The following is a 288,358-nucleotide window of genomic DNA, read 5'->3' as shown; positions in this document are numbered from 1 at the left end:
TGGCTCACACCTGTAATGTCAGCACTTTGGGAGGCCGAGGTGGGCAGATCACATGAGGCTAAGAGTTCAACACCAGCCTGACCAACATGGAGAAGCCCCATCCCTACTAAAAATACAAAATTAGCCAGGCATGGTGGCACATGCCTGTAATCCCAGCTACTTGGGAGGCTGAGGCAGGAGAATCGCTTGAATCTCAGAGGCAGAGGTTGCAGTGAGCCGAGATCGCACCATTGCTCTCCAGCCCGGGGAACAAGAGCAAAACTCTGTTTCAAAAAAAAAAAAAAAAAAATTTGAGGCCAGGTGCAGGGACTAACACTTGTAATCCCAGCACTCTGGGAGGCTGAGGCAACTGGATCACGAGGTCAGGAGAGCAAGACCATCCTGGCTAATACGGTGAAACCCCGTCTCTACTAAAAATACAAAAAAATAGCCAGGTGCCATGGCTCACGCCTGTAATCCCAACACTTTGGGAGGTCGAGGTGGGTGGATCATCTGAGGTCGGGAGTTCAAGACCACCCTGACCAACATGGAGAAACCCTGTCTCTACTAAAAATACAAAATTAGCCAGGTGTGGTGACACATACCTATAATCCCAGCTACTCGGGAGGCTGAGGCAGGAGAATCGCTTGAACCTGGGAGGCAGAGGTTGCATGAGCCGAGACTGTGCCACTGCACTCCAGCCTAGGCGACATTTTTGAGATTCCATCTCAAAAAAAAAAAAAATTTGGCTGGGTGCAGTGGCTCACACCTGTAATCCCAGCACTCTGGGAGGCTGAGGTGGGCAGACTGCTTGAGGCCAGGAGTTCGAGACTAGCCTGGTCAACATGGCAAAATCCTGTCTCTACTAAAAATACAAAAATTAGTAAGGCGTGGTGGCACGTGCCTATAATCACAGCTTCTTGGGAGGCTGAGCATAAGAATTACTAGAACCCAGGAAGCAGAGGTTGCAGTGAGCCGAGACACTCCAGCCTGGGTGACAGAGCAAGACTTTTTTATTATTTGTTTGTTTTTTTTGAGACAGAGTCTCACTCTGTTGACTAGGCTGGATTGCAGTGGCGCAATCTTGGCTCACCGCAAGCTCCGCCTCCCGGGTTCATGGGATTCTCCTGCCTCAGCCTCCGGAGTAGCTGGGACTACAGGCACCCGCCACCATGCCCAGTTAATATTTTGTACCTTTAGTAGAGACAGGGTTTCACTGTGTTAGCCAGCATGGTCTCGAGCTCCTGACCTCATGATCCGCCCCCCTCAGTCTCCCAAAGTGCTGGGATTATAGGCATGAGCCACCGTGCCCGGCCCAGAGCAAGACTTTGTCTAAAAAAACAAAAAAATTTTACTACAAAAGGCCTGAGATTAAAAAAATGAAAGCAATTAAATTTTACATAAATGTTACATATGTATAGTATACTCACTATACATACGCAGTCTATCCACAATTACATAAACTTTCTCCACTGCAATGTTTCCTTGTGTTAAAGTCTAATATTAGGGAAATAATGATCCAATTATTTCTAAAGTCACATCATTAATATTCATTCTGCAAAGAAAAAATGAAGCTAAAGCAATGAAATTTTACATAAAGAAAAATACTATGCAAAGATAAATTCTAGGCCAGGCATAGTGGCTTATACCTATAGTCTCAACACTTTGGGAGGCCAAGATAGGAGGATCACTTGAGCTCAGGAATTTAAGACTGTACTGGGCAACATAGCAAGACCCTGTTTCTACAATAATGTAAAATAAAATAAAACAAAAAAATTACCCATGGCACAGTGGCTCGCAGCTGTAGTATCAGCACTTTGGGTGATCAAGATCACTTGAGGCCAGGAGTTCACGACCAGCCTGGGGCACATAGCAAGACCCCATCTCTAAAAAAAAAGTTAGCCAAGTTTGGTAGTGCACACCTATAGTCCTAGCTACTCAGGTTGAGACAGGAAGACTGTGAACTTTATCCCAGAAGTTCGAGGCTACAGTGATCCATGATTGCACCACTATACTCCAGCCAAGGCAGCAGATTGTGACCCTGTCTCTTTAAAAAAAAAAAAAAATTCTAACTTTACAAGTGACTTATTTTTTTTAAGTGAATCCCACAAGGACTATGAAATGGACCTTTAGAAAATTTGCATCTGTATCAAAAGTTACTGAAAATATAAACATTTAAAATACGAGTATTTAGGCCAGGCAAGGTGGCTCACGCCTGTAATCCCATCACTTTGGGAGGCCGAGGTGGGTGGATCACTAAGCCAGGACTTCAAGACCAGCCTGGCCAAGATGGTGAAACCCCATCTCTACTAAAACTACAAAAATTAGCCGGGTGTGGTGGCAGGCACCTGTAATCCCAGCTACTCGGAGGCTGAGGCAGAAGAATAGCTTGAATCCAGAGAGCAGAGGTTGCAATGAGCTGAGATCGTGCCACTGCACTCCAGTCTGGGTGACAGAGTGAGACTCCATCTCAAAAAAGTTAAAAAAAATTTTTTAAAAAGCGAGTATTTAAAAAATCAAGTTAATGCCACACTAATTTGCATTATACCAATATATACACTATATAACAATTCACTTTAAGATATACTCCAGTTTATCATGTTATCACCAATGAAAAAGTATATACTGAAAACTTTTAACAGGATTTTGAATAATTTTATTTTTTTTTTGAGTTAAGGTCTGGATCTATCACTCATGCTGGAGTGCACTGGTGCGATTTCAGCTCACTGCAACCTTCACCTCTGGCTCAAGCCATCCTCCCACCTCAGCCTAGAACTACAGGCATGCATGCACCACCACACCCAGGTAATTTTTGTATTTTTTGTAGAGACAGGGTTTTTTGTGTTTTTTTTTTGAGACGGAGTCTTGCTCTGTCTCCCAGGCTGAAGAGCAGTGGCGCGATCTTGGCTCACTGCAAGCTCCGCCTCCTGGGTTCACACCATTCTCCTGCCTCAGCCTCCCAAGAAGCTGGAACTACAGGCGCCCACCACCACGCCTGGCTAATTATTTTGTGTTTTTAGTAGAGACGGAGTTTCACCGTGTTCGCCAGGGTGGTCTCGATCTCCTGACCTTGTGATCTGCCCGCCTCGGCCTCCCAAAGTGCTGGGATTACAGGCGTGAGCCACCGCACCCGGCCAAGACAGGGTTTTGCCATGTTGCCCAGGCTGGTCTCAAACTCAAAGCTCAAGCAATCCACCTGCTTCAGCATCCCAAAGTGTTGGGATTACAGGCATGACCCACCACATCGACAAAAGCAATTTTTTTTTTTTTTGAGACAGAGTCTCACTCTGTCACCCAGGCTGGAGTGCAGTGGTGCAATGTTGGTTCACTGTAACATCCGCCTCCCAGGTTCATGCAATTCTCCTGCCTCAGCCTCCCAAGTAGCTGGGATTATAGGCACCTGTCACCACACCCAGCTAATTTTTTGTTTTTGTTTTTTTGAGACAGGTTTGCTCTTGTTGCCCAGGCTGGAGTGCAACGGCATGATCTTGGTTGACTGCAGCCACCACCTCCCAGGTTCAAGCGATTCTCCTGCTTCAGCCTCCAGAGTAGCTGGGATTACAGGCACTCGCCCCCATGCCCGGCTAATTTTTGTATTTTTAGTAAAGACAGGGTTTCGCTATGTTGTCCAGGCTGGTCTCAAACTCTTGACCTCAGGTGATCCACCCACCTCGGCCTCCCAAAGAAAAGTAATTTTTAAAACAGTATTTCTTGGCCGGGCACAGTGGCTCACGCCTGTAATCCCAGCACTTTGGGAGGCCAAGGCGGGCGGATCACGAGGTCAGGAGATCGAGACCACCCTGGCTAACACGGTGAAACTCCGTCTCTACTAAAAACGCAAAAAATTAGCCAGGCGTGTTGGCCGGGCGCGGTGGCTCAAGCCTGTAATCCCAGCACTTTGGGAGGCCGAGACGGGCGGATCACGAGGTCAGGAGATCGAGACCATCCTGGCTAACACGGTGAAACCCTGTCTCTACTAAAAATAAAAAAAAACTAGCCAGGCGAGGTGGCGGGCGCCTGTAGTCCCAGCTACTCCTGAGGCTGAGGCAGGAGAATGGCGTAAACTCGCGGGCAGAGCTTGCAGTGAGCTGAGATCCGGCCACTGCACTCCAGCCCAGGCGACAGAGCAAGACTCCGTCTCAAAAAAAAAAAAAAAAAAAAAAAAAAAATTAGCCAGGCGTGGCGGCGGGCGCCTATAGTCCCAGCTACTTGGGAGACTGAGGCAGGAGAATGGTGTGAACCCGCAGGCGGAGCTTGCAGTGAGCTGAGATCGCGCCACTGCACTGCAGCCTGGGCGACTGAGCAATACTCTGTCTCAAAAAAAAAAAAAGAAAAAAAAAAAAAAAAACAATATTTCTTGAGGCATATCTAGCCTACTGAAACTTTATTATTAACTACCAATCATTGTAGCACATAGGATACACAGGAATGGTGCTCTTCTTAGCAACAACTAAGAGCTATCTGCAGCTGTCATGAATAAATGAAATCACTTAAATTTCATTTATAAATGCTACATAACCTGTATTTGTCATAAATCCCAAATGCCACCTCACTAACTAATCCAAACTACTGAAATCTTACTGTAGTAAATGGACTACTTACATTTCCGAAGCAGGCATTAGCCAGATATTTTGGTGATTCTTTTTATTATCCTTTGATTGTGACTCCAGGGTTAACATTAGACACCAAAGGCTGAAATATTCTAAGTGTGTTTGCTTCAGATGCTGGGTTTCTTCTTCTATTTTGGGCAGCATCACAATTGGGACTGAACTACCATCCATCTGTTGTTCAACTGCTCTAAATATAAAGTTCCAAGTTAGAGATGCTTATAAACCATTTCCCTGGCTGGGTATGAAGTGAGATAATTCCAAAATAAGAACACATATATGATCATCATAACTCATAACCACAGCCCCTAATTTTCCTTAACAGTCATTTCAACATTTTATAAGCCATATGGCTTTTTATAAAACAAAATGTGTAAGAAACTCAATACTGCATTATTTTGCCTTCAGTGACTATCCCCCAAACAACTCAGGTTGGGTATACTCTAATCTTCATTCCCATATGCAACAAGTTTTGGCTTTTAATACAACTTCATTTCTCAAAAATCACAATCTGTACACCCAGCTTAGTGATGTAAGTACACATAAAAACATGGAGAATCATTTGGATTTTGCTTAATACCAGATTAAAATATTTTCTATAGAAACAAACATGCTATAGGACAGCATACAAAACACTGACAATAAACATAAGATTTCAAAGAAATGTGCCCAGACTTCCTATGGTTCGCAGTCCTCTGCCATTAAGAGATCCCTTGAAAAAACACCTTAAAGAGTGTTTATGTGAGGCTGAGCGCAGAGGCTCACGCCTGTAATTCTGGCATTTTGGGAGGCCGAGGTGGGCAGATTGACCGAGCTCAGGAGTTCGAGACCAACCTGGGCAACACGGTGAAACTCCATCTCTATTAAAATACAAAAAATTAGCCAGGAGTGGTGGTGGACACCTGTAGTCCCAGCTACTCAGGAGGCTGAAGCAGGAGAATTGCTTGAACCCGGGAGGAAGAGGCTGCAGTGAGCCAAGATTGCACCACTGCACTTCAGCCCAGGCAACAGAGTGAGACTCTGTCTCAAAAAAAAAAAAGTATTTATGTGAACTTCGGCCTACCACAGTGGCTCAAGCCTAAAATCCCAGCACTTGGGGAGGCCAAGGCAGATCACTTGAGGTCAGGAGTTCAAGACCAGCCTGGCCAACATGGTAAAACCCTATCTCTATTAAAAATACAAAAAATTAGCTGGGCGTAGTGGCTCATGCCTGTAATGCCAGCACTTCAGGAGGCTGAGATGGGTGGATCACCTGAGGTCGGGAGTTCAAGACCAGCCTGACCAACACGGTGAAACCTCTTTTCTACTAAAAATACAAAATTAGCCAGGAATGGTAGCGCATGCCTGTAATCCCAGCTACGCAGGAGGCTGAGGCAGGAGAATCGCTTGAACTGAAGAGGCAGAGGTTGCGGTGAGCCAAGATCGCACCATTGAACTGCAGCGTGGGCAACAAGAGCAAAACTCCGTCTCAAAAAAAAAAAAAAAAGTACTGTTTTTTTTTCCCCCTATTATCTTAATTTTAGAAATAATACACACAAAGGAAAATATAAAGGAAAAATAACAAAAATGATGTTATCAATGCTGGACTGGCCACCAATTTTAAATATATTTAGTTGAGTTCATACTCAACTAGAAATAATGCCTTTGGTAGACAATACTTACCTGCTATAAAGAGCACAGTTGCCAATTTGTGAACAATATTTACAAGTTTTCTCTTCCTCAATTATTTGCGGCAAAGAAGCAAGCTGTGTCTTCTGTCTAGTAGCAGATTTGCTAATACGGTGAAACAATGAGAATGCCATCTGGTTTCTTAGCTTTAATAATTCTATGAAAAAAAGGTTAATGTCTTTTTAAGAATTAAATAAAGTTTATTATGTATTTTTCACTACATATGTAAAACTTTCAGATTTAAAAACATTTCAGGGCCGGGCGCAGTGGATTACGCCTGCAATCTCAATACTTTGGGAGGCCGAGGAGGGCGGATCACCAGAGGTCAGGGGTTCGAGACCAGCCTAACTAACATGGTGAAACCTCGTCTCTACTAAAAATACACAATTAGCCGGGATTGGTGGCGAATGACTGTGTTACAGCTAATCAGGAGGCTGAGGCAGGAGAATCACCTGAACCCGGGAGGCAGAGGTTGCGGTGAGCTGAGATCACACCGTTACACTCCAGCCTGGGTAACAAGAGCAACACTCGGTCTCAAAAAAATAAATAAATAAATAAAAATAAAAACATTTTAAAAAGGAGAAAACAGTATTCATATTTCCCACTATACTAGAATAACAACATTTTGGTACATTTCCTTTAAGTTTCTGTTCACTTTATAAGTTCTTTAAACTATGTATTTCATAACTAGTAAGCATTGTGAAGTTGGTATTAGCTGAATGCTGAGGATAAATACAGCTATCTAGAATATCTTTCTTTAATATAAAATAGAAAGTTTGAAATAAAGTTTTGCATAATAAAATTTTAAAAGATTAATAATGTTGGCCGGGCACGGTGGCTCAAGCCTGTAATCCCAGCACTTTGGGAGGCCGAGACGGGCAGATCACGAGGTCACGAGATCAAGACCATCCTGGCTCACATGGTGAAACACCGTCTCTACTAAAAAATACAAAAAACTAGCCGGGCGAGGTGGCGGGCGCCTGTAGTCCCAGCTACTCAGGAGGCTGAGGCAGGAGAATGGCATAAACCTGGGAGGCGGAGCTTGCAGTGAGCTGAGATCCGGCCACTGCACTCCAGCCTGGGTGACAGAGCGAGACTCCGCCTCAAAAAAAAAAAAAAAAAAAAAAAGATTAATAATGTTTTCAACTATGGAGTATATTATTAAAATTCTTTTTAAAAAATACCACAATTAGCCAGGTACAGTGGCTCATGCCTATAATCCCGGCACTTTCGGAGACCAAGGCAGGCAGATCACTTGAGGCCAAGAGTTCAAGACCAGCCTGGCCAACATGGCGAAACCCCATCTCTACTAAAAGTATAATTAGCCAGGCATGGTGGCACATGCCTGTAATCCCAGCTATTCAAGAGACTGAGGCAGGAGAATTGCTTCAATCCAGAAGGTAGAGGTTGCAGTGAGAAAAGATTGTGCCACTTCACTCCAGCCTGGGCAACAGAGTGAGACTCTATCTCAAAAACCAAAAACAAAAATACACACATACAAAACAACAACAACAAAAAACCCACAGCTACAAATTATAACCTAGTAAGTACTGTGAGTAGATTGTCAGGTATAAATATGTATCACCAGAAGCTGAAGTGGGGGGTGGGCAAAGAAGTACAACTAAAAGAAAACAGCTCAACCTCTTTTATCTAGACGGTTGGCAGGCACAGGGTACATCTGACCAGTCTTGAGGTAGAGAAGCAAGCCAGCCTCTGGATCAGCTCTTCTCTCTTGGCTTAGGAGAGTGTACAGAACAACCTGTGCAAACATTGACATTTGCTCAAACAAAACTATAACTTCTTGTATTTCCCTACATTGTCTTGCAACCAACACATAATTTTAAAGTCAAAAGATCAATAAAGCTATTTCTCTTTAAAAAGTAACATGAGGCCGGGCACGGTGGCTCAAGCCTGTAATCCCAGCACTTTGGGAGGCCGAGACGGGCGGATCACGAGTTCACGAGATCGAGACCATCCTGGCTAACACAGTGAAACCCCATCTCTACTAAAAAAATACAAAAAACTAGCCGGGCGAGATGGCGGCCGCCTGTAGTCCCAGCTACTCGGGAGGCTGAGGCAGGAGAATGGCGTGAACCCGGGAGGCGGAGCTTGCAGTGAGCTGAGATCCGGCCACTGCACTCCAGTCCGGGCGACAGAGCGAGACTCCGCCTCAAAAAAAAAAAAAAAAAAAAAAAAGGTAACATGAGTCAAACTGGTAAAGATAACATGACAAATTTGATGTCAAACATTTAATCTAGGCCAGGCATGATGGCTCAGGCCTGCAATCCCAACACTTCAGGAGGCCAAGGCAGGAGGATCACTTGCGCCCAGGAGTTTGAGACCAGCCTGGGCAATATAGTAAGACCAACTGATGGTCGTTATGTTAAGTAAAAAAAGCCAGACACAGAAAACTTCATATGTTCTCATTTACTTGTGGGAGCAAAACATTAAAACAATTGAATTCATGGAGACAGATAGTAGAAGGTTGGTTACCAGAGGCTGGGAATGATAGTGAGGGTGGTCAGGGGGAGAAGTGGGGGTGGTTAATGGGTACCAAAAAAAAAAGAGTAATGAATAAGACTTAGTATTTGCTAGCACAACAGAGTGACTATAGTCAAAAATAATTTAACTGTGCATTTTTAAATCACTAAAGGAGTATAACTGGGTTATTTGTAACACAGATAATAAATGTTTGAGGGGATAGATACCCCATTTACCATTATACAATTACTACATATTGCATGCCTGTATTAAAATATCTCATGTAATCCATGAATGTATACACCTACTAAGTGCCAACAAAAATTTAAAAGCATAAAAACAAAAACATAGTGAGACCCCCATTTCTACAAAAAGAGATGTATGTAGAAAAATTTAAAAATTAGCCAGGCACGGCTGGGTGTGGTGGTTCATGACGAAACTCTCAGCACTTTGGAAGGCCGAGGCGGGCAGATTACTTGAGCTCAGGAGTTCGAGACCAGCCTGGCCAACATAGTGAAACCCTGTCTCCACTAAAAATACAAAAATTAGCCAGGTATGATGGCACATGCTTGTAATCCAGTTACTTGAGAGGCTAAGGCAGGAGAATTGCTTGAACCCGGGAGGCAGAGATTGTAGTGAGTCAAGATCGCACCACTGCACTCCAGCCTGGGAGACAGAAGGAGACTACCTCTCCAAAAAAAAAAAGTTAGCCGGGCATGGTGATGTGCGCCCATAGTCCCAGCTACTCAGGAGGCTGAGGTGGGAGGATTGATTGACCCTGAGAAGTAAAGGCTGCAGTGAGCCGAGATCGTGCATTCCAGCCTGTAACAGAGGGAGACTGTCTTAAAAAAAAATAAAAATTTAATTTACACAAAACAAACATAGTTCTGTTTCTCAGTTTTACTTGGATAACCAAGAATCCTATAGAGAATTTTCTTAGAAAGCAAGTATTTAGATATCCAATAAATTGAAGAAGGAAATTAATGAAACTATGATTTACATTTTGAAGTTAACAGTCTGTAGACACTATTTTCTCCATTTAAAATAAATGAACCAAAACAAAAATGACTATCATTTACATGATAGCTACTATGACAAATAATACTAACTCTACAGAGTTTGTTTCTCCAGAGTATGAAATGTCATTAACCACCTTAGGTTTCATGAAATTCTTGGGAGAAACCATCTAAGACAAGTTAAAAATAGTCCTTTTAGCTCATGTAACAGCTTTAGCTGAAAGTCAACATAGCAAGACCCCATCTAAAAAAAAAAACTTACTTAAACCTTTTCTTATTATCAAAATTAAAAAGTCAAATCTTTTAAGCAGGGACCCTTGTTTTTTTCCTTATACCTAACATAATAATGAACTATCATAATTAATTTTTCAATGTCTTGTCTCTTGCATAATAAATATGCAATATAAATTCCAATTTTTTAAGCCTTGTTCTAGCAAATTTCCTCATTTTTTTAATACAAGAATTACTACTTTATTATTAAAATTTTCTTGCACTTCTTGCAAAAATAAAATCTCCAACTGAACAAAATTAAATACAGTAATATTCTTTACCTTGAAGCAACGGCGAATTAGAGCAACAATCTCAATGGAAAAAAGTCTTGGAATCTAGATCACTTAAGATATTGAAATGCTTTTATTTATTTTTTTTTTTAGATGGAGTCTGGCTCTGTCACCCAGGCTGGAGTGCAGTGGCACGATCTCAGCTCACTACCACCTCTGCCTCCCTGGTTTGAGCATTCTCAGCCTCCCGAGTAGCTGGGACCACAGGCACATGTCACCACACCCACCTAATTTTTTTTTTTTTTTTTAGTAGAGATGGGGTTTCACCATGTTGGCAAGGTTGGTCTCAAACTCCTGACCTCAAGTGATCTACCCACCTCGGCCTTCCAAAGTGCCGGGATTACAGGCGTAAGCCACTGTGCAGGTCTAAATGCTTTTATATTTAGCTCCTGTTTAGCATTATAAAGTGATTTCATTCAAACTTGTGATTTTAAAAATCAATTTAAAAGTTTCAGTCTCATATACACAAAACACATTCCTTCTAATCTTTGACTTCAAAAACAGCCTTTCTTCTATTGGCATAATTTTCCTTTCTCAAGAGGGTTGTAATTTAGCCAAGCATTTAAGTTTGTAATTTCAGTTATTTCTCTATTATCAAAGTAAAAATTTCAAGTCTTTAAAAAGGGGAAACATTTTTTCTTCCACTTCCAACATCTACACAAAATCTAATAATAGGTGAAACAGTTACCCTACTTTTCATTCCCAAATGTAAAGTTCTTGTGAAAACCTTCAATATTTGGTACACAATTAATAGCAAAAAGCTGGGTGCAGTGGCTCATGCCTGTAATTCCAGAACTTTGGGAGGCCGAGGTGGGAGTATCATGTGAGGTCACGAGTTCAAGACCAGGCTGGACAACAGGGCAAAACTCGATTTCTACAAAAAATACAAAAATTAGTCAGGCATAAGGCCAGCATGGTGGCGCACACCTGTAATCCCAGCACTTTGGGAGGTTGAGGAAGGCAGATCACAAGGTCAGGAGTTCAAGACCAGCCTGGCCAACATAGTGAAACCCATCTCTACTAAAAATACAAAAAATTAGCTGTGCATGGTAGCAGGGGCCTGTAATCCCAGCTACTCAGGAGGCTGAGGCAGGAGAATCGCTTGAACCGGGGAGGCAGAGGTTGCAATGAGCTGAGATCGCGCCACTGCACTCCAGCCTGGGCAACAGTGCGAGACTCAGTCTCAAAAAAAAAAAAATTAGACGTAGTGGTGTGCACCTCTAGTCCCGGCTACTTGGGAGGCTCAGGTGGAAAGATGGCTTGAGTCTGGGTGGCGGAGGTTGCAAAGCTAAGATCGAGCCACTGCACTCCAGCCTAGGTGACAGAACCAAACCTTGTCTCAGAAAAAAAGAAAAAAAGAAGAGAAAGACAGACTTTTTCTTTTCTTTTTTTTGAGACAAAGTCTCCCTCTGTCACCCAGGCTGCCCGGCTGGAGTGCAGTGCCACAACCTCAGCTCACTGCAACCTCTGCGTCCCAGGTGGTTCAAGCGATTCTCCTGCCTCAGCCTCCCAAATAGCTGGGATTACAGGCACCCGCTGCCACACCTGGCTATTTTTTGTATTTTTAGCACAGACAGGGTTTCTCCATTAGCCAGGCTGGTCTCAAACTCCTGACCTCAGGTGATCCGCCCGCCTCGGCCTCCCAAAGTGTTGGGTTACAGTCATGAGCCAACGCGCCCAGCCTGCAAGAAAGATTTAATAGAGAAAGTCTCTCTAATATCTGATTATACAAGTCAGTATTTTGAACCTTATTTTATATATATTCAAATAATATGCAAAATTGTAAGGGCAATGGAAATTTAAGTTATATTATCAACTCTTGTTTTATTATTTATTCCCTTAGCAAATATTATATCATTAAAATATAATAATGTTACTATCTTTTAGTTTTATCTTTGCTGATTTAAAAGCTTCTATGGGCCGGGCGCGGTGGCTCACGCCTGTAATCCCAGCACTTTGGGAGGCCGAGGCAGGCAGATCACCTGAGGTCAGGAGTTCAAGACCAGCCTGACCAGCATGGAGAAACCCCATCTCTACTAAAAACACATAATTAGCCAGGTGTGGTGGCTCATGCCTGTAATCCCAGCTACTCGGGAGGCTGAAGCAAGAGAATCGCTGGAACCCAGGAGGCAGAGGTAGCGGAGAGCCGAGATCGCGCCATTGGACTCCAGCCTAGACAACAAGAGTGCAACTCCATCTCAAAATAAATAAATAAATAAAACAAAATAAAAAAATAAAAGCTTCTACAGGCCAGGCTTGGTGGCTCACGCCTGCAATCCTAGCACTTTGGGAGGCCAAGGCAGATGGATTGCCTGAGCTCAGGAGTTTGATAGCAGCCTGGGCAATATGGTGAAACCCCATCTCTACTAAAATACAAAAAAATTAGCTGGGCATGGCGGTCTATGCCTGTAGTACCAGCTACTTGGGAGGCTGATGCAGGAGAATCACCTGAACCTAGGAGGTGGAGGTTGCAGTGAGCCGAGATCCGTCACTGCACTCCAGCCTGGGAGACAAAGCAAGACTCCATCTCAAAAATAAAAAATAAAAAAGTTTCTATGAAGACATACTACAGATAGCCAGAGCAGAGATCGGCAGAGGGGATAACGATAATCAGAAAATAAAACACAACTTAGTGTTAATTGATTTGTTAAATCACTATAATTAATGTAAATTAAAAATAACTTGAAGGACAACAGAAAATTGTTTATCAAGGAGAAATATATTTTTTTTTTCTTTTTGAGATGGAGTCTTGCTCTGTCACCCAGGCAGGAGTGCAGTGGCGCAATCTCGGCTCACTGCAAGCTCCGCCTCCCAGGTTCACGCCATTCTCCTGCCTCAGCCTCCCGAGTAGCTGGGACTACAGGCGCCCACCACCTCGCCCGGCTAGTTTTTTGTATTTTTAGTAGAGACGGGGTTTCACTGTGTTAGCCAAGATGGTCTCGATCTCCTGACCTCATGATCCACCCACCTCGGCCTCCCAAAGTGCTGGGAATCACAGGCGTGAGCCACTGCACCTGGCCAATTTTTGTTTTGTTTTGTTTTTATGAGACAGAGTCTCGCTCTGTCACCCGGGCTAGAGTGCAGTAGCGCGATCTCGGTTCACTGTAACCTCCACCTCCTGGGTTCAAGCGGTTCTCCTGCCTCCATCTCCCAAGGAGCTGGGACTACAGGCGTGTGCCACTACCCCAGCTAATTTTTGTATTTTTAGTAGAGAAGAGGTTTCACTATGTTGGTTGGCCAGGATGGTCTCGACCTCTTGACCTTGTGATCCTCTTGCCTCGGCGTCCCAAAGTGCTGGGATTACAGGCGTGAGCCACCATAATTTTTTAAATAATTTTTTTTTTTTTTTTTTTTTTGAGACGGATTCTCACTGTCGCCTAGGCTGGAATGCAGAGGTGTGATCTCGGCTCACTGCAACCCCCGCCTCCTGGGTTCAAGTGATCCTCCTACCTCAGCCTACAGAGTAGCTGGGACTACAATCATGAGTCACCATGCCTGGCTAATTTTTGTATTTTATAATAGAGAAGGGGTTTCACCATGGTGGCTAGGCTGGTCTCCAACTCTTGACCTAGTGATCCGCCCGCCTCGGCCTCCCAAAGTGCTGGGATTACAGGCGTGAGCCACCGCGCCCGGCTAAATAACTTTTTTGTAAAGATGGACTCTCACTCTGTCACCCAGGCTGGAGTGCAGTGGTGTAATCTCGGCTCACTGCAATCTCTGCCTCCTGGATTTAAGTGATTCTCCTGCCTCAGCCTTGGGGATTACAGGCACACACCACCACGCCCAGCTAGTTTTCGTATTTTCAGTAGAGAGAGGGTTTCACCATGTTGGCCACGCTGGTCTTAAACTCCTGACCTCAAGTGATGTGCCCGCCTCAGCCTCCCAAAGTGCTGGGATTACAGAGGTGAGCTACCACGCCTGGCCTAAAATAATTTTTAAAACTTGAATTTAACATAATGGTAAGACAGATCTCTGTATTTCATCTCAGATAAAAATCAATATAAAATCACATAAAGGTTGGAAATAAAAGAATAAATTTACATCAATTTTTCTTTCTTTTTTTTTTTGAGACAGAGTTTCACTCCTGTTGCCCAGGCTAGAGTGCAATGGCACGATCTCAGCTCACCGCAACCTCTGCCTCCCGAGTTCAAATGATTCTCCTGCCCCAGCCTCCCAAGTAGCTGGGATTAACAGGCATGCGCCACCACGTCCGGCTAATTTTGTATCTTTTCTTTTCTTTTGAATCAGGGTCTTGTTCTTTTGCCCAGCCGGAAGTGCTGTGGTGCAATCATGGCTCACTACAGCCTCAACCTTCTGGGATCAAGCTATCCTCCGGCCTCAGACTCCCGAGTAGCTAGGACTACAGGTGTGCACCACCACCACGCCTGGCTAATTTTGTTGTTGTTGTTGTTGTTTTGTAGAGACGGGGTCTTGCTATGTTGCCCAAGCTGGTATTGAACTCCTGGGCTCAACTGATCCTCCCAACACCACACCAAGCCAATAATTATTTTTCTTAGGAGCATCTGCTTAGATTCGTTTGGCAGCCTAAATCTGGCAACACTGGCTTACAAATTCAGCTGTTATATTACTTGGCTGATAAACATTTCTACTGTAGCATGTCTATATTTATAAAACAAGTTGAGTACCCTAAATGTATGTAAATGGAAAAGTACATGAAACTGAAATTAAAATGACCTGAATTGAACCAAAATATACAAAGCAGACTGCATCTTTAAAACTATAAAACAGACAATGTTCTTATTAACATTTATACCTGACTACGGTGTTCAATAGAATTTGATTCTTTGCCAGTTTTAAGTTCCAGTGGCATTATCTTGTATTTTGTTTTACACCCTCGATGTATTTTCACACCAACTGTAACATCTATTTTGCCTTTCAATCCAAACCTAGGGGACCAAATGCTTTCTTCAATATCCATTGATTTCACGACTTCAATGTTACATGTTGAATTATCCTTACTACTATCACTTGGCCTGAAAAAAAAAAAGCACAAAAACACTTAATTAGAACACTTAGCTCATTTCACATCTGCTGGCTCTGACTGTCTATTACACACAGAGAATGTGGGGAGGGGAAAGAGTCTACCTACTTTTACAGCAGTGATTTTCAAACTGTGATCCCTGGACCAGTAGCATCAGCATCACCTGAGAACTTGCTATAAAAGTAAATCCTCAAAGACCCACTCCAAACCTACTCAAACACAAACTCTAGGGGTGAGGCCTAGCAATCTGTTTAACCAGCCCTCCACAATTCTGATGCATGCTCAAGTTTAAGAATCACTGTCCTACAGGTTCTGCTCATGGAATTTAGTCTTTCTCAGTATTTATCATCTGTTCCTTTCAGTCATTCCTACTATAATCTTCTTAACTCAGGCCCTTATTTTCTCAGGCCTAGATTACAAGTCTTGCTACTTAAATTGCTAGAGCCACAATTCCAATTTGAGTATTTTGATATACAATTATTATGCAAATTAGCATGTAATGGCTTGCATGTGGTTGCACCCTAAAAAATGAGAGATGTATTCCTTCACATAACACTAGATTACACTGATTAAGAATGAGCTGTCTGCTGGGCCTGGTGGCTCATGCCGAGGCAGGCAGATCACTTGAGTTCAGCAGTTCAAGATCAGCCTGGCCAACATGGTGAAACCCTATCTCTACTAAAAAAATACAAGAATTGGCCGGGCGCGGTGGCTCAAGCCTGTAATCCCAGCACTTTGGGAGGTCGAGACGGGCGGATCACGAGGTCAGGAGATCAAGACCATCCTGGCTAACACGGTGAAACCCCGTCTCTAGTAAAAAAAATACAAAAATCTAGCCGGGCGAGGTGGCGGGCGCCTGTAGTCCCAGCTACTAGGAAGGCTGAGGCGGAGAATGGCGTAAACCCGGGAGGCGGAGCTTGCAGTGAGCTGAGATCCGGCCACTGCACTCCAGCCTGGGCGACAGAGCCAGACTCCGTCTCAAACAAACAAACAAAAAAAAAAATACAAGAATTAGCCAGGCAGAGTGGCACATGCCTGTAATCCCAGCTACTCGGGAGGCTAAGGCAGAAGAATCGCTTGAACCCAGGAGGCGGAGGCTGCAGTGAGCCAAAATCGTGCCACTGCACTCCAGCACTCCAGCCTGGGTGACAGAGCAAGACTCAGTAGCAAAAAAAAAAAAAAAAAAAAAAAAAAAAAAAAAAATTGGCTATCTCCATCATCTATGAAGTCTGGGGCTCATTCACCCAACATTTCATCCACACACCCCCAGGTGACAATCTTCAAAGGAGCTCATGGTCACTTCCAAGTGTCCCATTTTCTTTACTTAATAACTAAATGAAACCATGTCTACCACTATCAATATTTAAAGTAAGTACTCAATTTTTTTTATTATAAAAAGGTTCTGACTTTAATCTCTTAATTGGTAAATAACCCATGAGCACAGGAAGGAGAAAAAAAGGGAATATATAAATGTTGAAGGGATGAGAAGAGGTGGAAATAACTTACAAATCTCCTCTCTTATCTAAGATTTACTCATTTTCAGAGCAGTTAGTTATTCTGCAGAAGAGATTAGAAGAAAAGAAAGAGTTACCTCTTATTAATCCTATCTACTGGGAAAATATTTTACACTTTTAGATTCAAAGCCAGCCACATAAAATACTAAATCTAGTGGAAAGCTTACATGAAAAAGATGACTTTTCTAGTAATAAAACATTTCCTATCATATCAAAATGAAGATTTTTAAAAATAGAATAATTCTAGTTGTTACAACAGATGATTTAGTTGATTTTTGTTTAGTTCATACTATTATGGTCAACCCCTATTTCTTTTTTTGGACAGCTGTTTCTTCCTTTTTTTGTTTAAAAGAGACAGGCTTTTGCCATGTTGTCCTGGCTGGTCTCAAATTCCTGACCTCAAATGATCCACCTGCTTTGGCCTCCTAGAGTGCTGGATTACAGGCACGAGCCACCACACTTGGCCATGGACAGCAATTTTTTAACAAATGAGAATATTTTCTAAGAAAAAAAAAATGCTGTCTTAAATAATTTTTCTTTTTTTTTTTTTTTTATTATACTTTAAGTCCTAGGGTACATGTTACAACGTGCAGGTTTGTTACATATATGTATGTGCCATGTTGGTGTGCTGCACCCATTAACTCGTCATTTACATTAGGTATATCTCCTAATGCTATCCCTCCCCCCACCCCCTCCCCATATAATTTTTCATTAAAAAAACTATTTCAAGATGCTTCAAATATAATCTCATGGAAGATATGCATCCTTCCAGAATCGTTGAACACAATAGTAAAATTCAGAGAAGTCATAATTTATCTAAAATTTCTTTTTTTTTTTTCTTTCCTAGTGAGACAGGGTCTCTCTCTGTGGCCCAAGCATGAACAGTGGCATGAACACGGCTCACTGTAGCCTTGACCTCCTGGGCTCAAGCAATCCTTCTGTTTCAGCCTCCCAAGTAGCTGGGATGAGAAGTGTGCACCACCACACCCTGTTAATTATTTTCAAATTTGTAGAGACAGAGTCTACAAAAGGTGGGGCAACACGGTGAACTCAACCAATCCTCTTGTCTTGGTCTCCCAAAGTGCTGGAATTACAAGCATGATCCACTGCACTTGGTCTGAAATTTCTTAAATATTTATCTTCTCTCACCATTATTTGTTCATGGTGTATATTCAGATATGCTTTTATTAAATAAGGCAAAACTTATTATTTATGAAATGTCACATGTATACCTAATCGAATACAGGAAAAAAAACTTTTAAAGTTGTTACTAAAATTCAATGCCCTGGAAAAAGAAGCAATGTGGCTTTATTATTATTATTATTCTGAGACAGAGTTTCACTCTGTCACCCAGGCTGGAATGCAGTAGCATGAACACAGTTTACTGCAGCTTCGACTTCCTGGGCTCAAGAGATCCTCCCGTCTCACCCTTTCAAGTAGTTGAAACTACAGGCATCAGCTAATTTTTTTTTTTTTTTTTTTTTGTAGAGACAAGTTCTCACCATGTTTCCCAGGCTGATCTTGAACTCCTGGTCTCAAGCAATCCTCCTGCTTTGGCCTCCCAAACTGCTGGGATTACAGTTATGAGCAACCATGTGCGGCTACTATATGTTTATTACCACAATTTTTTTTTTGAAATGGAGTCTCACTCTGTCGCAGAGGCTGGAGTATAGTAGTGCAATTTCGGCTCACTGCAAACTCCACCTCCCCGGTTCAAGCAACTCTCCTGTCTCAGGCTCCCAAGTAGCTGGGATTACAGGCGTGCACCACCACACCTTGCTAATTTTTGTATTTTTTAGTAGAGATAAGGTTTCACCATGTTGGCCAGGGTGGTCTCTAACTCCTGACCTCAAGTGATCCATCCATCTCAGCCTCCCAAAGTGCTGGGATTACAGGCATGAGCCACCACACCCAGCCACCACAATTTTTTTAAATGGCAACAAAAATTAATTTCTAAGTACTACTTTAGCTATAGTCTACAAAATTTGGTATGTAACCACCTATTCTAAATGTGTTAATTTCCTTTATGACTGACCTTTTAAAACATTTATCAACATTTCCTTAGTTTACAAACCATGAGAATTTTAGATATCCTTTTGTTATCTAACTTTGAGTCAAAGTTATTCTAACTTTGTTACAGTACAGTTGCAGAATACCGTCTCTAAGATACTACTGATCCTTTAAAATTTATTGGTGTTTCCCTTACGGCATAATGCATAATCTATTTCAGTAAAAGTTCTGTGTGACTTGAAAAATTATATATACAGTCATCCATTGTATAACAATGATTTCATCAACATAGGATGGTGGTCCCATAAGATTTTAATGTAGCTAAAAAATTCCATTGCCTAGTGACATCTAGATATGGTGGTAATGCAGCACACTATCTTTTCTATATTTAGATATGTTTAGATACACAAATACTTACCGTTGTTACAACTGCCTACAGTATTCAGTACAGTCACATGTTGTACAAGTGTGTAGCCTAGAAGCAACAGGCTATACCATATGGACTAGGTGTGTAGTAGGCTCCACCATCTAGGTTTGCACAAGTACACTCTGACATTTACACAGTGATGACATTGCCTAACACCACATTTCTCAAAACATATCCCCATCATTAAGCTAGCATGAGTGCACTGTATATAAAATGTATCTAATTTTGTGTTTTGCAAAAAAATGTAGGATTTGATTTCAAAGATTCTTTGCAAGTCAAAGATGAGTCTGAATTCCACCCTCTTTCCCTAGCATCTATGATGCCCTTCTTCCAGACTGCAAATCCCTTGCTGACCTATCCTAAGCCTCCTTCAACAGATTCTATTCTCTCCTTCTGTCCCTTATATGCTGTTATCTCCAAGGGTTCCATGCTGCTTTTGTCACCTACACTTTCTCCACCAGCAAACCCCTTCACTTTTATTATTTTCATCTACCACCAATAAACTGAGTTCCTGAGGGCTTTGGTTATCCCTACAACAACAGTACCTGGTATAATCCTTGGCACACATATAGCATTGAATAAATGTTTGCAGAATTTATTAACCCAGGATTCCGAGAATCATGCTTATCACTGTAAAAACAATGGGTTAATTTTAACCAAAAAGAAAAAAGCACATTTGGGTTAAGACTCCACCAAAGGAGGCCAGGCGCGGTGGCTCAAGCCTGTAATCCCAGCACTTTGGGAGGCTGAGACAGGCAGATCACGAGGTCAGGAGATCGAGAACATCCTGGCTAACACAGTGAACCTCCGTCTCTACTAAAAAATACAAAAAACTAGCCGGGCAAGGTGGCGGGCGCCTGTCCCAGCTACTCAGGAGGCTGAGGCAGGAGAATGGCATAAACCCGGGAGGCACAGCTTGCAGTGAGCTGAGATCCGGCCACTGCACTCCAGCCCGGGCGACAGAGTGAGACTCCGTCTCAAAAAAAAAAAAAAAAAAAAAAGACTCCACCAAAGGAAAACAAACAAACAAGCAAACATGCAGACAGGATGCTAAAACAATTAACAAAAAGTAAAAGAAAAGCTTACGTCCAAAAAAACTACAAAAATAGACATCTACCGTAATTGAAAATGTCAAGCAGCTGGGTGCGGTGGCTCACACCTGTTATCCCAGCACTTTGGGAGGCTGAGGTGGGTGGATCGCCCAAGGACAGGAGTTCGAGACCAGCCTGGCCAGCATGGTGAAACCCCGTCTCTACTAAAAATGCCAAAATTAGCCAGGCATGGTGGCAGGCGCCTGTAATCCCAGCTACTCAGGAGGCTGAGGCAAGAGAATTGCTTGAACCTGGGAGGCGGAGGTTGTAATGAGCCAAGATTGCGCCACTGCTCTCCAGACTAGGCAACAACATGAGGCTCCATCTCAAAAAAAAAAAAAAATTCAAGCAAATGTAAATGACAAAAAGAAATAAAGGAGGAAGGAAGGGGAAAAAGGGGAGGGAGGAGGAAGGAGGGTAAATGAGGATAAATAATTAGGAGCAGTTGAAGATAAAATTAACTTTTTTTTTTTTTGAAATGGGATCTTGCTCTGTCACCCAGGCTAGAGTGCAGTGGCGCGATCTCGGCTCACTGCAACCTCTGCCTCCCGGGTTCCAGCGATTCTCCTGCCTCGGCCTCATGAATATCTGGGATTACAGGCGCCTGCCACCACGCCTGGCTAATTTTTATATTTTTAGTAGAGATAGGGTTTCACCATCTTGACCAGGCTGGTCTCGAACTCCTGACCTCATGATCTGCCCGCCTCGGCCACCCAAAGTGCTGGGATTACAGGCACGAGCCACTGCGCCTGGCCAATAAAATCAACTTTCTCAGTGTCACAGAACATTGATAGAGACCAGAATGACAGAAATATTATAAAGCAAAGCAAGGAACTAGGTGAAGGATGACTACTTGATAAACATAGTTTATCACAGTGAAGCCCAATATCCATCCCCTATGTTAATCTGTCCCAAAGAAATAACAAAGAATGAAAAGAATGAAACATATGTATATACATATATATATATGTTCAAGCAGTTCTCCTGCCTCAGCCTCCTGAGTAGCTGGGATTACAGGCACGTGCCACCACACCCAGCTAATTTTAGTATTTGTAGTAGAGAGGGGGGTTTCACCATGTTGGCCAGGCTGGTCTCGAACTCCTGACCTCGTGATCCGCCTGCCTCAGCCTCCCAAAGTGCTGGGATTACAGGCGTGAGACACTGCGCCCGGCTGTAAATTTATTTTTAAAACACAAGAAAAGCTAAACAATCTACTCACTCTAGCTTTTTTCTAAGTGTAGGAACCTGGTGGAAAATATACGACCACTACAGAAATGAAAAATATGAAAAACAAACTCAGTCGGGCACAGTGGCTCATGCCTGTAATCCCAACATTTTGGTAGGCTGAGGCAGGTGGATCACTTGAGGTCAGAAGTTCGAGACCAGCCTGGCCAACATGGTGAAACCTCGTCTCTACTAAAAATACAAAAATTAGCCAGGCTTGGTGGCTCATGTCTATAGCCCCAGCTACTCAGGAGGCTGTGTCACAAGAATCATTTGAACCTGAGAAGCAGAGGTTGCAGTGAGCCAAGATCACGCCACTGTACTCCAGCCTGAGTGATAAAGTGAGACTCCATCTCAAAAACAAAACAAAACAAAACAAAACAAAAAAACAAACTCAACTCTAACATCAAGACAAGCCTTTTTTTAAACTACTAAATATTTTAAAAATACATATGAAAATCACATTAGAGGGCCAGGCATGGTGGCTCATGCCTGTAATCCTAGCACTTTGGGAGGCCAAGGCAGGGGGATCATTTGAGTCCAGGAGTTCAAGACTAGCCATCCTGGGTGACACGGCAAAACACCATCTCTACAAAAAATACGAAAATTAGCCAGGCAGGGTAGTGTGCACCTGTAGTCTCAGCTACTCAGAAGACTGAGGTGGAAGGACTGTTTGACCTCAGGAGGAGGCAGAGGTTGCAGTGAGCCTAAATCGCACCACTGCACTCCAGTCTAGGCAACAGAGTGAGACCTTGTCTCAAAAAAAAAAAAGTAAATGAGATCAAAGCAGAAACTAGCACACACAATTTACGGAGCTTGCTGTAGTTATATGGCTAAATTATGTCCAAACTGGGATTCACATCCAGGCTCATTATATTCTTCGAACCACAGGGAATGGGTCCAAAGAACTAACTACTCCAAATCTTTCTGACTCACAAACCTTAAAGCTTTTCTTTTGTTTCTGAGACGGAGTCTCGCTTTGTTGCCCAGGCTAGAGCGCAGTGGCATGATCTCGGCTCACTGCAACCTCTGTCTCCTGGTTCAAGCGATCCTCCTGCCTCAGCCTCCCGAGTAGCTGGGATTACAGGCACCACGCCTGTCTAATTTTCATATTTTTAGTAGAGATGGTGTTCCACCATGTTGGCCAGGCTGGTCTCAAACTCCTGAGCTCAGCTGACACAGCGCCTTGACCTCCAAAAGTGCAGGGATTAGAGCCACCATGCCTGGATACTCTTAAAGCAAACTTTTTAGATCACAAACTGTTATAAAATATTGAAAACAAACAAACAAAAAAAAATATTGAAAACACTGAGAGAACATTGAGAATATTAGTATACATGGAAGTCATGCCTATTTAAAGAAAAATAAAATGCTGCCTGTTTAAAAAAAAAAAAAAGGTAATCAGATAAAAACCCTCCAAATGGCCGGGCGCGGTGGCTCCAGCCTGTAATCCCAGCACTTTGGGAGGCCGAGACAGGCGGATCACGAGGTCAGGAGATCGAGACCATCCTGGCTAACACGGTGAAACCCCGTCTCTACTAAAAATACAAAAAACTAGCCGGGCGAGGTGGTGGGCGCCTGTAGTCCCAGCTACTCGGGAGGCTGAGGCAGGAGAATGGCGTAAACCCGGGAGGCGGAGCTTGCAGTGAGCTGAGATCCAGCCACTGTACTCCAGCCCGGGAGACAGAGCGAGACTCCGTCTCAAAAAAAAAAAAAAAAAAAACCCTCCAATGGCTTCCATTCTAATCAGAGCAGCATCCAAGTCCTGACCAGGATGATGAAGCTCCAGGGCAACTACTGCTGCTCTTCTCCTACTGCACTTTGCTCTAGCCATCACACTGACTTGCTGAGATACTGCACACACAGCTACTATGTGTCAGCCACAGGGCTTTTGCCCTGTTTCCCCTACCTGGAACATTCCTCCAACAGACAGCTGTATGGCTCACTACTTCATTTCCTTTAAGCCTCTGCTCAAATGCTACCTTATGAGAAAGGCCTTCCATGAACATTCTATGGAATATCCCTGCCATCACTACCTACCTATTCTCCCTTTCTTCTTACCCTCCTCATTCTTTGGCACTACATTAATCACGGTCTGTTCCCCTGCTGTTTACTTGTGCGGTAGTATAGAAACTCCAGAAAGTAGGTGGTTGTATGTTTTGTCTTGTTTTTTGCTACCATGATCCAAGCACCTAAAACATTACTTGGCACATATTAGACACCCAATAAATATTTGCTGAATGAATAACAGAAAAAAACATATTTCCCCTATAAAATTATAATAATGCCACTTTGAGGAAAAAAAACAAAACTTGAAAATACACGTAATGCCAAACAGCATTAAATGGCTAAACACAGTAAATACATAGCACATCCATATGACAGTCAACACATGACACAGACTATATGCTAGTAACACAGAGAAATACACATGAAACAATCAAATGAGACCAGGCGCAGTACCTCATGCCTGTAATCCCAGCATGTTGGGAGGTCGAGGTGGGAGGATCAGTTGAGGTCAGGAGTTGGAGACGAGCCTGGCCAACATGATGAAACCCCATCTCTAATAAAAATGCAAAAATTAGCCAGGTGTGGTGGCACACACCTGCAATCCCAGCTACTCAGGAGGTTGAGGCAGGAGAATAGCTTGAACTCGGGAGGTGGAGGTTCCAGTAACCGAGATCACACCATTGCACTCCAGCCTGGGGGAGAGAATGAGACTCCATCTCAAAAAAAAAAAAAAAAGAATCAAATGAAAAAAATTAGGATGCCAAAAGTTGATTACTTTATAAGAAAATACAGGCCGGGCATAGTGGCTCACACCTGTAATCCTAGTACTTTGGGAGGCCAAGGTGTGTGGATCACCTGAGGTCAGGCGTTCAAGACCAGCCTGGCCAATATGGCGAAACCCCGTCTCCACTAAAAATAAAAAAAATTAGCCAGGTGTGGTGGTGGGAGCCTGTAATCCCAGGTACCTGGGAGGCTGAGGCAGGAGAATTGCTTGAACCCGGGAGGCGGAGGTTGCAGTAAGCCGAAATCATGCCATTGCACTCCAGCCTGGGCAACAGAGCAAGACTCTGTCTCAGAAAAAAAAAAAAAGAGGCTGGGAGCAGTGGCTCACGCCTATAATCCTAGCACTTTGGGAGGCCGAGGCGGGTGTATCACCTGAGGTTAGGAGTTCGAGGCCAGCCTGGCCAACATGGTGAAATCCCATCTCTACTAAAAATACACAATTAGCCAGGCGTGGTGGCAGGCGCCTGTAATCCTAGATACTTGGGAGGCTGAGGCAGGAGAATCTCTTGAACCTGGGAGGCAGAGGTTGCAGGGAGCCAAAATCAGTGCCACTGTACTCCAGCCTGGGTGACAGAGCAAAACTCCATCTCAAAAAAAAAAAAAAAGAAAAAGAAAATGCATATCTACATATAAAAAATAAGCTATCTTATAATAATGAAAATAAAATTTTCTATTCACTGGTTTTTTTTTTTTGTCATGTAAAGATACTTAGGACAGTAATTTATAAAGTAAGCAAGCAAAACAGCTATTTGTAATTGCTCAATCTTTTAAAAACTTTGATTCAACACACAGAATAGCACCCTGGTCTAAAAATAAGAAGACTATATAAACAAAATGTGTTTCTTACAGAGTGAGCTGCATCTGAGGGAAGTCAGTCGAAGCGTTTTTATGCATGAAATCTCCTGCCCATTTACAAAACGAAGGAAGATAGTCCTCTACTTCTTGTTTTATTTCATCTTGACTTAGATTTAAGCGGTACCTGCCAAAAATTTGATAGTAAATATGAAAGTATAAATATTAGAAAAGTAAATGAGGACAAAAACATACAAATAAGCAACCCAACTGTTTGTCAGCCAATAAATGGATAAACAAAATGTGGCATATTCCATACAATGCAGTATTATTCAGCTATAAAAAGGAAGGAAATTCTGACATATGCTACAACATTGAAGAACCTTCAGGACATTATGCTAAGTGAAATAGGCCAGTCACAAAAGGACTAATATTCATATGAGGCACCTACAGCAGTGAAAATCACAGAGACAGAAAGTAGAATGGGGGTTGCCAGAGGCTGGGAGGAGGAAAGAAGGGGGAGTTATTGTTTCAAGGGCACAGAGTTTCAGTTTGGGAAGATGCAGAGTTCTGGAGATAGATAGGTGACGGTTGCACAACAAGGTGAATGTACTTCGCCTCTGAACTGTACCCTTAAAAATGCTTAACACAGGCAGAGCGCAGTGGCTCACATCTGTAATTCCAGCACTTTGGGAGGCCGAGGTCAGCAGTTGGAGACTAGCCTGGCCAACATGGTGAAACCCTGTCTCTACTAAAAATACAAAAATTAGCCAGGCGTGGTGGTGCATGCCTGTAATCCCAGCTACTTGGGAGGTTGAGGCAGGAGAATCGCTTGAACCCAGAAGGCAGAGGTTGCAGTGAGCCGAGATCACGCCATTACACTCCAGCCTGGGCAAGACAAGTGAGACTCCATCACACACACACACACACACAAAAAGTTAAAATTGTAATTTTTTTCTTCTTTTTATCTCTTTTCTTTCTTTTTTTATTTTTTGAGATAGGGTCTCATTTTTTGAGATAGGGTCTCACGCTGTCACCCAGGCTGGAGTGAAGTAGCGCGATCTCGGCTCACTGCAACCTCTGCCTTCTAGGCTCAAGTGATTCTCCTCCCTCAGCGTACAGAGTAGCTGGAATTACAGGCACACACCACCATGCTCAGCTAATTTTTTTGTATTTTCTGCAGAGATGGGGTTTCACCATGTTGGCTAGGCTGGTCTCAAACTCCTGGGCTCAAGCAATCTGCCCACTTTGGCCTTCCAAAGTGCTGGGATGACAGGCATGAGCCACCACGTGTGACCTAATAAGGTAATTTTCTTTTTTTAGATGGAGTTTCGCTCTTATTGTCCAAGTTGGCGTAATCTTGGCTCACTGCAACCTTCACCTCCCAGGTTCAAGTGATTCTCCTGCCTCAGTCCCCTGAGTAGCTGGGACCATAGGCATACGACACCATGCCCAGCTAATTTTTGTATTTTTAGTAAAGATGGGGTTTCATCATGTTGGTCAGCCTGGTCTTGAACCCCTGACCTCACGTGATCTGCCCGCCTCAGCCTCTGAAAGTGCTGGGATTACAGGGGTGAGCCATCACGCCCAGCCTAACACGGTGATTTTTATATGCATTTAACCACAATTTTTAAAAAACATCCAAATAACAACAAGCATGGTGGTGTGGAACTATAGTCCCAGCTCTTCAGTAGGCTGAAGCGGAAGGATCGTTTCAGCCCAAGAGTTTGAGGTTATAGTAAGCTGTGATCTCACCACTGTACTCCAGCCTGGGTGACACAGTGAGACCCTGTCTGAAAAAAAAGAAATCCAAATAACACTGAAACAGTGACATGACATCAAATTTCAGATAATTTGCTCTAATTCATACCATGGTCTAATTGGAAGAGTCCCAGTTATACCTTTGGGATATATAAAAAAAATGGAGCTATTGCTCCTGAAACCAAGCAATGGAAAGTAGAAATGTTAAAGAGGAAAAAGGGTCATATGGACAGAAAGGCAGTAACAGTCTTACAACATCAAAGGACAGTATATAGGAACGTTAACTTCTTACGTGAGAAATCTGCAGAAACAAAAAAACCCAAGTATCAATTTTTCAGGGTTCTTACAAGGGCAAAATTATGTCATAACAATATGAATACATTATTTATCATTTTCCTTTCATGACAGTACAGTTGAATTTTCTGAGGCCACATGACATAAAATATAGAAATATTTTGAATGCAGAAGCAGATACAAGAATCCACGATCTTCTATGAAGTCATACTTTAAAACATTTGCAAAAATAGAGGCTTGGTTTACACCCATACCACCCAGAACGCAGCTGATCTCATCTTATCTCAGAAGCTAAGCAGGGTTGAGCTTGGTTACTACTTGGATGGGAGACCACCTGGGAATATTGGGTGCTGTAGCTTTAAGAAAAAAAAAAAAAAAAAACCCCGGCCAGGCTCTGTGGCTCATACCTGTAATCTCAGCATTTTGGGAGGCCAAGGCGGGCGGATCACCTGAGGTGGGGAATTCGAGACCAGCTTGACCAACATGGAGAAACCCTGTCTCTACCAAAAATACAAAATTAGCCAGCCATGGTGGTGCATGCCTGTAATCCCAGCTACTCAGGAGGCTGAGACAAGAGAATTGCTTGAACCTGGGAGGCGGAGGTTTCGGTGAGCTGAGATCATGCCATTGCACTCCAGCCTGGGCAAAAAGAGCAAAACTCCATCTCAAAAAAAAAGAAAGAAAGAAAAAAAAAAAAAATAGAGGCTGGAGGATTGTTTGAGGCTACAGTGGGTGATAATTTCATCACAGCACTCCAGCCTGCGCAACAGAGACCTTACCTCAAAAAAAAAATAAATAAGGAAGAAGAAGAAAAAAGAAACTGAAAAAATGTAAAACAATGACATGCATTACATTTTTTTTACAATAGTTTTTTTCATTAAAATGTTATGTTAACAAGTATTTTTAAATGAATATACATTTTAGGCTAGGTGCAGTGGCTCATGCCTGTAATCCCAACACTTTGGGAAGCCGAGAGGAGCGGATCACTTGAGGTCAGTTCAAAACCAGCCTGGCCAATATGGTGAAACCCCATCTCTACTTAAAAACACAAAAATTAGCCGGGCGTGGTGGCAGGCACCTGTAATCCCAGCTACTCAGAAGGCTGAGGCAGGAAAATCGACTGACCCGGGAGGTGGAGGTTGCAGCGAGCCGAGGTCATGCCATTGCAATTCAGCCTGGGCAACAGAGCAAGACTGTCTCAATAACAACAACAAAATAAATGAATATACATGTTAATTTCAAATGAATTAATAAACATCTGTTCTAATTTCTAGTACAGTAATTAATCATAGATATAGCCCACATAAACAGAAGCTCTTTCCAGTCCTCAATAATTTTTTAGCGTAAAGAGGTCCTGAGAGCAAAAGTTTTGAGAACTGCTGTTATAAACTTACCCTCGCAGGATGATTATTCCAGTTCCTTCTTTATATTTAAGCTCCCCAATCTTAATAACTACTCTAGAGTGGCAGGGGCGTATCAGTTTGTATATAAAATCACACCTAGGTTTGAATCCCAACTCTGCACTACCAGAGGTATGACTAAGAGCAAGTCACTGTTAATTAAGCCTGTTTCCTCATCTGGAAACAGGAGGAGATAATAACTACCTTACATAGTTAGTCTGAGGATTATAGAACAATGTATGTAAAGCACTTAGCTGATGATAAGAACTCATTAAAGTATAGGCTAGGCGTGGTGGCTCACACCCGTAATCCCAGCACTTTGGGAGGCTGAGGAGGGTGGATCACCTGAGGTCAGGAGTTCGAGACCAGCCTGGCCAACATGGTGAAACCCCATCCTACTAAAAAATGCAGAAACAGTCGTCGGGCGTGGTGTCGCATGCCTGTAATCCCAGCTAATCAGGAGGATGAGGCAGGAGAATCACTTGAACCTGGGAGGCAGAGGTTGTAATGAGCCGATATTGCAGTGCTGTACTCCAGCCTGGGCAACAGAGCAAGATTCAAAAAGAAAAAAAAATCATTAAGGTATAAAGACCATGATGACAACAACAAATACAGTGCTAACTATAGGAGAGCACTATTCCGGGCATGGTGACAGGCGCCTGTAGTCCCAGCTACTCAGGAGGCTGAGGCAGGAGAATGGTGTGAACCCGGAAGGTGGAGCTTGCCGTGAGCCTAGTGAGCCACTGCACTCCAGCCTAGGCAACACAGCGAGACTCTGTCTCAAAAAAAAAAAAAAAAGATACAACTTATAATTTTTCTCACTTGCTTAAGGGAGCAGTATAATAACACATTCATCAGACATTGAGACTTTAGGACACTACACATTTACCATATAACTGTGCAATATTTCTAATACCAAATTTAATGAGCTGTTACCTTGCTAGGTTTCTGCCACCTCCAGCTTACCAAGACTGACAGAGCAGAGTTGTGTCAGCCCTCTGAGACAGCCAGTCCAATAGAGAAGACAAAATTAGCAATGCTAGCTCAGCCAAAATTGTCTTAAGCAAAATAGCAACTGCAGGTTGAAAGAGAAGCTGAAATTCCTCAAGCCAGGAAGCAACTGCTAATACCAAAGCATCCAAAAAGATCTAGAGAAACACACAGTTAGACTACTGAAAGTGAAGGTTATCCTTGCAAAAGGCTGTTTGAAATCAGGCAGTTTCCAGTTGATCAAAAATGATGTAGATGACCATATGGTCTCACAAAGTCTCATATATTGCCAGTAGAAATATAAACTGGGACAATGCCTATAGAGAGCAATTTGGTAATATGTATCAAAATTTTAGGCCAGGCATGCTGGCTCATGCCTTTAATCCCAGCACTTTGGGACACGAGGTGGGGAGATTACTTGAGGTCATGAGTTCAAGACCAGCCTGGCCAACATGGCGGAACCCCGTCTTCACTAAAAATACAAAAAAATTAGCCGGGTGTGGTGGCTTATGCCTGTAATCCCAGCTACTCGGGAGGTTGAGGCAGGAGAATTGTTTGAATCTTGGAGGTGGAGCCTGCAGTGAGCTGAGAGCAACCCACTGTACGCCACCCTGGGCGACAGAGCAAGACTCTGTCTTGAAAATAAAACAAAAACTGGTAAGGCAGGCCAGGCATGGTGGCATGTACCTGTTGTTCCAGATACACAGGAGGCTGAGGTGGGCAGAAACATATGAGCCCAGTTGTTTAAGGCCTGGACAACATAGCAAGACCCCTATCTCCCCCACAAAAAAATACTGTAAAGCTACATTTTTTATTTTTATTTATTTATTTTTGAGACGGAGTCTCGCTCTGTCACCCAGGCTGGAGTGCAGTGGTGTGATCTCAGCTCACTGCAAGCTCCGCCTCCCGGGTTCACACCATTCTCCTGCCTCAGCCTCCCGAGAATATGGAACTACAGGCATCTGCCACCACGCCCAGCTAATTTTTTGTATTTTTAGTAGAGACGGGGTCTCATCGTGTTAGCCAGGATGGTCTCAATCTCCAGACTTGGTGATCCGCCTGCCTCAGCCTCCCAAAGTGCTGGGATTACAGGCGTGAGCCACTGCACCTGGCCATAAAGCTGCATTTTGAAACTAGTTTCATCTTATTCCCAACCCCATATAATTCTCAGTATATCACACTGTTTCTAGAACTAATGCAAAAAAAGTTCTTTATACATTCTCTGAAAGTAGTTAAGGAATCTGTTATGCACATGTACAAAATATTTAGATATTTTTACCCAAAAAGATCCTGTTGAGCAATTTCAGAAACTCTTCACAGAGTTTCAACAGTGTACTGGAACTGTGAAATCTGCATTTTAGATTACACTAATTTATGTTGGGTAGTCTACACAAATACTTTATAGTTTCTAGGAAAGAAGTTACATAAGAAAATTATACCTGCAGTTCCTCTTATAACTACTTACATTTCCTTCAAATGTCTTATTTCTTGAATTGTCTGAAAAGCAATTTCTTGTAGCTTTTCTGGGGCAAAGCTATTATTTATTGCTTTTTGAAACACCTCATGGAGAACCGTACCAATTAGCATTTGGCGAGTGGCTGGATCAGAGCTCTACAAAAACAAATCACACAATTTATTTCACAACATATTAACAGACACGATTGTATATGTATTATCTAATCTATTAAACCACCATAGCCAAAATACACTGGTAAGACAAATGCCAAAATATTAAACAATTTTTTTTCTGTTGGGTGGAATTATGAGTGACTTTTACTTTCTTCTATTCAGAATTGTCTGAATTATTATTGCATGAGTTACTTTTTTTTTTTTTTTTTTGAGACAGACTCTTGCTCTGACACCCAGGCTGGAGCACAGTGGCACAATCTCAGCTCACTGCAACCTTCACCTCCCAGGTTCAAATGATTCTCATGCCTCAACCTCCCAAGTAACTGGAATTACAGGTGTGTGCCACCACGCCCAGCCTAACTTTTATTTTTTGCATTTTTAGTAGAGGCAGGGTTTCACCATGTTGGCCAGGCTGAGTATGAATTGCTTTTAAAAATCAATGTTCTCCATTTTGAAAAAAAATTAAAATAACCAATATTCAAAATGCTCTCAAATAATATTTAAAGTATTGTACTCTAATTTCACTTGATAATCCACCCAATAGAAAAGTCAATAAAGGCATAGCTGATAAACTCATGTAAGTAAAAGATACCATTCAAATATAAAAGTTAAACCTACTTAACAGTAATGTTTGGGAAGAAAAAAATATTTTTTAACCTACAACAGAGATTTTTGGCAAGGAATTTTTCTCCACTCAAAAAGAAAAACTACTTCATACTTCATTTCTTGATTAACTCTTGTATTAGGCTAGACCTTTTTTTTTTTTTTTGAGACGGAGTCTCCCTCTGTCCCCCAGGGACAGTAGGGGCTACAGAAGCACGCCCTCCGCTCACTGCAAGCTCCACCTCCCGGGTTCATGCCATTCTCCCGCCTCAGCCTCCCGAGTAGCTGGGACTACAGGCGCCCACCACCACGCCCGGCTAATTTTTTGTATTGTTAGTGGAGATGGGGTTTCACCGTGTTAACCAGGATGGTCTTGATCTCCTGACCTCGTGATCCGCCCACCTCGGTCTCCCAAAGTGCTAGGATTTACAGGCGTGAGGCACTGCGCCTGGCCCAAAAAGTTTTTTAAAACTTAATATTCAGGCCAAGCACAGTAGCTCATGCCTATAGCTCCAGCTACTCGGGAGGTTGAGGTGGGAGGACTGCTTGAGCCTGGGAGGTCAAGGCTTTGGTGACGTACTGCACTCCAGTCTGGGTGACACAGTGAGACTCAAAATAAAATAAAAGTACATGTTTCAAGAAAAATAATTAAAAAGCTGGGTGTTGGGTACATGGTAGTTTATTACAATAATCTCTTTGTATGTTTGAAATAGCCCAAAATAGGCCGGGCGCGGTGGCTCAAGCCTGTAATCCCAGCACTTTGGGAGGCCGAGACGGGCGGATCACAAGGTCAGGAGATCGAGACCATCCTGGCTAACACAGTGAAACCCCGTCTCTACTAAAAATACAAAAAACTAGCGGGGCAAGGTGGCGGGCGCCTGTAGTCCCAGCTACTTGGGAGGCTGAGGCAGGAGAATGGCGGGAACCCGGGAGGCGGAGCTTGCAGTGAGCTGAGATCGGGCCACTGCACTCCAGCCTGGGCGACAGAGCAAGACTCTGCCTCAAAAAAAAAAAAAGAAAGAAATAGCCCAAAATACATTTTTGTTTTGAGACGGAGTCTCACTCTGTCCCCCAGGCTGAATGAAGTGCAGTGGCAGGATCTCCGCTCACCGCACCTCCGCCTCCAGGGTTCAGGCGATTCTCCTGCCTCACTCTCCCGAGTAGCTGGGATTACAGGCACGCGCCTCAATGCCTGGCTAATTTTTGTATTTTTAGTAGAGACGGGTTTTCACCATGTTGGTCAGGCTGGTCTTGAACTCCTGACCTCGTGATCCTCCCACCTCGGCCTGTCAAAGTGATGGGATTACAGGCATGAGCCACCGTGCCCAACACCCAAATACATTTATTTTTTTTTGAGACTTATTTTATTTTAAAATAAAACTGCATGTTTCAAGAAAAATAAATAAAAAGCTGGGTGTTGAGTACATGGGAGTTTATTACAATCATCTCTTAGTATGTTTGAAATAGCCCAAAATACAATTTGTTTGTTATTCATTTTGAGACAGAGTCTCGCTCTGTCGCCCAGGCTAGAATGCAGTAGCCTGATCTCGGCTCACTGCAACCTCCGCCTCCTGGGTTCAAACGATTCTCCTGCCTCAGCCTCCTGAGTAGCTGGGACTACAGGTGCATGCCACCACACCTGGCTAATTTTTCTACCAAAATACATTTTTTAAAAGTGATCTACACATTTACTTTTAGTTTAGTGGGAATCACATGAAGCAAAGTTTGGAAATGTCTAGCTGTGTTTAAATTTAAGTTTATCATTTAAATTAATTTTCTTACTATAATTACTTATTAAGACCTGAACAAGATTTGAAGGACTCAGGCACCTGGCCTTTAGTCCTAGCACTGCCACCTCGTAGTTATGTGGCTGCGGGGCAAGTCACTTAACCTCTCTGAGCCCATTTTCCTCATCTATAAAATGCAGCTGATTAACACCATTCATTTTATAGGGTTGCTGGGAGGATTAACTGAAATAATAAATGTAAAAGTGCTCTGTAACACTCTCAGACCCTGCAGAAACATTAACTGTTACTATTATTTACCCTAAAAGTTTCACTCAGGACAGCTCTTCTCATACATCGAATACTATTGGCTATGCTTGTGCCAGAAATCAGAATGTCTGGATACAGAATCAAATATCCAAAATCTTTATCTATTATCCAAGTATCAGATGTGCAGTCTCCCTCCAAATGAATGATATCTCCTGGCTCTACTGGAACAGAACACCTGAAAATAAAGCAAAGTTAAAGTATAAATATATTGCTTAGGTTCCTACATTTAAACACATTAGGGAGGCTTCAAAAAAAAAATGAGTATTTTATCTGAAGAAGAAAAAAATATTTCTAAATTTCTGGGTCTTTAAAAAAATAAAATGAAATACCAGGATACAGTCTTCTAAAACAACTCCTAGTCACTCTATCCCTTTCTATGTGCCAAACACATCTGAGAATACTCAACAGTCTTCTATAAATCCCAAAGAGAAAAACAACTTAGTGCCAGTAAAGTCTATTGCATAAGCTACCAAAAAACCTTTGCTAATGTAATATATATAGCTCCAATTATGAATTGGGTTGTTTTAATAATTCTTTCTTAAGACTTATAGGAAATCTACAGCTTCTATAAGTCTTGAAGCATGAAGCCAAACCCAGTGTAGCAAGAATAAAATCATACTGAACTAGTTCAAACTAGGCCAGGCGCGGTGGCTCATGCCTGTAATCCCAGCACTTTCGGATGCCGAGGTGGGTGGATAACCTGAGGTCAGGAGTTCAAGACCAGCCTGGCCAACATGGTCAAACCCTGTCTCTACTAAAAATACAAAAATTAGCTGGGCGTGGTGGCGGACGCCTGTAATCTCAGCTACTTGTGAGGCTAAGGCAGGAGAATCGCTTGAACCTGGGAGGTGGAGGGTGCAGTGAGCCGAGATCGCGCCATTGCACTCCAGCCTGGGCAACAGAGCAAGACTCCATCTCCAAAAACAACAACAACAACAAAAACAAACTAATTCACAGCTTAGATGAAGAGCCAAAGTTAGACCTCTAGCTTTTCTGCATCTACACTCCACCCTTCACATACCACACTTTGAGTAGAGAAATCTAAGGCCTATGTGTTTTAATTAATTTTGCTCTTAGTTAAAACTGACATGCATTTCAGCTGCAATCTTAGAATGTACTGGGAAATAGGAAGTAGTCATTAATAAGGCTCTTTGTACGTGATTTTCTTTTTTTTTTTTTTTTTTTTTTTGAGACGGAGTCTCGCTCTGTCGCCCGGGCTGGAGTGCTATGGCCGGATCTCAGCTCACTGCAAGCTCCGCCTCCCGGGTTTACGCCATTCTCCTGCCTCAGCCTCCCAAGTAGCTGGGACTACAGGCGCCCGCCACCTCGCCCGGCTAGTTTTTTGTATTTTTTTAGTAGAGACGGGGTTTCACTGTGTTAGCCAGGATGGTCTCGATCTCCTGACCTCGTGATCCGCCCGTCTCGGCCTCCCAGAGTGCTGGGATTATAGGCTTGAGCCACCGCGCCCGGCCTTCTTTTTTTTTTTCTTTTTTGAGACGAAGTTTTGCTCTTGTTGCCCAGGCTGGAGTGCAATGGCACCATCTCGGCTCACCACAACCTCCACCTCCCGGGTTCAAGCGATTCTATTGCCTCAGCCTCCAGAGTAACTGCGATTACAGGCATGCGTCACCACGTCCCGATAATTTTTTTTATTTTTAGTAGAGATGGGGTTTCTCCATGTTGGTCAGGCTGGTCTCAAACTCCTGACCTGAGGTGATCTGCCCACCTTGGCCTCCCAAAGTGCTGTGATTACAGGTGTAAGCCACCATGTCTGGCCCACATGATCTTCAAATGACAACAAAAGTCAATTTTTGGAATATGAGACTTGAGATACAGGAGTAATAGATACAATTTTCATGCCGAATTAGGCTAGGATCAAATCTACTCCCTTTTAAACAATTAAATTATAGTAACATTCACAGAAGCCATTTGATGAGTTTTACGATGGTACCCTTAAGACTCGAATCGGTGCTCAAAGTCACATAAAAATTACCAGTCATTCCTAAGGATGCACAGTTCTTTATTTTCTAGTGACTGTGAAGCAGTGATGACCAGGTGCTTTTCACAGTTTCCCTCTTTGTTCTGTACAGTATTGACTGCCAACACCAGGTACCGGTTATCCATTCCTCGGCTCAGAACTGTTCTAGGAAAGGAAGCTACCGCTTTCTTCTGAAATCTAAAGCACACACATACAAAACTATTTTAGCACGACCATGAAATAAGAAGCCAACCAATCTGTTTTATCTACAAACCAATCTTCTAGTTTTCTAGGTTTCTTTCTTCTGAAAAGCTTATTGCAATGACATTTAGCCAAAATAGGTAAAATTAACAGAGCAAAGACACAGAATTCCTATTACAAAAACTTCTGAGTAATGCCATTTCAAACATGCCCATGATATGAGATTTTCCATTTTAATTTCTGTAAGGAGTTCTGTGGGATACCCATTACAATGAGGATTAAGAATGCACTGGAAGCCAGGCATGATGATGTACACCTGTAGTCCCAGTTACTCAAGAGGCTGAGGAGGAAGGATTACTTGAGCCCAGGAGTTTGAGGCTGCAGTGAGATACGATCATGCCACTGCGCCCGTTCCTGAGCGACAGAAAAAGTCCCAGTTTCGGGGGGGGGGGGAGAAAAAGAAAGGAAAGTATAAATTGGATATTATTAAACAAGAAATTTCTACCATTGGTGCAAGCCTTCCCAATGTACAAGTAAAAGGAGATGTTTTGGACACGATCCTTTTTGTAAATATGAGTCTTATGTTATGGAAAAGGGTAGTGTCCGTGGTTCACTGAAAGTCCTACCATAAGCCACAGAATTGTACTTAGAAATAATTTAGTCCAACCTGCTAACGTAATGCCGGAAATCTTTCGATAAAATCTCACTGGACAGAACGCAAGCTTAATACGTATCGAATTAGCTCAATCCTTTACCCAGTAATTCAGAACTTTATTACTTATATTTAAAGTGGGTAGGTCAATTTCTCAATACTTTCATCCATCGGTCCAAGCCGTCTAAAATTATGCAAAATAATAATCTCTCCTCAAGAAAACAGCCCTTCTCCTATTAAGTACCTCTTAAGTCTTTCCCGTTTGACTGCGGCATCAGTGAGGGACCAATCGAGAGCCCAAAGTCATTACCTCTCCAGTGATAACACCAAACGCCTTTCACATTACCCTACAAGTTATCTTTTGTTATGTGACCGTTCTATTAATTTGCAAACGCTTTATTCATGTACTCCACCTAGCCTCAGGCCATGAATTTTCCAAGATTGGCTATGATGCCTTAAAGATGTTTCTCAAAAGGTATATTGCTGATCAAAAGGCCAAACGCAAAAGTCCCTCAACGCTAATCAGCATTATTGCTATTATATTGAAAGTAATTCAACATTATGACCGTGGTTAACTTCCTCTGATCATTTATATACACCAGGCTGAGGGTGCAGAGACCTCCCAAGGATAAGTTAATCCAAGTACACATCGAGAAAAGCCTTGGGCAGTCGCAATTTCCTATTATAAAAACATTTCAGTGGCCGAAGCTCCGCAAATTAGGGAAACGGGTGAAAGCAAGGGAAACAATGAACTGCTGGGCAAGGGAAAGTCCAGGCTCTGGCTGAGGGTGGCCCCAAAGAACACCCTGGGAGGCGGGCCCCGACTCCGGAGGCTCGTCGGGTGCCCAGGGAGCTGCCCCGGGCCCCTGGGCCCGGTCAGTCTGCGGAGGTGCGGACGCGGCCTCTCCCGCTTCTTCTTTCAAATCTCCCGCTTTGTTCCCAAACCCTCCCCGCGCTCCGCTCACAGCTCCGCCGGCAGCTCCGCCTCCTCCCAAAAACTCTTCTCCATCAACAGCTCCAGTTCGTCCAGCTGCTCCATCCTGGACGCGGGGACTATGGCCAGAAAAACCGGCGAACTATAGACAGAAAAACCAGCGGAACCGGGAGTAACACAGAAAACTCAGAAAAGAGAAAGGGGCGCGGGCCTGCGCGCCTGCGCCCCTCGCGCGCATGCGCCAACCCGCAGAGGTCCCAAATGACCTGCGCCAGGCCGCCCCTCCCGCGCTAGCGCGTTCCACGTGGGGCGCCTCTACCGAGCAGCGGGGCTCTGGCCCCTGCCTTGGGGATACAGGGAGTCTTCATATCTGAAGCAGACTAAACGCTCCTGCCTTCTCTCTTGACACTCCAACCCCTGTCTGATACACGCTTAGTTTGAACACAACCATTTGTAGTTGCCCAAAACCAGGCGTCCCTGGTTAGCCTTCAGAACTGCGCACTCCCTGGGCCCGGCGCGGTGGCTCAAGCCTGTAATCCCAGCACTTTGGGAGGCCGAGACGGGCGGATCACGAGGTCAGGAGATCGAGACCATCCTGGCTAACACGGTGAAACCCCGTCTCTACTAAAAAATACAAAAAACTAGCCGGGTGAGGTGGCGGGCGCCTGTAGTCCCAGCTACTTGGGAGGCTGAGCCAGGAGAATGGCGTGAACCCGGGAAGCGGAGCTTGCAGTGAGCTGAGATCCGGCCACTGCACTCCAGCCCCGGCGACAGAGTGAGACTCCGTCTCAAAAAAAAAAAAAAAAAAAAAAAAAAAGAACTGCGCACTCCCTGGGAAACAGCCTCTCCCCTTTTCTTCGGAAAACTCATTGAGAAAATAGAAACTGTCAGATAGCAACTCCTTGATCATGCCACGGCTAAATCTACAAAACTTCTGGCCGGGCATGGTGGCTCACGCCTGTAATCCCAGCACTTCCGGAGGCTGAGGCAGGAGGACCACAAGGTCAGCAGTTCAAGACCAGCCTGGCCAACATGGTGAAACCCCGTCTCTACTAAAAATACAAAAATCAGTCTCAAAAAAATAAAAAAATAAAAATAAACAAAAAAATTCTGCAAAACTTCTGATATCTGAACCACTCTTCATAACCTCTTTCCACTTTTTTTCAATAGCAGACAAAGTGTTCTTCTGGTTAAAGGGCAATCGCTCCACTTGCACTTGGCATCCCAGGGCTTCAAACATTCTCAAGGGCATCACTTCTTCAATTATTGCCTCATTCTCTTGTATCATCAGCCTCACCCTCACTATTGGATTGAGCCTCTAATATGGCCTGGTGTCTCCCATTTTTAAAAGATGTTTCCTTGCTGGGCGCGGTCGTATGCACCGATTTTTCATATTTATATACTTCTCTGCTCTGGAGGCATTGACTAGAACATCCAGAGCCATGTTAAAAATATCAGTGGTATAATGGTTATCCTTATTTTTGTTATTCATTTTTTAAATGGACAAAATGGGCCGCATGCGGTGGCTCAGGCCTGTAATCCCAACACCTTGGGAGGCTGAGGTGGGTGGATCACTTGAGGTCAGGAGGTCAAGACCAGCCTGGCCAACATGGTGAAACCCAGTCTCTACTAAAAATATAAAAATTAGCCGGGTGTGGTGGTGCACACCTGTAATCCCAGCTACTCAGGAGACCGAGGCAGGAGAATCACTTGAGCCTGAGAGGCAGAGGTTGCAGTGAGCTGAGATCACGCCAGCCTGGGTGAAAGAGTGACTCAGTCTGAAAAGAAAAAAAATTGGCAAAAGGTTAATACATTTATCATGTACATGGGCTTTCAAATATGTACATACTGGAATGGGAGTTATTCTATTAGTATTTGTCCCTGATACCAACAGAAATACCTCTACTGTCTCAATACCTGTGGTACAATGTTTTATGAGCTGTTTCAACAAAACAAGGAGTAGCCTGTAGTCCCAGCTACTCGGGAGGCCGAGGCAAAGAACTCCTGGGCTCAAGCAATCTGCCAACCTTGGCTTTCCAAAGTGCTCAGATGAACGGTGTGAGCCTTCACACCCGGCCCATCCTTTTTTCTCTAGTGTATGTATTTGTGTGTGTGTGTGTGTGTGTGTGAAACGGGGTCTCAAAGGTTGGAGTGCAGTGGCACAAACTCAGCTCACTGCAACCTCCGCCTCCTGGGTTCAGGCAATTCTCCTGCCTCATCGTCCCCAGTAGCTAGGATTACAGGCACTTGCCACCACACCAGCTAATTTTTTTGTATTGTTAGTAGAGATGGGTTTTGCCATGTTGGCCAGGCTGCTCGCAAACTCCTAACCTCAGGTGATCCACCCACCTCAGCCTCCCAAAGTGCTGGCATTACAGGCTTGAGCCACCGCACCTGGCCTCATTTTGCTATCTTTGATCTATCACTTCATGAATTTTTATGTCATGCTAATCTTTTCTGCATTGTTACAATTTTAGTGTTTGTGCTGCCATAGCAAGCACCACCCATAATTTCTTTTTTTTTTTTTTTTTGATACGGAGTCTCGCTCTGTTGCCCAGGCTGGAGTGCAGTGGCCGGATCTCAGCTCACTGCAAGCTCCACCTCCCGGGTTTAGGCCATTCTCCTGCCTCAGCCTCCCGAGTAGCCAGGACTACAGGTGCCCGCCACCTCACCCAGCTAGTTTTTTGTATTTTTTTAGTATAGACGGGGTTTCACCGTGTTAGCCAGGATGGTCTCGATCTCCTGACTTCGTGATCCGCCCGTCTTGGCCTCCCAAAGTGCTGGGATTACAGGCTTGAGCCACCGCACCCGGCCGCACCACCCATAATTTCTAATAGTTGGTTTGTAGATCCATTAAAACTTTCTGTGTAAATAATTGTGTCATCTGTGAATAAAGCAGTTTTACTTTTTCATTTTTAAATTTTATTTTCTATTTAGTTTTACAGTTTTATTTGAATAAAATTTATAAAATTTGTTTCTACTTATCTTTATATTTTTATTTTTATTTTATTTTATTTTGCCTAGGTTCACTGGTTAAATAGAAGTTGTGACATTGGACATCCTTACTTTCTTTTTCTTTTTTTTTTTTTTTTTTTTTTTGAGGCGGAGTCTCGCTCTGCCGCCCGGGCTGGAGTGCAGTGGCCGATCTCAGCTCACTGCAAACTCCGCCTCCCGGATTTACGCCATTCTCCTGCCTCAGCCTCCCAAGTAGCTGGGACTACAGGCGCCCACCACCTCGCCCGGCTAGTTTTTGTATTTTTTTAGTAGAGACGAGGTTTCACCGTGTCAGCCAGGATGGTCTCGATCTCCTGACCTCGTGATCCGCCTGTCTCGGCCTCCCAAAGTGCTGGGATTACAGGCTCGAGCCACCGCGCCCGGCTCATCCTTACTTTCTACATGACCTTAGGAAGAATTCATTATTACAACAATAAGTATGATGCTAGCTGAAGGTTTTTCATGGATGCCTTTTATGGTTACCCAATGCTTTATAAAAACAAAAGCAAAACTAACAGCACAACAGGCTGGGCACGGTGGCTCACACCTGTAATCCCAGCACTTTGGGAGGCCGAGGCGGGTGGATCACCAGGTCAGGGGATCAAGACCATCCTGGCTAACACCGTGAAACCCCGTCTCTATTAAAAATACAAAAAATTAGCAGGGTGTGGTGGTGGGCGCCTGTAATCCCAGCTCCTCAGGAGGATGAGGCAAGAGAATGGGGTGAACCCGGGAGGCGGAGCTTGCAGTGAGCCAAGATTGTGCCACTGCACTCCAGCCTGGGCAACAGAGCAAGACTCCATTTAAGAACACAACAAAACTCAAAAATTTAGTGACTTAAAATAACAATCATTCACTTAGCTTATGAATCTGCAATATAGGCAGGACTCAGTGGGGAAGGCTGGTCTCTGTTCCATGAAGCAAGTTTAAGGGTTGAAGGATCTAATTTGAAGATGATTTACTCAGATGGCTAGCAAGTTGATAATTCCTGTATAGGAGCTGCTTGGTGTTCTTACAGCATGGTATCTGGATTCCAAGAGCAAGGGTTCCAAGAAGACCACGTGGACCTTGTTTTAGCTTTATGACCTACCTTTGCAAGTGACATAACATCACAGTAGTCACAGGCCCACTCAGTCAGATTCAAGGGAAGGGGGACACAGTTCCTACCTCTTGATAGGATGAGTGTCAATGACACATAAGAAAAGCATATGGGGCCTGGTGGCTCACACCTGAAATCCCATCACTTTGGGAGGCTGAGGTGGATGGATCATCTGAGGTCAGGAGTTTGAGACTAGCCTGGCCAACATGGCAAAACCCCATCTCTACTAAAAATACAAAAATTAGCCAGGCATGGTGGCACACACCTGTGATCTCAGCTACTTGGGAAGCTGAGGCAGGAGAATCGCATGAACCTGGGAGGCAGAGGTTGCAGTCAGCCAAGATTGTGCCACTGCACTCCAGCCTGGGCAACAGCGAAACTCCCATCTCAAAATAAAATAAAACCATATGAATTGGGATGTGTTCTGGTCACTGTTGGAAAGTATAAAGATATAATCTGCCAAGATGTCCTTTATTAGATTGAGGAAGACCTCTTCTGTTCTAAATATGATTCATTTTGATAACGAATCAATGCTGGATTTTGTCAAGCAGTTATTGCATCTATAGAAGGACTGTATGGTTTTTCTCCTTTATTCTGCTATTATGAGAAGCTTTACTGTTGATTTCACAATGTTAAAAAAAACTTTCCATTCCTAGGATAAACCCAAATTGGTCATGACAATAAACGTTTTAGGTATTGCTGGATTTGATTTGCTCTGCTGTTAAGAATTTTTCCATCTATGTTGGTTTTTTGGTTGTTTTGTTTTTGAGATGGGATCTTGCTCTGTTACCCAGGCTGTAGTGCATTGGCACAATGACAGCTCACTGCAGCCTCGATCCGCCAGGCTCAAGTGATTCTCCCGTATCAGCCTCTCAAGTAGCTGGGACTACAGGAGTGTGCCATCACACCCAGTTAATTTTTTTTTTTTTTTTTTTTTTTTCTAGTAGACACAAGCTCTTGCTGCATTGTCCAAACTGGTCTTGAACTCCTAAGCTCAAGCAATCCTCTCAACTCAGCCTCCCAAAGTGCTAGGATTATGGCTGTGAACCACCAAACCCAGTCCATCTATGTTCTTGAAGGATACTGATTTGTAATTTTCTGTTTTGTAACAACATTGTCAGGTTTGGGTATCAGGGTTATACTGGCATCATAAAATGAGTTGGGAAGTGCTCTCTTCTAATTTCTAGAAGTTTGTGAGATTATTCCTTAGCTATTTAGTACAATACATTACCTAGCCCTGGAGTTTTCTTCATGAAAAGGTTTTTTTTTGTTGTTTATTTTTTTGAGACGGAGTCTCGCTCTGTTGCCCAGGCTGGAGTGCAGTGGCACTATCTCGGCTCACTGCAACCTCCCCTCCTGGGTTCACCCCATTCTCCTGCCTCAGCCTCCCGAGTAGCTGGGACTGCAGGCACCCGCCACCACACCCAGCTAATTTTTTGTATTTTTAGTAGAGATGGGGTTTCACCATATCAGCCAGGATGGTCTCAATCTCTTGACCTTGTGATCCGCCCGCCTCAACCTCCCAAAGTGCTGGGATTACAGGCATGCGCCACCGCGCCCAGCCCTGTGGAAAGGTTTTTGATTATTAATTCAATCTCTTTTTTTTTTTTTTAGACAGATTTTTGCACTTGTTGCCCAGGTTGGAGTGCAATGGCACGATCACGGCTTACCACAACCTCTGCCTCCCAGGTTCAAGCAATTCTCCTACCTCAGCCTCTCAAGTAGCTGGGATTACAGGCATGTGCCACCAGGCCCAGCTAACTTTGTATTTTTAGTAGAGACGAGGTTTCTCCATGTTGGTCAGACTGGTGTCAAACTCCCAACCTCAGGTGATCCACCTGCCTCAGCCTCCCAAAGTGCTGGGATTACAGGTGTGAGCCACTATGCCCGGCCCACAATTTCTTAATTTTTTGAAACAGGGTCTCACTCTGTCACCCAGACTGGAGTGCAGTAGTGCGATCACAACTCACTGTAGCCTTGACCTCCCTAGACTCAGTTGATCCTCCTACCTCAGCCTCCCAAGTAGCTGAGACTATAGGTGCACATCACTATGCCCAGGTATATTTTTAAAAACAGACACAGGGTCTCACTATGTTGTTTGGGCTGGTCTCAAAATCCTGGGCTCAAGTGATCCTCCCATTTTGGCCTCCCAAAGTGCTGGGATTACAGGCATGAACCACCATGCCTGGCCTCACTTTCTTTAATTGGCTCTGCAGATTTTCTGTTTCATCTATGTCATCTTGGTTGAATTTTTCAAAGTATTTTTCCATTTTATCTAAATTGTCTAATTTCTCTTTTTCCTTTTTTTTTTTTCTTTGAGACAGGTTCTGGCTCTACTGTCTAGGCTAGAGTGCAGCCTAATCTTGGCTCACTGCAACTTTCCCCTCCCAGGCTCAAGCCATCCTCCCACCTCAGCCTTCCAGGTAGATGGGACCACAGGTGCGTGCGAACACATCTAGCTAATTTTTGTATTTTTTGTAGAGATGCCCTTTAGCTATATTGGCCAGGCTGGACTCCAACTCCTGAGCTCAAGCTGCCTACCCACCTTGGCCTCCCAAAATTCTGGGATTACAGGCATAAGCCACCACACACGCCTGGCCCCTAATATCTTTTTTTTTTTTTTTTAATTGAGACGGAGTCTTGCTCTGTCGCCCAGGCTGGAGTGCAGTGGCCGGATCTCAGCTCACTGCAAGCTCCGCCTCCTGGGTTTACGCCATTCTCCTGCCTCAGCCTCCCGAGTAGCTGGGACTACAGGCGCCCGCCACCTCGACCGGCTAGTTTTTTGTATTTTTAGTAGAGACGGGGTTTCACCATATTAGCCGGGATGGTCTCGATCTCCTGACCTCAGTGATCCGCCCGTCTCGGCCTCCCAAAGTGCTGGGATTACAGGCTTGAGCCACCGCGCCCGGCCCCTTAATATCTTTTAAACATCTGTAGGATCCACAATGATGTCCTCTTTCTCATTCTTGAGATTTGGGGTTTATTTTCTCTATTGTCTTTTTTATTTTCATTTCTGGTTTTGTTTGTTTTTGAGACAGAGTTTCGTTCTTATTGCCCAGGCTGGAGTGGAATGGCGCAATCTCGGCTCGCCAGCAAACTTCACCTCCTGGGTTCAAGGAATTCTCCTGCCTCAGCCTCCTAAGTAGCTGGGATAACAGGCATGCATCACCGCACCTGGCTAATTTTTGTATTTTCAGTAGAGATGGGGTTTCTCCATGTTGGTCAGGCTGGTCTTGAACTCCCGACCTCGGGTGATCCACCTTCCTCGGCCTCCCAAAGTGCTGGGATTACAGGTGTGAGCCACCGCACCCGGCCTTTTATTTCTGTTTTAACTGCAAACCATCACTGACAAAGCAGTGATCTTTGTAAAAACATAATCAGACAATGATACTCACCAGCTGAAAATCTTCAATAGTTTCCCATTGCATTCTTTTTACTTTTTTTTTTTTTTTTTTTTTTGATATGGAGTCTCACTCTGTTACTCAGTCTGGAGTACAGTGGCGTGATCTCAGCTCACTGCAACCTCCACCTCCTGGGTTCAAGCAATTGTCCTCCCTCAGCCTGCCAAGTAGCTGGGATTATAGACATGCGCCACCATGCCCAGCTATTTTTTGTATTTTAAATAGAGATGGGGTTTCACCATACTGGCCAGTCTGGTATCAAACTCCTGACCTTAGGTGATTCACCCGCTTCAGCCTCCCAAAGTGCTGGGATTACAGGCGTGAGCCACTGCACCCGGCCTTCCCACTGCGTTTAGAATAAAAGACAAAATCATTACCATCTCCTGTAGATGGCTACATGATCTGGCCTTTGTCTATTTCTTTTTTTTTTTTTTTTTTTTGAGATGGAGTCTCACTCTGTCACCAGGCTGGAGTGCAGTGGTGCGATCTCAGCTCACTGCAATCTCCGCCTCCTGGGTTCAAGCGACTCTCCTGCCTCAGCCTCCCGAATAGCTGGGACTACAGGTGCACACCACCATGCTCAGCTAATTTTTGTATTTTTAGTAGAGATGGGGTTTCACCATATTAGCCTGGATGGTCATGATCTTTTTTTTTTTTTTTTTTGAGATGGAGTCTCACTCTGTCACCCAGGCTGAAGTACAATGGCATGGTCTCAGCTCACTGCTACCTCCACCTCCCAGATTCAAGCGATTTTACTGCCTCAGCCTCCCAAGTAGCTGGGACTACAGGCCCATGCCACCACACCTGGCTAATTTTTGTATTTTTAGTAGAGACGGAGTTTCACTATGTTGGCCAGGCTGGTCTTGAACTCCTGACCTTGTGATCCGCCCACCTCGGCCTCCCAAAGTGCTGGGAATACAGGAGTGTGCCACCGTGCCTGGCCTGGTCTCGATCTCTTGACCTCAAGATTCGCCTACCTCAGCCTCCAAAGTACTATAGGTGTGAGCCACCATGTCCCGTTGCCTTTGTCTATTGCTTTAACCCCATCTATTGCTACTCCTTCATGCACAATACTTCAGTCACACTGGTCTTTTGGTAATTCCATTGTCAAACCAAACTTTTTCCTGTTTTGGGGTTTTTGTACCTGGCTTTCTCTTCACCTGCAGTCTTTCCCCAGAACTCTTTGCATGGCTGTTTCCTTTTTATCCTCCATGTGTCTGTTGAATGTATATATAGCACATCAAAGAAACCTTTCCTTGACCATTCTCAAGTAGCTTATTTACTGTTTTCATAAGCACTTTCCACAAGCTGTAATTATTTTATTGCTTGGTATGTTTATTGACATGTTCAAATTTAATGACATGTTACAGTTTCATTTGAACAGTGTATTACTGTATTAAAGTATAGCATCATACCTAAAAGAATAGGCTCTAGATTCAGACCGGCTGAATTTGAATCCTAGATCCACCACTTCCGTGAACCTGGCCAAGTAGTTTAATCTCCCTAGGAATCTCCCTAGGCCTCGATTATTCCCATCTGCCAAAAAGAAATATTAAATGATACTCATACCATAGTATTGTAATAGAGATTGAGTTAAGGCATCAAAAGTGCTTAAAACAAAGAATGCCACATAATTCTTCAGGAAATATACATAACTATTATTATTTATCACTGGTTTCTAGTGCCCAATACGGTGTCTGGGATTCAAAGAATAGATGCGAGGAACTGGAACTGTGTAAAGTGTATGCTTGCTATACAAGTGTGTCAGGTATTATTGATCCAACTCTGCAAGGCAATCCATTAATTGTATGTAGTTTGGGAATAATCCTTGGGAAAAAAAATAAATAATTGTACATAGCGTTTTTAAAAAAAAAAATTTATATAAAAAAATGAAGCCAGGAGTGGTGGCTCAAGCCTGTAATCCCAGCACTTTGGGAGGCCGAGACATGCGGATCACGAGGTCAGGAGATCGAGACCATCCTGGCTAACATGGTGAAACCCCGTCTCTACTAAAAATACAAAAAACTAGCCGGGCGAGGTGGCGGGCGCCTGTAGTCCCAGCTACTCCGGAGGCTGAGGCAGGAGAATGGCGTAAACCCAGGAGGCGGAGCTTGCAGTGAGCTGAGATCCGGCCACTGCACTCCAGCCCGGAGTGCTGAGCAAGATTCTGTCTCAAAAAAAAAAAGAAAAAAAAAAAAATGAGACAGAGTCTTGCAATGTTGCCCAGGCTGGGCTCGAACGCCTAGGCTCAAGTGATCCTCCCCGCTCAGCCTTCCAAAGGGCTAGAATTACAGACATGAGTCACTTCACCCAGCCATAAAAACTATTCATAGGTTTTATTATATATATATTTTTAATGATATATATACACATATATTTTTATTTTATATATATTATTTATTTATTTATTTATTTATTTATTTTTGAGACAGAGTCTCACCCTGTCACCCAGGCTGCAGTGCAGTGGCGCTATCTTGGCTCACTGCAACCTCTGCCTCCTGGGTTCAAGCAATTCTCCTACCTCAGCCTCCCAAGTAGCTGGGACTACAGGTGCCCGCCACCACACCTGGCTAATTTTTATATTTTTAGAAGAGATGGGGTTTTACCATGTTAGCCAGGATGGTCTTGATCTCCTGACCACGTGACCTGCCTGCCTCGGCCTCCCAAAGTGCTGGGATTACAGGCGTGAGCCATCACGCCCGGCCAGGTTTTATTATATATTTGCCACTCAAGCTGGCAAATCAGCAATAAGACATTTCTGCGAAACAAACCAAATGACTTTATTTCTAAATTGTTTATTTCTTGAACTATTTGTGCTTCACTTCTCCCTGCTAGAACATAAAGTCTTCAAAAACAGGGACTAACCCTTCTTTCTACCCACCAATAAACATCACTGAGTACCACTCTGATGCCATACCCAGTGCTCCCTGCCCTTGAAAGAACCAGATGTTGGGAGGCGGGGACATTGACAAACAGGCAGTTATAAAGTGTGGCACACACTCTATTAGAGAAATACCTGGTGTTATATGCTGATTTGGGAATCCAAATCAGATTACAAGTACAGCTAACAAGCCTACCAAGGGAAGTCCTCCATAATGCTGATACAAGGTCTGGCACACAATTGGTGCTGAATAAATGGATGGTCAGTACCATGGTGAAGAATGGAATGAGGACAGGAGTACTGGCTCATGCCTGTAATCCCAGCATTTTGGGAAGCCGAGGTGGGCAGATCACTTGAGGTCAGGTATTCAAGACCAGCCTGGACAACAGGGCAAAACCCAGCTCTACTAAATATACAAAAATTAGCTGGGCATAGTGGCGGGTGCTTATAATCCCAGCTACTTGGAAGGCTGAAGCAGGAGAATCGCTAGAATCCAGGAGGTGGAGGTTGCAGTGAGCTGAGATCACACCACTGCACTCAAGCCTGGGCAACAGAGTGAGGCTCCGTCTCAAAAAAAAAAAGAAAAGAAAGAAAAATACAAAACTTAGCTGGGCATGGTAGCACATGCCTGCAATCCCAGTTACTTGGAAAGATGACTCAGGAGAATCGCTTGAACCCAGAAGTGGAGATTGCTGTGAGCTGAGGTCGTACCACTGCACTCCAGCTTGAGCAACAGAGTTAAGACTCTGTCGTTAAAAAAAAAAAAAAAAAAAAAAAAAAGAACATAATGAGATATTATTAAACATATCCAGTAACTTCTCCACCTTCTACAGGTAATCATTGAAGACTAGGAGGTATACCTCACTTATCAATCTGGAAACCAGATCACTGTCCCATTCTACAGACCAGAGAGCTATACCCACTGAGAGGTGGAAGAGAGGAACAATAAAGATCAAAAAAGAAATAAAATGTCAATCTTCAAGTGGAAAATAACCTGGCAAGATGCACTTTGGGTAATCTATCTGAAATAAATCAGATATAAACACAGTCATTATTTTAAATATTCTTCCATTCTGACTTATGTTTAGCATTTGTGCATCAATATGTAAACAATTAAAAGACATTGTCAAAACATGGGTAAAATTTATTTTTAATATCCTCTGTATTCTATAACATATAGAATGCAAATTTTTATTTAAAAGAATATTTGCAATGCCCTTTTACTGATAACGTAACTGAGGTATCTTTTTCTTTTTCTTTTTTTTTTTTTTTTTTGAGATGGAGTCTTTCTCTGTCACCCAAGCTGAAATGCAGTGGCACGATCTCAGCTCACTGCAACCTCCACCTCCCAGGTTCAAGTGATTCTCCTGTCTCAGCTTCCTGAGTAGCTGGGACTTACAGGTGCGTGCCACCACACCCGGCTAATTTTTTGTATTTTTAGTAGAGACGGGTTTTCACCGTGTTAGCCAAGATGGTCTCGATCTCCTGACCTCGTGATCTACCCACCTCGGCCTCCCAAAGTGCTGAGATTACAGGTGTGAGCCACCGTGCCCAGCCTGATACTTATTTTATATACTTAAATTATCTTAAGATTTAATAACAATAATTAGCTACAGTATGGTCTACAAATGAAAATATACAAATGGTTTTAAGAACACATGTATTTCTTTTCTTTTTCTTTTTTTTTTTATACAGTCTCCCTCTGCCACCTAGGCTGGAGTGCAATGGCACAGTCTCAGCTCACTGCAACCTGTGCCTCCTGGGTTGAAGCAGTTCTCCCCCTCAGCCTTCCAAGTAGCTGGGATTACAGGCACCTGCCACCGTGCCTGGCTAATTTTTGTATTTTTAGAAGAGACGGGGTTTCTCCACGTTGGCCAGTTTTGTCTCCAACTTCTGACCTCAGGTGATCCACTCACCTTAGCCTCCCAAAATGCTGGAATTACAGGAGTGCGCCACCACATCTGGCCAAGAACACATGTATTTCTACCTACTGGTACACTTATAAATCATACAAAGATACATACTTATTTTTTAAAATAAAGACTTTCAAAATGAAACCAGCTCATCAAATTTTTACCAAGGTATGACAAGAAACCTTTTATGTAAAGAAATAAAAATTGAAGCAAAAATAACACTTTCAACTTAGTTTTCCTTCTTTTGTTTGAAAGAAACGGGGTCTCACTATGTTGCCCAGGCTGGTCTCAAACTCCCGAGGTCAAGATATCCTCCTGCCTCAGCCTCCCAAAGTGCTAGGGTTACAGGCAAGAGCCACCATGCCCGGCCTCAACTTAGTTTTCTAATGTCTTTTATTTATTTATTTTTTTTGAGACTGAGTCTCACTCTGTCACCCAGGCTGGAGTGCAGTGGTGTAATCTCAGCTCACTGCAACCTCCGCTTCCTGGGCTCAAGCAATTCTCATGTCTCAGCCTCGCAAGTAGCTGGGACTACAGGCACGAGCCACCATACTGGCTAATTTTTGTATTTTTAGTAGAGGTGGAGTTTCACCATGTTGATCTTAAACTCCTGATTTCAGGTGATCCACCCAACTCGGCCTCCCAAAGTGCTGGGAATAAAGGCGTGAGGCACCACGCCTAGACTTCTAATGTCTTTAAAGTCATATCAAAGGGCCGGGCGCCATGGCTCATGCCAGTAATCCCAGCACTTTGGGAGACCAAAGTGGGCAGATCATGATGTCAGGAGACTGAGGTCATCCTGGCTAACAGAGTGAAATCCCATCCTACTAAAAACACAAAAATTAGCCGGGCATAGTGGTGGGCACCTGTAGTCCCAGCTACTTGGGAGACTGAGGCAGGAGAATCACTCGAACCTGGGAGGCAGAGGTTGCAGTGAGCCAAGATCACACCCCTGCACTCCAGCCTGGGCAATAAAACGAGACTCTGTCTCAAAAAAAAAAAAGTCACATCAATTCTACAAATTACTGTTTCTGAAGACAGAACTTTAAATATTCCCTTCCCATTTCTGACATGCTTATAATAAATCATAAAAGCACTCTAAAGAGAATAAATGGAATTCTTACGTTTTAAAACATTTTCTTAATATAAAGGATAACAATTCAAATCATATTTTACATTTCTACGTCTTCATATTGCACTAAAATTATTTTACATGGAAGAACTAGTTGATGCATCATAATACCTTAGAAACATTTTTTGATATTCACATCTACATTAATAAATATTTCACAGTCTACTTAAATATTCTAGTATAGAGCAAATCATCTAACAAAAACAAATCTACAGTGCTACTTTGTTTTTGAGAGCAAAGATATTCAGTATTTTTATTTCTGCCTCTGGGAAACACACTGACATTTTCAAACACATGTAAGTCACTCATAGTACCTAGTAACAACATTTGAGCAAGACTTAGTCGTTTATTCATTTATTAAACGGGGTCTCACGATGTTGCACAGGCTGGCATGGAATTCCGGGGCTCAAGTGATCCTCTCACCTCAGCTTCCAGAGTAGCTGGGACCACATGCCCATCCTACCATGCCCAGCTTCTTCATTTATTTTTGTGTCTCTACATGGCTACTTTTTAAATACAACATTAATTTTATTTAAAAAATGAAGGAAAGAAGTGTTTTTCCTATTATCCAGCGGAGCATAATTGTGAGAAGAGAGATAACAAAAATAAAATGTCAATGCTGGCTGTTTTATAGAACTTAAAAATTCAGTTATCATTATTCTACTGCAATATAACCAACCCTGCTTATTTTAATAATAATAAACACTGTCAGTCTTTTTAAAACCATAACAATTAAAAACTTTGAACAGCATGACAAAGCTAATGGCAACCTCTTGAACCCCGTTTTAAAGCTAGTTCTACTTCCAAATAAAACTTTAAAGCAGTTTAGCCAGCATCAGCTTAGGAATATTTTTTTCAATGTTCTAAGGTATAATGTTTGGCATCAAAAAGTATGGTAAGCACTTCTGATTTGTGACTAAAGAAAAAATAATCAAGTACTAAAATATCAGTGGCTCCTGTGACAGTGTAAATATCCCCATTCAAGTAATGTTCCCCCAACAATTAAAGTAATGTTTCATTTCTCCCTCTGAGAATGTATTAAGAAAAACCAACCATAATTTTTTTTTTTTTTAGTTGAGGTGAAAAACCTGCTTCATAAGTTCATATGTTGTAAAAGCCACTGCTTGAGAGGGAATACAGCGAATGTAATTAAGAGATAAACCACGATAGAGTCCTTTTCGAATTCCATGGTGTCCATAGACATACTTCATAGTATCCCGCATGGTACTGAAAGACAATGATTAAATGATGACACCTCTATGCCCACTCATGAAGAAACAATTTCAGGATCCATAATATCAATTTTTTTTTTTTTTCTGAAATGGACTCTCGCTCTGTCACCCAGGCGGGAATGTGGATTGCAGTGGTACGATCTCAGCTCACTGCAGTCTCTGCCTCCCAGGTTCAAGTGATTCTCCTGCCTCAGCCTCCTGAGTAGCTGGGATTACAGGCGCATGCCACCATGCCCAGCTAATTTTTGTAATTTTTAGTAGAGACGGGGTTTCTCCATGTTGCCCAGGGCAGTCTCGAACTCCTGACCTCAGGTGATCCACCCACCTCGGCCTCCCAAAGTGCTGGGATTACAGACGTGAGCCACCGCACCCAGGCCATAATATCAATTTTTAAAGAAGCTTAAATGCCATCTTGAATAGCTTTAGGAAGACAAATGTTATAACAAGCGAAACTTTTTTCATAATAAAAAGGCAAATCATTCCAAACAAGTACAAGCATTATGCATCAAATTTCAGGACTCATTAGTACAACATATTTTGTTTGTACTATGTCTATGACATTTATTGGACAACACTATTTCATACTTATATTTGAAATATTAATGCAATCCTTTTAAAGGATGTATGTCCAGTTGCCCTTTAAGCCTTTATTATAGCTGAAGTTGTATAGTACCAACAGCAGGTGGTTATAGAACTAAAGCTTGAAGGACTATCTTTCAGATTTCAGCAAAGAAGACTTTCCTGTTTCAGAGTTGTTCCTTTCCTTTCAAACCAATAATTTGGGCTTGCCCTTTCCCTTTCAACAGGCAATCTGGACTGAAATCTTTTCAAAAATCTCTCTTTTTTTTTTTTTTTTTTTAAAAAGAAAGGTTCTCACTCTGTTGCCCAGGCTGGAGTGCAGTGGCAATCATAGCTCACAACAGCCTCCAACTCCTGGGCACAAGCAATCCTCCCGCCTCAGCCTCTTGAGTAGCTGGGACTATAGGCACACACCACCACCATGCCTCGTTAATGTTTGTTTTAGTTAAAAAAAAAATTTTGAGAGACAAGGTCTTACAATGTTTCCCAAGCTGATCTCAAACTCCTGGCCTCAAGTGAACCTCCCACCTCAGCCTCTCAAGTAGCTGAATACTACAAGCACAGGGCAATGCTCATGGCCAAAAAAATCTTTTGGGTGAATAACGCAATCCAAATTCATGAACAAATGTTCTGCTCTTCCCCTGAGAGACAACATATCACCAATCAAATGGAATGATTTTAAATCACTATAAAGAAAACTCCGGAGCTGTGCTATACAATCACAGCAGCCACTAGCCACATATGGCTATTAAGCACTTGAAATGTGGCAGTCCAAATCAAGATGTGCTGTGAGTGTAAAATACATCCTGGATTTCAAATACTTCATATAAAAAAAGGAAACAAAACAATGAAATATTGAGGTGATAACATTTTAGGTTAAACAAAAAATATTTTTCACAATTATATCTTTTTCTTCTTTTTCTTTTCTTTTTTTTTGAGACGCAGTCTCGCTGCCAGGCTGGAGCGCGGATGGCACCATCTCGGCTCACTGCAACTTCCGTCTCCTGGGCTCAAGTGATTCTTGTGCCTCAGCCTCCCGAATAGCTGCGACCATAGGCACACCCCACCACACCCAGCTAATTTTTTTGTATTTTTAGTAGAGACAGGGTTTCACCATGTTGACCAGGATGGTCTCGATCTCCTGACCTTGTGATCCTCCCGCCTCGGCCTCCCAAAGTGCTGGGATTACAGGTGTGAACTATCGCGCCCGGCCCTTTTTCTTTTTTGGACAAGAATCTAGCTCTGTCACCCAGGCTGGAGTGAAGCGGCATGATCTTGGCTAACTGCAACTTCCGCCTCCCGGGTTGAAGCAATTCCCTGCCTCAGCCTCCTGAGTAGCCAGCATGACAGGTGCCTGCCACCATGCCCAGCTAATTGTTTTTGTATTTTTAGTACAGACAGGTTTCACCATCTTGGCCATGTTGGTCTTGAACTCCTGACCTCATGATCCACCCACCTCTGCCTCCCAAAGTGCTGGGATTACAGGCGTGAGCCACTGCTCCAGGCCTCTTTTGTTTTTTTTGAGGCAGAGTCTCACTCGGTCACCTAGGAGTACAGTGGCAGCATCTCGGCTCACTGCAACCTCCACCTCCTGGGTTCAAGCAATTATCATGCCTCAGCCTCCTGAGCAATATTTCTTTTTATACTTTTTAAAAATTTGGCTACCAAAATGTTAAACATGTAGCTCACATTATATTACTATTTTTAAAAGCTGGCTGGGCATGAAGGCTCACGCCTGTAATCCAAGCACTTTGGGAGGCCAAGGCAGGTGGATCACCTGAGGTCAGGAGTACCAGACCAGCCTGGACAACATGGTGAAACCCTGTCTCTCCTAAAAATAAAAAAATTAGCCACGCATGGTGGCAGGTACCTATAATCCCAGCTACTAGGGAGGCTGAGGCAGGAGAATTGCTTTAACCCAGGAGGCAGAGGTTGCAGTGAGCCGACATCATGCCATTGCACGCCAGCCTGGGGGACAAAAGTGAGACTTTGTCCCAAAAAAAAAAAAAAAAAAAAAAAAACAGCTTTAAAATAGTATTTTTTTTTTTTTAATAGAGACAAGGTTTCACTGTGCTGCCTGGGCTGGTCTTGGACTCCTGAGCTCAAGTGATCCTCCCACCTTGGCCTCCCAAATTGCTCGGATTACAAGCATGAGCTACTACGACTAGCCTAAATTTAATCTTTTCTTTGCTTTTTTGTTTGTATGTTTTGTTTTATTGAGACGGAGTCTCGCTCTGTCGCCTAACTGGCTCACTGCAACCTCCACCTCCCTAGTAGATGGGATTACAGGCACCCGACACCACATCTGGCTAATTTTTGTATTTTTAATACACACGGGGTTTCATCATGTTGGCCAGGCTGGTCTCAAACTCCGGACCTCAGGTGATACGCCCTCCTCGGCTTCCCAAAGTGCTAGGATTACAGGCATGAGCTATCGTGTCTGGCCCTAAATTAAATTTTTAACAGGAGGATTAGAACCTGATTATAGACCAGGCACGTAGGCAGATCACTTGAGGTCAGGAGTTCAAGACCAGCCTGGCCAACATGGTAAAACCTTGTTTCTACTAAAAATACAAAAATTAGCCAGTCATGGTGGTGGGTGCCTGTAATCCCAGCTGCTTGGACGACTAAGGCAGGAGAATCACTTGAACCCGGGAGGCGGAGGTTACAGTTAGCCAAGACCATAACACTACACTCCAGCCCAGATGACAGAGTAAGACTGCATCTCAAAAAAAAAAAAAAAAAAAGAACCTGATTTCCTGATTGTAATATTATAAAGTTACCAAAATAAACTTTGGGAGATAAAATGGAAGATACAGACTATTGGTCTAACTAGAGTCATACCTCCTTACTGAGTTTAATGTTACATTTCCTAAAGAAAATGAACAATGACATATGATGAACTTACAGGCACTTTTCAAATTCTGGCAGAACAGTTCCTAATTGCATTCGCCGACGTGTCACATCAAATGGGTAGCTAAAAGAAGAAAAAAGGCATAAAGAATTAAAAATTTTTGGTTTTCTACTCAACAACTATTGAATACAAAGCCCTATAAACTCAAATAATGTGTTACTGCTCTTATTGTTCTGTCTAACCTAGGAGTCAGGATATAGGCATATGAATAAAATCAATTAACAATACAGAGATCTTTGCTTATGTGATCCCTCTGATTAGAGGATTCTTCTCTCCCATCACCGTAATACCAAGTTCTGTTCATTCCTAAAGGCCAAATGAAATGCCAGTCCCTGAAGAAACAAACTGGTTGCTTTTCATTGTTGAACACTAATATACAGTTTCTCAACACTGGCACTACTGACATTTTGGGTTGGATCTTCCTTTGTTGTGGGAACTGTCCTGTGCACTAGAGATATTTAAGCACATCCCTGACCTCTGCCCACTAGATGCCAGTAGCACTTTCCCAGCTGTGACAACCAAAAATGTCTCCAGACATTAACAAATGTCCACTGGCGGTAAAACCACCCCCAGTTGAGAATTGTTCTACTGTTATGCAGCAAGTCCCCTTGAATACAGTAGACCAATACAAAATTTTCCATAAGGGCTAAAACTAATAATACAGATAATTGCCTGAAATTAAATACATAATATACAAATGCAATCTCTCTTTTTTTTTTTTTTTTGAGACGGAGTCTCACTCTGTCGCCCAGGCTGGAGTGCAGTAATGCAATCTTGGCTCACTGCAACCTCCACCTCCCAGGTTCAAGCAATTCTCTGCCTTGACCTCCCAAGTAGCTGGGATTACAGGTGGCCGCCACCACACCCGGCTAATTTTTGTGTTTTCAGTAAAGACGGGTTTTCACCATGTTGGCCAGATGGTCTCGATCTCTTGACCTCGTCATCCACCCGACCCACCTCGGCTCCCAAACTGCTGGGATTACAGGCGTGAGCCACCACACCCGCCCTCTTTCTCTTTTTCTTAGGGGCAAGGTCTCGCTATGTCTCCCAGACTGGCCTCAAACTCCTGGGCTCAAGCAATCCTCCTGCCACAGTCTCCCAAGTAGTTGAGACAACAGGCAGCACTACTGCATCCAAACATGTAATTATTTATAATATGCTTAAAGTGCACACACATCTGAAAAAATGTATTAAATTGATACTTATATTTTGCAAGGGATCCTCTGTTTGAATAATCTATTAGAAAAAATAAATGATTAACCAATGCTGAAAATCAGGATTGGGTAACCATAATTTGATTAAATTAAGTTGGTGAAGAAACTTACGATATTGTCTGTGCTATTGCTCCAGCAACACCACCACAAAGTAAGTTTACGTGAGTTTTCAAAACTAAGACATTAGGATTGTCTGATGAAGGTCTGCCAAGAAGGGTAGGAGCATGGGAAAGCCCAACACTCTTTAAGGTACCAAAAGTAAAAAATGAAACACCTGAAAAAAATAATAAATTCACCATGATGCTTAACATAACATGAGCTGTGAAAAAGACACCATTCTTAAATAATAAATACATTTCCTAATTTCTGCTGTTTGGCTTAATTTAAAATAGAAAGGTTTATGTACATAAATAACCGAAAGATGACAAAATTACCACCAATAAAAAATTATAGCTTTGGTTTTCATGCACCACTGCAGTTTACTGCACTGATGGAGGCTATAGTGGATATAATGCCACTTTATATGTGAAAAAAATAAAGTTTTCCAAGGTTTCACATGAGAAACATTAAATTCATGATTATTAATTACAAGGAAATGTGACAACTTACATTTAAAATAACAATGATGGCCAGGCACGGTGGCTCACGCCTGTAATCCCAACACTTTGGGAGGCTAAGGTGGGTGGATTACCTGAGGTCAGGAGTTCAAGACCAGCCTGACCAACATGGAGAAACCCCGTCTCTACTAAAAATACAAAATTAGTCGGGTGTGGTGGTGCATGCCTGTAATCCCAGCTACTCAGGAGGCTGAGGCAGGAGAATCATTTGAACCCAGGAGGCAGAGTTTGCAGTGAGCTGAGATCACACCATTGCACTCCAGCCTGGGCAACAAGAGCGAAACTCCGTCTCAAACACAAAACAAAACAAAAAAACAGTGATGGTGATAATGTAAGATACAGGCAAAAATTAAGAAGTGAAAAAGCATTTTTATTTTAATTAAGTGTCTAAGTTTGTCTTCAAGGAAGAATTGTGACCATGACAAAAGCATTTATGTTAATTCACAAAACATGTAGAATCTAATAAAAATAGTATGCAGATAGTGCTTGTTAAACATTACATGATTTTACTAGAACCATTAAGGTTGTTTATTAATAAAATTAGGAATGAAATTCAGGGAGGGGAAAAAAGTAAATAGATACGAAATTCAAGCATTCCTCCCAACTAAGCATTACTCAAGATATTGTGATGTTTATTGAATTGGCCAGGCTCGGTGGCTCATACCTGTAATCCCACCACTTTGGGAGGCTAAGGTGGGCAGATCACAAGGTCAGGAGTTTGAGACCAGCCTGGCCAACATGGTAAAACCCCGTCTCTACAAAAATTACAAATATTAGCCGGCTGTGTTGGCGCGCGCCTGTAGTCCCAGCTACTCAGGAGGCTGAGACAAGAGAATTGCTTGAACTCAGGAGGCAGAGGTTGCAGTGAACCAAGATCACAATACTGTACTCCAGCCTGGGCAACAGCGAGACTCCGTCTCAAAAAAAAAAAAGATTCATAAGGGATTTCTCTTACCAAATATAAAGACTCATTATGAAACTGCCCTAGCCCCTGTGGCAACTCATACTTCTAATCCTAACACTAATGGAGGCTAAGGTGGGAGGACTGCTCAAGCTCAGGAGTTTGAGACCAGCCTGGGTAATATAGTGAGAACTCATCACTGCAAAAAATTTTTCAAAGGAGGTAGATGCAGTGTGTTATGTGTCTGTAGTCCCAGTTACTCAGGCCACTGATGTGGGAGGATAACCTGAGCCAAGGGAGGTCAAGGCTGCAGTGAGCCATGATTGCACCACTGCACTCAGCTATGATTGCACCACTGCACTCCAGCCTGGGCAACACAGCGAGACTCTATGTCAAAGAAAAAAAGAAAAAAAAAAAAAAACAACTCTGCATTATGTTATTTTTTTAAGATGACTGGGAAAAAAAGAGACTGTTTTTCTTTTTTTTTTTTTTTTTGAAACAGAGTTTTATTCTCGTCACCCAGGCTGGAGTGCAATGGTGCGATCTTGGTTCACTGCAGCCTCCACCTCCCGGGTTCAAGTGATTCTCTTGCCTCAGCCTCCTGAGTAGCTGGGATTACAGATGTGCTCCACCATGCCTGGCTAATTTTTGTATTTTTAGTAGAGACGGCATTTCACCATGTTGGTCAGGTTGGTCTCAAACTCCAGACCTCATGATCCACTCCCCCTGGGCCTCCCAAACTGCTCAGATTACAGACGTGAGCCACTGCACCCAGCCAAGAAGATACTATAAAATGGTGCCAAGTCAAAAGTGAAGGGGGAAAAAAAAAAACTTCCTTAACAAAGAAAATAAATACTTCCAGAGAGATTACTGGCATATATATAAAATGCTAAACGTTAAAAATCATTATCAGAAGAAAATATTTCTTGACACAATAAAGACTATCCATAGGGCCGGGCGCGGTGGCTCAAGCCTGTAATCCCAGCACTTTGGGAGGCCGAGACGGGCGGATCATGAGGTCAGGAGATCGAGACCATCCTGGCTAATACGGTGAAACCCCGTCTCTACTAAAAAATACAAAAAACTAGCCGGGCGACGAGGCGGGCGCCTGTAGTCCCAGCTACTCGGGAGGCTGAGACAGGAGAATGGCGTGAACCCGGGAGGCGGAGCTTGCAGTGAGCTGAGAGCCGGCCACTGCACTCCAGCCTGGGTGGCAGAGCAAGACTCCGTCTCAAAAAAAAAAAAAAAAAAAAAAAAAAAAAAGACTATCCATAAAAGAATAGATTGATACATTCAACTACCTTAAAACTGGAATTTCTGAACCACTAGAACACCTTAAAAAACAATTTTTTTTTTTCAAACTGGGACAGGGTCTTACTCTGTCATTCAGACTGGAGTACAGTGACATGAAGACAGCTCACTGAAGCGTCAACCTTCTGGGCTAAGGCAATCCTCTCGCCTCACACCAAGCCTGGCTACTTTTAGAAAATTATTTGTAGAGACAGATTCTCCCCACGTTGCCAAGCCTGGTCTCAAATTCCTAGGCTCAAGTAATCCTCCTGCCTCAGCCTCCCAAAGTTCTGGGATTATAAGTGTAAGCCACCATGTCTGGCCACAGCACATTTTAGTTTGCTATTAGTGGACTGTTTTTGTTGTTGTTGTTGTTGTTGTTTTTGAGATGGAGTTTTGCTCTTGTGGCCCAGACTGGAGTGCAGTGGCACAATCTCGGCTCACTGCAACCTCCGCCTTCTGGGTTCAAGCAATTTTCTTGCCTCAGCCTCCCAAGTAGCTGGGATTATAGGCATGAGCAACCACGCCCGGCTAATTTTATATTTTTAGTAGAGATGGGATTTCTCCATGTTGGTCAGGCTGGTCTCAAACTCCTGACCTCAGGTGATCTGCCTGCCTTGGCCTCACAAAGTGCTGGGATTATAGGCATGAGTCACCGCACCCAGCCCTTGTTGCTTTTTTGTTTGTTTGATTTTTAGAGACAAGGTCTCACTCTGTCACCCAGGAGAGTGTCCATTCTTTTGGACGAAGCTCCTACACTAGGCCCTAACAGACCAGACTAAAAATCAAAACAGAGTCACCCATGCTTAAGTTCCATACTACCAAACTAAAACCAGTTGTTACCTGACCTCCTGAGAAATTAGGAGAAAGAAGTGACAGCCACTTTCTCTAACAGGCCAGTTTCAATCTTGAATAAGCTTGATAGTAAACTTCCCTCTGCTTGATTGATTGATTGATTGATTGATTTATAAATGGAGTCTCACTCTTTTTGCCCAGGCTAGAGTGCAGTGGCGGGATCTTGGCTCACTACAACCTCCACCTCCTGGGTTCAAATGATTCTCCTGCCTCAACCTCCCAAGTAGCTGGGATTACAGGTACACGCCACCAAGCCAGCTAATTTTTGTATTTTTAGTAGAGGCAGGGTTTCACCATGTTGGCCAGGCCAGTCTCAAACTCGTGACTTCAGGTGATCCACCTGCCTTGGCCTCCAAAAGTGCTGGGATTACAGGCTTGAGCCACCATACCCGGCTCCTTTTGCTTTAATACTTACACAAAAAAGGTAGCCTAATATAACCTGAAGTTAACTAGTGATTTTTCTATTTTATTCTTCCTGTCCCCAACTTACAAGGATAGTAACTTTGAACTGAGCAACCTGCTTGTTCATTGTTTCTGCTTTCTTCAACCCTTTCTCTATATAAAATCAACTCCTTCGGGTCTAGTCATTCCAACTCTTACCCTATTTTTATGAAATGAAGTATTGCCCAATTCTAGAATTGCAAATAAAGCCAACTGAGATGTTTAAACTAAACTGGCTGCAATTTTGTGTTGTAACACAACTGTATGTAAATCCACAATTACCTCAAAATGAAAAGTTTAGTTTAAAAAAAAACAGGACTGCCGGGCACAGTGGCTCACACCTATAATCCCAGCACTTTGGGAGGCCAAGGCAGGTAGATCACCTGAGGTCGGGAATTCGAGATCAGCCTGACCATGGGCAGGAGAATCGCTTGAACCCAGCAGGCAGAGGTTGCGGTGAGCCGAGATCACGCCATTGCACTCCAGCTTGGGCAACAAGAGCGAAACTCCGCCTCAAAAAAAAAAAAAAAAACCAGACTGTATACAAGGTAATAATGGAGACTAGAGAACTACAGGTATCCTTATCTTTCTTCTTTCTACTTTTCTATATTGTCAAAATTTCCCATAAGTCTTCTTTTTTTTTTTTTTTGAGATGGAGTCTCTCTCTGTCGCCCAGGCTGGAGTGCAGTGGCCGGATCTCAGCTCACTGCAACCTCCGCCTCCTGGGTTCATGCCATTCTCCTGCCTCAGCCTCCCGAGTAGCTGGGACTACAGGCGCCCGCCACCACGCCCGGCTAATTTTTTGTATTTTTTTAGTAGAGACAGGGTTTCACCATGTTAGCCAGGATGGTCTTGATCTCCTGACCTCGTGATCCACCCATCTCAGCCTCTCAAAGTGCTGGGATTACAGGCTTGAGCCACCGCGCCCGGCCAAGTCTTCATTATTTATAATGAGACAAAAACCACTTTTCAACTCCTATTTTTAATTAACATGCTCATAAAAACTAAATGTTTAACATCATCTAACGTGTGTGTTAATAAGACTACAGCTGGCTCACATATTAAGAAAAAGATGTGGCCGGCGCGGTGGCTCAAGCCTGTAATCCCAGCACTTTGGGAGGCCGAGACGGGCGGATCACAAGGTCAGGAGATCGAGACCATCCTGGCTAACACGGTGAAACCCCGTCTCTACTAAAGAATACAAAAAACTAGCCGGGCGAGGTGGCGGCGCCTGTAGTCCCAGCTACTCGGGAGGCTGAGGCAGGAGAATGGCGTGAACCCGGGAGGCAGAGCTTGTAGTGAGCTGAGATCCGGCCAAAAAAAAAAAAAAAAGAAAAGAAAAAGATGTAAAGTAATTTTCTACTTATCGTATACAAATAGTCATCTTTATATCCAAGACATTAATATTATGTGACCATGCATAAATCATTTCCTATTAAAAGTACTTAACAGACAGCATCTTTTTATATCACCACTTCAGAAAAAAAAAGAAAAACAGGTAACAAATTTTAAACATGCAAATTAGGATTCTGGCAAATTTGAAACATACCTGCATATGGAGCCATTCCTAAAATAGTAGGCATCAGACCTCTGTAAAATCCAAAGAAACCACCTTCCTTTTGAGTGAAGGAAAATTGCAAGTGAGATTACATTGTGCTCATTATCATAAACATCAAAGAACAAAAATCACACTTTATAACAGAAAAATTATTCTGGGATCCACCCTGAAACACAAAGATGTGCTTTCATAATTATTGTTATTAACATCAATAAATAAAAGAATAATTATTTATATGACATTCAAAATATTTTCCTAAGTATAAAAGGGCATGTTATAGATGAGGAAGGTAAATATGAAATACCTGTGCATAAATTGTTTTGAATGCATGAATAATTCCTGTATAGGTGTGTTCCCCTTTCACCTGGAATGCTAGGCGGACCCTAACCATGTCAAGAGGGTAAGTACAGATAACTGCTGTCATACCTGAAAAGAAAGTAGAAACTTAAAGGTAAAAAAAAATTTGATATATACATATATTCCTCTATCATTAGCATTATTCTAAATATTATGGCAATGGTGAAAACCCAATAAAATCAAAGGTGATATTACTGATAGAATTACACCATATCATTAGATGCAAAAACAACCTAGTAAGTGAAGGGTCAGTTTGCAAAAAATATTTTCAAGTTCTCACTGTGAAGTTATACTGTCAGCACCAAAATGGTACAGTGTACAGTGTAAGGGAATCATGAGATTTTTTTTAAAAACAATTATTCTACTATTTATGTATTCCCAGTTAAGACATCAGAAAGGAAACACAGTAAGTCCTCCTGATCCATGGTTTCCACATCCACGGATTCAAGCAACCATTGATGGAAAATGTAGTGAGGTCTACAGTGGTTGCATCTGTACTGAACACGTACAGATTTTTCGGTCACTGTTTCCTAAACCATATAGTATAACAAATATATACATAGCATTTACATTATATTAGGTATCATAAGTAATCTACACCCAGCCCAACTCCATCTATTTCTTAATTCCTTTTCCCATGTTACAAGTTTTCTGGTTACTGACTAAAAGGGGTTTAATAGGCCAGGCGTGGTGGCTCACACCTGTAATCCCAGCACTTTGGGAGGCTGAGGTGGACAGATCACCCGAGGTCAGGAGTTGGAGACCAGCCTGGCCAACAGGGTGAAACCCCATCTCTACTGAAAATACAAAAATTAGCCGGGCATGGTAGCGAGCACGTGTAATCCAGCAACTTGGGAGGCTGAGGCAAGAGAATCACTTGAACCCAGGAGGCAGAGGTTACAGTGAGCCGAGATCATGCCACTGCACTCCAGCCTGGGTGACAAGAGTAAAACTGCATCTAAAAAGGAAAGGAAAGGAAAGGAAAGGAAGGGAGGGGAGGGGGAGGAGAGGGAAGGGGAGGGGGAGGAGAGGGAAGGGGAGGGGGAGGGGAGGGAAGGGGAGGGGAGGGAGGGAGGGGAGGGGAGGGGGAGGGGGAGGGGAGGGGAGGGGAGGGGAGGGGGAGGGGAAGGGGAGGGGAGGGAGGGGAGGGGAGGGGAGGGGAGGGGAGGAAGGGAGGGGAGGGGAGGGAAGGGGAGGGGAGGGGGGGGAGGGGAGGGGGAGGGAAGGGGAGGGGGGAGGGGAGGGAAGGGGAGGGAGGGGAGGGGAGGGGGGAGGGGAGGGAAGGGGAGGGGAGGGGGGAGGGGAGGGGGGGGAGGGGGAGGGGAGGGGGGGAGGGGGAGGGAGGGGAGGGGAGGGGAGGGGGAGGGGAGGGGAGGGGGAGGGGAGGGGAGGGGAGGGGAGGGGGAAGGGGAGGGGAGGGGAGGGAAGGTCACTGTGGGAGTTAATGTAGTGGTTAAATAATGAATTGGTAGGAAACGAGAGTATCCAGAAATTTGTAAAGGTAAAGGAAGTGGGTGGGTACTGTGGCTCAATCCTTTTAATCCCAGCACTTTGGGAGGCTGAGGTAAATGGATCGCTTGAGTCCAAAAGTTCGAGAACAGCCTGGGCAACATAGCAAAACTTTGTATTTATTTAAAAAATAGGCCGGGTGCGGTGGCTCACGCCTATAATCCCAGCACTTTGGGAGACTGAGGTGGGAGGATCACTTGAGGTCAGAAGTTCCAGACCAGCCTGGCCAATATGGTGAAACCCCATCTCTACTAAAAATACAAAAATTAGCCAGGCATGGTGGTGGGCATCTGTAATCTCAGCTACTCTTCTCGGGAGGCTGGGGCAGGAGAATCCTTGAACCTGGAAGGCAGAGGTTGCAGTGAGCTAAGATCATACATATGACTGCACTCCAGCCTGGGTGACAGAGCCAGACTCTGTCTCAAATAATAATAATAATAATAAACTATTAACTTTTGACTTATAATCAAAATTGACCAAAATGGTCAAAAGTTAAAAGAGTATATACTCTAGGTCCAGACACGGTGGCTCACGCCTGTAATCCCAGCACTTTGGGAAGCCGACGTGGGCGGATCACGAGGTCAGATCGAGACCATCCTGGTTAACACAGTGAAACCCTGTCTCTACTAAAAATACAAAAAAATTAGCCGGACGTGGCGGTGTGCGCCTGTAGTCCCAGCTGCTGGGGAGGCGAGGCAGGAGAATAGCATGAACCTGGGAGACCGAGCTTGCAGTGAGCCGAGATCACGCCACTGCACTCCAGCCTGGGTGACACAGCAAGACTCCGTCTCAAAAAAAAAAAAAAATTAGCCAGGCATGATGGTGGGTACCTGTAATCCCAGCTTCTCAGAAGGTTGAGGCAGGGAATCCTTGAACCCGGGAGGCGGAGACTGCAGTGAGCCAAGATCATGCCACTGTACTCCAGCCTAGACAACAGAGTGAGACTATGTCTCAAAAAAAAAGAGAAGAGTATAAACTCTAGAGTGCACCTCCTTGCTTCAAATTAGACTCTACCACTAACTAGATATACGACCCTGATCAAGTTATTTAATCTGGGTTTCAATCCTGTTTTCTGTCAAATGAGTATTATAATAAGTGGGTACCCAAATCAGGGTTTTGTAAAGATTAGGTGAGCTAACATATGTAAATGCTTAAAATAATTCCTGGTACATAGTAAAGGTTATATATAAGTGTTAGCTATTATTCTCCAGTGTATTCTATTGAAACTATGTACTTTTTTATCCTTTCCTTTGAGAACCAATCTATTTGTCTCCTCTTCTTGCATCCCCTTGCCCCCCATCTGTTCCCTGCATATCAAAGCTTACAAATTTGAATTAAAAGGGAAGCAAAATCAGAGAATTACTGAAGAAGAATATGTAACAACGTGGGACTTCAGCTTGCCTGGTGCTAGTATTCAGACTGACATCCATAACAATCATTCAGAGGGTGACTGAGGTTTTCAATTCATGAAGCTACAGTCTCCCATTGGGCCTCTTTTCTCCATTCACACACTCCTTACTATTCTAACAGTTCTTTTAAGAAGGCCAAAAAAGCCCTCGATGAACAAATAAGGCAAATCAGAAACTACTTACCTTGAATAGTGATGGTAACAGCTTTCTTCTTCCCTCAGTTTACAACTACAATCCAATACAAACAGTAGAATATCTTTACCTACCAGGAAGCAATGAGACTCAATCAAGCTGAGACTTGCTTTCAATTTTTATGAATGTGCAAACTTTTCTCTTTCCCTCCCTTAAGTCAAGAAACTGAGGACATAAAGATGAATCTAAACAAAATCAGACTTTTTTCTCTAAATTCTCATCATCTTACTGTCTCTATAGTCTAGAATCCCAGGAGTTATGGGAAACCTGAGAATATATTTTAACCAGCAATTACATTAGGGATCATATTTAGAAAGTATGGTAAATATGAATTATTGATTGCATTCCAGAAAGAAACACAAAACACTTTTTTCTTCTTTTTGTTGAGATGGGGTCTCGCTCTGTCACCCAGGCTGGAATGCAGTGGTGTGATCACTGCACACTGCAGCCTCAAACTCCTGGGCTCAAATGTTCCTCCTACCTCAGCCTCCCAAGTTGCTGGGATCACAGGTGTGCATCACCCCACCCAGCTACAAAGGATTTCTTAAAAAAGGAACTAACATTACAAAGAGAGAGTAAAGAGAAAGAAGAAATTAATATTAGAAATTGCATAATACAGGACATTTACAGACCCTCATCAATTCATCCTCTTCTGCAACTTCTCAATGAATACAGTAGTGGATTTGTTTTCAAAGATGGCTTCTCACCACCCTCCATCCCCATCTGAAGCTGACATAGTGGGAGCAGCATTCAGAGTCCATGTACACATTCAAAGAGATTAAAGTTTAACAAAAATACATAGATTCTAAATACATACTTTAGACAAAAGAAGGGCTCCAAGCATCATAGATACAAAAGCTAAGCCACAAAGCTAAGCAAATTGGTCTGGAGTAGGAGTCCAAGGAAGTCCAATTCTACAATAGTTTGTCCCTTGGAAACACGTTACTACTTTGAGGTTGACTAAATATCAGTTATGAACAACCAAAATACACCTGTCGATAGTTGTGTGCAATCTCTGATGAGTATGACAACTAAAATTATGTTCTTAGAGTAGGTTCTAGGGAGAAAAAATTCAGTTATGACACTCATGAGCCACAATAGAAACCATTACAACACAAAAGAATAACTGTACATCTTTTTCTTCTTACTTCTTAACATCTTTTTTTTTTTTTTCCCGAGATGGAGCCTTGTTCTGTTACCCAAGCTGGAATGCAGTGATGTGATCTCGGCTCATTGAAACCTCCACCTCACGGGTTCAAGCAATTCTCCTGCCTCAGCCTCCCAAGTAGTTGGGATTATAGGCGTGCACCAAGACACCCGGCTAATTTTTGTATTTTTAGTAGAGATGGAGTTTCACCATGTTGGCCAGGCTGGTCTTGAACGCTGGCTCTCGTGATCCACCCCACCTTGGCCTCCCAAAGTTCTGGGATTACCCACTGTGCCCTGCCTTTATTTTTATTTTTGAGGAAATGGGCTCTCATTGTGTTGCCCAGGCTGGTCTTGAACTCCTGGGCTCAAGCAATCCTCCCTCCTTAGCCTCCCAAACAACTGGGTTTATAGAGTATATGCCTTTTGTACAGGATTCTCACATATAAATCACAGATCTCTGATACCTGTACAATGTAAGTCAAAAACCCAAAAGGCTTAAGAGTAGAGGTCTAAGCATCATGCCACTCCCCCACTCCCACAAATCAGGACTCAAATTCTATTAATTGGAACTTACCTACATTCCGATTTTCAAAAATTCAAGAATTGGACTACCAGTTCAGAAGAGCAATTTTTCCAAATATGTAGTAAGCTTGTTGCTTTTGAATTCTGGATCAGAGCTCAAGGGAGATAGAATTCCCCCCCTTTTTTTTTTTTAATTTTTTCTTTTTTTTTTTTTTTTTTTGAGACAGTCTCATTCTGTCACTGTGCCCAACCTAGAATTTCCTTTTAAATATAAAAGTATTCCATCCTGGCTAACACGGTGAAACCCCATCTCTACTAAAAAATACAAAAAACTAGCCGGGCGATTTGGCGGGCACCTGTGGTCCCAGCTACTCGGGAGGCTGAGGCAGGAGAATGGCCTAAACCCAGGAGGCGGAGCTTGCAGTGAGCTGAGATCCGGCCACTGCACTCCAGCCTGGGCGCAAGACTCCGTCTCAAAAAAAAAAAAAAAAAAAAAAAAAATATATATATATATATATATATATATGTATTTGGAAGGCCAGATGCAGTGGTATGTGTCTGTAGTCCTAGCTACTTGGGAGGTTGAGATGGCAGGAATGCTTCAGGTCAGGAGTTCAAGACCAGTGTGAGCCACATAACCTCTTTTTTTTCTGTCTCTACAAAAAAAGTTAAAATTAGCCAGGCACGATGGCATGTGCCTGCAGTCCCAGATACCCAGGAGGCTGAGCGGGAAGGGCTGCTTGAGCCCAGGAGTTAGAGGTTGCAGTGAACTATCATCTCACCACTGCACTCCAGCCTGGGCAACAGAGCAAAACCCTGTCTCTGAAAAAAAGAAAACAAAATTTATTTGGGAAAGGTGCCTCCAAGCCTCTTTGAGATTCTCAAAGTCCAGTGAGCATGTGGTTCTAATAATCATTGGAGTATACCGTACAGTCATCTGATTGCAGATGTCCAGCCTCTGCTGTGATTGGTTACTGCCTTTGCCATAGTCGTTGTTAAATATTTTGAATATCACCATTATTTACAACTAAAATATTCCCTACATTACAAATGAAACAAAAAGAAGAATAAAGAATTCAGGTTGCTGACTTAAAAGCATGCACTGGTATGGAAGGATTAATAACATTCCCTTGTGTTCATGGAGGACTTCAGATCTCTCGACTGTTTTTACAGCAATTCTTTACACTGACCCTCAGAACAACTGAGATAGAGGAGAAAGAATAGAAAAAAGGAGGGTTGTGGGAGAGAGAGCGAGAGAAACCACAAGCTCCACTTTAACAAACATAGAGGCAAGTTACAGAGGTTTTGGGTGATCTGCCCATGGTCAAAGGGAAGGTGAGTAATGGAGGCCAGGCAGGATCCCAGCAAGTGTTCTGTCCACTCAACCACCAAGCTTTGGACTGGAACATCAAGTAGGAGCAGACCAAAGGGCACAACAAACGGAACTCAGCTCATCACTTCTAGGTTGTAACACTTCCCTTCTTTTTTCTCTACTCTTTATCTTGTCACATTTAGTTCTATGGAAACTGGCAGAGTCAGATGGATTTCAGACAACTAAAACATATGTGGGGAAAGAAGGAGACCTTCCTCAAAAATACAAACCCTTCTCTTCCCTTTTGCAGCCATCACCGAAGCAGGAGCAGCCAAAATGAAATTCAATCCCTCTGTGACTTCCAATCGAGGCAAAAACTGCAAAAGGCATTTCAATGCAACTTCCAACATTAGCAGGAAGATTATGTCTTCCCCTCTTTCCAAAGAGCTGAGACAGAAGTACAATGTGTGATCCATGCCTATCCGAAAGGTTTTGATGAAGGTCAGGTTGTATGAGGACACTATAAAAGTCAGCAAATTGGCAAAGTAGTCCAAGCTTACAGGAAGAAATATGTCATCTACATTGAATGAATGCAACGGAAAAGGCTAATGGCACAATTGTCCATGTAGACGTTCACCATAGCAAGGTGGTTCTCACTAGGCTAAAACGGGACAAAGATGGCAAAAAGATTCTTGAACAGAAAGCCAAATCTCGCCAAGTAGGAAAGGAAAAGGGCAAATACAAGGAAGAAACAATTGAGAAGATGCAGGAATAAAGTAACCTTATATACAAGCTTTGGTAAAAACTTGAAACAAAAAAAAGAAAATACAAACCTTGATCTCAATCTATAGGTTTCCTTTGCTGGCCAACTGAGATTTAGTATGTATTGGATTGTAGTTGTAGGACGAGGGACAGGAAAAAAGTTTTTAAAAAGCTTTAAAATAAGGTACGTTAAATTGATCATAAAAAACACAACTTTTTACTTTAGCAAATAAAAATTTCTGAAGTTACATTTAGAAGCCTTATCAAAAGTAGAGGAGCAAAGATACCAGACATAAATTAATCATAAGATCCAGTTCAAGCGTTTCAATCACAGGAGAAAACTATAAATTGTAATTACTTAAACATGGTTATACAAAGTCTAGCTCTGTTGCCAAGGCTGGAGTGCAGTGGCGCGATCTGGGCTCACTGAAACCTCTACCTCCCAGGTTCAAGCGATTCTCCTGCCTCAGCCTCCCAAGTAGCTGGGATTACAGGCGCCGACCACCATGCCTGGCTAATTTTGTTTATTTTTACCACAGACAGGGTTTTACCATGTTGGCTAGGCTGGTCTCAAACTCCTGACCTCAGGTGATTCACCGGCCTTGGTCTCCCAAAGTGTTGGGATTACAGGCAAGAGCTACCATGCCTGGCCCTGAATTAAATTTTTAACAGGAGCATTATAACCTGATTATAGGCCAGGCACCATGGCTCACGCCTGTAATCTTAGCACTTTGGGAGGCTGAGGCGGGTGGATCACCTGAGGGCAGAAGTTCGAAACCAGGCCGGGCGCGGAGGCTCACGCCTGTAATCCCAGCACTTTGGGAGGCCGAAGCAGGCAGATCACCTGAGGTCAGGAGTTTGAGACCAGCCTGGCCAACATATTGAAACCCCGTCTCTACTAAAAATACAAAAATTAGCCAGGCATGTGGCACACGCCCTGTAATCCCAACTATTCGGGAGGCTGAGGCAGAAGAATCTCATGAACCCAGGAAGCAGAGGCTGCAGTGAGCTGAGATTCCACTACTGCACTCCAGCCTGGGCAACAGAGGGAGACTCCGTCTCAAAAAAAAACAAGAAAAAAGAGAATTGCAAAGCGATATACAGGATGCGCACGGTGGGTCACGCCTGTAATCCCAGCACTTTGGAGGGCCAAGGTGGGCAAATCACCTGAGATCAGGAGTTCGAGACCAGCCTGGCCAATATGGTGAAACCCCGTGTCTCTGCTAAAAATACAAAAATTAGCCAGGCATGTGGCACGTGCCTGTAATCCCAGCTACTCGGGAAGCTGAGGCTGGAGAATGGCTTGAACCCAGGAGGTGGGGGTTGCAGTGAGCCAAGATTGTGCCACTATACTCCAGCCTGGGCAACAGAGAGGGACTCCGTCTCAAAAAAAAAAAAAAAGTGATATACAAAATAACACATCGTAAAATTTAGAAACTTTCTAACATTGCTCTTCTGTAAACTGAAGACAAATCATAGAGCTTTCCTAATAATATTGTCCTGTGGACTCCATGTTGAGTGTCCAAATACTATATGTCAAGAGTTCTATCAGCCAGGCTGAGTGCAAAGTCATCCCACCACTCAGCCTGGGTGACAGAACAAGAGCCTATCTCAAAAAAAAAAAAAAAAAAAAAAAAAGGAAAGGGAGAAAAAGGAGAGAAAGAGGAGAAGAGGAGAGGAGAGAAAGAGAAGAGGGGAGGGGAGGGGAGGGAAGGGAAGCGAAGGGAAGAGGAGGGGAGGGAAGGGAAGCGGATGGAAGGGAAGCGAAGAGAAGGGAAGGGAAGGGAAGGGAAAAGAAAGCAAAGGAATGTTGGGAGAATTTGACTCAAAATTTGAATTTTCAAAGGGGTGCAGTAGTGTGTGCCTCTAGTCCCAGCACTTTGGGAGGCTGAGGCAGGAAGATCACTTGAATCCAGGAGTTTAAGCCATCCTGGGCAACAGAGCAAGACTCCATCTCTAAAATAATCTTTTTTTTGGCAAAAAAGCTGTGTGAGTGAATAATGTTGGCACAACTGACAAGTCATATGTAAAACTTATTCCATCCATCCCTCGCTCCCATAAGTTGATCTTAAACATAAGATCAACATGCCAAAACAAATAGTTTTAGTAAAGAAACATGACTAGGGCTGGGCACGGTGGCTCATACCTATAATCCTACACTTTGGGAGGCCGAAGCGGGTGGATAACCTGAAATCAGGAGTTCGAGACCAGCCTGGCCAACGTGGCGAAACCCCATCTCTACTAAAAATACAAAAATCAGCCAGGCATGGTGGCATGAGCCTGTAATCCCAGCTACTGGGGGGCTGAGGCAGGAGGATCGCTTGAACCTGGGAGGCAGAGGTTGCAGTGAGCTGAGATCGTGCCACTGCACCCCAGCCTGGGCAACAGAGCAAGACTCTGTCTCAAAAAAAAAAGGAAAAGAAAAAGAAAAACATGACTAAATGTCTTTAACTCAGAACGGGAAGGGAATTTCTACACACAACACAAAATTTAGAAGTAACAGAGGAAAAAAACTAACATGTTTGGCCATGTAAAATGTCTGTATAGGGAAAAAAATCTTAGATGATTTTTTTTTAAAAATCATAGAACCAAAGGTCAAATCTAAAACTGGGAAATAAAATATTAGCAATATCTGAAAGAAAAAGAACTAACGTCCTAACTCCCAAACTCATAAAAATGAATATTTAAAAAACAGAAATAGGTCAGGTGAGAATTTGAGGAGTTTGAGATCAGCCTGGGCAACGTGACAAATGCCCGTCTCTACAGAAAATACAAAAATTGGCCAGGTGCAGTGACTCACGCCTGTAATCCCAGCACTTTGGGAGGCCAAGGCAGGCAGATCATGAGGTCAGGAGATCGAGACCATCCTGGCTAACACGGGAAAACCCCATCTCTACTAAAAATACAAAAAATTAGCCGGTCATGGTGGCAGGGGCCTGTAGTCCCAGCTACTGGAAGGCTGAGGCAGGAGAATGGCGTGAATCCAGGAGGCGGAGCTTGCAGTGAGCCGAGATCGCACCACTGCACTCCAGCCTAGGTAAGAGCGAGACTAGGTCTCAAAAAAATAAAAATAAAGAAAATACAAAAATTAGCTGAGTGTGGTGGCATGCACCTGTAGTCCCAGCTACTTTTGGGAGGCTGAGAGAGGAGGATGGCTTGAGCCTGGAAGGTGAAGGCTGCAGTGAGTTGTGATCATGCCACTGTACTCCACCCTGGGAGACAGAGCCAGACCCTGTCTCAAAAAAGGAGAGGAGAGGAGAGGAGGGGAGAGGAGGGAGAGGGGGTAAGAGAAGGGAGAGAAGAGGGAAGAGGAGAGGGAGGAGAGGTAAGAGGAGAGGGAAAAGAAGGAAAGGAAAGGAGAAGGAAAGGAATTGCTAATCATGGTTGTCTCTAGAGAATGCAACTACTTTTACTGTATAGGAGTAGTTATTACTATAGTCATAATTCGTTACAATTTTTTTAAAGAAAAAAGATAAATTTTGAAAAGTAACAGCTGGTCCAAGTGAAGTGCAGTGATGTTTAAAACTCGTTGATCACAATCAGTTACAGTTTTCTTTGTTTTTTCTCCATTCACACTGCATTACATGAGTAGCCTTCAAAAAAATTTTTTTGATTTTTAAACATTTCCAAAAGTAGAACTGTCAAAGAGAATGCAAGCTTTTCACATAGTTATAAGTTGAGGCTACTCCTTATCCTCTACTGTAAAAGGACTATTTTTCAGTTGGCGTATGATAATTTCATATATATAACTGAATATAGAAAACCAACCAATGTGTGCTACTAAATCAATGTCACACTTTTTATTTTAATACATAACTTTTTTTGAGGATGCACCCAGGAAAAAATACAAGTCATAGGACACCTGCAACCTGTGCTTTCCTCAATGCCACTCATATAATCTAAACCAAATTAAGTATTTTAACAGAAAATTAATTTGTCAGAAATAAAATATACCTAACTCCTCTTACCTGCCATAGATCCAGCCATTAATCTGTGCACATGACCCGAAATTCCCAGCTTCGTAGTAATTAACTAGAAAACAAGAACACTGAATTAAATGAGATATTTTTTCTTTTTTTTTTTTTTAATGAGATATTTTTTAAATGCTGCCCATTTTACTGTTTAATAATGAAGATTTATTTCAAGAGTTACAGGACTAATAAAAAGAAAATTAATAATAAATGTGAACGAAATGAGCACAATTAAATACAGCTTGGCAGTATTATATCACAGCAAAAAGGGATGTTTCCTCTGTAGTCTCTGCTTTAATTTTTTGCATTTCTGCAGAAGCAAGCTAGCTTAGAATTCCTAAATATATGATACTGTGTATTAAGGAACACAAACCCTTAACAAGTGACTGAGGGTAGTAGGAATAAATTGCTACTTTTTTTTTTTTTTTTTTTTTGAGACGGAGTCTCGCTCTGTGTCCCAGGCTGGATTGCAGTGGCGCAATCTCAGCTCACTGCAACCTTCGCCTCCTAGGTTCAAGAGATTCTCCTGCCTCAGCCTCCCAAGTAGCTGGGACTACAGCCACACACCACTACGCCCGGCTAATTTTTTATTTTTTAGTAGAGACGGGGTTTCACCATATTGGTCAGGCTGGTCTCAAACTCCTGACCTCAGGTGATCCACCTACCTCGGCCTCCCAAAGTGCTGGGATTATAGGCGTAAGCCACCGCACCTGGCCTAATTTTTTATTTTTATTTTTTTTAATGCTTTATAGACAATGAAGTCCTGATATATAAATGGTATCAATTCTCTCTGGCTGACTAGCTTAGAAGCTTAGAATGTTGCTCCGATCTCTGCTGCTTGTTCTTTTTTTTTTTTTTTTTTTTTTGAGATGGGGTCTCACTCTGTCTCCCAGGCTGGAGTGCAGTGGTGCGATCTCCACTCATTGCAAGCTCCGCCTCCCGGGTTCACACCATTCTCCTGCCTCAGCCTCCTGAGTAGCTGGGTTCCACCATGTTAGCCAGGATGGTCTCGATCTCCTGACCTCGTGATACACCCAGGCTGGAGTGCAATGGCACAATCTTGGCTCACTGCAACCTCCATATCCCGGGTTCAAGCGATTCTCCTGCCTCAGCCTCCTGAGTAGCTGAGATTACAGGCATATGCCACCACATTGGCTAATTTTGTATTTTTAGTAGAGAAGGGGTTTCTCCATATTGGTCAGGCTGGTCTTGAACTTCTGACCTCAGCTGATCCTCCCGCCTCAGCCTCCCAAAGTGCTGTGATTACAAGTGTGAGCCACTGCGCCCAGCCAGTTTCACTATTTTATTTAATAAGAAAATCCAAAGTCACAGTGTTCCTCTCCTACAATCAAGTAACAAAAAGCACACTAAAGGCTGGAGCCCACGGATGGCTTGGGCCCAGGAGTTTGAGATTAGCATGGGCAACACAGTGAGACCCCACCTCTACAAAATGTTTTTTAAAAAATTAGCCAGGCCTCCTCTCCACCACTGAAAAAGAAAGAAAGAAAGAAAAAAAAATTAGCTGGGGATGGTGGCACATGCCTCTAGTGCCTGTCACTCAGGAGGCTGAAATGGGAGAATTGCTTGAGCCCATGAGGTTGAGGCTGCAGTAAGCCATGACCACATCACTGCACTCCAGTCTAGGAGACAGAGAAACTATCTCAAAAAAGAAAGAATAGAATAGAATAGAATAGAATAGAATAGAATAGAATAGAATAGAATAGAATAGAATAGAATAGAATAGAATAGAGGGAGGGAAGGAGGGAAGGGAAACACATTAAAATATATTAATATTTTATGGATTTATTATTATCTTCTTTAAAGATACTCTAGCTTTCATTCATTAGGAGTGAACATAAAGAATTTACTTGGCCGGGTGCAGTGGCTATGCCTGTAATCCCAAGACTTTGGGAGGCCAAGGCAGGGGATCACCTGACATCAGGAGTTCCAGACCAGCCTGACCAACATGGTGAAACCCCGCCTCTACTAAAAATACAAAATTAGCCAGGCATGGTGGTGCATGCCTGTAAGAATGTAGGAGGCAGAGATTGCAGTAGGCCAAGATCATGTCATTGCACTCCAGCCTAGGGAACAAAAGTGAAACTCCGTCTCAAAAAATAAATAAATAAATAACTCATAACTGACTAACAATTCTGGAATCGGTAACTCCAAAGACAATTTCTATTTAAAAGCTTAAGCTATCACAAGTTTTATTCCTTTAAAAAGGCATTGCTATATCAAAAGTAACTTTTTGGCCTAGTACCATGGCTCATGCCTGCAAGACCAACACTTTGGGAGGCCAGGAGTTCGAGACAAGCCTGGCCAAAATGGCAAAGCCCTGTCTCTACTAAAAATACAAAAATTGGCCAGGCATGGTGGCACAGGCCTGTAATCCCAGCCACTCAGGAGGAGGCTGAGGCAGGAGAACTGCTTAAACCTAGGAGGTGGAGGTTGCAGTGAGCCTTTCAAAATCGTGTCACTGTACTCCAGCCTGGGCAGCGAGAATCTATCTCAAAAATTTAAAAAAAAAAAATTAAAATTTTAAAATATGAAACTTTTACATATTTTTAAATGTCCAAAGCAAATGCCTGGTCAAGCATGCATGATATTCAAGAATGCAAAAGAGAAAAGATCAAAGTTTAACTACCGTTTTATAATGCTCAAATGCCATAAACTGGATTGCACCATAGGGAAAGATTCGAATCATCATTGCACCATTTCCTTTATACAATCCAAGGAATCCTTCTTTTTGAGGAACAGCACGTAATGCAGAAAATACTCCTATTTTTAGAGGAAAAATGCTGTTAAAACAGAGAAAATTACCTAAATCTAAATTTTCATGACAACCACAGATGAAGATTAATGTGCCATCACTTGGGATATAATTTTGCTTAAGGGATTACATGAATAGTAATTTCTATAAAACAGCTAAACCGCCGGGCGCGGTGGCTCAAGCCTGTAATCCCAGCACTTTGGGAGGCCGAGACGGGCGGATCACGAGGTCAGGAGATCAAGACCATCCTGGCTAACATGGTGAAACCCCGTCTCTACTAAAAATACAAAAAACTAGCCGGGCGACCTGGCGGGCGCCTGTAGTCCCAGCTACTCGGGAGGCTGAGGCAGGAGAATGGCGTGAACCGGTGAGGCGGAGCTTGCAGTGAGCTGAGATCCGGCCACTGCACTCCAGCCCGGGCGACAGAGCAAGACTCCGTCTCAAAAAAAAAAAAAAAAAAGGCCGGGCGCGGTGGCTCAAGCCTGTAATCCCAGCACTTTGGGAGGCCGAGACGGGCGGATCACGAGGTCAGGAGATCAAGACCATCCTGGCTAACACAGTGAAACCCCGTCTCTACTAAAAATACAAAAAACTAGCCGGGCGAGGTGGCGGGCGCCTGTAGTCCCAGCTACTTGGGAGGCTGAGGCGGGAGAATGGCGTAAACCGGTGAGGCGGAGCTTGCAGTGAGCTGAGATCCGGCCACTGCACTCCAGCCTGGGCGACAGAGCGAGACTCCGCCTCAAAAAAAAAAAAAACAACAGCTAAACCTACTAAAAAAAATACAAAATATATCCAAATAATATAAATAAGCACACCCCATATAATATAAAACCTACTGTAGAAACAGCTACAAATTACAACAAATTCTATTTATAATAATAGCAAATTATATTAAACTATAGCAATCTAAAAAATATTAACAATAGAAATATATGCAAGGTCTAGGTTTGCACTAAAGATGATCTACCCTTTTTTTTTTTCTTTTGAGACAGAGTTTCATTCATGTTGCCCCAGCTGGAGCTCAGCGGAGTGATCTGGGCTCCCTGCAACCTCTGCCTCCCTGCAATCTCCGCCTCCCAGGTTCAAATGATTCTCCTGCCTCAGCCTCCCAAGTAGCTGGGATTACAGGTGCCTGCCACCACGCCCAGCTAATTTTTGCATTTTTAGTAGAAACAGGGTTTCACCATGTTGGCCAGGCTGGTCTCGAACTCCTGACCTCGTGATCCACCCGTCTCGGTCTCCCAAAGTGCTGGGATTACAGGCGTGACCCACCACGCCTGGCCCTGAAGATGATCTACTCTTATCTGGAAGAATGAAGGCAGGTTTCAGAGGCCTACCCAGATACATGTGTTTTGTTTGTTTACATAAAGAGACTTTTAAATAAAAGAAGCAAATAAAAAGACTACCTATTAATACTCTTTAAGTGTGGGGGCAAATTTTCATTATTAGGACACTTTAGGAATAATGATAAACAAAGGGCTGAGTTGTAATCTATATACAGTGATATTCTGAGCTTTCTAACAGACAAGTAAAAAATATAGATATAGATACATCTATATATAGTGATATCTTTATTACTTTATTAACATCAGTCACTAATCCTACAAGCAGTATACAGACTTCTCAAAAACACATGACTACTTCCATTATTCAACAATTTAAATTCAGGTTCCCTTTCAAATTTTTCAAGCAAACTTTTTTTATTTTTTTTTTTTATACTTTAAGTTCTAGGGTACATGTGCATGACGTGCAGGTTTGTTACATATGTATACTTGTGCCATGTTGGTGTGCTGCACCCATCAACTCGTCAGCACCCATCAATTCATCATTTATATCATGTATAACTCCCCAATGCAATCCCTCCCTCCTCCCCCCTCAAGCAAACTTTTGATCAAATATGAAAGTAAATCACCAGGCTCATTTCAAACTTTAGACTGCAAATAACCTTTTCAGTCCTTCTCAGTAATTAAAACTGTAGGTACTTATTAACATCCAAAAGATATATCCCAAAAGTATCTCACAATAAGCAGATATCTAAATGGACTAACATTCTGTTAAGAAGAATCCTGGCGCTGCGTGGTGGCTCATGCCTGTAATCCCAGCACTTTGGGAGGACGAGGCAGGTGGATCACCTGAGGGCAGGAGTTTGAGACCAGCCTGGGCAATATGGTGAAACCTCGTCTCTACTAAAAATACAAAAATTAGGCAGGCATGGTGTCGTGCGCCTGTAATCCCAGGTACTCAGGAGGCTGAGGCAGCCTGACCTACATGATGAAACTCTGTCTCTACTAAAAATACAAAAATTAGCTGGAAGTGGTGGCGGGTGCCTGTAATCCCAGCTACTAGGGAGTCTGAAGCAGGAGAACTTTCTGAACCCGGGAGGCAGAGGTTGCAGTGAGCCAAGATCGTGACACTGCACTCCAGCCTGGGCAACCAGTGAAACTCTGTCTCAAAAAAACAAAACAAACTGGGATAAGGAGAAATTTTAAATATACTCCTTCCTTATAATTTGAGGAAAATAATTTTAACTTAAAATAAGAAGTACAACCAGGCACAGAGGCTCATGCCAATAGTCTGAGCACTTTGTGGGGCCAAGGTGGGAGGATCGCTTGGGCCCAGGAATTTGACACCAACCAGCCTGACTCAGCCTCCCAAAGTGCTGGGATTACAGGCGTGAGCCACCGCACCTGGCCTTTGTCCTTTTTTTAATACAGTTTTTTTTTTTTTTTTTTTTTGAGACATGGTCTTATTCTGTCACCCAGGCTGGAGTGCAGTGGTGTGATCACAGCTCACAGCAGCCTCTACCTCCTGGGCCCAAGCAATCTTCCTGCCTCAGCCTCCTGAATTGCTGGGACTAAAGGCAAGCGCCACCATGAGACCAGCCTGACCAACATGGTGAAACCTCATCTCTACTAAAAATACAAAAATTAGCCCAGCATGGTGGCACGCACCTGTAATCCCAGCTACTTGGGAGGCTAAGGTTGAAACCAGGAGGCAAAGGTTGCAGTGAGCCAAGATCGCGCTACTGCTCTCTAGCCTGGGTAACAGAGCAAGACTCCATCTCAAAAAATAATAAATACATAAATAAAAGACATAAAATAAAAACATGTCTTTGATGCCTTGGAAGTAATGTCACGCTTTTTTTTTTTTTTTTGAGACGGAGTCTTGCTCTGTCGCCCGGGCTGGAGTGCAGTGGCCGGATCTCAGCTCACTGCAAGCTCCGCCTCCCGGGTTTACGCGATTCTCCTGCCTCAGCCTCCCGAGTAGCTGGGACTACAGGCGCCCGCCACCTCGCCCGGCTAGTTTTTTGTAGTTTTAGTAGAGACGGGGTTTCACCGTGTTAGCCAGGTTGGTCTCGATCTCCTGACCTCGTGATCCGCCTGTCTCGGCCTCCCAAAGTGCTGGGATTACAGGCTTGAGCCACCGCGCCCGGCTATGTCACACTTTTTATAAAAGAAGTTGGAGTAGAAGTAATAGTTTTGTCCGATAACATATCTTTATCATCTGTGAAAAAATCATGTTTAAAAAAGCAAAATTTTAGGGGCTGGGTGCAGTGGCTCACGCCTGTAATCCCAGCACTTTGGGAGGCCAAGGTGGGTGGATCATCTGAGGTCAGGAGTTCGAGACCAGTCTGGCCAACATGATGAAACCCTGTCTCTACTAAAAATACACACACACACAAAAAAAATTAGCCAGGTGTGGTGGTGAGCACCTGTACTCCCAGCTACTCGGGAGGCTGAGGCAGAATTGCTTGAACCCGGAAGGCCAAGGTTACAGTGAGCCGAGATCACACCGTTGCACTCCAGCCTGGGTGACAAGAGTGAAACTACGTCTCAAAAAATAAAAAAATGGATAGGGCGCAATGGCTCACGCCTGTAATTCCAGCGCTTTGGGAGGCCGAAGCAGGCAGATCACCAGGTCAGGAGATCGAGACCATCCTGGCTAACATGGTGAAACTCCATGTCTACTAAAAACACAAAAGATCAGTCAGGCGTGGTGGCATGTGCCTGTAGTCCTAGCTACTCGAGAGGCTGAGGCAGGAGAATTGCTTGAATCTGGGAGGCAGAGGTTGCAGTGAGCCGAGATCATGCCACTGCACTCCAGCCTGGGCGACAGAGCAAGACTCCATCTCTAAATAAATAAACACATGAAAAAAATTTTCGAAAAAAAGCAAAATTTTAAAAAACTATCTTATACCTACAAAAAGTGGAGAGGTACCTGGAATAAAATGCTTAAAAACTTTAAAAAAAAAATTAAGGTTGGGTGCAGTGGCTTACTCCTGTAATCCCAGCACTCTGGGAGACCGAAGCGGGCAGATCATGAGGTCAGGAAGTTGAGACCAGCCTGGTCAACATAGTGAAACCCCATCTGTACAAAACATACTAGGGCTTGGTGGCAGGCACTTGTAATTTGAGCTACTTGGGAGACTGAGGCAGGAGAATCTGGCCTTGAACCTGGGAGGTAGAGGTTGCAGTGAGCCAAGATTATGTCATTGAACTCCAGCCTGGGCAACAAGAGTGAAACTCCGTTTCAAAAAAGAAAAATTAAATTAAATTAAAAGCCACCAAAACAGATTTATTTTTTTTGAGGGGGCTTGTATATATTAAAAATAGAGGACATTCCAAAGGCTACTACAATAGTTCACTGTTGCACTCCAGGAATTCACTCCAAATTTTATACGCTTTGTAGGGTATACTGTAACCAGGGTACACTGTAACCCACAGCATGCAGCCCTATAGAGCGTGAAATCTAATATGAATATGTAACCTAATGACTGCAAATCAGGAAACAAAACAACACACATCAGCACAGGCAGGAGGTTAAAGGAATAAAAGAATCCTGTTCAGACACTGATACGCAGGGTCATTGTAAAACACTCCAAGACACTGGGTAATATAATTCTTCTCCATTTTATCCTCAATTTAGACAGTTTTTTGGCCGGGCGCAGTGGCTCAAGCCTGTAATCCCAGCACTTTGGGAGGCCGAGACGGGCGGATCACGAGGTCAGGAGATCGAGACCACCCTGGCTAACACGGTGAAACCCCGTCTCTACTAAAAACTACAAAAAACTAGCCGGGCGAGGTGGCGGGCGCCTGTAGTCCCAGCTACTCGGGAGGCTGAGGCAGGAGAATGGCGTGAACCCGGGAGGCGGAGCTTGCAGTGAGCTGAGATCCGGCCACTGCACTCCAGCCTGGGTGACAGAGCGAGACTCTGTCTCAAAAAAAAAAAAGAAAAAAAAAAGAATCCTGTTCAGACACTGATATGCAGGGTCATTGTAAAACACTCCAAGACACTGAGTAATATCATTCTTCTCCATTTTATCCTCAATTTAGACAGTTTTTTATAATCTCTCAACAAGTTCACAGGTCTAATTCTTTCTTTCATTTTTGGAAACAGAGTCTCACTCTGTTGCCCAGGCTGGACTGCAGTGGCACGATCACAGCTCACTGCAGCCTCAAATGCTTAGGATCAGGCAAGCCTCCCACCTTAGCCTCCCAAGAGTACTGGGACTACAGGCACATGCAACCACACGCATTTAATTTTTTTTTTTTTTTATGATGGGTCTCATTCTATCGCCCAGGCTGGAGTACAGTGGCACAATCTTGGCTCACTGCAACCTCTACCTCCTGGGTTCAAGCAATTCTCCTGCCTCAACCTCCTCAGTAGCTGGAATTACAGGTCTGCGCCACCATGCCTGGACAATTTTTGTATTTTTAGTAGAGACTAAAATACAAAAATTTTGTATTTTACGGGGTTTCACCGTATTGGCTAGGCTTACACATATTTAATTTTGATTCTTTGTATACATGAGCAATAAACTGTGTGAGGAAGAATTCATTGCAGAGGCAGGGCACAGTGACTCATGCCAGTAATCAAAGCACTTTGGGAGGCCAAGTCAGGTGGGTCAAACAGCTTGAGCCCAGAAGTCTGAGACCAGCCTTGGCAATATAGAGAGACCCTGTCTCTACAAAAAAATTTAAGACACGCTGTCGCAAATAAATACATACATACATATATAAATACATAAATAAGTCTAATAAAAACTAAATTAAAGATAAATGATAATTCACTCCTGGATATGAAGATAGTTGCAATTTTCCTATTTCAAAGTACAGACTTCCTCAGTATTAAAAATGTCAGCTGGGGCTGGAAGTGGTAACTCATGCCTATAATCCCAGCACTTTGGGAGGCCGAGGCAGGTGGATCGACTGAGGTCAGGAGTTCGAGACCACCCTGACCAACATAGTGAAGTCCCATCTCTACTAACTATACAAAAAATTAGCTGGGCATGGTGGCGGGTGCCTGTAATCCCAGCTATTCGGGAGGCTGAGGCAGGAGAATTGCTTGAACCTGGGAGGCGGAGTTTGCAGCGAGCTGAGATCACGCCATTGCACTCCAGCCTAGGCAACAAGAGCGAGACTCCGTCTCAAAAAAAAAAATTTTTTTTGGCTGGGTGGTAAGGTCCCACGCAGTAATCCTAGCACTTTGGGAGGCCAAGGCAAGAGGATCACTTGAAGTCATGAGTTACAGACCAGCCTGGGGAACAAGTGAGACCTACTCTCTATTTTTTTTTTTTTAATAAAAAATAAGAAACCAGCCTGGCCAAATATAATGAAACCCTGTCTTTACCAAAAATACAAAAATTAGCTGGGCGCAGTGGTGCATGCCTGTAATCCCAGATACATAGGAGGCTGACACAGGAGAATTGCTTGAACCCAGGAGGCAGAAGATACCATGAGCTGAGATTGCCCCACTGCACTCCAGCCTGGGCAACAGAGTAAGACCATCTCAAAAAAAGAAAAAAAAAAAAAGAGAAAAAAATAAAAGAAAAAATATTTACAAGAAAATGAGTTACAATTAATATACTGCATAAATATCCATTCAGGATTGTAAGAATGACACTTTTAAAATGCAGTTGGAAAAATAACTGATTGTTATTCACCCTGTTAAACATCTTTCTATAACACGATATTATAAAAATCAAGCACAGTGGCCACGCGTGGTGACTCACGCCTTTAATCCCAGTACTTAGGGAGGACAAGGCGGGCAGATCACCTGAGGTTGGGAATTCGAGACCAGCCTGGTAAACACAGTGAAATCCCATCTCTAGTAAAAATACAAAAATTAACCAGACATGGTGGCACACACCTGTAATCCCAGCTAGTCAGGAGGCTGAGGCAGGAGAATAGCTTGAACCCAGGAGGCAGAGGTTGCAGTGAGCTGAGACTGAGCCAGCCTGGGCAACAGAACAAGACTCCATCTCAGAAAGAAAGAAAAAAACTAACACAAATAATCTTTTGGCCCGGAGCAGTGGCGTATGCCTATAATTTCAATACTTTGGGAGGCCACAATACTTTGGGAGGCCAAGACAGGCAGATTATTTGAGGTTAGGAGTTCGAGGCCAGCCAACATGGCGAAACCCTGTCTCTACTGAAAATACAAAAATTAGCCAGTCATGGTGGCGGGTACCTGTAATCCCAGCTACTCGTGAGGATGAGGCATGAGAATGGCTTGAACCCTGGAGAAGAAGGTTTCAGTGAGCCAAGATCATGCCACAGTACTACAGTCTCTGGGCAAGAGAGCAAGAATTTGTCTCAAAAAAATAGTAATAATAATAAGCTGGGTGCGGTGGCTTACACCTGTAATCCCAGCACTTTGAGAGGCTGAGATGGGCAGATCACAAGATCACGAGTTCTGGACCAGCCTGGCCAATATGGTGAAACCCCGTACCTACTAAAAAATACAAAAGTTGGCCGGGCGCGGTGGCTCAAGCCTGTAATCCCAGCACTTTGGGAGGCCGAGACATGCGGATCACGAGGTCAGGAGATCGAGACCATCCTGGCTAACATAGTGAAACCCCGTCTCTACTAAAAATACAAAAACTAGCCGGGCGAGGTGGCGGGCGCCTGTAGTCCCAGCTACTCCGGAGGCTGAGGCGGGAGAATGGCGCAAACCCGGGAGGCGGAGCTTGCAGTGAGCTGAGATCCGGCCACTGTACTCCAGTCCGGGCAACAGAGCGAGACTCCGCCTCAAAAAAAAAAAAAAAAAAAAATACAAAAGTTAGCCGGGCATGGTGGCGCACACCTGTAGTCCCAGCCACTTAGGAGGCTGAGGCAGGAGAATCGCTTGAACCCGGGAGGCAGAGGTTGCAGTGAGCAGAGATCACACCACTGCACTCCAGCCTGGGTGACAGACTGAAACTCCATCTCAAAATAATAATAATAATTAATGTTTTGGTCCTTGCATATGATTACTGACCACATTTCTGTTTACTTCCTTAGAATAATCTCCTAAAACTGGAACCGCAAGATCAAAGAATAGGTACTTTTTGAGACTTTTACGCATATTGCCAAAATGCCCTCCAAAAGACTAAACAATTCTTATTCTCACCAATGACAAGTTATTAAAGTGTCCATGTTAATCGAATGGCTGGTTTTAAAGGAACAACTAAGGTCTTGATTTTTTTTTTTTTCTTCAGATGAAGTCTCGCTCTTGTCCCCCAGGCTGGAGTGCAATGGCTCGATCTCGGCTCACTGCAACCTCCACCTCCCGAATTCAAGCAATTCTCCTGCCTCAGTCTCCCGAGTAACTAGGATTACAGGTGCCTGCCACCATGCCTGGCTAATTTCCGTATTTTAAGTAGAGACAGGGTTTCACCATGTTGGCCAAGCTGATCTTGAACTCCTGACCTCAAGTGATCCTCCTGCCTCAGCTTCCCAAAGTGCTGGGATTACAGGCGTGAGCCACTGAGCCCGGCCTAAAGCCTTCATTTTTTTATTTATAACAAAGCAAGCGGCCGGGCACGGTGGCTCACACCTGTAATCCCAGCACTTTGGGAGGCTGAGGCAGGCAGATCACCTGAGGTTGGGAGTTCGAGATCAGTCTGACCAACATAGAGAAACCCTGTCTTTACTAAAAATACAAAAATTAGCTGGGCATGGTGGTGCATGCCTGTAATCCCAGCTACTTGGGAGGCTGAGGCAGGAGAAGCACTTCAACCCAGGAGGTGGAGGTTGTGGTGAGCCAAGATGGTGCCATTGCACTCTAGCCTGGGCCACAAGAGCGAAACTCCGTCTCCAAAAAAACAAGAAGAAGAAGAAGAAAAAAAAAAAGCAAGAACTGGATTCTTCTTGCACAAAGATTTCTAGAATGCTTTTTTAAATTAAGTGTTAAAAAGGAATAATTATTTCAGTTTTACATTTTTAAATCTCATCTCCCATCTCTTATTGCATTTAAAAAATCGGACTGAAGCCAGGTGCAGTGGGTCACGCCTGTAATCCCAGTACTTTGGGAGGCCAAGGCAGGCAGATCACCTGAGGTCAGGAGTTAGAGACCAGCCTGACCAACATGAAGAAACCCTGTCTCTACTAAAAATACAACATTAGCCAGGCATGGTGGCACATGCCTATAATCCCAGCTAGTAGGGAGGCTGAGGCAGGAGAATCGCTTGAACCTGGGAGGCAGAAGTTGCAGTGAGCCGAGATCGAGCCATTGCACTCCAGCCTGGGCAATAAGAGCAAAACTCCGTCTCAAAAAATAAATAAATAAATAAATAAATAAATAATAAAAAATCAGACTGAGTTGTTATGTGTGCCTGCGAACAATGTGACTAATTAATCCCAATAAACACATAACATTTACTTCAATTATTCCAAGATTTTGGCTAGGAAAATATCAGCATCCTAAAATGATAATATATATAACCACTACTGCAAATGAAAGGATTATAATGGATAAGAAAAATATTCTTTGGAAAATTTGCCCCCTTTCCTTTTTTTTTATTTGACCTCTTTCAGGTTCCTGAATTTATAGAGAAAAAACAAAGAGCAAATTTGCCCGTTTGAAATGCTTGCTTCCTGGTGCCGTAAAGAAACAGTACTTGGACATATATTTAATGTACTTAGCAAGGTTATTTTTATTTTTCGCAGAAAGGGTACACTCGCCAGCAGTTTTGCCATGAGAGTACACCGAACAAAGGAGAAACAGGGTCATTTATAACCTGACTTGTCCACCCTACTGTTGCATCCGGTTTCCATTGGCTGGAATGGGACCTCACATCCTGTATTTGTCCCGATTGGCTAGCAATTTAGAACTTTTTAAAAGAGGCAAAGGCAGAGGAGAACAAAGGAAGGAGAAATTAACGTGTGGAATCCTGTGAAAGGTCAAAAAACACCTTTAAATAAGGAAGAGGAACAGGCTGTGACCAATGCTTGCAAAACACCTTCAAATAAGAAAGAGAGACAGGCTATGACCTAATGCTTGCTTGGAGCAGAATAAGCATGCCAGGGCAAATATTTACGCTAAATTGTGGGAGCTAAGAATATAAAGTACATTGATTTTTTTTTATCATGGCTAGCAGATATTTAAGAATGTTAGCACAGGTCTTTGAATAAATTTTGCTTTTTAAAAGAAGTTACTATTTATTCCTAATTAAATGGGGAAAAAGTCTTTAAAGAGGAAACTCTACTTTACTTCTTGCATCCCCAAACTTAAATTCCCTTTTTTGCCCACTTTCCACAATATTTTCATTCATTTTTATCTTTAGCATCTATTAACTCACCAAAATGCTTGTAATGGCGATTGTGAGCTTGTAATAAAACCTTTACTCGATCCAATGGAGCAACTGTTGTTTTGGCACAGCATCCAGCAATACCTAAAAATTTTTCAAAAGGTCAGGAAGAAATTGCATACCATTTATTTCCAGATAGAAATCATTAGTTGTTCAGCCAGCAAACCCTCTAATCTCTAATTTAGTCTCCATGAGTAAATCTGCCTACAGCATGGACATGCAGATGACTGGGCCCCATTCCCTGTAACTTAATAAGTGAGCATGATTACACTACTTTAGTAAGTTTTATTGTGTAAATCAGCATCTAATACCTGAGGAACACTGGGAATCTTGCTAAAATGTGATTATGGAGACAGACACTTGAAGGTATTTATCCAACTGCCAGGTCCTGTTTGAAGTAACCTCCTCTTCTTCTGGAAGATTTTTATGGAGACAGACACTTGAAGGTATTGATCCGATTGCCAGGTTCTGTTTGAAGTAACCTCCTCTTCTTCTGGATCATTTTTTCATTGAAACAACCAACTTTTACCCATAAAATTAGTCATTCATTTATACATTCAGCAAATACGTATTTCGACCCTACCATGTGCCACTGGGAAAAAGTATAGATGAAAGTAGAATAAAGTGCATACATGGGCTTTAGCATAGGTCAGAGTCCAGGCCAGCCCCTCGAGCTTGGCATGCTTCTAAATCAACTATATAGACTTCTCTACAATATTGTACATCTAGTAATGACTTGATAAAATGGATGGCTCCTCTTATAAAAAGGTGAAAAATAGGCCAGGCACAGTAGCTCACACCTGTAATCCCAGCACTTTGGGAGGTCGAGGTGGAAATACTACTTTAGACTAGGAGTTTGAGACCAGCCTGGGAAACACAGTGAGACCTCATCTCTATTAAAAAATTTTTAAAAATGGGCCAGGCGCAGTGGTTCATGCCTGTAATCCCAGCACTTTGGCAGGTTGGGGCGGGCAGATCTCCTGAGTTCAGGAGTTTGACACCAGCCTGGCCAACATGGTAAAATCCCGTCTCTATTAAATATACAAAAAAAATAAGCGAGACATGGTGGCAGGCACCTGTAGTCCCAGCTATTTGGGAGGTTAAGGCAGGAGAATCCCTTGAACCCAGGAGGCCGAGGTTGCAGTGAGCCGAGATCACGCCACTGCACTCCAGTCTGGGCAACAAAGTGAGACTATCTCAAAGAAGAAAAAAAAAAAATTAGCGAGACATGGTGGTATGCCTCAATACTCAGAGGGTAAGGCTGGAGGATCACTTGAGCCCATAGTTGGAAGTCGCAGAGAGCTATAATTGCGCGGCTTCGCTCCAGCCTAGGTAACAGAGCAAGACTCGGTCTTTAAAAAACAAGTCCAGGCACGGTGGCTCATGCCTGTAATCCAGCAATTTGGGAGGCCAAGGCAGGCGGATCACTTGAGATCAGGAATTCGAAACCAGCCTGGCCGACATGGTGAAACCCCATCTCTACTAAAAATACAAAAATTAGCCAGGCATGGTGGCGGCTGCCTGTAATCCCAACTACTCGGGAGGCTGAGGCAGGAGAATCTCTTGAACCCAGGAGGCGGAGGTTGCAGTGAGCTGAGATCACACCATTGCACTCCAGCCTGGGTTACAGAGACTATTTCTTTAAAAAAGGAAAAAAAACCATACACACACACAAATAAAATTTTAACTTTAAAAATTCACATTCTGAGATATCCAAAAATAAATTGTGGCTGGGAGCAGTGGCTCATGCCTGTAATTGCAGCACTTTAGGAGGCCGAGGTGGGCGGATCACGAGGTCTGGAGTTCAAGACCAGCCTGGCCAACATGGTGAAACCCCATCTCTACTAAAAACACAAAAATTAGCCGGGCATGGTGGTGCATGCCTGTAATCCCAGCTACTTGCGAGGCTAAGGCAGGAGAATTGCGTGAACCCAGGAGGCAGAGGTAACAGTGAGCCGAGATCGCACCACTGCACTCCAGCCTGAGCGACAGAGTGGGTCTCTGTCTAAAAAACAAACTAGGCCGGGCGCGGTGGCTCAAGCCTGCAATCCCAGCACTTTGGGAGGCCGAGACGGGCGGATCACGAGGTCAGGAGATCAAGACCATCCTGGCTAACCCGGTGAAACCCCGTCTCTACAAAAAATACAAAAAAAAAAAACTAGCCGGGCGAGATGGCGGGCGCCTGTAGTCCCAGCTACTTGGAAGGCTGAGGCAGGAGAATGGCGTGAACCCAGGAGGCGAAGCTTGCAGCGAGCTGAGATCTGGCCACTGCACTCCAGCCTGGGCGACAGAGAGAGACTCCGTCTCAAAAAAAAAAAAAACACACACAAACTACATAAATAAAATGTATATTTATACTCAAATATTATATCTACTATGTTTCCATATCAAAGCTCTCTTATCCAAACTAATGAAAATAATAGTTGGCCAGGCGCAGTGACTCATACCTGTAATCCCAGCACTTTGGGAGGCTGAGGCGGGCGGATCACCTGAAGTCAGGAGTTCGAGACCAGCCCAACCAACATGGAGAAACCCTGTCTCTACTAAAAATACAAAATTAGCCCGGTGTGGTGGCGCATGCCTGTAATCCCTGCTACTTGGGAAGGTGAGGCAGGATAATCACTTGAACCTGGGAGGCAGAGGTTGTGGTGAGCCGAGATCACGCCATTGCACTCCAGCCTGGGCAACAAGAGCAAAACTCTGTCTCAAAAAACAAAAAAAGGCTGGGTGCAGTGGCTCATGCCTGTAATCCCAGCACTTTGGAAGGCTGAGGCAGGTGGATCACGAGGTCAGAAGTTCAAGACCAGCCTGGCCAAAATGGTGAGACCTTGTCTCATCTAAAAATACAAAAATTAGCCACATGTGGTGGCGGGCATCTGTAATCCCAGCTACTCAGGAGACTGAGGCAGAAAATTGCTTGAACTCAGGAGGCAGAGTTCTCAGTGAGCTAAGATTGCGCCACTGCACTCCAGCCTGGGTGATAGAGTGAGACTCCGTCTCAAAAAAAAAGAGTAAATCATAATCATGGCTATCCAAAATTATGGATAAACTAAAAATAATACACATTTGGTTTCAGAATATTATATATTATCTTCTCAGTTGTGTACGAATTAACTGTATAATGAATTATTTAGGCCAGGTGCAGTGGCTCACGCCTGTACTCCCAGCACTTTGGGAGGCCGAGGCAGGCAGATCACCTGAGGTCAGGAGTTCAAGACCAGCCTAGCCAACATGGTGAAACCCCATCTCTACTAAAAATACAAAAATTAGCTGGGTGTGGTGGCACATGCTTATAGTCCCAGATACTTGGAAAGCTGGGGCAGGAGAATCGCTTGAACCCGGGAGGCATAGGTCACAGTGAGCCGAGATCACACCACTGCACTCCAGCCTCGGTGACAAGAATGAAACTCCATCTCAAAAAAAAAAAAAAGAGAGAGAGAGAAATTGTTTACAATGTATTCAATAAGTAGTTTTATTTAATAGTATCTTTTTTTTTTTTTTCCCAGGCTGGAGTGCAATGGCACAATCTCGGTTCACTACAACCTCCGCCTCCCAGGTTCAAGTGATTCTCCTGCCCCAGCCTCCCGAGTAGGTGGGATTACAGGAACCCGCTGCCACACCCAGCTGATTTTTTTTTTTTTTTTTTGTACCTTTAGTAGAGACGGGGTTTCACCATGTTGGCTAGGCTGTTCTCGAACTCCTGACCTCATGATCTGCCTGCCTCGGCCTCCCAAAGTACTGGGATTACAGGCATGAGCCACCGCACCCAGGCTATTTAATAGTATCTCACCTTGCTTTCACACTACAGTAGTCCCCCCTTATCTGCAATTTCACTTTCTGCAGTTTCAGTTACCACCAGTCATCCATGTTCAAAAAATATTAGATAGACAATCTGTAATAAGCAATTCACCCGGGCACAATGGCTCACGCCTATAATCCCAGCACTCTGGGAGGCCTAGGTGGCAGGATCACTTGAGGTAAGGATTTCAAGACCAGCCTGGCCAACTTGGCGAAACCCTGTCTCTACTAAAAATAGAAAAATTAGGCTGGGTGCAGTGGCCCACACCTGTAATTCCAGCACTTTGGGAGTCCGAGACAGGCGGATCACCTGAGGTCGGAAGTTCGAAACCAGCCTGACCAACATGGAGAAACACCATCTCCACTAAAAATACAAAAATTAGCTGGGCGTGGTGGCAAATGCCTGTAGTCCCCGCTACTCGGGAGGCTGAGGCAGGAGAATCGCTTGAACCCGGGAGGCGGAGGTTGCAGTGATTCAAGATCGCACAATTGCACTCCAGCCTGGGTGACAAGAGCAAAAAAAGAAAAAAAAAAGGTCGGGCAAGGTGGCTCACGCCTATAATCCCAGCACTTTGGGAGGCCAAGACGGGCAGATCACGAGGTCAGGAGACCCTGTCTCCACTAAAAACTTCAAAAAATTAGCTGGGCGTGGTGGTGGGCGCCTGTAGTCCCAGCTATTCGGGAGGCTGAGGCAGGAGAATGGCGTGAACCCAGGAGGCAGAGCTTGCAGTGAACTGAGATCGCGCCACTGCACTCCAGCCTAGGAGACAGAGGGAGACTCAGTCTCAAAAAAAAAAAAAAATTAGCCAGGCGAAGGGCCAGGCATGGTGCCTCACATCTGTAATCCTAGCACTTTGGGAGGTTGAGGCGGGCTGATGGCGAGGTCAGGAGATTGAGACCATCCTGGCTAACAAGGTGAAACCCCGTCTCCACTAAAAATACAAAAAATTAGCCGGCGTGGTAGCACATGCCTGCAGTCCTTGCTACTCGGAAGGCTGAGCCAGGAGAATCACTTGAACTTGGGAGGCAGAGGTTGCAGTGAGCCAAGATCGCGCCACTGCACTCCAGCCTGGTGACAAAGTGAGACTCCGTCTCCAAAAAAAAAAAAAAAAAGGAACACACAGACACACACATACTCACATTTAATATCAAGTGCCAATAAGGCAGTGGGGATACAAAATGGAATAGACACTTTAGAAATACTTTGACAGTTTCTGGCCGGGCGCGGTGGCTCAAGCCTGTAATCCCAGCACTTTGGGAGGCCGAGACGGGCGGATCACGAGGTCAGGAGATCGAGACCATCCTGGCTAACACGGTGAAACCCCGTCTCTACTAAAAAAAATACCAAAAAAACTAGCCGGGCGAGGTGGCGGGCGCCTGTAGTCCCAGTTACTCGGGAGGCTGAGGCAGGAGAATGGCGTAAACCCGGGAGGCGGAGCTTGCAGTGAGCTGAGATCCGGCCACTGCACTCCAGCCCTGGCAACAGAGCGAGACTCCGTCTCAAAAAAAAAAAAAAAAAAAGAAATACTTTGACAGTTTCTAATTAAAACACAAAAAATTAGCCAGGAGTGGTGACGGGCACCTGTAGTCCCAGCTACTTGAGAGGCCGAGGCAGGAGAATGGCAAACTCGGGAGGTGGATCTTGCAGTGAGGCGAAGCTTGCAGTGAGGCGAGATAGCACCACTGCACTCCAGCCTGGGCAACAGAGCGAGACTCCGTCTCAATAAATAAATAAATACTTTGACAGTTTCTAATTAAAACCGGGCTGGTTGTGGTGATTAATGCCTATAATCCCAGCACTTTGGCAAGATGAGGCAGGAGGATCACTTGAGCTCAGTTCCAGACCAGCCTGGCCATCATGGCAAAACCTGGTCTCTACTAACAGTACAAAAATTAGAAAAGCAACATGCCTGTAATCCCAACTGTTCTGGAGTCTGAGGTGGCAGAATTGCTTGAACCCAAGAAGCGGACATTTCAGTGAGCGGAGATGGTGCCACTGCACCCAGCCTGGGTGACAAACTAAGACTCCATCTCAATAAATAAAAAATAAACACAATGAGGATCGGTGTGGGGGTCACACCTGTAATCTCAACACTTTGGGACGCCGAGGTGGGCAGATCACTTGAGGTCAGGAGTTGGAAACCAGTCTGGCCAACATGGTGAAACCCGTCTCTACTAAAAATACAAAAATTAGCTGGGCATGATGGCGCACGCCTGTAGTCCCAGCTAATAGGGAGGTTGAGGCAGTAAAATCGCTTGAACTCCGGAGCCGGAGGTTGCAGTGAGCCGAGATCGTGCCACCGCACTCAAGCCTGGACAACAGAGCAAGACTCTGTCTCAAAAAAAAAAAAAAAGAAAAGAAAAGAAGGAAATATATTACTTATACGTGCAATGTGAATGAATCTTAAATGCATTAAGGTAAGTGATGGAAGTCAAACTCAAAAGGCTACATACTGTATAACTCGATTTATATATCTTTCTGGAAAAGTCAAGACTATAGAGATAGAAAAACAGATCAGTGGTTGACAGGCGTTGCAGATGGGAGGAGAGGAATGTCAAAGAAAAGTGGAAATAAAGCCCGGCTCTGTGGTTCACGCCTGTAATTCTAACACATTGGGATGCCAAGGCAGGTGGATCACTTGAAGTCAGGAATTTGAGTCTGGCCAGAATGGTGAAACCCGGTCTCCACTGAAAATACAAAAATTAGGCTAGGCACGGTGGCTCACACCTGTAATCCCAGCACTTTGGGAGGCCGAGGCAGGCAGATCACGAGGTCAGGAGATCAAGACCAGCCTGGCTAACACGGTGAAACCCCGTCTTTACTAAAAATACAAAAAATTAGCCGGGTGTGGTGACAAATGCCTATAGTCCCAGCTACTTGGGAGGCTGAGGCAGGAGAATCGCTTGAACCTGGGTGGTGGAGGTTGCAGTGAGCCAAGATTGCACCACTGCACTCCAGCCTGGGCAACAGAGTGAGACTCCTTCTCAAAAAAAAAAAAAAAAAATTGCCAGAAGTGGTGGCACCCACCTGTAGTCCCAGCTACTCTGGAAGCTGAGACAGGAGATCACTTGAACATGAGAGGTGGAGGTTGCAGTGATATCAGGCCACTGCACTCCAGGTTAGGCAACAAAGCGAGAATGTCTCAAAAAAAAAAAAAGAAAAGTGGAAATATTTTGGAACTACTCTGTATCTTGACTGCAGTGGTCATTACACAACATGTTTGTCAAAGTGCATTTTACTTAGCCAACAATGATAGCTCTTTTTTTCCCCTTTCACGGAATCTGGCTCTGTTGCCCAGGCTGGAGTGCAGTGGTGTGATCTGGGCTTACTGCAACCACCACCTCCCGCGTTCAAGTGATTCTCCTTCCTCAGTCTCCCAAGTAGCTGGGACTACAACAGGTGGGCACCACCATGTCCGGCTAATTTTTGTATTTTTTGTACAGACTGGGTGTCACCATGTTGCCCAGGCTGGTCTCCAACTCCTTAGCTCAAGCTATCCACCCGATTCAGCCTCCCCAAGTGCTGGGAATAGAAGCCTGAAGCACTGCACCCAGCGATAGATCTTTTGTTCTCTGATTTATACCAAGCAAGTTGAAGGCACATAGCTGGGACTCAAATATTTTCCATGTGAATAAATGTCATTTCTTTTTTTTTTTTTAATTGAGAGGGAGTCTCGCTCTGTTGCCCAGGCTGGAGTGCAATGGAGCGATCTCGGCTCACAGCAACCTCCACCACCCAGGTTGAAGCAATTCTCATGCCTCAGCTTCCTAGGTAGCTGGGACTACAGGCATGTGCCACCACACCTGGCTATTTTTTTTTTTAATTTTTAGTAGAGATGGGGTTTCGCCATGTTGGCCAGGCTGGTCTTGAACTCCTGACCTCAGGTGATCTCCCCACCTGAGCCTCCTGAAGTGCTGGGATTACAGGCGTGAGACACCTCACCTGGCCTAAATGTCATTTTATCAGCAGAAGAACAAAATAATTAAATTCCGAGGCCTTAACTGGTGGCTCACGCCTTTAATCCCAGCACTTTGGGAGGCAGAGGTGAGCAGATTGCTTGAGGCCAGGAGTTCGAGACCAGCCTGGCCAACATGGTAAAACCCTGTTTCTACTAAAAATATAAAAATTAGGGCCAGGCACGGTGGCTCACACCTGTAATCCCACCACTCTGGGAGACCAAGGCGGGTGGATCACAAAGTCTAAAGATCGAGACAATCCTGGCGAACATGGTGAAACTCCATCTCTACTAAAAATACACAATTAGCTGGGTGTGGTGGCACACACCTATGGTCCTAGATACTCGGGAGGCTGAGGCAGGAGAATCGCTTGAACCCAGGAGGCAGAGGTTGCAGTGAGCTGAGAGGGCACCACTGCACTCCAGCCTGGGTGACAGAGTGAGACACCGTCTCAAAAATAAATAAATAGGCCGGGCGCGGTGGCTCAAGCCTATAATCCCAGCACTTTGGGAGGCCGAGACGGGCGGATCACGAGGTCAGGAGATCGAAACCATCCTGGCTAACACGGTGAAACCCTGTCTCTACTAAAAATACAAAAAATATTAGCCGGGCGAGGTGGCGGGCGCCTGTAGTCCCAGCTACTCGGGAGGTTGAGGCAGGAGAATGGCGTGAACCCGGGAGGCGGAGCTTGCAGTGAGCTGAGATCGCGCCACCGCATTCCAGCCTGGGCGACAGACCGAGACTCCGTCTCAAAAAAAAAAAAAAAATAAAATAAATAAATAAATAAATAAATAAATTAGCCAGGCATGGTGGTGCACGCCTCTAATCCAGCTACTTGGAAGGCAGAAGCAGGTAAATCACTTGAACCCTGATGCAGAGGTTACAGTGAGCAGAGATCGTGCCGCTGCACTCCAGCCTGGCTGACAGAGTGAGACTCCATCTGAAAAAAGAAAAAGAAAAAGAAAAAAAATAGCCGGGCCTGGTGGCATTCCCCTGTAATCCCAGCTACTTGGGAAGGTGAGTGAGGAGAATCACTTGAACCCAGGATGCAGAGGTTACAGTGAGCCGAGATCATGCCACTGCACTCCAGCCTGGGTGAGGGAGTGAGACTCTGTCTCAAAACAACAACAACCAAAAAAAAACTTAATACTGCTGCAGTCTTCAGAAATGATCTTTCTACAAATCCTCATGTAAGTGTTTGCTTTGTTTTGTTTTGTTTTTGAGATGGAGTGTGGCTCTGTTGTCCAGACTGGAGTGCATGGCAGGATCTCGGCTCACTGCAACCTCCACCTCCCCAGTTTAGGCGATTCTCATGCCTCAGTCTCCTAAGTAGTTGAGTGCCACCACGCCTGACAAATTTTTGTAGTTTTAGTAGAGACCGGGTTTCACCATGTTGGACGGGCTGGTCTCAAACTCCTGACTTCAAGTGATCTGCCCACCTCAGTCTCCCAAAGTGCTGGGATTACAGGCGTGAGCCACTCTGCCCAGCAAATTTTTATCGTTTTTTTGTTTGTTTGTTTGTTTGTTTGTTTTCTTCTTTTAGGAGAGGGTCTTTCTCTGTAGGTCAGGCTGGAGTATAGTGGTATGATCATGGCTTACTGGAGCCTCAATCTCCTGGGCTCAAGCAGTCTTCCCGCCTCAGCTTCCCTAGTAACTGGGACTACAGTAGTGTACCACTGCACATAACCTCAATGTGGAATTTTTAAATTTATGAATCTTAAATAAGTAATGACAACCCAGAGAAGTAATTAAGGAAGGGTGGAGCTTGAAGGCCCAGGAAATTCCTAAAAGACAATATGAACTTTTTGATCCCAAAGTCACACCAATAATAGGGCTTGTCAAGTACTATGGCACAGTTTACTAGAATCACCGGAACCAGTTTTGGCTTTAGATAGTTTTGCACAATTTTCCAGTCGTCAATAAAAAGCTGATCTCCAATATTTGTTTTCCTTTAAGCAAACAGCAAAATCCAAGTCTACACTGGGTCACTCATGGTTTTCATAAAAGAAAGGAGTGCCCCGCATGTTTCACTAAAACCCGAGGGTCTCTGTAAGGGATCCTCCTCTTTTCCCTGTTATCCAGCCCTGAAAAACGGGTACCTGATTCAGACCTTCCACCTCCCCAGCCTTTGCCGGAGAGCCAAAGGTTCCACTCCCCATTACCTGACTGTCATTAGTCAAGTGATTACTAGAAAGAGGTTACAGCAGGTCAGGGCAGATGTCTAGCAGAGCATTGAAGCAGCCAGAGTCCAAGAATGTCATAAAGGCCGCTTGCATCCCACTTGCCCACAATCCTGCCCCCGCCACCCAGAGCGCGGCTGGCTCTTCGTGGCATGGACCCACCTCCGGCCAGAAAGGAGCGCAGCCAGTAGAAGTCTCTGCGGGCTGTGGGCCTTCCGGCCCCTGCCGCCTGCGGCATTGCGGGAGGGGGATCGGCCGCCGCCAGGGCTGCCGCGGCCGCCGCCGCCATCAGGACCAGAGTCGCGTCAGCAGCCTAGGTTGCCAACTTACAAAACACCGGACGGGACCATAGCCCGAACAGGCGGTGACAGGAGGCTGACCGCCCCGCCGGCGGGGCAGAGTGTCACCCGGCGGCACGACGCGAGCTGATGGCGTACAGCAGGGGCGGGGCCTAAGTCACGCGCCAAGGGGCTGAGGCGGGAGGGGCGGGGCCAGGACGCGGAAGGGGGCGTCACGCAGGCTCGTAAACGTCCCCATAGCGCCTCACCCGGCATAGCCACTGTCAGTTTACTGCTCAGGCCCCTTCTGATCGGACGGAAAAAGGGAACGGCAGGCAGTGAGACCGTCCCATTAAAACCCACAACCTGGCCGGGGGCAGTGGCTCACGCCTGTAATCCCAGCACTTTGGAAGGCCCAGGCGGACGGATCACTTGAGGTCAAGAGTTCAAGACTAGCCTGGCGAACATGGTGAAACCCCGTCTCTACTAAAAATACAAAAAATTAGCCAGGCGTGGGGGTGGGCGCCCGTAATCCCAGATACTGGGAAGGCTGAGGCAGGAGAATTGCTTGAACCCAGGAGGCGGAGGTTGCAGTAAGCCGAGATCACGCCATTGCACTCCAGCCTGGGCGACACAGCGAGACTACGCCTCAAAAAAAAAAAGGGGGGAAGAAGAAGAAGAAGCCAGGCGCGGTGGCTCACGCCTGGCCTGTAATCCCAGCACTTCGGGAGGCCGAGACGGATGGATCTCGAGGTCAGAAGATCGAGACCATCCTGGCTAACACGGTGAAACCCTGTCTCTACTAAAAATACAAAAAATTCGCCGGGCGTGGCGGCGGGCGCCTGTAGTCCCAGCTACTCAGGAGGCTGAGGCAGGAGAATGGCATGAACCTGAGAAGCGGAGCTTACAAGTGAGCCAAGATCACGCCACTGCACTCCAGCCTGGGCGACAGAGCAAGACTCCGTCTCAGAAAAAAAAAAAAAAAAAAGCCCACAACCTTAGAAAGTTCTCTCCCATCTCTTCCCTTGACCTATATTGACCACTGACCAGTAATCGCCTATCGCGCTGTTTTTGTTTTGTTTTGTTTTGAGACAGAGTCTCGTTCTGTTGCCCAGGTTGGAGTGCAGTGGCGAGATCTCCGCTCACTGCAACCTCCACCCCCTGGGTTCAAGCAATTCTCCTGCCTCAGCCTCCCTAGTAGATGGGATTATAGGCGTGCGATACCACCCCTGGCTAATTTTTGTATGTTTATAGTAGAGAAGGGGTTTTGACATATGGGCCAAGGCTAGTCTCAAACTCCTGACCTCATGGGATCCGCCCTCCTCGGCCTTCCAAAGTGCTGGGATTACAGGCGTGAGCCTCTGCGCCCGGTTCTCCGAGCTGTATTCTGACCTCCCTAGGATGCAGCCTTTCTAACCTGCGGCTTCTCGCTTTTTCAGGCGTGTTTGGACTTGCTTTCATCTCCCACCAAATCAGCTCTGCTTTGTCAGAGCTCCTCACCGAACATCAGTTTCTGCCCTCCCTAAATCCCCCACTAAGCTTCCATTCCACCCCTACCACCTCTGCAAAAAATTAAAAAAATATATATCACAACCAGGCCTGGCGCGGTGGCACACACAATAATCCCAGCACTTTGGGAAGCCAAGGCTGGCAGACCACCAGGAGTTCGAGACCAGCCTGGCCAACATGGTGAAACCCTGTCTCTACTAAAAATACAAAAATTAGCCGGGTATGGTTGTGGGTACCTGTGGGTGCCAGTAATCCCAGGTACTCGGGAGGCTGAGGCAGGAGAATCGCTTGAACCTGGGAGGTGGAGGTTGCAGTGAGCTGAGATCGCACCGTTGCACTCCAGCCTGGGCGACAAGAGCAAAACTCTGTCTCAAAAAATATATATATATATATATATATATATATATATTTATGTATATAATATCTTGCTAAAGCAGGTGATTCTTTCCTTTCGGCTCTACACATTTCACAAATAGTTCTGCCTTTTCAGGCAATCCTGAATCTGTCTTCCACTTAGTTCTCCAATTTGTTTGAAATGTTTGCTTTTTGGTGCCGTAAATAAATAGCACTTGAATATAAATTTAATTTATTTAGTAAGGCCATTTTTACTTTTGCAGAAAGAGTACACTCGCCAGCAGTTTTGCGGAGAGTACACCAAACAAAGGAGACGGTCATTTATGACCTGTCATGTCTACCTTACTGCTGTGTCTGGTTTCCATTGACTAGAACAGGACCTCACATTTTGTATTTGTTTCGATTGGCTAGTAACTTAGAACTTTTTAAAAGAGGCATAGGTAGAGGGGAACAAAGGAAGGAGTAAGTAACTTGTGGAATGTTGAGAAAGGTAAAAACACTTTTAAATAGGGAAGGGAAACATGTAGTCCCAGCTACTCAGGAGGCTGAGGCAGGAGAATGGTGAGAACCCAGGAGGCGGAGCTTGCAGTGAGCCGAGATCAGGCCGCTGCACTCCAGCCTGGGCGACAGAGTGAGACTCTGTCTCAAAAAAAAAAAAGAGAGAAGTTATTATTTATTCCTAATTAGACAGGGAGGAAAGTCGTTGAAGAGGAACCTCTATTTTACTTTTTACAAATTCCACTGAGCTCTGCTTCCTACCAACCTCAAGTCTCTGCCCTAAACTCTGAGGAACCTTCCAGGTTCATCTCCCTGGTCCCACTGCATCCAAGACTCTATTTATTAACCACCATTTACAAGCACTTCTCTCTCACTGTGGACCCCACATCAGTTCCAGCCTGGACAAAACTGGTTCCCAATCTTTGTGACCAAAGTTGTACTGAACTTTTATCTTCCCTTTCAGAAATTACCTATTATATTTTTACTAAATACTTACTCCAGCCTTCCCTTTACAGACACTGGTCTCTTTCTTTTTCTGTGCATGTGCCTCTGCAAAATGTGCATTTGCAAATGTTCCAGTGTTCCAGAGCTTAGTCTATGGGTCTCTTCTCTTCTATAATTATATTTGCTCTTAGAGATCTCACCCAAGCTCGTGGCTTTTTTCTTTCCTTTTTTTCAATGAAGTTTCCCTCGTATTCCCCAGGCTGGAGTTCAATGACACAATCTCGGCTCACTGCAATCACCACCTCCCAGGTTCAAGCAATTCTCCTGCCTCAGCCTCCCAAGTAGCTGGGATTACAGGCATGTGCCACCCCGCCTGGCTAATTTTGTATTTTTAGTAGAGATGGGGTTTCACTATGTTGGTCAGGCTGGTTTCAAACTCCTGACCTCAGGTGATCCTTGGCCTCCCAAAGTTCTGTGATTACAGGTATGAGTCACTGCCCCCGACCCCACCCACCCCCTCTTTTTTTATTTTTATTTTAATTTATTTATTTTTTTTCTTTTTTGAGGCAAGGTCTTTTGCTCAGGCTGAAGTACAGTGGTGACATCACAGCTGACTACAACCTCAAACTCCAGAACTCAAGTGATCCTCTCACCTCAGCCTCCCAAGTAGCTAGGACTAGTAGCGTGCACCACTATGCCTGGCTAATTTGTTTTTAAATTTCTTTTTTTTTTTTCAGACAGAGTTTCACTCTTGTCACCCAGGCTGGAGTGCAATGGCATGATCTCAACTCACTGCAACCTCTGCCTCCTGAGTTTAAGCGATTCTCCTGCCTCAGCCTCCCAAGTAGCTGGGATTACAGGCGCCCACCACCAGGCCCAGCTAATTTTTGTATTTTTAGTAGAGACGGGGTTTCACCATGTTGGCCAGGCTGGTCTTGAACTTCTGATCTCAGGTGATCTGCCCGCCTTGGCCTCCTAAAATGCTGGGATTACATGCGTGAGCCACCGCGCCCAGCCTGTTTTTAATTTTTTTGTAGAGACAAGGTCTCACTCTGTTGCCCAGACTGGTCTTGAACTCCTAGCTTCAAGTAATACCACCTCAGCCTCCCAAAGTGCTAGGATGACAGGTGTGAGCCACTGTGCCTGGTCTCCAACTATGGTTTTTTGTTTTGTTTTGTTTTTTTGTTTGTTTGTTTTTGTTTTTCTGAGACAGAGTCTTGCTCAGTCACCCAGGCTGGAATGCAGTGGCGCAATCTCTGCTCACTTCAACCTCTGCCTCCCAGAGTCAAGCGATTCTCCTACCTCAGCCTCAGGAGTAACTGGGATTACAGGCGCGTGCCACCATGCCATACTAATTGTATTTTCAGTAGAGGCAGGGTTTCACCATGTTGGCCAGGCTAGTCTTGAACTCCTGACCTCATGATCTGCCTGCCTCGGCCTCCCAAAGTGCTGGGATTACAGGCGTGAGCCACAATCATGGTTTTAAATAACATCCATATCATGAGAACTCCCATATCTCTAGTCCTTCTCACTCTATCCCCAACTCCATTGATTCATATCTCCACAATCTTCATCTGTATATCTAACTGGCATCTGTTTACCATATCCAAAACTAATTTTTTTAATTAAAAAAAAAATTTTTTTTTTTGAGACAGTGTCTTGCTCTGTCACCCAGGCTGGAGTGCAGTGGTGAGATCACAGCTCACTGCAGACTCCTCCTCCTGGGCCCCGTGATTCTCCCATGTCAGCCTCCCGAGTAGCTGGGACTACAGGCAGGCGCCATCAAGCCTGGCTAATTTTTGTACTTTTTGTAGAGACAGTGTTTCATCATGTTACCCAGGCTGGTCTCAAACTCCTGGGCTCAGACTATCTGCCTGGGCAGGCCTCCCAAAGTGTTTGGATTACAGGCACAAGCTGCTGTGCCAGACCTCAAAGCAATTCTGCAAAACTTGAACCAAATCTCATCACTCCTCATCCCAAAACCCCCTGATGGCGGCCAGGCCTGGTGGCTTATGCCAGTACAGTAATCCCAGTACTTTGGGAGGCCGAGGCAGGCGGATCACCTGAGGTCGGGAATTGGAGACCAGCTTGACCAACATGGAGAAACCCCATCTCTACTAAAAATACAAAATTAGCCAGGCGTGGCGGTGCATATCTGTAATCCCAGCTACTTGGGAGGCTGAGGCAGGAGAATTGCTTGAACCCCAGAGGTTGCTGTGAACCGAGATCATGCCATTGCACTCCAACCTGGGCAACAAGAGCAAAATTCTGTCTCAAACAAACAAACAAACAAAACCCTCTGATGGCTTCCCATTCCACATAGAGGAAGCTGAAATCCTTACAATGGCTTTGTGAATTCCTACTAAATCTCTGACCTCCACAGCTAGGACTCCCCTCAGTCATGCTGGCCTCTTTGTTGTTTTTCAAAAACGCCAAACATGCTTCCTTCAGGGCCTATGCATGTGCTATGTCTTCTGCCTGTACTGCTAGATATTCCTTGTAACTTCTTCTCTCCCCTCCAAGTATTTACACAAAATGACACCTGAAAGAGACCTTGCCTAACTATGATATTTAAAATTACCAATCCCTACCACAATTCACTATCTCTTTTCTGTCCTTTATTATTATTATTATTATTATTATTATTATTATTATTATTATTTGAGAAGGAGTCTCGCTCTGTCACCAGGCTAAGAGTGCAGTGGCACGATCTCCACTCACTGCACTCTCCGCCTCCTGGATTCAAGCAACTGTTTCGCTGCAGCCTCCCAAGTAGTTGAGATTACAGGCACAAGCCACTATACTCGGCTAATTTTCTTGTATGTATATACACACACACACATATATATATATACACACACACACACACATACACACACTTTTTTTTCTTTTTGTATTTTTTTTTTAGATGGAGTCTCGCTCTTGTCACCCAGGCTGGAGTGCAAAGGCACAATCTCGGCTCACTGCAACCTCTGCCTCCCGGGTTCAAGCAATTCTCCTGTCTCAGGCTTCCGAGTAAGTAGGACTACAGGCGTACACCATCATCCCTGGCTAATTTTTTTTTTTTTTTTTTTTTGAGACAGAGTCTCTCTCTGTTGCCCAGGCTGGAGTGCAGTGGCACGATCTCGGCTCACTGCAAGTTCTGCCTCCCAAGTTCACGCCATTCTCCTGCCTCAGCCTCCCGAGTAGCTGGGACTACAGGCACCTGCCACAATGCCCGGCTAATTTTTTGTATTTTTTTTTTTAGTAGAGACGGGGTTTCACTGTGTTAGCCAGGATGGTCTCGATCTCCTGACCTCGTGATCCGCCCGTCTTGGCCTCCCAACGTGCTGGGATTACAGGCGTGAGCCACCGCACCTGGCCAAAATAAAGTCACTCTTGTCCCCACACTCTACCCCTCTAAGGACATCTATTATAATCTGATGCACCTACTTCTTCTGCAATGGCCCCTGAGCCTTGTGGGAGACACTGAAGTTATTTCCATGGCGTGGGTGACATGTTGCCTCAGTTTGTTTTCTAGTTGTAAGCAGAGACTGCAGCAACAATACAACAGACAAGATATCATAGGTCAAATATAAGGCACAGAATTAAAAATGCCTTTGTCACCACGTTTACCCGTAGCCAAACCAGGAGGAGAGCCACTGGGAGAAAGAAAGGGTAGAGAAACACACTCTAGAAAGAGGTTCATTTCTCCTTCTGTAGGGCAGAGCACCAGGAGGAACAGAAGACTATGAGTGGAAATACAAATGCTTAGTAGATACTTGGTGGGAGAGTTCTTCTCCATCAAGCAGAATGACTGTGGTAGTTTCATCTCTGTTAGTGAGGACACAGGCAGCCTGAGGATTATGGGCTGGGGGTGCATACCAAACATGTTGCCCAAGGGACGAAGGTGCCAGTATTATGTGTAAGGCTACAGGAGCAGCAAAAGACCATGTGGGACGGCTGACCAAGGTTCTCTTTAAAAGAAGCCTTGTTCCAATGTATTGGCATGTGGAGCATTTTGGCCCAGACTCCAACAGGATCAATGCAGACCACTTACACTGGCCAGGAAATCCCTTGCTCTTTGGCAAGAAAGGCCTTATTCGCCGGGCACGGTGGCTCAAGCCTGTAATCCCAGCACTTTGGGAGGCCGAGACGGGTGGATCACGAGGTCAGGAGATCGAGACCATCCTGGCTAACACGGTGAAACCCCGTCTCTACTAAAAAATACAAAAAAAAAAAAAAACTAGCCGGGCATGGTGGCGGACGCCTGTAGTCCCAGCTACTCGGGAGGCTGAGGCAGGAGAATGGCGTGAACCCAGGAGGTGGAGCTTGCAGTGAGCTGAGATCCGGCCACTGCACTCCAGCCTGGGTGACAGAGCAAGACTCCACCTCAAAAAGAAAAAAAAAAAAAAAAGAAAGGCCTTATTCAACCTGGGGTAAGTTGCCAGTCCAACCCTCATTCAAGTGTCTCCTCCCCTTGCCGGGCGCTGTGGCTAACACCTGTAATCCCAGGACTTTGGGAGGCCAAGGCGGGCGGACCACCTGAGGTCAGGAGTTCAAGACCAGCCTGACAAACATGGAGAAACCCCATCTCTACTAAAAATACAGAATTAGTTGGGGTGGTGGCACATGCCTGTAATCCCAGCTACTTGGGAGGCTGAGGCAGGAGAATAGCTTGAACCCAGGAGGCGGAGGTTGCCGTGAGCCAGATCACGCCATTGCACTCTAGCCTGGACAACAAGAGCGAAACTCCGTCTTAAAAAAAAAAAGAGGCCGGGCGCGGTGGCTCAAGCCTGTAATCCCAGCACTTTGGGAGGCCGAGACGGGCGGATCACGAGGTCAGGAGATCGAGACCATCCTGGCTAACACGGTGAAACCCCGTCTCTACTAAAAATACAAAAAACTAGCCGGGCGAGGTGGTGGGCGTCTGTAGTCCCAGCTACTCGGGAGGCTGAGGCAGGAGAATGGCGTCAACCCGGGAGGCGGAGCTTGCAGTGAGCTGAGATCCGGCCACAGCACTCCAGCCTGGGTGACAGAGCAAGACTCCGTCTCAAAAAAAAAAAAGAAAAAAAAGTGTCTCCTCCCCTGGATCAAGGTCTTGGGGAGTCCTAAATAACATTTGCTGTTGGCCTGTTATCAGCACTGGTAGACACACGTCTGGTCAGACTTTTTTTTTTTTTTTTTTTTTGAGATGGAGTCTCACTCTGTCGCCCAGGATGGAGTGCAGTGGCACGATCTCAGCTCACTGCAACCTCCGCCTCCCGGTTTGAAGCGATTCTCCTGCCTCAGTCCTCCTGAGTAACTGGGACTACAGGTGTGCACCACCACGCCCAGCTAATTTTTCTGTTTTTAGTATAGACAGGGTTTCACCACGTTGGCCAAGATGGTCTTGATCTCTTGACATTGTGATCTGCCTGCCTTGGCCTCCCAAAGTGCTGGGATTACAGGCGTGAGCCACCACGTCCAGCCCAGACTTTCTTTGTAAGTGTGGTCAATAGACCCTCCCCAGTGGTGGTACTGAGTCCATGGTATGATACCAGCACAAAATGTATTTCAACCAAATTAAGATTTCTTTATTTTTCTTTTTCTTTTTTTTTTTTTTTGGAAATAGGTTCTTGTTCTGTGGCCCAAGCTGGAGTGCAGTGGTGCCATCATAGCTAACTGCAGCCTAGACCTCACGGGTTCAAGTGATGCTCCTGCCTCAGCCTCATAAGTAGCTGGGACTCAAGTTGCGCGCCACCATCATGGCCAGCTCACTCTCTCTCTCTTTTTTTTTTTTTTTTTTTTTTTTTTTGAGACGGAGTCTCGCTCTGTCACCCAGGCTGGAGTGCTGTGGCCGGATCTCAGCTCACTGCAAGCTCCGCCTCCCGGGTTCACGCCATTCTCCTGTCTCAGCCTCCCGAGTAGCTGGGACTACAGGCGCCGCCACGTCGCCCGGCTAGTTTTTTGTAGTTTTTAGTAGAGACGGGGTTTCACCGTGTTAGCCAGGATGGTCTCGATCTCCTGACCTCGTGATCCGCCCGTCTCGGCTTCCCAAAGTGCTGGGATTACAGGCTTGAGCCACCGCGCCCGGCTTTTTTTTTTTTTTTTGTGGTAGAGACAGGATTGCACTATGTTGCCCAGCAGGCTGGTCTCCAATTCCTGGCCTCAAACAATTTTCCCACCTTGGCCTCCCAAAGCATCGGGATTGCAGATGTGAACCACCACCCCGGCCCAAATTAAGGTTTCTTTTATTCTTTTGAGATGTTGTCTCCCTCTACCTCCCAGGCTGGAGTGCAGTGGCACGATCTTGGTTCACTGCAACCTCCCCCTCCCAGGTTCAAGCAGTTCTCCTGCCTCAGCCTCCTAAGTAGCTAGGATTACAGGCGCACACTACCATGCCCAGGTAATTTTTGTATTTTTTAGTAGAGACGGGGTTTCACCTTGTTGGCCAGGCTGGTCTCGAACTCCTGACCTCAAGTTATCCGCCTGCCTCGGCCTCCCAAAGTGCTGGGATTACAGGCATAAGCCATCTTACCCGGCCCTAATTAAGGTTTCTAATTAAGGTCAAATTAAGGTTTGCCTGAAGCAAAACCTTCTCCCACCCATGCAATGTTCTGGGTTGCAAAAATATTCACTGTGTGCCTTCAAATTGCTATTTTTTGTTTCAATAAACCTTGCCATTTGGGGATTATATGGCAAATGAAATCTCTGGTCTATATCTCTTTCAAGTGCCCAATCTTGGACATCATGCCCAGTAAAATGTGTGCCTGTGTCACTACAAATGCATCAAGAGTATCCATATATTACTGAGTTGTTCCAAGCCCTTAATGGTGGCTATTTGGTTTGCCCCTTTACAAGGGAAGGCCTGTAACCATCCTGTGGTGGTGTCTCCATGTTAGTATGTACTTCTATCCCAAGCTTACTGGCGGAGGTCCATTGTAGTCTATCTGAAGCCTCTCACAGGAGTGGCTGTCCCATATGTGTGTCCAGATCTATGTGGGATGCAGTGGGGGCACAGGTGGGAGCAAACTGAACAGTGTGTTACTGCTGCTGCTAAATCTGCATAGCAGAGGGGCAATCCTGCTCCCTTTGCTATTCACCATTCCACTCATACACTGTGATGCCCACTGTATTTATGTGCCAATCAGCTAGCTCAGAGAATTGCAAGGGAGCCAGGGTTCTAATTTTTGCCATGGTACCAGCCTCCATGTTACAGGGGTCAGGGATGGGGGTTGAATCTGACCGGTGTGCTGAAACATGATACACAGTTAGATTTGCAGTGAGTTCTTGTAGCTTTTCCCAAATATCTTTCCACATGACAGCTTCCCACAGTATGTGCCAGTCATCCCAACCAACTGGGCAAGCCAAGTTATAAGGTCCTTTTTTTTTTTTTTTTTTTAACTGAGACAGGGTCTTGCTCTGTCACCCAGGCTAGAGTCCACTGGCACAATAATGTCTCACTGCAGCCTCAACCTCCTGGGCTCAAGCAGTCCTCCTGCCTCAGTCTCCCTAGTAGCTGGGACTACAGGTATGCACCACAACATCGAGCCTTTTTTTTTTTTTTTGGAAACAGAGTTTCGCTCTGTCACCCAGGCTGGAATGCAGAGGCATGACTTGGCTCACTGCAACCTCCACCTCCCAGGTTCACGCCATTCTCCTGCCTCAGCCTCCTGAGTAGCTGGGACTATAGGCACCCACCACCATGCCTGGCGAATTTTTGTATTTTTAGTAGAGACGTGGTTTCGCTATGTTGGTCAGGCTGGTCTCGAACTCCTGACCTCTTGATCCACACCCCACCCCCCCCCCGCGTCCCAAAGTGCTGGGATTACAGGCTTGAGCCACCGCGCCCAGCCAACACAGAGCCAATTTTTAATATTTTTGTAGAGACGAGGGCCTCACTATCTTGCTCAGGCTGGTCTCAATCTCATGAGCTCAAGTGATCTTGGCTCACAAAGTGCTGGTATTATAGACATGAACCACCACTCCTGGCAAAGAATACTGCGCAACTATTTGTACGGAGAACTACAGGCCATCGCTCATGGGTACAAACCAATTGTGCAGCTCAAAGTTCTGCCTATTGACTGCTTTGCTGCATTACCTTCTCAAACCATAAGGTATCTGCCTGTGTATGGGCAGCTGCAGCTACTGTGTGTCCATCCATACAGGTTACCTCTGCTCAACCCATATCAGTACCAAGTGTTTTCAAGAATGAGGGTCATGCCTCCATGTACACACTCTGCAATAGGGGCAGCCCTGGTCTCATAGTGTACTAGCTTTAAGATAGCATGCACGGCTGTGCACAGTGGCTCACGCCTGTAATCCCAGCATTTTGGGAAGCCAAGGTGGGTGGATCACCTGAGGTCGGGAGTCTGAGACCAGTCTGACCAGCATGGTGAAATCCCGTCTCTACCGAAAAAAAAAAAAAAAAAAAAAAAATTAGCTGGCTGTGGTGGCGCATCCCTGTAATCCCAGCTACTCGGGAGGCTGAGGCAGGAGAATCACTTAAACCTGGGAGGCAGAGGATGAGGTGAGTCAAGATCTTACCACTGCACTCCAGCCTGGGCAACAAGAACACAATTCCGTCTCAAAAAAAAAAAAAAGATAGCATGCAATTCATCTCTCAACGGACTGACTCATGGAGAGGGCACTACATTGTTGCAGGTATGCATGCCACTTTTGTAAAGTGGAGGCCTGGGCAATAGCTGAGGCAGTCCTGGCAAACAACGCTTCCATCCAGCCTTTGATAGGGAAACCTGTTTGTGTGTGTGTGTGTGTGTATGTGTGTGTGTGTGTGTGTTTTGTTTTTGTTTTTGTTTTTTGAGACACGGTCTTGCTCTGTCGCCTAGGCTGGAGTGCAGTGGCACCATCAAAGCTCTCTGCAGCCTGGAACTCACAGCCTCGAGTGATCCTTCCCCTCCGGCCTCCCAAAGTGCTGGGATTACAGGTTTGAGCTACCATGCCTGGCGAGGAGACTCAGCCTTACTATTATTGGCAAAGCAGCAGTTCTGGGTTTCACTTGCTACATCCCCCAGGATCTGTTGTTCAAGTGGGGAATTAGTGGGTTTCAGCACTATTGGTCCAGAGTTGTGACCAAAATCCTAGAGGAACTGCTTTCCCATGTTGGACTTGCCAGAGGGCCCAACTGGTCCCCTCAGCATTTAGGGTCACATCTAAAAACATCACCATCCTGGAAAAGGGGAACCTAAGGCTTTTACCTGAACCACTAGCATTTTAGCCTTCTCAAATGTTTCCTCTTGTTTTCTATACCAGCACTAACTAGATACCTTCTTTTTTTTTTTTTTTGAGACGGAGTCTCACTCTATCACACAGGCTGGAGTGCAGTGGCCGGATCTCAGCTCACTGCAAGCTCCACCTCCCGGGTTTACGCCATTCTCCTGCCTCAGCCTCCCAAGTAGCTGGGACTACAGGCGCCCGCCACCTCGCCCGGCTAGTTTTTTGTATTTTTTTAGTAGAGACAGGGTTTCACCGTGTTAGCCAGGATGGTCTCGATCTCCTGACCTCGTGATCCGCCCGTCTCGGCCTCCCAAAGTGCTGGGATTACAGGCTTGAGCCACCGCGCCTGGCTGATACCTTCTTTACTAGTCGGTGTAGGGGATATAAACATTAAGCTAAATGTGGAATGATGTCTGCTAGTATCCCAAAAGACTGAGGAAATTTTGTAACTGTTTACCTGTTTTAGGCATGGAAAACTTTTATATTTTGCCAGTGATTGTGCCTGGGATAAGGTGTGTCTTACCCGATCAAGTGACACTCTGAAGACTTTACAGATGGTCCTGGCCCTTCTATCTTTTGCAAGTTGATGGCCCATCCTCTGGATTGGAGAAGGATGCACAAGTGTCAAGCTGTTGCTGTAACACTGACAAATCTTCAGAGGTTAGCATAATATTACCAACGTAATGAAACCATCTGACAGCAAGTGGCGGTGGAGATAGAGTCAAACCTCTAACAATCATACCATGACAAATAGTGAGTCTATGTAAATAACCTTGGGGCAACACTTGGAATGTCCATCTCGGCTGTCCCAAGTAAAAAGCAAATTGGCCAGGCATGGACGCTCATGCCTGTAATCCCAGCACTTTGGGAGGCCAAAGGCCAGAGGATCACTTGAGGTCAGCAGTTCAAGACCAGGCTGGCCAACATGGTGAAACCCTGTCTCTACTAAAATACAAAAATTAGCTGGGCATGGTAGCGCACACCTGTAATCCCAGCTACGCAGGAGACTGAGGCAGGAGAATCGCTTGAACAAGGGAGGTGGAGGTTACAGTGAGCTGAGATCACGCTACTGCACTTTACCATGGGCCACAAAGAGAGACTCTATCTCAAAAAACAAAACACGAAAACAGCCAGGCTTCGGTGGCTCACACCTGTAATCCCAGCACTTTGGGAGGCTAAGATGGGTGGATCAACTGAGGTCAGGAGTTCCAGAACAGCCTGGCCAGCATGGTGAAACCCAACCTCTAAAAATACAAGCATTAGCCGGGTGTGGTGGCGCCTGCCTGTAGTCCCAGCTACTCAGGAGGCTGAGACAGGAAAATTGCTTGAACCTGAGAGGTGGAGGTTTCAGTGAGCCAAGATCACGCCACTATACTCTGGCCTAGGTGACAGAGTGAGACTCTGTCTCAAAACAAACAACCAACCAACAACAACAAACAACAACAAAAAAACCCTAGTAAATTGGTCCTGTGAGTCAGGATACAAAGGGATGCTAAAGAAGACATTAATGGCCAGGTGTGGTGGCTCATGCATGTAATCCCAGCACTTTGGGAGGCCGAAGTGGGCAGATCACCTGAGGTCAGGAGTTCAAGACCAGCCTGGCCAACATCATGAAACCCCGTCTCTATTAAAACTACAAAAAATTAGCCAGGCATGGTGGCAGCGCCTGTAATCCCAGCTACTCAGGAGGCTGAGGCATTAGAATCGCTTGAACCCAGGAGGCAGAGGTTGCAGTGAGCCGAGATCGTACCATTGAACTCCAGCTTGGGCAACAAGAGTGAAACTCCGTCTCAAAAAAAAAAAGAAGAAGAAGAAGAAGAAGAAGAAGATATTAGCATCTGGGTGCATTGGCTCATGCCTGTAATCCCAGAATTTTGGGAGTCCAAGGCAGGCAAATCACCTGAGGTCAGGAGTTCGAGACCTGCCTGACCAACATGGAGAAACCCCGTCTCTACTAAAAATACAAAATTAGCCAGGCGTGGTGGCGCATGCCTGTAATCCCAGCTATTCGGGAGGCTGAGGCAGGAGAATTGCTTGAACCCAGGAGGCAGAGGTTGTGGTGAGGCAAGATCATGCCATTTCACTCCAGCCTGTGCAACAAGAGTGAAACTCTGTCTCAAAGAAAAAAAAAAGACATTAGGGAAATCTAACATGACATGGGTTTAGTTGCATTCTGCACCTGTGTCCACTAAAGTCAAGGTTCTCTGTGTGTTTTTTGGAATCTAATAGATTGTGAGCTCCACATGGTACCTATGGCTGCCCCCTACTGCTTGTAGGTGGAGGTGACCTTGGCCCCATCCCTGGTCTTCAGGCTGGGGAGGAGTCCACCTTTGGAATCTTGGAATGCAGAGTTTAGGATTTTCTTTTTCTTTTTCTTTTCTTTTTTTTTTTTTTTTTTGAGGTGGATTCTCCCTCTGTCACCCAGGCTGGAGTGCGGTGGCCTGATCTCGGCTCACTGCAACCTACATCTCCCGGGTTCAAGCAATTCTCCTGCCTCAGCCTCCCAGGTAGTTGAGACTACAGGCGTGTGCCACCACGCCTGGCTATTTTTTTGTATTTTTAGTAGAGACGGGGTTTCACTGTGTTAGCCAGGATAGTTCTTTTATTGTTTGTTTATTTTGTTTTGAGGCAGAGTCTCACTCTGTTGCCCAGGCTGGAGTGCAGTGGCACAACCTTGGCTCACCGCAGCCTCCACCTCCTAGGTTCAGTCAATTCTTCTGCCTTAGCCTCCAGAGTAGCTGGGACTATAGGTGCATGCCACCACACCATTTATTTTTTTGTATTTATAGTAGAGTCAGGGTTTCATCATGTTGGCCAGGGTGGTCTCGAGCTCCTAACCTCAGGTGATTTGCTCGCCTCGACCTCCCAAAGTGCTGGAATTACAGGCATGAACTACTGCGACTGACCAAGTTTAGGGTTTTTTACATGGAGTTTCTTTTGTTACTTTCCCCTTTCCTGGTGGGGCACTAGGGAGGGGCCTAACTTGTTGGTCAAGAGTCAGGTCCTTCCAAAGGCCCACCAATATTGCATTTGGCTGTGGATCTGTTTTCTCTTTTTCTTTTTTTTTTTTTTGTCTTGTCTTTGTCTCACTCTGTCACCCAGGCTGGAGTGCAGTGGCCTGATCTCGGGTCACTGCAATCTCTGTCTCCCGGGTTCAAGCGATTCTCCTGCCTCAGCCTCCTGAGTAGCTGGGATTACAGGCGCCTGCCGCCATGCCCAGCTAATTTTTGTATTTTTAGTAGAGATGGGATTCACGATCTTGGCCAGGCTAGTTGAACTCCTGATCTCATGATCCACCCACTTCGGCCTCCCAAAGTGCTGGAATTACAGGCATGTGCCACTGTGCCCAGCCTATTTTCTCTTTTTCTATCTTGGGTGAAATCAAATTATACCACATTTGTTTCCTGGTAATCCTAATTGGGCTTTTTTGGCTTCCCTTTTTGGTCTAGCAGACTTGGTTTTTAAATTAAATTAAATTTAATTTAATTTAATTTTCTAGTAACCAATCTGACTTTATCTCTTCCTTGTTCTGTCTCTCCAAGATTAGCTATGGCTTATCGCACATTATATATATCTTGTCCCATGAGGGGGCTCAAGAGGGATAAGAGAAGGTCATGCCACTCTTGGGAAGCATTCTGTAACAATTTGCTTTTCATGCCTGTGGTAAGCACAGTCTTTTCTGGTCCTTCAAATTGTCGGGGCTGGACCCAGTGGCTGACTGAGCAAGGTGGTTCATGCCTGTAATCCCAGCACTTTGGGAAGCAGAGGCAGGAGGATCACTTGCGGTCAGGAGTTTGGGACCAACCTGGCCAACATGGTAAAACCCCATCTCCACTAAAAATACAAAAATTAGCAGGGCATGGTGGTGGGCACCTATAATCCCAGCTACTTGGGAGGCTGAAGCAGGAGAATCTCTTGAACCAGGGAGGCAAGAGGCTGCAGTGAGATGAGATCACGCCACTGCACTCCCTCCTGGGTGACAGAGTGAGACTCCATCTCAGGAAAAAAAAAAAAAAAAAAATTTGTTGGGCCTAATGCACTCTCTTAAAGTGCTCTGTGCTTCTTCCAAAGACTCCCATGGTGAGCTGTGTCCAGAGAAGTCTCTTTTATTTGACCGAGCCTCTCTCATGGTCGCTATAATCCCAGTCCACAAGTCTACAGTTACCCAAGACAGTTCTAGCATAATACAAACACTGTCTCAAAGTGAGATGAGTTGGTTATATTACTCATTTTTTTCAGCTTCGCTTTCTGCTAGAGAAATGCCATCCCTACCAGTGTCCCATAGCCGCACCATCCATGTGGCTGAGCTTTCTCTCAGCAGCTGTTTGGAAATTTTTGCTAGGTCTAATAATTCTTCTGAGGAGTAATCTTGGATCGTCGAAGATTCCTGCAAAGGCTATTGCTTATGGCCAAGATGTACATATTGGGCTTTTGCTTTCTGCTACATGCCCTCAAAAGGGGATGATAATTATCCTCCACCTCCCAGATAACCTCTGTGTCTTTATCTGGCTCACTAGCTCCTTCCCAACAATTCCAAATATTTGCATCCCAGTCTGGTTTGGCAAGGGCAGCCTGCATTGGCACAGCTTTCTCCCTCCCAACTGTACAAAGTGTCAAGCTAAGGTTTCCAACTGTGCCTCCTGAGTTTCAAGCTTATTTGCCAAACCAGACACTAAGACAAATGTGGAAGTTTTTGTGTTTTTTTTTTTTTTTTGTAACGGAGTTTCACTCTTGTTGCCCAGACTGGAGTGCAATGGCGCAATGGTGGTTCAATGCAACCTCCGCCTCCCGGGTTCAAGCGATTCTACTGCCTCAGCCTCCTGAGTAGCTGGGATTACAGGCTCACACCACCATGCCTGGCTAATTTTTTTGTATTTTTAGTAGAGATGGGGTTTCACCAAGTTGGCCAGGCTGGTCTCAAACTCCTGATCTCAGGTGACCCACCCACCTCAGCCTCCCAAAGTGCTGGGATTACAGGCAGGAGCCACCGTGCCTGGCCTGGAAGTTCTTATATTCCTTTCTAATTGCAGTTCTTCTAACTTTCAGATATTTGCTGTAGCTGCTACCTGTACTTCTATGGTCGCTGAAATAGATAATTAACAGCGGCCAAGTCACTGTCATAGCAGCTCACTGACCTTTCTCACCACAGTGAGTCATACGGCTTTTTACAAATCCCCAGGATTTCCCCAGGGATGCTTCTTTCTTCTTGCTCATGCTTTGGTTTCCTGGCTCCTGGCTGGATCACCACTTGTTTCATGTAAGGGCTGTATATGCAAAGCCACCCTCAAATGCAGAAAGAGCTGAGAAATTAAAGAAGGGGGCAGATAAATCCAGTTTGTCAGTATGGGATGACTTATTGGGGGAATTTACAGACAGAAGCATGGTCTTGGGCAGCTACAGACAGGTAGAGCTCTTCACCTCAAATCCCCAGGTCCAGGGCTTAGATCTTGGGGAAAGGTAACTGTGCTCTGGAAGGAATTCGTAGGTGGCTATGGGTGTTAAATCTATGATGTACCAAGGGTTGCTTTGAAGGAAAGGTGAAACTTACAATGAATAGGTATCCTATATAAACAGTAATACATCACCTAGACATTTTGGAGGCATTCCCAGACTCCGGGTTAGTCAGTGAATTAGCATTTCTTTTTTTTGGGGGGCGGGGGACGAAGTCTCACTCTATCGCCCAGGCTGGAGTGCAGTGGCCGGATCTCAGCTCACTGCAAGCTCCGCCTCCTGGGTTCACGCCATTCTCCTGCCTCAGCCTCCCGAGTAGCTGGGACTACAGGCACCCGCCACCTCGCCCGGCTAGCTTTTTTTGTATTTTTTTTTAGTGGAGACGGGGTTTCACCGTGTTAGCCAGGATGGTCTCGATCTCCTGACCTCGTGATCCGCCCGTCTCGGCCTCCCAAAGTGCTGGAATTACAGGCTTGAGCCACCGCGCCTGGCCAGCATTTCAAATAAAGTTATTCTTATCCCCAAAATGACAAACGATTTTTGAATACAGACAACATAAAATTACCATACAGACCATATATAACAATCACTACCTAAAAAGCCTTCTTTGAAAGCTTTCCCTCATTTGACACGTACCCCAACACGTTCTGAAATAGGGGGGAAATTGTGTACCTTTTAATAAGTATTATCTTGCACCTTAGCTATCTTTTTTGTTTGTTTGTTTGTTATTTGCGACAGAGTTTCGCTCTTGTTGCCCAGGCTGGCGTACAATGGCGTGATCTGGCTCACTGCAACCTCCACCTCCCAGGTTCAAGAGATTCTCCTGTCTCAGGCTCCTAAGTAGATGGGATTACAGGCATGCGCCACCATGCCCGGCTAATTTTGTGTATTTAGTAGAGATGGGGTTTCTCCATGTTAGTCAGACTGGTTTCGAACTCCCAACCTCAGGTGATCCGCCCTTCTCGGCCTCCCAAAGTGCTGGGATTACAGGCATGAGCCACTGCACCAGCTTGTTTTTGTTTTTCTTAATTGAAATGGAGTCTTGCTCTGGTGCCCAGGCTGGAGTTCAGTGACACAATCTCAGCTCATTGCAACCTCTGCCGCCCGAGATCAAGCGATTCTCTGCCTCAGCCTCCTGAGTAGCTAGGATTACAGGCACCCACCAACACACCTGGCTAATTTTTGTATTTTTAGTAGAGACTGGGTTTTGCCATGTTGGCTAGGCTGGGCTCAAACTCCTGACCTCAGGTGATCTGCCCGCCTCAGCCTCTCAAAGTGCTGGGATTACAGGTGTGAGTCACCGCGCCTGGCCGGATCTTAGCTATCTTTGTCTTCTATTATGCAGTCTCTTTTAGACCACAGAGCATTAATTTTTCTTTCTTTTTTTTTTTCTTTTTTTTTTTTTTGAGACGGAGTCTCGCTCTGTCGCCCGGGCTGGAGTGCAGTGGCGGGTTCTCAGCTCACTGCAAGCTCCGCCTCCCGGGTTTATGCCATTCTCCTGCCTCAGCCTCCAAGTAGCTGGGACTACAGGCGCCCGCCACCTCGCCCGGCTAGTTTTTTTTTTTTGTATTTTTTAGTAGAGACGGGGTTTCACCGTGTTAGCCAGGATGGTCTCGATCTCCTGACCTCGTGATCCGCCTGTCTCGGCCTCCCAAAGTGCTGGGATTACAGGCTTGAGCCACCGCGCCCGGCCAATTTTTCTTTTATTTTGTTTTCTTCTGAAACAGTCTTGCTTTGCCACCCAGGCTGGAGTGCAGTGGCACAATCTCAACTCACTGCAATCTCCGTGTCCTGGGTTCAGGCAATTCAACTGCCACAGCCTCATGAGTAGCTTCTCCTGCCACAGCCTCATGAGTAGCTGGGATTACCGGTGTGCGACAGCACACCCAGCTAATTTTTTAATTTTTAGTAGACATGGGGTTTCCCCATGTTGGCCAGGCTGGTCTCGAACTCCTGACCTCAAGTTATCCACCCAGTTTGGCCTCCCAAATTACTGTGATTATACGCATGAGCCACCACACCCAGCCAATTTGTTTTCTTTAATGTAAAACTTAGAGGCGGGCAGAGTGCCTAACGCCTGTAATCCCAGCATTTTGGGAGGCTGAGGTGGGCGTATCAGGAAGTCAGGAGTTCGAGACCAGCCTGACCAACATGGTAAAATCCCATCTCAAAAAAAAAAAAAAAATTTAAAAATTAGCTGGGCGCAGTGGTGCATGCCTGTAGTCCCAGCTACTCAGGAGGCTGAGGCTGGAGAATCGCTTGAACCCAGGAAGCAGAGGTTGCGGTGAGCTGAGATTGCACCACTACACTTCAGCCTGGGTGACAGAGTGAGACTCTGTCTTAAAAAATAAATAAAAATAAGCCGACCGGGCATGGTGGCTCACACCTGTAATCCCAACACTTTGGAAGGCCGAGGCAGGCAGATCACCTGAGGTCAGGAGTTCGAGACCAGCCTGGCTAACATGGTGAAACCCCGTTTCTACTGAAAATACAAAAAATTAGCCAGGCATAATGGCACGTGCCTGTAATCCCAGCTACTTGAGAGGCTGAGGCAGGAGAATCGCTTGAACCCGGGAGGTGGAGGTTGCAGTGAGCAGAGATTGTGTCATTGCACTCTAGCTTGAGCAACAAGAGCGAAACTCTGCCTAAATAAATAAATAAAAGTTAGAGACATTGTCTTTCTATGTCACCCAGGTTAGTTTAAAACTCCTGGGCTCAATCAATCCTCCTGTCTCAGCCATCCAAAGTGATGGAATCACAGGTGTGAGACACCATGCTTGGCTCATTATTAACTTTTATTTATTTATATTTATCAGAAATAAGCATCATATATTACAGATGCCTTATTCATTTAAAAAACTTTGGGGAACAGCCAGGCACGGTGGCTCACACCTGTAATCTCAGCACTTTGGGAGGTCAAAGCAGGCAGATCACAAGGTCTGGAGTTCGAGACCAGCCTGGCCAACATGGTGAAACCCCATCTACTAAAGATATAAAAAATTATCTGGGTATGGTGCCTCCTGCCTGTAATCCCAGCTACTGGAGAGGCTGGGGCAGAATTACTTGAACCTGGGAAGCAGAGGTTGCAGTGAGCTGAATTCGCACCATTGCACCTCAGCCTGGGCAACACAGCGAGACTCTGTCTCAAAAAAAAAAAAAAAAAATTGGGGGTCTGCTAGGCACAGTGGCTCATGCCTGTAATCCCAGCACTTTGGGAGGCTGAGGTGGGTGGATTACCTGAGGTGAGGAGTTTGACACCACCCTGGCCAAATGGGGAAACCCCATCTCTAGTTTAAAAAAATAATAATAATACAAAAAAAAAAAAAAAAAAAGAGCCAGTCATGGGGGCAAGTGCCTGTAATCCCAGCTACTCAGGAGGATGAGGCAGGAGAATCACTTGAACCCGGGAAGCAGAGGGTGCAGTGAGCCAAGATCCTGCCATTCCACTCTCCTGCCTGGGCAACAAGAGGGAAACTCCATTTTAGCCGGGCATGGTGGTGGGCGCCTGTAATCCCAGCTACTCAGGAGGCTGAGACAGGAGAATCGCTTGAACCCAGGAGGCAGAGGTTGCAGTGAGCCGAGATCGTGCCACTGCACTCCAACCTGGGCGACAGAGCGAGACTTTTTGTCTCAGTAATAATAATAAAGAAACAGGATGTCTTCATTCTCTTTTATAGTCACATAAAGTATAGGATTTTAGTATATCAGAAGAAATGACATGACAAATCCCAGAAGCATACACAAGAATTTGTCAGCCATAATGATCTCTGAGGAGGGGGATGAATGAAAGATGAGGAACTGCACATTGTTTTTGAGATAGAGTCTCACTATGTTGCCCTGGCTTGAGTGTAGTGGCGTGATCTCGGCTCAGTGCAACCTTCGCCTCCTGTGTTCAAATGATTCTTCTGCCTCAGCCTCCCGAGTAACTGGGACTACAGGCATGCACCACCACACCCAGCTAATTTTTGTATTTTTAGTAGAGACGGGGTCTCACCATCATGGCCAAGCTGGTCTGGAACTCCTGACCTCGTTCGTGATCCATCCGCCTCGGCCTCCCAAAGTGCTGGGATTACAGGCGTGAGCCACCATGGCCGGTCAATTTTTTATTTTTAGTAGAGATGGGGTTTCACCATGTTGGCCAGGCTGGTCTTGAACCCCTAACTTCAAGTGACCCACTTGCCTTGGCCTTCCAAATTGCTGGGATTACAGCTGTGAGCCACTGCACCCAGCCCCGACTCCTTTTTTGTTTTTTTTGGGGGGGGAGCTCACTATATTCCCCAGGTGGGTTCAATCTCCTGGGCTCAAGCAATCCACATGCCTTTAGTTTCCCAAAGTGCTGGGAAAGTGTTTCTCAAAGTTTCCCATGAGCCACTGCACCCAGTTGAAAGGAAGGACTTAAAAAAAAGTTTCAGCCGGGCGCGGTGGCTCACGCCTATAATCCCAGCACTTTGGGAGGCCGAGGCGGGCGGATCAGGAGGTCAGGAGATCGAGACCATCCTGGCTAACACAGTGAAACCCCGTCTCTACTGAAAAAAAAATACAAAAAATTAGCCGGGCGTGGTGGCGGGTGCCTGTAGTCCCAGCTACTCGGGAGGCTGAGGCAGGAGAATGGTGTGAACCCGGGAGGCGGAGCTTGTAGTGAGCCGAGATCGCGCCACTGCACTCCAGCCTGGGCGACACAGCGAGACTCCATCTCAAAAAAAAAAAAAGTTTCTGATTTATCTTTTATTTTGACTTGAGTAATATGGTTATTATTATATTTTTTCATGAAAATTGCCCAGGCCAGGCGCAGTGCCTCACGCCTGTAATCCCAGCAATTTGGGAGGCTGAGGCAGGTGGATCATGAGGTCCAGAGATCAAGACCATCCTGGCCAACATGGTGAAACCCTGTCTCTACTAAAAGTACAAAACAATTAGCTGGGTGTGGTGGTGCGTGCCGTAGGCCCAGCTACTTGGGAGGCTGAAGCAGGAGAATCGTTTGAACCCAGGAGGCGGAGATTGCAGTGAGCCAAGATCACAGCACTGTACTCCAGCCTGACAACAGAGCAAGACTCCGTCTCAAAAAAAAAAAAAAAACCCACAGAAAACTGCCCAGGCACGGTGGCTTATGCATGTAATCCCAACACCTTGGAGGCTAAGGTAGGGGTATCCCTTGAGGTCAGATGTTCAAGACTGACCTAGGCAACATATTGAGATCCCGTCTCTGCAAAAAAAAAAAAAAAAAAAAAAAAACTTGGGCGTGGTGGCATGTGCTTGTAGTCCCAGCTACTTGGGAGGCTGAGTAGGAGGGGATGGCTTGAGCCCATGAGTTCAAGACTGCAGTGAACTAAGATTGCACCACTGCACTCCAGCTTGGAGTGTAAGACCCTGCCTCAAATAAAATAAAATGAAATGAAAACAGGACATGTTTTGGTCAAGTCTTTTTCTACAGCCCACCAAATCTATACGTTAAATATCTAACACCACAAATGGGCATGGTGACTCATGCCTTTAATCCCAGCACTTTGGGAGGCTGAGTCAGGAGGGTTGCTTGAGTCCAGGAGTTTGAGACCAATCTGAGCAACATAGTGAGATCCATGGCAAGCCTGGCCAAGCTGGTGAAACTCTGTCTCCACTAAAAATACAAAAATTAGCTTGGTGTGATGGCATGTACCTGTAATCCCCGTTACTGGGGAGGCTGAGGCAGGAGGATCACTTGAACCTGGGAGGTGGAGGTTACAGGGAGCCAAGGTATCGACATTGCACTCTAGCCTGGGTGACAGAGTAAGACTCCATCTTAAAAAACAGAAAAGACAATCCCATGCAACACATACAATTTGGTGAGTAACTGGAGTAGAATGTGTGAGAATTGCAATGAGAGAGACATAGAAATGTTGCAGAAGCAGCTCAGAGATCCATAAGGCTATGGAGCTCCTAATTCTGCCTCAGTAATTATATAAGGTTTCACAGACTTGGAGCTCTGTGAGCCGGGTTTTGAGGAATAAGGACAAGTTTGCCAGGTTGATAAGAATGAAAATTAGTCTGGGCATGGTGGGTCATGCCTGTAGCGCTAGCAAATTTGGGAGGCTGAGGCTGGCAGATTGCCTGAGCTCAGGAGTTCGAGACCAGCCTGGGCAACAGTACTACAAATACAAAAAATAGGCTGGACGTGGTGGCTTATGCTGTAATCCCAGCTCTATGGGAGGCCGAGGTGGGTGGATCATGAGGTCAGGAGTTCAAGACCAGCCTCACCAACATGGTGAAACCTCATCTCTACTAAAAACACAAAAATTAGCTGGGTACAGTGGTACGTGCCTGTAATCGTAGCTACTCAGGAGGCTGAGGCAGGAGAATCACTTGAACTGGGGAGGCGGAGGTTTTCATGAGCTGAGATTGTGTCATTGCATTCCAGCCTAGACAACAAAGCAAGACTCTGTCTCAAAAAAAAAAAAAAAAAAAAGAGAGAGAGAGAGAAAGAAAGTTAGATAAGGGAAGAAGAGGACAGGCAGGAGGAAGAAGGACATTCTAGGCAGATCTGCATCCGTCCCTCTGTCCCAACATTTCCATCATCTCCATTCACAAAGCCGGAGAAAATGTTAGGAGAAACTCATGAGGTAACTAAGATAGCTTTTATTAAGATAACTTTTTTTTTTTTTTGAGGCAGGGTCTTTTCAAGGTCTGTCTCCCACGCTGGAATGCGGTACCACGATCTCAGCTCACTGCCACCTCTGCCTCCCAGGTTCTAGCGATTCTCCTGCCTCAGCCTACCAAGTAGCTGGGATTACAAGTGCCTGTCACCATACCCAGCTACTTTTGTATTTTTAGTGGAGGAAGGGTTTCACCATGTTGGCCAGTCTGGTCTAGAACTCCTGTGCTTATGCGATCCATCCACCTCAACCTCCCAAAGTGCTGGAATTTCAGCCGTGAGCCATTGCTTGGCCACTCATTCAGTCATTTTTAGTGCCTGAATAGGCATGTGTGGAGGTTACCACATACAACATAAATGAAGCGTCAGAGGGGAGGAAGTCTCAGCATCACTCAGGTGAAAATGAATGGAAAATAGAGCAGGAACACAAAACATGGCTTCAGAGGTTAGTGGTAACACCAGAGCTACAAACCAGGACTGGAAATTCAGCTTCAGAAGTCTTCTGAGACTAGGAGTCTTGAAGGGCTTGCAGTACCAGGAAGTCTCCAAAGGAGGGAGCAGGTAGAGAAGATGGTGAAGACAATTTGGTTGTACATGTAGGTGGCCTATTAGCTGTCACAGAGATCCAGGGAGGAAGCATTTTTTTTTTTTTTTGAGACGGAGTCTCACTCTGTCGCCCAGGCTGGAGTGCAGTGGCCGGTTCTCAGCTCACTGCAAGCTCCACCTCCCGGGTTTACGCCATTCTCCTGCCTCAGCCTCCTGAGTAGCTGGGACTACAGGCGCCCGCCACCTCGCCCGGCTAGTTTTTTTTTTTTTTGTATTTTTTAGTAGAGACGGGGTTTCACCGTGTTAGCCAGGATGGTCTTGATCTCCTGACCTTGTGATCCGCCCGTCTCGGCCTCCCAAAGTGCTGGGATTACAGGCTTGAGCCACCGCGCCCGGCCAGCATTTTTAAACAAAGGAGAATGAAGATGTGGTGACTATGGCCTTAGGAGAGTGCAACAGTGGACTCAGGAGTAAATGACTATTGTAGAAAAAAGCAGCAGCAAATAGAAATTCTTGGCTGGTCATAGTGGCTTTATGGCTGTAAATCCCAGCACTTTGGGAGTCTGAGGTGGAAGGATCACTTGGGGCTGGGAGTTCATGACCAGCCTGGGCAACAGAGCAAGATCCCATCTCAAAAAAAAAAAAAAATTTTTTTTTGAGATAGAGTCTGGCTCTGTCAGACGCCGGGTGTGGTGGCTAACACCTCTAATCCCAGCACTTTGGGAGGCCAAGGCGGGCAGATCACGAGGTCAGAAGTTCAAGATGAGCCTGGCCAACATGGTGAAACCCTGGAAACCCCGTCTCTCTCTCTCTTTTTTTTTTTTTTTTTTGGGAATGAGTCTCACTCTTTTTGCCCAGGCTGGAGTGCAGTGGTACAATCTTGGCTCGCTTCAACCTCCGCCTCCTGGTTTCAAGTGATTCTCCTGCCTCAGCTTTCAGAGTAGCTGGGTGGGGAGGTGGCGGCTACAGGGGCCCCCCACCATGCCAGGCTAGTTTTGTATTTTTGGTAGAGATGGGGTTTCACCATGTTGACCAGGCTGGTCTTGAATTCCTGACCTCATGATCGCCTGCCTTGGCCTCCCAAAGTGTTGGGATTACATGTGTGAGCCACCTCGCCCTGCTGAAACACTGTCTCTACTAAAAAGTACAAACATTAGGCTAGGCATTAGCCTTGCCTATAGTCCTAGCTACTTGGGAGGCTGAGGCGGGGGATCACTTGAAACTGGGAGGGAGGCTGAGGCTGCAATAAGCTGTGATCATACCAGTCCACTCCAGCCTGGGCTACAAAAAGAGACCGTGTCAAAGAGAGAGAAGGGAAGGGGAGCTGCGGGAGAGATTCTCAGGGAAAGAAATAAGAAAACAAGGTCAAGTAAAGGGACCACCTGGGAATGGTAAACACAAAAGACCTATAAACAGCAGAGGAGAAGGAATTAATGAAGAGGAGACTGTGCCAATGCTAGAAAGACAGGGACTCATTAATGGAGTAAGAGGTGCTTAGATAAAGTAACATGGAAGCTATAGGATCAAGGAAACAAGTTAATGGGCAGCCACATAACATAGAGAAGAAACTTCAAGTAAGAAAAGAAATTGCACGCTGAGGAAAGGAAAGAAAGGTAAGTAAGAAATCTCTGTTGTCCCACTACTCAGGAGGCTGAGGCAGGAGGATCACTGGAGTCCAGGAGGTGGACACTGCAGTGAGCTATAATCACATCACAGTACTTCAGCCTGGATGACAGAGCTAGAAACTATTGCTTTTTCTTGAGACAGAGTCTTGCTCCGTTGCCCAGGCCGGAGTGCAATGGCCAGATGTCAGCTCACCACAACCTCCGCCTCCTGGGTTCAAGCGATTCTCCTGCCTAAGCCTCCCCAGTAGCTAGGACTACAGACACCCGCCACCACACCTGGCTAATTTTTTTTTTTTTTTTTTTGAGACGGAGTCTTGCTCTGTTGCCCAGGCTGGAGTGCGGTGGCCCAATCTTGGCTCACTGCAACCTCTACCTCCTAGGTTCAAGCAATTCTCCTGCCTCAGCCTCCTGAGGAGCTGGGATTACAGGTATGCACCACCACGCCCGGCTAATTTTTGTATTTTTTTTTTTTTTAGTAGAGATGGGGTTTCACCATGTTGGTCAGGCTGGTCTTGAACTCCTGATCTCATGATCTGCCCGCCTCAGTCTCCCAAAGTGCTGAGATTACAGGCATGAGCCACGATGCCCAGCCACACTCAGTTATTTTTTTGTATTTTTAGGTGTGAGCCACCTCGCCCGGCTGAAACTATTACTTTTTAGCAAATTTTATTTTATTTTATTAAAAATTTATTTTATTATTTAATAAGATAAAATAAGTATTTTAAAACCTATTGCTGGTCAGGCATAGTGGTTCATGCCTGTAATCCCAGCACTTTGGGGGGCCCAGGTGGGTGAATCATAAAGTCAGGAGTTCGAGACCAGCCTGGCCAAGACAGTGAAACCCCTTCTCTACTAAAACTACAAAAAAAAAAAAAAAAAAATTAGCCAGGCGGGGTGGCAGGCACCTGTAATCCCAGTTACTCAAGAGGCTGAGGCAGGAGATTACTTGAACCAGGGTGGCAGAGGTTGCAGTGAGCCAAGATCGCGCCACTGCACTCCATCCTGGACAACAGAGTTTCTTTAATTTTCCATGGAATCTTATGAAACCACCAACGACCTCTGGTAAGGAGTGAACTACTGTGATATGAAATACATTTAGTCTGAGTCCCCAGCTCCAGTCACACAGCTCCTAAAACTGTAGGAATTTCCCGAGTGCTAGGAATGTCTTTTTTTTTTTTTTTTTGAGGCGGAGTCTCGCTCTGTCACCTGGACTGGAGTGCAGTGGCCAGATCTCAGCTCACTGCAAGCTCCGCCTCCCGGGTTTACGCCATTCTCCTGCCTCAGCCTCCCGAGTAGCTGGGACTACAGGCGCCCGCCACCTCGCCCGGCTAGTTTTTTGTATTTTTAGTAGAGACGGGGTTTCACCGTGTTACCCAGGATGGTCTCGATCTCCTGACCTCGTGATCTGCCGTCTCGGCCTCCCAAAGTGCTGGGATTACAGGCTTGAGCCACCGCGCCCGGCGGAATGTCTTAATTATTCATGACAAACCCCTTCATCACACCAGAGTTTATGCTAAAGAAGTGATTCAGGGTGGGGCCCAAGGTAGCCTTAGGCTGGGGCTGCTCAAGGGATGGTTAGAGGATTGGAAAGGCAGAGGGGGTGGGGAAGGGAGGGGTTCCGGAGATGATGCTCTATAAAGACTTTTGAACAGGGAGTCGCTGAACACTTGGAGTTGCTTGAAGGTCGTTGTGCACAGTCGGTTTACGGAAGGTTTACGGAAGCTTTGGGACACCTCCTACAATCATGCCCTTTGCATGTCTTCTTGGAGTGATCATCTGTGTCCTTCATAATACATTGGTAAACGTAAGTAGAGCATTTCCCCTGAGTTCTGTGAGCCATCCTAGCAAATTATCAAACTCGAGGGGCAGGGTAGTGGGACCCCTGATTTACAGACAGTCAGAAGCACAGGTCACTGTCTGGGACATGTAATTGGTGTCTCAAAATGGCGGCAGTCTTGTGGGACTGAGCCCCTATCTGTGGGCTCCAGATAGCATCAGAATTGAATTGAGTTAGAGGACACCCACTTGGCATCTGCTGGAGAATTTTGGTGTGTGTGTGTGTGAAAACCCCCGTAAATTTGATAAATATTCTGAGCTGCATTCAGTGCGAGTAGAGAGAAAAAACTTTTTTCCCTTAATTTGTGACCAATAAATGCCAATTCTTAAACATCCGCTCAGTGCAAGTTCTCTCCTCTGGTAGTTCTCTGGTCATTCCCTTGGGTCTTTTTTTCCCCACTCCAGATGGAGTTTCACTCTTTTGCCCAGGATGGAGTACAATGGTGCGATCTTGGCACACTGCAACATCCGCCTCCCGGATTCAAGCGATTCTCTTGCCTCAGCCTCCCGAGTAGCTAGAATTATAGGCATCCACCACCACGCCGGGGTAATATTTTGTATTTTTAGTAGAGACGGGGTTTCACCATGTTGGCCCGGCTGGTCTTGAACTCCTGACCTCAGGTGAGCAAGCAGCCTCGGCCTCCCAGAGTGCTGGGATTATAGGCCTGAGCCACCACGCACGGCCTCTTTTCTAAGAATTATTTCATTTTATTTTATTTTTTTGGCAGAGTTATGCTCTGTCACCCAGTCTGGAGCCCACTGGTACAGTTATAGCTCACTGCAGCCTTCAACTCTTGGGCTTAAGCAATCCTCCCGCCTCAGCCGCCTAGGTAACTGGGACTACAGGTGTAAGCCACAGCACCCGGTCTCCTTGAGTTTTTTCTACTTGAAATTTTTCTTTCTCCTTTGGATTCTTAGCCCATCTGACAGCATTAGATCTTTACCAATGCTACTGCTGGCTTCTGCTGCTTCTTTATTCTTGGGTCTCAAACTCCTGACCTCGTGGCCAGGCGCTGTGGCCCACGCCTGTAATGCTAGCACTTTGGGAGGCTGAGGTGGGTAGATTGCCTGAGCTCAGGCGTTTGAGACCAGCCCGGACAACATGGTGAAATCCCGTCTCTACTAAAATACAAAAAAAAATTAGCTGGGCGTGGCGATGTGTGCCTGTAGTCCCAGCTACTCTTGAGGCTGACACAGGAGAATTGCTTGAATCTGGGAGGCGGAGATTGTAATGAGCTGAGATCATGCCACTGCACTCAAGCCTGGGCGACTGAGGGAGATTCTGTCTCAAAACAAAACAACAACAAAAAAAACTCCTGACCTCGTGATCCACCCGCCTCAGCCTCCTAAAGTGCTAGGATTACAGGCATGAGCCATTAGCCTATTTTATTTTTTATTTTATTTATTTATTTACTCAGTTAGGGTCTTCCTATGTTGCTCAGGTTGGTCTCAAACTCCTCCCACGTCAGCATCCTAAGTAGCTGGTCCCCAGGCATGGGCCATCTAGCCCCAATTCATTTATCTCTCTCTCTCTCTAATCAGACCCTGATCGCCTTACAGGAAATAATAAGTCTGTCTTCCTTAGTTACTATATAATTTATACTACCAAGACTGTATAAGATTCCTAACACTTAGCATTGCCAAATTTTAAAATTTTGTCCAATGGAGATTATATTCTTTTTTTTGAGACGGAATCTTGGTCTGTCACCCAGGCTGGAGTGTAGTGGTGTGATCTCAGCTCACTGCAACCTCTGCCTCCCAGGTTCAGGCAATTCTCCTACCTCAGCCTCCCCAGTAGCTGAGATTACAGGCGCCCACCACCATGCCTGGCTAATTTTTGTATTTTTAGTAGAGACAGGGTTGCACCGTCTTGGCCAGGCTGGTCTTGAACTTCTGACCTCGTGATCCACCCGCCTTGGCCTCCCAAAGTGCTGGGATTACAGGCGTGAGCCACCATGCCCCGCTGAGGTTATATTCTTTTTTTTTTTTTTTTTTTTTGAGATGGAGTCTCCCTCTGTCACCCAGGCTGGAGTGCAGTGGCCCGATCTCAGCTCACTGCAACCTCCGCCTCCCGGGTTTAGGCCATTCTCCTGCCTCAGCCTCCCGAGTAGCTGGAACTACAGGCTGCCCGACACCACACCCGGCTAGTTTTTTGTATTTTTTTTAGTAGAGACGGGGTTTCACCATTTTAGCCAGGATGGTCTCGATCTCCTGACCTCGTGATCCGCCCATCTTGGCCTCCCAAAGTCCTGGGATTGCAGGCTTGAGCCACCGCGCCTGGCGGGGTTATATTCTTTAGGAAAGAATCTCTGTGTTTATATGTGTGTTTGAGGAGGTTATGCTATATTATACATATAATTTCCACCCCATCAGGTCACTAATCAAGATAATTTAGTAAGCAGAGTAGCTAAGATGTTTTAGAGATAGAGCAATAGTAAAATGAGAAATAACTTTAGAGGGAACTTGAGTTAGGTTTGGATGAGTTAGATAAGTGCAGTTCCAATACCCTTATGACATAATTTTCACACCTCTTTTTAAAAGAGGTGACTGGAAAAAAGACATGAATTCTTGCTGTTACTTGGGGGAGAAAATGGGGTAAGTTAATTATAAGGATAGTGGAGGCCGGGCATAGTGGCTCACGCCTGTAATCCCAGCACTTTGGGAGGCCAAGGCAGATGGATCACAAGGTCAGGAGATCGAGACCATCCTGGCTAACACAGTGAAACTCCATCTCTACTTAAAAAATACAAAAAATTAGCCAGGCTTGGTGGCGGGCACCTGTAGTCCCAGCTACTCGGGAGGCTGAGGCAGGAGAATGGTGTGAACCCGGAAGGTGGAGGCTGCAGTGAACTGAGATGCGCCACTGCACTCCAGTCTGGGCGACAGAGCAAGACTCCATCTCAAAAAAAAAAGATAGTGGAAAATTGCCTAAACATTTATTCTTTGTTATTGATGTCTGGAAAGAATTGCACTTTATTTTCTTCTCCTTGAGTAGACACCTCATGTTATTGTTTAATTTCCCATGACTTGTTAAACCTTTTAGACTTCATGGAAACATCTGGCCCCTTTCCTGATAGATGAGCCCGATCAGGTTGCTGGCTGCCAAGGTGGTTTTTAATATCATCTACATGCTGAGGACTCTCAGTTTGTTTCTCCAAGACAACTCTTTCCCAAACTCGAAATTGTCCCAGACTTGGCCAGTGGGAGGGACCTGTCCTTTTCTGATGGACATTTAGATGGTTTCCACTTTTTCACCGTTGTGAAATATGATGAAAATATTTTATTGATGCAGGCACAATTGAGCCTTCAGAGCCTTTGCACTTGCTTTTTTCCTAAGCCTGAAATCTTCCTCCAGTTTCCTCCCTTACTTTTTACAGATCTACTCAATGTGGTCTTCCTTGATTGCTGAATTCAGAATTACAATCCTGGTCGGGGGCAGTGGCTCATGCCTGTGATCACAGCTACTTGGGAGGATGAGATATAAGAATCACTTGAACTTGGGAAGTGAAGGTTGCAGTGAAACAAGATTGCACTACTGCACTCCAGCCTGGGCCACTGAGTGAGACTCCCTCTCAAAAACAAACAGGCCAGGTGCATTGGCTCTTTGGGAGGCCAAGGCAAGTGGATCACCTGAGGTCAGGAGTTCAAGACCAGCCTGACCAACAAGGTGAAATCTTGTCTCTGCTAAAAAAACACAAATTAGCCAGGCATGGTGGCGCGTGCCTGTAGTCCCAGCTACTCGGGAAGCTAAAGCAAGAGAATTGCTTGAACCTGGGAGGCAAAGGTTGCAGTGAACCGAGATCGGGCCACTGCACTCCAGCCTGGGCGACAGAGCAAGACTCCATCTCAAAAGAAAAACCCAAAACAAAACACACGTGCACACACACACGCACACGATTCTTTTTTTTTTTTTTTTTTTTTGAGACGGAGTCTTGCTCTGTCACCCAGGCTGGAGTGCAGTGGCTGGATCTCAGCTCACTGCAAGCTCCGCCTCCCGGGTTCCCGCCATTCTCCTGCCTCAGCCTCCCGAGTAGCTGGGACTACAGGCGCCACCACCTCGCCCGGCTAGTTTTTTGTATTTTTTAGTAGAGACGGGGTTTCACCGTGTTAGCCAGGATGGTCTCGATCTCCTGACCTCATGATCCGCCTGTCTCGGCCTCCCAAAGTGCTGGGATTACAGGCTTGAGCCACCGCGCCCGGCCACATGATTCTTTTAGAAGCACACATGCAATTAAAATCCTTTTAGAAGCACTCATTGGGTATTTTATTTTATTTTGACACAGGGTCTTGATCTTTCTTCCAGGCTGAAATGCAAGCGGTGGGATCTTCGCTCACTGCAAGCACCTCCCAGGCTCAGTCGATTCTCCCATCTCAGCTTCCGGAGTAGCTGGGACAACAGGCATGCACCACCATACCTGGCTAATTTTTATATTTTTAGTAGAGATTTCACTAAGTTGCCCAGGCTGGTCTCGATCTCCTGGGTTCAAGTGATCCTCCCGCCTCTGCCTCCCTAAGTGATGAAATTATAGGCATGAGCCACTGAGCCCTGAGCCCTGTGTGTTGTGTGTGTGTGTGAGTGTGTGTGTGTATGTGTGTGTGTGTGTGTGTGTGTTTTGAGACGGAGTGTTGCTCTGTTACCAGGCCGTAGGCTGGAGTGCAGTGGCGCCATCTTGGCTCACTGCAACCTCCACCTTCCGGGTTCAAGCAATTCTCCTACCTCAGCCTCCCGAGTTGCTGGGACTACAGGTGTGTGTCACCACGCCCAGCTAAGTTTTGCATTTTTAGTAGAAACTGGGTTTCACCATGTTGGTCAGGATGGACTTGATCTCCTGACCTTGTGATCCATCCGCCTTGGCCTCCCAAAGTGCTGGGATTACAGGCGTGAGCCACCGCACCCAGCTATTTTTTTTTTTTTTTTTTTTTTTTTTAGTTGCAATCTTCCCCAGCATTCCCCGTCCTCTTCCCTGCCTTTCCCCCCTACTTTATCCCGGTGCTATCACTATCTGATACACTATATATTCTGCTCATTTGTTTTCTTTATTTTCTGTGCCCCGACTCCTACAACACGATGGAATGCAAGCTCTGCAAGGACCGAGGTTTCCTTTTGCTCACTTTTGTTTCCCCAAGTTTGGAACTGTGTCTGGCACTAAGTAGGGACTCAAGGTACGTTAGGGGAATGAGTGTTACCATGGACATCATTCTATGTAGTGGTATGATTTTCATATTTCAATACATTTGAAAGTTAATCCAGTTAATTGACAAAAGCCATGATATCACTATTTTATGATAGTCCTTTTCCTTTTGTTCTTCATGAAAATTACGTTATGTTGGATTTTTCCTTTTCCTTCTTCTGGGGGCAGGGAGATGGGTCTTGCTATGGTTGCCCAGGATGGCCTCAAACTCTTGGGCTCAAGCAATCCTCTTGCCTCAGCCTCCCAAGTAGCTGAGATGGTGTGCACTATTATGCCCACCTGAAAGTAAGGATTTTTTTTGAGACAATGTCTTGCCCTGTCACTCAGGCTGGAGTGCAGTGGCTTTACCAAAGCTCACTGCAACCTGAAACTCCTGGGCTCAAACAGTCCTCCTGCCCCAGCCTCTCAAAGTGTTAGGATTATAGGTGTGTGCCCAGCCTTGAAAATCAAGTTTTGTTTTTTTTTTTTTGTTTGAGACGGAGTCTTGCTCTGCCACCCAGGCTAGAGTGCAGTGGCCAGATCTCAGCTCACTGCAAGCTCCGCCACCCGGGTTTATGCCCTTCTCCTGCCTCAGCCTCCCGAGTAGCTGAGACTACAGGCGCTCGCCTCATCGCCCGGCTAGTCTTCTGTATTTTTAAGTAGAGACAGGGTTTCACCGTATTAGCCAGGATGGTCTCGATCTCCTGACCTCGTGATCCGCCCGTCTCGGCCTCCCAAAGTGCTGGGATTACAGGCTTGAGCCACCGCGCCCGGCCTAGGTAGAATGTTTCTAACGAGGTATTAACAAGTAAGCTTTTTGAAGTATTGATTTAGAAGGGTCAATTTTTGTCCATAAGATTTACTTCACGGAAGGCAACTATGCTAACCACTATACCATCAACGGGTCATATAAAACTTATTTCAGGCTGGGCGCGGTGGCTCAAGCCTGTAATCCCAGCACTTTGGGAGGCCAAGACGGGCGGATCACCAGGTCAGGAGATCGAGACCATCCTGGCTAACAAGGTGAAACTCCGTCTCTACTAAAAAATACAAAATATTAGCGGGGCGAGGTGGTGGGCTCCTGTAGTCCCAGCTACTTGGGGGGCTGAGGCAGGAGAATGGTATAAACCCGGCAGGCAGAACTTGCAGTGAGCTGAGATCGGGCTTCTGCACTCCAGCCTGGGCGACAGAGAGAGACTCCATCTCAAAAAAAAAAAAAAAAAAAAAAGATTTACTTCAGGCTTGGTGCGGTGGCTCACGCGTGTAATCCCAGTACTTTGGGAGGCCAAGGCAGGCAGATTACCTGAGGTCAGGAGTTTGAGACCAGCCTGACCAACAAGGTGAAACCCCGTCTCTACTAAAAAAAAAGAAAAAAATGTATATATTTGCTGGGTGTGGTGGTGCACACCTGTAATCCCAACTACTCAGGAGGCTGAGACAGGAGTATCACTTGAACCTGGGAGCGGAGGTTGCATTAAGCCAATATCACTGCCATTGCACTCCAGCCTGGGCAACAAGAGTGAAACTCCATCTCAAGAAAAAAAAAAAAAAAGATTGATTTCAAATGCCACATTTCTGATTTTATTCAGCCAAGGTACTTTGTCTGATTGTGCCATTGAAAACACGAGTGCAGTCATCAGTTTGCTCTGCCAGCCTGGAATCTCTGTTCTTTCTGTGTAGGAGGTAAATTTTATTCATCCTTCTATGCCTACATTGTAGTGTAAGAACACGTTTGTATGAATCAATCAGTGAGGAAGGTTAAAAGTTTAGGAATCTTTCCCAGAACAACCTGGTTATGCTTATGCGTATAAGAATAAAATCTAAAGCCGGGCGCGGTCGCTCAAGCCTGTAATCCCAGCACTTTGGGAGGCCGAGACGGGCGGATCACGAGGTCAGGAGATCGAGACCATCCTGGCTAACACGGTGAAACCCCGTCTCTACTAAAAATACAAAAAAACAACCCTAGCCGGGAGAGGTGGCGGGCGCCTGTAGTACCAGCTACTCGGGAGGCTGAGGCAGGAGAATGGCGTAAAATCCGGGAGGCGGAGCTTGCAGTGAGCTGAGATCCGGCCACTGCACTCCAGCCTGGGCGACAGAGCAAGACTCCGTCTCAAAAAAAAAAAAAAAAAAAAAAAAGAATAAAATCTAAGTGCAGAATGGGGGTAGAATGGTGTGAAAGGCAATGAGGGACTGAATCCTTTCTCTTCACTTGAAGTTTGACCTGGAAGGAATGAAGATTCCATGAACAGCATTTTCCTTACCACAGTGACCCCATTAAAGTCCTGGATTCCCTTGTCTGTGTACATGACTGCTGGAAGAAGCAATCGTCACCAAACATTTCGAGAAAAATTCAGATGCCCTAGTCAGTCTTAATTCTGGCATAATGCCACTGGTTATTCCTCCTCATTCGGAAAACTTAGCGCTTCTTCCACTTTCATTTCTTCATTCATAAAGTGAATGCGACCACCACTGAGGTCCAGGGCCAAATAACTAACAGAAACATTATGATGACCTTTGCAGACATCCAGCCCAGAGTCAGGGAACACAGCCCTCATCTGGTTTCTCTCTTTGGTGTTGAGGGCGGTTTTCCGTTGCTGGCGACCTAGATATTCTCAATGGTGTCATCTCTGACCTGGCACCTTCTTCATACATTTACAAACATGCAATTTAGAGATCCTAAAAACTTTTTCTAGAGTTCCCCTGGGAAAGAAGGTAACGACAAAATCTTGACACTTCTCTACTACTTCTTCGGAGACAGAGAGAGAGAGAGTGTGTGTGTGTTGAGAGAGGTGGAGAACGAGGGGGAGGGGAGGGGGTCGAGAGGGAGTCGAGGAGGGATTCCAGCTCCAGTTTGGGTAAATCCAGCTCGCGTTTTGCCTGTCGCTCAACTGTGCAGGGTCCAGCGAAGGCAGAGCCCCAGCTTCACTCCCTGAGGTCTGTCCTGGGGAGACACTGCTGCTCCGGGGGGCTGACCTGGCGGGGAGTGGCCGCGCAGTCTGCTCCGGCGCCGCTTTGTGCGCGCAGCCGCTGGCCCCTCTACTCCCGGGTCTGCCCCCCGGGACACCCCCCTGCCCCGCCCAAGTCATGCAGCCCTACCTGCCTCTCCAGTGTGGACCTTTGGGAACCGACTCCCCACCTCGGGGGCTCGGGCCTTGACTGTGCTGGGAGCCGGTAGGCGCCCTCCCCTACCCGCCCGCGCCTCTCGCGCCCGCGGGGGCCCCGGGCTCCAAAGTTGTGGGGAGGAGCGCGAGTTGGAAAGTTTGCCCGAGGACTGATGCAGGCTTGGAGCTGGGGACCGTGCGCTGCCCTGGGAGTGTGACCCGGCCAGCGGTGAGTTGGGGCCGGGGCAGAGGGCAGGGGTGCGAGGAGGGAGGACTCAGACGCTGAGGCCCGAGGGGGGTCCGGGAGGCGGCGCTCGGCGCGGGCTGGACTGGCCAGGGCTCTGCGTCCTTGGCTCTCCCGCGGCCGCAGGGGTGGGCTCGTTACCCGCCGCGACCCCCCACCCCGGGACGCTCGGGGCGCTTTTGTTGCTGGAGGTAAACAATGCCCCCGGCCGGAGGTCTCGGCCACCCGCCCGGGAGGCCCCGCCACAACGCCGGGTGGGGGGCAGCGGGGGCGACTGGGGCTCTGACCCCGGGCTGCGCTGAAAAAGGGCTGGGGGAGGGCAAGTGTGGCTTGGGGGAGATGGCTGAATGTGCCAGTGGTTCCCTGGTCCCTTTGGGGAGTCGGAGGTCCGGGCGCCTCGGGGTAAGGAGAGGCTAGTTGTGAGTGGGGAGCCCGGGCTTCCCGTGTTCAAGCGTACCCCCAAACAAGTTTTCTCCCTCCCCCCATATTTATATGAGAGACAGGTTGATGGGGGAACGCTTTGGCGCCTGTCTCCCCGAGAGTTGTGGGAGGACGGCTCCAGGGATGAAACGTTTGGAGTGGAGGCAGTGGTGGAGTCTTGCTAGGAGTTGGCTTGGAGTTGTTAAGGATCAGGGAAGAAGGAAATACGGAGTAGAGTGTGTTCTGTCAAAATGGCATTTAAGAAACTCATTTGTGAGAACCACTGGGTCGCTGGACGCGCTAGCGTTGCGATCCCATCAGTCCCTGTCTGGCGGGATCCCGGAGCGGGCCCCGAGGGTGGGAGGTGCGCGGAGCTTGGTACGGGGGCTAGTCGTGCAGCACGTGAGGGGCCTGGTCCTCGCCCGAGGGCTAGGAGGCTGCCGCGCAATCTACCGCCCCCAGAGAGAAAATGCTCTTCCCCTCTCTGTGCTTCCCTCCTTCCCTCTCCCCCGCTCCGCTCCCCTCTCGCTCGCCCCGGGCTCCCTCTCTCTCTCTCTCTCTCTCTCTCTCTCTCTCTCTCTCTCTCTCTCTCTCTCTATATATATATATATATATATATATTCTACAAGAAGTGGTCTGGAAGGGGACTGGCCGGCGCTGGCAACTTTTCCACGTGAACGAGAAACCCACGCTGGGCATTTCTGATCCACTAAAAACTAAAGTGTCTCCAAAAGAACATTTTAAGCTTCAGCCTCGGAGTCTTTCCCGCGCCCGCAACTCGTCCTTCTCCCAAATTAACCAACCTTTCTGCATACGTCTCTTAGGGTGCCTCTTCCCCTCCGCCCCGGTTCTACTCTGGAGCACTAAACGAGCTGCACAATACGTCCTAGTAATGACCGGTTTTTGAAGAAATGTTTGAAAAGTGTTTTAAGACCTTGGAGCGAGAACAGGATTAGGTACACAGACCTGGGCCGGCGGGGTGAGCCGCGCGCGCCACTGGGAAGAGCGGCGCTGTATAGCAGCAGCCCCAGGTCTCCCCTGGACCTGAGTGTGCTCGGCGTCCCCACCCCCAATATAAAGTAAAATAAAAACAATGGTTTAATTAGGCCTCAGGATACGAAAAAATATGGAAAAGGCGCTTCTTAACCAGTTAGGGCAACGGTTATTTGGAGCATATTACGAATTTGTGACTACAATTAAACCAGGGGCAGGGGTACATGCAGAAAGGTACGGAAATAAGGAGATTAGTATGAGTTAATAATCAAAAGACTTAGGTGAATCAAACCAAGAATCGAAAGACTTAGGTGGTTTTTGGTGTGTTTCCCGATTTTATCGGTATTGATCATAAGGGTCCCCCTTTTCCCCAATTAAGGGGTTTTAATTAGCTTGTCAACCTCTCTGTCTTTAAAGCTAAGTTGTAGTTTCCATTAAATTTCAGAATCAAGATATAGGGAAATGGCAGACAGTGTCCTTTTCTCTTTGCAAAGATGAGGAGTCCAGGCTTACAACTCTGGGACTGCCACTTTCCATTTTAATGAGAGTTAACTATCGCTCTCCGGGCTGGTCTTCCAGAATGGATAGGTGGGAGGGTTGGGTCTCCACTGTCCCTGCCCTTTGTTTCTCTTCCTTCTCCCATCTGATTTGTCCCCCCTCCCCCACCTTCTGAGCGTCCGTATCTTTCCTTTCCTGCACACTTGATTTCCCCTCTCCCCTTGGTCTTTTAGTCTTTGGCCTTTTGATCCCAGTTGTCTTTTAATATTCTAGCTTTATTACTATAGATGTCGAACCCCTTCCTCAGTTTTTACTATAAGTAATTTTTCCCCTTCCTCAGTTTGTTACTATAAAATTCTTTCCCTTCTTTCGTTTTTGGCCTTTTTTGTTTTCTTTTTGGGCATTTTCTTCCTTCTCATGCTTTTTCTTCTACTTCCTCCTAATGTGTTTTATGCCTTTCTTGTCTTCGGAAGGACCGTTCTATGTCCATTCTAACGTCTCCCTTCCCTTTTCTTGGCCCTTTCCCCCCGTTTTTCCCCCTTCCTCTCTGCAGGGCAGAGGGGTGTTTTACATATGGAAGGAGCCATTGACTAAATGTGCTGGCATTCTAGTGAGTTTCCCTGAACAGCTTTTACATGTGCCGAGGGCTCTTATACTTCCTGTAGTAGAAAACTATCTAGGAACTGCAAGCAGTTGCCTGCCTACTCTTCCTTTCGAGGTAGAACTTAGTTGCTGGAGGAAACCGAGCCAGGTGCTGCCTTTTTGAAATAAATGTTCTAAATCTTGTTTTTCTCAGCCAAGTGCAAGAGCCTTTAAGTTCTGTGGAGCTGAATGGAGGGACTATGAAATCAGTCTTTTGCAACTAGCTCTATGTATGTAAATACCACGTTTTTGGCCACTGCTGGTAGTGGAAAGAATTGAAATATGACTTTAAATTAACATGCAGGCTGGATCGTTACATCAATTAAGCATTTTTGCCCAGAGGATTTTGGGGGAATCCAGAGAAAGGACGGATATAGGTGGGAGAGGATCTTTCTGACATGTTGCTGTCAATACTGGTTTTTGTTTGCTTGTTTTTTGTTTGTTGTTTGTTTTTGTTTGTTTGTTTGTTTTTTGAGTCTCTGTCTCCCAGGCTAGAGTGCAGTGGCGTGATCTAGGCTTACTGCAACCTCTGCCTTCCAGGTTCAAGCAATTCTCCTGCCTCAGCCACCGGAGTAGCTGAGATTACAGGCATGTGCCACCACACCTGACTAATTTTTGTATTTTTAGTAGAGACAGGGTTTCACTGTGTTGGCCAGGTTGGTCTTGAACTCCTGACCTCAGGTGATCCACCTGCCTCAGCCTCCCAAAATGCTTAGATTACAGACGAGAACCACCACATCTGCCAGTTCTCTACAGAAAACTCTTACACTTCAAGAAACCAGCTTTTAATTCTCTAAGCAAGGTAATTATTTTAAAAATTTAGTTGGGTTATTATCTCCTGGCCTATAATTTTGGATCGCATACTCTGTAGTTCCCTTGTCACAAAGACATTTTAGGGGGGAAAATGTTCTATTGTTTTCCTTTTTTTTTTTCTTTTTCAGACAGAGTCTTGCTCTGTTGCCCAGGCTGCAGTGTAGTGGTGTGATCTCGGCTCACTGCAACCTGGGTTCGAGTGATTCTCCTGCCTCAGCTTCCCAAGTAGCTAGGATTAGAGGCATGTGCTACCATGCCTGGCTAATTTTTGTATTTTTAGTAAAGACAGGGATTCAGGCCGGGCGCGGTGGCTCAAGCCTGTAATCCCAGCACTTTGAGAGGCCGAGACGGGCGGATCACGAGGTCAGGAGATCGAGACCATCCTGGCTGACACGGTGAAACCTCGTCTCTACTAAAAAAAACACAAAAACTAGCCGGGCGAGGTGGCGGGCGCCTGTAGTCCCAGCTACTCGGGAGGCTGAGGCAGGAGAATGGCGTAAATCCGGGAGGCGGAGCTTGCAGTGAGCTGAGATCTGGCCACTGCACTCCAGCCTGGGTGACAGAGCGAGACTCCGCCTCAAAAAAAAAAAAAAAAAAAAAAAAAAGACAGGGATTCACCATGTTGGCCAGGCTGGTCTCGAACTCCTGACTTCAAGTGATCCACCTGCCTCAGTTTCCCAAAGTGCTGGGATTATAGGCGTGAGTCACCGTGCCTGACCAAAATAATGTTCTGTTGTTGTTTGGGGGTCTTGGTGCTCTCTGGTATAAAGATCTGTTGATTGAGTAATGTTTTACATCCCAGAAATGGTTTTTTGTTTTTCCCTTCCATGACAGTAAGAACTCACAGGATGGTGTCCATTAATTGCACATGATTCCCCTCTTGGGCCAATGATATATGCTTAATAACAGGGTCTCCAGTCTTATTTTCTTCTCATATCATTTTATCATGAAGCTATCTCTGCAGCACTTTCACGGACTCTTGAAGACATTCCAGGTTAGAATAAAAGTAACTTTCTCATGCCTGTAATCCCAGTGTTTTGGGAGGCTGAGGCAGAAGGATCACTTGAGGCTAGGAGTTTGAGACCAGTCTGTGCAACATAGTGAGATCAATCCTCATCTCTACAAAAAAATAAAAAGAACGTAGCCAGGCATGGTGGCCTGTGCTTGTAGTTGGGTGGCTAAGATGGGAGGATCACTTGAGTCTAGGAGTTTAAGGCTATAGTTAGCGATGATCACAGCACTGCACTCCAGCCTGGGCAACAGAGCAAGACCTGTCTCAAAACAAAACCGAATATTGAGAAGCATTGAAATATCAGTTTTTATCAGAAATGAAAAATGGAAGTAGAATTAGGGAAGAGTGTACACAGGGGAGATTTGACTCCTGGAAATATTTTAGTTCATGTGAGTGGTAGGATCTAAGTATTTATTTGAAAATACACATTTTTGCTGGACATGGTGGCCCACACCTGTAGTCCTAGCACTTTAAGAGGCTCAGGGGGGCAGATGACTTGAAGCTAGGAGTTTGAGAGTGGCCTGGGCAGCATAGTGAGTCTTCAAAAAAGAAAGAAAAAATTAGCCTGGTGTGGTGGCACCTGCCTGTAGTCCCAGCTACTTGGGAAGCTGAGGTGGGAGGATGACTTAAGCCCAGGAGGTCAAGGCTACAGTGAGCCTTGATACACATGAGCGACAGAGCAAGACCCTGTTAAAAAATAATTATTATATATATATATATATATGCACACACACACACAGACACACACACATTTTTGTATGAATTGAATACTCTATGATAGAAGCACTAAAAATGGAAGTAAAGCATTTAATAATGTTTACAAAAAAGAAATTAATTTCCAGAGGTCTTTGAGGTAATTCCATATTTAAATGTGGACCTATTTAATGGAGTGGACTACATTCTCTTTCCCCTGCCTCCACAAATTTCAGGATAAGCTTGCTACCCTTACTGCATGAGTTCGGCTCTTGGGACAACTTAGTTTGTCACAAAAGAAGTTTATGTTTCAATAGTGGAGCCAAGAGTGATAAAAATCAGGGTCTTGCCGGAAGGAGTCCTTATTTTGTTTCTGGTTGTCTCTGATTCTTTGGCTGAGTGGTACCCAGTGATTTTCTCTCCTGCAGCTGGGTTTTTCAGGGGTCATTGGCCTCTTTCGTGATCTCATAAAAAGGCTGTTACCATTTAAAGAGGCCACATCTTCACAATCCGTGTTGTTCATACCTTTTCTATTTCCTTGACAGGCTGTTTTTTAGGAGATAGGGTTTGAATGATAAAGATTATCTTAATTACAAGTCTGAATTTCTAAAGCACTTCAATTTAAAAATATAAAAGAATATAGGAGAGACAGAGATCAAATTGTAAACCACTTTCAAAGCAGATCCCATGACACCCTCTGGCATACCCAGATTACTTGCCTACATACATGAATTTTAATTTTTGTGGCTGATTGAAATGACTAGATTATATACTCCTAATAATTTTTTAGCAGTATAATCTTGATACAAGAGAGAAAGTATGCTTTTAATGATAGTGTTGAATTTTGAGGGATTAAAATGAATTGCTTTTTGTAATGAAAAATGCATCCTGATAAAGGTATTTGTTGACTTTTTGGAAATTGGAATTGGAATGTCTTGTTATCTGAAAATCTTGTACAAAAAAAGCAGTGGTCTTTGGAGAAAATATCCTTCAGTTTTTCACAGCCAAAGACTGAATTACTGCAAGCCAAAACTTTTTTTTTTTTTTTTTTTGGAAGAAGGGGAAAGCAGTAAGCTTAGATGCCAAGAATTCAAGTGCAGTATTCTCTGGCCTAGTGTTTGTATTTAGTACAGGTTTATCAAAATGTTATTTTTTGAGTATTTGATGTTATCACTAATGTCTATTTTAAAAGTCTTAAAGACACATTACATTGACTAAATGTAGTGTGCTCTGGGAACTCTTATATGTGTAACCTACTTAGTGCATAAGGTGGGAACAGAACCAAAAGGAGATCTTGGTCTGGAGAATATAGCAAAGTCTGGGTTAAACTGGTTCCATAATAACGATAACTACCACTTATTTTCTCTTTCTCTCTCTTTTTTTTTTTTTTTTTTTATATTTTGACGTTGCAAACAGCCTTCTTTTTTTTTTTTTTTTTAGCTTCTATTTATGAAACACCTATCATACGCCAGCCCTGTGCTAAGCCTTTACACATATTATTTCATTTTATTCTCATGATAACCCAGTGAGGTCAATACTATTAGACTTTCTTTTGTATTACACACGAAGAAACATAGGTATAAAGATACCAAGAAACTTGTCACAATCTACTGATATTTATAAACTGAAAACTGAACCCAGGTCAGCTTACTTCCAACGTCCATCTTTTTACTCTGCTACCCATGTCCCCTTACACTCAACCACAGATACCACAAGGATGAAACCAATGCCACTAGGTTTTTCCTGTGGGAGCCCATTGAAACCTCAAAACTACCTCATTTTAGATGAAGGAACATGGACTCATTTAAGTAGTTCTCTGGACACATAGCTGGTGATCACAGATTCAAACCCAGGACTTTTTGATGTGAGATCATCTCTAGACCTGAAACTAACCAGTGGGTCCCAGGATTACCTGGGTCAGATCAGTAATTTTAAAACAGATTGAACTGGGGAGGGTTCCAGTGACTCTCCTGCCTCAGCCTCCCAAGTAGCTGGGATTACAGGCACACACTACCACGACTGGCTAATTTTGTGTTTTTAGTAGAGACGGAGTTTCTACATGTTGGTCACGCTGGTCTCAAACTCCCAACCTCAGGTGATCCGCCCGCCTGAGCCTCCCATAGTGCTGGGATTACAGGCGTGAGCCGCTGTGCCTGACCAGGTTTGTTTTTTTTAATCTATTTTTAATTTTTCTCAGACTTTGGGAGGCTGAGATGGGTAGATAACCTGAGGTCGCGAATTGGAGACCAGCCTGCTCAACATGCCAAGATTGTGCCGTTTGCACTCCAGCCTGAGCAGTAAGAGCGAAACTCCTGGCCAGACACGTGGCTCACGCCTATAATCCCAGCACTTTGGGAGGCCGAGACGGGCGGATCACGAGGTCAGGAGATCGAGACCATCCTGGCTAACACGGTGAAACCCCCGTCTCTACTAAAAAATACAAAAAAACTAGCCGGGCGAGGTGGCAGGCACCTGTAATCCCAGCTACTCGGGAGGCTGAGGCAGGAGAATGGCGTGAACCCGGGAGGCGGAGCTTGCAGTGAGCCAAGATCTGGCCACTGCACTCTAGCCTGGGCGACAGAGCGAGCCTCCGTCTCAAAAAAAAAAAAAAAAAAAAGACTAGTTGTCAATTGAAGCCATTCTTGAGAACACATGGTTCTCACAATGAGAACAAATGGTTACCAACAACCATTTCCTACACCATGAGATGGGGTTCTGCTCGTGTTGCCCAGGCTAGAGTGCAAGGGCGTGATCTTGGCTCACTGCAACCTCTGTATCCTGGATTCAAGCCATTCTCCTGCCTCAGCCTCCCGAGTAGCTGGGATTACAGGCGCCCACTATCACGACCAGCTAATTTTTGTATTTTTAGTACATACAGGGTTTCACCATGTTGGCCAGGCTGATCTCAAACTCCTGACCTCAGGTGATTCACCCACCTTGACCTCCCAAAGTGCTGGGATTACAGGCATGAGCCACATCACCCGGCCAATTCTGTGATCTTGAGAGAGACTGTTGATGTCCTACCATAGTGAGCTTTGATTTTTGCTCAGAGCTTCATCTTATTTTGGGTCTGGGTAGGCAATCTGAAAAGACCTGGGTCAAGACCCAAAGTCAAGTGGCGAAACTTCATCTCCACAAAAATTAAATATTTAGACTGGCGTGGTGGCACATGCCTGTGGTCCCAGCTATTGGGGCAGCTGAGGTGGCAGCATTGCTTGAGCCCAGGAGGTTGAGGCTGTAGTGAGCTGAGTTTGCACTACTGTACTCCAGTCCGGGTGAGACCCTGTCTCCAAAAAAAAAAAAAAAGAAAAGAAAAAGAAAAAGACTTGTGGGATCTTTTAGAAGGGATTTTAGAACCAGCAGCCTTTGAATTGAGTCAGGAGAAAGAAAAGAGGGACATTTCTGGGTTTGGGGAGTGTCTACCACAATGCTTTCCTTAGACATAGCGGGTACTCAACAGATGTATTGGACCTGTGTGTCCTAATTTGTCAATTCAGTACTGTCTCCTGAGATTTTATGCTGTTTTGGTGTGCATGTGAAAAGCTCAAAATTTTTGGATTGTTAATTGGAATGTGGTAGGAAGAGTGTTGGATCTCCAGGGAGGAGAGTTTCTTACGTTATATAAACCTCCTCTTCTTCTGGTTTAACCAGCTTTACTGTCAAACAGATGATACTTCTTCCTGTATAAGGATGTGCTCAGGAAAGAGATAATTTTTAAAGTATCCACATTTGTAAAGATTGGGATTTAAGCTTTAAAACACATATAATGGCTGGGCATGCTGGTTCACACCCGCAATCCCAGAACTTTGGGAGGCAGGGAGGGTTGCTTGGGGCCAGGAGTTCAAGGTTACAGTGAGGTATGATTATGTCACTGCACTGCAACCTAGGCAACAGAGGGAGACCTGTCTCAAAAAAATAAATACATAAAAATCAATAAAATAATGCATGAAACTACAAGGGGTGTGGTTTCTAATACAGAAAAAACCCCATGCTTACCTTATTTGAGGAACTTCATCAACTTAAATCATTTGTTGAGGCAACTAAAGAAGCTTTATAGTGAATCTAAGGTTTAAAGGATACTTTAGTATTTTTTCTTTTTTTTTTTTTTTTTTAATAATTTCAACTCTTCTTTTAGGTTCGGGGGTACATGTGCAGGTTTGTTACATGGGAATATTGTGTGATGCTGTGGTTTGGGGTGCAACTGCTCCTGTCACCCAGGTAGTGAACATAGTACCCAATAGTTTTTCTTTTTTTTTTTTTTTTTGAGATGGAGTCTTGCTCTGTCACCCAGGCTGGAGTGCTGTGATGCGATCTTGGCTCACTGCAACCTTTGCTTCCCAGGTTCAAGTGATTCTCCTGCCTCAGCCTCCCGAGTAGCTGGGATTACAGGTGCCTGCCACCACGCCCAGCTAATTTTTGTATTTTTAGTAGAGACGAGGTTTCACCATGTTGGCCAGGCTGGTCTCGAACTCCTGACCTCAAGTGATCCACCTGCCTCAGCCTCCCAAAGTGCTGGGATTACAGGCATTAGCCACCACATCCAGCCAGTACCAGATAGTTTTTCAACCCTTGTCTTCATCCCTCCCTCCTTCTCTAGTAGTCCTCAGTGTCTATTATGCCATATTTTTGTCCATAAGTAACTGATAAGTGAGAGCAAAAGATATTTGGTTTTCTGTCCCTGCATTAATTCTCTTGGGATATTTTAGTACTTTCCGTGTTGACTATATTTTCTTTTGCAGTAAACAATTCTCAGTTCCATGATTTTAATTATTAAAAAAAATTTTTAGGCCGGGCGTGGTGGCTCACGCCTGTAATCCCAGCACTTTGGGAGGCCGAGGCCAGCAGATCACGAGGTCAGGAGATCGAGACCATCCTGGCTAACATGGTGAAACCCCATCTCTACCAAAAATAAAAATAAAAATAAAAAATTTTTTTGAGACAAGAGTCTCGCTCTGTCACCCAGGCTGGAGTGCGGTGGCGATCTCGGCTCACTGCAAGCTCCGCCTCCCGGGTTCACGCCATTCTCCTGCTTCGCCTCCCGAGTAGCTGGGACTACAGGTGCCCGCCACCACGCCCGACTAATATTTGTATTTTTAGTAGAGACGGGGTTTCACAGTGTTAGCCAGAATGGTCTTGATCTCCTGACCTCATGTTCCACCCACCTCGGCCTCCCAAAGTGCTGGGATTAGAGGTGTGAGCCACCGCGCCCGGCCCTATTATTTCATTTCATTTCATTCCATTTCATTTTTTGAGATAGAGTCTCGCTCTGTCACCAAGGCTGGAGTGCGATGGCACAATCTCCGCTCACTATAATCTCCGCCTCTCATGTTCAAGCGATTCTCCTACCTCAGCCTCTTGAGTAGTTGGGTTTATAGGTGCGCACCACCATGCCCAGCTATTTTTTTTTTTTTTTTTTTTGAGACGGAGTTTCACTCTTGTTGCCCAAGCTGGAGTGCAATGGCACGATCTCAGCTCACTACAACCTCCACCTCTCAGGTTCAAGCCATTTTCCTGCCTCAGCCTCCCGAGTAGCTGGAATTATAGGTGCCCACCACCACGCCCGGCTAATTTTTTTTGTATTTTTAGTGGAGACGGGGTTTCACTATGTTGGCCAGGCTGGTCTCAAACTCCTGACCTCGTGATCCGCCCACCTTGGCCTCCCAAAGTGCTTGGGGTTACAGGTGTGAGCCACTGCGCCTGGCCACTATTTTAATTTTTATTATTTATTTATTTATTTATTTATTTTGAGACGGAGTCTCACTCTGTCACCCAGGCTGGAGTGCAGTGGCGTGATCTCGGCTCACTGCAAACTCCTCCTCCCAGGTTCATGCCATTCTCCTGCCTCAGCTTGCCAAGTAGCTAGGACTACAGGTGCCCGCCACCATACCCGGCTGATTTTTTGTATTTTTAGTAGAAACAGGTTTTCACTGCGTTAGCCAGGATGGTCTCAATCTCCTGACCTTGTGATCTGCCCGCCTCGGCCTCCCAAAGTGCTGGGATTACAGGCATGAGCCAGCATGCCTGTGAGCCAGCATCCAAGGTAGGTGGATGACTTGAGCCCAGTTAGAGACCAGCCAGGGCAACATGGCGAAAACCAGTCACTACAAAAAATACAAAAATTAGCCGGGTGTGATGGTGTGAGCCTGCAGTCCTAGCTACTTGGGGGTCTGAAGTGAAAAGATTGCTTGAGCCTGGGGAGGTCCAGGCTGTGGTGAGCTGTGATCATGCTTCTGCACTCCAACCTGGGCAACAGAATGAGATCCTGTCTCAAAAAAATAAAATAAAACAATTAGTAGGGAATATTCTATTTCAAATAGAGAAATGCATAGGAAAAAGACTCACTTCAGTGTTTTCTGTTGTTATTTCAGACCAAAACCTTGTGCGACTGAGCTCAAGAGCAGTGCATCCAGATTCTCCTCAGAAGTGAGACTTTCCAAAGGACCAATGACTCTGTTTCCTGTGCCCTTTCATTTTTTCCTACTCTGTAGCTATGTCTCGATCCCGCCATGCAAGGCCTTCCAGATTAGTCAGGAAGGAAGATGTAAACAAAAAAAAGAAGAACAGCCAACTACGAAAGACAACCAAGGGAGCCAACAAAAATGTGGCATCAGTCAAGACTTTAAGCCCTGGAAAATTAAAGCAATTAATTCAAGAAAGAGATGTTAAGAAAAAAACAGAACCTAAACCACCCATGCCAGTCAGAAGCCTTCTGACAAGAGCTGGAGCAGCACGCATGAATTCGGATAGGACTGAGGTTCTTTTTCAGAACCCAGAGTCCTTAACCTGCAATGGGTTTACAATGGCGCTACGAAGCACCTCTCTTAGCAGGCGACTCTCCCAACCCCCACTGGTCATAGCCAAATCCAAAAAGATTCCACTTTCTAAGGGTTTAGAAAAGCAACATGATTGTGATTATAAGATACTCCCTGATTTGGGAGTAAAGCACTCAGAAAATGATTTGGTTCCAATGCAAGACACCCAAGTCCTTCCTGATATAGAGACTCTAATCAGTATAAAAAATCCCTCTTTACTTAAAGGTAAGAGCCAAGAGACAACTCAGTCTTGGTCCCAAAGAGTTGAGGATTCCAAAATCAATATCCCTACCCACAGTGGCCCTGCAGCTGAGATCCTTCCTGGGCCACTGGAAGGGACATGCTGTGATGAAGGACTATTCTCTGAAGAGACATTTAATGATACCAGTGGTTCCCCAAAAATGTTTGCTCAGGACACAGTGTGTGCTCCTTTTCCCCAAAGAGCAACCCCCAAAGTTACCTCTCAAGGAAACCCCAGCATTCAGTTAGAAGAGTTGGGTTCACGAGTAGAATCTCTTAAGTTATCTGATTCTTACCTGGATCCCATTAAAAGTGAACATAATTGCTACCCCACCTCCAGTCTTAATAAGGTTATACCTGAATTGAACCTTAGAAACTGCTTGGCTCTTGGTGGGTCTACGTCTCCTACCTCTGTAATAAAATTCCTCTTGGCAGGCTCAAAACAAGCAACCCTTGGTGCTAAACCAGATCATCAAGAGGCCTTCAAAGCTACTGCAAATCAACAGGAAGTTTCTGATACCACCTCTTTCCTAGGACAGGCCTTTGGTGCTATCCCACAGCAATGGGAACTTCCTGGTGCTGATCCAGTTCATGGTGAGGCCCTGGGTGAGACCCCAGATCTACCAGAGATTCCTGGTGCTATTCCAGTCCAAGGAGAGGTCTTTGGTACTATTTTAGACCAACAAGAAACTCTTGGTATGAGTGGGAGTGTTGTTCCAGACTTGCCTGTCTTCCTTCCTGTTTCTCCAAATCCAGTTGCTACCTTTAATGCTCCTTCCAAATGGCCTGAGCCCCAAGGCACTGTCTCATATGGACTTGCAGTCCAGGGTGCTATACAGATTTTGCCTTTGGGCTCAGGACACACTCCTCAATCATCATCAATCTCAGAGAAAAATTCATTACCTCCAGTAATGGCTATAAGCAATGTAGAAAATGAGAAGCAGGTTCATATAAGCTTCCTGCCAGCTAACACTCAGGGGTTCCCATTAGCCCCCGAGAGAGGACTCTTCCATGCTTCACTGGGTGTGGCCCAACTCTCTCAGGCTGGTCCCAGCAAATCAGACAGAGGGAGCTCCCAGGTCAGTGTAACCAGCACAGTTCATGTTGTCAACACCACAGTGGTGACTATGCCAGTGCCAATGGTCAGTACCTCCTCTTCTTCCTATACCACTTTGCTACCCACTTTGGAAAAGAAGAAAAGAAAGCGATGTGGGGTCTGCGAACCCTGCCAGCAGAAGACCAACTGTGGTGAATGTACTTACTGCAAGAACAGAAAGAACAGCCATCAGATCTGTAAGAAAAGAAAATGTGAGGAGCTGAAAAAGAAGCCATCTGTCGTTGTGCCTCTGGAGGTAAGCAGACAGTCAAAGGGCGGGGAGACAGCTGAGACTTGGTATAGTGATCTATATGCAGAGACACCTCTAGTATCTCTGTGTAGTAGTGAATTGTTTCACTATTACATATTTTTACTTTGGTACAATGTTACTTTAAGTTATCCATACAAGAATTCCTGGACCTACCTGAAGTATGTCTTATGCAGTGATGCCTTAGCTAGCTTATTTTTAGAATTTGTCCCAGAAAACTAGAACATACAGTTTTTTCTCATTACAGGATTTGATGGAAATGTAGAGAAATTGTGTGAAATGTGGTTTTGCAAAGATTTCCCCTATGCCTCTTTTGGCTAGTTGTGTGTCTTTTTTGGCAGTCACAGATTTAAAAATTAAGAGTGGAACAAATTAATTAACTCCATAGCAGCCTGAAAAACCAGAGGAATTAAACATCTTTCCTTTTCAAAGAATGCAGTTGCATCCCTAATCTTGAAACTTTGCTTTGGAGACATAGCAATAATACAGCTTTTGTCTCAACTTTTGGTGAGTGATTTCTACCTGCTCTACTAACCTCATAGGGTTGTTGGAATTAAAGGAAAATGGCTTGTAAACTCAAGTGATATACAAACATTAGTTCTTATTTAGTTAATGAACCTAAGGTAGTTAAAGGATCTGTTGATTTAGAATTTATTTAAAAACTTTTAGGGAGCTTGGTTAAAACTCAATATTGCTTTTTCGGCCTTTTGAAACACCTGTCAAATATGATGTTTTATGATTTTTAGATTACACATTAAAGTTATGTTTATTATGTCTATTATGAATGCAGGTATAGTAGAATAGATGGACTTAGAAGTATTGCAGGCCTGATGTGGTGGCTCATGCCTGTAATTCCAACACTTTTTTTTTTTTTTTTTGAGACGGAGTCTCGCTCTGTTGCCCAGGCTGGAGTGCAGTGGCCGGATCTCAGCTCACTGCAAGCTCCGCCTCCCGGGTTCACGCTATTCTCCTGCCTCAGCCTCCGGAGTAGCTGGGACTACAGGCGCCCACCACCTCGCCCGGCTAGTTTTTTTTGTATTTTTTAGTAGAGACGGGGTTTCACCGTGTTAGCCAGGATGGTCTCGATCTCCTGACCTCGTGATCCGCCCGTCTCGGCCTCCCAAAGTGCTGGGATTACAGGCTTGAGCCACCGCTCCCGGCAATCCCAACACTTTGAAAGGCCAAGGTGGGCAGATCACTTGAAGTCAGGAGTTTGGGACCAGCCTGGCTGACGTGGTGAAACCCCGTCTCTACTAAAAATACAAAAATTAGCTGGGTGTGGTGGCAGTTGCCTGTAATCCCAGCTACTCTGGAGGCTGAGGCAGGAAAATCAGTTAAACCCAGGAGGCAGAGGTTACAGTAAGCCAAGATTCCAGCCTAGGCCACAAAAGCGAAACTCTGTCTCAAAAATAAGTAAGTAAATAAATAAATAAATAAATAAAGTATTGTGTCCGGGCATGGTGGCTTACACCTGTAATCCCAGGACTTTGGGAGGCCAAGGTGGCGGATCACTTGAGGTCAGGAGTTCGAGACCAACGTGGGGTGAAACCCCATCTCTACTAAAAGTACAAAATTAGCCAGGCATAATGGTGCACACAGGTAGTCCCAGCTACTCAGGAGGCTGAGGCAGCAGAATCACTTGAACCCAGGAGGTGGAGATTTCAGTGAGACATGATCACACCACTGAACTACAGCCTGGACAACAAGAGTGAAACTCCATCTCAAAAAATAAAATAAATAAATAAATAAATAAATAAATAAATAAATAAAAATGTTGTGAGGCTGGTCCACGGTGGCTCACACCCGTAATCCTAGAACTTTGGGAGACTGAGGTGGACAGATCACTTGAGGCCAGGAGTTTGAGACCAGCCTGGCCAACCTGGTGAAACCCCATCTCTACTAACAATATAAAAATTAGCCAGGAGTAGTGGTGCATGCCTGTAGTCCCAGCTACTCTGGAGGCTCAGGCACAAGAATCACCTGAACCTGGGAAGCAGAGGTTGCAGCGAGTGGAGATTGTGCCACTGCACTCCAGCAGGGGCAACAGGGAGAGACCTGGTCTCAAAAAAAAAAAAGTATTGGGAGGTTTAGGCCAGGCATGGTGGCTCATGTCTGTAATCCCAGCACTTTGGGAGGGCTCAGACAGGTGGACTGCTTAAGCCTAGGAGGTCGAAATCAGCCTGGGCAACATGGCAAGACCTCATCTCTACTAAAGATACAAAACTAGCTCTGGGTGATGGCACGCTCCTGTAGTCCCAACTACTTGGGAGGCTGCAGTGAGACGATCGCCTGAGCCTGGGAAGTCAAGGCGGCAGTGAACAGTGATGGTGCCACTGCATTCCAGCCTGGGTGACAGCCATGAGACCCTGTCTCAAAAAAAAAAAAAAAAAGGATTGTGAACTTAAAATTCAGTAAACTGTTTCTATTTCTTTTTTGGTTTTCATTTTCTTTTCTGAGACAGAGTCTCACTCTGTCATCCAGGCTGAAGTGCACTGGCATAATCTCCGCTCCCAAGTTCAAGCAACCTCTGCCTCCCAAGTTCAAGTGATTCTCTCTTGCTTCAGCCTCCTGCGTAGCTGGGATTACAGGCGCCCACCATCATACCTGGCTAATTTTTGCATTTTTAATGGAGACAGGGTTTTGCGATGTTGGTCAGGCTGGTCTCCAACTCCTGACCTCAGTTGATCTGCCTGCATCGGCCTCCCAAAGTGCTGCGATTATAGGCATGAGCCACTGTTCCTGGCCTTCTATTTCACTCTTGACTTAAATTATCAGTTTAAAAATGTTGACTTTGGCTGGGCACGGTGGCTCACGCCTGTAATCCCAGCACTTTGAGAGGCCAATGCAGGCGGATCACGAGGTCAGGAGATTGAGGCCATCCTGGTTAACACGGTGAAACTCTGTCTCTACTTAGAAACACAAAAACTTAGCCGGGTGTGGTGGCGGGCATCTGTAGTCCCAGCTACTCGGGAGGCTGAGGCAGGAGAAGGGCGTGAACCCGGGAGGTGGAGCTTGCAGTGAGCCGAGATGGCACCACTGCACTTCAGCCTGGGCGACAGAGCAAGACTCCGTCTCAAAAAAAAAGAAATGCTGACTTTCGCTGCTCGTGGTGGCTCACGGCTGTAACCCCAGCACTTCGAGAGGCTGAGGGGAGAGGATTACTTGAGGCCAGGAGTTTGAGACCAATATAAGCAACATAGCAAGACCTCATTAAAAAAACAAAAAACAAAAACACATAGGTGGTCCGGGTGCGTTGACTCACGCCTGTAATCCCAGAGCTTTGGGAAGCCAAGGTGGGCGGATCAACTGAGGTCAGGAGTTTGAGACCAGCCTGGCCAACATGGTAAAACCCTCTCTCTACTAAAAATACAAAAATTAGCAGAGCATGGTGATGCACACCTGTAATCCCAGCTACTCAGGAGGCTGAGGCAGGAGAATCTCTTGAACTTGGAGGGGCGCGCTGCAGTGAGCCGAGATCGCGCAATTGCACTCCAGCATGGGTGACAGAGCAAGACACTGTCTCGAAAAACAAGAAATCCCATCCTGGCTAGCACGGTGAAACCCCGTCTCTACTAAAAAAATACAAAAAACTAGCCGGGCGAGGTGGCGGGCACCTGTAGTCCCAGCTACTCGGGAGGCTGAGGCAGGAGAATGGCGTAAACCCGGGAGGCAGAGTTTGCAGTGAGCTGAGATCTGGCCACTGCACTCCAGCCTGGGTGACAGAGCGAGACTCCTTCTCAAGAAAAAAAAAAACAAAAAAAAACAAAAAACAAGAAATCGAGGCTGGGCGCGGTGGCTCAAGCCTGTAATCCCAGCACTTTGGGAGGCTGAGACGGGCGGATCACGAGGTCAGGAGATCGAAACCATCCTGGCTAACACAGTGAAACCCCGTCTCTACTAAAAATACAAAAAACTAGCCGGGCGAGGTGGCAGGCGCCTGTAGTCCCAGCTACTCGGGAGGCTGAGGCAGGAGAATGGCGTGAACCTGGGAGGCGGAGCTTGCAGTGAGCTGAGATCTGGCCACTGCACTCCAGCCTGGGTGACAGAGCGAGACTCCGTCTCAAAAAAAAAAAAAAAAAAACAAGAAACAAAGAAAACATAGCTGGGTATGTTGGCATGCACCTGTATTCCCAGTTACATGAGAGGCTGAGGTGGGAAGATAGCTTGAGCCCAAGAGTTCAAGGCTGCAGTGAGCTATGATGGCACCATTGCATTCCAGCTTCAGGGACAGAGCCTGACCCTGTCTCAATAAATAAACAAATAACGCTGATTTTTTGTTTGTCTGAGACACTGCAAATGAGAGATCAGACATTTAATAAATCATGTATTGATGGGCATTTAAAGTGTTTCTAAAATACTTTGTCAAAAATCTTACTGAGCCTGTAATCCCAGCACTTTGAGAGACCAAGGCATGTCGGGAGTGGTGGCTGGCAAGAGGACTGCTTGAGCCCAAGACTTTGAGATAAATAAACTGGGCAACATAGCGACATATGCCTCTACACCAAAATTTAATTTAATGTAATTTAATTAATTTATTTTTGAGAAAGAGTCTTGCTCTGTCGCCCAGGCTGGAGGGCAGTGGTGTGATCTTAGCTCACTTAACCTCCACCTGCCGGGTTCAAGCCATTCTCCTGCCCCAGCCTCCCGAGTAGCTGGGATTATAGGCGCCTGCCACCATGCCCAGCTAAGTTTTGTATTTTTAGTAGAGACGAGGTTTCACCATGTTGTCCAGCCTGGTCATGAACTCCTGACTCGGGTGATCTGCCTGCCTCAGCCTCAAAGTGCTGTGATTACTGAGCCTGGCTGATTTTTTATTCTTTGTAATATTTTTATTCTTTTTTTAAAGCCCTGACCATGGCAAGGACAGATTTTGAAGTTTTTAGCGAGTCCTGATAAGAATTTTTACATTTAGCTGGGATTTGGACAAAGCCGCTCGTTAAGACATTTTTAGGAGCAAAATGGAGAAAGATCTTATTTGATGCTGAGTGATGGATACACCTGGGGGACAGAGGGGATGCTTTTGCTTTGAATAGTGTTGCTAGTTGCTGATTTCTGGTCTAAATTGGGGTGCTGGGATTACAGGCATTAGCCATCATGCCCAGCCCCAAAATTTTAAAAAAGAAAAAATTAGCCAAGCGTGGTGGCTCATGCCTGTGGTCCCAGCTACTCGGGATGCTGAGGTGAGAAGATTGCATGAACCTGTGAAGCTGAGGTTGCAGTGAGCTATGATCGTGCCACTGCACTCCAGCCTGAGTGACATAGCAAGCAAGACCCTGTCTGAAAAAAAAAAAATAATAATTACCTTACTGAAATGTATAATCTTCTTTCACTCAATCAAGTCACTTCACACATGTGGGAACAGATAAAATGTGGTCAGTTACTGATGGTTTACTAGAGATATTGCTAAAGTAACATTTAGCAATATCTCTAGTAGAGAGACCTCCCTTGTAAGCTACTGGTTTGTAACATTGCCAAATGACATCATTGTAAAAAACATTCTATCTCTAATGGATGTGAACACATTTGTTCTATTCTTTCCCAAACCTGCTCTTTCTCTTGCATTACATGTTTGGTTCAGTGCCATAACACATGATCACCCAAAATAGAATATTCAGTATCCTCGCCTCCTTCGTTCATCCATCCAAATTCTTTTGTTCTACAAGTGCTGAACACTACCACCTCTCCATTTTCTTGGCCACTGCTATAGTGAGGCCTTTATTTCTTAATCAGGATAATTTCAGTGCTATCTTTATTATCAACAAGTATATATTGCACTTCTCCTAGGCTATGCACTGGAAACATAATCATGAGCATTCTAGCCACCAAGGAAATCAGGAAGCTGAATAATAAGCTCTCCTTAGGGTAGTTCAAATTTTCCTTCTGAAAAACTTGATTCTTCTATCTACACGTAGTGTTCTGTTTATGTGATATATTTCACTCAAAATAAAACAAAAGAAATAGAGCAAAACTTTCAGGGCCTTCGAATGATTAGATAAAGCCTAGATTCATTAGCAGGGAATACAGGACCTTTAAGATTTTTGCAAAACTCACTTCTGTCTTGTCTGCCTTCGTGTATCTTCACCTTCTACTTGCTGCAGCAATATCCGACTGCATACATTCCCCCAGTGCACGTTCTTGCCTCAGTCTCCAGGCCCTAGTCATGCCCTTTTTCCTTTCTCTCTTTTCTTTTTTTGAGACAGACTCTCACTCTTTCCTTCTTTTTTTTTTTTTTTTTTTTTTTTTTGAGACGGAGTCTCGCACTGCTACCCAGGCTGGAGTGCTGTGGCCGGATACTGCAAGCTCCGCCTCCCGGGTTCACGCCATTCTCCTGCCTCAGCCTCCCGAGTAGCTGGGACTACAGGCGCCCGCCACCTTGCCCGGCTAATTTTTTTTTTTGTACTTTTTAGTAGAGACGGGGTTTCACCGTGTTAGCCAGGATGGTCTCGATCTCCTGACCTCGTGATCTGCCCGTCTCGGCCTCCCAAAGTGTTGGGATTACAGGCTTGAGCCACCGCGCCTGGCCTCCTTCTTTTTTTTTTTAAGATGGAGTTTCACTCTTGTTGCCCAGGCTGGAGTGCAGTGGTGCAATCTCAGCTCACTGAATCCTCTGCCTCCCAGGTTCAAGTGATTCTCTTGCTTCAGCCTACCTAGTAGCTGGGATTACAGGCGCACACCACCACGCCCAGCTAATTTTGTATTTTTAATAGAGATGGGGTTTCTTCAAGTTGGTCAGGCTGGTCTCAAACTCCTGTTCTCAGGTGATCCACCCGCCTCGGCCTCCCAAAGTGCCGGGATTACAGGCGTGAGCCACTGCACCCGGCTGAGTCTCACTCTTTCACCTGGCCTATTTTATTGTTAATTTTTATCTTATCTTTCAGTATGAACCAATGCATTTTTATTATATTCAATTTTATTTATTTATTTTTTCATTTATTTATTTTGAGACAGAGTCTTGCTCTGTCACCCAGGCCAGAGTGAGGTGGCATGGTCATGGCTCACTGCAGCCCTGACCTCCAGGCTCAAGTCATTCACCCACCTCAGCCTCCCAGTAGCTGGTACTACAGGCACATGCCTGGCCAGCTTAAAAATCTTTTGTAGAAGGCCGGGCATGGTGACTCCCGCCTGTAATCCCAGCACTTCGGAAGGCCAAGGAAGGTGAATCACTTGAGGTCAGGAGTTCGAGACCAGCCTGGCCAACATGGTGAAAACCCGTCTCTACCCAAAATTCAAAAACAATTAGCCGAGTGTGGTGGGGCACGCCTGTAGTCTCAGCAACTCGGGAGGCTAAGGCAGGAGAATGGCATGAGCCCAGCAGATGGAGGTTGTGGTGAGCCAAGATTGTGTCATTGCACTCCAGCCTGGGCAACAAAAGTGAAATTCCATCTCAAAAAAAAAAAAAAATATATATATATATATATATATATATATGGCGTGGTGGTGGCCCACACTTGTGATCCCAAATACTCAGGAGGCTGAGGTGGCGGATTGCTTGAGCCTGGAGGTTGAGGCTGCAGTGAGCTGTGGTCACTCCACTGCACTCTAGCCTTGGTGACAGTGAGACTGTGTCTCAGAAAATACAGAAAAATTCTGAAGGAATCTCTCTGAATTTATTCTTGTTTGAGGGTTGCCTGTAAGAAATAAAATGTTTAGCCCCTAAAGCCACGTACCATTTCTCAGAATGTTGACTGCTAACTCCTCGGATAAGTGAAAACAACCTTAGACTTTACTAAGTCATAGATTACATTGTAGTCTCCCATGCTTTAATTGTATGACAGCGTGTTATGTAATCTTCTGAGAGGTATCTTTTGGTCTTGGAAAAAAACTTAATATGTCATCTGTCAAGCCTAATTCAGCTTACTCTTCTTGATATTCAGAATTACAGATAATAAAACTGCTAGCTTTGCTAGCTTTGTCACGCTCAGTCATCTAGGAATTTGCTTTCGGTTGGGGTTTTCCTCCTGTGCGTTTGTAATTTAGCATTTTGAAACATATGCACTACCCTATTTATTGAACAGTGAGAGATTGTTACAGAAAAGGAAGGGGGATTGTAGAGCTATTCGCAGACGTTAGAGAGTAGGTGCTTTGGGCTGGGCGTGGGGGCTCACGCCTATAATCCCTGCACTTTGGGAGGCTGAGGCAGGCAGATCACAAGGTCAGGAGATCAAGACCATCCTGGCTAACACGATGAAACCCCATCTCTACTAAAAATACAAAAAAATTAGCCAGGCGTGGTGGCGGGCACCTGTAGTCCCAGCTACTCAGGAGGCTGAGGCAGGAGAATGGCATGAACCCAGGAGGCGGAGCTTGCAGTGAGCCAAGATCGTGCCACTGCACTCCAGTCTGGGTGGACAGAACAAGACTCCGTCTCAAAAGGAAAAAAAAGAAAATATATATATATATATAAAGAGAGTAGGTGCTTTGGCTAGACTACACTTTCACAAGTAATTTTTAGTATGTGTGAAAGCCAAAGAAAACAAAATTGGCCATGGGGGACTGGCGCATGCCTATAATCCCACCACTTTAGGAGGCTGAGGCAGGCAGCTTGCTTGAGCCCTGGCATTGGAGACCAGCCTAGGCAACACAGTGAAACCCCAGTTTCTCCAAAAAAAAAACAAAAATATTAGCTGCGCATTGTGGCATGTGCCTATAGTCCCAACTTCTCAGGAGGCTGAGGCAGGAGGATAGCTTGAGCTCAGGAGGTGGAGGTTGTAGTGAGCTGAGATCATACTACAGCCTGGGCGACAGAAACTGTGTCTCAAAAAAAAAAAAAAAAAAGGGAAAGCAATCTAAAGTTGTAGACTGTATCTCTGAAGACAGGGTCTTTATATATCTCTAGCCAGGTAATTTTGGTGTAGTATCATGCATTTAATTAACTTTCATTGAATGACTGGACAATTAGTTTGCAAGTTTAGTCAAACTGAAATAATCTCTCATATTTTTTGTCTAAAATATTAAAGGGCTATTGTGTACTTGGTTAGTTTAAATAGCAGCATATTAGATGACACTTTTTTTTTTTTATTTTTGGAAATGGAGTTTCACTCTTGTTGCCCAAGCTATTGTGCAATGGCATGATCTTGGTCACCGCAACCTCCACCTCCTGGGTTCAAGCAATTCTCCTGCCTCAGCCTCCCGAGTAGCTGGGATTACAGGCATACACCACCCCTAGTAGCTGGGATTACAGGCATGCACCACCACACCTGGCTAATTTTGTATTTTTAGTAGAGACAGTGTTTCTCCATGTTGGTCTGGCTGGTCTTGAACTAATCTCAGATTATCCGCCCACCTCGTCCTCCCAAAATGCTGGGATTACACGGTGAGCCACCGCACCTGGCCTTAGATGACACTATTAAGTCATCTAATGCGCCATATTCATTACTACGATAGCCTCTTAACTAACGCAAATTCCACTGGAAAAAAAATTGTAATACCTACATGGGCTGTGTTTCAGAAGCTAAAAAGTTAAGTAGTGTTAGTACGATACAAATTGAACCACTGACTATCCACTGTTTTATGTGCGGGTCTTTCCATGTGTTGATAGTCTAGCTCCAGGGCTGTCATTTCAGAATTGCTTGACACACTCATATCATTTTATCCCTTTCGGTGGTAGTGGGGGCGGGGCTAGCCTCTCTTGGCCATTGCTTTTCTCAGTTTTCAAACAGCCGTATCTCATTTTGGCATATGTTACATATGGCATATGGAACAAATTTTTGCTACCAACTCTTTCAATTGAGGGCAGATGTTATATGTACTTAAATATGTCTTTAAGGAATCTCTTTGTATCACTACTGAGACTTCAGTAGCATACTGCACCACAGAACTGGACTTGGGGGAAAAAAAATAAAAAACACCAAACTTTTGTTGTTTAGTAGATACTCGTGTATAACCTCCAAGTATGTGAATATAAAAGCATGTTGACTGATTCTGACCCATGGGTGTTAATTTCTGAAATTTTGTCACAGTAGTTCAAATCTTACCTGTCATTTCGTATGTATTATCTTTTCTAGGAAGAAAAATTTGTAAAACTGCCCAACATCTTCACCTAGTGTCAGCATAATCCAAGTTACACTATGATGTAATATTGAGCACCCTATTATCGTACATGTTTATTTTGCTACAGAGCTTAAATTCAGATCTCTTTTTGTTGGTCAACCTTTTGGTTTTTTTATTCCAGAGTGGTATTTCAAGAATTGACTATATCAAAGCTGCAAAAGTCCTTTTCAAGTAGCCAGCCATTATGGGACTATGATAGATAATGGCATAAATGTTACCAGGAAGGATAGGAGAAAGCATCTCTTTTTGTATTATTATCATACTAAAATAGGACACAACTTCCAAATGAATCAGACTAATCTAAACAATTCAGGGCACTACCTTGACAATGAGACCCAGTGCTCAGGACATATCCGGAAGGCGTTGACTAATTATCATCAGATTTTCATGTCTGCTATGAGTGCAACAAAAGAGAAATTTTGCTTTTTACTGATTTAATTATGCACCATTAACACCAAGTCACTGTTTTTAAAGAAGGTCCTGATGTTCTTCTGCAGAGAGAGCACTAGAAGTGAGATGCTTGGCCGGACATGGTGGCTCTCACTTGTAATCCCAGCACTTTGGGAGGCCAAGGCGGGCAGATCACGAGGTGAAGAGATCAAGACCATCCTGGCTAACATGGTGAAACCTCGTCTCTGCTAAACATACAAAAATTAGCTGGGTGTGGTGGCGTGCGCCTGTAGTCCCAGCTACTCGGGAGGCCGAGGCAGGAGAATCGCTTGAACCCGGGAGGTGGAGGTTGCAGTGAGGTGAGATTGAACCACTGCACTCCAGTCTGGCAACAGAGACTCTGTCTCTAAAAAAAAAAAGAAAGAAAAAGACATGCTTATGTTAACTTCCAAAGCCCAAGCGTTGGGTTTACGGGGTGCTAGCAGCACATAACAGGTGCTCAAGAAATATTTGTCGAACAAATGATTGAATTAGTGAGTGCATAAAATTTCTCTTTTTTTTTTTCGAGGCAGAGTCTCACTCTGTTGCCCAGGCTAGAGTGCAGTGGCGCGATCTCGACTCACTGCAAGCTCCGCTTCCTGGGTTCACGCCATTCTCCTGCCTCAGCCTCCCGAGTAGCTGGGACTACAGGCGCCCGCCACCGCACCCGATAATTTTTTGTATTTTTAGTAGAAACGGGGTTTCACCATGTTAGCCAGGATGGTCTCGATCTCCTGGCCTCGTGATCCGTCCACCTCGGCCTCCGAAAGTGCTGGGATTACAGGCATGAGCTACCGCGCCGGGCCATGAGTGAATAAAATCTTACAAATATATGAGTCAGCCTATTTTTCATATGACGATGTCTGTTAAAAAAAAAAAAAAAAGAGCCGGGCGCGGTGGCTCAAGCCTGTAATCCCAGCACTTTGGGAGGCCGAGGCGGGCGGATCACGAGGTCAGGAGATCGAGACCATCCTGGCTAACACGGTGAAACCCCGTCTCTACTAAAAATACAAAAAACTAGCCGGGCGAGGTGGCGGGCGCCTGTAGTCCCTGCTACTCCAGAGGCTGAGGCAGGAGAATGGCCTAAACCCGGGAGGCGGAGCTTGCAGTGAGCTGAGATGTGGCCACTGCACTCCAGCCCGGGCGACAGAGCAAGACTCCGTCTCAAAAAAAAAAAAAAAAAGAAAGGAAGAAAGCGGGCCGGGTGCAGTGGCTCACACCTGTAATCCCAACACTTTGAGAGTCCAAGGCTGGTGGATCACTTGAAGCCGGGAGTTCGAGACCAGCCTGGCCAACATGGTGAAACCCCGTCTCTACTAAAAATACAAAAATTAGCCAGACGTGGTGGCATGTGCCTGTAATCCCAGATACTCCAGAGGCTGAGGCAGGAGAATTGCTTGAACCTGGGAGGTGAAGGTTGCAGTGAGCTGAGATTGAGCCTCTGCACTCCAGCCTGGGTGACAAAGTGAGACTGCGTCTCGGGAAAAAACAAAAACAAAGTATACTGTAAACCATACATTCTATTCCATATGTAGTATACTGTAGCAGCTAGTACACCAAAACAACACTATATGAGTTTATTCTACACATATCCCTCTTATCTTTTTTTTTTTTTTGAGGCAAAATCTCGCCCTGTTGCTCAGGCTGGGGTGCAGTGGTGAGATCTAAGCTCACTGCAACCTCTGTCTCCCGGGTTCAAGCAATTTTCCTGCCTCAGCCTCCATAGTAGCTGGGACTACAGGCGTCTGCCACCACACCCAGCTAATTATTTTGTGTTTTGGTTTTGTTTTGTTTTGTTTGAGTCGGAGTTTTGCTATTGTTGCCCAGTCTTGAGTGCAATGGCGTGATCTCGGCTCACTGATTCCTCTGCCTCCTGGGTTCAAGCGATTCTCCTGCCTGAGCCTCCCAAGTAGCTGGGACTAAAGGCATGCATCACCATGCCAGGCTAATTTTATATTTTTAGTAGAGACGGGGTTTCTTCATGTTGGTCAGGCTGGTCTTGAACTCCTGACCTCAGGTGATCCTCTCATCTCGGCCTCACGAAGTGCTGGGATTACAGGAGTGAGGCACTGTGTCAGGTCTTGTGTTTTCAATAGAGATGTGATTTCACCATGTTGACCAGGGTGGTCCTGACCTCCTGACATCAGGTGATCTGCGTGCCTCAGCTTCTCAGCATGCTGGGATTACAGGTGTGAGCCACTGTGCTTGGCCAAGAATTTCTAGGCGAATTTGATCCTAGTTTAAATGATCCCAACATCATTCTTTCCTATGATTTAGAAATCATAAAACTGCAACTTCTACATCAGAGGTTCTTACTCTGGATAGGCTTCAATGGTCTGTGATCCCACCCCCTCAGAATTATATGCAGCATATTGCCTTTATATGCATTTTTTATGGTGAGATTACCCATGGCTTGTATTAGATTTCGAGAAAGTAAATCGTGTGTCCACTCCCTGAAATAAAAACAAATGAAAGAATCAGAACACTTAAAAAATTTTTTTGGTCCGTGCATGGTGGCTCACGCCTGTAATCTCAGCACTTTGGGAGGCCGAGGTTGGCAATCACGAGGTCAAGAGATCGAGACCATCCTGGCCAACGTGGTGAAACCCCGTCTCTATTAAAAGTACAAAAATTAGCCAGGCATGGTAGCGGACGCCTGTAGTCCCAGCTACTCGGGAGAATGGCGTGAACCAGGAGAATGGCGTGAACCCAGGAGGCGGAGGTTGCAGTGAGCCGAGATCGCGCCACTGTACTCCACCCTGGCGACACAGACTCCTTCTCAAAAAAAAAAAAAAAAAAAAAAAAAATTCGTTTTTGAGATAGAGTTGCTCCGTCCCTAGGCTAGGCTCCAGTGGTGATCATAGCCCACTGTAACCTTGAACCTTTGGGCTCAAGGGATCCTTCCACCTCAGCCTCCTAACTAGCTAGGACTATACGTGTGTGCCACTATGACTGGCTTATGTTTTTGCGTTTTGAGAAGGAGTCTTGCTCTGTCGCCTAGGCTGGAGTGTAGTGGTGCAGTCTTGGCTCACTGCAATCAGTACCTCCCCGGGTTAAGCGATTCTCCTGCCTCAGCCTCCCTCGTAGCTGGGATTACAGGCGCCAAACACCACTCCCAGCTAATTTTTGTATTTTTATCAGAGACAGGGTTTCACCATGTTGGTCTGGCTGGTTTCAAACGCCAGACCTCAGGTGATCTGCTCGTCTAGGCCTCCCAAGTTGCTGGGATTACAGGCATGTGCCATTGCGCCCAGCCAGCTAACGTTTTTTGTTTTTTTTTTTTTTGTTTTTTTTTAATTTTTGTAGAGATGTGATCTCACTATGTTGCCCAGGCTGGTCTTGAACTCCTGGCCTCAAGTGATCTTTCCTCCAGCTTTCCAAAGTGCTGATATTACAGGCATGAGGCACCGTGCCCAGCCTCACATCAGTTTTTTAACAGATTTGAAGGAATGCAATTGAATATTGTTTCTATGGTTAAGGAAAAAACAGTTTGCTAAGAATTTAGTTATTTCCTATATGGTAATCAGTGTGAGGGTGGACCTACTTGTAACATTGTGATAGTCATACTGCAAAGCAAAGATGCCATGAGGAGCAGAGATGATGTCTGTAAAGTGTCTTGCAGTGCGTCTGCTATACAATAGGTGCTTAAAAGTGGTGGGTATTACATATGTTTGAAGAGATTTTTGTATTTATTTCATTACTTTCACCTGTTTTCCATCTTGCCATTTTATTCATGTTATGTAGAGGAAAGTAATTAAGTCTTCCTAAGTATTCCATATGTACCATTTCTCAGTATCTGCAAAAGCATTTTTCTGCTGGAGGGTTAAGATACTTTATGAATGAATTGGTTTCACTGTTCCCATGTGATGCAGAGTTATAGTTGTGGTTTCCAGCGAGATGACTATGCCACAGTTATTTTCTTGTGCTTGTTTAATAAGAGGGTTTTGGTGTTTCTACTGTGTTCTAGACAGTAAAACTATACAGCTCATTTTCATATCATATTTCATACGCAACACCATATTGTGGTGAGGTTTCTGTAAAAGTAGGATCAAGGGAGGAGGAAGTGGGAGGACAAGACAGTGGAAGGCCAGAGTTGATCCAAGCCATGGAATTTTGGATGGAGTGGATATAGGTTAGATTTAGAGAAAAAAGCGGGTTGTCTGTTGGTTTCTTCTATCCTTGTAGGAGTAAGTGATTTGTACAGGAGTTATTACAGAATTGCAGAGAGATTTGTCTACTGGGCAACACAGAAGTTAAGTTGCTTTCCTTATTTCCCATTTTCTAGAGACCCTGATACTGCATTATGAGTTGGTAAAACAAACAGACTAATAAAACACGAAAATCAAAATAGTGTTCTACTTTTTTTCTTCCTTTTTAAAGAGCCAATAACCTTTACCATTAATTAGGTACGTTACTAATTCACATTACTTCATTACTAATTAGGTACACGCAATTTTAACAAAATTGAAACTTTACTTGAAACACACACAGGAAGCTGGCAAAGGAAAGGAAGGTGGAAGGAAACTGACATTTTTTTGAGGGCCAGACACAGTGATAAGACTTTCCATTACTGTATTCAGTGCTGACAGTTACCCTAACCCATGAGGTATAAGCATTCGGATTCTCATTATGCAGAATGGGAAATAGAAACACATCTTGTTGGTTTTGTTTTGTTTTTTGAGACAGTCTCACTCTATCACTCAGGCTGGAGTGCAGTGGCACAACCTCCACCTCCCAGGTACAAGAGATTCTCGTGCCTCAGCCTTCCGAGTAGCTGGGATTATAGGTGCATACCATTACACGCCTGGCTAATTTTTGTATTTTTAGTAGGGATGGGGTTTCACCATGTTGGTCAGACTGGTCTTGAACTCCTGACCTCAAGTGATCCACCCGTCTAGGTCTCCCAAGTGCTGAGATTTAGAGGCATCAGCCACTGGGCCCAGCTTTTATTTATTTATTTATTTATTTATTTATTTATTTTTGAGACGGAGTCTCGCTCTGCTGCCCAGGCTGGAGTGCAGTGGCCGGATCTCAGCTCACTGCAAGCTCTGCCTCCCGGGTTTACGTCATTCTCCAGTGTGTGTGTGTATATATATATATAGGTCGGGTGTGGTGGCTCACACCTGTAATCCCAGCACTTTGGGAGGCTGAGAGAGGAGGATCTCTTGAGCCCTGGTGTTTGAGACAAGCCTAGGTAGCAAACTGAGACCCTCATCTCTCCTACCTCAGCCTCCCGAGTAGCTGAGACTACAGGCGCCTGCCACCTCGCCCGGCTACTTTTTTGTATTTTTAGTAGAGACAGGGTTTCACCGTGGTAGCCAGGATGGTCTCGGTCTCCTGACCTCGTGATCCGCCCGTCTCGGCCTCCCAAAGTGCTGGGATTACAGGCTTGAGCCACCGCGCCCGGCCTGCTACTGTATTTTAATATTAAGGTGTTCCTTTAACTGTGTTTAACTCTTTCTCTCCGTTTTTAATTTTACTTAAAATACTTTTAGTGAAACCCTGTCTCAAAAAAAAATGTGTTTATATATATATATGTATATATAGGTTGGGTGTGGTGGCTCACACCTGTAATCCCAGCACTTTGGGAGGCTGAGAGAGGAGGATCTCTTGAGCCCTGGTGTTTGAGACAAGCCTAGGTAGCAAACTGAGACTCTCATCTCTGCAAAAAAAATAGAAACTAGCTGGGCATGGTGGTGAGTGTCTGTAGTCCCAGCTAGTAGGGACGCTGAGGTGAGAGGATTGCTTGAGCTGAGGAGATGGAGGCTGCGGTAGGCTATGATTGCACCACTGCACAGCAACCTGGGCAGAAGACCCTGTCTCAAAAAAAAAAAAAAAAAAAAATAGTTTTTACACTCCCTGGACCTTATTTCCCCCTGAATCATGGTCTGGTAATTCTTCACTATCATGGTAATGATTCACTCTCCAATTCCTTCAAGAAGATGACTTTGTGTTTTGTCCAACTTTTCTAATTGTCTTCAGCAGGAGGTTTCTCCCAAATTATCAATTTCATTATCACTAGAAGTGAAAGTTTCTTATTCTCTTTAACTTAATAAGTGTAAGGTTATATTATGATGCAATTAGCATGGAGCTAGCCTATCCAGACACTAGTAGCAAACTTGTTTAATAATTAGATGTATATATCTATATGTGTGTATGTACATACTTTATTTTATTTTATTTTTTTTTGAGACGGAGTCTCGCTCTGTCGCCCAGGCTGGAGTGCAGTGGCCGGATCTCAGCTCACTGCAAGCTCCGCCTCCCGGGTTTACACCATTCTCCTGCCTCAGCCTCCCGAGTAGCTGGGACTACAGGTGCCCGCCACCTCGCCCGGCTAGTTTTTTTGTATTTTTTAGTAGAGACAGGGTTTCACCGTATTAGCCAGGATGGTCTCGATCTCCTGACCTCGTGATCCGCCCCTCTCAGCCTTCCAAAGTGCTGGGATTACAGGTGTGAGCCACCGCGCCCGGCCTATATATACTTTAAAAAGAAATTTATAAGAAGAGATGGGGTTTCACCATGTTGCCTAGGCCAGTCTTGAACTCCTGGGCTCAAGTGATCCACCTGCCTCGGCCTCCCAAAGTGCTGGGCTTACAGGAGTGAGCCACCTAGCCCAGCCTTAGTACTCTATTCATCTGGGAGAGGTTCCAGTGCCCCAAAATACTGTAATATTTAATGTTAATATCTCCATTTTTTTTTTTTTTTTTTTTTTTTCTGGAGACAGAGTCTTACTCTGTCACCCAGGCTGGAATACAGTAATGACATCTTGGCATACTACAACCTCTGCCTCCCAAGTTCAAGCAATTCTCATGCCTCTACCTCCCAAGTAGCTGGAACTACAGGCATGCACCACCATGCTCACTAATTTTTTGTATTTTTAGCAGAAATGGGGCTTCACTGTGTTGGCCAGGCTGGTCTTGTACTCCTGGCCTCAGGCCTTCTGCCTGCCTTGGCTTTCTAAAGTGCTGAGATTACAGGTGTGAGCCATCATGCCCAGCCTTCCAATTTTTATATTAATTGAATTTTAACTGCTCATTACATGGTTTACGTGTACATCGTTTTCTTAATTAGTGACAGCCATGGTTCCATAGCTGCAGTTGCACGAACTGAGAGTCAAGTGCCATACACATGCTTTTCTTTTTTGTGTGTGTGTGAGTGACAGGGTCTTGCTCTATTCCCCAGTCTGGAGTGCAGTGGTGTGATAATGGCTCAATGCAGCCTCCACCTCCCAGACTCAAGTGATTCTCCCATCTCTGCCTCCTGGGTAGCTGGAACCAGAGGCATGTACCAACATGCCTGGCTAGTGTTTTTGTTTGTTTGTTTGTTTTTGTTTTTTAGAGATGGGTCTCACTGTGTTGCCCAGACTGGTCTCAAACTCCTGGGCTCAAGCAATCCTCCTGCCTTGGCTTCCCAAATTGTTGGGATTACAGGCATGAGACACCATGCCCAGCTACTACATGCTTTCCGTATCCAATATTGCATATAACTGTAATGTTAGCATTTCCCCTCATTGAGTCTACTGGAGGTTGACTTGCTCATGGTCCCATCACTGGGATTTGGATCTCCCCAAGGACATACTCATCTTGTATAAGATCCCAGCACTTTGAGAGGCCAAGGTGGGATGATCACTTGAGGCCAGGAGTTTGAGACCAGCCTGGGCAACATATTGAGACCCTGTCTCTACAAAACATAAAAAGAATTGGAGTCTGAGGTGGAAGAATCACTTGAGCCCAGGAGTTCATCACATGTCTGCCTTGAGCCATGACTGCACTAGTGTACACCACCCTGGGGGACAGAGCAAGGCCCTGTCTCTAAATAAATAAATAATTAAAAAATATAGAAAATTATTTTCTTTCTTTTTTAAAAATTTTTTTTTGAGACGGAGTTTTGCTCTTCTTGCCCAGACTGGAGTGCAATGGTGTGATCTCAGCTCACTGCAACCTCCGCCTCCCAGGTTCAAGTGATTCTCCTGCCTCAGCCTCCCAAGTAGCTGGGATTACAGGTGTACACCACCACCTTCAGCCAATTTTGTATTTTTAGTAGAGATGGGGTTTCTCTATGTTGGTCAGGCTAGTCTCAAACTCCCGACCTCAGGTGATCCACCTGCCTTGGTCTCCCAAAGTGCTGGGATTACAGGCATGAGCCACCGCATCCCATTTATGCATTTTAAACAAAAAGAGCTAATGTGTCATTGACTATTTAGATATCAGCAAAATCAAGCAGACTTTGGAAAGTTAATTGTAGATATTATGAGTTCTACTGTTGTAAATATTATGAGTTCAATGATAGGTCTTTTTATTTTTTGGTTCCTCTCTTTTTTCTGTCTGAGTTATGTTCTATGGAAAAGTGCTATTCAGTAAGAACCACAGCCATTAAGCAGTGCCCTTGAACATAGCTGGTGTCCTGTAGTCTATTTCTGGAATGAACAAAGTAAGAGCATCCCCTACTTCCAGCATCAGAAGCATCTGTGCAGTACAGGGTCATCCAGCTGAGAGAGTAACATTTGTCAGCAGTCAAATCTTGCTTCTCCATAAACGGTGTGAGACTCGAGTAAATGAGTTTAGAAACTAAAGAAGTAAACCCTTTCTGAATAACTGGTCTCATCTTAAAAAAACAGCCTACATAAAGGCCAGGCGCGGTGGCTCATGCCTGTTATCCAAGCACTTTGGGTGGCCGAGGCGGGTGGATCACGAGGTCAGGAGATGAAGAACATCGTGACTAACACGGTGAAAGCCCATCTCCACTAAAAAATATAAAAAATTAGCCAGGCGTGCTGACGGGTGCCTGTAGTCCCAGCTACTCGGGAGGCTGAGGCAGGAGAATGGCATGAAACTGGGAGGCAGAGCTTGCAGTGAAGCGAGATCGTGCCACTGCACTCCAGCTTGGGTGACAGAGTGAGACTCCCTCTCAAAAAACAAAAAACAGCCTACATAATAACTATTCTCAAAATAATTGCTTTTCTCTGATTAGGAGACTTAGTTATAGAAGAGTGTTTTCTAGCTTAAAAACAAGAGTTTCAGGTCTGGGACAAACCAATCACCTCTCTTTAGTTCTCCCTTGAAAAGGTAACTTGTATATTTGATAATCATCTTAACAGGTGCGTTATTCTTGGCTTTTCAAAGAAACAATTATGGACAATTGAAAGACAGAACAACAAAAATAATTCTAATGGGAATGGTAGAGAAGTAAAGGCTGGTATCTCTTCATATGCATGCTCAATAACCTTGCCACCCAAGTGGTGGCATATTTATTGACATGCATATCTCCCCATGGCCCCTTAGCAGCCACACTGGAATGTTGCCTCAGCAATCACAGTGCTCCAGTGTCTTTATGGGTGCTGTTACCTCCATGTGGGGCACACTCCTTTCTTCCATCCCTCTATATTTTGCCAAATCCTACCTGCCCAGCCTTGGGTTTCAGTGGGAAATGTTGCTTCCCTGGGAAGCCTCCTGGGTACTATATACTTCCTGGGCTCATCTCATTCTACATTACATCATGAATATGTGGTTATTTGTTTGTGTCTCTTATAAGATGGTAGTTTCCGGGTGGGTGGCAACAATGACATTCCTCCAGTTATACACTCAGCACTATGTCTGCATAAGAGAGGTGCTCAAGGCCAGGGCATGGTGGCTCATGCCTGTCATTCCAGTACTTTCGGAGGCCAAGGCGGGTGAATCCCGAGGTCAAGAGATCGAGACCATCCTGGCTAACATAGTGTAACTCCATCTCTACTAAATACACACAAAAAATTAGCTGGGCATGGTGGCACACAGTTGTAATCCTAGCTACTCGGGAGGCTGGGGCAGGAGAATAGCTTGAACCTGGAAGGTGAAGATCGCAGTGAGCTGAGATCGCGCCGCTGCACTCCAGCCTGGCGACAGAGTGAAACTCCATCTCGAAAAAAAAAAAAAGGTGCTCAACATATATTACATTGTTTTAAGGGGTTTTGGTTATTAAATGGGAAGGTCATTGTCAAAAACAAATTAACACATTTTAAAGAAAACATTTTTGGACCTGGGGTCTTTTAAGGTTCTTCAATAATTTTAAGTTCTCTGAAACTGAAGGGAAAAAATAAAGTATTTTTTCTTTTTTTTTTTTAATTTTTAATTTTTTCACTTTCTGTGATGGAGTCTCGCTCTGTTGCCTAGGCTGGAGTGCAGTGGCGAGATCTCTGCTCACTCCAACTTATGCCTCCAGGGTTCAAGGGATTCTCTTGCCTCAGGCTCCTGAGTAGCTGGGACTACAGGTGTGCGCCACTATGCCCGGCTAACTTTTGTAGTATTATTATTATTATTTTCAGACAGAGTTTCGCTCTTGTTGCACAGACTGGAGAGCAGTGGTGCAACCTTGGCTCACTGCAACCTCCGCCTCTCAGGTACAAGTCATTCTCCTGCCTCAGCCTCCTGAGTACCTGGGATTACAGGCGCCCACCACCACACCCAGCAAATCTTTTGCATTTTTAGTAGAGATGGGGTTTCACTATGTTGGCCAGGCTGGTCTCAAACTCCTGACCTCAGGCAATCCACCTGCCTTGGCCTTCCAAAGTGCTGGGGTTACAGGCATGAGCCACCACGCTTGAGCTATTTTTTCTTTTTTTTGAGACAGAGTCTCTCTGTTGCCCAGGCAGGAGTCCAGTTGCAAGATCCCAGCTCACTGGAACTTGTGCCTCCTGGGTTCAAGCGATTCTCCTGCCTCAGCCTCTTGACTAGCTGCGACTACAGGCATGCGCCACCATACTTGGCTAATTTTTGTATTTTTAGTAAAGATGGGGTTCCACCATGTTGGCCAGGCCGGTCTCAAACTCCTGACCTCACGTGATCCTCTCACCTGGGCCTCCCAAGGTACTGGGATTACAGGCATGAGGCACCGTGCCCAGCCCTGTTATTGGATTTTTCTGTTCAAATTTTGAATCTAGACTGACACAGGGAGTGGGTCTTCCAGTTTCTAGTTGGTACAAAGAAGAGTTGAGAAATTTGGGAGAGGCAGTAATTTCAGCCCCATTCTTACAACAGTTTGTCTCAGTTGGTAACTGTTGAAGATTATTCACCTACTTTTTCCTCAATTCTTGCTTTAGAAGAGCCATCAAGGAACAGCTATTTTTACCAGCAGTAAGCAGAACTGCTGGAGGGAATCGGTAGATCTGGCCCTTTGGGAGGGTGGGGGAAGAGCAACGGTAGCCTCAGGGAAAGGGGTCAGGGAGAGATCCAGCAGGAAAGGCTCTGCTAGGGGACCAACCACTTAGATTCCGACTATGTACTCAACGCAGTCTTGCAAGGAGATTCTCCAGTGTTAGTCTTTCGAGTTCCTATGTGTCACAGGAAATAAAACCAAACTAGTTTTTTTAAATCTATGAGAGAGGCCGGGCACGGTGACTCAACGCCTATACTCCCAGCACTTTGGGAGGCTGAGATGGGCTGACCACTTGAGGTCAGAAGTTTGAGACCATCCTGGCCAACATCGTGAAACCTTATCTCTATTAAAAATACAAAAATTAGTCGGGCATGGTGGCACGTGCCCATAATCCCAGCTACTCAGGAGGCTGAGGCAGGAGAATCACTTGAACCCGGGAGGCAGAGGTTGCAGTGAGCCGAGATCTCGCCATTGTACTCCAGCCTGGGCAACAGTGCAAGACACTACCTCAAAAAAAAAAAAAAAAGAAGAAGAAGAAGAAGAAAAAAATTAGCTTGTTATGGTAGCACAGGCCTGTTCAGGACACTGACATGGGAGGACTGCTTGAGCCTAGGAGTTCGAGGTTGCAGTGGGCTATGACTGGAGCATTGGACTCCAGCCTGGGCAAGAGAGTGAGACCTTATCAAAAAAAAAAAAAATCTGAAAGGTATGAGACATTATTTTCTTATTCCTTAAATTGTTTTAAAGTTTTTAATTTTTATGGGTACATAGTACATGTGTGTACTTATTCTTCTTGATTGGAAGTTTATAACAGATGGTACTTGGAATATCTTTAGTTATCACTGCAAAAGTTGTAGCCCCCAAAATCAGAAGAAAAATAAAGGATTTCTTGGGAGAGGAGAGTGCAGGACACATTGGAATGATACTGTGTTTCGGTCTTCAGTCTTGAGGAAAGGTGAATTACTCCTGAGACTAATTTGGAAGAAGATTTCTCCTAGTATGCTGCTGTTGTTTTATCTAAATAGTTTGTAGTTCTAGTTTCTTGTTGATCCAGATGTGCATATACCCAGAAAGAGAAGTATAGTTTTGGAATTATTCATAGTTTTAATCCTGAGGTCACAACACACACACACTTATTCTTTTTTTTTTTTTTTTTTTGATAGGAAGTCTCCCTCTGTCGCCCAAGCTGGAGTGCAGTGGCTGGCGCTATCTCAGCTCACTGCAAGCTCCGCCTTCTGGGTTCCCGCCATTCTTCTGCCTCAGCCTCCCTAGTAGCTGACTACAGGCGCCTGCCACCACACTCAGCTAATTTTTTTGTGTTTTTAGTAGAGACGGGGTTTCACTGTGTTAGCCAGGGTGGTCTCGATCTCCTGATCTCCTGATCTCCTGATCCTCCCGCCTCAGCTTCCCAAAGTGCTGGGATTATAGTCGTGAGCCACCGTGCCTGACCCACACTTTTTTTTTGTTTGTTTGTTTTGATGTATAGTCTCACTCTGCCACCCAGGCTGGAGTGCACTGGCGTGATTTCGGCTTACTTGCCGAATTGCTTGAAACTCCCCTTGCCGGTTTCAAGCAATTATCTTGCGTCAGCCTCCGGGGTAGCTGGGATTACAGGCAAGCACCACTATGTCTGGCTAATTTTTGTGTATTTAGTAGAGACAGGGTTTCAGCATATTGGTCAGGCTGGTCTTGAACTCCTAACCTTGTGATCGGCCTGCAGTGGCCTCCCAAAGTGTTGGTATGACAGGGGTGAGCCACTGCGCCCAGCCAAAACATATATATATATATATATATATATATATTTTTTTTTTTTTTTTTTTTTTTTTTTGAGACATTCTCGCCCATTTACCCAGGCTGCAGTGCAGTGTCGCTATCTCAGCTCACTACAAACTCCACCTTCTGGGTTCCAGCAATTCTCCTGCCTCAGGCTCCCGAGTAGCTGAGATTACAGGCACATGTCACTACACCCAGCCGAAGATATTTCTTTTAAGGTTATTTTAGGATATTTACAAATGTGTTTTGTTGGATATTGAAAATGAAGAGGATTTGTAGAGAGAGCTGTATAGATGGTTAGAAGTGGGGAGCAACTCAAGTTCTATGTATTTTCATATTTTTTCTGTATATTAATAAACATCTTATGGTACACGCCCAAGTCAAGTTCTAACCTGCTATGCAAGTTGAGATATTTTTACCTCTTTGGGCCTCTGGGAATTATTTCATAGCTAATATTTAATTTTTTGGTAGAGATGCGGTCTCCGCTATGTAGCTTAGGCTGGCCCTTGAAATCCTAGGCTTAAGTGATCCTCCAACCTTGGCATCTCAAAGTGCTTGGATTGCAGATGTGAGCCATGGCACCTGGCCTCTGCTCAGAATTTCTGACTATTCTCTCCCATCAAAACTCGCCCAGAGCTCAGACCATCAAATCACTTAGTATAGGAATTGAAACACCTGATAGAGATTACCAATCCATTCTGTGTTCAAACAATTACAGATCTTCATGGTGAAGTGTCAATTTGATATTTGAAGTTAATGTTAGTTCTAGTCATGTTCATTAACTTTCATGTATAGCTAGGATGAGCCTTGGCTTTATTTATTATCTAATTTTACAGAAGAGTGCACACAGGCCTTCGATGTTTGCTTAGGTTGTCAAGTGCAATGTTGTATGGCTTCATGAGTGTTCTATACAGTGAAAACACCTGTCTTTGGGTCTTTAAAAAACAGACCTCTCACCAGTATAGATATTCTGTACACCTAACCCTCTGAGCCTGATTTCATTTCATTTTATTTTAGTGAACACACAGCTAATGGATTGATTTTTTGTTTGTTTGTTTGTTTGAGACAGAGTCTCATTCTGTTGCCCAGGCTGGAGTGCAGTGGCACGATCTTGGCTCACTGCAACCTCCACCTCCCAGGTTCAAGTGATCCTCCTGCTTCAGTCTCCTGAGTAGCTGGGACTATAGGTATGCACCACCACTCCTGGCTAATTTTTGTATTTTTAGTAGACCTCTGTCTCCCAGGTTCAAGCAATTCTCATGCCTCAGCCTTCCGAGTAGCTGGGATTACAGGCACCCACCATCATGTCTGGCTAATTTTTTGTATTTTTTAGTAGACATGGGATTTCACCATGTTGGCCAGGCTGGTCTTGAACTCCTGACCTGAAGTGATCCACCTGCCTCAGCCTTCCAAAGTGCTAGGATTACAGGCGTGAGCCACCACACCTGGCTGATTGATTTAAATTATACAATTATATCATAATATACCATGGCCACTTTACTAAATGTTGAACAATTAACCTGGAAAAAATGTTGATGGTTTTAAAGTTATATTCAAACATTCAAGAGAAGAGGCATAATGTGTAACTGAAATGCAAGGCACTTCAAGAAACGTAGGGCTACCCTTGTGCATAGCTGATGGGAATGTAAAACGGTGCAGCTGCTCTGGTAAACAATTTGGTAGTTCCTCAGAAAGTTAAACATAGCCTTATCATATGATCCAGGAATTCCACTCCGAGGTATATACTACTTGTATACCTACTTGTACACCTATGTTCATAGCAGTAATATTCACAATCACCAAAAAGTACTAACAACCCAAATGTCTAACAACAGAATAATGGAAAAACAAAACGTGTTATGTACATACAAAGAAATATTGTTCAGCCTTCAAAATGAATGAAATTCTGATACATTCTACAACATGGATGAACCTTGTAAATATTATGCTATTAATAAGTGAAGCAAAGAGAAACGGAAAGAAAAATACTATACGAAAAATACTATATGAGTCCAAATATAGGAGGTACTTAGAGTAGTCCATTTCATAGACAGAAAGTAGAATGGAAGTTAGTATGGGCTGGGGAAACGCAAATGAGGAGTTACTGTTTAATGGGTATGGAATTTCTGTTAACAAGGAGGAAAACGTTCTGGAAATGGAGAGGTGATAGTTGCACAGCATTGTGAATGCACTTAATGTCACTGAACAATACACTTAAAAATAGTTAAAATGGGCCAGGCATGTTGGCTCACCCCTGTAATCCCAGCACTTTGGAAGGCCAAGGTGGGTGAATCACCTGAGGTCAGGAGTTTGAGACCAGCCTGACCAAAATGGTGAAATCCCGTGTCTACTAAAAAATACAAAAAATTAGGCCGGGCGCGGTGGCTCAAGCCTGTAATCCCAGCACTTTGGGAGGCCGAGACGGGCGGATCACGAGGTCAGGAGATCGAGACCATCCTGGCTAACACGGTGAAACCCCGTCTCTACTAAAAAATACAAAAAACTAGCCGGGCGACGTGGCGGCGCCTGTAGTCCCAGCTACCCGGGAGGCTGAGACAGGAGAATGGCGTGAACCCGGGAGGTGGAGCTTGCAGTGAGCTGAGATCCGGCCATAGCACTCCAGCCTGGGCGACAGAGCGAGACTCCGTCTCAAAAAAAAAAAAAAAAAAAAATACAAAAAATTAGCCAGACACGATGGTGGGTGCCTGTAATCCCAGCTATTCGGAAGGCTGAGCAGGAGAATTGCTTGAACCTGGGAGACAGAGGTTGCAGTGAGCCAAGATTGCACCACTGCACTCCAGCCTCGGTGTGACCGAGCAAGACTCCGTCTCAAAAAAAAATTGTTAAATTGAGGCTGGGTGTGGTGGCTTACTCCTGTAATCCCAACACTTTGGGAGGCCAAGGTGGGCGGATCACCTGAGGTCAGGAGATTGAAACCAGTCTGCCCAACATGGCCAAACCCCGTCTCTACTAAAAATACAAAAAATTAGCCAGGCGTGATGGTGCATGCCTGTAATCCCAGCTCAGGAGACTGAGGCAGGAGAATCATTTGAACCTGGGAGGCGGAGGTTGCAGTGAGCTGAGATCGCGCCATTGCACCTGGGCGACAAGAGTGAAACTCTGTCTCCAAAAAAAAAAAAAAGTTAATGTTACATTTTATGTTACGTATATTTCATCACAGTTTTGTTTTTTTTTTTTAAATCACCAAAAATGGGGGGATGTACAGTTAAAAGATTTTGTACCTATTTTCAAATCTTACTGTATTTGATGATTTTTCTGCCTGTTTCAGTGCTGCTTTATTCCTCACAGAAAGCTTCTTAGCGGTAGTGTAGGCTTAGTGTGTTCAAAGTTGCACTGGTGAATGTGCATAATTCAGAGTCCAATTGGTTTTGTTACAAGTGTTGAAGGAAGAGTTGAGAACACCATAGTCTATCCATTAGGCTTTATTTTTCTTTCTTTCTTCCTTTTTTTTCTTTTTTTTGGAGACGGAGTCTCGCTCAGCCATCTAGGCTGGAGTGCAGTAGTGCTCACTGCAACCACTGTCTCCCGGGTTCAAGCGATTCTCCCATCTCAGCCTCCCGAGTAGACGGGATTACAGGCACCCACCATCATGCCTGGCTAATTTTTATATTTTAGTAGAGACAGGGTTTCATGTTGGCCAGGCTGGTCTCAAACGCTTGACCTCAGATGATCCTCCTGCCTCAGCCTCCCAAAGGGTTAGGATTACAGGCATGAGCCACCGTGTCCGGCCAGTAGTTTTTTTCTTACATGAGATTGTTAAAAATGTGGGTGAAGAGTGGGTGAGTGAGAGGTAATTTAAAAGTGGAAAAATAGTGCATGCTGGACTTCACGTTCCAAAATGAAAAGCATGCTTTTGTGGCAAACTGAAAGGCTGGGAATCAAGGGTGATGAAATGCAGGCCTTCCGGCCCTCACTCTGTTCCCGATTTCTGGTTGTGGGAATCTGTTCTGAATCCAACTGCAAGTGGAAAACCCATCTTTGGCTGAGCAGCCGGGGAGGCCCTCCTGCCAATCCCCCAAATGTGCTGCTGAAACTTTGGCCCTGCAAGGCTGGAGCTAGGGCTGTCTTCCCCAGATCTATGCAGCTGTCAAGGTGGCTGTGATGGGACTGTGACCGCCCTCTGCACTGCATTTTGGCAGTGACCTTGAGACCAGCCAGCTCACCACAGCTGTTCTGCTCTGCTGCCGCTGTTGCAATGCCAGGTGGCTAAGAGGGGTGGTGGGGGGCACGGCTCCTGGTCCAGCTTTCCCAGTGTCTGGCAGGTGCCAGCTGTGGTGCCAGCTGTCCCACTGCCTACCACCCACTGTGTGTGGGGGCAGTCCAGGTGTGTGTTGGGAGATGGTGGCTTGTTCTACCCCTGGCTCAGGTCCTGATTCCTAGGAAGTGGGTGGTTCTGTCTGACCGCGAGTCTGGTGCGCAGACCGGCCCCACGGACTTGCTTGGCAGGTCTGTGGATATAGATGCTCAGTGACAGTTGATCTTGGGAGACAGAAGAGCCATAGGTATCCTTTTATCCCAAAGATATGAGTCCTAACTTTCCTTCTGGTAGGGGAGAATTTTTATTTGGAAATGATGGTCATCAGAAATGCCCAGAGCAAGAGAGAGAAAGTCCTTTCTCTCTAGCCACTCAGAGTGGCAAGTGTATTTTGAAAACTCCTCCCCTTCTTTTTGTCCTCATCCTGTCCTTTTCCTTTTCAGTGGCTTTACTGTTATTTTTTAATTTGCCATTGTCATTGGACATTTATTGACAGAAATCAAATTGCTGTATTTCTGGGCAAAGCGCCTGCTGCAAAGAGGTGTGGTTCCCGAGGAATGAGACGCGCAGCCCAACAGCTGAGCCTACACTGTCCTCACATAACCTCCCTGCCTTAAATATCGCCAATATTTAGCCTTGCCTTATAAAGTAAAAATGCACAATACCTTCCAGAGTTTCAGCAAGCCCAAATGCCCCCCTAGGCTCAGTTATGTCTCCTGTACATTGGAGGCACAGCAGCGCACCCCTCCCCCATGCAGACCTGCTCTCGGAGCCGCCAAGAGGTTACTAATCAGGAAGGCTCTGCCATCGATCCAATGGTGGTGACCTGGGGGATTTGTGTGCATTGTTTTTGCTGAAGCCTCCTGTGATTTCGGCGCGACCAGATCCTCTGCAGCGAACTCCATGTCGCAGCTTGTGGCTGCCTGTGTCCTGTGGTGAGAGCCGAGCCGCACAGGAGATCCTTTGTCTAGGAAGGGCTAGGCTGAGAAGATCACTTTGGAGTTGCTAAGCTCTGCATTGCCATTGGCTGCACTCTTTGTGGGGCTGTTTTTGCAAAAGGCATGCCCAGCACGTCTACAGTGCTGGCAGGCCAGGGCTGCCTTTAAACACCATGATAATAATACCAAAAAGCAGTTTGCAGAACTGTTCCACTGTAGAGGCTTCCTCTGCAGAAGCAAGCAAGATGGCTACCTCGTGGGCTTCGCTGTGAAGAATGCAGAGGCTAATTAAGACAGACTTTAAGGGGAAAAAAGGGTATTTCCCTACTCAATCTTTATGCAAGATTTTTTTTAGTGACTTTTAAAGTATACATTTTACATAAGCTCTTTAGGTTCTGCCTAGCAAACATGTTGATGATTTTAAATGGTGTAAATAGTTTTACAGAGAAATAGCCAAAAATTTTGGGGATGTGGGAGCTGATTTTATTTCTTAAACAGAGGCTCATTTTGCAATTTGATTTTTTTTAGGTTATAAAGGAAAACAAGAGGCCCCAGAGGGAAAAGAAGCCCAAAGTTTTAAAGGTAATCAGCTGTTGATTAAATAATATTTCATTATTTTTCCATTTCATATAGTATTTTTCTGCACTTGGGTATATTTGGAGTACAGTATATGTGAATTCTCCCAGATTTTCAGTAGATGGATGAATTTCCACTCAACTAAAGTGTTTTCTCTTTTTTTTTGATGTGCTGCATAATGTGCATATTAGCATCCTTTATGTTCAACTCCACACAAGTCTACAGAAAGAAAAGTTTGTATGCAGAAGGTTGTGAATAAAATTTGTTTTTCTTTATAGCTCCCTTTGTAGCATCTGCATTTGTGGTGTTGCACCAGTGTGTAAACTTAAGCCCTTTAGAAGAAAGGCACTATTTGAAGTTGACATCTATGATCCATTGTGATTTTAATAGACTGTCCATTAAAGGCTATTTTAAAATGTATGATTCTTTTCCAAAGAAAAAGGTCCTTAGAGATTTTAGTGAAACTTAATGTGTAAGTCATGGAGATGTTACAGCCAAATTATAGTTTTTTGATCTCAAATTCTCATAATATCATCTTTAATTTTGGCTTTCATGGAGCCATAAGAATATGCATGTTTTCTTTATTTTCTGTAGTTTGCCTGATGAGTATTTAGTGGTAACCTAATTCAGTTATAAGCTCACAGTCTGTGTGATGAGATTTGTACAGTGTTTAGAAGGGTTAATTTAAAAGCATATGGCATCACTAAAAGTTCAAGGCTAGCTTTAGTCTAGCAAATAGGTGCTTATGTGTTTAAGATTTCAAGTGGTGTATTGCTATTACAAATGTAAGCAACCTTTGCAAGCCACCTTTTAAATTCATGAAGAAACACTAAGCAATAAAATGACTTGTCTTTAATTATTTTGTGTACATTTAATTTAAAATAGTTTTACCTAATCCTAGCTTTCCTTTTTTACATATAAAGTTTTAGCACTCAAAGAGGAACAACATGTTGAACTATGAATGTGGCAGAATTTTATTTCATTTGTTGCCCCAGTGTGTAACTTGAAAATGTTGACACGGAGAACAAAACCTTGCCCTGCTTTCAAATTTGCCTGACCACATTGAGTTTCTGCTTCCTGTGTATATACAGCGTTTTCATGTACCAGTTTCATCAACCAACAAGTATTTATTTAATATTTACCACACAGTCAGCAATGTGCTAGGCACTGTGAAATGAATGAAATTGCTTGACACAAATTTTCACTGGGCCTGGACAAATAGAATCATGGTTATTCTCAAGGTAAATTAAACCCTTTTCTGTTTTTCTTCTTTGTGCTGATCCATCAACCCCCTTTTTCTCCTTTTCCTTCCAACAAAGATAGAAGTTTATCATTAAAACCTCCTTCTATACTTTCTGTCTTGGCTATATCCATCTCAGGCATTTTGTGAGAAATAGTTGTAGTCTTACTCTTATAAATGGCTCTCATTCGTTGGAGTTGTCAATGGGGGTTAGCAGGAGAAAGGGATAGACTATGTGGAGAAAACTAATACAGACCAAGCCTAGTATCTATATCTTCTCCTGCTTTGGCTAGGAAGTAGAATTGGACTTTGAGAATGCAATTTAATTCTATGTTTATTTTGTTAGATTGTGAGTGTCCTGTCACCTGAAATAAATTTAAAAAGTAACTATACCATGTGTTGCTTTTTGGAATCATGGTAGTGGACTCTGACTTAAAAGAAAAAGAGAAAAAGTACCTGTGGGTGGCCACATTTCATCTGCAACAGCAAGCAGAACCAAATTGTTGCTCACGTTCCTCTATAGTTAGCAATTGTTGTACAAGAGCAGGAAAATATTCTAAAAGGAAAAAAAATTTCTGATGTTGGCATTTAAAAATGTTTTTCTACACTTTCTGTTAGACATAATTTTTTTTCTCATCCAAAGAAAAAAAATTGTTTCTCTGCTTCACAGTAGAAATGCTAAAAAAAAAACAAAAAACAAAAAAAAAACAAAAAACTTTTGGATTTTAGCTTGATGTGTATAAAATTCATAGAGCAAATGTAGAATATTATATAATCCTATAGGAGACATAAGAAAATGAAACCTGTGTTTAGGAGGGAGAGTGGGAGAGGAATACAACTGTCAGCTTAAGGTTTTATGAGTGAGGACCTCAACGTTCTAGGAGGATGCTTCCTGGGAGACCAGTGATGGGAATCTCACAGGTTATGGTTTGATCTTCCATCATAATTTGCTGTCTTTACATTTGGCATTATTCCAGAAATTTAGTCTGCTTCCTGTGAAATCTCCTGGATCATTTACTCTTTGTCACTGTGGATGCTGCAGGTATCCTGATTGACTTTTCATTTTCATCATGTATTAGAAAGTAGTTGGATAGGTGAAGAACGTGATTCAAGAAGTTGGGTATAGAATTTGAGACTTATTTCATCCTACACTGATCTGAACTTGATAACTACTGAATCCAGTTGTGGGACTGAAATTGGCTGGAATGTCTTATATCCCTCTCCTCTTAAAAACATACCTATTATCCACCAGGTGTGATGACTCATCCATGTAATCCCAGAACTTTGGGAGGCCAAGGCAGGAGGATTGCCTGAGGCCAGGAGTTTAACACCAGCCCGCAAAATATAGCCAAATCCTGTCTCTATGAAAAATTTAAAAATTAGCTGGATGCGATGGCATGCACTTGTATCATAGCTACTCATGAGGCTGAGGAGGGAGGATTGCTTGCGCCTAGGAGTTGGAGACTGCAGTGAGCTATAATCATATGAGCTATATGCACTCCAGCCTCAGCGGTAGAATCAGACCTTGTCTCCAAAAAAAAAGGAAACTATTATCCTTATTTATACCTATATTCATTCTATTGTACTTCAAAATTAAAAACTAAATAGTGATCTAAATCCTAATTAGAGATTCTTCCTGTAGCTGAAATGATAATTCTGGCCAAAGCACTCTAAAGGCCAGAATGGGTATCAGCTAATGATGCACCAGTGGTGGGTGGCAGTGGCTCAGCATCAGCTTCCTATTCAAGCCTATTGGTGATCACTAGTTATTTTCATACATAGATGACATCTTGTTAGCAATGTTATAATTGGAAACACAAGCATTTCCTTGACTCTTGATCTAGGTAGAGATGTGGTCTAATTCCAGTCCTTGAATCATGAACTTGGTCTTTTAAGTGATATGGTTTAGAATTCCTCTTGGAAGAAATCTTTGTGTAAATAACTTTTACTTTGTGTGTGTGGTGGGGGCAGGTGAGTAGGAGTGTATATTCCCTTTAAGAAAGTCAATTTTAAGGTGATATTAATTTTGTTAGATTGTTAGTTGTTGTCCCTGGAGAAAATCAGACAACACAGTCGATTGGGGGTTTGAACAGAGTTTAATAAATGAATTACTTTAAATGGTGTGCAGAGGGTTAAGGAAAGAACTAAGGATGGTGAAGAAATCCAGGTCTAACGAAGCCAGAGCTATCACTAATCCTAGGCCTGAAGGGGGATGGTGAGTGGGAACCAGGTAATGTAGCACCAGCTGAGTAGAGGAAGCATGGGCTGGAACCTTTGGTAAAGAGATGCTCTTGCAAGGAGTCAAGGAGGGGGTGGGTGTGGGATAAATGCCCTGCTCTCCAGTCTCCTGCTGCTTTGATTGGTTGATCCCAATGGGGAGCCAGAGTGAAAGGGGAGACTTCTGATGCAGTACATGCTGGGACGTGTAAGAGGGTTATGGAAGGTGGAATGTAGGCCTGGAAGGGAAAACAACATACTGAGCATGACTACTGACCACAGGGGTAGCATGGTAGGGTGAACAATAGTACTAGAACCATGATTACGTAAGATGGTAACATTAGGCAAAGATGGCTGAAGAGTATGTAAGAATTCTATACTATTTTTGCAACTCATCTGTAAATCTAAAATTATTTCGAAATAAGCATGAGCATCCTTGAGGGGATGCATTTATACATTCTGTAATTAGATAGCCTTTTTGGCTGGTAAGGAATATTTTCTAGCTATTTAATTATAAAATATCATCAGAGTAGTATTTGGAAGAGCTGGGTGAACAAATATAAAGAAATGTCAGTGGATATTAAACTAGGAGAGTGTCTCCAGAGGCTGATTTTAGAAAGGCAAAATGGAAACTAAGGGATCTTCCTGCAGGGTTCGGCACTGACTTGTTCTTCTCTGTTTCCTTCATTCCTTGATGACGCTGATAAAGAACAAGTGGGGCTGGGCGCAGTGGCTCATGCCTGTAATCCCAACACATTGGGAGGCTGAGGCGGGCAGATCACCTGAGGTCAGGTGTTTGAGACCAGCCTGACCAACAGACAGAAACCCCCATGTCTACTAAAAATACAAAATTAGCCAGGCGTGGTGGCTCATGCCTGTAATCCCAGCTACTCGGGAGGCTGAGGTAGGAGAATCGCTTGAATCCCAGGAGGTGGAGGTTACAGTGAGGAAACAAGCAAAAATTGCCGAGATGATGAAGGAAAACATCATCCACGGAAAGTTACTTAATATTCCAATAATTTATAAATTGTTTTTATTGAATTTATTTATTTATTTGAGACAGAGTCTCAATCTGTCGCTAAGACTGGAGTGCAGTGGTGCAATCTTGGCTCACTGCAACCTCTGCCACCTGGGTTCAAACGATTCTCCTTCCTCAGCCTACTGAGTAACTGGGATTACACGCATGTGCCACCATGCCCAGCTAATTTTTTTTTTTTTTTTTTTTTTTTTTTTTTGTATTTTTAGTAGAGACGTGGTTTGGCCAGGCTGGCCAGGCTGGTCTCAAACTCCTGGCCTCAAGTGATCTACCCACTTCAGCCTCCCAAAATGCTGGGACTACAGGCATGAGCAACCATGCCTAGCCCATAAATTATTTTTATATATACTAGAGCAGTGCTGGTTTAAAAGGACTAAATTATATGCTGGTTATGTTTGTTTGTTGTTTGTGTGTTGAGCTGAGGTCTTGCTGTGCTGCCCAGGCTGGTTTTCAACTCCTGGGCGCTCAAACTATTGTCCTTTCTCATTCTCCTGAGTAGCTAGGATCACAGCTACCCTCCCCTGCTAAAATTACTAAATTAGATACAATTGAGTTACATTGTTTATTTTAAAATTCTATTAAGCTATAAATAGGCCGAGACGAGTGGATCACTTGAGGTCAGGAGTTCAAGACCACCCTGGCCAACATGGTAAAACCCTGTCTCTACTAAAAATACAAATATTCGCCAGGTGTGGTAGCAGGTGATTGTAATCTCAGCTAATTGGGAGGCTGAGGCAGGAGAATCGCTTGAACATGGAAGGCGGAGGTGGCAGGCAGCCGAGATTGTGCCACTGCACTCCAGCCTGGGCAACAGAGGGGGAATCCCTCTCAAACAAACAAAAAACCCTACGAATGAAAGATAACATAGTTGCTAATGATTTTCTTCTGCTTATTTGTCTATAACATTGTTTCAGTTAGTAAAATAAATCACTGGTAAAGTAATTTCTTTAGAGTTTTTAAAGGGAGGGTTATAATGCAACATTCTATTACTTGTAGCAACATGTTGCAAATTTAAGTACTAGATCAAATACTAAGCTTGACCATCCTGAGGGGGGGGGGGGGGGGACAAAAACATGTCATTGTGATAGTTCCTTATAGTCCCAGGCAACTAATCCCAGACTTCTGGATTTAATGGGCCAGTGAGGAAAAAAATTCAGAGTGGGTGTTGAAAGTATTCACAAGGGGACACCAGCTTTAATTTTTTTAAATGAGAAAAAGATAATATCAGAACACAGGAAGGTCATAGAAATTTAATAATTTAGTTTTATGACAACACATAGTCTTTACTGAACTCATTTTGTCATAAACTGGCAAAAACTGTTAAGGATGTGTGCTCACCCATCAGTGTTTATTCACACAATCAAAGACACACATGGGCTTCTGGTTTGTATACCCAGAAATTGTAATACAGCATTTTGCCCGGAGATCAGACTGGATTTCAGGGCTGAGTTCTCACTAAGCCAGCTCAAACACAGGCATTCGTTGATCACTGGAGCATGTATATTTCCAGTGACTCAAGACTCATGTCCATTCTGTGATTTCTAGGAATGATCCCAAACAGAGAATCAAAGTGAATAAAAGCCAAATGGAGTTGGACGGGTTTAAGGAAAATTTCATTCAGGCTATTTAAAAAAAAAAAAAAAAGACTTGAATTCTTCCCAGTCCACAAAAGAACATATGCCTTGTATCTTGAATACTTAGGCTCATATGGTATGTGTTTGTATTTTGATAGTGCCGGATTCATACTGTTTCTGAGTTGTACTTTCTTTACTGTATAGCTCTCCATTTACTGACTAGAATATATTCTCATGAGTCAGATAAAAAGAGTCAACTAATAACTTTATTGAATTTTTGTTTGGATCTTATTTATTTATTTATTATTATTATTTTTGAGACAGGTCTCACTGTTGTCCAGGCTGGTGTGGAGTGGCACAATCTTGGTTCATTGCAACCTTTGCCTCCCAGGTTCAAGAGATTCTGTAGCCTCAGCCTCCCAAATAGCTGGGATCACAGGCACACACCACCACACCCGGCTAATTTTTGTATTTTTTGTAGAGACAGTTTTGCCAAGCTGGTCTAGAACTCTGAGCTCAAAGTGATCCATTCTCCTCAGGCTCCCAAAGTACAGGCATGCACCACTGCACCTGGCCTTCTTAATTCATTTTTAAGTGAAATAATTTTAATAACAGAATGTCTTTCAATGTCATTCATATATATGTATATATTCTCTCTATATATAGAATATATACAAATATATATATATATATATTAAATTTTCAACCATTTGATGGTAAGGTTTGCCAACCAAAATGGCCTATGCAAGAGAATGTAGGTAACAGAAGTAACAGTGTCTTTTTTTTTTTTTTTTTTGGACAGAGTATCACTCTGTCACCAGGCTGGAGTGCAGTAGTGCAATCTCGACTTACTGCAACCTCCGTCTCCTGGGTTCAAGCAATTCTCCTGCCTCAGCCTCTGGAGTAACTGGTACTACAGGTGCACACCACCACACCCAGCTAATTTTTGTATTTTAGTGGAGACTGGGGTTTCACCATGTTGACCAGGATGGTCTCAATCTCTTGACCTCATGATCCACCCTCCTCGGCCTCCCAAAGTGCTGGGATTATAGGCATGAGCCACCGTGCCCAGCCGACAGTGTCTTATTTATTTATTTATTTATTTATTTATTTATTTATTTATTTATTGAGATGGAGTCTCATTCTGTAGCCCAGGCTGGAGTGCAGTGGCATGATTTCAGCTCACTGCAACCTCCGCCTCCCAGGTTCAAGCTATTCTCCTACCTCAACCTCCCGAGCAGCTGGGATTACAGGCGCCTGCCACCACGGCCAGCTAATTTTCTTTATTTTTGGTAGAAACACGGGTTCACCATCTTAGCCAGGCTGGTCTCGAACTCCTGACTTGTGATCCACCCGCCTTGGCCTCCTTAAGTGCTGGGATTACAGGCGTGAGCCACCGCGCCCGGCCTATTTATTCATTTATTTTTGAGATGGAGTCTTGGTTTGTCACCCAGGCAGGAGTGCAGTGGTGGGATCTTGGCTCACTGTAACCTCTGCCTCCTGGGTTCAAGCGATTCTCCTGCCTCAGCCTCCTGAGTAGCTGGGACTAAAGGTGTGTGCCACCATGCCCACCTAATTTTTTGTAGTTTTAGTAGAGACAGGGTTTCACCATGTTAGCCAGGTTGGCCGCCATATGACTCCTGACCTCAGGTGATCTGCCTACCTCGGCCTGCCAGCCTGTTGGGATTACAGGCATGAGCCAACATGAGCGGCCATATTTATTTTTTAATTAAAAAAAAAAGTTTTGGCCGGGCGCGGTGGCTCAAGCCTGTAGTCCCAGCACTTTGGGAGGCCGAGACGGGCGGATCACGAGGTCAGGAGATTGAGACCATCCTGGCTAACATGGTGAAACTCCGTCTCTACTAAAAAATACAAAAAACTAGCTGGGCGAGGTGGTGGGCGCCTGTAGTCCCAGCTACTCGGGAGGCTGAGGCAGGAGAATAGCATGAACCCGGGAGGCGGAGGTTGCAGTGAGCTGAAATCATGCCACTACACTCCAGCTTGGGCGACAGAGCCAGACTCCGTCTAAAAAAAAAAAAAAAAAAAGTTTTTTTAATATAAAGGAAGGGTCTCAAATGTTGCCCCGGGTGGTCTCAACCTCCTGGATTCAGGTGATCCTACTGCCTTGGCCTCCAAAAGTGTTGGGATTACAGGCATCAGCAACCATACCTGGCCCATAGTTTTGTTTGTTGGTTTATATGTTTTTATGACAGGGTCTCACTCTGTCACCCAGGCTGGAGTGCAGTGGCTTTGCTCACTGCAGCAGAAACCTACTGGGCTCTTGTGATCTTCTCACCTCAGTCTCCTGAGTACCTGGGATGACAAGTGTGTGCCACCAAGCCTGACTAATTGTTTTTGTTTTTGTTTTTGAGATGGAGTTTTGCTCTTGTTGCCCAGGCTGAAGTACAATGGCGCCATCTTGGCTCACCACAACCACCTCCCAGGTTCAAGTGATTCTCCTGCCTCACCCTCCCTAGTAGCTGGGATTACAGGCATGTGCCGCCACGCCTGGCTAATTTTGTGTTTTTAGCAGAGACAGGGTTTCTCCATGTTGGTCAGGCTGGTCTCAAACTCTTGACCTCAGGTGATCCGCCCTCCTCGGCCTCCGAAAGTACAGGGATTACAGGCATGAGCAACCGTGCCCTGCCAAGCCTGACTATTTTTAAAATTTTTTTGCAGAGACCAGGTTTCACTGTGTTGCTCAGGGTGATCTTGAACTTCTGAGCTTAAGCAATCCTCCTGCCTTAACCTCCTCAAGTGTTGGCCCATAGTTTTAAATAGTAACTCCTTTTCTGTACTTCTGAAGTTTTTATCATCTATGTGTAAAATTTAGTGATGTCACATGAATTTGATTAAAGCATAGATTATTTTCAGAATTCTAGGAAACCAGATATTAAATAGTAAACTTATTCTAGGAATTTGGTCATTTTATTTATATATGTGTGTGTGTGTGTGTATATATACACACACACACAGTGTGAGTGCATTTTAAAATATTTTATTTATTTTTAAATATTTTATGTACATATACACCATATCATAGGATTATTGGGGATTTGGGTGAATTATTTAAAATATGTTAGGCAGGGCACAGTGGCTCATACCTGTAATCCCAGCACTTTGGGAGGCTAAGGCTAGTGGGTTGCCCGAGCTCAGGAGTTTGAGACCAGCCTGGGCAACATGACAAAACTCTATCTTTATATATTTATAAAAAATAATGCCGGGCACGATGGCTAACACTTATAATCACAGCATTTTGGGAGGCGGAGACGGGAGGATCACGAGGTCAGGAGATCCAGACCATCCTGGCTAACACAGTGATACCTCATCTCTACTAAAAATTCAAAAAATTAGCCAGGCTTGATGGCGGGTGCCTGTAGTCCCTGCTACGTGGGAGGATGATGCAGGAGAAGGATGTGAAACCCGGGAGGTGGAGCTTGCGGTGAGCCGAGATTGTGCCACTGTACTCCAGCCTGGGCGACAGTGTGAGACTCCGTCTCAAAAAAAAAGGCAGGCATGGTGGCTCATGCCTGTAATCTCAGTACTTTGTGAGACCGAGGCAGTGAATCACTTGAGGTCAGGAACTCAACCAGCATGGCCAACATGGTGAAACCCCATCTCTACTGAAAAAAAAGGAAATAACAAAAATTAGCCAGGCATGGTGGTGGTTGCCTGTAGTCCCAGCTACTCGGGAGGCTGAGGTGGGAGAATTGCTTGACCCCGGGGGTGGAGGTTGCAGTGAGCTGAGAGCACCCACCGCACTCCAGCCTGGGTGACAGAGGGAGATTCCTTCTCAAAACATAAGAAAAACACAAAAATAAAAATACGTTAAATGTGGCCGGGTGCGGTGGCTCAAGCCTGTAATCCCAGCACTTTGGGAGGCCGAGACGGGCGGATCATGAGGTCAGGAGATCGAGACCATCCTGGCTAACACGGTGAAACCCCGTCTCTACTAAAAACACAAAAAACTAGCCGGGCGAGGTGGCAGGCGCCTGTAGTCCCAGCTACTCGGGAGGCTGAGGCAGGAGAATGGCGTAAACCCGGGAGGCGGAGCTTGCAGTGAGCTGAGATCTGGCCACTGCACTCCGGCCTGGGTGACAGAGTGAGACTCCGTCTCAAAAAAAAAAAAAAAAAAAAAAAAAAAATACGTTAAATGTTCAGAACAGCTTGGCATTCTGTGTTTTTCTTTGTTTTTACTTTTATTTTTTTTTTCCTTTGAGACAAGGTCTTGCTCGGTCACCCAGGCTAGAGTGTAGTGGTGTGATCATGGCTCACTGCAGCCTTGACCTCCTGGATCAATTGATCTTTTACCTCAGCCTCCTAAATAGCTGGGACCACAGGTATGCACCACCAAACCCACCTAATTTTTATGTTTTTTGTAGAGATGAAGTTTTGCCATGTTACCCAGGCTGGTCTCAAACTCCTGGGCTCAAGCAAACCCAAAGTATTAACACTACAGGCATGAGCTACCTTGCCCAGCTAGTAATTTTTTGATCATGATTATAATTACAAGTAAAGATATAATTTATATTCATAAAAATATTAAGTGAACGAGGCTGGGCCCAGTGGCTCATGCCTGTAATCCCAGCACTTTGGGAGGCTGAAGGAGGCAGATCACGAGGTCAGGAGTTCGAGACAAGCCTGGCCAGCATGGTGAAACCCCGTCTACTAAATACAAAAATTAGCCAGGCATGGTGGTGGACACCTGTAATCCAAGCTACTCAGGAGGCTGAGGTAGGAGAATTGCTTGACCTCAGGAGGCGGAGGTTGCAGTGAACCAAGATCGCGCCACTGCACTCTAGCCTGGGTGACAGAGTGAGACTCCTTCTCGAAAAAAAAAGGGGATATTTCCAAAAAATGTGGATTTCAGCCAGGTGCAGTGGCACACTCATGTAGTCCTAGCCACTTAGAAGGCTAAAGCAAGATGATTGCTTGAACTATGGAGCTCAAGACTGTGGTATGCTGTGAGAGCTCCTATGAAAAGACACTGCACTCCAGCCTAGGCAACATAGCAAGACTCCATTTCTTCAAGAAAAACAAAAGTGGGTTGGGCATAGTGGCTTAATGACTGTCATTCCAGCTACTCAGGAGGCTAGGATGGGAGGATCATTTGAGCTTGGGAGTTCCAGGCTGCAGTGAGTTGTAATCATGCCACTGCACTCCAGCCTAGGCCAATTGTCAGAGAGCCTTTCTTTCTTTCTTTTTTCTTTCTTTCTTTCTTTTTTTTTTTGAGAGGGAGTCTCACTCTGTTGCTCAGGGTGGAGTGTAATGGTGTGATCTTCGCTCACTGCAACCTCTGCCTCCCGGGTTCAAGTGATTCTCCTGCCTCAGTCTACTGAGTAGCTGGGCGGGGGTGGGGAGAGGAGAGGGGGAAGGAAGGAAGGAAGGAAGGAAGGAAGGAAGGAAGGAAGGAAGGAAGGAAGGAAGGAAGGAAGGAAGGAAGGAAGGGAGGGAGGGAGGGAGGGAGGGAGGGAGGGAGGGAAAAAGAAAAGAAAATATTTCCAGCCATGCGTGGTGGCGCACACCTGTAATCCCAGCACTTTGAGAGGCCGAGGCAGGCAGATGACTAGTTCAAGAGATTGAGACCATCCTGGCTAACACAGTGAAACCCTGTCTCTAGTAAAAATACAAAAACTTAGCCACGCATGGTGGCGGACGCCTGCAGTCCCAGCTACTCCAGCAGCTGAGGCAGGAGAATGGCGTGAACCCGGGAGGCGGAGCTTGCAGTGAGCCGAGAGTCTCACTCTGTCGCCCAGGCTGAAGTGCAGTGGCTCTATCTTGGCTCACTGCAACCTCCGCCTCCTGGGTTCAAGTGATTCTCCTGTTTCAGCCTCCTGACTAGCTGGGATGACAGGTGCATACCGCCACACCCAGCTAATTTTTGTATTTTTGGTATAGATGAGGTTTCACCATTTTGGCCAGGGTGGTCTCAAACTCCTGACCTCAGGTGATCCACCAGCCTCAGCCTCCCAAAGTGGTGGGATTACCGTCATGAGCCAATGGTCCCGGCCAGTAATTTGTTTTAATGTGATCAGCAGATGCTAGGACCCAGTCCTATAATCCCAGCAGTGTGGGAGGCTAAGTTTGGAGAATCCACTGATCCCTGGAGTTTGAGACCAGCCTGGGCAACGTGTTGAGATCCTGTTTCAAAACTAAAAAATAAAATAAAGTTCCTTTTTAGTCTATTATTTTGCTTAGGTTTTTAATTGCATTTATTATTCTATGTGCGTGGGGATTTTTTGTTTTTGTTTTGTTTATGAGACAGAGTCTCACTTTGTCACCCAGGCCACAGTGCAGTGGCGAGATCTTGGCTCAGTGTAGCAGTCACCTCTCAGGCTCAAGTGATCCTCCCACCTCAGTCCCCCAAGTAGCTGGCACTACAGGTACACACCACCATGCCCAGCTAATTTTTGTAGTTTTCATAGAGACGGGATTACACCATGTTGCCCAGGCTGGTCTCGAACTCTTGAGCTCAACTGATCTGCCCACCTCAGACTCCCAAAGTGCTGGAATTACAGACATGACCCACCGCACCTGGCTGCTTTTATTAATCATTACAAATCTTTAAGGGTAGAGTAGTATTCACCTTTGTGTTCTCCATAGTGTCTAATTGAATATCTTGTGTTTACAACTCAATGCATTTATCTTTTTAATGAATAATTGAATTCATACACATTATAGCTTCACTTTCGTCAGTTAAGTCAGAACTACAAAATTTGTGTAATGGCATCTTGGTTTAAAGAAAAAATCTAGGCCGGGCGCGGTGGCTCAAGCCTGTAATCCCAGCACTTTGGGAGGCCGAGACGGGTGGATCACGAGGTCAGGAGTTCGAGACCATCCTGGCTAACATGGTGAAACCCCGTCTCTACTAAAAAAATACAAAAATCTAGCCGGGCGAGGTGGCGGGGGCCTGTAGTCCCAGCTACTCAGGAGGCTGAGGCAGGAGAATGGCGTAAACCCGGGAGGCGGAGCTTGCAGTGAGCTGAGATCCGGCCACTGCACTCCAGCCTGGGCGACAGAGCGAGACTCCGTCTCAAAAAAAAAAAAAAGAAAAAAAGAAAAAACTAGTTCCTCAAATCATTGTTCCAGACTTGATAGTCTCTAATTAATTGCTATGACAAATCAAGATACATATTTAATACATTTATTTTAATGTGATTAATTTTTCTCTGACATGTTACATTTAAAAGGACCCAAACCTACATAAAAGTTGTCTTTCTTTTTCATGATGGTTGCATAGACTACTTGTTCCATTTTGTAATAAAATCTTTTGATTTGAAGGTCAACTGATTTGGGTAACTGACAGTAAATTTCAGTAGGTTTCAGGTAGGTTGTCCAATCTATGTTTAACTGTTGGAATCTTTGTTGGAGACTGTCCAAAGTTCCTAATTACAGGAGATTAGCAGATTGGAAAAAACAATGTAATTGGGTAAACTCAGAGATTAAATTGATCTACTGCATCCACCCCAGGTGGTTTCAGGGAATGAAGATAAAAGAATGCCTTAATCATTGGCTCATTGAAAAAACAACATGAAAAAAAAAAGTGGTGATAAAGTAATGGGGAAGCACTGACAAAAACATGACTGGTCGGCTGGGCGCGGTGGCTCAGCCTGTAATCCCAGCGCTTTGGGAGGCCGAGGTGGGTGAATCACCTGAGGTCAGGAGCTCGAGAGCAGCCTAGCGAATATGGTGAAACCCTGTCTCTACTTAAAACACAAAAAATTAGGTGGGCTTGGTGGTACGCACCTGTAAACCCAGCTACTCAGGAGGCTGAGGCAGAAGAATGACATGAACCCGGGAGGCGGAGGCAGAGGTTGCAGTGAGCCGAGATGGCACCATTGCACTCCAGACTGGGGGACAAGAGCGAGATTTCGTCTCAAAAAAATAAAAATAAAAAAATTACTGGTTGAAGTATTTTGGTGAACCTTATTTGATTAAGGTAAGTAGAAGTTATTTCAAAATGTTAATTTTGTCCCTCCACCCATGAAATCTGGTTTATGCTCTCACTTAATGGACAGTATAAAATAGCTGAACTGAAGATTGGAACATTTCATGAGAAATTTAATCCACCTGTCCAGGGTTTATTTAAAGCCTCTGATATTTGATCACTTCACTAAAACAGCTTAGGACCATGCTGACCATGCTGATTTAGTTGGGCCACATTTTCTAAGATGCTATATGTTATCACAAATGATACAATTATACTATAAGGTCTAACAGCTAATTTCTGCTCAATAGAATTTCTAGGGGAAATACTAAAGATTAATTTATGTGCTATTCATGGTCAGAAATAAAAGACAGTATAAATACTGTGTTTTCCTTCTAAAGTGGAGAAAGGAAAAAATTTTTCTGTCCTGACTTTTCAAAAAACTCAGTCAAATTCACTGCCCAAGAAATGTGATTTGCTAAATTCTGAAATGAAAAAGCATCCTGTCTTCTCACTCCTTTATTTTTTGAGACAAGTCTTGCTCTGTTATCCAGGGTAGAGTGCGGTGGCACGATCTCAGCTTGCTGCAACCTAACCTTGGTCTCTTAGGTTCAAGTGATTCTCGTGCCTCAGCCACCTGAGTAGCTGGGACTACAGGTGTGCTCACTGCGTTCTCCACCTCCTGGGTTCAAGCAGTTCTCGTGCCTTGAGCCTCTCGAGTAACTGGGATTACAGGCATATGCCACCACACCTGGCTAATTTTTGTATATTTTATAGAGACAGGGTTTTGTCATGTTGCCAAGGCTGGTCTCAGACTCTTGAGCTCAAGCAATCCACCCACCTTGGCCTCCTAAACTCCTGGACTTACAGACGTGAGCCATCACACCCAGCCGTTCTCATCTCACTTCTTTCTTGTGTGTTTCATTAAAAATTTAAAATTTGTATGGCATTTTTTTTTTTTTTTGAGTTTTACTTTTTTCACTGCATTCTCCACCTCCTGGGTTCAAGCAGTTCTCGTGCCTCAGCCTCCTGAATAGCTGGGATTATAGGCATGTGCCACCATGCCTGGCTGATATTTGTATATTTATTACAGACAGGATTTCACCATGTTGGCCAGGCTGGCCTCGAACTCCTGACCTCATGATCCACCCGCCTTGGCCTCCCAAAGTGCTGGGATTACAGGTGTGAGCCACCGTGCCCAGCCTGGCATAGTACACAGTATTCTTGGCACGGTACACAGTATTCCCTTATACCCTTCCCTGAGGTTTCTTTTTCTCTCTCTACACATAGTTTTTTATCCTGAATTCTTTGAGAGTAAGTTTCAGAATGGTGTTTCTTTTCTTTTCTCTCTCCTTCCTTCCTTCCTTCCTTCCTTCCTTCCTTCCTTCCTTCCTTCCTTCCTTCCTTCCTTCCTTCCTTCCTTCCTTCCTTCCTTCCTTCTCTCTCTCTCTCTCTCTCTCTCTCTCTCTCTCTCTCTCTCTCTCTCTCTCTCTTTCTTTTTTTTCTTTCTTTCTTGGAGTCTCGCTCTGTCACTCAAGCTGGAGTGCAGTGGCACGATTTCAGCTCATTGTAACCTCCACCTTCCAGGTTCAAGCAATTCTCCTGCCTCAGCTTCCCAAGCAGCTGGGACTGCAGGCGCCCACCACCACGCCTGGCTAATTTTTGTATTTTTAGCAGAGATGGGGTTTCGCCATATTGGCCAGGCTGGTCATGAACTTCTGACCTCAAGCGATCCACCTGCCTCGGCCTCCCGAAGTGCTAGGATTACAGGCATGAGCCACCGCATCCGGGCAAGAATGGTGTTTTTTATTTTTAATTTTTTTGAGACAGAGTTTCACTCTTATTGCCCCAACTGGAGTGCAGTGGTGCGATCTCAGCTCACCACAACCTCTGCCTCCCAGGTTCAAGCGATTCTCCTGCTTCAGCCTCCCAAGTAGCTGGGATTACAGGCATGTGCCACTATGCCCACATTATTTTGTATTTTTAGTAGAGATTGGGTTTCTCCATGTTGGTCAGGCTGGTCTACGAACTCCCGACCTCAGGAGATCCACCCGCCTTGGCCTCCCAAAGTGTTGGGATTACAGGCATGAGCCACCAACCGTGCCTTGGCCGATGGACTCTATTTTTAACCCAAATATTTTATCTTGTACTATGTTACCTTTACGTCATCTTGAATTTCTTTCTTGCTTTCTTTTCTTTCTTTTTTTTTTTTTTAAGAGACAGTGTCTTGCTCTGTTGTCCATGCTGGAGTGCAGTAGTACAATTATGGCTCACTGTAGCCTCAACCTCCTGGGCTGAAGTGATCCTCCTGAGGTATTGGGATTACAGGCGTTAGTCACCATACCTGGCTTTAAATTTTGGGGGTGGGGAGGGCATAGAAATGGTATCTCTTGAGTTTTTAAGAGTAAAGGAGTAAACCTTTTAAGTAATAGTGAAAAATGCTTATGGCTTCTTGTGTCACTCCACTTATGAAATCTAGTTTATACCCTCAATCAATATCCGATTACACAATGTAGTTAAAATGGCTAAGTTTGGTTTGAGAAAGTAGGAGTCAGGTTACTGTATGGCAAAATGTGGCTGTAGTAACTGAGATGTTGAAAAAAAAATAGGTATTAGTGAATGAGGCTAACTAGGCATAGAATTCCAAGGGAATGTGACATAGACTTCATTCCTTCTTTATCTTGCCCTTCCTGCTCTTATCTTCCACACAACTTTATCTTAGCAGGACCTTAATACAAACAAAAGAAGCCCAATGCTGAAAGTCAATGGAGATAAAGTAAAATAGAAGATAACCAATTAATCAGTGACAACCTACTCCTCCAATCTGGGACCACCTAGCTGTGAACAAAATAAAAAAGATTTGTTTATGTACCAGATAGGAAACAAATAGCAGAAAATGCCCTTCAGGGCATGTACAAACACAAAAATTATCTCTGAGTGAAACTTTTAGCTTATTATAATAGCATAAGTATAGTACAATCCTATGTACAACTGATGATCCAAGGGCGACATGTCAAAGTGTAGTCAAAGTTAATTTGTTATGAAAGAAAATGCAGATTAGTCAGTATGATTGAAAAGGAAATCTGGGCCTGACCTGGTAGCTCACGGTGTCATCTCAGCACTTTCAGAGGTTGAGCTGGGAGGATCACTTGAGCCCAGGATTTCAAGGCTGCAATGGGCTATGATCTTGCCTCTTCACTGCAGCTTGGATGACAGAACTAGACCCTGTCTCTTAAAAAGCAAACAAATAATTAAGTAAAAGGAAATTCAATGAATTCATTGAATAGTAGTTTTAAATTATAGAAGACAACACTGTTGAAAGGAATTAAAGGTACAAAGGAAAAGTAAACATTCTCCTGTATACTTGTTCCTTCTTTCAATCTTAGTCTCATATATCAGAGGTGCATAGTCTTGATAGTTTTGTGGGTATGCTTCTAGGTATAGTCTATATACATACAAATATCTCTATAGTTACATATGTGTAGTATAGACACATGTGTCCACCCCTTCCATTATTCTCTGTTTTTGAGCCAGAGTTTCACTCTATCACTCAGGCTGGTATGCAGTGGTAGAAGCTCAGTTCACTGGAACCTCCGCCTCCTGGGCTCAAGTGATCCTCCCACCTCAGTCTCCCAAGTAGCTGGGAACACTCATGCTCGCCACCGTGCCTGGCTTTTTAAAATATTTTTTGTAGAGACAAAGGTGTCTCACTTTTTTGCCCTGAGCTCAAGTGATCTGCCCACCTCGGCCTCCCAAAGTGCTGGGGTTACGGGTGTGAGCCAAATGCACTCACCCACACTCATTCATTTTGAATGGCAGAATTATTTTTAAAGTTTATTTTCATTGTAAATTGACAAACAATAGTTGCATATATTTATGGGGTAAAAAAACAACATTGCATTTTTATGAATACAATGTGGAAAATTAATCTAATTAACATATTTATCACCTTAAATAACTTATGGTGAGAATATTTGAAATGTACTTTCAGCAAGTTTGCAGTACACAGTGCACTAATAGTTATATTTACCATGCTGTGCAGGTGTCATTAGTTTTTGAAGTGAATTTTGCATAATGTGAAATACTCAGATCACACGTATATTATTCAATGAGTTTTGATGACTGGTTTCCCCAGTCTCATTGAGATATGATTTGTATACCATACAATTCACTCATTAAAAGTGTACTATTCAGGCCAGGAATGGTGGCTCATGCCTGTAATCACTTGAGTTTAGGAGTTCGAGACCAGCCTGGCCAATATGGTGAAACCCCATCTCCATTAAAAATACAAAAAGTAGGGGCCGGGCGCGGTGGCTCAAGCCTGTAATCCCAGCACTTTGGGAGGCCGAGATGGGCGGATCACGAGGTCAGGAGATCGAGACCATCCTGGCTAATACGGCGAAACCCTGTCTCTACTTAAAAATACAAAAAACTAGCCGGGCGATGAGGCGGGCGCCTGTAGTCCCAGCTACTTGGGAGGCTGAGGCAGGAGAATGGCGTAAACCCGGGAGGCGGAGCTTGCAGTGAGCTGAGATCCGGCCACTGCACTCCAGCCTGGGTGGCAGAGCAAGACTCCCTCTCAAAAAAAAAAAAAAAAAAAATACAAAAAGTAGTCACACATGGTGGCAGGGGCCTGTAATTTCAGCTACTTGGGAGGCTGAGGCAGGGAGAATTGCTTGAACCCAGGAGGCAGAGATTGCAGTGATCCAGGTACTCCAGTCTGGGCGACAGAGTGAGACTTTGTCTCAAAAATAAATAAATAAAATAAAGTGTACAATTCAATGGCTTTTAGTACATTCACCAATGTGCATCTATCACAACAATCAATTTTAGAACATTTTCATTACCATACAAAGTAACCCTGTTCTCCTTAGCTGTCATTCCCCAATCCCTCCGTTCACCCCAGCCCTTGGCAACTACTAGTATACTTCCTGTCCCTGGATTTGCCTATTCCAGACATTTCAAACAATGGCATACATAGTACATGATACTTTGTGACAGACTTTCACTTTCCAAGTTTACTCATGTTGTAGCATATATCACGACTTTTCTTTAGTAATGTTTCAATGTATGTATTACGTATATAACTCATTTTATTTCTGTATCCTCCAGTTCTTGGCCATTTGTACACCATGCCCCCTCCCACCCACACCCACACACACACACTTTTTAACTACTATGAAGAATCCTGCTATAGTCATTTATGTGGAAGTTTTTGTGTGGACATGTTTTCATTCTTCTTGGGTACATACCAAGAAGTGGAATTACTGGTTCCTATGTTAACTCTATGCTTGACTTTAAGAGGAACTGCCAGACCTTTCCAAAGCAGCTTCATCCTTTTACGTTCCCACTACCAATGGATGAAAGGTTCAGTTTCTCTACATCCTGGTCCACACTTGTTAATGCCCATCTTAAAAGTTTTAGCCTCCTAGTGGGTGGCAACCTGGTATCTTGAATAGCTAATGGTATTTAGCTTCTTTTCGTGTACCTCTTGGCCATTTATATGTTTTCTTTGGAGAACTGTCTATTCATATTTAAATTGAGCCATTTGACTGTTTATTATTGAATTATAATAGTACTTTATGTGTCCTACACACAGGTCCTATATCAAATGTGTGGTTTGCAAATGTATGGTTTACTCTGTTAGTTATGGTATCATAATTTTCGTGGTGTTCAGTTTATCTTTTCCTTTGGTTACTTAAGGTTTTGGTGTTAAAAACGGTTGGCCAGGCATGGTGGCTCATGCTTGTAATCCCAGCAATTTGGGAAGCCAAGGTGGGAGGATTGCTTGAGCCTAGGTGTTGTGTTGTGTTTTTGTTGTTGTTGTTGTTTTGAGACGGAGTTTCACTCTTGTTGCCCAGGCTGGAGTTCAATGGCGTGATTTCAGCTCACAGCAACCTACACCTCCTGGGTTCAAGTCATTCTCCTGCCTCAGCCTCCTGAGCTCAGGAGTTTGAGACTAGCCTGGGCAACATGGTGAAACCCCGTATTTACTAAAAATACAAAAATTAACTGAGCTTGATGGTGTTTGCCTGAAGTTCCAGCTACTCGGGGGGCTGAGGCAGGAGTATCTCTTGAACCCAGGAAGCGGAGGTTACAGTGAGCTGAGATCGCACCATTGTACTCCAGCCTGGGTGACAGAGCGAGACTCCATCTAAAAAAAATAAGCAAAATAAAATAAAATAAAAAGGAATCTGGCTGATTAAATACTAGTTTCCCTTGAGTAGATGATTTGGGGTGTTTCTTCTGGTTTTCCTTCTCTACATCTGTTGCATTTTCAATTTTTTTCTGTAGTGAGATTTTAATAAAAGAAATTTCTAATTATACTGAAAAACACAAAGGCTAACCTTGGGATTAAAGAACTGAGTGATCAACATTGTGTACATGGTAAAATCCATTCCCTATATATAAAAGTTCTGTTTAAACCTAAGCCTTGAGGGAGAAAAATGGCCATGGGAACAGGAGTATGGGCTCTAAGCTAAGATAGTTATATGTTTGTCTCTTTTTTATTTGGATGTCATTTGATATTTATAAAATGATTGCAAAAATAGTACAAAGAGGCCGGGCGTGGTGGCTCAAGCCTGTAATCCCAGCACTTTGGGAGGCCGAGACGGGCGGATCATGAGGTCAGGAGATCGAGACCATCCTGGCTAACACGGTGAAACCCCGTCTCTACTAAAAAAATACAAAAAACTAGCTGGGCGAGGTGGCGGCGCCTGTAGTCCCAGCTACTCGGGAGGCTGAGGCAGGAGAATGGCGGGAACCCGGGAGGCAGAGCTTGCAGTGAGCTGAGATCCGGCCACTGCACTCCAGCCTGGGTGACAGAGCAAGACTCCGTCTCAAAAAAAAAAAAAGAAAGAAAAGAAAAAAAAAATAGTACAAAGAATTTCTTTACCCAACATCCCCAAATGTTATCTTACATAACCTCACTGTCAATCAAAACTAGGATATTAACAGTAACACAATGCTATTAACTATGTTAAAGATGTAACTCAAATTTGGCCAATTTTCCCTCGAATGTCCTCTTTTGGGTGCAGGATTCCATGTACGATACCTATGCCCTTCCTTCCTTCCCTCCCTCCATCCCTCCCTCTTTGGACAAGGCCTTGCTCTGTCACCCAGTCTGGATGGAGTGCAGTGGCGTGATCTCAGCTCACTGCAGTCTCTACCTCCCAGGTTCTAACAATTCTCCTGCCTCAGCCTCCAGAGTAGATGGGATTATAGGTGTCTGACACCAGGCCCAGCTAATTTTTGTATTTTTTTTTTTAGTAGAGACGGTTTCGCCATGTTGGCCAGGCTGGTCTGGAACTCCTAGCCTCAGGTGATCTGCCTGCCTCGGCCTCCTAAAGTGCTGGGATTACAGGCATGAGCCACCACACCTGACCCCTCATTGCATTTAGTTGTCATTTCTCCTTGATCTCCAACATAGTTCCACACAGTTCCTCAGTGCTGAACAGTTCCACAATTCTCTTTAAACATAGTTTCTCAGTATTTGCCTTTCATGACATTGGCAGTTTTAAAGAATCTTGTTCCATTATTTTGTAGAATGTCCCTGAAATTGGTTTTTAAGAGAATTTTTGTAGAGACAGTGTCTCGCTGTGTTGCCCAGGTTGGTCTCAAACTCCTTCCCTCAAAGGACCCTCCCGCCTTAGCCTCCCAGGGTGCTAGGATTACAGGCATGAGTTACTGCTCTTGGCTACTCTAATTGGGCTTGTTTGGTACTTCCTCATAATTAATTTAGGATATGCATTTTTGGCAATAATCCACAGGAGTTAGGTGCCCTGCTGTGTGTCATGTCAGAAAATCACATTATCTGAATTAACTTTGATCTCTTGGCTTAAGGGTTTTACAGAGATCCTTGGCCAGGTTTCACCTCTGTAAAATTACTGTTTCCCTTTGTAATTAACAAATGTTAATATATTGTGGGGAGATATGTGGAGACTATGCAAGTCCTTTAATTGTATTTAGCATCTACTTTGCCTCCAACACTTATTAATGTGGTGTTCAGAAAATGGTCATTTTCTGTTTCTACCATTCCTTCTACATCTATTAATGGAAATTCTACTGTAAAAAAGTGCTGTCCTTTTTCTCCCATTTCTTTATTCATCAAGTATTTGTTATATTAGTATAGTATAAACTTACAGCTATTTATTTTATTCTATGGGCTATAAACTATTACTGACGGATATATGAAAGGTTAAAGAAGAGTGTTTTTGACTTGACATCTCAGGTTCTAAAGTATAAAAATAGGACTGTTGGATAGAAAGGAGGAGGAAACAGCCTATTATATACTGTTTCGAGGTAGTTAGTTTCCTGTTGCTTTGGATACTTGCAAAGGTTGAGGAATCACTTAATAGAGTTAACAGAGTACACCCCTGGCATCAGTAGATGGACTTGATGCCCTTGAAGGTCTCTTCTACCTTTGAGATCCTCTCAACGGCTTAAGCAGAAAACACAGATGGCCACTTCATAACTACTAAGCTTGCATAGTCAGGGTTAGCCTCTGGTGTATCTGTCACATAATTAGTAAAATCCAGCAAGAACACCAGGCAATGGGTAAGGTGTGTAGAAATTCAGTGTAAATGATGGAAACAGACCATCCCTGACGATTCCACCACACTCATTTAGCTGATGTCTCACTTGCAAGACTCAATATTACTGATGCCTAAGTAGCTGAAAGCGACTTTTCCTTGGCATGTGTAAAGAAGATTATTTCATTTTCTGGAGTTGTTTTCTAATAACAGCTACACTGCTGTATGATGTGTTGTCTGCTGCCACCCCAAATCCTTTTCCAGCACTTTTCCTTTGAATTTCAGCCTTGGATTATTCTCCCCCAGACATTTCCATATTTTTCAGCTGACTTGTGTACATGTTTCCTGCCATTCCCATTTGTGAAATATTTTCATAAAGCAATATAATATAATAGTTTTAACACACATATTTTCTGTCTGTTTTTTTTTTTTTTTTTTTTTTGAGACGGAGTCTCGCTCTGTTGCCCAGGCTGGAGTGCAGTGGCGCAATCTCGGCTCACTGCAAGCTCCATCTCCCGGGTTCCCGCCATTCTCCTGCCTCAGCCTCCCGAGTAGCTGGGACTACAGGCGCCCGCCACCACGCCCGGCTAGTTTTTTGTATTTTTAGTAGAGACAGGGTTTCACCGTGTTAGCCAGGATGGTCTCGATCTCCTGACCTCGTGATCCGCCCGTCTCGGCCTCCCAAAGTGCTGGGATTACAGGCTTGAGCCACCGCGCCCGGCCTTTTTTTTTTTTTTTTTTTTTTTTTTTTTTTTTGAGATGCAGTCTCAATCTATTGCCCAGGCTGGAGTGCAGTGGCGTAATCTCGACCCACTGAGACTTCCCCCTCCCCGGTTCAGGCAATTCTCCTGCCTCAGCCTCCCAAGTAGCTGGGATTGTAGGAGCGTGCCACCACGCCTGGCTAATTCTTGTGGTTTTCTTGTTTTGTTTTTGTTTGTTTGTTTCTTTTTGTAGACGGAGTCTTGCTCTTGTTGCCTGGGTTGGAGTGCAATGGCACAATCTGGGCTCACCACAACCTCCGCCTCCCGAGTTCAAGCGATTCTCCTGCCTCAGCCTTCGGAGTAGCTGAGATTACAGGCGTGCGCCACCACACCCAGCTAATTTTATATTTTTAGTAGAGACAGGGTTTCTCCATATTGGTCAGGCTGGTTTGGAACTTCCGGCCTCAGATGATCCGCCCGCCTCAGCCTTCCAAAATTCTGGGATTACAGGCGTGAGCCACTGCGCCCGGCCTAATTCCTGTGTTTTTAGATTTTTAGTAGAGACAGGGTTTCGCCATTTTGGCCAGGCTAGCCCCGGCTCCTGACCTCAGGTGGTCCGCCCGCTTTGGCCTCCCAAAGTGCTGGGATTACAGGCATGAGCCACCGTGCCTGGCCTTATTTCCTTTTTTTCTTTTCTTTCCTTTTTTTTTTTTTCTTTTTGAGACGGAGTCTCGCCCTGTCGTCCAGGCTGGAGTGCAACGGCACGATCTCGGCTCACTGCAAGCTCCGCCCTCCGGGTTCCCGCCATTCTTCTGCCTCAGCCTCCCGAGTAGCTGGGACTACAGGCGCCCGCCACGGCGCCCAGCTGATTTTGTGTATTTTTAGTAGAGACGGGGTTTCACCCTTTTAGCCAGGATGTTCTGGATCTCCTGACCTCGTGATCCGCCCACCTCGGCCTCCCAAAGTGCTGGGATTACAGGCGTGAGCCACCGCGCCCGGCTTCTTTTTCTTACTATATGTTCTCTTACTACGTCAGTTAAATTTTCTTCCCTTTTAGTAGCCTGTAGTTGTCTGTCTCATTTATTATTGGCCCAACACTTGTATTTTACTCGTTTTCAATTAATTGCTAAATTTAGAAGGTCTTAGGTTTTATTTGAATTTCTACTAGCCAAGTTTGCCCACTCCTGGCAAGGGTCCTTTGTTGACTGTATTTGATCCAGTACCTAGTCCCTATGCTTGCACAGTGTCAAGCAGATTTGTTTGAATCAGTTTTGCAAAGAAAATACCAAGAAGCCTTGTAGAACTTGCTTTATTATTAATGTTCAAATGTACAATGCCTCCCGAGGCTTCATCACACAGAAACCTTGTTCTCAAAAGTCCCATTAGTTTTTGCTGCTATCATCTAATTGTTAGCAGGCATCAAAGTCACTTAAAAGCAGGTCACAAAAGGCTACTTGGCAACATTCCACAGTGGTGTAGATTAAAGATATTTTAGGGTCAGGCTGTAACTTTAACAGAAAACCTTCAGGAAATCACATGGTTTTCTGGTGTTATTTTTACTTATTTTCATAAAAAGCCTTACACTCAGCTGTGTTGGTCTTTGAAACCTTCCTTTGATTGTATGATTTTAAGATTAATTGTTGTTTGTAGTTGTGTAATACCAATCTTTTTGGACCTATGGAATTCATAATATTGAAGTAATGCAGTCCCAGATTTGAATTTATCTGTTTATGATCCTTGAGGAAACACTTAAGAGTGGACCAAGTGTAATGCCTCACACCTGTAATCTTAGCACTTTGGGAGGCTGAGGCAGGTAGATCGCTTGAGCCCAGGAGTTTGAGACCAGCCTGGGAAACATGAGGAGATCCAGTGTCTACAAAATACAAAAAAGCCTGGCATGGTGTCTACATGCCTGCAGTCCCATCTACTCAGAAGGTTGAGGTGGGAGGATCACTTCAGCCCACGGGATCCCGAGTGAGGTGAACCGAGATCGTGCCACTGCACTCCAGCCTGGGCAACAGAGTGAGAATGAGACCCTATCTCAAAAGGAAAAAAAAAAAAAAGAAATACTTAAAGAGGGAGGAAAAATACGGTGTCCTTTTCTGTATGGTTGTAATGACTTCTAATATCTTTTTAAAAAACGCTTTTTTACTTGTCTCACTCTTTTTCTCTTTACTCGTTTTTTTTTTGTTTTTTTTGTTTTGTTTTGTTTTGTTTGGACACAGGATCTCATTCTGTTTCCCAGGCTGGAGTACAGGGGCATGAGCAGCTGAGACCTAGATACTATTTATTTGCTTGCTTGCTTGTTTGTTTATGTAGATACAGAGTCTTTCTATGTTTCCCAGGCTGGTCTCCAACTCCTGGCCTCAAGGGATCCTCCTGCTTCAGCCTCCCAGAGTGCTGGGATAACAGGTGTGAACCACTGCACTGGGCCTAGACATTTATTATTGTCTTTTTCTTTCTTTCTTTTTTTATTTATTTAATTATTTTATTATTATTATTTTGTTTCTGTTGCTCTGTCACCAGAATGGGGTGCAGTGGCATGATCTCAGCTCACTGCAACCTCTGCCTCCTGGGTTCAAGCAGTGCTCCTGCCTCAGCCTCTCCAGTAGCTGGGATTATAGGCACGTGCCACCACACCCAGCTAATTTTTTATATTTTTGGTAAAGACGGGGTTTCACCATGTTAGTCAAGCTGGTCTTGAACTCCTGAGCTCAAGTGATCTGCCCTCAGACTTCCAAAGTGCTGGGATTACAGATGCAAGCTACCGTGCCTGGCCCCTTATTATTTTATTATTTATTTATTTATTTTGAGATATTCTCATTCTATTGCTGAGGCTTAAACTTTAGGTTGTGAAATATTCATGCAAATCTGTCTATAAGACATTTGTACAGTGGGCCGGGCGCGGTGGCTCACGCCTGTAATCCCAGCACTTTGGGAGGCTGAGGAGGGCGGATCACAAGGTCAGGAGATTGAGACCATCCTGGCTAACACGGTGAAACCCCGTCTCTACTAAAAATACAAAAAAATTAGCCAGGCGCAGTCGCGGGCGCCTGTGGTCCCAGCTACTGGGGAGGCTGAGGCAGGAGAATGGCGTGGGCCTGGGAGGCGGAGCTTGCAGTGAGCTGAGATCCAGCTGGGTGACAGAGCAAGACTCCATCTCAAAAAAAAAAAAAAAAAAAAAAAGACATTGGTACAGTTAAGAATTATTAGAAAAAGAACACTTGAATGGGTATATTGGCTCACACCTGTAATCCCAACACTTTGGGAGGCGGAGGCAGGTGGATCACCTGAGGTCAGGAGTTCAAGACCAGCCTGGTCAACATGGTGAAACCCCATCTCTACTAATAAAATACAAAAATTAACTGACTGTGGTGGTCCGTGCCTGTAATCCTAGCTACTCAGGAGGCTGAGACAGGAGAATCACTTGAACCCAGGAGGCAGAGGTTTTAGTGAGTCAAGATTACGCCACTGTACTCCAGCCTGGGTGACAGCAAGATTCTGTCTCCAAAAAATAAATAAGTAAATACATAAATAAATAAAAATACAAAAATTAGGCGGATGTGGTGCTGGACGCCTGTAATCCCAGCTACTCGGGAGGCTAAGTTAGAAGAATCGCTTGAATCCGTGAGGCAAAGGCTACAGTGAGCCAAGATCACGCTACAGTGCTCCGGCCTGGGTCACAGAGCAAGACTCTGTCTCAAAAAAAAGTAAAAAGAACACTCAATCACCATGCAGTTAAGAAATAAAGCGGCCAGGCGCGGTTGCTCACATCTGTAATCCTAGCACTCTGGGAGGCCCAGACGGGTGGATCGCCCGAGGTCAGGAGTTCAAGACCAGCCTGGCCAACACTGTGAAACCCTGTCTCTACTAAAAAGAAATACAAAAATTAGCCGGGTATGATGGCGGGTGCCTGTAATCCCAGCTACTTGGGAGGCTGAGAGGGCACAATCTCTTGAACCTGAGAGGCGGAGGCAGTGAGCTGAGATTGATCGCATCACTGCACTCCAGCCGGGGCGACTGAGAGAGACTCTCTCTCAAAAAGAAAGAAAGAAAGCATTGCCAGCCAGGTGTGGTGGCATGTGCTTGTAGTCCCAGCTACTCTGCAGCTTGAGGTGGGAGGATAGCTTGAGCCCAGGAGGTTGAAGTTGCATCGAGCTGCTATCGGTGATCCGGCCGCTGCAATCCATCCAGGTTCACAGAGTGAGACCCTGTCTTAAAACAAACAAAAAATAAAACACACACAAAAGAAATAGGACATTGCCAATATTGTTGAATCCTCTATGTATGTCTCCCTCCCATATTGTCTTCCTTCTAATCCATAAGAAACTTACTTGTTTTTTTTCTTTTTTTGAGACAGAGTCTCACTCTCTCACTCAGGCTGGAGTGCAGTGGTGCGAACTCCACTCACTGCAACCTCTGCCTGCTGGGTTCAAGCAATTCTCCTGCCTTAGCCTCCCAAGTAGCTGGGACTACAAGCGTGCGCCACCACGCCTGGCTCCTTTTTGTATTTTTAGTAGAGACAGGGTGTTACCATGTTGGGCAGGCTGGTCTTGATAAGATAATCATTCTCTTACTCTTTTTTTTTTTTTGGAGACAGAGTCTCACTTTGTCCCTCAGGCTGGAGTGCAGTGGTTTGATCTCGACTCACGGTAACCTCACCTCCCAGGTTCAAGCAATTCTCATGCTTCAGCCTCCCGAGTAGCTGGGATTATAGGCACTGCCACCAAACCCAGCCAATTTTTGTAGTTTTAGTGGAGACAGAGTTTCACCATGTTGGCCAGGCTGGTCTCCGACTCCTGACCTCTGGTGATCTGCCGTCCTCGGCACCCAAAGTGCTGAGATTACAGGCATGAGCCACCGCGCCTGGTCTCACTTAGTCGTCTATATAACGTTTTACCATTTCTAAGTGGATGCTTGACAATGTAGTTCTTAAGTATTATGATTTCTTTGGGCTAAATTCCCAGAGGAAAGATTCCTAGGCATGGGCATGTAGTCAAAACACAGTGTTTTTTTTTGCATAAAATTAGTATTTGATTTTATCTGATTACAAAATTAATCAGGTTTATTATAAAATTATTTACTGTCATTATATAAATTAATTAAACACATCAAAATATATGATGTAGAAAGTGAAAGTTCCTGGTAATTACCCCACTACCAAATAACATACATTTGGTTATGTTCTTATGAGTATACAAACATTTATTATTATTATTACTATTATTATTTTTGGGGGGGACAGAGTCTTACTCTGTTGCTCAGGCTGGAGTGCAGTGGTGTGATCTTGGCTCACTCGGCTGGGATTACAGGCGCCCACTACCACGCCCAGCTAACTTTTTGTAGTTTTAGTAGAGATGGGTTTCGCCACGTAGGCCAGGCTGGTCTTGGACTCCTGATCTTAGGTGATCTGCCCACCTTTGCCTCCCAAAGTGTTGAGGTTACAGGCATGAGCCACTGCGTCCGGCCGAAATGACAGTTTTTTAACATAAAACAAATTGAGAGAAGAATGCAATAAAGGCCACTGTATCTCTTATCTCAAGAAAACAGGTCTTTTTCTCTGTGTGAATGACTGGAAGGTGTCATCATTAAGTTTAAATATCTTAATAATAAGAGTTTTCTACATGATTATGCCAGTATTGCAATTCCTTTACATTATCAAAGTTCATCCTTAGATTTCTCCAGTTGTTTCCCAAATAAAACAATTTTGAGCCTGGGGGACAAGCACCGAGATCTGTCCTTGAAGTCCAGGAAGGGATAGCATTGCAATCAAATCAGTAAGTACCATCAATGGATTTGATAGAGGGCTGTGTAGAGATAGTAAAGGGAGGGTTGCTTAATCTAACTGAAGCTGGTTAAGAAATGCATAGTTTACTGTCACCTTTGTCCGGTTCTTAGAGATGAATGGGTGATTTTGGGGCCGTTGGATGGGGGAAGGGTGGAATAACAAGGGCATTCTAGGACTTGAAGCAAGGCTGCTTGAAATAACATTTGGCAAGGCTCCAGACCTAAGGAATTAATGCAGAGGCTGTGGTTTTCTAAAACGCCCCCCTTGGTGATGTTGATGTTTAGCCGGGTGCAGAATGCAGCCTGAAGGAATGAGAGTTTCATATTAGAAGGAGGCCCTTAAAACTGTAGTCTAATGTTTGAAATTTGGGTAGGGCAGCTAAGAAACTGACTTTGTGATTTCATTTCAATCAATTTAAATTTGAAAACTGAAGCAATAGAAAACATTTGTCTCTAAAACAGAACTTCATCATTTCGGTATCCCTGCATTTTATTTTAGTCACTAAAAATTTAGCATATATGCAGGGTGTGGTGGCTCATGCCTGGAATCTCAGCACTTGGGAAGCCTGAGGTGGGGGGATCACCTGAGGTCAGGAGTTTGAGACCATCCTGAGCAACATGGTGAAACCCCATCTCTACCAAAAATGCAAAAATTATCTGGGTGTGGTGGCAGGTGCCTGTAACCCCAGCTACTTGGGAGGCTGAGGCAGGAGAACCGCTTGAACTTGAGAGACAGAGGTTTCAGTGAGCCGAGATTGTGCCACTGCACGCCAGCCTGGGCGACAGAGAAATATCTTGTCTCAAAATAAATAAATAAGTAAAAATTTAGCATCAAATTGAGATGTATTAATTGTAACTTATATTTTAAAATATCCATAGAAATACAATCAAATATTTAGTTTGTATTTTTGAAATGTTGATAATATTTTTGATATTGCCTTAAATAAAAGCGTATTATTATTTTTAATTTATTATTATTATTATTTTTTTGAGACAGAGTCTCCCTCTGTCACCAGGTCGGAATGCAGTGGTGTGATCTTGGCTCACTGCAACCTCTGTCTCCTGGGTTCAAGCGATTCTCCTGCCTCGGCCTCCCAAGTAGCTGGGACTACAGGCCCCCGCCATCACACCCGGCTAATTTTTTGTACTTTAGTAGAGAGGGGATTTCACCATGTTGGCCAGGATGGTCTGGATCTTATGATCCACCCACCTTGGGCTCCCAAAGTGCTGGGATTAGAGGCATGAGTCACTGCACCCAGCCAAAAGTATATTATTAATATTAATTTCATCTGGTTCTGTTGGACAGTACTTACTTAAAACAATATGAATGATTGGAAGTGCTACATACTTAAAGCCACGCTCAGTTCTGAGACTAATCCTGAAAGGGTGTGAGTTGATAGATTAGGTTTGGAAAATGTTTGTCAGAACAACTACTAGAGTGTGATCTCCATAAATCTGGTATCTTTTTTATTTTCTTAACCATTTCTAGAGTATGTTTTAGGTACTCTACATTTGTTGAGTGAAGGCACTGAGGCAGAAGGAGTATGAGTAGAGGACATGGACTGGATGGAAGAGGTGCTAAATAGATCGACTCTGCTGAACTTGGTGGCTGAATTTGGGTCTTGAACATGGGGATATTTTGAGGAGTTTTGGGTTATTATTAAGTGGGTTTTTTGGGATTAAAGCAGGTATGGGAAAGAGATTACTCATAACTTTTAGACATGGTTGAGTTTTGGTTTTGTTTTTTGTTTTTTGTTTTTGATACGGAGTATCGCTCTGTTGCCCAGGCTGGAGGGCAGTGGCGCTATTTTGGCTCATTACAACCTCCGCCTCCCATGTTCAAGATATTCTCCTGCCTCAGCCTCCTCCTGAGTAGCTGGAATTTTAGGCGCCTGCCACCACGCCCAGCTCATTTTTGTTTTATTAGTAAAGATGGAGTTTCACCATGTTGGCGAGGTTGGTCTCGAACTGCTGACCTCAGGTGACCCATTCACCTCGGCCTCCCAAAGTGCTGGGATTACAGGCATGAGCCACTGTGTCTGGCCAGGATATCCAGTTGGTGGTTGACTGAGTTCAGAATTCAGGAGAAAGATCTTGTCTTGATAGGAGAGTTATCAGCAAATAAGTGTAGGTTGATGCCAAGTATGTGGACAAGTGGAGAGATTGGACAGAGGGCAAAGGGGAACACCATCATTTATAGGTGGACATGGGAGCCAGCAAAGGTAAGTGAAATAAAGAGTGGAGGATTGAAGCGAGGATCCTAAAGAAGTGAATAATAGTAACAAAATATATTCTAGTCAGGTGCGGGGGCACTCAGCCTTTTTTCCCAATACTTTGGGAGGCTGAGGCAGGAGGATCTCTGGAGCCCAGGAGTTTGAGACCAGCGTGGGCAACATAATGAGACCTTGTCTTTACAAAAAATTTAAAAATTAGCCAGGCATGATGGTGCATGCCTGTATTCCCAGCTACTTGAGAGGCTGAGGCAGGAGGAGGCTCAAACCCAGGAATTCAATGGTGCAGTGAGTTGTGATTCTGCCACTGAATTCCAGCCTAGGCAACAGTGCCAAACTTTATCTCAAAAAAAAAAAAGAATATATATATATGATGACTCTGGCATTCCACTGAATTTGGCAGTGGGGACTATGTTGGTGAATCTTGAATAGTTTCAATGTAGTGGTGGGAACAAAATCCTAATTGTAGTAGATTGAAGAGTGCATGTTAGACAGTGACTGCAGACAATTATTTGGAGGACTTTGGTTGTAAAATGGTGCGATGTGGTAGGGTATTAGCTAACTATCCCCAGAAGATTTTGTTTTCTTTCTTTCTTTTTTTTTTTTTTTTTTTTTTTTTTTTTTTTTTTGAGACGGAGTCTTGCTCTGTCACCCGGGCTGGAGTGCTGTGGCCGGATCTCAGCTCACTGCAAGCTCCGCCTCCCGGGTTCACGCCATTCTCCTGCCTCAGCCTCCCGGGTAGCTGGGACTACAGGCGCCGCTACCTCGCCCGGCTAGTTTTTTGTAGTTTTTTTAGTAGAGACGGGGTTTCAACGTGTTAGCCAGGATGGTCTCGATCTCCTGACCTCGTGATCCGCCCGTCTCGGCCTCCCAAAGTGCTGGGATTACAGGCTTGAGCCACCGCGCCCGGCCGTTTTCTTTCTTTCTTTTTCTCTTTTTAGTAGAGCTGATTTTCACCGTGTTAGTCAGGATGGTCTGGATCTCCTTATACGCCCACCTCAGCCTCCCAGAAGTACTGGGATTACAGGCGTGAACCACCACCCAGGTTTTGTTTTCTTAAGATAGGAAAGACTTACTTGTTATTGTCTGTGGGGAAAGAGCCAGCAGGGGAAGATTTACAGATCTTCAAACTTTGGCTCCAGAAAGCTCTCTGATTTTTCTCTTAGGAATGTGTAAACACTTCTGTGCATATTACCACCAGCTAAGTGCTGATGGTAAATAAATACTCAGTATTCTTGCAGCTAATGTTCTTAGAAAGCTGAGACATAAATAGACACTACTTTTTTCTTTAAGGGGTAACATTAGAGGAACTGACTAGAGACTCAAGACCACAGGGCCGACAGTGAAAGAACTAAAAGCCTAAACCTTGATTGGTGCCTTGTTGGATCATGAATTAACTAGTTATCTGATGGCCTTCTGCTTGGAGTTAGGCAAGGTCCCTGAAAGTTATCTTTGATCATGAGGGAGCATTCCACAAAGGATGACTTGATACTGGCTAAACCCTAGTAGAAAACAGGATCTGGCCAGGCGCGGTGGCTCATGCCTGTAATCCCAGCACTTTGGGAGGCCGAGGAGGGCGGATCACGAGGTCAGGAGATACAGACCATCCTGGCTAACATGGGGAAACCCCGTCTCTACTAAAAATCCAAAAAATTCACCAGGCGTGGTGGCGGGCGCCTGCAGTCCTAGCTAGTCAGGAGGTTGAGGCAGGAGAATGGCGGGAACCCGGGAGGCGGAGCTCGCAGTGAGCCGAGATTGCGTCACTGCACTCCAGCCTGGGTGACAGAGCGAGACTCCCTTTCAAAAAAAAAGAAAAAACAATTATCTTAAGAAAACAAGATTTGTCATAAGAAGAATCTCCTGAGCTCTTAAGGGTCATTTAAATGGTATTTGAATTTTTTTAAAAAAAGGGCAGATCACATGAGGTCAGGAGTTCAACAGCAGCCTGTCTAACATGGTGAAACCCCGTCTCTACTAAAAATACAAAAATTAGCTGGCCATGGTGGCCGACGCCTGTAATCCCAGCTACTAGTGAGGCTGAGGCAGGACAATTACTTGAACCCAAGAGGCGGAGGTTGCAGTGAGCCAAGATCACGCCACAGCACTCCACCCTGGGTGACAAAGTGAGACTTCATCTCAAAAAATCAAAGGGTTGTTGAAGTCTGCCTTCTATATTGAGCCTTTACAGTATGAGTGAACGTAAACCTTATTTGTAAAACTAGTGTGATTTAATCTTGTCTGATTAATCTACAATTATATGGTCTTTTAATTTGGTTTTTTAAAAATTAATATGGAAATTTATACTGGGGGATTTTTTGTTGTCTTGTTTTGTTTTTTGAGAGACGGTCTCCCTCTGTCATCCAGGCTGGAGTGCAGTGGTGTGACCACAGTTCACTGCAACCTCTGCCTCCCAGACTCAAGTGATCCCTTCTACTTTAGCCTCCTGAGTATCTGGGACTGCAGGCATGCACCACCTTGCCTGGCTAATATTTGTATCAGGTTGGTGCAAAAGTAACTGCAGTTTTTGCTGTTACTTTTAAAATTTTTTTAGAGATAGGGTTTTACCATATTGAAGGTGAAACCCCAGGCTGGTCCTGACCTCAAATGATCTGCTCACCTCAGCCTCCCAAAGTGCTGGGATTGCAGGCATGTCCAGCCCTGGGGTATTTTTTAATGCTAATAAGTTTTCACTGGATCTTAGTCTCCCAGTTATATGAAGTTATAAAATATGAAGAAAAAGATAAAAATACAGAACATATCAGGATTATGCAGAAATGAGGAGGGTTGTAGTCCAAGAAATATTTGGAGGGAAAATGGACTATGACCTTTGACCACATCCTCAAGGAACAGATTATTTTTGTGAGACAGTCTCATTCTCAGCTCACTGTAGCTTTGACCAGCTGGGCTCAAGCGATTCTGCTGCCTCAGCCTCTTGAGTAGCTAGGACTTCAGGCACACACCACCACACCTGGCTGATTTTTAAATTGTTTGTAGAGATGGGACTTCGCCATGTTGCCTAGGCTGGTCTTGATCTCCTGGACTCAAGCAATCCTCTTGTCTCGGCCTCCAAAAGTGCTGGCATTACAGGCATGAGCCACCGCACCTAGTTAAGAATTGGATTCTAAATTGAGTTCTAAATTTACCTGTTTTCCCTAACAGCTCGCTCTGAGCTCAGTGTTACTGTAAATATTGATTTTGGACTTAAGATGGTAATATTTTGAATAGCAATACTATACTCCTACAACTCACAGTTAACATCCTTTCACACACAAATGAATAAAACAGGCCAGTGGATTTGGAAATTTAATAATTCGTACAATCTAAGAAAGTAAACTACCAAAAGAAGTAACTTTAATTCATTCATTGTAACTTTAATTCAGTGCATCTTAGTTAGCATAAGTATCCAGTGGAATTCATTGTGAATGTTAACACTTATTATTCGCTACTGAATTGTTAATTTTAGAACAGTGCCTGAGGGCTAGACATTAGGACCTTGTTGTTAGACCTCTGGTTTGAGGCCTGGCTCTTGATACTGATCTGAATAAGAAACATTCAGTGAGTGGAAATATTGATATTGCTTAGTAGGAGATGCAAATGAGAGAATTCCTATGAAGTGCTATTCATAATGATACCTGGCAAGTAGTAGATTCTCAGTACATAATAATAGGTGTTCATAAATATTCTTTTTTGTTTGTTTGGTTTTGAGATGGAGTCTCACTCTGTCACCCAGGCTGGAGTGCAGTGCTGTGATAGCTCACTGCATCCTCCGCCTCCCAGGTTCAAGCAATTCTCCTGCCTCAGCCTCCCATGTAGCTAGGATTACAGATGTGTGCCACCACGCCCAGCTAATTTTTGTAATTTTAGTAGAGACTTGGCTGTATTTTTTGTATATTTTAGTAGAGAGTGGGTTTCACCATGTTGGCCAGGCTGGTCTCGAACACTTGACCTCATGATCTGCCCACCTCAGCCTCCCAAAGTGCTGGGATTACAGCCATAAGCCACCATCCTGGCCCGATATTCTTTTATTAATTGTGAGTTTGAGACCAGAATTACTAGGTTTTTCTTAAATGTTGGAGGACAAGTAGAAAAGGAAGAACTATCTAATATGCATTTTTCCTTTAAACAAGTCAGTTCATTTTCAACATATACTAAAGTCCAGCAATTTGGCTGGGTCTGGTGTCTCACACCTGTAATCCCAGCACTTTGGGAAGCTAAAGTGAGAGGACTGCTTGAGCCCAGGAGTTTGAGAACAGCCTGGGCAATATAGCAAGACCCTGTCTCTTAACAACAACAACCCACAGTGTATAGGAATATGTTGATTCATGTAATCCTCACAGTGAACCTCTTTAATACATGTTATTACTAGCTCTGCTCCAAAGTTTGTTGTTTGATTCCTGCCAAACCCATGTTCTTAAAAATATATAATATAGTTAAGATACTGAAAAGAATAATGCACTAATCACCAGAGTTGGTTATTAACCTTAAACATGGGTGGGGGATTGTTCATGGAAAGTGTGAAGAATGAGAAGTTAGGTTTTGCTTTAGAGTCCTCTAGGGCCTGGGCAAGGCGGCATATGCCTGTAATCCCAGCCTGGGCAACAAACTGAGACTCAGTCTCTACCAAAATCCAAACAACAAAAAAGTGAAAATAAAGTAGAGTCCTCTAATAGTAGGCTCATCAAGGGGCCAAGAGGTGTGACAGTGAAGCTTCAAGGGAGATCTACATTTTAGAGAGTTTTAAGTGAAAATTCTCCTTGGAGGTCTACAAACCAGACCCTTAAGGGGTCATGAGCAAGTTAAGTCTGTGGTATTTAAGAAATGATTGGCCGGGCGCGGTGGCTCAAGCCTGTAATCCCAGCACTTTGGGAGGCCGAGACGGGCAGATCACGAGGTCAGGAGATCGAGACCATCCTGGCTAACACAGTGAAACCCCGTCTGTACAAAAAAAATACAAAAAAACTAGCCGGGCGAGGTGGCGGGCGCCTGTAGTCCCAGCTACCCGGGAGGCTGAGGCAGGAGAATGGCGTAAACCTGGGAGGCGGAGCTTGCAGTGAGCTGAGATCCGGCCACTGCACTCCAGCCTGGGCGACAGAGCAAGACTCCGTCTCAAAAAAAAAAAAAAAAAGAAAGAAATGATTGAATCTGACTGATAATTCAATTATAATTTGGGTAGAAGTTTAAGATATTTGAATAAGGAGGGAAATTGGTAGAATGACAGTTTGAGGCAGATTGGATGGTCTTAGGTTTTTCCTCCTTTGGGAATAAATTGTACTGGCTCATAGCCCCAGAGAAAAAAGGAGGATGGCCAGGAATACCTGTGAACAGAGCGCATTAGCTCTTAGGTCAGTCATGATTTTCTACACATTTGGAGCCAATCTTCAATTTGCACATTAAAAGAAAATTAAATAGAGGTTTTTGATCCCTCCCTCGATTAACAACCTGCTCAACTTCTCCTCCGCCCTTCACCCCACCCCTGATTTGAAAGGATTTCTTTTGAGTTCTAAGACGCCCTGGCCAGATGAGGGTGGAGTTCTTGTTGGGGGTAGGAATGAGAAAATTAGAATATGAAAGTAATCCCAGCACTTTGGGAGGCCAAGGCAGGAGGATATCTTTAGCCCAGGAATTTGACACTACTAGCCTGGGCAACATAGTGAGACCTTGTCTCTACAAAAGCAAAAGTAGCTGAGCTTCAGGGGATCCCTTGAGCCTAAGAGAGCGAGGTTGCAGTGAGCTGGGATCCTCTCACTGCACTACAGCCTTGGCGATAAAGTGAAAAGAAGCCTGGCTTTAGTGAAGAGATTTTGGAAACTTCTGAAGTCTCTGCTGTGACTCCCAACCAACCTAGATGTGGAGGAGCCATGAGGCCCTATATCACCAAGGTAAGGAGAGTGGAGTCTAGGGCCACACAGTTTCTCAGACCCACCTTTGGGGCAGCACTTTCTTTGACCCTGACTTTCTATGGACTTCGAGTCTCTCAGCTGATGGCTATAGTCAGAGTAGGGAAATAGATCAGAGGCAAAGTTCCAAGAATATCAGGTATTCGACACTTGGTTTGATAGCTGACTTCTTTTGTTTTCTATTATTTTACTCTGTGTGTGTGTGTGTGTGTGTGTGTGTGCGCGTGTGTGTGTGTGTATGTATGAGGCAGAGTCTCGCTCTGTCGCCCAGGCTGGAGTGCAGTGGTACAATCTTGGCTCACTGCAACCTCTGTCTCCCATGTTCAAGTGATTCTCCTGCCTCAGCCTCCCAAGTAGCTGGGATTACAGGCACGTGCCACCACGTCTGGCTAATTTTTGTGTTTTTAGTAGAGATGGGGTTTCACTGTGTTGGTCAGGCTGGTCTTGAACTCCTGACCTCTGGTGATTCGGCCTCCCAAAGTTCTGGGATTATAGGCATGATTCACTGCTCCCGGCCAGCTTTCCTTTTTATCCCAAAAAAAGGAAAAATAAATTGATGGCTAAAATTCTGAATTAGTCAAATTAGTTCATTTCACTTCTTTGGGAAAATAAGGTTGTTGGAAAAACTTTGCGAAAAACTGTTGTACAGGTCTTCTTTGAAGATATTTTTGTTGTTTTTGCCTTAAATGTTCATTTTAGATTTCTCCTTAGGTGAATCTTTGGTAGGTAGCCAGTTGTTTTCCTTCTTTCTTTCTCTCTTTCTTTCTTTCTTTCTTTCTTTCTTTCTTTCTTTCTTTCTTTCTTTCTTTCTTTCTTTCTTTCTTTCTTTCTTTCTCTCTCTCTCTCTCTCTCTCTCTCTCTCTTTCTTTCTTTCTTTCTTTCTTTCTTTCTTTCTTTTTTAAAGACAGAGCCTCATTCTGTTGCCCCCAGGCTGGAGTGCAGTGGTGCCATCTCGGTTTACTGCAACCTCTGCCTTCCAGGTTCAAGAGATCTTGTGGTCAGGCACAGTGGCTCACACCCTGTAATCCCAGCATTTTGGAAGGCCAACATGGCAAACTCCGTCTCTAGTAAAAATACAAAAATTAGCCCAGTGTGATAGGGCACACCTGTAATTCCAGCTACTCAGGAGGCTAAGGCAGGAGAATCACTTGAACTGGGGGATGGTTGCAGTGAGTCAAGATGGCGCCACTACACTTCAGCGTGGGTGACAGAGTGAGACTCCGTCTCAAAAGAAAAAAAGAAGATTCTCATATCTCAGCCTCCAAAGTAGCTGGGATTACAGGCATGTGCCACCTCACCTGGCTAATTTTTGTAGTTTTTGTAGAGCCAGGGTTTTGCCATGTTGGCCAGGCTGGTCTTGAACTCCTTACCTCAAGTGATCCACTCACTGTGGCCTCCAAACTGTTGGGATTACAGGTATGAGCCACCATGTTCAGCCAATCTTTTCTTTTTATTTAAATTTGGTTTAATTAAACCGTCAGTCGTACTGGACACTGTATGGTGATTGGTTGCAGAACAGGCCCTGACCTCTATACTTCTTAGTAGTGTCAGTGGGAGGAAGTGAATACAGCATAAAGTCAACATTATGAAGGCACAAGTGGTTGTCTCTGAATTTTTTCCACAAACACTCAGTTTTCAGACTGACAGCATAGGTCCTGACAGTGTCACTTCTGACTAGACATAAATACTTTGTGGGCTGCCCATGGTTGTGTTTCACATAATACTTTGTTAATAATTTGATATATTTACTTTATGCATTCTCAAAAGAAATGAAAATTAGATGTTGGTGAGTGGAGGACAATCTGAGACATTACAATTGGGTCACAGTACCCAAATGGTACGTCTATGGTATTAAAATTTCATGGGGAGGGTTATTAGGGGAAAAAAATATCTAAAAAATGCTGGAGGGAATGGTTATTAGTGAAGATAAAAAACAGTTAACAAACCTTGAGCTACCTCTAGTAAAGATCTTATTTGACCATGTCAACAAACAGACTTTGAAAGGCTTTATTTTTCTATATGATTTGAGTAGCTGTTTCTTTGTTGGTGGTGGTTGTTTTTGTAGTAGCTTTTTCTTGAAGCAGGAAATACTGCATGTATGGAGTGTGTGTGTGTGTGTGTGTTTGTGGCGGAGGGGCTATAGTCAGATTCTGTTCAAATGACTCGGTCATTTCAGAATAAAACACCACATTGCTCCTTTAGACTGGATATAAGATTATCAAGACAATGGGAATCTGGAAAAATGAGAAAATGGAGCGGGCGTAGGAACTACTAGACCCATTCTTGCTTCAGAGTGGGTAGGATGGTCCCAGAGCAAGTTCTCCTCTTAGGATAATTTTTAAAAGTGATATGAAACAGGCTGGGCTCAGTGGCTCATGCCTGTAATCCCAGAACTTTGGGAGGCCGAGATGGGCGGATCACTTGGTCAAGAGATTGCGACCATCCTGGCTAACACGGTGAAACCCCACCTCTACTAAAAATACAAAAATTTAGCCCGGTGTGGCGGCGGGCGCCTGTAGTCCCAGCTACTCTGGAGGCTGAGGCAGGAGAATGGCCTAAACCCGGGAGGCGGAGCTTGCAGCGAGCCGAGATCGCTCCACTGCCCTCCAGCCTGGGTGACAGGGCGAGACTTCGTCTCAAAAAAAAAAAAAAAAAAAAAAAAAAAAGATATGAAATATAACTAATAACAAAGCTCAAGAGTTCTTAATTAAGCTCATTAATTAGTGCAAATGTCTTATGAAGATTTTCTTTTCTTTTTTTTTTTCTTTTTTAAGACAGAGTTTCATTCTGTTGCTCGGGCTAGAGTGTAGTGGTGATACGCCTGCCTAGGCAGGCGGATCACCTGAGGTCAGGAGTGCGAGACCAGTCTGGCCAAGATGCAAAACCCAGTCCCTATTAAAAATACAAAAACTAGCTGGGTGTGGTTGTGCAAGCCTGTAATCCCAGCTACACGGGTGGCTGAGGTGGGAGAATCGCTTGAACCTGGGAGGCAGAAGTTGCAGTGAGCCGAGATCTCACCACTGCACTCTAGCCGGGGCGACAGAGCAAGACTCCGTCTCGAAGATTACTATAATAATAATAAAGAAGTGTTATTTTGGACAGGGTCTCTGTCGCCCAGGCTGCAGTGCAGTGGTTCGCCCTCGGCTCCCTGGAACCTGCGCCTCCCAGGTTCACGTGATCCTCCCACTTCAACCTCCCAAGTCAATGAGACTATAGGCGTGCACAACCATGCTTGGCTAATTTTTAGTAGAGACCGAGCTTCACTATGTCACCCAGGCTGGTTTCAAACTTCAGGCGTGCTGGAGTCAAGTCTGCCTGCCACGACCTTCCAAAGTGCTGGGAATTCAGGCGTGAGCCGCTGTGTCCCGCCTTTTCCGTACACAAATCTTAGAAGGATCTCAAGATCTTTCCTATAGATAAATACATACATTGAAGTTCTCAGTGTTCTTGGATATGCATATCTGTAAAATTAAAAGTATCGAGTCAGAAACTAAGACTTCTCTTTTTGCAATCCTATTAGTGTTAAACACTAATAACTTTTTATTTTCTTAAGATGGAGGCTCGCCCTGTCGCCCAGGCTGGAGTGGAGTGGTGCTATCTCGGCTCACTGCAACCTCCTCCCGAGTTCAAGCGATTCTCATGCTTTAGCCATCCGAGTAGCTGGGATTTACAGGCATGTGCCACCTCGCCGGGTAATTTTTGTCTTTTTAGTAGAACGGGGGTGTCACCATGTTGGTCAGGCTGGTTTTTTACTCCTGACCTCAGATGATCTGCCTACTTCGACCTCCCAAAGTGCTGATATTACAGGCAGAAGCCGACATGCCCTGCCTGTCATTTATTTTACAGCTTCTCACCCTTTACTCTTGCTTTGGAAGACTTCCCCTACCTTTAAAAATTTTTTTTTTTTTTTTTTTTTTTTTTTTTTTTTTTTTTTTTTTTTTGAGACGGAGTCTCACTCTGTCGCTGAGGCTGGAGTGCAGTGGCTCAATCTTGGCTCATTGCAACCTCTGCCCCCAGATTCAAGTGATTCTCCTGCCTCAGCCTCCCGAGTTGCTGGGATTATAGGCATCTGCTACCGCATCCAGCTAATTTTTGTATTTTTAGTAGAGGGGGTTTCACCATCTTGGCCAGGCTGGTCTTGAACTCCTGACCTCTCGTGATCCACCATGCCTGGACTAAATATTCTTTTTCTTTCTTTCTCCCTTCCTTCCCTCCCTCCCTCCCTCTTCCTTCCTTCCTTCCTTCTTCCTTTCCTTTCCTGTCCTGTCCTGTCCTGTCCTGTCCTGTCCTCTTCTCAGAGTCTCGCTCTCTCGCCCAGGCTGGAGTGCAGTGGCACGATCTCAGCTCACTGCCAGCTCCGCCTCCAGGGTTTACCCCATTCTCCTGCCTCAGCCTCCCGAGTAACTGGGACTACAGGCGCCCGCCACCATGCCCGGCTAATTTTTTGTATTTTAGGAGAGACAGGGTTTCACCGTGTTAACCAGGATGGTCTTGATCTCCTGACCTCTGATCTGCCCACCTCGGCTTCCCAAAGTGCTAGGATTGCAGGCATGAACCACCACGCCCGGCCTAAATACTCTTTTTCTTACATCTCTTTTGTATGTGTGTGACATGTAATATTTATATGATGGTTGCATTTTAGTGTCCATAAATAGACTTATTGCAATACAACCACACTTATTAGTTTGCATAATATTTGTGAGGCTGCTTACTAGATACAACAGGAGTAATTGTGACAGGTTGTATGGCACATGAAGCCTAAAACATTTACTATCTGACCCTTTACAGAAAAGTTTGCTGAACCTTGGTGTAAACAATGTGTCTTTTGGCAACATGATAATCTGTTTAATCTTAGGTATTTTTATTCTTTTTTTTTTTTTTTGAGATGAAGTTTCACTCTTATTGCCCAAGCTAGAGTGCAATGGCATGATCTTGGCTCACCGCAACCTCCGCCTCCTGGGTTCGAGCGATTCTACTGCCTAAGAGGCAGGGTGTCACTTTGTTGCTCAGGCTGGAGTGCAGTGATTCCACCACCGATCAGTTGTAGTGTTGAATTTCTATGTTTATGACCTAGGCCAGTTCACATCTCCTTAGGCAACCTAGTCTAGTGGTCTCCTATTCCCAAGAGGTTACCAATTTTTAATTTTTTTCATTTTTTTGAGAGGGATTCTCACTCTGTCGCCAGGCTGGAGTGCAGTGGTGTGATCTCTGCTCACTGCAGTCTCCGCCTCCCAGCCGCCTCCTAGGTTCAAGAGATTCCCCTGCCTCAGCCTCTCGAGTACTTGGGACTACAGGCATGCACCACCATGCCCGGCTAATTTTTTTTTTGTATTTTAGTAGAGACGAGGTTTCACCATGTTGGTCAAGATGGTCTCTATCTGACCTCGTGATCTGCTTGCATTTGCCTCCCAAAGTGCTGTGATTACAGGCATGAGCCACTGCTCCCGGCCTATTTATTATTTATTGAGACGGTGTCTCATTTTTTTAACCTGGCTGGGGAACAGTGGCACAATAGTATCTCACTACAGCCTTGAACTCCCAGTCTCAAGGGATCCTCTAACCTCAGCCTACCCAGCAGGTAGGACTACAGGTTCATACCACTGCACCTGGCTCATTGTTTTTTCATTAATTCTTTTACTGAATTTACAAAGAAATATTGTATATATTTATCATGTACAACATGAATTTTTCAAATGTGTATACACTATGTAATTGGAGTTATCATTCTTTTTACAATTAATATCAATGGAAACACTCCACTGTCTCAATTCCTGTGGTATGTCTGATGAGCTGTTTCAAGGTTTTTCAAAATTAGTCTGTAGTCGCAGCTTCTCTAGAGGCTGAGGCAGGAGACTTGCTTGAGTCCAGCACTCCAAAATCAGGCTTGGCAACATAGAGAGACCCTGTCTCTACAAAAAATAGGAAAAATATAAATTAACCAGACGTGGTTACAGACGCCTGTAGACCCAGCTACTCAGGAGGGTGAGGTGGAAGGATAACTTGAGCCTGGGACTTCGAGGCTACAGTGAGCCGTTATCATGCCACTGTACTCCAGCCTGGTGAACAGAGTGAGACCTTGTCTCAAAAAAAAAAAAAGAAAAGACAGTAGATAAATAAGGATTAGAGGAGGGAATAGGGAGTTATTGCTTAAATAGGGCACAGCATTTCTCTTTGGGGTTTTGAAAATGCTCTGGAAGTAGAGAATGGCTATGGTTGCACAACAGTACAAATAAACTAAAAACCACTGAATTGTACACTCCTTCTCCTCCTCCTCCTCCTCCTCCTCCTCCTCCTCCTTCTTCCTCTTCTTCTTCTCCTCCTCCTCCTCCTCCTCCTCCTTCTTCCTCTTCTTCCTCTTCTTCTTCTCCTCCTCCTCCTCATCCTCATCCTTCTCTTCCTCCTCTTCCTCCTTCTCCTTCTCCTCCTTCTTCTTCTTCTTTTTTTTTTGAGATGGAGTTTCACTCTTGTTGCCCAGGCAGGAGTACAATGGCACAATCTTGGTTCACTGCAACCTCTGCCTCCCGTGTTAGCGATTTTCCCACCTCAGCCTCCTGAGTAGCTGGGATTACAGGCACCCACCACCATGTCCAGCTAATTTTTGTATTTTTAGTAGAGAAGGGTTTTGCCATGTTGGCCAGGCTGGTCTTGAACTCCTGACCTCAGGTGATCCGCTTGTCTAGGCCTCCCAAAGTGCTGGGATTACAGGTATGAGCTACCATGCCCAGCTGAATTCTATACTTTTCAACTGTAAAGTGATGGATTTCATGTCATGTAAATTCATCTCAATAAGAAAAATTAGGTTGGGTGCAGTGGCTCATGCATGTAATCCCAGCACTTTGGGAGGTCAAGGTGAACAGACCACTTGAATCCAGGAGTTTTGAGACCAGCCTAGGCAACATGGTGATATCCTGTCTCTACAACAAATACAAAAAAATTAACCAGGCATGGTGGTATGTGCCTGTGGTCCCAGCTTACTCAGGAGGCTGAGCTAGGAGCAACATGTAAGCCTGGGAGGTTGAAGCCGCAGTGAACCATGATTGTACCACTACACTCCAACCTGAGTGACAGAGTGAGACCCTGAGAAAGGAGGGAGGGAGGGAGGGAGGGAGAGAGGGAGGAAGGAAGGAAGGAAGGAAGGAAATTGAAACTATAGCAGTTACTTTAAACACCCAAACACTAAAAATAACCCAATGCCCATGTCCAGCAGAAAAAATGATAACTTTGTTATGTATTTAATCAGTGAACTTACTATACAATGAGAATGGACTACAAGTATACTTAACAACTCATTTTGTGAAAATTTAAAAAGCTATATGCTTGTGATTTGTACACCTTTCTATGTGTATGTTCTGTTTGAAAACAGTTTGGGTCAAAATAATAGGTATGTCTGGGCACGGTGGCTCACACCTGTAATGCCAGCACTTTGGGAGGCTGAGGTGGGCAGATCACCAGAGGTCAGCCTGGCCAACATGGTGAAACCCATCTCTATTAAAAATACAAAAACTAGCTGGGTGTGGTCGTGGGCGCCTGTAATCCCAGCTACTAGGGAGGCTGAGGAGGAGAATTGCCTGAACCCACGAGGCGGAGGTTGCAGTGGTCTGAGATCATACCACTGCACTCCAGCCTGGGCAACAGAGCAAGATTCCGTCTGAAAAAAAAATTAATTAATTAAAACATATAATAAAAATAAATAAAATAGATATTGTCTAATGAACACTACTGATGTAAAAGTAGTTTAAATTGTGGAGTTTTTTTGTTGTTGATTTTTGTTCTTTTAAGAGACAGTCTCAGTCACCCAGGCTGGAGTGAAATGACACAATCTTGGCTCACTGCAACCAACACCTCTCAGGTTCAAGGGATTCTCCTGTCTCAGCCTCCCGATTAGCTGGGACTACAGGTGCCTACCATTATGCCTGGCTAATTTTTTTTTGTATTTTTAGTAGAGATGAGGTTTCACTATATTGGCCAGGGTGGTCTCAAACTCCTGACCTTGTGATCTGCCTGCCTCAGCCTCCCAAAGTGCTGGGATTACAGGCGTGAGCCACCGCGCCCAGCCTATAGTTTAAATTTTTTTAATTATTATTTATTTTTTATTTTTCTGCACTCAGGCCTGAGTGCAGTAGAGCAATCTCACCTCACTGCAACCTCTGCCTCCTAGGTCAAGTACAGATGTGGCCTAGTTTAAATTTTTACTTGGAGGCCAAGGTGAGTGGATTGCTGGAGCCCACAAGTTAAGAGAACAGCTTGGGCAACATAGTAAGACCCTGTCTCTACAAAGAAACTTTTTATTTTAATTTTTTTAACTTTAAAAATACTATTTGGGGGAAAAAATGAACACATCAAAATATTAGCAGGTATGATATTTTGATAGTTCTGTGGGGTTTGTTTTTGTTTGTTTGTTTGTTTGTTTGTTTGAGACAGAGTCTTGCTCTGTCGCCCAGGCTGGAGCGCAGTGGCATGATCTTGGCTCACTGCAACCTCCGTTTCCCGGGTTCAAGAGATTCTTATGTTTTAGCCTCCCAAGAAGCTGAGACTACACCACGTCCTGCTAATTTTTGTATTTTTAGTAGAGACAGGGTTTCCCCATGTTGGCCATGCTGGTGTTGAACTCCTGACTTCGTGATCCGCCCACCTCAGCCTCCCAAAGTGCTGGGATTACAGGTGTGAGCCATCACCCCTGGCCTTTGCTTTTGTTTCTTGGAGGAGAGGTCTCACTTTGTCACCCAGGCTGGAGTGTAGTAGCACAGTTCTGGCTCATTGGAACCTCCATCTCCTGTGCTGAAGTGATGCTGTCACCATCAGCCTCCCGAGTAGCTGGGGCTGCAGGTGTGCATCACCATACCTGACTAATTTTTTTTTTTTTGTATTTTTGCTAGAGACTGGGTTTCACCATCTTGCTTAGGCTGGTCTTGAACTCCTGGGCTCAAGCGATCCTCCCATCTTGTCCTCCCAAAGTGCTAGAATTACAGGTGTGAGCCACTACACCTAGCCTAGTTGTCTTTTCTTTTTGTATATTATGCCCTTTTGGTATTTTATGACTTCACTGAACATGTGAAAAGCGAAATAATATTTTAGGCTGTATCCACAGGGGCTTTACATTTAGTTGCTTTACATTTTAATCTTCTTATGGCTGTTATTCAGATATTCAAGTAGATGACATGAGTAATTTCTGTATTTTACAGGCAGATTTTGACAACAAACCAGTAAATGGCCCCAAGTCAGAATCCATGGACTACAGTAGATGTGGTCATGGGGAAGAACAAAAATTGGAATTGAACCCACATCCTGTTGAAAATGTAACTAAAAATGAAGACAGCATGACAGGCATCGAGGTGGAGAAGTGGACACAAAACAAGAAATCACATTTAACTGATCATGTGAAAGGAGATTTTAGTGCTAATGTCCCAGAAGCTGAAAAATCGAAAAACTCTGAAGTTGACAAGAAACGAACCAAATCTCCAAAATTGTTTGTACAAACCATAAGAAATGGCATTAAACATGTACACTATTTACCAGCTGAAACAAATGTTTCATTTAAAAAATTCAATATTGAAGAATTCGGCAAGACATTGGAAAACAGTTCTTATAAATTCCTAAAAGACACTGCAAACCATAATAACGCTATGAGCTCCGTTGCTACTGATATGAGTTGTGATCATCTCAAGGGGAGAAGTAACGTTTTAGTTTTCCAGCAGCCTGGCTTTAACTGCAATTCCATTCCACATTCTTCACACTCCAACATACATCGTCATGCTAGTATACACAATGAAGGTGATCAACCAAAAACTCCGGAGAATATACCAAGTAAAGAACCAAAAGATGGATCTCCCGTTCAACCAAGTCTCTTATCGTTAATGAAAGATAGGAGATTAACATTGGAGCAAGTGGTAGCCATAGAGGCCCTGACTCAACTCTCAGAAGCCCCGTCAGAGAATTCCTCCCCGTCAAAGTCAGAGAAGGATGAAGAATCAGAGCAGAGAACAGCCAGTTTGCTTAATAGCTGCAAAGCTATCCTTTACACTGTACGAAAAGACCTCCAAGACCCAAACTTACAAGGAGACCCACAAAAACTTCATCACTGTCCATCTTTGGAAAAACAAAGTTCATGCAACACGGTGGTTTTCAATGGGCAAGCCAACTCACATATCAGCTCAGCTACTAACCAAGCATCCACAAAGTCACATGAATATTCAAAAGTCACCAATTCATTATCTCTTTTTATACCAAAATCAAATTCACCCAAGATTGACACCAATAAAAGTATTGCTCAAGGGATAATTACTCTTGACAATTGTTCCAATGATTTGCATCAATTGCCACCAAGAAATAATGAAGTGGAGTATTGCAACCAGTTACTGGACAGCAGCAAAAAATTGGACTCAGATGATCTATCATGTCAGGATGCAACCCATACTCAAATTGAGGAAGACGTTGCAACACAGTTGACACAACTTGCTTCAATAATTAAGTTCAATTACATAAAACCAGAGGACAAAAATGTTGAAAGTACACCAACAAGCCCTGTCATGTGTAATGTACAGCAAAAATACAATCAGGAGAAGGGCACAATACAACAGAAACCGCCTTCAAGTGTACACAATAATCATGGTTCATCATTAACAAAGCAAAAGAACCCAACCCAGAAAAAGACAAAATCCACCCCATCAAGAGATCGGCGGAAAAAGAAGCCCACAGTTGTAAGTTATCAAGAAAATGATCAGCAGAAGTGGGAAAAGTTGTCCTATATGTATGGCACAATATGCGACATTTGGATAGCATCGAAATTTCAAAATTTTGGACAATTTTGTCCCCATGATTTTCCTACTGTATTTGGGAAAATTTCTTCCTCGACCAAAATATGGAAACCACTGGCTCAAACGAGGTCCATTATGCAACCCAAAACAGTATTTCCTCCACTCACTCAGATAAAATTACAGAGATATCCTGAATCAGCAGAGGAAAAGATGAAGGTTGAACCATTGGATTCACTCAGCTTATTTCATCTTAAAATGGAATCCAACGGGAAGGCATTCACTGATAAAGCTTATAATTCTCAGGTACAGTTAACGGTGAATGCCAATCAGAAAGCCCATCCTTTGACCCAGCCCTCCTCTCCGCCTCACCAGTGTGCTAACGTGATGGCAGGCGATGACCAAATATGGTTTCAGCAGGTTGTTAAGGAGCAGCTCATGGATCAGAGACTGCCAACCTTGCCTGGTATCTCTCAAGAAACACCCTTACCGGAGTCAGCACTAACTCTCAGGAATGTAAATGTAGTGTGTTCAGGTGGAATTACAGTGGTTTCTACCAAAAGTGAAGAGGAAGTGTGTTCATCCAGTGTTGGAACATCAGAGTTTTCCACAGTGGACAGTGCACAGAAAAATTTTAATGATTATGCTATGAACTTCTTTACTAACCCTACAAAAAACCTAGTGTCTGTAACTAAAGATTCTGAACTGCCCACCTGCAACTGTCTTGGTGAGTACTTGTGTGGATGTGTTCTTATTTCACCTGCACAAATTACCTCAATCATGACTGAAGCAAATTCTGATTCATCTTTTTTTGTGTGATATTTTTTCCCCATTCTTACTCTAACTAAGATGGATTAAGTAAATCTATAACCATTTTTCTGTGGGACCTTTTGGTTCTGCTCACAAGAATGGAATATTCAACTCATAATTTGGAAAAACAGATTTGGAAAAGGTAAACCTGCTGAAGTGGAAAAATAGGCTGATATTTCTCTCAAGGCTGAATGTCTGTCAATTTATTGTGCGTAGCATAAGAATGAATTTCCTAGGCCAGGTACAGTGGCTCTTGCCTGTAATCCCAACACTTTGGGAGGTCAAGTCAGATGGATCACTCGAGGTCAAAAGTTCGATACCAGCCTGGCCAACATGGTGAAACCCTGTATCTACTTAAAATTCAAAAATTAGTTGAGCGTGGTGGTGCATACCTGCAACCCCAGCTACTCAGGTGGCTGAAGCAGGAGAATCACTTGAACCCAGGAGGCAGAGGTTACAGTGAGCCAAGATTGCACCGCTCCCCTCCAGCTTGGGCAATAGAGTGAGACCGTGTCTCAAAAAAAAAAAAAAAAGAAAGAAAGAAAAAAAAAAAGAGATAGCTTAATAGTTTATTACGGTTTATTTATTTTTCCTATATTCAAACAAATTTCAACTTACAAGCCTTTCATTATATTTTTTTGTGTGTGAGAAGATACATATAGAGAATGTAAAACATATGTATAAGTTAACAGTTATAAAATATATAGCGGCCGGGCGCGGTGGCTCAAGCCTGTAATCCCAGCACTTTGGGAGGCCGAGACGGGCGGATCACGAGGTCAGGAGATTGAGACCATCCTGGCTAACACGGTGAAACCCCGTCTCTACTAAAAAATACAAAAAGCTAGCCAGGCGAGGTGGCTGGCGCCTGTAGTCCCAGCTACTCGGGAGGCTGAGGCAGGAGAATGGCGTGAACCCGGGAGGCGGAGCTTGCAGTGAGCTGAGAGCCGGCCACTGCACTCCAGCCTGGGCGGCAGAGCAAGACTCCGTCTCAAAAAATAAAATAAAATAAAATAAAATATATAGCTGGCAGTTGCCATCCTACTCTAGAATTGAAGCTGGTTTATGTCTTTTTCAGTGTCTAGTGCTTTTATGCTCTATCCAGTACAAGATCTAATACTGTCTTTTTTGTCCAAAGAGCACTTGATATTCTGAGATAATATATTTCTATTTCTCTGCAATACAAAGTGTACCTGCGTATAAAGAAATTCCATAATCTTGGCCACTTGAAGAATTCATAAACCTTTTTGAATTTTAACATATTAACAAATTTGTTTAATACTGATTTCCTATTTCAAAAAATCAAAGAATAACCAGTGTGCTAACATGAGTCATGTGCTAATAGCTGACTCATGGACTGATCCCTAATCAATGTATTTCTACATTTTTGTGTCTTAGGAGTCATTGAAAGAGAACATTCTGAAACACTTAGTTTTATTAGTGTGTTAAAAGCTCTGAGAAAATCTTGCTGGGTAAAGATTCTCAGGCAGATCTTATGAGAAATTTCCTCAGTATTTGAAACATGTGAAAGCTTAATTTGAATCCTGTACTGATTAGTTACTGTGTATGGTCAAATTTCAGGTAAGCACTCTTCTAAGAAACCTGTTGACTCTCATATAGCTGTAAAAAATAGGGAAATTAAATAGATTGTGTTATTAAAGTTCGTTAGGCTGCTTGAAGCCCTATTATTTTGTTTACCATACAACTATGATAGAATAAATTTTTTGTGAAAAAATCTGTTTTGAAACTCATCCAAATAGGTTTAGCTATTAGAAGTCTTACTTAAGGGGCCGGGCGTGGTGGCTCAAGCCTGTAATCCCAGCACTTTGGGAGGCCAAGACGGGCGGATCACGAGGTCAGGAGATCGAGACCATCCTGGCCAACACGGTGAAACCCCGTCTCTACTAAAAATACAAAAAACTAGCCGGGCGAGGTGGCGGGCGCCTGTAGTCCCAGCTACTCGGGAGGTTGAGGCAGGAGAATGGCGTGAACCCGGGAGGCGGAGCTTGCAGTGAGCTGAGATCTGGCCACTGCACTCCAGCCCGGGCGACAGAGCAAGACTCCATCTCAAAAAAAAAAAAAAAAAAAAGAAGTCTTACTTAAAATATGGCTCCAAATCACAAAGACTCAAGATTTGCCTTGACCAAAGGTGATGTTTTTATTAGAAGTGGGTGGTTCAATGGGAAGGATAAGTACATCACACTGATTTTTTTGACAACAGTAGAAAAAATAATGTTGTGTAGTAATAATACTGAATTATTGTTTTTCCAAAGTACACATTGTTCTGAAATAATATCCTTCCATTTCTCTGCTCATTGTTCAATACATAGTGTTTTTTAGGTTTTTGTTTTGTTTGTTTGTGGATGTAGGGTCTCACTTTGTTACTCAGACTGGTCTTGAACTCCTGGGCTCAAGTGATCCTCGTGCCTCAGCTTCTTAAAGTGCTGGGATTACAGGCGTGAACCACCACACCAGCTAACACACAGTTTTGACAAACTACGATGTGCCAGTTACCAAGGATAGGCTGTTCTGAGAAGAATCTCACAATTTGGAAAGAGTGACAATGCTGTCTAGTGGAGTTGAATTAGGAGAACAAAGTTCTTGAATTAAGGAGAGAAGAATATAATCATGATAATGGCTTCCATTCTGGAGCTCTTACTACAAGTCTGATATTGTGCCTTGCCTTGACTTGTAATGTTCACAGCAACCCTTCAAAGGGAGGGCTTATTATCCCCGTTATACAAATGCAGAAACCAAGGCACAGAGAATTTCGTAGCTGTCCGGTAACTGAACTGGGACTCAGAGACAGCAGTCTCAACTCCAAAACCTATCCTTATAACGTACACTCTGGTGCTTAATAAATGTGAATTATATAAGAGAGAACACTTTTCGGCCGGATGCAGTGGTTCACGCCTGTAATCCCAGCACTTTGGGAGGCTGAGGCAGGCAGGTCACGAGGTCAGGAGATCGAGACCATCCTGGCTAACACGGTGAAACCCCGTCTCTACTAAAAAATACAAAAAATTACCCGGGCATGGTGGTGGGCGCCTGTAGTCCCAGCTAATCGGGAGGCTGAGGCAAGAGAATGGCGTGAACCTGGGAGGCAGAGCTTGCAGTGAACCGAGATCGCGCCACTGCACTCTAGCCTGGGCGACATAGCGAGACTCCATCTCAAAAAAAAAGAAAAAGGTTGGGGGAGAGAACACTTTTCTAAATATCCTTACAAATGGAAATAAGGCCTGTAGTTCAACAAATACGAGCCTTTAAAGTTTATATACCTGAGCTAGACTGCTTTTTCTATGTGCGTGGTTCTAAAAGGATGATTATCTAGTTTGAAGACCCTTTCCTTATGCAAAATAACTAGTCACAGCATACAGGAATAGACAGCTGGGCATTCAGAGTTGAGTAAGTACCTGCAGTGGACTCAGCTGTTTTTGGTGTAGAATTTCATGGCTAGAAATTCATGAAATGCAGAAATTCCCCAGTAATTCTTGTTACACATGAGTCTAAGGGGCCAAGTTAAAAATAGCATTTTTTAAGAAACAAAATTCATGCTCACAAAAATTCAAGTGGTGCAGAAATATGATGCAAACATCTTCCCATACTCCCATTCTATACAAAAGAACATTATTGATTTTAATTTTGTTTCCATTTTTACAAAAATTTAAAACAATCTTTCTACTTGGTTTTCTAATATAATGATAGCATGGATTTTTAAATGTTTTATAAATATTATTGTTTCAATAGATTTATTGTATTCCACTATATAAACATCCCATAATTTATTTAAACCACGTTATTGACAGATGTTAGGAGTGTTTTGCTCTCTTTTTGATATCACAAATAATTGTAACAAGGAACATTCTTTTGTAATTGTGCAAGTGTGTAGTTGAATAAAATTGCCTGCAATGAAATTGCTCAGTTTTTTAATAGGATTCTGAGGGCAACCTTTAACATTGTTCTTGGATAACTTTTAATATTACACCTCAATTAATACAGATTTTTTTTTAAGCAGGAGATAGGAGTATAAATATGACCCACATCCTAAAATATTTTTTTTCTCCTCTGATTTTCAGAGGAAGAAAGAATTCGTTAGGGGCAGGAAGAAAGGAACATTAAAAGTTAAATTCTATGGGCTGTTGTCCTTGACTTTAATTATCAAATCTTACCAAAACCTTGTCGAGATTCATGGTTCTGAATTGAGGGGGAACAAAAAGTATAAAAGTAGCTTCTCCTGTCCCCTATGCAATTCTGTAAAGCTTTGGGTCTAATAATCTTATTCCTTCCACAGATCGAGTTATACAAAAAGACAAAGGCCCATATTATACACACCTTGGGGCAGGACCAAGTGTTGCTGCTGTCAGGGAAATCATGGAGAATAGGTGAGGAAATACGCTTCCCTGTTAAAATCATTCTTACTGTGGATCTGACTCAATGGAGATAAATCATCTCTAAGAACAAACGCCGTGATTGAAAAACATTCAGGAGTATGGGTTGGATGTTTCTTAGGGCCCAACACAAGAGGGGTGTCCTCATGTCGCTACTGAGCCACCCATCATACAAGCTGTTGGGCACATAAAAGAGCACCCACAAAACAAGACTAATTGTCTTTGATAAATTCAGAAGTACTTTTTATATTATTGTATAATGGTAGAAATAGGTCAAATTACCACCCTTGACACTGCATACCCTACATTCCCATTGCTTGTCTTGCAGTCAGCCTATTTTTTAAAGAGTGATCTTTAAGGATAAGTGAGTAGGACTGGTTAACAAAATACCTGCCACACAAAAGCAAATGTTTAACAAAAGTAAATTATGAGGAGTGTTTGATTTTTGAGCTTCTGTACATCTATATCTTATATACATTAAGATCTTCAAAGCCAAAACCTTCAAGTACAGATTGCAATTAATTAGTACATTCCCTTCACTGTGTTTTATACTCAGGTATGGTCAAAAAGGAAATGCAATAAGGATAGAAATAGTAGTGTACACCGGTAAAGAAGGGAAAAGCTCTCATGGGTGTCCAATTGCTAAGTGGGTAAGTATTTCCTATTTATACATTTTTTTTGAAGCTTGTTATTCCAGAGCTGATATTTATACTTTTACAATAGCCAGAGTGCCCTTTATTTTATTTATTCATTTATTTATTTAATTTCTGAGACAGAGTCTTGGTTGCCCCAGCTGGATTGCAGTGGTGCAATCACACCTCACTGCAGCCTTGATCTCCCAGGCTCAAGCAATCTTCCCACCTTGGTCTCCCAAGTAGTTAAGACTATAGGCACTTGCCACCAAACCCACCAATTTTTTGTTTTTTTTTTTTAAGTAGAGAGGAGGTCTCGCTACATTGCCCAGGCTGGTCTCAAACACCTGAGCTCCAGTGATCCTCCCGCCTCAGTCCCCTAAAGTGCTGGGGTTACAGGCGTGAGCCACTGTGCTTGACCAGATTTTTTGATAGATTTTCAAGAAAATTGGTCATTTGTGATAAGAGTTGCAAATATATTTTCTCAGTTTGTTGTGGTTTTACCAGTTAGATTTTTTTTTTTAACTGTAATCATCTTTTTCATCTTTTATAGCTTTAGGGTATTGTGTCTTAATTAGAAAAATCTTTACTACTTGTAGGTTATAAATCTCTCATTTCCTTTTGTAGTATTTTAATGATTTTATTTTATTTTTCTATATTGAAGTATTTTATATTTATCCTGGTTTAGAGTATTGGTAGCTATGTACACTTCTCCAGATGGCTACTCAGTTATCCAACACCACTCATTTAATTGTACATCTCTTCATTATTGATGTGTATTTGCTTATGTGTGTAGATTCCCTATTGTGTTAAATCATTATCTTTAATCAGCATGAGATTGCTCTATTTAGGTTTTATAATATTTCCATGTCTAATAGGCTAATTCCTTTTAATTTTTCAAAAGTGGTCTGACTATTCTGGTTTATTTTATCATATTAATGTATAAACACCATGCTTCATTACAAGAATAAAATCCTATTGGTATTTTTATTGGAATCGTATTAATAAAATTTGGAGAATTTACATATATTTCATGTTCAGTCTTCCTATTCCACATATTGCATCTTTCCATTTGCGTATGCCTTCTTTTGTCCTTGAGGACTGTTTTAAGATAGAATTTATTTAAGGTAGAATTTAGATGTTTCTTGTTTTTGTACATATTTCTCTTGTGTATCCTCTAATACAGTTAGTCCAACAGACTAACTCTAATTTTATATTGCTTTAGTAATGATGGTCTCCTTACTTTGTTTCTGTCTTCCCATGGGGATGTTTCCAGAGTTTTCCCATTAAGTGTGGGTTGTCAGCCAGAACGGTGGCTCACGCCTGTAATCCCAGCATTTTGGGAGGCTGAGGCGGCCAGATCACCAGAGGTCAGGAGTTCGAGACCAGCCTGGCCAACATGGTGAAACCCTGTCTGTACTAAAAATACATAAAATAGCTGGGCCTGGTGGTGGGCACCTGTAGTCCCAGCTACTTGGGAGGCTGAGGCAGGAGAATCGCTTGAACCCGGGAGGCAGAGGTTGCAGTGAGCCAAGATTGGGCCAATGCACTGTAGCCTGGGCAACGAGAGCAAAACTGTCTCCAAAAATAAAATAAGCGTGGGTTGTCAGGGAATGCGTTTCAGGGGAGGTAACATTTAAGCTGAGAAAGGAGTGACAAAAAGGAGCTAAGTACGCAGAGGATATGCAGGGAGTAGCACTCCTAAGCAGAGAAAACAGCACGAACAAAGGTTTTGGGTTAAGAAATAAGAGTACATTAAAAAAAATCTAAGCAGAGTCATTTGAAATTAAGGGGATAGGCTGGGCGCAGTGGCTCACGCCTGTAATCCCAGCACTTTGGGAGGCCGAGGGGGGCAGATCACCAGAGGTCAGATCAAGCCCATCCTGGCTAACATGGTAAAACTATTTCGTGTCTACTAGAAATAAAAAAAATAACTAGATGTGGTGTCGCGAGCCTGTAGTCCCAGATACTCTGGAGGCTGAGGCAGGAGAATTGCTTGAAACCAGGTGGAGGTTGCAGTGAGCCTAGGTCGAGCCACTGCACTCCAGCCTGGGCCACAGAGTAAGACTCCGTCTCAAAAAAAACCCAAAATAGGCCGGGCGCGGTGTCTCAAGCCTGTAATCCCAGCACTTTGGGAGGCCAAGATGGGCGGACCACGAGGTCAGGAGATCGAGACCATCCTGGCTAACAAGGTGAAAACCCGTCTCTACTAAAAAAATATAAAAAACTAGCAGGGAGAGGTGGCGGGCGCCTGTAGTCCCAGCCACTTGGGAGGCTGAGACAGGAGAATGGTGTAAACCCGGGAGGCAGAGCTTGCAGTGAGCTGAGATCTGGCCACTGCACTCCAGCCTGGGCGACACAGCGAGACTCTGTCTCAAAAAAAAACAAAAAACCAAAAACGAAATTAAGGAGCTAGTTAATAGAACTGGGTGGGGGTAAAAAGGTGAATGATTTTGTAGGCCATAGTGAGGAGCTGCAGTTTTAGCCAATGAGTAACATGAAAACTTATAAGTATTTTAGATAGAGATGTGTTATCTGGCTTATGTTTTATACATAGTATTTAAGGAATTAACTGATAAAACCTGTCTTCCTTATCTGTCACTATTCAGCATCTTTTTTTTTTGAGACGGAGTCTTGCTCTGTCGCCCAGGCTGGAGTGCAGTGGCCGGCCGGATCTCAGCTCACTGCAAGCTCCGCCTCCCGGGTTCATGCCATTCTCCCGCCTCAACCTCCAGAGTAGCTGGGACTACAGGTGCTGCCACCACGCCCGGCTAATTTTTTTGTATTTTTAGTAGAGACGGGGTTTCACCGTGTTAGCCAGGATGGTCTCAATCTCCTGACCTCGTGATCCGCCCGTCTCGGCCTCCCAAAGTGCTGGGATTACAGGCTTGAGCCACCGCGCCCGGCCATATTCAGTATCTTTGAATAGCAAACAGGTATCATCTCTTCAGTTTTAGTGGGTTAGGAATCCAAGTGGTGCTTCTGGCATAGGCTCCTATGAGGATGCAATCATCTGAAAACTTGACGGGGGGAGAGTGGTGCAGTTGGAGGACCCAATTCCAAGCTCTCTTACAGGAGACCTTAGCTCTTTGATGGCTATTGGCTGGAGGCCTCAGTTCCTCCTCATCTTAAATGTTTTCATAACGCAGCAGCTTGGTTTCCCCCAGAGTGAGTGGATCAAAAGAGAGCAAGGAGGAAACGACAGTGTCTTTTATCACTTCGAGAGGTTGAGGCCAGGAGATCAATGTCACAGTGTACTATGGTGGCTCCTGTGAATCCAGAGCCAGCCACTGCGCTCCAGCCTGAGCAGCATAGCAAGACCCCACATCACTTTACAAAAAAAAAAAAGAAAATCAACTAGATTCTCAGAAGCCACAGTTATAAATCTCCCATCCTGGCTTTGTGGTAATAATTTTCTTGCTCTCCACCTTTCCCTGCTAGTTATATATTTCTCAAATAGTACAGTTTTATTTTGTTTTGTTCCTTTGTGTCTGGCCTATCCATAGTACCTTGTATATTTGAAATAAATCACACAATTGGTTCCCAATATCTGGGGCTGATAGTTGTTACAGATTTGTTGAGCTGTATCTGTTAGCTATTTCTGAATTGTTCACTCCTTTGTCACGTGGCAAGGAATGAATATGTCCTCATGATGTGGCAGCTGGCTTCTCCTACAGTGAGTCCAAAGGAAAGGCAACTAGGCTTATTGGTGGGATTGGGGGTGATTTCCTTTTCCTGTCTTTAAAACCTTTTTAAATATAATAATAACGACAGTGATATAAATAATTGTAGTGTATAGTTTTTTGGGTTTTTCTTTTTCCTTAAGAAGGCAAATATAAACCATGTAGCTTAAAGATTTTGGTAGCAACTTTCTATTTAGTATTTTTCCCTAGTGAAATTTTATTTGTTGGTTTTGGATATCCATCTGTCTGTGTTGCCTGGACTACAGTGCACTAACCTAGGGGACCCCAACCCCTGAGCCATGGGCCAGTAAGAACCTGACTTCACGGCAGGAGGTGAGCGACAGGCGAGCAAGTGAAGCTTCATCTGTATTTCAGCCACTCCTCATTGCTAGTATTACTACCTGAGCTCTGAGTCCTGTCAGATCAGCAATGAGATTAGATTGTTATAGGACTACAAACCCTCTTGTCAACTGTACATGTGAGGGATGTAGGTTGTGCTCTCCTTATGAGAATCTGATGCTTGATGATCTGTCACTGTCCCCCCTCACCCCCAGATGGGACCATCTAGTTTTAGGAAAACAAGCTCAGGGCTCCCTCTGATTCTTTATTATGATGAGTTGTATAGTTACTTTATTACATATTACAATGTAATAGTAATAAAAATAAAGTGCACAATAAATGTAATGCACTTGAATCATCCCAAAACCTCTGCCCCTGGCCCCACTTCCGTGGAAAAATTGTCTTCCATGAAACGGGTCCCTGGTGTCAAAAAGGTTAGTGACCACTGCACTAACACAATCATAGCTCACTGCAGTCTTGAACTCCCAGGCTCGAGTGATCCTCCCATGTCAGCCTGTGAAGTAGCGAGGACTATAGGGGTGTGCCATTATGCCTGGTTAATTTTTTCTTATTTTTTGTAGAGTCGAGGTTTGGTATGTTGCCCAAGCTTGTCTTGAACTCCCAGCCTCAAGCCTCTGCCTGCCCCAGGCTCCCAAAGCCATGAGATTATAGGTGTGAGCCACCATGCCCAGCAGCAACATTCTATTTAAATCCTTAGGGTTATTAGGTACAAGAGGTATTTGGCATTTTTCGTGAAGCAGGTATATTTAAATTGCTCTTATTTTCTCTTGTGCAATGTCTTCTCAGAATGAGAATACCTTAGTGTATACTAATGTATACCTGGCTCTTTTCACAAATGCAAAAATAATCCAATGGTAAGAAATGAAATAAAGCACAGCTGCTGAGCAACGTAATGAAGAATTTGCTATCTACTAATGACGATTCAAAAGTGTAATCTTGGTAACAAAACCAAGCAATACTATTGCATTTCTATGAAAATAGAATAGGTTTTTTTGGTTGTTTTTTTAATTTTTTTGTTTTGTTTGTTTGTTTGAGACGGAGTCTCGCTCTGTCACCGAGGCTGGAGTGCAGTGGAGCGATCTCGCGATCTCGCGATCTCTGCTCACTGCAAGCTCCGCCTCCTGGGTTCACGCCATTCTCCTGCCTCAGCCTCCGGAGTAGCTGGGACTACAGGCGCCCGCCACAACGTCCGGCTGTTTTTGTATTTTTAGTAGAGGTGGGGTTACACCGTGTTAGCCAGGATGGTCTCCATCTCCCCACCTCGTGATCCTCCCACCTTAGCCTCCCAAAGCACAGTGATTACAGGCGTGAGCCACTGCTCCCGGCAAAAAATTTTTTTAAATTAGCCGACTGTGGTGGTGTGTGCCTGTGGTCCCAGCTACTCGGGAGGTGGGACGATTGCTTGAGCCTCGGAAGAGGAGGTTGCAGTGAGCCATTATCAGGCCACTACACTCGAGCCTGAGTGAAAGAATGAGCCCTGCCTACAGAGAGAACAGAAAGTTGAGTGTCTTGAATTTGAATTGGTATCTTGAAATAGTATGGCTGTGGTATTCATTAGCTATTTTCTGAGGCATGAGAAACTGAGGATTAGAGCTGGGAATCTGCTGGAGTTGTCCACCCCACGCTTGAACTTTAGGTAGAGGTTGAATGAAAATTGGAATTTAAAAAAGTCCATGAGGGCCGGGCGCGGTGGCTCACGCCTGTAATCCCAGCACTTTGGGAGGCCGAGGCGGGCGGATCACGAGGTCAGGAGATTGAGACCATCCTGGCTAACACGGTGAAACCCCGTCTCTACTAAAAATACAAAAAAAAAAAAAAAAAAATTAGCCAGGTGCGGTGGCAGGCGCCTGTAGTCCCAGCTACTCGGGAGGCTGAGGCAGGAGAATGGCGTGAACCCAGGAGGCGGAGCTTGCAGTGAGCTGAGATTGCGCCACTGCACTCCAGCCTGGGCGACAGAGTGAGACTCTGCCTTAAAAAAAAAAAAAGGCCATGAAGGAAGGTGGGAAAAAATTTCAAAACAATTTAAAAAAAGAGATTTAGATCTGTCTGTATTCTACATAGTTGTAGAACTTTATCGTGAGGTTATTTTGAGTGACACTAGTGCAATTGGGTGGACTATATGTGGGTGAGGGAGGAAATGAAGGTCAAAAATTTTGAAGTAAGAAATGGAATACACACATGCAGTCAGTAAATTACATTGCTCCAAATTTACTTTTCATCTTGGATAGTGTACATTTTTGGTGTACTTGTTATAAAACATTAATCTATATCAAGCATCATTTCATGGTTTCATTTTTTAAAATCTTCATGTATACGCTTAGATTTGTTAGTAGTTTTAGAGTTCTATCCTAAACTGCCCCCTGCCTTTTTTTATTTTTTTAAATTTGTGTTTCTTTTGTCTTCCTTTTTTTTTTTTCTGAATCTTGCTCTGTTGCCCAGGCTTGAGTGCAGTGGCATAATCTCAGCTCACTGCAACCTCTGCCTCCCAGGTTCAACCAATTTTCCTGCCTCAGCCTTCACCATGTTGCCTAGGCTGGTCTCAAACTCCTGACCTCAAGTGATCCACCGGCCTCCACCTCCCAAAGTGCTGGGATTACAGGCGTGAGCCACCGCGACAGTCCTCTTGTCTTCTTTGTTTCAAAGAGAGATTTATTACTTCTCTTTTTAATGATCACACACAAAAATTCTAACAGAAAATTCTAACTGGCCAGCACCATTTTCTGAGCCATTCTTACATTGTTTTGACTATGTTCTCAACACTGTTTTATTCTTCTCTTGAAATGTTTCCTTGCCAGGTGGTCATTAATACTCTCACATAATTATAGTCTTTGGCAGAGATTTTTGACTCTTTTTCTGTGCTGTCACTTTGGATCTTGTACTTCAGTAGATTTTGAAGAAAAGGGTAGTGTAGTTTCTTAGATGCACCTTAGATGTTCAAGGAGAATCGCTTGAACCTGGGAGGCAGAGGTTGCGGTGAACTGAGATTGCACCACTGCCCTCCAGCCTGGGTGATAGCATGAGAGCCTGTCTCAAGAAAAAAACAAACAAAAAAAAATAGTATTTTAAAAATTAGCTGGATGTCATGAGTAAATCACATTTAAGAATATCCCAGCTGGCCAGGTGTGGTGGCTCACACCTGTAAACCCAGCACTTTGGGAGGCTGACATGGGCGGATCACTTGAGACCAGGAGTTCAAGACCAGGCTGGCCAACATGGTGAAACCCTGTCTTTGCTAAAAATACAAAATTAACTGGGCATGGTGGCGTGAGCCTGTAATCCCAGCTACTCAGTAGGCTGAGGCAGGAGTATAACTGTTTGTGTACTTCCCCTCTTGAGCTTCTGGGGTAATGGCAGAAGTAGGGAGAAGAGTCAAACAGTGGATGGCCTCGTTGGCTCCAATGCCTGAGTGCTTCACACTGGGCATCGTGATGAGTTCCCCTCTGTGGAATTGTGTATTAGTCAATAGAGCAGGTGTGGCAATGAATACCTACAAGTGATTTCTTTTTTTTTTCTTTTGAGATGAAGTTTCACTCTGTTGCCCAGGACAGAGTACAGTGGTGTGATCTTGGCCCTCTGCCTCCCATGTTCAAGCCATTCTCCAGCTTCAGCCTCTCGAGTAGCTGGGATTACAGGCGTGTGCCACCACGCTCAGCTAATTTTTGTATTTTTAGTGGAGGTGGGGTTTCACCATGTTATCCAGGCTGGTCTTGAACTCCTGACCTTAAGTGATCCAGCCACCTTGGCCTCCCAAAGTGCTGTGATTACAGGCATGAGCCACTGCGCCCAGCAAGAAAATGTTGTATTTACCCCTCTTGTCTGATGTGACCCAAGTTTAGGGGTGAAGCTAAAGTATGCAAAAGTCCTCAAACCGTCTTTCTTGGATTTATACATTTATCCAATCTTCAAAACCATTCCCTTTTTTGTTGTCTTTGTTAGTTCTTCTAAGGTTCTACCTAATTACCTGCCTTGGTTATCTTTGAACTATACCATAGTGCTGCTTGTTTCTGCCCAATAAGGCACCTCCTTGTATATTATCATGACAGGAAGATAAAGAGATGAGGTGGTACCCTGGGCTACTTGTTTGGTGCCTACGATATCTTCCTAATGTGAGCTAGCCATTTTATTTTTCAGTGATAAAATTTAGTCAGTGAGCAAGAAGTTAATGTTAACTGTCAATAATATTAAACTGACTCACTATTATTATTTATTTATTTATTTATTTATTTATTTATTTTTGAGATGGGAATTTCGCTCTTGTTGCCCAGGCTGGAGTGTAATGGCATGAATTTGGCACACTGCAACCTTTGTTTCCCAGGTTCAAGCAATTCTCCTGCATCAGCCTCCTGAGTAGCTGGGACTACAGCCATGCGCCACCATGCCTGGCTAACTTTGTATTTTTAGTAGTTTCTCCATGTTGGTCAGGCTGGTCTTGAACTCCCGACCTCTAGTGATGCACCTCCCTCGGCCTCCCAAAGTGCTGGGATTACTGGCATGAGCCACCACGCCCGGCCGATTAGTACTCTTTTTACGTTAGTTTGTTTGCTCGCTTATAGAGTTCATTTTTTAAGGGAATTTTAATTCAAGTATAACATACACACAGAAAAGTGTCTACCATAAGGTACAGCCCAATGAAGTTGTGCAAAGTAAACATACCCATGTGACCATTGGCCAGATCAAGACATTACCAAAACTTCAAAACCCCGTTGTGTGAACTCAGTCATCAACCCCTTTACAAAGGTTGAATTGTATTGTAAAAGTCTCATTTTCTTGTAATATGTAGATAGCTTTAAAAGATGTTAACTGGTGACTTCTTGGGAGGGGTTGGCCACCATAATTTTGTTTTGAAAAATTTAGTCTACTTTGTCTCTTATATGATTATTATTAAAACTCAAAAGTGACGTTTCTTTGGAAAGATACGATCCTGCTACACTTGACATGAATGTTGCTCCTAGATCTGAATCTGATCTGGAATTTGTATGCTACATTTATGGCATTGACAAAGCACCCTATTCCCTTTGGAAACCTTACAAATAAGATTGTGTTACAGGGACTTATTTTTTGCTTTTAAAAAATAATCTTTTTTAAAAAATTATAATTTACAGCTTGTATACTTCAATTTAGTTTGGTTTTTAATTTAACCTTTTTTTACTTTTTTTTTTTTGAGACGGAATTTCACTCTTGTTGCCCAGGCTGGAGTGCAATGGCACAATCTGGGGCTTACTGCAACCACCGTCTCCTGGTTTCAAACAATTCTCCTGTCTCAGCCTCCTAAGTAGCTAGGATTACAGGTGTGCCTGGCCAGTTTTTTTTTTTTTTCTTTTTACTTTTTAAAAAATTATTGCCGGGCGCGGTGGCTCAAGCCTGTAATCCCAGCACTTTGGGAGGCCGAGACGGGCGGATCATGAGGTCAGGAGATCGAGACCATCCTGGCTAACACGGTGAAACCCTGTCTCTACTAAAAAATACAAAAAACTAGCCGGACGAGGTGGCGGGCGCCTGTAGTCCCAGCTACTCGGGAGACTGAGGCAGGAGAATGGCGTAAACCCGGGAGGCGGAGCTTGCAGTGAGCTGAGCTGAGATCCGGCCACTGCACTCCAGCCTGGGCAACAGAGCAAGACTCCGTCTCAAAAAAAAAAAAAAAAATTATTATTACTTTTTTGAGACAGAGTTTCACTCTTGTTGCCCAGGCTAGAGTGCAATGATGCAATCTCAGCTCATTGAAACCTCTGGCTCCCGGGTTCAAGGAATTCTCCTGCCTCAGCCTCCCAAGTAGCTGGGATTACAGGTGCCCACCACCAACCCCGACTAATTTTCTTTATATTTTTAGTAGAGATGGGGTTTCACCACGTTGGCCATGCTGGTCTTGAACTCCTGACCTCAGGTGATACACCCGCCTCGGCCTCCCAAAGTGCTGGGATTACATGTGTGTGCCACCATGCCAGCCTTTTTTACTTTTTAAACCTTAAAATTTTTTAAAATTGTGTAATCTTGTTCCTTCTAATATTAGTTTTTAAATTAAAAAAAATTTTTTTTTTTTTATTGAGACAAGAGTCTCGCTCTGTCGCCCAGGTTGGAGTGCAGTGGCCGGATCTCAGCTCACTGCAAGCTCCGCCTCCCGGGTTTACGCCCTTCTCCTGCCTCAGCCTCCCGAGTAGCTAGGACTACAGGCGCCCACCACCTCACCCGGCTCATTTTTTGTATTTTTAGTAGAGACGGGGTTTCAGCGTGTTAGCCAGGATGGTCTTGATCTCCTGACCTCGTGATCTGCCGGTCTCGGCCTCCCAAAGTGCTGGGATTACAGGCTTGAGCCACCGCGCCCGGCAAATTTAAAAATTATATATACACATTATAGATATCTTTCAGATTTTAAAAGCCCTTACAATTTTAGCCTGTGCTTAGAGATTGTAATTTTTAGCAGTTTGAGTATACTCAAACTAAGAGTTAGGCTGTGAAAATTTTCTGGTTTTTGAGACAGGGTCTTGCTCTGTCACCCAGGCTAAAGTACAGTGGCTCAACTCACTGCAGCCTCGACCCAGGCTCAAGCAATCCTCCTTCCTCAGCCTCCCAGGGAGCTGAAACCATAGGCACTCACCACCACGCCAGCTAGTTTTCTGTGTTTTTTTTTAGAGACGGGGTCTCATTTCATTGCCCAGGCTGGCCTTTAACTCCTAGGCTCAAGAAATCCTCCTACCAGGCCGGGCTCGGTGGCTCAAGCCTGTAATCCCAGCACTTTGGGAGGCCGAGTCGGGCGGATCACGAGGTCAGGAGTTTGAGACCATCCTGGCTAACACGGTGAAACCCCATCTCTACTAAAAAATACAAAAAGCTAGCCAGGCGAGGTGGCTGGCGCCTGTAGTCCCAGCTACTCGGGAGGCTGAGGCAGGAGAATGGCGTAAACCCGGGAGGCGGAGCTTGCAGTGAGCTGAGATCCGGCCACTGCCCTCCAGCCCGGGCGACAGAGCAAGACTCTGTCTCAAAAAAAAAAAAAAAAAAATCCTCCTACCGCGGTCTCCTGTGTTGGGGTTACAGGCATGAGCCACTACGCCCGGCTAGAACTAAAGACTTTCCTTTGTTAAAAAAAAAAAAAAAAAAAAAAAAAAAAAAAAAAAACAAGTATTGTGCGTTTTTTCATTTAAAAAAATTTTTTTTCTTTTTTTTGCAACGGAGTTTCACTGTTGTCTCTCAGGCTGGAGTGCAGCAGCACAATTTCAGCTCACTGCAACCTCTGTAGTTCAAGCGATTTTCATACGTCAGCCTCTGCAGTAGCTGGAACTATAGGTTGTACCACCAGACTTGCCTAACTTTTGTATTTTTAGTAGAGACAGGATTTCACCATGTTGACCAAGCTGATCTCAAACTCCTGACCTCAGCTGCTCTGCCTGCCCTGGCCTCACAAATTGCTGGGATTACAGCTTGAACCACTGTGCCCTGCCCTAATTTTTGTATTTTTAGTAGAGGCAGGGTTTCACCATGTTGGCCAGGCCAGTCTCGAACTCCTAACCTCAAGTGATCCACCTGCCTTGACTTCCCAAATTACTGAGATTATAGGCATGAGCCACCATACCTGGCCTGTTGTTAATAGTTAAAAAAATAGAAACAAAATACTAAGCTAAGAGTGACAATTTTGTCATTGTACACCTAAGGTGAAACTTGACATCATGATTCAATTTGCATTGTAACTAGCAAAGGTAGGTGTCTTTACTTATTATTAATTTTTATTTCTTCCATGAATTCACTCTTCATAACCTTTTTTTAGGTTATCTTCTATTATACTTTTGTAAATATGTATAATAGACCACATATGTATAATATGTATATGTATAATAGACCATGGCTGGTTTTATCATGGCTGGGCGTGGGGCCTCACACTTATAATCCCAGCACTTTGGGAGGCTGAAATGCGCAGATCACTTGAGCCCTGGAGTTTGAGACAAACCTGGGCAACATAGCCAGACCTCCTCCCTACAAAAAATGCAAAAAAGTAGCCAAGGACAGTGGCAAGTGCCTGTAGTTCTAGCTACTTGGGAGGGTTAGCCGGGAGGATCAAATGAGCCCGGAGAGCTTTTAAATGATGTTAAAGGCTGCATACATTGAGCCATGATGAAGCCACTGCACTCCAGCCACCGTGACATAGTGAGACACTGCCTCCAAAAGAAAAAGAAAAGAAAACAAGAAAAGAACAATTTTAAAAGAACAAACTTCAATTTAGAAGAGCAATTCCCTTATTTGTTTAGAAAATGTTTCTCTTGAGGGTTGGAGAATTACCTATTGGGTACAATGTTCACTATTTTGGAAGTGAGTATACTAAAAGCCCAGACTTCACCACTGCCCAATATATCCATGTTAAAAAACTGCACTTGTACCCTCTGATTCTTTAAAAACAAATTTTCCTGACATGATGCGCATTTACCCTTCCGTATGAACCTTAGAAACACGCTAAATTTGAATAGATTGCGGGAGAGATTTGTGGCTAGACATTTAGGTTTGGCTTTCTCATTTAGGAACACTGTCATGTTCTTCCAAGTGAACTTTCTTTTATAACCTTCTCTTTATATTTTTTATAGTTTTATTCTTATGTTTTTGGCATCTTTCTGTTTTTTAACAACCTTACTGAGATATCAGCCTTTAAACCAAACTTCTATCTGGTTATTCCTGGTATGTAGTAAAGCTACTGTATCTTCAGTATATAGGGATCTACTTGTTTTACTCTTTAAAAATCAAGTAGATTTTTCTGTGATTCTTTTAAAAAATATTCTAGAAAGACTATTATAGCTATAATAATTGTGTCCTATTATTTTAATACCAGTCATATATCATATTGTCTGTTTCAAATAGGACTGTAGAACAATTATGAAGTCTGTATACCAGCAAGAAGTTAGTGAATATAGTAGAAAAATAATTAAATGTCACCAAAGTATTCACTGACATTAGGAATAGATAGTATATTTTTGTACAAACAGAACTAGAATGTGTATACCTTCAGTGTTCTCCTGGTTTTTGTAGGCAGGGTAATTAAAAAGCTGTTTAAATACTTGGTTTTTCTGTTTCCTATATGCATGTGACATGACTAGAAGCCAAATTTGCCTGCTATAACAAAAACCTCTATGGGGCTTTGAGCTGCTTCTGTCCCAAGCATTGAGTATTCAAGAATAATCTTAGCTACAGTTGCCTCTTGGAAATTTAATAGTATCTTCATAACAACACTTTCTTCTTTCCACCAACATAGGTACCTCCTTTTTTTTTTCTTTTTTTCTTTTTTTTTGAGATGGAGTCTTGCTCCCGTCGTGCAGACTGGAGTGCAGTGGTGCAATCTTGGCTCGCGGCAACCTCCACCTCCCAAAGTGCTAAAGGCATGAGCCACGGTGCTGTCCTGGGTAGCTCCTTTTTACTGTGTTTTACTTTGCTAGGTGACGAATATTGTTGGGCATATATTCATATGCTCATTATCTATTTCCGTATTCTCTATTATGAAGTGCCTATTCAATTTTTTTCTGCCAATTTTCTATGGGGGCAATTCTCTGTGTATGTTGTATCATATATGCCAAATGTATACAATGTAAATATATATAATGTGTATATATATATTATGTCAAGTATATATAATGTAAATATTTCCTCCTGCCCTTTTGCTTGCCTTCTTTGTTTTTTTTATTTTATTTATTTATTTATTTTTTGAGGCAGTTTCTGTCACCCATGCTGGAGTGCAGTGACGAGATTTGGACTTAATGCAACCTTGGCTTCCCGGATTCAAGGGATCCTCCCGCCTCAGCCTCCCAAGTAGCTGGGACTGCAGGCAGGTGTCCACAACCGGCTCATTTTTGTGTTTTTTGAAGAGACAAGGTCTCACCATGTTGCCCAAGCTGGTTTCAAATTCCCGACCTCAAGTGATCCAACCACCTCCCAAAGTGCTGGGATTACATGTGTGAGCTACTGCGCCTGGCCTGCTTTTTTTTTTTTTTACTCTGTTGCCTAGGCTGAAGTTCATGATGATAGCCTTGAACTCTCCATCTCAAGTGACCCTCCTGCTTGCCTTCTTTATTTTTTTATTATATTTTGGGGGGGGGGGGACAGAGTTTCTGTCGCCCATGCTGGAGTGCAGTGGTGACATCTGGGCTCACTGAAACCTCGGCTTCCCATGTTCAAGGGATCTCCCACCTCAGCCTTCCAAGTAGCTGGGACTACAGGTACATGCCACTATGCCGGGTTTATTTTATTTTTTATGCAGACTGGGTCTCAGTATGTTGCCCAGGCTGGCCTCGAACTCTTGGCCTCAAGCAATCCTCTCACCTCTACCTTCCAAAATCTTGGCGTTGCAAGTGTGAGCTGCGTCACCCAGCCTTTTTTATCTTTTCAATTAGCAGATTTGGTAAGCCATTTTAAAATGCTTTGCCCACTCGTAGGTCATGACTATGTTTTCTTCTAAAATTCTTCATTGCTTTATTTTTTGTGTTTAGATATACATTATATTCAAGTTGATCAGTGTGAGGTAGGGGTCAAGATTCGTTTTCTTCCATAAACGTTGGAACAATTGGTCAGTTTACACACACACACACCCCTCTGATAGGGTTTTGATTGGGATTGCATTGAATCTAGAGATCAATTTTGGGAAAATTGACATAATTATAATAATGTCTATTCCATGAATTTATACTCCTCTGCATATAGTTAGTCCTTTGTTTATTTTAATAATATTTTTAGTTTCCAGAGGTCTTACAGATTTATTTTTTATTTAATTTTTTTTTTTTGAGATGGAATCTTGCTCTGTCGCCCAGGCTGGAGTGCAGTGGCCGGATCTCAGTTCACTGCACTCAGCCTCCCGAGTAGCTGGGACTACAGGCACCTGCCACCTCGCCCGGCTAATTTTTTGTATTTTTTAGTAGAGACAGGGTTTCACTGGGTTAGCCAGGATGGTCTCGATCTCCTGACCTCGTGATCCACCCGTCTCGGCCTCCCAAAGTGCTGGGATTACAGGCTTGATCCACCGCGCCCGGCCCAGACAGATTTAATATTTAAACAGTTTATTGAACTCAGATTTGAATTTAAAGACTCCTAACCCTTGTGCTTAATTTTCTATTGTACACTGATGGAAATTTGGAATATCCAGAAAAGGCACAAATATCATCAGTAAAAAGCTTTTTAGCACTTCCCGTACAAAAATTTTATTAATATAAATTTGTTGTTAATTTTGACAACTTGAATATTAACCAATATAATTTTGATACAATATGTATAATTTTGTATTTGAGATGATTTGCAAGCAGTGTGTTATTATTTGGCTGTAAGAGGACATATAAATACAGAAAAAAAATTTAATGTAAATAATTGTGTCTAGGGGGAAGGTCCTAAAGCCAACTCTACTCAAGGAATGACTTGGTAGCAATGATTGTTAACCATCTGGAGTGACAGAAGAAAGTGATATTGGGTAACTAACTTCTTAAGAAGTTTCATCTCAAGTTTTGTAATATTATTATAGCAACAAAAAATTATGCTATTGGTTGCTCCATTCTGGTCACTAGGATGGGCGTTTTCATCATGTCCTGGTTATGTGCTGATTTTTAATGTGGTCAATCTCTGCACTTTGTAAATTTTTGATACATGAAGGCAGTTTTAAATGGTTGGATGGTTTTATGTGGTGACAACATTTGTATAGACTTTTTGTTTTGTTTTGTTTTGTTTTTGTAGTTAACACTCGGACCACTAAGCAAATTTTAAATACTGCTGAAGCCTTTTTAACATCCCAATAATTGGATGCAATATTAAATAAATAAATAAAAATTTACAATTAATTTTTCTATTTTGCATTCACCAAGTCAACTAGACCACATTAGTCTTATGAATTAAAAGCATATAATGCATCCTTCCAATAGCATGTAAAAAATCACAGAAATCACAGAGGCATTTCTTTGTGTGTATTAATTCTTGATAGTAAAATGAGTCACCCAAAGGAAAATCTGTGACATTCCTCAGATGGCCAAAATTCAGTTGTCAACTTTATTTTTAATGTTGAGAGTTCTTGGTTATTTCCATCTAATTACATTAGATGGTTTTTTCGATCATCCACATTTGTTCCTTTGTGACATGCATGGAATTTCAGTGCAGTTAAGATTTCTACCGAGCCCTCTCTTGTCTGCTGTGCAAACTAGAACAGCAGTGAAATAAAACAGACTGCCTTGTACTACTTCTACAAATAATAACCACATATCACAGATTTTTGTTCTGCCTGTTGTTTGTTAGTCATATAGGCTCAGGTACTCTTGTGATGAGTCTCGTGGAGAGGGAACTGTTGAGGCAGTGGAAAGTCCTACAGGCTTTTATCCCTTGAGAAGCAGTAACTTTAAAAAAACTAAAATATGGCCGGGCATGGAGGCACATGTCTGTAATCCCAGACCTTTGGGAGGCCAAGGAAGGAGGATTGCTTGAAGCTAGGAGTTTGAGACCATTCTGGGTAACATAGTTAGACCCCGTCTGTAGAACAAATTGTATAAATTAAGTAAATAAACTAAAATATAATCATGCAGAACGTCAAAAGGAATATCCATTGCATTCAAATTTGGCATACTTGTCTTCCATAGATGAATGTATTCTGTTTTTTCAGGTTTTAAGAAGAAGCAGTGATGAAGAAAAAGTTCTTTGCTTGGTCCGGCAGCGTACAGGCCACCACTGTCCAACTGCTGTGATGGTGGTGCTCATCATGGTGTGGGATGGCATCCCTCTTCCAATGGCTGACAGGTTATACACAGAGCTCACAGAGAATCTAAAGTCATACAATGGGCACCCTACCGACAGAAGATGCACCCTCAATGAAAAGTAATTAAATCTGTTGTATACTGCCTTGCCATTCAGATCTCTATTACATAATGGTAAAATGTTATTTAGCTACCAACTATGTATATTATATGGGAGAATAGGATTTGAGTATTGTGGAATTAAAAAGAATGAACATTTCTGTACAGAGAGAGTATTTTATAGTGAGTTAAGGTCAGTTTAAATCATTCTCCTTTAGAATATTACTTCACTGTGACCGGGTGCAGTGGCTCACACCTGTAATCCCAGCACTTTGGGAGGCCGAGGCAGGAGGATGAGGTCAGGAGATCAAGGCCATCCTGGCTAACACAGTGGAACCCTGTCTCTACTAAAAATACAAAAAATTAGCCAGGCGAGGTGGCGGGCGCCTGTAGTCCCAGCTACTCGCGAAGCTGAGTCAGGAGAATGGCGTGAACCGGGTAGGCTGAGCTTGCAGTGAGCCGAGATCGTGCCACTGCACTCCAGCTTGGGCGACAGAGCGAGAGTCCGCCTCAAAAAAAAAGGAAAGAATATTATTTCATTGCTTCCCTTTTTGGGAAGAGTCTGGAGGAAAGGGATTTTGACTTAAAAGAATGGTCTTCCACAGGAGTGTCATATCATTTTGCATTTCCTCTATTCAGTGTAAGAGAGTATCTGTTTTTCTGTAGTCTTACCAATGACTATGTTGGCAAATGTGAGTCTTTGCCTATTAAGAGAAATGACATCAGGGTAATTTTGACTTGAATTTCTCTTATGAATGAGAGTGTTTTTTTCTTTTTTCTTTTCTTTTCTTTTCTTTTTTTTTTTTTTTTTTTTTTGAGACGGAGTCTTGCTCTGTCGCCCCAGCTGGAGTGCAGTGGCCGGATCTCAGCTCACTGCAAGCTCCGTCTCCCGGGTTTACGCCATTCTCCTGCCTCAGCCTCCCCAGTAGCTGGGACTACAGGCACCAGCCACGTCGCCCGGCTAGCTTTTTGTATTTTTTAGTAGAGACGGGGTTTCACCGTGTTAGCCAGGATGGTCTTGAACTCCTGACCTCGTGATCCGCCCGTCTCGGCCTCCCGAAGTGCTGGGATTACAGGCTTGAGCCACCGCGCCCGGCCGAGAGTGTTTTTTTTCATATGATTAAGAACCGTTTGGCTTTTTGTTAGTTTGTTTTAACCACCTGTTAAATAACCTAGCCCATTTTTGCAGAGAATTCTTCCATTTATCTATTTTCTCTCTATTCTGTGATATAATTTGCAAATATTTTTCTCAGTTTGTGTTTTTCCTTTGGCTATGTTATCTCCCGCAAAAGGTTTTGTTTTTAATGCAATCAAACATACCTATCTTTTTCCTTATTTGGGTCTGGATCTCGAGTGGTATTTAAGCTTTTTTTTGTGTGTGACTTTAAGCAAAGCAACATATAATGAAACCAATATTTTTCTCATCAATGTGTAGCAATATTGAGCAATATTTGGGGAACTGCTGTATATGGTTTCACTTATAATCACGGTTTCCAACAGCCTATTGACATCAAGTGAGAAATGACTATTCTTGTTTAAAATATAAATTTTTGAAATTTAAATCTCTCATACATTTCATGAATCACTGGTGAATAGTTGTAAGAGGAGATAAGGTTTGTTGTTCTTGTTGTTCTGTTTTTTTGAGTCAGAGTCTTGCTGTCACCAGGCTGGAGTGTGGTGGTGCGATCTCGGCTCACTGCAATGTCTGCCTCCCGGGTTCAAGTGATTCTCCTGCCTCAGCCTCCTGAGTAGCTGGGACTACAGGCGTCCGCTTTGGGAGGCCGACAAGGGAGGATCACTTGAGGCCAAGAGTTCAAAAGCCAGACCAGGCAACATAGTAAGACTCCATCTCTACAAAAGTATTTTTTTAAAAACACTGTTTGGGAATGGTGGCACATGTCTGTAGTCCTAGGAAATTGGGAGGCTGAGGTGGAAAGGTAGCTGTTGCCCAGGAATTTGAGGCTGCAGTGAGCTATGATGATGCCACTGAACTCCAACCTCAGCAACATGGCCAGACCTTGTCTCTTTAAAAAAAAAATGAGAGAGAGAGATTGAACTTCATGGGCCTGATGTAGTGGCTCATGCCTGATCAAAGCAGGAGGATTTCTTGAAACCAGGAGTTTGAGAACCTATCCCTACGCAGCATTTTTAAAACCAGGCATAGGAGTGTGTGCCTGTGTTCCTGGCTACTTTGAAAGCTGAGGAGGGAGGATGGCTTGAGGCCAGGAGTTTGCCGTTAAAGTGAGCTATGATTTTGCCAGTGCACATGAAAGAGCATGACCAAGTCTTCCCGCAACCCACCCCCCCCAAAAAACAGTTCACAAATACAGAAAGATGTAAGAATACTCCAGTGAAATCTTTTTTTTGAGATGGAGTCTCACTCTGTCGTCCAGGTTCAGTTGCAGTGACGCAATCTCGGCTCACTGCAAGCTCTGCCTCCCAGGTTCATGCCATTGTCCTATCTCAGCCTCCCAAGTATAACTGGGACTACAAGCGTCCGCCACCATGCCTGGCTAATTTTTGTATTTTTAGTAGACACGGGATTTCACCATGTTAGCCAGGATGGTCTTGATCTCCTGACCTTGTGATTTGCCCAACTCGGGCTCCCAAAGCAGTGGGATTACAGGTGCTAGCCACTGCGCCCAGCCCAGTGAACTCTTTTTTTTTTTTTTTTTTTTTTTTTTTTTTTTGAGTCAGATTCTCACACTGTAGCCCGGAATGGAGTGCATGGTGCAGTCTTGGCTCACTGCAACCTCCACCTCCTGGGTTCAAGCAATTTTCCTGCCTCAGCCTCCCAAGTACCTGGGATTACAGGCGCCAGCTACCATGTCCAGCTAATTTTTTATTTGATTTTATTTATTTATTTATTTATTTTTGTATTTTTTAGTAGAGATGGGGTTTCACTATGCTGGCCAGGCTGGTCTCGAACTCTTGACCTCGTTATCCACCCACCTCAGCCTCTGAAAGTGCTGGGATTACAAGCGTGAGCCACCGTCCCCGACCCAGTGAACTCTTATATACCCTTACTTAGATTCCACAACTGTTAACATTATGTTACATTTGTTTATGTACACATATAAACACGTTACTGTTGCTGACTTATTTATTTCTTAATCATTTGAGAGCTAGATGTAGACTTTGTCTTTTCCCGTAAATAATACTTGAATGTATTTATCCTATAAATGAGGATATAGTTCTCTTGTATATCCCTATATAATGATCAGATTCAGGAAATTTAAATTTGATACAATACTGTGATCTCATCTTAGTTCATATTCAAGTATCATCCATTTCCCAATAATATTCCCCCATCCCTGATTCAATACATTTAGTTATTTTGTCCTTTTGCTCCCTTAATCCTTTTTGTTTTCTCAATTTTTGTCTTTCATGACATTGAAATTTTTGAAGCGAAAAGGCTAATTCTGTAGACTATTAATCAATTTGGTTTATCTGTTTCTTCCTGACTCAAGTCAGGATATGAAATACAACCTATAGCCAAAGATGGCTGAAACAAAAGAAAAAAAATTTAAAAAATGAAATGTCACCTGGACTATTACACTGAGTGCAATTTGTCCCACTATTGGTGGTGTTGACCATTTAAAATAATCTGAGGATGCTCTTTTAGATCTCACAACTTATCACATTTCCTCTGTGTTTTATGTGTAAAATAGTAGTACATAGTAAGTTAAACAACATTTTTCTCTCCTCCCATGTCTTTTTCAATGATATGAATAAATATCTTTCTATTTGATTGACAACTTTAATTTTATTCTATTCAAATTTTTTTAACCATTCCATTTGCATCTCATTTAGTGAATTTCACTGTAGTCTTTCTTATAAGCAATGTTAAGTTACATATCAGGCATTTTCCAGACTTTCATAGTGAAAACATAAAAAATAGTTTTTTTCTGAATTTTTATATTATTTTCACTTTTTAAAAATAATATTTGGTTTCTTTATTGTTTGTGTGTGTATATATATATATATATTTTTTTTTTTTTTTTTTTTTTTTTTTTTTTTTTGAGGCGGAGTCTCGCTCTGTCACCTGGACTGGAGTGCAGTGGCCAGATCTCAGCTCACTGCAAGCTCCGCCTCCCGGGTTTACACCATTCTCCTGCCTCAGCCTCCCGAGTAGCTGGGACTACAGGCGCCCGCCACCTCGCCCAGCTAGTTTTTGTATTTTTAGTAGAGACGGGGTTTCACGGTGTTAGCCAGGATGGTCTCGATCTCCTGACCTCGTGATCCACCCGTCTTGGCCTCCCAAAGTGCTGGGATTACAGGCTTGAGCCACCGCGCCCGGCCGGTTATTGTTTGTATATTTTAATCATTACATAAGTACAATGTATACTAAGTTGTAAGCATTATGCAATTTTATTTTATTTTTTACTTAATTATTCTTTTAATGTTATTTTTGTCCTTTCTTTCTGATGGAATTTAAAAGCGTGCAATCCTTTTTTAACTTTCATTTTAGGTTCAAGAGTGCGTTTGCAGGTTATTTAGGTAAATTCATGTCACAGGGGTTTGTTGTACAGATTATTTCACCAGTCAACTACTAAGCTAGTATCCAATGGTTATTTTTTCTGATCCTCTCTTTCTTCCCACCCTTCATCCTCAGGTAGGCCCCAGTGTCTGTTGTCCATGAATTCTCATCACTTAACTCCTACTTATAAGTGAGAACATACAGTATTTCATTTTTTGTTCCTGTGTTAGTTTGCTAAGGATAGTGGCCTTTAGCTTTATTCATGTTCCCACAAAAGACACGATTATGTTCTTTTCTATGGCTCCATACTATTCTGTGGTGTATATGTACCACATTTTCTTTATCCAGTCTGTCATTGATGGGCATTTAGGTTGATTACATGTCTTTGGTATTGTGTATAGCACTACAATGAACATTCATATGCATGTGTCTTTATGGTAGAATGATTTATATTCCTTTGGGTATACACCCAGCAATGGGATTGGAAGAGCATACAGTTTTATAACTGCAAGAAGAATATATCCCAATTTCATTGTCATTCTTACCATATAGTTTAGTTTAAGGCTTAGAAATGCCCTAAAAGTTATACGCTTAAGATTTAATTAAATGGGGGCCGGGCGCGGTGGCTCAAGCCTGTAATCCCAGCACTTTGGGAGGCCGAGGCGGGCGGATCACAAGGTCAGGAGGTCGAGACCATCCTGGCTAACACAGTGAAACCCCGTCTCCACTTAAAAAATACAAAAAATTAGCCGGGCGAGATGGCGACACCTGTAGTCCCAGCTACTCGGGAGGCTGAGGCAGGAGAATGGCTTGGACCCGGGAGGCGGAGCTTGCAGTGAGCTGAGATCCGGCCACTGCACTCCAGCCTGGGTGACAGAGCGAGACTCCGTCTCAAAAAAAAAAAATAAATAAATAAAAAGATTTAATTAAATGAAACCGGTTTTCTTCTCCATTTTTTTCTATTATGCACTTTTTAAAGTTTTTTAAATTGAGAAACTGTTTTGTTTTTTGAGATGGAGTCTTGCTCTGTCACCCAGGCTGGAGTGCTGTGGCACGATCTCAGCTCACTGCAACCTCAGCCTCCTGGGTTCAAGCAATTCTCCTGCCATTACGCCAGACTATTTTTTGTACTTTTAGTAGAGATGAGGTTTCACCATGTTGGTCAGGGTGGTCTTGAACTTCCGACCTCATGATCCTTCCCAAGGTGTTGGGATTACAGTCGTGAACCACCACACCTGGCCAAGAAACTTTTTATGTAAAATATATATTGTTTTTCAATCCTCAGAAAATTATATCAGTCTCATTTTAGATATAAAGCAGCTGAATTCCAAAGAGGTAATAAAATGTTCTAATTTTCATTTGTGATATGGAACAAATCCAGGATTTAAAACCCAGATTTAAAAACCAGGTTCTTTCCAGGCTCAGTGCTTCACACCTGTAATCCCAGCACTTCGGGTGGGTAGATAACTTGGGGTCAGGAGTTTGAGACCAGCCTGGCCAACCTGGGGAAACCCGTCTCTACTAAAAATACAAAAATTAGCTGGGCATGGTGGTGCATGCCTGTAATTCCAGCTGCTCAGGGGTCTGAAGCAGCAGAAGCGATTGAACTTGGGAGGCGGAGGTTGCAGTGAGCCAAGATTGTGCCACTGCAGTCCACCCTTGATGACAGGGCTAGACCCCATCTCAAAAAAAAAACAAAACAAAAAGCAAATAAAAAAAAAAAAAAAACCCAGGTTCTTTATTTCCCTATCTCAGACATCTCCAAATCAAACAATATTGTGAATATTTTAGATCTGTATAGTTTATTCCCATTTATTTGGAATTGCAATCATGACCAATATTTTTGCTAAAAATTTGGTTATAATAAAGTATAGTTAGCCCTGGTCCCCCAATCAGATTTCTTGAAAAAACGAAAGTTAGCTTTTTATTGTTAACATTAAACTACTTTAAATAAGTAATAGATAAGTGTTATAACCAGTTCTTTAGCCATCCAACCTTCTAAAACTATGTAAACCTGAAATGTTGTGTCTGAGGTGTTGTGATGCTTCATCAGTTCACTGTCTTGTAATTCCAATCTTACAGTCGTACCTGTACGTGTCAAGGAATTGATCCAGAGACTTGTGGAGCTTCATTCTCTTTTGGCTGTTCATGGAGTATGTACTTTAATGGTTGTAAGTTTGGTAGAAGCCCAAGCCCCAGGAGATTTAGAATTGATCCAAGCTCTCCCTTACATGTAAGTGTTCTTTTTTATTCAAGTAATTTATTTTTGAATTACACATTGAATATTTAAGTGCATTCCTTTAACATTTTCTGAAACACTATAAAAACTAAATATTGAAAAGTAGTAATCAAATAGTAAAATTATATTTCTATTATATAAGTAAATAAATTAATTAAGACTCTAAACAAATTAGGTAAAGACTTTAGCTATCACCCCAAATTCCAATTGTCCCTGGCTTCCTCCTCCTGCTCTACTACCCCACCCCAGCAAAATCATCATTAAAAGAACCTAGAATTTTATACTCAACCAAAATAGGAAAAACCCATTTGCCAAAATTTCAAAGACTCAGAAAGTTTACTACCCACAGACCTACTATGAAAGAATTACTAAAGGACGTAATCCAGAAAGAAGATATATGAAACCGGAACGAATCAGTCCGGGACACGAGGCCATGGTGAGCAAAGAAATTAGTCAAACTTGGTGTTAAGTTAAATAAGTTCAATACTTATATATTTTAAATAAAAATAACCTATAACTCCATAAGCCTTTATCAGCTTGTGGGTGGGTAGGCAGTGGGAGGGGGTGGGGCACCAATAGGAACTAAGTATTCTAATGTGTTATGCTTTGTTTGTGTAGTGAGGATTTATATATTGATTAACTATAAGACTGATATCTTTTAATCTTTGAGTAGTGACCAAGAGTAAAAAAACATTTTATATTACAAGCCACTATACACATACATAGACATAAGAAAATAATTAGACCTATCTGAAAACAATACTTCCTTTCTTACATGTAACAGCAATAACGTTAAAATATTTAAAAGGTTAATATCATTGTAGTTACTCTAAGAGTCTCTATGATGCATTTTTTATCAGATTTTTTAATTTTTATTTATTTATTTATTTATTTTGAGATGGAGTTTCACTCTTGTTGCCCAGACTGGAGTGCAAAGGCATGATCTTGGCTCACTGCAACCTCCACTTCCTAGGTTCAAGCAGTTCTCCTGCCTTAGCCTCCCAAATAGCTGAGATTACAGGCATGCACCACCATAATGCCCAGCTAATTTAGTATTTTTGGTAGAGATGAGGTTTCACCATGTTGGCCAGGCTAGTCTTGAACTCCGGATCTCAGGTGAGATCTGTAGTCCCAGCTACTAAGGAGGCTGAGGTGGGAGGTTGTCTTGAGCCAACCAGCTAGGTTTTCTTTCTAAATATTATAAGATAAAAGTATCTGTCTCTTTTTGGCTCTCTGAGCAGCACCATGGTTGTTGGTAAGAATAAGCCCCTTATGAAAGGTGGCACAAAGGGAGCCAAGAAGAAAGTGCTTGATCCGTTTTCTAAGAAAGATTGGTATAATGTGAAAGCATCTGCCGTGTTCAATATAAGAAATATTGGGAAGACACAAGTCACCAGGACCCAAGGAACCATAATTGAATCTGATGGCCTCAAGGGTCATGTGTTTGAAGTGAGTCTTGCTGATTTGCAGAATGATAAAATTGCATTTAGAAAATTCAAGCTGATTACTGAAGATGTTCAGGGCAATAATTGCCTGATTAGCTTCCCTGCCATGGATCTTACCCATGACAAAATGTGTTCCATGGTCAAGAAATGGCAGACAATGATTGAAGCTCATGTCAATATCAAGACAACTGGTGCTTACTTGCTTCATGTGTTCTGTGTTGGTTTTACTAAAAAATGCAGCAATCAAATATGGAAGACCTCTTATGCTTAGCACCAACGGTTCTGCCAAATCCAGAACAAGATGATGGAAATCATGACCCAAGAGGTGCAGACAAATTACTTGAAAGAAGTGGTCAATAAATTGAGGATTGGAAAAGACATAGAAAAAATTCTTGCCAATCTGTCCTCTCCATGATGTCTTTGTTAGAAAGGTTAAAGTGCTGAAGAAGCCTAGCTTTGAGTTGGGGAAACTCATGGAGCTTATTGTGAAGGTAGTAGCTCTGGAAAAGCCACTGAGGATGAAACAGGTGCTAAAGTAGAACGAGCTGATGGATATGAACCACCAGTCTAAGAATCTGTTTAAAGTTCAGACTTATAATAGTGGCAAATAAAAAGTCATATTTGTAGGGGGAAAGAAGTATCTGTTAGTTTATAAAGGACCTTCAAAACATTCAAGGAAAATGCATATTATGAATAAACTATGCATGGATTTCATAATTTTTTTTACCAAAATAAACTCATACTAACTTGTAACGTGCCTGAATGGGGTCTCGTTTGAAGCACTAAGAAGGATAACATGTCAGTTTATAAACTGCCTCATCAGAGCGACATGAATTGTGCTAAAATTGAAGCAAGAACAAACATCGAATTTCTGGTGAAGCTTGGGTGGAAGAATGATAAAATCGTTGATGCCTTCTAAAAAGCTTATGGGCAATGCCCCAAAGAAATCTGCAGTTTACAAATGGATAGCTCATTTTAAGAACGGATGGGACAATTTTGAAGACGAAGGCTAAAGCAGCAAACTATCCATGCAATTTTTTTTATTTTATTTTTTTATTTTTATTTTTTGAATCTGGGTCTCGCTTTGTTGTCCAGGCTGGAGTGCAGTGGTGTGATCTCGGCTCACTCACTGGACCTGAGCTCAAGTGATCCCCCTGACTCAGCCTCTCAAAGTGCTGGGATTACAGGCATGAGACACAGTGGTCAGGCAGCTTTTTAGAAATTAAGATAAAATCGGCCCTCTCTGGCTGTTTAAGGAAAAGTACTTGGCCCAAGATCAATGACAGTCCCTACTCCTTGCCAGGTGCCCAATTAATACCTAGGCTATTTTATAAAGCTATTTTGTTGTTTAAAGTTTCATTCTTATTGCCCAGGCTGGCATGCAATGGCTTGATCTCAGCTCACTGCAACCTCCACCTCCCGGGTTCAAGCGAATCACCTGCCCCAGCCTTCTGAGTAGCTGGGATTATAAGTACATGACACCACGCCCAGCTAATTTTTTGTATATTTAGTAGAGATGGGGTTTCACCAGGATGATCTCAATCTCCTGACCTCATGATCCACCCACCTTGGCCTCCCAAAGTGCTAGGATTACAAGTGTAGTCACCGCGCCTGGCCTGGCCTTTTTTTTTTTTTTTGAGACGGAGTTTTGCTCTGTCGCCCAGGCTGGAGTGCAGTGGCGCAATCTTGGCTCACTGCGAGCTCCGCCTCCCAGGTTCACACCATTCTCCTGCCTCAGCCTCCCGAGTAGCTAGGACTACAGGCGCCCGCCACCACACCCGGCCAATTTTTTTGTATTTTTAGTAGAGACGGGGTTTCACCGTGTTAGCCAGGATGTGTATTTTTTTTTTTTTTTTTTTTTTTTTTTAGTAGAAATGGGGTTTCATCATATTGGCCAGGCTGGTCTCGAACTCTTGACCTCAGATGATCTGCCCTCCTCCGCCTCCCAAAGTGCTGGGATTATAGATGTGAGCCACTGTGCCTGGCCCACGCCCAGCCAGAATCAAAGAGTTTTAAGGAGAAGAGTGACATACTTACACTTGCCCTTGAACAAGATCCCTCTAGATGCTGTTTGAACAATAGACTAAATGTAACCAAGAGTAGATTTAGCAAGAGGAGCCAACTGTCCATGAGCACAATCCATGGAGGGGATAGTGGTGACTTAAATTATAAGGAGGGGTTTCATCTTTATCATCAGGCACACTGGAAATACGACCAGGTTTGTAGAGCGGGGGATCAGTAATTCACTTTGGATATATTGGTATTGAAATTCCTAAGGGAAAGCTACATGGGAATGTCAGGTCAATAATAATGGGAATCTGGAACTTAAGAAATGTTCTAAGTGGTAATTATAGCTATGGATGGTGATATGATGGTCCTAGAGATTAGATACAGACAAGAGTGCTAACAGAGGCCTGGTGTGGTGGCTTACGTCTGTAATCCCAGTACTTTGGGAGGCCAAGGCAGGTGGATCACTTGAGGTCAGGAGTTTGAGACCAGCCTGGCTAACATGGTGAAACTCTGTCTCTACTGAAAATACAAAAATTAGCCGGGCATGGTGGTGGGCACCTGTAATTCTAGCTGCTCAAGTGCCTAAGGCAGGAGAATTGCTTGAACCTGTGAGGCCAAGGTTGCAGTGAGCTGAGATTGCACCACTGTACCCCCCCTCCCACACACACACACAAAATAAGGTAGGAGAGGCAGTTAATCTTGACCACCAATAGGAATATATCTGATAGGTAATTCCCCCTGTATCTGACATGCACGTGCATTCTAATGAAATAATTAGAAAGTCAGGATTTTACAATATGAATAATAAGCCTATAATAGTAAAATAATACTAATAGGGCCGGGCACAGTGGCTCACACCTATAATCCCAGCACTTTGGGAGGCCGAGGCGGGTGGATAACTTAAGGTCAGGAGTTCAAGACCAGCATGGCCAACATGGTGAAACCCTGTCTCTACTAAAAATGAAAAAAATTGTCCAGGCATGCTGGCACATACTTGTAATTCCAGCTACTCAGGAGGCTGAGGCAGGAGAATCGCTTGAACCCGGGAGGTGGAGGATGCAGTGAACTGAGATTGTGCTGCTGCACTCGTACTCTGGCCTGGGCGACAGAGTGAAACTCCATCTCAAAAAACTAAAAAATGAAAAATAATAACAGTGAACTGTACAAGCTATGAGTTGCTTCTAGTTGTCTACTTTATTTCAGTGCTTCTACAGAATAAATGAGGTAATTTGAGTTGACCTGTTCCTCAGTAGGACTTGTGACTCTGTGTGGTCCATAACAGAATAAATATTATTACAAAATAGAATAAAGTGATGTGAGAATATTGAAGAATTTAAACCTGATGCTGCATACAAAAAGTATAGAATTTACATGTGACTTTTGCAGTGTTCATATCAATAGCAGTACACAACTGTTAACATTTCTCTGCATTAGTCCACTGGTAGTAAAACGGGGTTACCTAGCCCACTGGATACTTCCAATGATTGAAGACATAAATAGAATTGTTTTAATGGGTATTTAAATCATAATTCTAAAGTTTCTCCCAAATAAACATAATAATTAGTGTATGAGTTTAGCTAGGGCTTTTTTTTTTTTTTTTTTTTTTTTTTTTTTTTTTTTTTTTTTGAGACGGAGTCTCACTCTGTTGCCCAGGCTGGAGTGCAGTGGCTGGATCTCAGCTCACTGCAAGCTCCGCCTCCCAGGTTCACCCCAGTCTCCTGCCTCAGCCTCCCGAGTAGCTAGGACTACAGGCCCCCGCCACCTCGCCCGGCTAGTTTTTTTTTTTTTTTTTTTTGTATTTTTAGTAGAGACGGGGTTTCACCGTGTTAGCCAGGATGGTCTCGATCTCCTGACCTCGTGATCTGCCCGTCTCGGCCTCCCAAAGTGCTGGGATTACAGGCTTGAGCCACCGCGCCCGGCCACTAGGGCGTGTTTTTAAAGTAAGGTCATGACTTTCCTGGGATTTTTTTTGTTTTTGTTTTTGTTTTTTGAGACAAAGTCTGCCTCTTTCTCCCAGGCTGGAGTGCAATGCTATGATCTCGGCTCACTGCAATCTCCACTTCTCAGATTCAATAGATTCTCCTGCCTCAGCATCCCAAATATCTGGGACTACAGGAACATGTCCACCACACCTGGCTAATTTTTGTGTTTTTAGTAGAGGCTGGGTTTCACCATGTTGGCCAGGCTGGTCTCGAACTTCTGACCTCAGGTGATTCGCCCACCTCAGCCTCCCAAAGTGCTGGGATTACAGGCATGAGCCACTGTGCCCAGCTAACTTTCCTGGTTTCTAAACTACAATGGGTAGGATAAAAGTAGCCTGATTAACAGACAAATCTATGAATGGATCCTATGAATTTTTTTGTATAATCAAGTCAATATAAATAAACAGGAAACCAAAATGATTATGAGTCACACTTTACAGTTGCTAAGATTGAGGGTTGTCAGAAACCACTAAATAATTGACTTGTTGTGTATAAATTATTGTATAACTTTGGCTTTTATAATAATTTGATGCATACCAAAGGTTAATTGATTCATGTAATGGTCTCCTTTCTGTGTTGATGGCATCTCCTTCCACCAAATCTCACATGAGCACATGAGGCAAAAGCCTCACTCACACTTTTTAGTCCATACTTTTTTTTTTTTTAGACAAGATCTGGCCCTGTCACCCAGGCTGGAGTGCAGTGGTGTGATCTCATCTCACTGCCACTTCTGCGTCCCAGGTTCAAGCAACCTTCCCATCTCAGCCTCCCAAGTAGCTGGGACTACAAGTAGGCTCCATCACGACTGGCTAATTTTTTTTACTGCTTGGAGAGGTGTGAGGTTTCACCAGGTTCCCCAGACTGGTCTCAAATTCGTGAGCTCAAGTGATCTACCCACCTTGACCTCTCACAATGTTGGGATTACAGGCGTTAGCCACCACGCCTGGCCCTCTATACCCTTCCAATTGATTTCCTAAGAGGTGACTGTTCCTTTACCAGATATCTAAGTTGATGGAGAATATAATCATTTCTGAAACACTTTCAGTGTTCTTTCAACTATTTGTGTTTCCAAAGGCTCCCTTCTCTGTTTCATTTCTCGTACTGTCATCATGGATTTTTTTAATAGAGACTTTTGTGATAGTTTTCCTTTGAAAAAATCTGATATCTCTATCAGTAGCAATCCAGATTTCTTGAGTGTTAATGGTACCCATAGTCCTTCTAAGTCTTCTTCAATTTGTAGTTATTATAGTGCAGAAAAGAGAACTGTAGACAACCACTTGCCCACTTACTTCCTTTGATCTGCAGGCATTTACTAAACCTCTCAGTTATCCTGACCTTGCTCTTTTGTAGAGATCATGCATAATATTCGTGTTTCATGGTCCTTAAGGACACGTGCTTAATTCATAAAGACATATGGATTCCATTTGAAACAGCATGTCACACAGAGTAGGTGTTTTATATATGTACTCTCTCTTCTCGTTATAGAAAATTGTTGACATTGTAACCAAATTACTTGCCATTTCCCCTTGCCAGCAGGAATGTTGTTTTCATTTATTCCAAATGCCCAATACTAATGAATAAATATAAAACATAGCTCTCATTTTTCACAACATGAACAGTGTTGTAATTTATGTCTAACACTATTTAAATTTCTAATTACAACAGAATTTTCATTTCAAAAGACTTCGTTAAAACATAACAATGTCTAATAGTTTAGATGGAGAAAAGAAGCAATGCGATTTTCTGTGGTAGCTATTTCATCAGGGTAAGAATGAATTGTGCATTAACCACCATCACCCATGATTTATGGTTCAGTTGTACCTTAAACACACAAAGGTGCAATTATAAAATAACTAATGGATTATGTTTTCCTATAGGAAAAAAACCTTGAAGATAACTTACAGAGTTTGGCTACACGATTAGCTCCAATTTATAAGCAGTATGCTCCAGTAGCTTACCAAAATCAGGTATGTATTGGTATGGACTTTTTATTTATTTATTAATTTGAGATGGGGTCTGGCTTTGTTGTCCAGGCAGCAGTACAGTGGCATGATCAAAGCTTACTGCAAACTCCTAAGCTCAAACTCCAAGCGATCCTCCTGCCTCATCCTCCAAAAATGCTGGGATTACAGATATGCCAGACTGTTTTATATTTTAAAAAGTCATTGTTAGCCGGGCTCATTAGCTCACGCCTGTAATCCCAGAAATTTTGGAGGCCAAGGCATTCAGATCACCTGAGATCAGGAGTTCAAGACGAGCCTGGCCCACATGGTGAAACCCCGTCTCAACTAAAAATACAAAAATTAGCCAGGCATGGTGGTGTGCACCTGTAGTCCCAGGTAATCAAGAGGCTGAGGCAGGAGAATCACTTGAACCCAGGAGGCGGAGGTTGCATTGAGCCGAGATCATGCCACTGCACTCCAGCCTGGGTGACAGAGCGAAACTGTCTTTAAAAAAAAAAAAAAAAAAGGTCATTGTTAATAGAAAAATTTTCAAATTTGAACAAATATATACATACATAGCATATATATCTAACATACATATATATAATGGACTTATTGATCTCCTCTTTTTTTTTTTTTTTTTTTTTTTTTTTGACACAGAGTCTTGCTCTTGTTTCCCAGGCTGGAGTCAGCCTCTTGGCTCACTGCAACCTCCGCTTCCCAGTGGGTTCAAGCAGTTCTCCTGCCTCAGCCTCCCGAGTAACTGGGACTACAGGCATGCGCCACCCGGCTAATTTTTGTATTTTTAGTAGAAATGAGATTTCACCATGTTTCCCAGGCTGGTCTCAAACTCCTGGCCTCAAGTGATCTGCTGGCCTTAAGTGATCTGCCCCCCTCAGCCTCCCAAACTGCTGGGATTACAGGCGTGAGCTACCCCACCCAGCCTCCACTTTTTCATTTTAAAAGGAGTTACAAATTCACTTTCTAGAATAGTTCATGAAATGTGTGTATATCTTCTTTTTATGGATATTGAAAACTCTGTGTATATGATTAATGCGCTTTTATTGGTCTTTCTGTTTTTTTTCTTTTTTCTTTCTTTTTTTTTTTTTTTAGACGGAGTCTCGCTCTGTCACCCAGGCTGGAGTGCAGTGGCGCGATCTTGGCTCACCACAAGCTCTGCCTCCCGGGTTCACACCATTCTCCTACCTCGGCCTCCTGAGTAGCTGGGACTACAGGCGCCGGCCACCACGCCCGGCTAATTTTTTGTATTTTGTTTAGTAGAGACGGGGTTTCACCGTGTTAGCCAGGATGGTCTCAATCTCCTGACCTCATGATCTGCCTGCCTCGGCCTCCCAAAGTGCTGGGATGACAGGCGTGAGCCACCGCGCCCGGCCTAATTGGTCTTTCTTTCTAATGGAATGATTGAGTCTGTTTTACTTGCTTATCCATCTCCAACAACAATTAGTATCCTCACCCTGCCTTCCCTTGTAAAGTCATTGATTTTCCTTTTACTCGGTGTATTGTCAAGTGCTTTATCCTGAATGTTGCTAAACTACACTTTCATGACAATAATACACTTAGTCTCAGAAATTACAAAGTATAATTAATTAGAAACTTTGTGAGGAAATTATTTTTACTCTTTACTGAAGGTAGGTGATTCCCTTCTCTCTCTTAAGATTGTGCTCCATGCTTTCTTTTCTAGGTGGAATATGAAAATGTTGCCCGAGAATGTCGGCTTGGCAGTAAGGAAGGTCGTCCCTTCTCTGGGGTCACTGCTTGCCTGGACTTCTGTGCTCATCCCCACAGGGACATTCACAACATGAATAATGGAAGCACTGTGGTATGTACCTGTGTGAATTTGTATTCTAAAAGCTCCATCACTATATGCTTAGGCTGCAGTCCTTAAGTATACTATGATGATTATTACTGTGAGAAATCTTAATTTATGTGCTATTAGAAATAAGTAAAAAGAAAAAAAGTTTAAAAATAAGAAATAAGTGTATAGTGCAGGTCTTCATTAAATACATTATCTCTGTACTTCTAAAAAGTAACAGGACCAGCCTCAAACATTTTGTTGAAAGGCTATATTATATATTTAATTGTGGTGTGTTTGCTGGGAGGCAGGAGTACTGTTTTTTTTTTTTTTTTTGAGTTGGAGTCTCACTCTGTTGCCGGGGCTGGAGTACAGTGGCGCAATGTCAGCTCACTGCAACCTCTGCCTCCTGGGTTCACACCATTCTCCTGCTTTAGCCTCCCGAATAGCTGGGACTACAGGCACCCACCACCATGCCCAGCCTGATTTTTTTGTATTTTTAGTAGAGACGAGATTTCACTGTGTTAGCCAGGATAGTCTTGTTCTCATAACCTCATGATCTACCCGCCTTGGTCTCCCAAAATGCTGGGATTACAGGTGTGAGCCACCATGCCCAGCCAATTTTTTTTTTTTTTTTTTGAGACAGAGTCTCGCTCTGCCCCCAGGCTGGAGTGCAGTGGCCGGATCTCAGCTCACTGCAAGCTCCGCCTCCCGGGTTCACGCCATTCTCCTGCCTCAGCCTCCCGAGTAGCTGGGACTACAGGCGCCTGCCACCTCGCCCAGCTAATTTTTTTGTATTTTTAGTAGAGACGGGGTTTCACCGTGTTAGCCAGGATGGTTTCGATCTCCTGACCTCGTGATTCGCCCGTCTCGGCCTTCCCAAAGTGCTGGGATTACAGGCTTGAGCCACCGCGCCCGGCCCCAATTTTTTAAAGTAACAATTCTCTGCTATCAAACTAGTAGGTATGAAGTTGAGCAGGTTACTTAATATTTGCTTTTGCCATCTGCACTTCAGGGTTTTTGTGAGGCAACTATGACAGTTATCATCAATATTTGCATTCAGGTATGCCTACTGTGTTTATAGTTACATAAATCATCACACGTCCATCGCCTGAAGTCAATTAAGAAATACGTAAATTAGGCAGAAGACCCAGTGGAAAATCTTGTAATAGTCTTTTTGTCTGTTTGCTTCACCTAATTATCTTCCTGTCATCTAGTAAAGCGAGATCAATAGAGAGCAATTGCTTTTGTTTTTCTGCTGCACCAGTGTTTTAGGTTTGCCAGATAATTCTGAAACCTTCATTAAGTCTTGGATGCAGGATGAGCATGTTGGCTCACGTCTGTAATCCCACCGACTTAGGAGGCCAAGATAGGAGGATTGCTTGAGCCCCGGGAGTTCTACACCAGCCTGGGCAATAAGACCCCGTCTCTTTAAAATATACAATTTTTAAAAATTATTTTTTTTTTAGATTTAGCTATAGCATCTTACAGTGTGATCGAAAGTATATGATCAGATCTATCAACAGGCAGTCTTTCTTCCTTGCTTGGTCTGTAGAAGAGTATTAGTGATAGATCAAGCCACAATAACCTTTTTTTTTTTTTTTCTTTTTCTTTTTCTTTTTTTTTTGCATATCATTTCTGTATACAAAAATGTTTTGTAGATCTTTGAGACCAGTGTCATTTCCAAGTGTTGAAGTTATGTAAATCCAGCCTGGTAAATATGAACCAGGCAGTGGTTCATCACCATCACTTGGCCGGGACATTTTACCTGAATTACAGAATATCTGTGATCGGGTTGAAGTCAGTTCAGAGTCAAGCTAAGTTTCAGTTTCTCTTCTCTGTGCCCTCTGACTTCCAGTGCCTGGGTTACTCACGCAATGAGGGTCTTATCCAGAACTTGACATCACTCCAAATTCCCCCATCTTCAAACACGTGAACTCTTGAAATTCCACCACTCCCTCTCCCTTCACCCTGTTTTACCATACTTTCTTTCTTTTTTTTTTTTTTAATTGGTTTACTTTCTACTCCTATGGTAACTATCTAATTATGCTCCTTATGTCAACTCCTTATGTCCTTCTTAGTCTCTCTGTGGCCAATTAAATTGGTTCCAGGAAACATTTATTGATGTAACATTCTGATTTTCAGCATGACTATTATTAATTATGAACAGATTACTACCATGACAGTTTAGTATTGCAGGCTTTGGCCAGGCACCATGGCTCATGCCTTCATGCCTGTAATCCCAGCACTTTGGGATGCTGAGGTGGAAGGATTGCTTGAATCCAGGATCTTGAGTGTAGCCTGGGCAGCATTGTGAGACCCTGTCTCTACAATTAAAAAAAAAAAAAATTACCTATGCGTGATGGCACACACCTGTATTCCCAGCTACTCGAGAGACTGAGGCAGGAGAAACAATCAAACCCAAGAGTTTGAGGCTGAAACATACATTTATATTTTAGACTTTGCTGAAAAATGTGACTATAGATATATTTTTTTAAAAACTGAATTTTTTTAACCTTTAACTTTGCTTTACCTTGGTATCTATCAGGTTCTATCATGAATCCAAAAATGCTTTGGAAATCAAATCTGTTTATTTCATTTATCTCCAGTCTTTGCTATCATTGAAAGGTTTTATAGCTCCAGGATATGTGTTTTTAATATAAAATAAAGAAAACATTTGATAGGTTTCTGCTGGATTTTTAATATTTGAAAATTAATTTAGCTGGGCCTAGTGGCTCACACCTATAATCCCAGCTCTCTGGCAGGCCGGGGTGGGCAGATCACTTAAGGAAAATTAATTATAATTAAAATAGTTTTATAATAAAATGTTAGTTTTTAAAGCAGAATATTAATATTAGGTATCAAAAGTCAGGAATCACTATAGTGTCTGTAGTTCTGTATTTTCATTTCTCTATAATAAATACAACCTTTAATGTAAGGAGGAGGGCTAAAATAGGTTGCATTTAAGATTAAAAACTTGGCTATTAATATTTCATATCCAAAGAAAGGCAAATTTATTGATATTTATTGATACGACTCCTCACTGGAATAGAGCAACAATGGAACAGAAAATTAAAAACTTTTTTTTTTTTTTTTTTTTTTTTTTGAGACGGAGTCTCGCTCTGTCGCCCTGGCTGGAGTGCAGTGGCCGGATCTCAGCTCAGCCACCGTGCCCGGCCTTAAAAACATTTTTTTAAACTGTTAGCATATAAGTCTTTCTGGAAAGAGAAATCAATTATGTCCCCACTATCCAAGGAATGTGACATTCTTGAAATACCGGACATAGGGTGCTCTGTGAGCTAAAATCATATCTTCCTAATAAGTTATAGTTAATATGAACACAATAAACACAGTTCAGCAGCCATTCCTTAATTTAGGCAATGAAGTAAGATGAAATGTAACAAAAATGCTTAATATCAAAAATAGGTAAGGCTGGGCGCGGTGGCTCAAGCCTGTAATCCCAGCACTTTGGGAGGCCGAGACGGGCTGATCACGAGGTCAGGAGATCGAGACCATCCTGGCTAACCACGGTGAAACCCCATCTCTACTAAAAAAAAAAAAAAAAAATACAAAAAAAATACAAAAAAACTAGCCGGGCGAGGTGGCAGGCGCCTGTAGTCCCAGCTACTCGGGAGGCTGAGGCAGGAGAATGGCGTAAACCCGGGAGGCGGAGCTTGCAGTGAGCTGAGATCCGGCCACTGCACTCCAGCCGGGGCGACAGAGCGAGACTCCATCTCAAAAAAAAAAAAAAAAAAAAAAAAAAAAAAAAGGTAAGTATTTTGTAATATTATAATTTACTTAGAAAATTAACTAAATATTACTCTGATCTGCCTACAAACAGCTGGGAAGTTACTATGATTGAACAGAGTTGGGTGGCTTGATATAAAATAGTAATATACCATCATCAACCAACTGAATATAAAATGGGAATACAAATCTCTTTCCCAAAGGTAACAAAACGAAGGTAGGAATAGCCACAATGAATGTGCATGGCCCGTATATCTTTCCCCTTTCATGTTTTTCTCCCTATCAGGTGTGTACTTTAACTCGAGAAGATAACCGCTCTTTGGGCGTTATTCCTCAAGATGAGCAGCTCCATGTGCTACCTCTTTATAAGCTTTCAGACACAGATGAGTTTGGCTCCAAGGAGGGAATGGAAGCCAAGATCAAATCTGGGGCCATCGAGGTCCTGGCACCCCGCCGCAAAAAAAGAACGTGTTTCACTCAGCCTGTTCCGCGTTCTGGGAAGAAGAGGGCTGCGATGATGACGGAGGTTCTTGCGCATAAGATAAGGGCAGTGGAGAAGAAACTTATTCCCCGAATCAAGCGGAAGAATAACTCAACAACAACAAACAACAGTAAGGCTTCGTCACTGCCAGCCTTAGGTGAGCCCTGTGGAACCTGCTAATCTCTGCACAACTTTGATGGATAGAAGTGTTTGGACTTTGCCTTGCACATTATTTGTTTAGAGTTGAAACTAAGACACTGAATATATTTTTACATATGCCAGAACCAAAAGTCAACAAAAAAGTGACCCATCAGTATTTCTTGGTAATTTTTTCTACTTATCCTTTTTTAAACTTTCACATGTTCTTTTTTATGGCATTGGAAGGGGTCTGACTTTATTGCCCAGGCTGGCTTGGCACACCTTGGCTTAAGCAATAATCCCACCTCAGCCTCTGGAGCTCCAGAGTAGCTGGAACTGCAGGCACACACCACTGTGTCCAGCTAATTTTAACATGTTCTTATCATCTTTCCTGTGAATTTCCCCATCTAATTTGATGCCCTACTCGTTGTTGGCATAAATAAGAGACATGACTTTCTGGATGCCTTCCTTGATCACCTTTACCATCAATTTAAGCAATAATTAAACAAATATTACTAAACGCCACTTTCAACAGTGGCATTGTGGGTTGTTGCTGCTGTTGCTGTTTTTGTTTGTTTGTTTTGTTGTTGTTTTGTTTTTGTTTTTGTTTTGTTTTGTTTTTGAGACGGAGTCTTGCTGGGTCGCCCAGGCTGGAGTGCAGTGGCCTGATCTCAGCTCACTGTGAGCTCCGCCTCCCAGGTTTATGCCATTCTCCTGCCTCAGCCTCCCGAGTAGCTGGGACTACAGGTGCCCGCCACCACGCCCGGCTAATTTTTTGTATTTTTTAGTAGAGACGGGGTTTCACCGGGTTCGCCAGGATGGTCTCGATCTCCTGACCTCGTGATCCACCTGTCTCGGCCTCCCGAAGTGCTGGGATTACAGGGTTGAGCCACCGCGCCCAGCCCCCAAATATTTTTTTTAGAAGTTCACAACAGGGGCCAGACGTGGTGGCTCATGCCTGTAATCCCATCACTTTGGGAGGCAGAGGCGGGTGGATCACGAGGTCAGGAGTTCAAGACCATCCTGGTCAATGTGGTGAAACCCTGTCTCTACTGAAATACAAAAAATTAGCCAGGCATGCATGGTGGAGATTGAAACTATTCTGGCCAACATGGGAAAACCCCGTCTCTACTAAAATACAAAAAATTAGCCGGGTGTGGCAGTGTGTGCTTATAGTCCCAGCTGCTTGGGAAGCTTGAACCCGGGAGGCAGAGTTGCAGTGAGCCGGGATCGCACCACTGCACTCTAGCCAGGGCGACAGATCGAGACTCCATCTCAAAAAAAAAAAAAAGAACTTCATAACAGGGAGAATGTCCCCAAGGAAAATATTCCCATTGGATGTGACATTTGTGTGGATGTGTCAGAGCAAATAACCCACAGTTGATATCTTGAGAGTAATGCTCTACTTCCTTAATGAGAAGGACACTAAGCTGAAATACTCTTGCTTTTGAGGGTCACAAAGATTTATGTTCATGTACAATGTTTTGCTTGACTTCTGTCTGCCTAATCTTGGACTTTGACAGTTATGATGCTTTTGTTACCTAGAAATATTTATAAACTATTACTTATTTTTACTTTTTAAAATATAGGGTCATACTCTGCCTTAAGCATCTCTAAATATCTCTTTGAATAGTTAAATATTGCTGTATGTCATTATATTATAATACCTGCACAATATTACAACATTTAGTTGTATTATTTACTTCCTACCAAATTAGGTCAATTCTAATATTTTACTATTTCAAACAATGACCAGCCATCCTTTTGGCTAGATTTTTGCACTTATTTGTGCCTCTTTCCCAAAGGAAGAGTTCTTTAAGGAAAATTACTAGATGAAAAAGTATACGAAACTACGTAAAATTTTAAATTCGTGTTTGTGATTTGAAATGAGCAGAACAAAACCGACCAACACAACATTAGTGTTTTCTTATAAAATTTTCTGTACCTGTCTTTGAAAATACTTTTTAAAAGACAACCCCTACCAAAAGTAATTTGTGTTTTTCTTCACGTTTGGTATCCTTGTTTAGGGAGTAAAACTGAGACCGTGCAACCTGAAGTAAAAAGTGAAACCGAACCCCATTTTATCTTAAAAAGTTCAGACAACACTAAAACTTATTCGCTGATGCCATCCGCTCCTCATCCAGTGAAAGAGGCATCTCCAGGCTTCTCCTGGTCCCCGAAGACTGCTTCAGCCACACCAGCTCCATTGAAGAATGATGCAACAGCTTCGTGTGGGTTTTCAGAAAGAAGCAGCACTCCCCACTGTACAATGTCTTCGGGAAGACTCAGTGGTGCCAATGCAGATGCTGCTGAAGGCCCTGGCATTTCACAGCTTGGCGAAGCTGCTCCTCTCCCCACCCTGTCTGCTCCTGTGATGGAGCCCCTCGTTAATTCTGAGCCTCCCACTGGTGTGACTGAGCCGCTAATGTCCCATCAGCCAAACCACCAGCCCTCCTTCCTCACCTCTCCTCAAGACCTTGCCTCTTCTCCAATGGAAGAAGATGAGCAGCATTCTGAAGCAGATGAGCCTCCATCAGACGAACCCCTATCTGATGACCCCCTGTCACCTGCTGAGGAGAAGTTGCCCCACATTGATGAGTATTGGTCAGACAGTGAGCACATCTTTTTGGATGCAAATATTGGTGGGGTGGCCATCGCACCTGCTCACGGCTCAGTTTTGATTGAGTGTGCCCGGCGCGAGCTGCATGCCACCACTCCTGTTGAGCACCCCAACCGTAATCATCCAACCCGCCTCTCCCTTGTCTTTTACCAGCACAAAAACCTGAATAAGCCCCAACACGGTTTTGAACTAAACAAGATTAAGTTTGAGGCTAAAGAAGCTAAGAATAAGAAAATGAAGGCCTCAGAGCAAAAAGACCAGGCAGCTAATGAAGGTCCAGAACTGTCCTCTGAAGTAAATGAATTGAACCAAATTCCTTCTCATAAAGCATTAACATTAACCCATGACAATGTTGTCACCGTGTCCCCTTATGCTCTCACACACGTTGCGGGGCCCTATAACCATTGGGTCTGAAGGCTTTTCTCCCCCTCTTAATGCCTTTGCTAGTGCAGTGTATTTTTTCAAGGTGCTGTTAAAAGAAAGTCATGTTGTCGTTTACTATATCTTCATCTCACCCATTTCAAGTCTGAGGTAAAAAAATAATAATGATAACAAAATGGGGTGGGTATTCTTTACTGTGACTATATTTTGACAATTGGTAGAAGGTGCACATTTTAAGCAAAAATAAAAGTTTTATAGTTTTAAATACATAAAGAAACGTTTCAGTTAGGCATTAACCTTGATAGAATCACTCAGTTTGGTGCTTTAAATTAAGTCTGTTTACTATGAAACAAGAGTCATTTTTAGAGGATTTTAACAGGTTCATGTTCTATGATGTAAAATCAAGACACACAGTGTTAACTCTACACAGCTTCTGGTGCTTAACCACATCCACACAGTTAAAAATAAGCTGAATTATTATTTCATGGTGCCATCGTTCCAACATCTTCCAATCATTGCTAGAAAATTGGCATATTCCTTTGAAATAAACTTATGAAATGTTTTCTCTCTTAAAATATTTCTCCTGTGTAAAATACATCATTGTTGTTAGTAATGGTTGGAGGCTGTTCATAAATTGTAAATATATATTTTAAAAGCACTTTCTATTTTTAAAAGTAACTTGAAATAATATAGTATAAGAATCCTATTGTCTATTGTTTGTGCATATTTGCATACAAGAGAAATCATTTATCCTTGCTGTGTAGAGTTCCATCTTGTTAACTGCAGTATGTATTCTAATCATGTATATGGTTTGTGTTCTTTTACTGTGTCCTCTCACATTCAAGTATTAGCAACTTGCAGTATATAAAATAGTTAGATAATGAGAAGTTGTTAATTATCTCTAAAATTGGAATTAGGAAGCATATCACCAATATTGATTAACTCTTTTTTTTTTTTTTGGAACTAGGTAAGAGTGGTCTCTTCTTATTGAACAACCTCAATTTAGTTTCATCCCACCTTTCTCAGTATAATCCATGAGAGGTGTTTCTAAAAGGAGATGATGGTACAGGATAGGTTTCAGAAGAGTCAAATGCTTCTAATGTCTCAAGGTGATAAAATACAAAAACTAAGTAGACAGATATTTTGTACTGAAGTCTGATACAGAATTAGGAAAAAACAAATTCTTGTTGAAATATTTTGAAAACAAATTCCCTGCTATCATCATGTGCCTCCCCAACCCCAAGTCAAACGAGGAATGGTACTATAAACATGGCTTTGTCCATTAAGAGCTAATTCATTTGTTTATCTTAGCATACTAGATTTGGGAAAATGATAACTCATCTTTTCTGATAATTGCCTATGTTCTAGGTAACAGGAAAGTAGGCATTAAGTTTATTTTAGTCTTCCCATTTTCTTCCTATTACTTTATTGACTCATTTTATTGCAAAACAAAAAGGATTACCCAGACAACATGTTTCGAACAAGGAGAATTTTCAATGAAATACTTGATTCTGTTAAAATGCAGAGGTGCTATAACATTCAAAGTGTCAGATTCCTTGGGAGTATGGAAAACCTAATGGTGCTTCTCCCTTGGAAATGCCATAGGAAGCCCACAACCGCTAACACTTAAAATTTTGGTGCAAAAGCAAACAGTTCCAGCAGGCTCTCTAAAGAAAAACTCTTTGTAACTTATTAAAATAACATATGGTGCAAAGTATCTGTTTTGAGCTTTTGACTAATCCAAGTAAAGGAATATGAAGGGATTGTAAATAACAAAATGTCCATTGATAGACCATCGTGTACAAGTAGATTTCTGCTTGTTGAATATGTAAAATAGGGTAATTCATTGACTTGTTTTAGTATTTTGTGTGCCTTAGATTTCCGTTTTAAGACATGTATATTTTTGTGAGCCTAAGGTTTCTTATATACATATAAGTATATAAATAAGTGATTGTTTATTGCTTCAGCTGCTTCAACAAGATATTTACTAGTATTAGACTATCAGGAATACACCCTTGCGAGATTATGTTTTAGATTTTAGGCCTTAGCTCCCACTAGAAATTATTTCTTCACCAGATTTAATGGATAAAGTTTTATGGCTCTTTATGCATCGACTCATCTACTCATTCTTTGAGTCTACACTTACTGAATGCCTGCAAAATCTAAGTATCACTTTTATTTTTCTTTGAATCACCACCTATGACATAGTAAACTTGAAGAATAAAAACTACCCTCAGAAATATTTTTAAAAGAAGTAACAAATTATTTTCAATATAATCCATGGTAACGTATGCAGTAATTCAAATTGATCTGTCTCTCAATAGGTTTCTTAACAATCTAAACTTGAAACATCAATGTTAATTTTTGGAACTATTGGGATTTGTGATGCTTGTTGCAGTTTACCAAAACAAGTATTTGAAAATATCTAGTATCAACTGAAATGTTTCCATTCCATTGTTGTAGTTAACATCATGAATGGACTTCCTAAGCTGATTACCCCACTGTGGGAACCAAATTGGATTCCTACTTTGTTGGACTCTATTTCCTGATTTTAACAATTTACCATCCCATTCTCTGCCCTGTGATTTTTTAAAAGCTTATTCGATGTTCTGCAGCATTGTGATTGTGTGCTGGCTACACTGCTTTTAGAATGCTCTTTCTCATGAAGCAAGGAAATAAATTTGTTTGAAATGACATTTTCTCTCATGAAACTGGTCATCTAACATTATTTCTACCCCTCTATTATGTTTTACTGTAATGATCACCTGTTCTTATACTTCTCTTATAACACTTAAATTGGATTTTATATCTGCGTTTGTTCATAGTATGATCATTGAATTCACTGATACATGACCTCATTAGCCCACTGAGTTCATAATATGCTACAAACTTACCAACTTTAATGAGAGAATAATTCCAATTCCTGCCTATTGCAGAATCCTACAAAATATCATGCTGTACTTGATATTCCTTTTTTTTTTTTTTTTTTTTGAGACAGAGTCTCGCTCTGTTGCCCAGGCTGGTCTCAAACTCTTGGCCCCAAGCGATCCTCCTGCTTCAGCCTCCTAAAGTGCAAGGATTATAGGCATGTGCCACTCTACCTGGCCTGAAATTCCATTTCTAATGGCTCTTGAGCCATTGTTGAAATTCCTTTTTTTTTCTTGTGCTTGTCAGTCTCACCTACCTCTTGTTTACAATTCATCTACGAAGTACCAAATAGACCAGGTCATAAACATAATTGAAATACATTCTTACTGGAAAGTGAGGCTATCTGAAAAGGCATAGCTGTAGGCAAATTATTGCAACATGTTTACATTTTAAATAACATTCCAACATCTTTGTTATTCAGTCTGCATGTTGATAATTTCATTTATTAAATATAGAACTTCAACTAGATGGGATCCATAAGTAATTTACTTAAGACATAACCTCAATACATATTTAATTGAATGCATACCCTTGTGTAAATAAGCTACTGATTTAATTCACATGACTAACCTACTTTCTAACATTATTACAGTGGACTCCTACTGATACCATTTCACAATAGCATGTGTGAAAATAACCCTGGACCAGTTTTTAAAACAAAAATTATATTGACTTTTTATCTGGGACGTGGGACTTTATTGCATGAAACTTCCACTGACAGTGGGCATAGCATTTCCTTTGCATATGCCAACTAAATCAGTAGCTGTATGCAACCTTTAATAGATATATAGTTAATACCTTCAATTTCACACCTTGATGCATGGAAATCTTTTTTATCTATATTTAATACAACTGTGAGTTTTGATCTTTTATAGAGATTTATGTCAACAGAATTTTGAAATAAGTTCATATAGTAGTGGCCTCTCATAGCAATGGAAGACACCTGAGAAATCACATAGTTGAATCACTGGGGCCCAGAGAGTAAATCTTAATGCTAGATTGTAATTAGAATTTAAACTAATGAAGGCCACTTTGTGTTGAGAACTGTAGGGAAACTTGATTTTCTTACCCAAAGGGTATTTTACCACTGGGAAATAAACAAGTATCAAATGCTTGTACAGTATAGACTTTCAATTCCCCTGGAACTAGTGTTAAGCATATACAAGAAGTTATAAAGGCGTGGATGATTGAAATAATTAAGGAAAGTGTATTTCCACTGTATGTACTACCCAGCCATGCTTACAGAGTTCATTCATGCCCTTTGCCTAGTTAGCCTCACAATTAAGTCCCAGCATAGTTTATTTTGATGTAGCTGTCTACATGTATTGGAATACTATTTTATCGCACATAGCTCCTAAACTTGCCCATAAGTATATTGAACACCAGTTGTGTGGCACACTCAACCAAGTGAATGTAATCAATACATAATTGCTGAAGGAGTCTGCATTTATCCAAATCAAATTATGCTCCATGTTGAGCTAAGTTTTAACAGCTTTAGAAAATGATGTCATCCATTGCTCTGGAATGCAATTTGGAAAGTCAGAGTCAGTATGTCCTTCATCAGAAATTAAATTTGTGTGTTTTCTTAGAATGTATTGAGATTTATTGGCATGTTCTTGCTTTTCCTATATATATAAAATGGAAACTGAGTTCCTTTATTACTTCCTGAGATGGTAGAGCTGACTTTTATGCAGGATATCATCACTATTTTTTTTTCTGCATTGATAGCTACAAATTTTATATTATTATTATTATTTTTTTTTTTGCTACAAATTTTAATTTTCTTTGTAATTAAGTGTCTGGATGACTTTTTAATTCTCTGTTTCTTCTGGGCTTCCAATCATATACCATTATTTGCTTCAAAAGGGATATATTTTACTCTCTCAAGTAATCCAAAGGTATTCCTAATTTTGCCACACCTCATTTTCACTTCTCTTTAAGGGCCTTTATAGTATGTTCTAATTTCTCATTTGATAGTATGCAACATTTAGTATTTCTAGGTCGGCCGGGCGCGGTGGCTCAAGCCTGTAATCCCAGCACTTTGGGAGGCCGAGACGGGCGGATCACAAGGTCAGGAGATCGAGACCATCCTGGCTAACACGGTGAAACCCCGTCTCTACTAAAAAATACAAAAAACTAGCCGGGCGAGATGGCAGGCGCCTGTAGTCCCAGCTACTGGGGAGGCTGAGGCAGGAGAATGGCCTAAACCCGGGAGGCGGAGCTTGCAGTGAGCTGAGATCCGGCCACTGCACTCCAGCCCGGGCGACAGAGCGAGACTCTGTCTCAAAAAAAAAAAAAAAAAAAAATATATGTATATATATATATATATATATTTCTAGGTCTAAAATTCCATCATTAATTATTTTTTTCTTTTCTTTCTTTCTTTTTTTTTTGTTTTTGAGAGGGAATCTTGCTCTGTCACCCAGGCTGGAGTGTAGTGGCGTGACCTCGGTTCACTGCAACCTCTGCCTCCCGAGTTCAAGCGATTCTCCTACCTCAGCCTCCCGAGTAGCTGGGATTACAGGTGCCCGCCAACACACCCGGCTAATTTTTGTATTTTAGTAGAGACAGGATTTCACTATGTAGGTCAAGCTGGTCTCAAATTCCTGACCTCAAATGATCTGCCCGCCTCAGCCTCCCAAAGTGCTGGGATTACAGGCGTGAGCCACCGCGCCCCGCCAATCACTTCTTTATAAGCTGTACTTCTTTCCTACCTTTACTGTAATACTTACGATCTTGCCTGGGTCATGAGTTTTCTTCTAGTTTGTTCAGCTATAGATGTCTTTTATGTTGGAGCAAAACTAGGTCCAAGGTAGGAATGTCATTATTAGATGTAAAACATATTAGCTGATTTAACCAATTTATGTTTGAGTGCAACTTTGAAAACCCTTCGTTAACAGTATAAAGCTAGGTTTCCTAAAAATAGAAATTTTGTCCTTGGCAGCTGTTATGTAAGTCATGACCCTTGTCTTGTTCATAAGAAAGAAATTTTACAGCTGTCAGAAACAATGTTGGAAATTAATTTGGTTTCTTCTCCATTTGGCAAGGTATGAACCTTATAACACTTGACTAGACATTCTACTTGTTATTTTTCTTTTTTCACATTTTACTGAAGCTGCAATATCACTAAGCGCACTTTCATTCTTTTTACAGTGTTATTTTTCTGATTTTCTTTAAATTAAAAACCTGTTGCTTCCCCTTCTCTGTCCTGTCTCCATTCCTCTGATCCCCTACACAAATACACATGGTTCATTTAAAAAATAGCAACCATCTTGGTAAAGCTGTCTTTTCCATTGTGTCCCGCAAGTTCTTTTAGGTGTAACATCATAAGAAATCACAAACTTGTATTCAACTCTTTTCAGTTTTAGGCAAATTCCATTTTTAGGAATAATAGTTAAGCAGCCACAAGACCACAGGTTAATATTGAGTGCTGTCTCTTACTTTACCAATCCAAACAATGTTTAACTCTTATTTATAAGTGTTTGAGTGTTTTATTTAAAAATTGTGTACGAAATTAAATATTCTAAGTTCTTCTGTATGGCTTTACTACATCTAATGTAAATTTACTCCATTGGAATTGTTTGGTTTTTGGTAGGAATAGGAATTATTCTATAATATGGGTGAGAAAGATTAGGAAATGAACTGAAAGTAATTGGAAGAGGAGGCACAAGTAAACCATCAGAAACGCTTTTGACCATAAGAAGGGGAAATTAAGGGACAGAACGGAATAAGCATTGTGCTCCTATCAGCAATCTGAGGGTTAACTCTACCTGCTTAAAAGCAAGAAATATTTTTAATATTTCTTCTCTCCACTCTGTACTGATTTTATCTGAAAAATTGCTGCTAAAATTTAGGAGCCATTTTGAAAGCAACGGTAGTAATCAAAGGTATAATCCTCATGCTATATAATGTTTTAGATTATCAAACTGCTTTACTATGTGGAGCTTTTTCTGCCTGTTACTGAGGGTTAGACGGAGAACATTGTTCCCATCTTAGAGGTGAGGAACGTGCAGATGGCAAGAATAGTAAATGGCTGGCTCCAAGTCACATAGCAAGTCAATCAATCAGAGACTAAAATATTTATTACCAGTAGACTGCTAAATTTCTGCGTCATGAACAATGACTTGGAGAGGATGTTGCTGAGTAGAAATTTTGTCACACCTGATCTGAGAATATAAAATTTGTTCATTTGCAAAAAACATGCTTCTGAAGTATTTTGTTTCCATTATTTATTTAGCCAGCTAGTTTCTTATGTGTACTAAAGAAGGTCTCCCAAATTACCTAAATTCCACAATAGGGCTTAGATTGATGAAGTTTTATATTTTTTCCTCCTTATAAAAAGCTCTTTTTATAAAAAATATCCCTGTAGTACTAAAACAGGGAGAAATCTCCTAAATAATATATTTTTTAATATTACTTTTTTTAAAAACTAGGGTAAGCACCTCACAATCAAAATTTAATGTATTTGTTATCTTGAAGTGCAGGGGTTTTTGAAGGAAATGTGGTAGGTAAACAATTTAGTTCCCAATTCCTGATCGTAAAAATGCAAAATTGGGCTGGGTGTGGTGGCTCACGCCCGTAATCCCAGCACTTTGGGAGACAAAGGTGGATGGATCACGAGGTCAGGAGTTCAAGACCAGCCTGGCCAAGATGGTGAAACCCCCCCCATCTCTACTAAAAACACAAAAATTAGCCGGGCATGGTGATGGATGCCTGTAATCCCAGCTACTTGGGAGGCTGAGGCACAGAATTGCTTGAACCCGGGAGGTGGAGGTTGCAGTGAGCCGAGATTGTGCCACTGGACTCCAACCTGAGTGATAGAGTGAGACTCCAACTCAAAAAAAAAAAAAAAGCAAAATTGTTGGTATCTCTAAGACAGAGCAAGACTCCCTCTAAGAGATAGTAGTGTCTCCCACTTAATTGAATTCGTTTTGTTTGCTTTGCTTTGATTCTTGCTACAGAAAATCTGTGGGTCAAAGGCTGACCCAGAGATTTGCTCAGAGAGTTAAGAAAAATAGTAAGATGTATTTGTAAATTTTTAAATAATGAAAAATGAGATGTATTTGTAAATTTTTAAATAACCTCTTTATAAATATAAATATCTTTATAAATATAAAGAGGTAGGATGTTTTGGCTAATTAGCACATTCTGAGTCACACACACAAACAGGCCAAACAACTCTAGATATTCAAATAAATTCCCCTTTTGGTGATTGACTTCGGTAACTGCCTATCCTCATCAATGCCTGTTTGTGATGATGAAATAGTTGACAACTGGGACTTTACAAAAATAGCTCCTGAAAAAAATTAAATATTTTATTGCAATGTATGTTCATTTTTTTTTAACTTTTATGAAATAACATTGTGATAGGTGCTTTAAGATACATATTTTTCCAGAAGTGGTTTATAGTTTTTACATTGTGATATGTGGGTGGATGGTCATATTTAGTTAGGTTATTAAGAAATCATGAAGTGTTCCCTAACAAGAAACTTGCAAAGCTATTTGGCAGGAAGAAAATCATTAACTTCTAGTTTATCTTTTTCTCATGCTATCTGCTTAATTACCAAGTAAATTCACTTGCGTACCATTACCTTAATTCAAAGGAGAAGCCAGAATGTTTATCATTGGTGGGAGTAAAATATACACAGATTCTTTACCATGGTGAAATAGAATAATACTGAATTCCCAATACAGAAATACTAATTTCATAAGCTAATATTCCTGTCTTTTAGCTGACTTCTTTCTCTCTTCAGGATATGTTTACTATTTATTATTTACCTTTGAATTTTTGCTTTGGGGGACTTTTACCTATTGCATCCTACTATATTAAGTATCCTTTACAATGAAATATCTTAGCAAGGAAATGCTTTTAAAACTTCACAAATATCCGATTTCATTCTTAATATATGGGGGAAGCAGTAAAAGAAAAAGCACTTCACCATGTAGAAGAGAAAGTGATCATTTTAATTAAGATAATGTCAATTCATGATCAACATTTAATCCTCTGCAAACAAGGGAACACTTACTAGCAGTACTTGAAGACTTGTGAGTTGGAATTGCATGTTACTTGAAAGATCTAATTAAGCTAAATTTGGTGCACAGCAGTTGTACATGATTTCATGTTTATGTAGCAAAATGCATTGAAATGTATTAGTGTTGAAACATACATGTAAAGGTAGTTGTGGAAATTGTTATATTTTCCTTGTGTGTCATTTATTTAGAGCATAAAGGTTTTTTTTTAATTGTTCTAACTGAATAAGGCTAAATGAATACTGTAATTGAAAATATATTTTAAATCTTTGTCATGAGTTTTTTAAAAAAAAAACTATTGCAAATTGTATCATTCCTGATTACACAGAACTTTGTGGGTGGTTTTAAATAAATTTTATACTTCTATTTTGCACCTGATAGTCTAATTTTTCTTTCCTCCTAAAAATCACATTTAAAAGTTTTCAATAATATTCACACATTTTAACTACAAAGGACTATAAGATTTAATATTTGGAGATGACTAAACGTATGCATGTGCTCACCATAAAACCAAAATGGCTAGCATTTATGAAATCCTTATTACGTCCCAGAAACCTTACACTTTATGTAAATTATGTAATTCCCATGGTGATTCTATTAAGGACTCTTATCAACCTCATTACATAGATCTATTCTGAAACTTGAAGTTATTAAGTTCACAGTCCTAGTAACTGGCAGAGCTGTTACTCTACTCATGTCCTTACTTGGCTTTACAATTGTTTCAATAAACTTAATATTTTCCTTAAGTCTGCTAAATTTAAACTTAATTCTGAATGCAGTTTGCCAATAGTATTTTACTGTTTTTACTTTTTTTTTTTTTTTTTTTTGAGACAGTCTCACTTTGTCACCTGGGCTGGGGTACAGTGGCACGATCTTAGCCCACTGCAACCTCTGCCTTCTGGTTCAAGTGATTCTCCTGCCTCAGTCTCCTGAGTAGCTGCGATTATAGGGGTGCACTACCACGTCTGGCTAATTTTTGTATTTTTAGTAGAGACAGGGTTTCACCATGTTAGCCAAGCTGGTCTCAAACTCCTTACCTCAGGTGATCTGCCCACCACTGTCTCCCTAAGTGCTGGGATTACAGGCGTAGGCCATTGCGCCTTGACGCCAACAGTATTTTAAAGACTTCAATATTAATTTTTTTTTTTTTTTCTGAGACAGAGTCTCACTCTGTCACCCAGGCTGGAGTGCAGTGGGGCGATCTCAGCTCACTGCAACCTCCGCCTCCCGGGTTCAAGCAATTCTCCTGCCTCAGCTTCCTGAGTAGCTAGGATTACAGGTGTGCACAACGACGCCCAGCTAACTTCTTTTCTTTTTTTTTTTGGAGACGGAGTCTCGCTCTGTTGCCCAGGCTGGAGTGCAGTGGCACGATCTCAGCTCCCTGCAAGCTCTGCCTCCCGGGTTCACGCCATTCTCCTGCCTCAGTCTCTAGAGCAGCTGGGACTACAGGCGCCTGCCACCATGCCCGGCTAATTTTTTTGTATTTTTTATTTATTTTATTGTATTATTTTTATTTTTTTGGGACAGGGTCTCGCCCTGTTGCCCAGGCTGGAATGCAGTGGTGTGATCTTGGCTCACTGCAAGCTCCGCCTCCCAGGTTCAGGCCATTCTCCTGCCTTCGCCTCCCGAGTAGCTAGGACTACAGGTGCCTGCCACCACGCCCAGCTAATTTTTTTGTATTTTTTATTTATTTTATTTTATTTATTTATTTTATTATTATTATTATTATTTTTGAGACAGAGTCTTGCTCAGTCGCCCAGGCTGGAGTGCAGTGGCACGATCTCGGCTTACTGCAAGCTCCGCCTCCTGGGTTGACGCCATTCTCCTGCCTCAGCCTCCCAAGTAGCTGGGACTACAGGATCCCGCCACCACGCCCGGCCAATTTTTTTCTTTTCTTTTTTTTTTTTTTTGTATTTTTATTAGAGACGGGGTTTCACCGTGTTAGCCAGCATGGTTTTGATCTCCTGACCTCATGATCTGCCCGCCTCGGCCTCCCAAAGTCCTGGGATGATAGGTGTGAGCCACCGCGCCCGACAATTTTTGTGTTTTTAGTAGAGATGGTATTTCACCATGTTGGCCAGGCTGTTCTCGAACTCCTGACCTCAGGTGATGCACCTGCCTCAGCCTCCCAAAGTGCTGGGATTACCGGCTTGAGCCACCACGCCCAGCCTCTAGTTTACTTTTCATAAAAATTCCATTACAGGCCAGGTGTGGTGGCTCATGCTTGTAATCCTACCAATTTGGGTGGCTGAGGCGGTGGATCGCTTGAGCTCAAGAGTTTGAGACCAGCCTGGGAAAGGTAGGGAAACCCTATCTCTACAAAAAGTACAACAAAATTAGCCGGGTGTGTTGGCAATCACATGTAGTCCCAGTGACTTGGTAGACTGAGGCGGGAGGCTCACTTGAACCCAAAAGGTTGAGGCTGCAGTGAGTTGAGATGGAGCCACTGCATTCCAGCCTGGGTAACAAAGTGAAACCCTGCCTCAAAAAAAAAAAAAAAAAAAAAAAAAAAAAAAAAAGATTGACTGGGTGTGGTGGCCTACACCCACAACAATCCCAGCACTTTGAGAGGCCAAGGCAGGCGGATCACCTGAGGTCAGGAGTTCAAGACGAGCCTGGCCAACATGGTGAAACCCTGTCTCTATCAAAAAATTAGCTGGTTGTGGTGGCGGGTGCCTATAATCCCAGGTATTCAGGAGGCTGAGGCAGGAGAATCACTTGAATCTGGGAGGCAGAGGTTGCAGTGAGCTGAGATTGTGCCACTGGACTCCAGCCTGGGCAACAGTGAGACTGCATCTCAAAAAAAAAAAAAAAAAAATTTATGTTACTGGGCATGAGGGTGTATGCCTGTAGTCTCAGCTACCAAGGAGGCAGAGGCAGGAGGACTGCTTTAGCCCAGTAGTTTAAGTCCAGCCAGCCTGGGCAACATAGCAAGATCCCATCTCTAAGTAAAAACAAACAACATAAAAATTGTATAAGAAGCAATCGGGGCCGGGCGAGGTGGCTCAAGCCTGTAATCCCAGCACTTTGGGAGGCCGAGACGGGCGGATCACAAGGTCAGGAGATCGAGACCACCCTGCCTAATACAGTGAAACCCCATCTCTACTAAAGAATACAAAAAAAAACTAGCCGGGTGACGAGGCGGGCGCCTGTAGTCCCAGCTACTTGGGAAGCGGAGGCAGGAGAATGGCGTAAACCCGGGAGGCGGAGCTTGCAGTGAGCTGAGATCCGGCCACCGCACTCCAGCCTGGGCGACAGAGCCAGACTCCGTCTCAAAAAAAAAAAAAGAAGCAATCGGAACATTTATTTTTTATAATTTCAGAGTGGGAAAAGCATGTCACAAAATCTAAGAGGCATAAAAGAAAAAATTACCAATTTAACTGTATAAAAATAATAGGGCTGGGCATGGTGGCTCACACCTATAATCCCAGCACATTGGGAGGCAAGCGGGGAAGACTGCTTGAAGCCAGGAGTTTGAGAATATTTCAGGCAACATAGTGGGATTGCATCTCTACAAAAATTTAAGGCCTGGCGTGGTGGCTCACGCCTGTAATCCTAGCACTTCAGGAGGCCAAGGCAGTCGGATCACGAGGTCAGGAGTTTGAGATCAGTCTGGCCAACATAGTGAAACTCTGTCTCTACTAAAAATTCAAAAAAATTATCCAGTGTGGTGGTGGGTGCCTGTAATTCCAGCTACTTCAGAGGCTGAGGCAAGGAGAATTGCTTGATTCTGTAAGGTGGCGGTTGCAGTGAGCCAGGATTGTGCCATTGCACTCCAGCCAAGGCAACAGTGTGAGACTCTGTCTCAAAAAAATAAATAAATAAAAAATAAAAATGTCTGGGCGTGGTAGGCTGAGCTTGTAGTCCTAGCTACTTGAGAGGCTGAGATGGGAGGATTGCTTGAGCCAGAGATGTTAAGACTGCAGTGAGCTGTAATAGCAGCACTGCACTTCAGCCTGGGTGACAGAGAGAAAATCTGTCTCAACAAAATTTTAAATTTAAAAAATAAATAATAGTCCGGGCATGTGGCTCACGCCTGCAATCCCAGCACATTGGCAGGCAGCGGGGAGCGGATCTCTTGAGGTGAGGAGTTCAAGACCAGCCTGGCAAACAATGGCAAAACCCCGTCTCTGCTAAAATAATACAAAAATGGCTGGGCTAGGTGGCTCACGCCTGTAATCCCAGCACTTCGGGAGGCCGAGGCAGGTGGATCACCTGAAGTCAGGAGTTTGACCAGCATGGAGAGACCTTGTCTCTACTAAAAAAACAAAATTAGCTGGGCGTGGTGGCCTGTAATTCCAGCTACTCGGGAGGCTAAGGCAGGAGAACTGCTTGAATCCAGGAGGTGGAGGTTGCAGTGAGCCAAGATTATGCCATTGCACTTTAGCCTAGGCAAAAAGAGTGAAACTCTGTCCAGAAAAAAAAAAACAAAAAATAGTAAAAATGGAACCTTCTGTACAAAAAATTTTCCCAAAATCGAATTTGAAAAAACAAAACAAGTCAAAACCTAACATTAAATATTTGAAGCTTGGCCGGGCGCAGAGGCTCATGCCTGTAATCCCAGCTACTCAGGAGGCTGAAGCAGGAGAATTGCTTGAACCTGGGAGACGGAGGTTGCGGTGAGCCGAGATCACACTATTGCACGCCAGCCTGGGCAACAAGAGCGAAACTCCATCTCAAAAAAAAAAAAAAAAAAAAAAAATTTGAAGCTCATATAACAGAAGACTAAAATAATGAGCTATCAAGAATCAATAAGGATCAGTGGCCTAATGGAAACAGAATAAAGGATAGGAACAATAGGCTAATAGAAAAGGAAATACAAATGTCTCTTACAAGTATAAAAAGATATCTTCATGCATAGTAAGAAAAATACTATAACTACATTAAGATGCCAACGATGGCCACCATCCACTCCTTTCCTCTCTTTCTGTGCATGACATATCCCCATGGAGTGGTGGCAACTGTTCTTCCGCCTTCTGGAATTCGAGTTGACAGTGTTCCCTTCTTCACTTTGGAGCCCCGAGGTATTACGAGTGAAGGCCAGGTTGCTCTGGGCGAAAGAGAAGCTGAGAGTAATGGAGTACTGAAGTGCTAGATTCTGACTTAAGAAACAACACTGGGCATGCGAGAATCAGGTAACTCTAGCTCCAGCTGCCATGTGAATACAAGAATATGAGAGTCCTTTAGCAATAGCCAGACAGCTGAGCCCAGTCATCCACAGAGCTAGTAGATATTGATATTTTAAGCCACTACATTTTGTGATGGTTTGTTATGCCATAAAGCACCATTATTCAGTGCTCCCATAAAGTGCTGGTGGAGTATAAATTGGTATAATTCTTTTTTTTTTTTTTTTTTTCTGAGATGGAGTCCCGCTCTGTTTCCCAGGCTGGAGTGCAGTGGCGTGATCTTGGTTCACTGCAACCTCTGCCTCCTAAGTTCAAGTGATTCTCCTGCCTCAGCCTCCTAAGTAGCTGGGATTATAGGTGGGTGCCACTATGCCTGAATAATTTTTGTATTTTAAGTAGAGACAAGGTTTCACCATGTTGGCCAGGCTGGTCTCAAACTCCTGACCTCATGATCTGCCTGCCTCGGCCTCCCAGAGTGTTGGGATTATAGGTGTGAGCCACCATAGCCAGCCATAAATTGGTATAATTCTTATGGATGTAGAATTGGCAGTACCTATTAAAATCATAAATGCATGAAAACTGTGACCAAGGAATCCTTTTAAGAAGGTTTTTATTTTTTAGAGATGGGGATTTTGCTATGTTGGTGAGGTTGGTCTTGAACTCTTGGCCTCAAGCAATTCTCCCACCTCATCCTCCCAAAGTGCTAGGATTATAGTCATGAGCCACTTTTCCTAGCCTTAAGAAGGTATTCTACTGATATAATTATACACAAGTGAAATCACATAATCACGAAGTTGTTTATTGCAGCACTGCCTATGAAAGTAAAGAAGAATAAGCAGCTCATGCCTGTAATCCCAGCACTTTGGGAGGCCGAAGCAGGCAGTTCACCTGAGGTCAGGAGTTCGAGACAAGCCTGGCCAACATGGTGAAACTCCATCTCTACTAAAAATACAAACATTAGCCAGGCATGGTGGCATGTGCCTGTAATCCCAGCTATTTGGGAGGCTGAGACGGGAGAATTTCTTGAACCCCAGAGCTGGAGCTTACAGTGAGCTGAGATCAAGATCCAGCCACTGCACTAGACTCCATCTCCAAAAAAAAAAAGAATAAAAAAGGGCCTAAAGCCCATCCATTTTGGATTGAGTAAATATCATACGGCAAATTCACACAAGAATAAGTACGTCAACGGTTTAAAAAAAAAAAAAAAGTGGGGGAGGGGAAGCAATTTCTATTTGGATATGGAACAATTTCTTTTCTTTTCTTTTTTTCTTTCTCTGGTCTCACTGTCGCCCAGGCTGTAGTTCAATGGCGTGATCTCCACTCACTGCAGCAACCTCTGCCTCCCAGGTTTGAGTGATTCTTGTGCCTCAGCCTCCTAAGTAGCTGGGATTACAGACGTGCACCACCCCCACTTATTTTTATTTTATTTTATTTTATTTTTTGACATGGAGTTTCACTCTGTTCACATCATTCTCCCGCCTCAGCCTCCCGAGTAGCTGGGACTGCAGGCATCCACCACCACACCTGGCTAATTTTTTGTATTTTTAGTAGACACGGGGTTGCACATGTTAGCCAGGATGGTTTCGATCTCCTGACCTTGTGATCCACCCACCTCGGCCTCCCAAAGTGCTGGGATTACAGGTGTGAGCCACCGCACTTGGCCCTAATTTTGCATTTTTAGTACAGATGGGGTTTCTCCATGTTGGTCAGGCTGGTCTCGAACTCCCAACCTCAGGTGATCTACACGCCTCGGGTTCCCAAAGTGTTGGCATTACAGGCATGAGCCACCGAGCCTGGCATTTTTGTATTTTTTGTAGAGACATGTTTCTCCATGTCACTTACACTGGTCTCAAACTTCTGGATTCAAGGGATTCACCCACCGCAGCCTCCCAGAGCACTGGGATTACAGGTGTGAGCCACTCCACCTAGCTCATTTTCCTGTTTCTTAATTGCCTTTTTTTCTTTTTTTTGAGACCGAGTTTTGCTCTTGTTGCCCAGGCTGGAATGCAATGGCACAATCTTGGCTCACCGCAACCTCCACCTCCTGGGATCAAGCAATTCCCCTGCCTCAGCCTCCTGAGTAGCTGGGATTACAGACATGCAGCACGCCTGACTAATTTTGTATTCTTAATTGCCTTTTTAAAAAATTATTGCTGAGGTGGTGACTCATACCTGTAATCCCAGCACTTTGGGAGGCCAAGGTGGGTGGATCACGAGGTCAGGAGTTTGAGACCAGCCTGGTCAATATGGTGAAACTGTCTCTACTAAAAATACAAAAAATCAGCCTGGCATGGTGGTGCGCGCCTGTAGTCTCAGCTGCTCAGGAGGCTGAAGCAGAAGAATTCCTTGAACCCGGGAGGTGGAGGTTGCAGTGAGCTGAGATCGCACCACTGAACTCCAGCCTGGGCAACACAGTGAGATACCGTCTCAAAAAAGAAAAAGAAAAAGAAAATTATTATTATTGGCCAGGCATGGCAGCTCACGCCTGTAATCCTAGCACTTTGGGAGGCTGAAGCGGGTGGATCACCTGAGGTCCTGAGTAGGAGACCAGCCTGGCGAACATAGTGAAACCCTATCTCTACTAAAAATACAAAAAATTAGCCGAGCATGGTCACACATGCCTATAATCCCAGCTACTTTGGATGCTGAGGCAAGAGAATCATTTGAACCCGGGAGGCAAAGATTGCAATGATCTGAGATCGCACCATTGCACTCCAGCCTGGGCAACAGGAGTGAAACTCCATCTCAAAAAAAACAAAGAAAAATAAATAAAATAAATTTTATTATTATTTTGGTAAATTTTTTAGTATTAACTTTTTTTTTTTTTTTTTTTTTTTGAGATGGAGTCTCATTCTGTTGCCCAGGATGGAGTGCAGTGGCATGATCTCAGCTCACTGCAGCCTCCGCCTCCCGCGTTCAAGTCATTCTCCTGCCCCAGCCTCATAAGTAGCTGGGATTACAGGTGCGCATCACCACGTCCAGCTAATTTTCGTATTTTTAGTAGAGATGGGGTTTCACCATGTTGGTCAGGCTGGTCTCAAACTCCTGACCTCGTGATCCGCCTGCCTCGGCCTCCCAAAGTGCTGGGATTACAGGCATGAGCCACAGCACTTAGGCAGTATTATCTTTTCTACAAGCTATTAATTGCCTTCAGTTCGAAGTAATTGTTATGTCAAAGAGGCATGTTTTGGGATGACATATTCTGGTTTCCTTCAACTCATAGCAGCATTATTCATACTAGCCCCAAAGTAGAAAAACTTAATAGATAAACTAATGTGTGGATAAGCAAAATGTGGTATATCTATTGTGTTAAAGAGAAGTTTTAAAAATCTGTTTGTAGTCATAATTGTGATCCTTGAGTTTTCATGTGTGAGATGTGTGTCACTCAAGCCTTTTTACAATGTCCGTATATTACATAAAAAAAAAAAAAAAAAAAAAAAAAAAAGAGGCCGGGAGCGGTGGCTCACGCCTGTAATCCCAGCACTTTGGGAGGCCAAGGCAGGCGGAGCATGAGGTCAAGAGATCGAGACCAGCCTGACCAACATGATGAAAACCCGTCTCTACTAAAAATACAAAAATTAGCCGCATGTGGTGGCGAGCGCCTGTATTCTCAGCTACTCAGGAGCCTGAGGCAGGAGAATCGCTTGAATCCGAGATGTGGAGGTTGCAGTGAGCCGAGATTGCACCAGTGCACTCCAGCCTGGGTGACAGAGCGAGACACCGTCTCAAAAAGAAAAAGAAAAAAAAGAATGACATTTGTTGAAGCA

General features: G+C 43.7%; 3 protein-coding genes and 2 pseudogenes across 10 annotated transcripts in view; 3 read left to right on the top strand and 2 right to left on the bottom strand.

Moving 5' to 3' along the window:
- The window catches only part of DNA2 (DNA replication helicase/nuclease 2), a 65,256-nt gene extending 25,891 nt beyond the window's left edge, over positions 1–39,365 (bottom strand). Inside the window, exons 1-10 of one of the 2 annotated variants that reach the window (XM_030941536.1) lie at positions 39,329–39,365; positions 37,692–37,802; positions 35,889–36,071; positions 33,887–34,070; positions 31,075–31,220; positions 25,220–25,351; positions 15,086–15,305; positions 7,896–8,013; positions 6,249–6,411; positions 4,582–4,776 (exon numbers count right to left, since the gene is read on the bottom strand). In XM_030941536.1, coding sequence (XP_030797396.1) covers positions 4,582–4,776; positions 6,249–6,411; positions 7,896–8,013; positions 15,086–15,305; positions 25,220–25,351; positions 31,075–31,220; positions 33,887–34,070; positions 35,889–36,071; positions 37,692–37,765 — 1,415 coding nt within the window. In that variant the 5' untranslated portion in view covers positions 37,766–37,802; positions 39,329–39,365. Of the gene's footprint in view, positions 1–4,581; positions 4,777–6,248; positions 6,412–7,895; positions 8,014–15,085; positions 15,306–25,219; positions 25,352–31,074; positions 31,221–33,886; positions 34,071–35,888; positions 36,072–37,691; positions 37,923–39,328 lie in introns of those variants that run through there. The other variant, XM_010375235.2, reaches the window with a different exon arrangement.
- Positions 27,460–27,578, top strand: LOC115900629 (annotated as a pseudogene).
- Positions 39,366–46,107: 6,742 nt separating the features above from the next.
- Positions 46,108–97,579, bottom strand: SLC25A16 (solute carrier family 25 member 16). 7 transcript variants are annotated; one of them, XM_030941551.1, is made up of 10 exons: positions 97,305–97,577; positions 87,519–87,700; positions 87,199–87,291; positions 76,512–76,645; positions 73,862–73,925; positions 62,986–63,107; positions 62,673–62,739; positions 57,131–57,293; positions 55,800–55,868; positions 51,057–52,307 (listed from the first exon to the last, which is right to left on the bottom strand). In XM_030941551.1, exons 4-10 carry the CDS (start codon positions 76,572–76,574, stop codon positions 52,151–52,153), a joined length of 705 nt encoding a protein of 234 aa, XP_030797411.1. In that variant the 5' UTR covers positions 76,575–76,645; positions 87,199–87,291; positions 87,519–87,700; positions 97,305–97,577; the 3' UTR covers positions 51,057–52,150. The 7 variants fall into 7 exon arrangements, with proteins under 7 accessions (XP_030797410.1, XP_030797411.1, XP_030797412.1 ...); XM_030941552.1 differs by having other exon boundaries at positions 87,519–87,620; positions 97,305–97,549; XM_030941550.1 differs by lacking the exons at positions 51,057–52,307; positions 87,519–87,700 and adding an exon at positions 46,108–46,690 and having other exon boundaries at positions 97,305–97,579.
- A 36,022-nt stretch (positions 97,580–133,601) lies between these two features.
- On the top strand, positions 133,602–273,214 carry TET1 (tet methylcytosine dioxygenase 1). Its single transcript, XM_010375212.2, has 12 exons — positions 133,602–134,007; positions 145,462–147,497; positions 176,634–176,687; positions 223,005–225,300; positions 229,672–229,762; positions 230,325–230,418; positions 247,039–247,250; positions 253,791–253,941; positions 261,262–261,351; positions 263,030–263,167; positions 267,174–267,525; positions 269,534–273,214. Exons 2-12 carry the CDS (start codon positions 145,584–145,586, stop codon positions 270,538–270,540), a joined length of 6,399 nt encoding a protein of 2,132 aa, XP_010373514.1. The 5' UTR covers positions 133,602–134,007; positions 145,462–145,583; the 3' UTR covers positions 270,541–273,214.
- LOC104671656 lies at positions 255,193–255,963 on the top strand (annotated as a pseudogene).
- Positions 273,215–288,358: the final 15,144 nt, after the last annotated feature.

The sequence above is a fragment of the Rhinopithecus roxellana genome, chromosome 11, assembly GCF_007565055.1.
Source record: "Rhinopithecus roxellana isolate Shanxi Qingling chromosome 11, ASM756505v1, whole genome shotgun sequence".
Taxonomy (NCBI): Eukaryota; Metazoa; Chordata; class Mammalia; order Primates; family Cercopithecidae; genus Rhinopithecus; species Rhinopithecus roxellana.
This window is presented reverse-complemented; position numbering and strand designations above follow the sequence as displayed.

What these genes read in the sequence shown, in the direction of transcription:
- TET1 (XM_010375212.2), top strand. Translation starts at nt 145,584, where the DNA reads ATGTCTCGATCCCGCCATGCAAGGCCTTCCAGATTAGTCAGGAAGGAA. An exon ending in AGAAGCCCAAAGTTTTAAAG is followed by an intron (nt 176,688 to 223,004) that starts GTAATCAGCTGT and finishes TGTATTTTACAG; the next exon opens with GCAGATTTTGACAACAAACC. An exon ending in GGTGTCCAATTGCTAAGTGG is followed by an intron (nt 230,419 to 247,038) that starts GTAAGTATTTCC and finishes CTGTTTTTTCAG; the next exon opens with GTTTTAAGAAGAAGCAGTGA.
- SLC25A16 (XM_010375224.2), bottom strand. Translation starts at nt 97,431, where the DNA reads ATGGCGGCGGCGGCCGCGGCAGCCCTGGCGGCGGCCGATCCCCCTCCC. An exon ending in TCGCCATTACAAGCATTTTG is followed by an intron (nt 76,646 to 87,198) that starts GTGAGTTAATAG and finishes CTCTAAAAATAG; the next exon opens with GAGTATTTTCTGCATTACGT. An exon ending in CCAGAATTTGAAAAGTGCCT is followed by an intron (nt 52,308 to 55,799) that starts GTAAGTTCATCA and finishes ATTGTCTTTCAG; the next exon opens with TACCATGCGGGATACTATGA.